Below are 288,358 nucleotides of genomic sequence, written 5' to 3'. Positions count from 1 at the left end.
CTAATTTCAGCCATCTTGGGATCTGGCAAACTGAGATCGGGTGGATTCTCTGTTGATTTGTTTCCACAAAACAGCTGCTTAAAATCCTCAGCAGCTCTTACTGCAAGCAGAGTGCATTAATTCGTGTTCCTGGATTACTCGTTTGTTCCAGAGGCCGGCCGCTTCAAATCACTCTAATTTCTCTGCCTGTGTCTGCTGAGTGTCAGCTCTACTTAGCGTGCATGGTGGTCCCGGAGGAGAATAAAACGTAAGGGTGGAGCATCCCAAACACCTCACAGCGCTCAATGAGTATCCACCAAAGTGCATCATCTACGTGCATCAGACCAGGCTGTAGCAAACTCCTATTGCAGCTGAAGGGGCCCCTGGTCCCAGGACAGTGGAACAGTGACACAGTACCACATTGCCGGTGGGTCTATATTATGTTGGAAAGCAGATACCTTGTTGAAGGTTATTTTTGTAGTCCATAGCAAAATTAAGCTCCCATAATTGAATTAGATTAGATTTAGTACCTATAGAGAGGAACATTTAGCATTTTTGCTAGTGAGAAAACTGGAGAATTCAAATTGCTAATTTATAGTTTAAATAACAGATTGGAGGAAAAAATTATCCAAATATTTCATGCCATGTTACAGGGAGTTGGAGGAGAGCTCATTGAGACTGGCCGCCACAGAGATTAACAAGTTTGGAGCACAAGTTAGCCAGTCCCAGGCAAAGCATCAGACACTGTCATAATTAGGCACTACCAGGGCAGATTTGAAAAATATTCAGGACACAGAATAGGCTTATAATTATTCTCCAGTTGTTGGCAATGACAACCCCTATTCTTGCAGTCAGTAATGGAAACACACAGAATTGTACCTCCTACCTGAGATTAGTTGTGTGTCACAATACTGATAAAAATCTCATCTGACATGAATACTGTTGCTTAAATAACATTTACAAAAAATATTGCTCTTTTTGGTGCAGATTTTGAAATAGTAATACCGTTGGGGTGATATTTTTGTAAAAAATATACAGGGCAATCAAAGCTCTCAAAATTGCAATCAAGGCTCTCAAAATCAACAAAGTGCCGGCCCAGATGGCTGAAAGGCCCACTTCTACAAAACCTATGCACCAGAACTTCTCCTTACACAACTCTTCAACTCCATGGCGGAGACGGTTGGGGTGACACCATCTATGGTCTGTAATGTCTATGATTCCTAAACCGGGGAAGAACGCACAAATGTGCGCCTCTTACCATCCAATTGCTCGATTAAATCTAGACACAAAGTTATATTCTGCAATTCTGGCAGGTTGGCTGAACGAACTAATGCTGAAGCAGATTCACCCAGATCAGCCCGGATTCATACAGGGGTGGCAAACCCATGACAACATTCGTAGGATGATTCATTTGATCGAAAAGGTGTTAAAACGCAAGATCCCGGTGGTTCTCGTGGGCTTGGATGCCGAGAAGGTGTACGATCAGGTGGACTGGTTGTTTCTCTTCAACACTCTAGCATACTTTGGCTTTGAAGAGAGATTCCTCAATATGATAAGGGCCAACTACACACAACCCCGCTCCCGAGTTCAGGTCAATGGGACTCTGTCTACACCCTTTCCCTCTCTGAGGGGGACATGACAGGGGTGCCCATTATGCCCCTTGTAATTTGTTTGTCCACAGCATTGAGCCTCTGGCGATGGACATCAGGGAAAGCACAGGGATACAGGGGATCGCTTCCGGGGGGACACAAACAAAATCTCACTCTTCGCGGACAACATCTTTCTATCCCTCACAGATCCAAATCCTTCACTACCTACTCTACAGAGGGAATTTGTTAGGTTTGAGGCAGTTGCAGGGTTTAAAATCAACCTAGATAAATCGTCAATTCTTAATCTCACTATCCCTGAACAATTAAAGGAACATACTGCCTTCCAATGCTCCGAATGGTCCCTCCAATATCTCGGCATCCAGCTAACTCCCTGACTAGAGAGACTGTATGGGGCTAACTTTCCGCCTCTACTCCTACAGCTACAAGGCGACCTTAAACGATGGAAGCCTCTTTTCATCTCCTTGGTCGCATTTATGCGATCAAAATGACAGTCCTCCTTTCATTTTTGTACCTCTTTCAGGATTTGCCTTTGATCTGGATAGAGACTTTTTTACCTAAAATTTGAACCCTGATCACCCAGTTTATCTCTCAGGGCGGAAGGTCCTGTTTACCTTTTCATACATTGAGACGGACAAGAAGAGACGGAGGGGTGTGCCTACCAGATTTCGGCCTCTATTACAAAGCTGCTCACCTCAGAATCGTAACACAATGGTCCAAACGTGAATCAGAAAAGCACTGGTTACCAATGGATTGGCCATTACAGGGAGGACAATCTGGGACCTCCTTTGGAAGCCCAAGAGGGACAGGCCCACCAAAACCTACATAAGCACCCCCACACGCACCTCACTGAAGGTTTGGGACTCCATAACGGGGGGAAGAGTGGACCACGTTTCCATACAAATACACCACAATTCATTTTAACCCGGCTTTTCCCCCGGCACTAGAGGAGGGCCCCTTTGATCACTGGCGTGCAGGCGGCCGCATCATGCTATCAGACATTTTTCACAATTATGACATCTTAAAATTTGAGTCTTGCATGAGGGAATTTCAAAGAAATCCAGATGAACACTTTCATTACATCTAACTCAAACACTGGGCGCTCACCCCACAGTTCAGAGAAGCAGCTACTAGGGAGAAAACGGGTTTTGAGAAATTCATGCAGAAAGTGGACGCTATGAGAGGGGTCGTCTCTTATCTTTACCGCTACCTACTCACTGCCGCCAGAAGTCCATGCTCTAGATAAATGACCATGTGGGAGGGGATGGTCCAGATAGACATCGCTAATAAAGATTGGGTCAGACTGTGGTCAGGCATTGCCAAATTCAACCACTCTCTAGAATTACGAGAAGCACATCTAAAAACTCTGACAGATTGGTATCTGTACTCCATTAAACTTAAATGAATATTCTCAAACACCCCTGATTTATGCTGGAGAGGATGCAGTCTCTGAGGTTACTTTTACCATATATGGTGGGACTGCCCTACGATCACACCCTTTTGGGAAGAAATCCTTGCACAGATGAAAAGCATGCTGGGCTATCCCATACCCAAATCTATAGAGGGAGTGCTGCTAGGTATATGAGACCCATCACTACAACACCAAACAAAGGTGAAAAGGCCATCATGTGGACCTGCATAAGGGCGTCTAAAGTAGCGTTCGCGGCAGCGTGGAAGATAAAAACAGCCCCCACGCTTTCCATGTGGCATGCTCGGCTCTGGAGGATAATCTGTCTTGAGAGTATGATGGACATTTTCCGAGACGACCATTAAAATTTTAAATACAAACGGGGGCCGCTGATTGAGTATCTTACTAAAGGCCTGCCATTGGCGGGTTATCCATCCTCCATAAGAGAAATGTACATCTTCCAATTTTAAGCCAAACAGCGAAGGTCCTCAGGGACGCACACGGGACACACCGGTGGGAATCTCACAGAAGCAGTCCACCCCGCATAGGGCAACAGACGGTACCACTGACATTAAGCCACCACCACCATCTTTTTTGTTGGTGGCGGGGGTGTTTGTTTAGGAGAGTTTATCTATGCGCAAAGGGATGATCCACTATACCGTCGCAAAAGAAAGAAGGGGTAGGGATAGCAGTTATATTATTCTTTTTTTTGCTATACCCCAGGCCTACACAATGTTGGAAACTGTACTTTAATTAGCACTGCCTTGTACAAGAAAGGCCTGAGACCATGTTACTTTAATGAAGAGTATTACAAATGCCGATAAAAACATGCTTGAAAAAAGAAATATATAGGACCTGATATGATTGTGAGACTGTATCTTGTGCCAAGTTTTGTGGAGGCACGCCCACAGATTGGACCCACTGAAATATAGCAACCTGTGATCAGGAAATCCATAGTACACAGCAAACCTTTCAGACAATCACCACCAACTCTCTAAAGACTTTAGGAGTTTCGTCTGGGCTCTGATTTCAAAGTGAATTTAGTTCCACAAATTAGTTCCTTGAGTTCTGAAGGCTTCGCTACCCAAATTTATGGAGCTGAAATTGGGGACATCAAAGTTGTTCTTATAGTTGGATTGAAGGTCTCTTGTTGGAATGTATTTTTTACCTTGCAGGTAAAAGAATTTGGAGCAGACTCATGGAAAATATTGAACATAATAAGATTTGAAGCTGTTGTAAATGTTCAAAGACAAAGAGTCACATTTTTCTGCATTAATATTGCCCCGACCAATGCATTTTGATTTATTTCCAGCCGGTTCATGTTTTTTTTTTTTTGAGGGAGCCATTAGTAGGCTGTACTGCCACAGTTTAGAAAAGATTGGACAAATGCATTGGCAATCATGACGTTATGGGGGAATGAAGAAGAGGCATGATGAGATGCATGGTGTGGATTTGTAAAGAGCAAGTGGTTAGTGATGTTACTAGCTTGTTTTTCAGGGTCAATTTGGTGTCTATATAAACTCCCAAAGTGGGAGCAAATGTCTTGGATGAAAAGCAGTTGCCTAGGCCAAATGGCCAGAAAGAAGGTTCCCAAAGATTGATTTGAATGGAAATGGGTAGAATTTTACTTTTTGTAGGGTTGGATATCATGATGTTATGAGTAATCCAGGACTCAATGGATGTTTGTAATGCTGGGAGTTAATGGAGTCATCTTTCAAGTTCATGATACTTTCTGTATCCTCATATAAAATTACAATTTTGCTGAAATTGTTTAAAAGGGATGGCTAGTACAGATTAAACAAGATCTGAGAAAAAGCTGATCATTGCTGGACACCCCAACAAAGTTGAGTAGAGGTAGACTGGAGTATAGCTATTTGGATTTGCTGAGATCTGTCAAAGATAAAGGATTCCAGATAGGTAAGTACTTTTCTTTAAAGGATTTCATGGTCAATAGTATTAAATGTGACTACTCCTGAACTTTCACAATTCACCATCCATCTCAAATTATTCATAGCAGAGTTTTAAAACATTTTCTATGCTGAAGCCTGGCCTAAATCCAGTTTGGATGGAGTCCAGAATCTTATTACTTTAACAAAAGATTGTAGTGGTTTATGGACAACTCTTTCCAATAATGTTGCTATGTATGGAAGAAGAGAAATGTGCCTGCAATTAGAAGGCTCAGACAGATTCCGGTTCGATTTCTTTAAAATAGGTCTTATAATTGCTTCTTGACTCTGTAGCAAAAAATCGAATCAGCAAAAGTGGTGTTAATATTTTGCCTGATCCAGGGGGAAATCGATTTTCCAAAGTTTTTAGGGTTTGAAGCAGAACACCTATCAAGAGGGGAGTCCAAATACTCACTGGCATTATAAGGATTAGGCAATCTTCTTGCAGAAAATGTAAGAGTCACTCCTCTTTTGACTTGATCATTCTAGAGGATTGAGTATGGTAGTTATTTGTAGAAGTTACTTTCTCTAGGTCATTCTGTATATGTTTTATCTTTTAGAAAAGTAACAAATTCCCCTGCACTTGTGATGAACAAATATTACTGATTGCGAAAATAGAGGTGCATAGAATATTTACTATTTGAAAAGCTTCTTGGGTGTTATTTCTGATGTGAAGAATCTTGTTAGACTACTAGTATTTTGTAATGCCCCTAATTAAGCAGTTATATTTGAGATGCTTTTAATCTATATTACAAATTGAGCCACTTCCTTTCGAGAGCGCTTTTTTTTGCAAAATGTGCCTGTAAACAAAGGATTGATAAAATATTTGCTTTTTCTCACTTTAGTTTCTAAGGCAGGTAAGAGTGTGTAGCATCTCATTTAAATTGAAGTTAAACAAATGGATGTACCTATAAATACATATATTTTTAGTTTTCTTAAAGGTTTCTTCAAATGCTTCTGGAGTAACAATTTTCCAGTTATGATAAATAGTTGTGGTCTGCTGTCTACATTTGGCCATTATTTAGACATTGGTAATGTTGAATGCTATTAATGAATGAACCAACCATGGCATTTCTGAGGCAGCTGAGAAGTTAATGAGTTTAGATGATGTCAAACATGGATCAAGGTGTACCCTGCCTGTGAGTAGGGGTGTTCACTTGTAAGGGTTAGGGATGTAACGGTGTTCAAGTGGGTGGAGTCCGGTAGTTTAGAGGGGGACTCTGACCAATGTTGTAGTTCCCTAGGACTAACGAGATCAGAGAACAACATTTGGGCATGGTAAATAAGCACCTTCAAGTCACTGAAAGCAGTTTGTGTTAATTAGTGGTGGAAGGTGACATAACATGCATCCTAGCTAAGAAAAGTGTTTCAGTGCCTGGATAAATGGTACAGGGCAGGGAGTGAACTTAGCAATATATGATAGTTTATATATACACCTCCCCCATGTTCATTAATGAGGTCGCATTTAGGAATTATGTAATCAGTGGGTATTATTCATCCAATACTGGATTGTAGTTGGAGGATAGACAATCTTTTAGGGATATTAAATCAAAGTGCTCATTAGAAATAAGGGCATTTATGAAGGATCGCTTTTCAAAGATGATTGCACATTACATTACACAACGCTGTTTCTATTTTACTATTATGTTTGATGATGAAGCTACCAGGCTTAGGGAATGTCCCTGAAGTTGTGTGGTGGTCATTAATTGAAATAGGCTCCTTGTTCGGGGAGTCATAGTGTTCAACAGAATAATTTGATTGTTAGGGTTAGATTAAAAGAATGTAAAGGATAGGGATTGAAAAAGCTTTCCTAAATGAGTTTTTATTGTGTGACTTTTTTAACTGTTAGTCGTGTGGGAACCTCTTTAGGATCAGGTTGCAAATAGGCTTTCCTTAGCCACGCCTTCAGCATGCCAGCAGTACATATGCACCGCAGCCACCATTAAATGTAAACAAGGTAAGTGGGAGGAACAGGCTGACATGTCACAGTTGCTCACAAGAAGCACTTATTCCAGTAGTAACTTTATATAACTGTTCTACCCAGGACAAGTAAACATGTTGGCATGGGCATGAGGATTGGTGGCCATGACCCAGGTTTGACCAGTGGGTATTTGCAAGGGTAAATAAGTGCAACTGCCTTATGATTTAATGCCATGTAAAAGCGGCATTGTAATTTGAGTCTAAATAGGTGTTAAAGCACTTACAATGCACTTCAGAGTCATGCAAAGTGAAGTTAGTATACACTCCCATACGAACATGGAAATAATCAAGAAAACCTGAAAAGGAATCATGACTCAGCAAGCCTTTAAAAATGTTTGGACGTAAATACCATTCTAGAGACAAGTTACAGGAGATTAACCAATCTCTGTGGGCGTTTTAATAGTCAAGCTATAAATACCAGCACCCTTTCATGATGTGCCTTTGCTAGGCAATTGAAGTTGAGACTCAGTGGCAGCTGGTGACTCTCGTAAATGGTATGCCATTCGTAGGCTACTTTCTGCAGCTGCATTGCACTTTGTTTATCTCTTTCCCTTTGGTCCCTTTCATCTCCTTCAGCCCACTCCACCAAAGCAGAAGATTTGTTCACGTTTACCATCATTACATACATTTGCATTGTGGAATTGAAGAATAATCCACCACTATGCTGGATGTTGTTGATCAGTCCAGGGCTCAACCTCTTCAAAATGAGGTCCATGGTTGCTGTAGGCGTTGCACTCGTCTGGCATCTAGTGTCAATGCAGAGAGCACATCGGTCTCGGGGGCTGCACACCCATTGCTTCCTGAAGTTCACATGGAGAGTGGCAGGCATAAGGAGTTCTCTGGGCATTAACGCACACAATCACAAACACACAGATAATGGCCTAATGTTCAAACCAAGAATTAACATGTTTTTTTGTGTGCAGTTTTTACATCGGGCGAACTCGAACAGACAGTATTGGAGCACTTTACATGAGTACCAGTTACATTACTTTACAAAATGTAATTCAAAAAATAATCTTACCTCAGTCATCCTCTTCTTTCCTTCCCGTGGGCGGACTCTTCAAAATCCACCTGCGCCATGATGCCTGGCTGTACGGAAGTGCTGAGCATTCCAAGAAACTAAAGCATCATGCATCTCAGCCAATTAAAGCGCATCCCTCATGCTTTTAATAGTAGTAAACAACATGAGAGCATACACAGTTTAGTTACACTGCCCCAGCTGGTCACCGCAATAAGCCACGCCTACACAAGAGAGGGGTCCGTGGTAGCCCCGCCCCATAAAGGAAAACAGGAATCCATTTGCATTAAATAAGGTGTTTGTAGAATGTAATGGCTCGCTGGTAGGGGGTCAACTTGAACCATTTTGACGACCACACCCTTCTGAATGTCTGTCACCAGTGAGTCTCAATGTTTCCAAAATAAAAGAACTTGAAAGATAAGTACAATTTATATATTTTATAAAGAGTTTTAATTAAGTAGCACCTGCATGTGCACATTACGATTTAAAAGAAAACAATTATTAAGGAAAAGCCAGACAATGTGAAATGACTTTCAGAGTCTGCCTGAGTTTTATTAATTTCATAATTCACAGTTCAAGCAACAAGAAAAGTAAAAGGTCGAGCAACAAGTGACATTCAAAATATTTATAAGAACATTTGTGAGGAAACTTGCAAGGCCCAGGGTGATTAAAACTAATAAGAAAATATATTTGAGGACAACTGTTGGGAAAATAGTTGAAAGATAATATCAAGTGATTATTCAAGTGATTCGAAGAAAAAATTGTGGACAATGCAGATTAAGAGAGCAACTTGAAATAAGATAAATGTGCAGACTGTTTTAATGGTAAAAGATAGAGAAATGATGAAATAAGGATATATATAGATGAGTAACCCAAGACAGAGTAATAAATGTGGTATGTTACTCTGCAGTCTGAACAGTGGTGAGAAATAGGACAGCAAACTGGAGAATGAAATTGTGCAATGTAGTAAAGAGAACATAGTAGCTAGTCATGATAAAAAACACCTCTCTTCATCTTGTGTCTGTTCTAAATCCAAATCCCCTTCCCCTGCATCATTACCCAATAGCACAAGATCATTATCACTGCTTTGGTGGAAGAGGATGGGAGAAGGAGGGCTAACCTCATGCATTGCACTTCCTGGGTCTAAAAGCTGCAGGTCAGTCAATTTAAGTTGAAGCTAAAATGTGAATGCTATAACCATACTATAATTAGAGGTGGGTAGAATTTGCAGAGTTTCACTTCTCAGAATTCAGTGGTGATACATGAAAACTCCATGAGATTCCGTGGAGTTCTGCGAACAGGCGGAAAAAGGCATGTTGTGCTGCTTGCACTGGGAACTTGTTCCATGCTGCCAAATCAGCACAAATGGTACTATGTGGCATGCCAGTGGGTGCTGCTTCTTTGCGGCAGCTTGTTCTCACCCCAAATGGTCACGACCAACTACGACTGCCTGAATTGGGAACATTTCGCTCGGTGCCCTCTTAGCACCCAAAAAATATGTTAGGGGACACTAATTTACCATTGTTGTGCCTTATGGGAGAAAAAACTATGCCATGCGACGGTTGGGTGAATTTTGCCTGAACTTCTTCTTACATGTGTAACACAGAGTGGCCAAAACTCCTCCGACTCTGCCAGCACAGCGGAATTTATCAACCAACCGTAAGTGTAATTTTAGTCCTATCCTTTTTGCGAATGAGTTCTGACAGGACATTATTGGCTCCACCCAAATCCATGTAGAAGCTATGCAAATTTGAGCAAAATTACTGAAACTGTGAACTAAAAGAGCTAAACAAATGAATACAAATGAAGGCAAGAACAGGCTAGGCAAATATGGTTTAACCAGCTGGTTTCCCTCCAAGTACCAGTGGCTAATAGATATTTACGGAACCAATTTTTAGTACCTGATGTATCTGAATTGAGGAATAGTCAACAAACAGCAGTGGTGATTTCAATGGTAGCACATCACTCTTTGTGTATAATGAAAATCGGCATACAGTATCGGTGCCCCTCAAAGTTATGAACATACACCCCACTACCTCAGGTGTCAACCCACTGTGGTTCAACTGAGCCCAGTGTAAATGTTATATATAGAGATAAACCTCAGCACTCTGACCTGTTCAATAATTTATTTGTGGAGAGTTATCCAATTCTATGATACTGAATTTAAACAAGGAGCAATAAATAGTTTGCATTTCGATTTAATGTATATAAGATGCGCAAATTCGGCAATATTCTCAATACATTTGGTTCAAAAGCAAAAAATGTAATGACACAGTATTACAAGGATAGAGGGCATAATACAGTAAACCTCCTGTAGAGCGGTGGATCGGCAGCCAACACGTGTTTCGTTACAAAGTAACTTTTTCAAGGCTTACAAAACACAATCCATAAAGTTTGCTCGAATTTTATAGACACCAGGTTCTTCTTGTTAAGTTGACCAAGTCCTGTTCAGTGACTTTGTCGTCCAAAGTGATAACTGCACCACACGAATTCTGTGCATTGAATGAATCTTTTGGGAAGGCTTCTAGACACGGGGAAGCTTACAGCCAAAGGGGCATATCACAGCCCTTTGATCTTCGTAATTTTATGGGCTTGTCTTGGTCCATGATGTAATAAGACAAACCTTTCAACCTAATAGCAGTTTTCATATACAGAAGCGAAGAATTGAAAAAATACTTTTCTAATTGGTTACTTTTTTTTAGAGGCAACACCGGGCCATTCTTTATACAAAGAAGCCGACCGAATCGCAAGGGTCATTATACCCTTATGTTGGATTGACAAGTATCTACCCACAGAGTGTCAGAATGCCGAGGTTTATCTCTATATATAACGTATCTGAATTGAGCTTAACATGAAACATTAAGATGAAGGTGGAGGAGAAAAACATGAACCCTAAAGTATGCATATGAGAGGAAAGCAGATGTGCATCTGTATTAAATCATGTGATACTCAAGCAGGATTACTTAGGGAACTCACATTGCAAAAGTTTGGAAGTTCACTTGGATGGTGAACAGGACACTGCCTAAGAGTAGTCAGAAGTTAAAGAAGCCAGATGATCCATTGCACTCCTTCTCATCCGATATCTTAATGATGAACAAGAGGGGTGCCTGAGACACTGCTTTAGTCACTGCTTTAGTCACTTCCCCGGACGCTAAGTCAGCGGTCCATGCGGTGGTGTAGTCCTGCCCACTTCCTGTAGTTCAAAAGGAGGTGCGCCAAAGGCAAGCCCGTCTGCGCCCGTCCGCGCCAGACCACGCCAAACGCCAGACACCCTGCCCGTTCTGCCGCAACCCCCATCCTAACCCTTCCCAACCACTAATGATGACTCCTATTCAATATACTATCCAAGAACTTCTCTCACTTAACAATGCCTACCTGCTAGTAGTAGGCTCCATTCCTTCTCATATCATCAGGATCCCCACTATTAAAAAACATCTTCCTATCAAAGGACAAGCCAAACTAACAAATAATTAAATTAAACCTCCACAACTCAGTCCAGAACAATCCGCACTTAAGCAACTAACAGGTCTATATTGTAATGCACGTTCTCTCCCTAAACACGCAATTAAGATCTGGTCTCTCTTGGATACTGAAAAACCTGACCTCCTCTTTATTACCGAGACATGGCTACACAAACTATCACAACCCAACCTCTCAGTTGCCCTCCCACCTGATTACCAAATAATTAGACTGGGCAGAAAAAATAAGAAAGGTGGCGGCAGAGCTATTGCCTTCAAAACAAACAATAAAATCCATATGGTAGAGACCATTCAGACCACCTGGGGTGAACTCTGCATTTTTCTATTGAGAATTTAAAAAGGGGAACCTGGAAAGGCGCCCTTCTTTACAGACCACCTGGAAATAAAACCCACTTCCCCAGTAAACTCATTGAATCAATTGCACCATATGTACTAGCTGCAGACAACTTTCTGCTACTAGGCGATTTCAATTTCCACGCTGAGCTTAACACAGATACCCACACTTGTGACCTTATCAACAGCCTAGAAACCCTTGGTCTAAAGCAGCTGGTTACCGGCCCCACTCACGTTGCAGGCCACACTCTAGACTTATTATTCACTAATTCCCCGAATGTAAAAATAGGTCAACCTATCCCCATCCTCTGGTCCGATCATCATGTTAAAATTCCATCTGAGCAGGTTAGAAACACAATCCCATCCCACAAAAGAATATAAACTAAGTAGATCATGGAACAAAATAAATCCAGATTCCTTCGCTGCCCATCTTACTCCTCTGTCTTTCTCCAAAGAAACGAATATTAACCAAGTGGCTAAAAACTTTAACTTAGCAATCAGTACTTCCTTGGACATTATTGCTCCAAAGAAAGTTACCAAATGCCCGAAGAAACTAACCCCATGGTTTGCCCCTGACTTAAAAGTGAAAAAAGTATCGTAAGAAAGGCAGAAGGCAAATGGAGAATCATGAAAGATCCTGTGGATAGACAGCACTATAAAACTCTGCACCAACATTACCTAGGCAACCGGATTAACCTAGCAGCTAACTCCCACAAAGAACTATATAAGATTGTGAAAGAATTCACCAACCCACCTTCTAACTCACCATCTCTAACCACCTCCCAGGAATGGGTAGACTCACTCTCAGATTTCTTCATTACCAAAATAAATGACATCCACAAAGCATTCCCCCCATCTAACAGTTCTCCAATGCAGCAAAACTCTGCGGTATCTCCCAGCCCTGTCAACTATCTGGAAAATTCCAAAACAATAACAGAGGAAGACACCTCTACAACACTTAGGAAGATGAAATCCGGCTCGCCAGAGGATCCAGCGTTTCCACAAATTCTATCCAAGAGTGAACAAATTCTCATTCCCAATCTAACCAAAATCCTCAACTTATCGCTAGCACAGTCAACAGTTCCTTCTCGCTGGAAAGAAGCCGTGGTTAGGCAAATTATAAAAAAAAATCTGCTGACCCTAAACAACTATCAAACTACAGGCCTATCTCACTCCTCCCCCTGTTCGGGAAAGTAATAGAACCAATGATCAATAATCAATTATCTAAACATTTAGAAAACAATAAAATCCTTGATCCATCTCAATCGGGCTTCCGATCCCATCACAGCACGGAAACGGCCCTGGTCAAGATTGCCGATAACATCAGGCTCTCTCTGGATGCCAGGCAGTCTGCTGTCCTAATCCTGCTTGACCTATCGGCAGCCTTCAACACCATATCTGATAGCATTCTTTTGGAGTGCCTGAGGGAATGTGGTGTCGAAGGCCCCGCTCTACAGTGGATCAAGAGCTACCTTTCAGACCGGTCCTTTAAGGTAAAAATAGATGGATTCTCGTCCAAAAACCAGATTATCGATAAAGGCGTTGCCCAAGGATCAAATCTAAGCCCTACCCTTTTTAACTTATACATGTCACCCGTGGCTAAAATAATCAAAGCACATGGTTTCGATACCGCGTCTTACACCGACGACACACATTTACTGATCACTCTCGGTCCCGATCACATCAATACGCAGCACAGATTCATACAATGCATGTTAACTATCAATGACTGGATGTCCAATAACCATCTCTTGCTCAACGCAAGCAAGACAGAAATTCTGCTTTTTGGTGAAGCCCAAAACTTTTGGTCCCCCGACTGGTGGCCACCCTCATTAGAGATGTGCCCCCCACCCAAGTTTGCTGTCCGCAACTTAGGAGTGATAATGGACAATAAGCTTTCTATGGCTGATCACGTAAACACCGTTACGCGTACGTTTTATGGCATAATGCGATCCCTCAAGAAATGTTTTAATGGATCCCACTTCACTCTCATCTACCACTTGTTCAGGGACTTATTGTTAATCGCCTAGACTATGGAAATGCACTGTTTGCATCCATAAATGATAAACTTCTATATAAGCTCCAGGTACTGCAGAACACCGCAGCAAGGCTGGTTTTAAATCTCCCTCCACGCTCACCATCGGCTCCTCACCTAAAAACACTTCACTGGCTCCCCATCAGAAAGAGGATTATTTTCAAGATATGTTGTTTAGTTCATAAAACAATCAACAACAAGGGACCAACCTATCTGGAAAAGAAACGGACCAAATTTCAGCCAGTAAGAACTCTCCGTTCTAACAGCAAGCACCTTCTGACCATCCCTAAGGTCCGCACCGTGAAGAACGGCTGTAGGTCCTTCCCCAGAACTGCGCCAGAGGAGGCCGGCCAAACATTCATGCACACTTAAAGAGTGAAAACCACTCCTCCCCTGCCTTAATCAGTCAGCAGAGCAACCCCACCCCACCTGGCAAGGCTGCCACACCAGCAACTAAATAAAATAAAATGATAATAACTTCCAGTTATTATGATTTTTTTTTTCTAAAATGCTGAAAAGCAGTCGAGTGACGCCTCTCTGCCTTAGTGGAGGAGCTGCCACTGATTGTGAGATGCCTGGCACAACCCGATCCAGGGGTCAGTGACAGCTACTCCCACCTCTCTAGCTCAGGAAGGCCTATCGGCATGGTGATGGGCCATCAGGATATGTAGGATAAAGCTCAGTTCCCTTTATGTGACAGTCTAGAGTGAATGCACAAACAGCCCAGCTGTCAGTCAAAACCAGATGTTGATTCCACAGGCAGGCAGAGGCACAGGATGGTAAAGCAAGAAAATACCCACTTTCTAAAAGTGGCATTTTCAAACACATAATTTAAACACCAAGTTAACTAAAATATGTATTTTTAAATTCTGAGCTCAGGAAGCCCACATTCCAATTCTCTATCTCTTCTCAACTGTAAGTTACTCTTGTAAGATGTTACAAGGCAACTCCAATGATACCCTATGGGAGAGATAGTCCTGGCATTAGTGAAAAATGAAATTGGCAGTATTTCACTATCAGGACGTGTAACAATTACCAGTATATGTCCTACCTTTCACATACACTGCACCCTGCCCATGGGGCTTCCTTGGGCCTACCTCAAAGGTGCCTTACTTGTAGAAAAAGGGAAGGTTTGGGACTGACAAGTGGGTGCACTTTGAATGACTTTGAATTCCCTATGTTTTGGTCTGACCATCTACTAACTTGGACCAGTTTAACATGCTACACAGTATTTGAGTACTGCCAATCCCCCATTCTGAATGTTCGAATAATGTTTCAAGTAAACATGTATCTGAATGCACAGCGATGTGTATTTAACAAAAAAGTGTTTTCAAACTTTACGTGATAACAAAACAGATTGCAACCAAATGATCATTAAACAAGTTATCTTTGTTTTCATCATCGTTACAGCACGTACATGATTCTGAGAAATTACACATTGTAATTCAATGAGAATCAATTCACGTACAAAAAACAATTATCAGTGCGAATCATATTATTAATGAAAAAATTCTTCTTGATGTGACTCCATATTATTCGTGCAAAGCCCTATGCATTTTGGGACACGTGGTCCCTTCTTCAGGGGCCTCTGAACTATGATGAAATTAAACCCAACATCATCATTAAAGGTACAGTGAGCTTTAAAACTACCAATTGCTTCCTACAACACCACAGGTCTATTGCAAGACCTATTTGCATCCTTGTTTGTGATTATTAACTTGCTAAGTTGACATCCAAGTTGCATACTGATTACCAACGCGATTGCGGTGAAAGCATACTGTCATGGAACAATAACCCGATCTCCTGTGACTGTTTTAAAAAGCAAACAACACTGTGACTCCTACTAACTTAATCTGGCCAACAGTACTTCATTCATGATAAACATAGTGCAGTATTCACAAATACTCACTGTAACAACGGAGTATAACAAGTGCAATCCTAGACGAAGCAGGCTCAGTGTAGAGGATCTGAAAAAATATGCATATCGTAAATATCATCCAACAACTTACTAGCTGCAACGCTTAACGTGCATGGACGATGCCATCATACCTCCTGTAATCGCTGATTCTACAGCATTTAAAGCTCCAATCTGAACCTAGAAACAGACCAGCGAGTACTCAAGGTCTGATATATTCCATAGAAAACTCACTAAGACCTGTGTAAGCATACCTTTTCACATTCATTCTGTCCACAATTCTACTTATGGCGTTACCTCGCCAGCAGTCCGACGATCTGCTCTGCAAGGCTTCTCGACAAGTATTGTCTTACCGGTTAGTTTTCAATATTCCATAATATAGCTTTCAGATGGACATCAACTCCGCCCACTTCGCTCACTGTGCTTTACTCGTGTGTAATATGGTGGCCATTTTAGCACCATACTTAACCCTCACTAAGTATTCATAATGTACATGTGGTTGATTTCCTTCGATTTAAATATACAATAGTGAAATCCATTTCTAATACACAGGTGGGGGAACTTGCAGTTTAAAAATTGCACTTGCAGACACTGCAGTGGCAGTCCTGAGACATGTTTGCAGGGCTACTCGTGCGGGTGGCACAATCAGTGCTGCAGGCCCACTTTTAGCACTTGATTTGCAGGTCCTGGGCACACACAGTAGATTTTACTAGGGATTTACCAGTAAATCAAATATGTCAATCATGGATAACCAAACATAAACACAATTTACACAGGAAGCATATGCACTTAAGCACTGATCAGCAGTGGTAAAGTGCCCGGAGTACACAAACCAGCAGAACAAAGTCCAGCATACAGAAAACAATACAGGAGGTAGAGGCAAAATGACAGGGGACACCACATCAAGGATGCTAGATCTAACAGTGTGTAATAATGTCTTTGTGTATTAGCAAATCCCTATGAGCACTTGTGGCAGCAATTATTTGTTCTACCGATATGGCAGCAGGTGTACTGGACTTCACAATGAAGTTAACATAGGCATCAGTCACTTCAGAAGTAGTAATTATTTAATAACAGAACCTCACCATACATCAATAAATGATTTCAGAAAGCACAACATACACATCCACCTAGTGTTTTGTTTAGAATTGATTGAATTGTTATTTAGAAACATTCCATCATTACAATCATGTTACCTGGTTCCTGAAAAACATTATCTTTCCAAAGATAAAGATAGACACAACAATGTATAAAACGTATCACAAAATTAAATGAAGACAACATCAAGGATCCAGACAAAAACTTCAACATGTATGAGCTCTATGCAACCAATCCAAGCCTGTGCTTGAAACATTCATTGTATTCCCTTATTAAGGCACACGAAAGAAAAAAACTGTTTTTATGACATCATTTCCACTTATTCAATCCAAAAACGTACGATAGTTCATTTAAGGATTTCCAACCGAGATGGCTAAGTAATGCGGAAAATACTCCCTTTTCATTCCGCAAGTTGCTGGCAATGTCTTTCGACTTTTTGTAGTTATAGGGGGGTACAATACATTTTAGGAGGTCATCATCAGGGCGTATTATCAATCGTTAGGGCAGGATACATTTAATTGGGTAATATGGAACATCACTTTGGTGTGCCTGCCCCTTAATGTAACTGGACCATATTTCTATCTACATGTATTTAATTTGATTGTTGTTGACAACTTGTCTATATCAAAGTATTTTTGTGGATCCTTGATGGTATAGAGAACCCATTCACTTTCAGTGTGATCTTAGGACAGTATCCAGATGAATTATTCACTTTCACTTGTCGGCCTAGCTTTGGCTAGTGTTTGTTCTGGCAAGAAGCTAATTTTGCCTGTGCATGTCATCCGGCAGTCAACTTTAACATTGCACACCAATCTTCCTCTTTGTCATTTGACAAACTTTTAGACCAAGAATTTGATGCCAATCGATGTCATTCAGTTTCTACTTGCCTCAACCGACTGGCCTTTTGAGCATGCATAGAACGTTGTGTCTGGAATTTTCTGGCATCCATTTTATTTTCTCAACGTGACGCACTTGCTCTTGCCTCAGTATTTTTACAACCTGATGCACTTGATCTTTCCCTTGCTTTACAAACTGTTACAAAATGACTCTCTTTCCCAAAGCCTTTGCAAATCTGTGTAATGGCAGGACGCAGTGGCGGCTCGCAGAGCTAAGGCTGTGGGTGGTGAGGAGGGGCAGGGCTGGATGGGGGTTAGTGGTGTCTGAAATTCGACGGCAGATATTTATTTATTAATTTACGTTCAACTTTACCTTCGTATGTCTGACTCCACTACCCCCAACCCAGACCCGACCCCGCCCAACCTCCCCCGCACAGTGTTACCTCTGCGAGCCGCCACTGGCAGTACGTCTACCCTCTTGTGGACAGGAAAATCCACATCGAAAACACAATTTATTTTCTTTGGAGACAAAACTTTATGGCCTTCTGCCTGGTATTTCGACTCACTATTCACAATCAACACTGATCCATTTTTAGCCATTCTGGCCTCCATGTTAGCTGACTGTCTGTCAGCTCTTTCTGCTGCTCCGGCAGCTATGAACACTCGCTCCAGGCTGGGAGTCTCTTTCAAGATTTGTCGTCTGAAGGAATTGGAGAGGCAATTTTCTATTACCCTGAGATGCATTACCTTTTCATTGTTGTACTCATTCAACTTGCAATGCAATGCTTGATTTATGAGTGAATCCAGCCTCTCTCTACAAGATCATCCATCATTTCTCCAGCTCTCTACTTTTCCTGACTGAGGGTTTACCTTTAATAGCCGACATTGGATTGAATTTGGGGTTTAACACCTCTTTGATTTGACAGTACGTCACCATGTCACCTTTTGGTAGCACTTTTGTGTAGCTTCACAGACTACATTATTGAGATATTTAATGATCTGTTTGTCATTTGCTTCTTCTAGCACATCAATGACATCATTAAAGGTTTTGATCCAGGCAGTCCATTTGTCATTAATATTTTGCCTTTTGGCTGTGTCAAAGGGAAGCAGTGGTTTGAGGAATGTGGCAGCATCATAACCTGTGGAAATTTCTACTACCACAAGCAGAGTTTTCTCCGGTGGCCTCGGCTGCCCGTTTGTACCGGCACACTCTATTTCTATTTTCTATTTAGGGGGTTTTGTAAAGCGCTTGGTGACGCACAACGGCGTGTCCCCGCGCTGAGGAGCAACTCTTACTGGAACCTATAGAAGCGGCGTACCTTACTGGGCAAATAGTGCAGTTTTAAGTTTGACTCTGAAAATTGATTCTGATGGCTCTAATCTCAGTGCCATGGGTAGTTTGTTCCATCTTGAGGCTGCAAGGTACTCATCACATACTAGCCACGTACTGACATTTGAGTTGTTGTGCCCAGTCTCTGGTTGTACAGGACTGACTTCTCTTTTGGCGGTGAGTAGTGGCTTTGTTTCTTGCATTAGATCTTCACCTTTCTCACCTCTTTGCTTTGTATCAGAGTTCTACTTCCTTCAGCGTTTCTTTTCGATCGCCTGTTTCTGCTCACAGCATTCTCCTGCACCTGGCTGTCACTGTTTGTTGCACTTTCCATACCTAGTTGTCACTGCCTTTAGTGTTTCTTGGTGTTGAAAATGATCCTGATTTTAGGGCATCCTTGAAATCGACTAGAATGGCCTATAGCGCCTCTCTGTACCTGCTTTGTCGTACTGTATGATTGACAGCTCTATGTCATGTTCTGGTACAGTACTTCCTGTATCGAAATTATCAGCAAGTTTCTAGCAGACGATAAACAAACTTCCTGTTAGGCCTTCACTTTCTTCACCAGAATTGTACTGGTTGGGGTGGTGCTTTGACTCCACATACAACAACTGTCAATTTTCACTTTGACTGTGGCACACATGGCATGTGCAAACAGTTTGCTGGACCATATACATATTCTCCGATTCTTTGGGTCGCGAGGTTTATGTAATCCCCTATCTCCCGTAATACCCAGATGAAGTGTCTTGCCCCAGCTAGGTACATTCAAGTTATCACGCAAAACATGTAGCTTGGAGTTACATGTCGTTATTCCTCAGCGTGTGATCCTTAACTGATTATTTTACATCATGAATTCCATCACCCACACACTCACACCACTGTTCTACAGAGTCTATCAGGAACCAAAATGGGCCCATCATCTCTAACTCACAAGACACTACACCCTAGAGGGTAGAATGTGGTAATTATAAAAAAAGGCATTAGAGCTCGAGGGGGTTGAAATCCCTGAAGCTCGAAAGTCTTTGTTTCACTTCTATTGCTGTGATTGCTCAACACCTAACAGCCACACACCGGGCCACAGCTGGTAACTGATGAAAAAAGATGGCAAGAGCTGTGAATTGGGGCTGGAGTCAGCCCCTGGTTCTCCCCAGCCTGGACAAACAGTTTTTTTTGTTCCGCTGAGGCAGGGAGACCCAGGAGCTGAGCAGCATTACCCCTCCCTCCCACCGGGGCTCGAGTGACTCTGAGCTAGGGAGGAGCTAGAGGAAAGCTCCAGTCCCTTCCCCTAAAAGCCAAAGGCTGTTTATTAGTACATTGAGATATTCAGAGCAGCTGGACTATACAGGTTTATATAGGCTTCTGCTGCTCTTCTGTCTTCAATGGAGCTCTCAGCATTCCAATAGTCTAATACCTTTTAAATATCTGTGGCCATTGTCAGATCTCTACTGTGAAAGAGCATGCCATGTTAGAATCGAAAGGCTGAGTTTATATTCCTATCATTTTCATACTACCCAATTGTCCTGCTAATTGCCGCTATGGAAGGCTCATTCTCATAACAGTTTCACCAATTTCTCCAAAGTAAGACATGGATGTAAAGTGCACAATTAAAGTGAACTCTTTTTCTTTTACTTAGATAACAGAACTGCTATTTTTTTCATTTCATTAACAGTAATGAGAGCTTTTAAAGACAACTTCAAATATTTTAATGGTGCAAGCAATTATCCTTACAATCTGCAGTTTACTTCTTTTATGTAGTATGGTTTAATGAGGATCCAAGTACCAATGTAAGGTTTTATATGTTCTTATAAACCAGTACTATGTTCAGTAGTAAAACGTGCAATTCATATCCGTAGGCTTCATGGAGAACCTGCAGAAGCACTCTCAACAAATTACAGACATGATTCGAAAAATGAAAGTTTAGCAAAATCTTATGTATGCCAATGGTTCTCCTCTCCTGCACGGATTCCATAGCATTACATGTGCATACTATTTATCATCCTTCAGATAATTGACATTGTGTTTTTAACTTCACGAACTATTCTCTTTATTGAGCAAATTGAAGTAGAATGTGTTGCATATAATGACAACAAGTACTGAAGCAACCAATATGTTCAGCCTAGCAAGCAAAATCATAGCGCACATAGGCCATTAAAAAAAGATGAAAAAAATAAAACATGCTGCATGTCAGACATATTCTTCCAAAACAATTTTGAATTTAAAAAAACGGAACAGTGCACGTGGTTTCAGTTTTAATACACATCACAGGAAAACGTAATTTTTATTATTGCAAATAAATGTAATATTTGCTTTCAATTACACTTACCTGAAGATAATCACAAGGCTGGCGAAACAAATAAAGAATGTAAAGAAAATGACATAGACAAAGTATTGGCCCCGCAGACCTAGTGATAAAATATGCTTACTTTTAGGTGGACGTGCACATGTGACCAAGCAAAATGCTGTCGCTCAATGTGTAAGAAAGCCAATTCATAAAGGGGTGCTTTTCCTTTCTGTCTTGGGTGAAAGAAAAATGTGTTGATATTTGAATAGACCAATAGACGATGAAGACTTTAGCACAAGCCCTTCTTAGTATGTCTACGTTTATGGTTTTTTTAATATTATATTACGTTAGGCTGTCAATAGGAGGACATACCTAACTTTTTTTGCCCATTCTAGTAAAATCTCAAACTAGTTTCTGCTTGGAGATGGGAGTTATTTTCTAGAAGGGGCTACATTGTGTCACATTAATCTGTATTTTGGAAAAGGTTCAGGAGAGCCATACATATGCTGCCGCTTCAAACTAATGTATGGTGTCAGAGGTGAGTGCTATGTGCTATATGGGTCACCTGCAGCACTCACCTTTGTAGAAACTATTTAATGTAGAAGAGGCAGGGAAATCTTCATGCTTCCTGTGTTCATTTTTCAATGAGTACAAAAAGAGCGTGGGGTTTATTGAGAATGTTGTTTGTTTTAAAAGGAATTACAAAGGTTTGAACCATTATCTTATTTCATCACTATCTTATTTTATCAATAGAGTAGAGCTTTTTCCTATTCCCACAATTAAAATCTGCCTTTATTCATTTTTTTTAAACAAAGTAGGCCAGAAATAGATACTAGTGTAGAACAAAAAAGGCAAATCACCTTTGAAAGAGGAAGCCTCACTCACAAGCTCAATATTCTAGTTATGTTAGCATACAGAAACAAATCCAATTACCACTCCGCGATTTATTGTGCACATATGGAAAATAATACTTGTATAACAGAAAGGGGATTGTGCCTTGTGCTGTCAATACTGTGAGGGATGAGGTGATTATAAAGCAGATTAACAATACTTTTAAATGTGCATTCACTTATCTTTCCAATTAAATCCTTGTTAAACAACTGCACAGACAGTAATGGCACCCCTGAAAAGCACGGATCAAGACAGTTTTATTGTAATTTTTACTCCGTGCCAATTAATCACGTAGGCGTTTTCGTTATTATTAAATAATGTACTCGGTAAGTATTCAGCACTGGTGAACATACGTGTAGTTAACATGACAGGAACAACTCCGACTCTTTAGAAATGACCTCTACAGTATGTCACTGTCTTTGCTTTATTCTTTGAGGAATAATAGAAAGCCATTGAAATGCCAAGAAGGGTTTCTGTCATGTATCAGTCTCTCTGAAGTACCTGTGATCTATGAGTGTTCAGGTTTGTCTCTCCACTTTGTGCTTCTTCATATTATTCATGGGGCTTATTTACATGTCTTTTGCGCCGCTTGTGCGTCACTTTTAAATTGGGAAAAAGTGACGTACTAGCAGCGCAAGGGACTTGAAAAGCTCGCTGTGACCAAGGACCAGGGTGTCCAAATGCGATGCTTCACAGCTAAACCCAAACTGGCGAATTTTGCTACCCCTACAACATGGTGATGCTAGAGCAAACAACCAAGGGAGGCTTCCATTGCTTCCCGAGAACAAATGATTGTCCAAGGATCTGGGATTAGGAGGGAGAGAACTAAGGGGCATATTAGCAAGGGCAATTGCGCCGTTTTAGCAGCACTTTCTGCCGCTAAAGCGGCGTTATTTCTATCGCCAAATCAACAAGCTGTCGATAACAGCTGTTAGCGGCAGCTTACTGCCAATAGCGCCCGTTTCCATACTGCTTTGCATGTCAGCGATAAACATTGCTAATGACATGCAAAGTGGGCGTTCCCAACATCAAAGCGACTGAAAACAGTCGGTGACTCGCATTCCCCCTATAACCAAGTCCCGCAGAGTGAAACAATAACTTGCGCTAACCGTGCATATCGCCTGAAAGTTACACCTGCTAAAATCCCTACTTAGGCATGCATATAATGGGATGTGGATTATGAGGTTAAGGCCACATGGCCATATCAGCAAGCATTTGGGCGTATTGCCAGGATGTTCGCTGGTTTTTCAGCAATGTCTGGCCGTTTTTCACGCTATGGCTGGAATATTTAACGCCATAGCGCTATTCGTTGCTAGTACAGCCTTAGCGTAGCAAAATATTCCAGAGATAGCCGGCAATAAAACTATTCACTCTAATCGTGCTCTGCGATATTTATCGCAGTTTGTTGGTAATATGGCCCTCAGTGTCTTTGCTGCATTCAAAGAAAAGGCATATCCGGCACTTAAAAGTCGCGATTTATGGATAGTTCTACTGAATTACCAGTATATGAGCTTCAATCAGTGCCAGTGTAATGATTAAACCTGTTCCCAGTGAATGCTGGGGGTAGTCCATTAAATGTTCTCTGACAAAGCATGCCTCATCCCTAAGAACTTCATCAGCACTGCTTACACGCTACTTACATTTTAGCAAGCCCACATTGAGGGACATCAGGTAACCAAGAACTGTTCTACAATTATATGGTCACTCCTCCACAGATAATGTTAGTTTCCACACCTTGCCTCTACTGCAATTAAAATACAGCATAAATTCATAGGTAAGCAAAACTCTTAAATATTATAAATCAATTATTGATCACTTTATAGATCAGACTTCATGCAAATTTTGAAATATAAGTCAGCCAGGCAGCTGTGGTTTTGTGTTTCTTAAATCGTCAATACCATCTCAGGCAAGAATTCTTGAAATCATGTTATTCTGTGGGATTGCCGCTGTGATACTATTATTTTACTAGGCACAAGTTGTGTTGATGCAGCTTACTATTCAGATCTAGATTTCAATTTCAGCTTTTTATTTTGTTCTGGATAATAAAGTCATACAAAAATGTATTTAAAAGTAGACTAACTACAGTTTAAAATCACAATCCTTGGTCCAATCAACAAATGAGTAGCACGGTTTTCTTATTAATTTCCATGCAAATAGAATGTAAGCTACTACAGGTTAGTATTCAAATAAATTGTTTCACTCCTCACACACAAGTTCAAGGCCTCTTTTCGTGGGCCGTGCCCAGAATATGGGTTGCAAAAGTTTCCATCTCGGGCAACTCGTTTTAGAACAAAATTGTATAAAGTGTAATAATGTCTCTTTACTGCGCAATTTCCCATTTCAATGGTCCTAAAAGGTCTCAGATTTTTTCCATATTCCTGCAAATTGATAACCGGGGGAATCGTTAATCTGCTTTTAATTAATTTTATGTATAGACTTATCTTAAATGTAGTTGTCATCTGGTCCATGTAACTTTCAAAGTTCGTTGAAAATGTTACTGTAAGATATAATACAGTTGTTTTCCATTTATGAATTGGATTCAGATGGTTCTCATAGGCGTTCTTTCAGTACCTACTTTTGAGCAATACAGTACTGGCTTTGGTCATTGAGCCATGATAATTCCAAAAATCAGACAAGCCTATCTACACTAGTGTAGTCTGGGCATGATCTGATCATTCGATTTTTACTAAGTTCCAATGGCTTTCTATGTCTAAAGTAATTAAGTCAATTTGAGTAGCAGCGTATCCATATTCTGGCCCAGTAAAGGACATGTTTAAGCCATATTAGCATCTTAATGCTAATTATCATTAAAAGTTCCAGTCTTAAAGCGTTCATTGGGGTGCCCAGGCCCAAGTGTAAGATCTGATGCTGGAAACAGTGCTCTGATTTTTGTAAGCAAGGTACTCGTTTATGGCCCCATATGTCAGCTCCAAAAGAAGTAGTGGCTGCCACTTTCATGTTATAAACCAATAATAGAACAACACATTTGTGAACATTCAAATAAATTAAACAACCATGCAAAGAAAGAAGATTACTAGCATACAGTACATGTTTTCCAAGTGCAGGAAGATTGATTGGTTTATATTTCATCGTGTCATAGGTCTTTAAAAGATAGGACATAAACTGAAACATAGGATAGCCACAAAAACAAATATACAAGCATGCAGTGTATGTCAGTAGGCTCCGCCATTGGAATAGAGGGTTAAGGAATGCTGTTTACTGCTCCCTTAGCCAATCCCTTCTGCCCTTGGCGTCACCAGCCCCCCTCAACTAAATATACGCTGCAGAGTTAATGGGGATATTCCCTTGAGTGGAGGATAGACAGACTTAATGACTTTGTTTGTTAACGAGTTTAAAGGTATTCTTAACTTGCTCGGTCCCAAAATATTATAGACACCGATCATGAGAAGTTCGACGCGGTGCATACATATTTCGTTGGGGACTGGCACTTCAAAATGGATGCTGTGGGCCATCCTCTACTATTGTATTGATGATATCAGCGCATGATATCCTCAATACAATCATTAAGTAGTAGGACCACAAAACCTGCTTCAAAAGTTAATTACAATCCATATGGAACATTTGCAGACACACAGTACTTAAAGATGATCGTTTCTGTGTTGGAACAGGATGAACATAAACTATGTCCTCATTGGCTACACAGGTTAAATGAATGTCAGATTCAAGTCAAAGTTGCCTGAATTACAGTTGACATTTTTTTAAATTAAAATTCATACAATTGCATTCTCGAAGGGCCAGATTAATGATCACTTTGCATCCATGCAGATTCACCAAAATGGGCACAAACCAGCACAAAGTGTTGAATTGGGAGATACTTCACAGCACAAAACTTGCTTTGGTAGGATACCCTTTCAGTCCAAAATCTATGCTAGACATCATGCACCCACCCTTGCACTTCTGTGCAAAGGTGCATGAGAGGCGGAAGCAGCGTCACCCCCCTCTGCCCAACCACCTCCCCTCCAGCACCAAAAACATGAAAAATACAACCTGTTTTATTATTATTTTTTCCAGTGTGCCGAGTTGTGGGGACGGGGCCTGGGGCATGACAGGCACTGCGGGGGAGGAGGGGGGGGTGGTAGGTGCACTGCCTTCACTGCTCATGATGGTTTGGCCGGCGTCTCAGGCCAGCCAAACCGTCATGCGCACTGAAGCTCTCTCCAACCCGAACTGTGTTGCGGAGTTGGCGAGAGGGGCACAGGCTCCCAGTTTGGGAGCACAAATTTGTGGCACTCAGCCAATCCTAAAGTGGCTCTCATGCATGAGAGCGGCTTCAGGATTTGGCGCAGGGCAGTATGGGAGCCTGTGCCTGAATGCAGTGGAGCCAGAAGAGCGCGATGCTGGAGGGCGGCAGGTACGTTCTTTTTTCTTTGTTATTTTTTTCTTTTTCTCTGTCACCTCAATTCACCCCTTCCCCCACCCCCATGCCCTGCCTCCTTTCCTTGGAACGAGCTGCTCTTGAGCTCAAGTAAAGTGCGCCACTGCTGTGGGAGAGAGCAACTGAATCATATTGTGGTAGACATGGCGCTGTTCCTCTCTGCCTTTCACACAGTGCAACACTGGGTGCTGCCTGAATTGCATGACTTCTAAGTAAATTTGCCCAGACAAATATTGCTCCAAATGTAGTCAATATTATTTTTCACGAAAACATTGTAGACATTATGGCTAGCCTCGTGCAACTATAAATCTTCTCAATAATGTGTTCCTCACATTTATGGTTTGATACTTGAACAAGAGTAGGAAAAGAAACACATGCTTGAAGGAGGACAGGGAGTTTAAACAAACAAGCAAATATTTGCTCTTTGTAAGCCACTATCAAATCGTACAGCTGTGAACAATCCTCTTATTTTGACGATACTGTACACTGCAATTTGTACATGTTATTTTAGAGCATGCTAAGCTTGATAGCTATTTGCTGTTTTGTCAATTAAAATATAAAATATGAATGTGTTTCTTTCTTCCTCAAAAAGTAGTAAAGTGGATCATTTTACCGAATAAGGCAAATAAATGTACATCTAATGCACTGTAGCAGTGCTATAAAGAAACTGAAGTTAAAAAGTTTCAAGAAACAGAAAATCTGTTAGCGTCCAGCTCTGGCCCACTTATGATCTGCTGATCTTCTATACTTTTAATGGGAAAAATAAATCATTGGTAAGAGATAAACTTGTCATAAGGAAGCTAAAATGGTTCAGTATCAATGGTTTTGCTCGCAGAAAAGACCCTGTGGAATGGAATAAAGAGAATAATGCAGTTTGTTTTGTTGTAACTCTTGTTTGATGGCAAAGGAAAAGCCAGCCAGAGGAAATACCTAGCTTACAAATAAAAAAGAAATACTCTTAGCTGGTAGAAAAATGCGCGAGATAGCGATGCCGAGGTTACTTTGAAAAGCACGGAAGGGCTAAGAAGCTAAAATACGCTCCTAGACATGTTGCTGTTTGCTATTCCCTTGTCAGTGATGAACTCATAATAGATATGATTTACCAAGCCTTTACTTGATTTTGAATGCTGAAAGTGAACCGTGCAGGGACATGGCACTTAATTGATTGAAGGTTCGACTTATGAAAATTCCGACTAAAGGACGCATTTCTCTGTTTATTCGATTCAGAAAATAGAAGCATGCCCTAATTTCAGATCATATTAACCAATACTTAGGGTTCTAATCTCTCAACTCTGCTGCTAACAGCGTCAACGATGTTACACATGCTTTACAATTTTGTTTTTGTTTTTGGGCACTAACTTTAAATTCAGGGAGAAAAAGATGACTCTTGTTACAGATATGCCTGAATATCTTTGGTTTGAGGTATGTAGCACAACTCTCTTATTGTATTGAAATCATCTGCAATACACAATTCCTGGGCAACAGAGACTAGTTAGGGCAGTACATTTTTACCAAGCAGATTTAATGTTCCTTCCCTTTTCCTTCAGCACATAAATTTAACACGGATACATGTAAGGGGTAAAGCAATTCATGAAGCTCGCCCGTCCTTCGGAGTTTTCACATAAATGCTTCACTTGCTTGCATTTTTTTGACCTAGCTAACAGATTTATTTACGCTGATTTAAATAACTGTTTACCTGTGTTTTCAATAATGTATATCTATCAAGGTAAAAGATCGTAGTAACAGGTAATTTGTGAAGGAGACAGAGAATGCGAGGCCACGAGTAATTAAATCCTGAGGGCATTAACTAGCTGAGATACGGCATTTATAAATGAGAATTCTCACGTTTGTGCCTACCGACGTTCACCTAAGATCACGACTAAATGAAGTGATAAAAAGATACATGGTTCAGTGTAGCAGGAAACACCTGGCATATGTGCCAACATTAATTGAAAAGGGATATAAATAGTACATTTTTCGTTCAATCGAAACCTTGCAGTTTTGTGGATGAGGTAAAAGATGTCCTATTGTAGCAGCTTTTATGATGCTTGCATAAACTACAGCAGTGAGAAATATGTTTCCTACACACATACCTTAAAACATTCGCCACACCCCAGCTCTGAAGCGTCATTCTGGCGAGAGGAGTTCTACCGAAAAGTAAGAAATACATTTCTCATTCATGGTAATATTAATACAGGTAGGATTCACTGTATTATAGGGATTGTGTGCTTCCTCTGAACATCACGTCTGTTATATTTTAAAACCCATATTCAGCAAAGCACACCTCATACAACAACATTATCACTGTAAACGGACATATTTAGACGTTTGTCTCAAGCATTTGAATGAAAACGTCTGTCCTATTAAAACATGACAAACAACTAACTTCCGAGAACATGTAAATGCCTAAATACGCCCTAGAACGAGAGAGAGGGGAGAAGGTCAACAAAATGTAAACCATTCTGCCCAGCCACAGCGACTTTAACACCAGTGTATGGGCAGTCTCTCTTCCTGAACCAGATGGGCAGTGGATTTCAGAGAGGGTACACCCCAAAAGGATGTATACAAAGTGTTGGCCCTCTCCTCACACACTTCTGAAAGTTCAGGGCTGCATCAAACATCAAGTAAAAGATAGCCCTTCTGTCAGATTGAACCTGCACTGTGCCTGAATACTTGACTGAGGTTGAGACCCCACTGACAACATATAGTGCATCATTCAATGCAGAACCTTCCTCCAATACAGAGTCTCCTGACTCAAGTCAGAGAAACTTAGAATCTACGATTGTACATCACCTAATTTCCTGTTGCCAAGAAATGAACGGTTACTTACCGGTAATGTTCATTACCCCACATCTCATCACCCTATTCTCCATGCTGCTAGCCCAGTCTCCTCCGCTCAACCAATGTCTGCACTTTTTTCTTCAAACCTGTCCAATCACGGCTACTGTAACCAGGCAATTGATTATCATTTAACCTCTACCCTTGAAAATTAGACTTGCAAAAGTTTCCATTGAATATCTGACTCAATCTAGACAAACTAACCAAAGAAATAAACTCAATGTCCAAGAAATTGAAACTCGCAAACCTCACAGTTATAAACATAAAAAGTAGCTACTTCTCACAGTCCTATACACCAATGGATAACTCCTAGTTACTGAGTTGTCCTGATAACCTAACTGAACATTTATTAGGGCTCTAAAGTTAACATGTTTCATCACTAATGGATATAGAGGCTGACATTTTCAGGGAGGTGATGAGAAATATAATTATGTGCGCAATTTGCTTTTCTGGTCCTTCATCAACAAATATATGTCCATTGGGAACATCCAGATTATGTATGATTTCACAGAACTGGTTGGCAACTAACATCTGAGAGATGTTTGATTTTATTTGGTGTATCGTTGTCATTCATTATGATTTTACTCTTTCAAGCATTGTAAAAGTAACGGTGTTATTGGCGTTGTATGTATTCTTAAAAAAGCAAAATAATACAAACTAATTTCCGAGAACCCAAATGACTGAAAAGATCTTCAATGAAAAAACAACTAAATAGAAACACAGTTTGAGTTAAAAATAAAATCAGCAAGATCAGTTAAATACTGCTTATATAAATTTACTCCACAACTGGTTTTAAAGAAAAACAAATTGTGAACATTGGATCTGGATTAAGAAATATGGGCCAGCTGTACGACTATTTCTTGCAGTTGCAAATGGGAAATCAACACATTAGCGACCGCAAAATAGGTCTGCCCAATGTACAAACCCTATTTCGCGTCTTCAAAAAAGGGTTTGCGATTCTCTAATAGGAATGGGTGTGCCAAGGGCATTTCTTCCTAATAGCGAGTTGCACTTCAATGTAAATTTTTTTGCGACCATAATTGCAGTCGCAAAACACTCGCAGTTTACCACCGACTTCATGTAATTGGTAGGCCACTCCCAAACGGAAAGTGTTCCTGGGGACCCCTTCCAATTTGTGACTGGTAGCAAAAATATTTTTAAAGAGCAGGCACTGGTCCCAAGAACTACTGCCTACTCTTAAAAAATTTAAAAGAAACATTTCACTTCTCTTTTTAAAAGCATGCCGATTTCCTTTAAGGGAAACGGGATGGATTTAAAAAACATAAAAATTGCTTTATTTAAAACGCAGTCACAGACATGGTGGACTGCTGACTCCAGCAGGCCACCATTCCTGGGAGTGCTAGCCATTCCCAATGGGGTCGCAAATTGGACCTGCCTCATGAATATTAAGGAGGCAGGCAAGTTGTGACCCAATTAGGAATCGCAAACCGTGTCTTTTTGCGAGGCGCAAATTGCAAGTCACAAAGCAGCGCAATTTGCGAGTCACACATTGGAAGGATCGTACATTTGGACCCAACTGCCTAGATGTCCCTTAATGACATATAGAAAAGTGCCTTCCCTGAAGGAACATTTTGTTAGAAGTGCATTCCCCCTGAAGAAAACATACCAATGTGCTTCCTACAAATGGTTTCAAAGGGAGCAGCACTTGCTTGAATTGTAAAGTCAGTGAAACATGTAAATCTATCAAGAATCCAGGGAATGGTATAGAAAAAAGAATTGCTTGGAACTTAACACGTAAATAAAAATATGCAGTATTCAGGTTAGTTTTATATCAGGAGTATTAAACTGAAGTTTCAGAAAGAAATATTAAAACATACAAACACAATCAAAAATAATGACAGGAATTATAATTTCTGAACAGTGCATGAGGGGAGGGTAAACCTATTGAGGTTTTCTGTAATTGACAACATCCTGAAATCACAAAGGGGCAGTGACATGGAAACTGCATTGAGCAGGTTAGAATTAAGAGATATACTGCTGCTTGACACCAAAGAACTGAATGGTCTCAATATAAGTGATGCAATGTATGTACATTTATAAATGATCGATGGTTCTATGTTTTATAACTTGAAGAAACATACTTTGATGAGAGTTTTTATTTTGTTTCTTTATTTTCATTTATTTATATAAAGATCTATATCTACATTCACTGCAAAAAACGAAGGTTACAGGGACGTTATAGTTAGGCTCAGATTTCACTCATACAAAACCATTGAGCTAAGTATAACTTACTCCCCGTAATGCACTGCTTATGACCTTACATATTACATAATTCATGACTTGGTCAGTGATAGCACTGAGTACATCACTGATGACATCTCAAATGACATCACAGATGACATAACTGGTTACATCATCCAGTGAGTGTGTTTCGAAAACGTTTCTGAGACTTATTATACTAAGCTAATGCATAAGCTAATTTACTCAACTTTTTGTACTACTAATGAGTGATACTGTTTCTAACACATGTCATCTGAGTGGCTGTGTGACTGTCTGTATCAGTGTGGAAGTGGCTGTGTGAGTGGCTGTGTGGGTTTTTGAGTGGGTGTGAAAGTGGCTGTATGGGTGAATAAGTGGGTGAGTGAGTAGCTGAATGGGAGAGTGAGTGAGTATGTGAGTGGCTGTATGGGTGGGTGAGTGGCTGTGTGAGTGGCTGTATGGATGAATGAGCGAGTGTTGTATGGCTGAGTTAGTGGCTGTATGGCTGTATGGGTGGGTGAGTGGTTCTGTGAGCAGCTGCATCGGTGACTGAGTGGCTGTGTGAGTAGCTCTATGTGAGAGTGTGCATGCATGTAAGTGGTTGTGTGGGTGTGAGACTAGCTGAGCTGGTTCATGGGTAAGTGAGTGGGTGTGTGATAAGCTGCAATTTTCAGTGAGTGTCTGTATGAGTGGCTGTGTATGTGAGTGACGAGAGGTGTTAGTGCTTATTTCAAAGTGTACATGGTTTTGTACGTGGTTTTTGTGAAAGAATGAATGTATGAGTGGTGGCTGTATGGATTAGTGAGTAGCTCTGCTGGTAGCTGTATGGGTGGGTGAGTGGGTGTCTGGGTGTGTGAGTGGTTGTGTGACTGATTGTATGAGTGGGTGAGTGCCTTTGTAACAGTTGTTGTATAGGTATGTGAATGGGTATGTGAGTGGTTGTGTGAGTGGGTGTATTAAAGATTGTATGAGGGTGTGAATGGGGTGTGTGTGGTTCTGTGATGATATAATCACTAATGCCGTTAGTGATCTCATTTGCGATGTCATCAGTGATGTCATGAGTGATGTAATATGTGAGGTCATAAGCAGTGGATTGCTGAGATATAAGTTATAGTTATAGTTAACTGAAGTAACTATAACTGCTGAATGTCAGTGGTTTCATACAAGTGAAATCTGAGCCTAACTATAAGTTACCTGTAACCTTTGTTCTTTTCAGTGAATTTCTTTTGAAATTTTATTTCCTAACTGTACCGGGGTAACCTTTCAGAGTGGGTGTGTAAGTGGCTGAATGGGTCTGTGACTGTGTGTTAGCTGTTATGTGGATGTGTGAATGGGTGTGTGAGTAGCTGTGTGGGTATGTGAGTGGATTTGTGAGTGGCTGTAGCGGTTTCTGATTGGGTGTGTGAGTGCCTGTATGGGTCTGTGAGTGGGTGAGTGAGCAGCTATGTGGGTGTGTGAGTGGGTTTGTGAGTGGCTGTATGGGTCTGTGAAGGGGGTGTGAGTGGCTGTATGGGTCTTTACAGTGGGTGGAGAAAAGGGCAGGGCCTCCGATGAGCTCACAGAAATCTAGTTGTGTGGGACTTACTGGTGGTAACAGGAGGTGTTTTGGACCTCAATGAACATCAGCATCCAAGGGGACTTCATGCCCCAAGTAGTGCACCAGGAGGTGCGTTTGCAGAGTGGTAGACAAAGGGGGGCTTCCGACGAGCTCTCAGCAATCCCGCTGTGTGGGACTTACTGGAGAAAACAGGAGGGGTTCTTGACCCCCAAAGACCCTAAGCATACCAGTAGTGTACTAGGAGGCGAGTTTGTAGAGTTGTAGAGTAAGGGGGTGGAGTCTTGGATGACCTCTCAACATTCCCCCGATGTGATACTTACTGGAGATAATCGGAGAGGTTTCTGGCCCCCAAGGACTCTCCGCAGCCAAATGGACTTCATCCCCCAACTCGTTTTGCACTAGGAGGCCCGTTGCAGAGTGGTTGAGGAAGGGGCAAGGCCTCTGAGGACATGCCCTGGGGCCAGACTTTAATTATATGTTTTTTAGGGGGTCGCACGGTCCCCCTCCCCAGGCCGATTTTATGCCCAGGGACCGCATCCCCGGGGCACAGTCTTTTTTATAATGATATTTATAATAGGGAAGGAGGTTGCATGGCCCCCTCCCCAAGCTGATTTGGCCTGGAGGCCCCATTCCCTGGGGATTGGCCATTTGGAAATGCGGAGGGGGCTGCACAGACACCCTCTCTGGGTCGATTTTGGCCCTGGTGACCCCAGGGCCCAGCCATTTGTCCTGGGTACCCCCAGGGCACCCAGTCTGCATTGGGACCATGAGTGGAGCCTCAAGGCCCCTGAATTCCCTGCTAGCTCCCCACTCCCCACTTCCTGCGGGAGCCAATATTGCTTTCAGACACAGGGAGCTGCTAAATATGCAGATCCCTGTGTATGAACGTAATTAGTCTGTTTCCCTGCTTGCTTGACAGTGGGCAGGGAAACAGATGGAATCTCCACTAACAGCAAACGAGAGCATTTTCACTGCTTTTGCTTGCTTAAAGCGGAGTGTTTGTTGAGGCTTGGTGGGAGTGGTTAAAGCTCCTGCCAAGCCACAACAAACAGCTATGCCCTGGGGCACCCCAAGAAATAGCAGGAGCTGGTCTTGGGGTGTGCTGGTGGACTTGGGGTGTGATGGTGCCCTGGGCCATCTATGGCTCCAGAAAGGGTCCATCAAGCTAGGGCCGAGAAAAAGATGGGGGTAAAAAAAGTGTGGCTCCCATTTTAATTCCTGTAGGAGTTTTGAACACGACTACCACCTAAACTGCTAGATGTAATTAAACTAAATTCAGCAGAAAGGAAGATTTTGTTCCATAGATCATGCTTTGTGGGATTTGGTGTAAATCCATTCAGTAGCTTTTGAGAAATGAAAAGAAATTAAAGGAAATCTAAATTTGTATATCCGGGAGGAGCCTAAGCACAGATCTCATGGTGAGATCTGGTTGGCTGTCAGCACTTCCACCAGAAAGTGATGGCAGCCATTTGGGACCAATATACATGATAGCACCCCATGTAAATGCATTGTAGTGGATGGCAGGATTTGAGGGTCACAAAAAGAACGTATAAATTGTGAAAACAGATTTTAATTCCAATATAAATCATTTGTTGCTAGGGTGATTTTACCTGAAGAAAAATCATGTTTGAAGAAAACTGTTTATATTTTCCGTAAGTCCACACTATCTTTCTCAGTCATGTGAAAAAGAAGTCTGACATTCTCAGTAAAATATGTAATTCCAACAGTAATAGCCTGTTAGTTAGTTGAGTCCCTTGAGTTCTACTGCAGCCTCCCTCTAAAGAACAAATATGTGCCAGCAGTGTTACTTATGAAAAAATGGGGTATACCTGAAGCCATCTTGATTGAATAATGCTGGTAAAAAATAAAACATTTAATTTAGAAAGGAACAAGTTGAGGGGTTTCATTTTGTCATAGAAATAATGGTAAGTGCTGAAAAAGAAGAATTAGAACACGTTTTAAGTGAGTTCTCAAATAATTCATTAAAACATGCTGACATTCAGACTGAACCATACACTTTGAACACCAGCAGCAGGTTGCCAGTTAACTCCCTGATAGTCAACAGTTTACTACAGCATTTTGATGACCATCTAGAGTCCTAACATTCTGAATTTCATCCAAAAGTGTGGCACATATGAATGCCATCTTGATGGAATTGAAGTGGAAAAAGGAAAGCATTTTCTAATGAGTATACTGCAGTAAATGAAGATATTAGGGAGCTTCATCACAAATACAGCTCTCACGATGGCCACCAGAGAAAAAATAGCCCATATATAGCACAAACATTACCCACATGTAGCCCAAGTACAGCCCAATGACAGAAGTGTTCCAATACCTGAAGGTATTTGAACACTTTACATGAGCATTAGCTACATTATGCAAACTCAGTGATTTTCCCAGAATCATGGGATATTGATCTGACGCTGTAACTTGAACCTAGTTCCCCTGTTGCAAAGGCTGGTGCTCAGGCCGTAACATCACATTCTCTCCTCTAAGTGCAACATATTATCAAGTGATCAACTGGCAAAAAAAACATAAAAATAGCAAATAATTTAAAAGTGCTTTGTCGCTATTTGAGAACTCAGAAAATATGTCCTCATTTTAATTGTTAAGAGCAATAGCTATAATTTCTATGGGAATAAGACCCTCTCATGGAGGAGAGTATGGAGGCAAAAAGTATACCACGCTGGGCAGGTGGGAGTGGCAATGGCAGCACAATGAGAGATGGAGTGCTTGGTAAATCGGGCAGGGGCAACAAACCAACCATGCAGTACAGGCAAGAGAGGCTGTAACAATATAAAAGACCTCTGAGGGTAGAAGGAAGAGGCAGCGGCAGTACAACCATTAATGCCAACTGACTTGATTCCATCAGGAGACTCTTCTTTTATCTGTCTCCTGCCTACAATCTCCTCTTTCCTACTATAAGTCAATGGGAAAATAATTTCCCCAGGTTTTATTTTTCAAAATCTCCCTCTTACCAAGTTCAAACTGTTGGCAAGTAAGGTACAGTGGATCACGGAGGGCATAAGGAATTGGGTAGGGACATGGATGCTGATAACAGAGGGCAGGAGGGAGATGGGCAGAGGCACCAAACTGACCTTACAGGGCAAGCAACAGGGTTTGCAGCAGCACAATACACCAAACAGGGCAAGCAGGATGGCAATGCAGCAAAACGGACCCTGGGAAGCAATAGGGAGGGGACAAGGTCAGGCACATGGAAAACAGAGAGCAGAAGGGGGAAGATGCAAGAGCAGCAAGCTGACTATACCAGACACACAGGAGGGACAGTTGCAACATAACATTATGTCATTATCAGTGACATCATTGATGACATCACTGATGACACCTCAAATGACCAAACTGATGACATAATTCAGTCAGTGAAACTGTTTTGTAAATGTTTCTGACACTTAAAGATATATAGTAAGCAACTGTAAAAGTTAAATTACTATTCGTTCTTTAGTACTAATGAGTGATACTATTTCTAACAAGTCATCTGAGCAGCTGTGTGAATCTCTGAATCTGTGCATGAGTGGCTGTCTGAGTGGCTGAATAGGTGTCTGAATAGGAGTGTGTATGGGTGAATAAGTTGGTGTATGAGTTGCTATATTGGTGAGTGAGTGGCTGCATGGGTGAGTGAGTGAAATGGGCAATAAGTGCCACGCGTGGGTGTGTCAATTATCGGGCTGGAGGTTGTGAGATGCAGTAGGTGATGGCTTGAACTTACCGCGTGTAACGGATCGTGCTTGGGTGAGGGGTGAAGTGTTTACCTCAATGGTATGGGTTTCAACTTCACGGGGGATGCGGGTCCAATGTGAGTGAAAGCTCGTTCAGGGCTCAGAGCGTTACCGTCTTCTCTACGTGGCGCGGTTTTGCTGTGGGAAAAACCGTAGCGTCAGAGGATGTTTTTATGGGGGTGCAAGTGCACGAGAAGAAGATAAAGCCAGTACGTACCAGAGTTTGTTCAGAAGGTTGCACACTTGGTAGGCAGGAATAGGTTGTCCCGGATTAAGTGTAGTGGTCCGTGAGAATAGTTGGATCCGCTGTGGGAACGGTAGAGTGTGCAACAGTTAGGGAGGCAAGGGGGCATTAATAACCTGGACAACGCAGCTGACATAGAGCCGGACTTACCGATGTGAAGGAGCAATGTCCGTTGATATCGTGCGAGCTAGCAGCCACTGGTCTTTTGCTACGATAGGTGGAGGGCGGGGGCCCTGACAGTTACATCTAGTAACGCCGACACCACGTGACCAATAGGGTGGGTCAATTGACTCGGTGTAGGTTGTCTGCTAAGTGGGCCCGGCGAGGCGGCCATCTTAGAGTGGTGTTAGTGATGGGAGGGGAAGTGATGTGTGGTTATGCTAGAGCAATAGGAGTAAATTAAAAACGCGAGTGAAGCGGTGACATTAAATACATTTCGATGCTCGATTGAAGTCGAGAAGCAATTTACAGTACAGTAGTGTTAATTACATATTTACAGAAGGTCTAGGCATATGAACTGCGTTCGAGCTTGGAGCTTGGAGATCAAAGTTATTGTGCTTAACTCGATTTAGAGGCCATTCACTGGTCAGTGTTCAGTTCAATGTGTAGTTTGGCTACAGAAGAGTTGTCCAATCTTCGCTTCTGTTGAGCCCGGTTCTTATAGTGTCAAATTGGATTATACTTTTCAATTCCTCTCGGTTCATAAGTTGGGTTAGGCTACCACCTTTTTGTGGTAGTTTGACCACCTTAAGGATTGTCCATCTTATGTCATCCTCAGTGTGATTTGCTTCGGAGCAATGTTCCACCAAAGGCGCATTTGGGGTCCTACATCTGATGCAACTCCTTTGTTGGCAAATTCGAGTCTTGGCCTTTTGGGTAGTCTGCCCAACATACATTTTAGGGCACGGACACAGTATTGCATAAATAACATTATTACTGTTACAATTAGTGAGGAATATCATGGAAACAGTTGTGCCATTATAAGTGAAATCACGTGCCTCAATAGTAAATTCACAGACATTGCAGGAACCACATTTTACATGACCAACTACAGGTGGGAGCCCCCAGTTTGATTCAATTGTTGATTTGATTGAGGAGGCAGGGAGTGCTGCCCTGACCAAATGGTCTCTTAGATTTTTGCTTTTGCGGAAGGCAAAAAGTGGTCTTTCTAGGTTAATGGTACCTGCATTGATTGTGGGCCAGTGCTTCAAGATGGATTTTCTGATTTTGTTTGACACTGGGGAGAAAGTGGTGACACATGCTATCCTTTGATTTTTTTCACGAATTTTGGGTGTCAGTAGTACCTCTCGCGGGCAATACTATGCCCTTTTGGTGGCTGTTTTGACCAGTCTGCGCGGGTAACCGCGATTTTTCAATTTGTTGGCAGGGACGGTGGCCTCTTTGAAATAGTCTGTTTTTGAGGAGCAATTCCATCTGATCCTCAAGAATTGAGAGTATGGAAGGGAGTCTTTGAGGGCCCTGGGATGATTGCTCTGGTAACTGAGGAGCGTGTTCCGTTCCGTGGGCTTTCTGTAAAGCCGCGTTAGGAGTTCTCCTTCGTTATGATAAATTGTGAGATCTAGGAAGTCAATTTGCGCTTTGTGGTGGGCCAGAGTGAATTTAAGGTCAGCACAGTTGTTGTTAAGCCAGTGCAAGAATTGGTACAGTGTGGTTACATCAAGATTCCAAATAATGAAAATATCGTCCATGTAACGTCGCCACAGATTGATTCCTGAGTGAAAAGGGTTCTCATCAGTCAGGATTGAGCCAGCCTCCAGAGCATCCATAAAAAGAATAGCCAAGTTGGAGGTAATGAAGCAGCACTTTTGGGGCTGAAAATATGTTCACTGGAGCTAATGAACTAAGTAGATGAGTGGAATAGATCACTTGGCACTAGAAGTAGGGGAGTTAATTTGAGAAAGGGAAGGACTGTTTAGAGGAACCCACATGTAAACAAGAGAAGCTGAAGAGCTGATGATGAGTGCTAAAATCTGTGCAGCAGTTATGAAAGGCTGAACTAGTGCCAACTCAGAAGCGTTGCAGATAACTTATAGAATCAATAGGGAATCCCATCATTCGATCAAGTAGTAATCAAAAGGGAAGCCCATAAAATGTTCAAGTAGTCCATTCTATTGTGATTATATTTACAAACTAGAATGGTTACAAGGGACATTGGCATGTTAGATATCCAGGTGTCATGTAATAAACATACACCCAATCAGAGCTATCTTGACAAACAAACTTTTAAAACTGTTTTTGTTTCTAAAGAAGCTTAGATCTCTTTACAAATACATGATGCAGATAATGTGGAAATTCTTGTGGAAACACTGACCCTCTCTTGTTATTCCCCCAAATTCTGGAAGCCCTATTATTTCCTGCTCATGGATTTACTGGGACCACTTATAACTGCAATTTGGGGTGGTTATGTAATGGGGAGTATTCCGGGGCACTTATAATCCAGGCCTTAGTTTTATAAATAAATCGTGGTTATATGGAATAGAGGTGTTGTCAATCTCCGTCCCTCTCGTTAATGTATTATAAACTTTCCTATGTCTTAATAGTGTCAGGCAGCAACCAACATAACATAGGCGTATTGAGGTTTTGGACAAAAAACCCTCGCTTTACGCAAAATAATTATTTGTGAAATGCAAACTAAGACTTTTTTGGAATTGTACATTTCTTCCACAGCACAGTCAGGTAACACGTGAGCATCCATGACAGTTTTTTTTGTCTCATTACTATCCTGTTTTATACTACCTTTGCTTTTTCAGCCTGTCTCCCATGGGCAAAAGCTGTGAGCAGCGCCAAGCTGTTCCAAACTGTGTGATAGTTTTATGATGTGAATCACATCTCACATTAAAATAAGTTAATAGAAATTCATGATTAAAATGTTAATGCATATTTTATAAAACAGTGTACCTAGATCATGAGGTGTTAATAATTTTGCTAATGAAAATGTTCTATGTATTATTTATATAGCAACATCTGTTGTAGAGCCGTGCTGAATCCAAATACTGTTCTAAATGCTACTTCTAACCACATGTGCTGTTGTAATTCTTCTAACTTGACCGCTTCCCACTTTGATGACTTTGGTCATATATATCTGACAAGTGTTAATGGCTGGCATAAAAGTGTAGGGAATGAATATTAATGCAGAAACAAAAAGAGAAGATAACTTAGTAAATGTGTGCATTCTGCACAGAACCTAAACTTTGTGCGGCAGTGTCAGAGGAAGGACAAGGCAGTCTAAGAACTTCTTCATTATGCTGTAATGCCATGGTCATTATTATTGATCATTGATGTAAAACTTGTTCAGCCACAATTGTGATGGGACATTATAGGGGAAAGTATTTGCATTTTCAGTGATAATGGGACACATCCTTCTGTCATTCTAAAAATAACCTAGTTATGCTGCATATAAATTCTACCTATTCCACCTATTAGAGTGTTTATTCCAGTGTCCATCATTCATGTGTTTCTTGACACACATATGCTAACCTTGCAAATAGGTTTAGAGACATGGGCCATCATTGTGAATTGCCTTAAACATCTAGGGCCAGATGTAGGAAGCCCTTTACCGGTCGGTAACGGCCGAAAATTGGTATTTTCGTCCGTTACCGACCGGTATTGACCTTTCGGGATGTAGGAGACCGAAAATCGTCCGAATCGGTAAATTTACCGAATCGGTAAAGTTACCGAATCAGTAAAATACCGAATCAGAAATATTACCGAATCAGTAAATTTACCGATTCGGTAAATTTACCGAATCGGTAAAATTCCGATTTGGTAAATAAGAAGTGGTAAAAATGGATATTGAGATGTAGGGAAGCTCTGAAATACCGAATTTGCTTGAAATTCGGTATTTAAGAGTCGGTATTTACCATGTATTGGAATCAGGTGGTAAACAGGTGCAACCTATAAAAATGGACCCAAAATGCAATTCTTCTTGCACAATGGCGGCATTTTATGTCATTGCAAGACGGCTACGGCTACAGGAGGAAGGAGAGAGGGAATGGCAGAGTGAGGAGCAGGTCTACAGACAGAGGGTAACCCTGTTCATGCCCACTGAGGCAGAGATACTCCAGAGGTACAGGTTGGCCCCAGACACCATCACGGAACTCATCAGGGACCTTCACCCACTGTTGGAGCATACTACCCCAAGGGCACACGCTATTCCGCCCCACGTGCAGGTGCTGTGCAGCCTACACCTGCTTGCGTCTGGGAGCTACCAGAGTGTGGTTGCTGTGGTAGGTGGGGTGACCCAGAGAAGCCTGTCAAGGTTTGTCCACAAATTCCTTGACGCCATGTTACAGAGGATGGAGCATTATATATATTTTCCTGCTACCCATGCTGAACTGGTCCAAACAAAATCTGACTTCTACCAGATGGCACGTTTCCCTAATATAATTGGCTGCATTGATGGCATGCACTTTCCCATTTGTCCCCCTGCTGCCACCGAATATATATACAGGAATAGGAAGTCCACCCACACCATCAATGTGCAGGTGATCTGCAATGCAAAGTTCGCCATTACTGACCTTGTGGCAAAATTCCCTGGGAGTACCCACAACTCCTATATATTTCAAAACAGGGGCATCTATGCACGGCTGACTGCAGGGGAATTTGGTGAAGGATACCTCCTAGGTGAGACACATAGTGCGACCCCTATAACACCTATTGCAGTAAGAAGTACATGTATGCATGTGAGTAATGTATTCCCATTACCTTTTAGGAGACAGTGCATATGCCCTCCGCTCCTTCATACTCACCCCCTACCTCAACCCCTCAACACCCAGCCAAAGGAGATATAACCGGGCACACAAGAGCACACGGAATGTCGTAGAGAGAACATTTGGTATCTGGAAAAGCAGGTTCAGATGCTTGCACAAGAGCGGAGGTGCAAGGCAGTATACCCCCATCACCTGCTGTAAGATCATTGCTGCCTGTGCTATGTTGCACAATCTCGCTGTGAAGAGGGGTACTGAGGTGGAGTTGTCAGACTATGAGGATCATGACGACGACATTGCTGTGCCTGAAACACAATCTGCTGGAGTGTCAACACCAAGTGATGGCAGATACAGACGTGAGGAAATAACACGCAACTATTTCTGAGTAAGTGATGAGACTGTGACCTATATTGAAAGCACGAGAATGTGTTTTATTCAGTATATTTCTTGTTAAAGAACAAAAGTGCAACAGTAAGCATTTCACAGCAATGCTCACAGTGATCAAACACACACAAACAAGTGTTGAATCCACCCACCGTAGTTGTATATTGTCACTAGGCAGGTTTGAATGGCACAAATGTGCAACAAAAACATTATTATCTATAAATTGAATGTCCAATGGCACTAGGCCATAGTATCAACTGTTCATTTGCGGCCACACTTTGCACTGGCAGGTGTCTGTGGCTCAGCCTGTTCACTGGGCGTTTGGCCTGTACCCTCACCCTGTCGCCTGCTGCTCCTCCTTGTCTCTACGACATGGGGGCTTGCCGTGCTGCTCCTAATGGTGCTACCTTCAGTGTCCGGCACGTCAATAGCAGCAGTTTGTGCACTTTGAGCATTGAGTAGAGCCTCCAGCGCACCGGTCATTCCGGCTATGCCCCTTGTCAGCTGATTGCTGTTTTGAGTCAGGACTTTCTGACTATTCATGCTACGCCTGCATAGCAGGGATGTGGCTGTTGCCAGGCGGTGGATAGATTTCTCAGTTCTCTCTGCACGCTGCTTCTCCCTGCGCCTTGATGTTATTTCAGAGTCCAGTTTTGTGCACAGTTGCTGCATGGATTGGGTCATGTCATGTATGCCTGTTGCCATGCTCTTGTTAACTTCCACCAGTTCCCTGATGCCCTTACCAATTTCCTGCATGTTGATGTTGAGGTTGCGCATTTGTCTTAGACAGGACATGATGCCCTTGCCCTGCATCCTCTGAATCCTGACCATGGATCCCTCCAGGCCTTGGAAGGCACTGGACCCCTCCCCACGTGCACCTACACTCCTTCCTTGTACTGTGCGGCATCTAGTGGTACGTGGTACAGGCTCTGTGCTGGGCTGCAGTGTGGCAGAGATGTCAGCTTCAGGCAAGTTTTGTGACTCTTCACCCACCATTTCACCAGCAGCTGTCTCCATTACAATCAGTGGGGAAACAACATGCCTCCTGCTAGGGTGTGCAGCAGGTGTTTCAGCTTCAAGGGATGCAGGCATTTCGGGTGCCGAAACCAATAGTGGGGACTGTGAAGGTCTTGGGGAGGCCTGCATTTCTTCACTTATGTCATGTTCTTGGGAAGGTGGCTGCCCACTCAGAACACCTGTGTCCTGTGATGCACTGGGACCTGGCTCATGACTGTCATCCCTCTCGGGTGCCGTGCCTTCTGCCTCCTGAGACTGCCTTCTGGATGTGTGACCTGTGGACATATGAGCACATATCAGCTAGGTGCAAATGTCTCACAGCCACTACAATTAAACATATGAAATTGCACTTATTACATGCTGCCTGCCCTTCATTATGTCTGCATTCATTTGCCTTACTTGGTGGTTACAGAGCTGTGTGACATGCTCTTTCATTAACTGACTACATGTACCATTATGCATTGCTACTGTTTTGCACAGACACACTGGGACTGGGGTAACTTAGCTGCAAGGGGTGAGGGATGGATGAGGGTGTGAGGGGGATTGCTGTGCATGCATCTTACCTTTTCTAGTTGCAGCTTTCGCCGAGCTGTCCACTTCTCCCAGTCCATGGACGCTTTCAGGCTCCAAGGTTGTGGCTACCATCTCCTCCAGGTCGGTGAGGGGGGGTGCAGTGTTCTTTCCACCACCTGGTTGCGAGGCCTGTTTGTGGTGGTCAGCTATTTTTTTTTGGTGAGGCTCCTTAGGTCATAAAACCTCTTTTTTAAATCTTCAGTGACTCTGGTGGTCACTCCCACTGCATTGACTTTCTCTAGGATTTCAAGCCAAAACTTCCTTTTTGCTGTTTAAGGCACAGTAAGGGAATGCCTTCCAAACAGTCTGTGGTGCACCTTTACCACCTCCTCCACAAGGACCTGGAGCTCCATGCTGCTGAATTTGAGCTATCTTTTTCTTTCTGTCTGCTCTGTGCCCTTGCTGCTTGCCATGTTTAAATTTTAAAAGAGCACAAACTCTGTCTGCTGCTGCTCCCCGTCTCTCTGCTCCAACTGCCTCTCCAGAACCTTCTAATTACTTGCAGCCGCCTGTGTAGCCACTTCCTGGTAGGAAGGGGGAGGGTGGTTGCACCTGATTGGCTGTTGTGTTCAGTTTCACTTTTGCTTGCTGTCCGATTCGGTATTTACCGAATCGGTTTACCGAATCGGTATTTCCAATGCATTCCTATGGGCCTTTTGGCCCATAGGGATGAATGGGAAATACCGATTCGGTAAATACCGATTCGGTAATTACCGATTCGGTATTTTCCGAAAGTCCGATACCGAAATTTACCGATTCGGTAAAAAATACAGATTTTTCCCCTACATCTCATTTACCGATTTTTGAATACCGAATCGGTAAAATTCGGTATTTAAGAATCGGTAAATTCAGATTACCTACATCTAGCCCCTAATGAGTCTTGTAACTGGAGTTACCTGGCGATTGGGCTAAGTTATTGGAGTTATCAGGCTTACATCTATTACAGAACATAAATATGCACACAGAGATAATTTCCCCATAGATGTCAAGATGCTCAGAGCAGCTTTACGTTTGAGATAAAAATGTATCCACAAATGAGGAATAACCAGGGGAATTGGATGCTGAACACCCAGTTCTCCCAGATGTTTCTTTGTGGACCCTCTCTTTTTTTCCCCAGGTGTCAGACCTGGCATCCTTGACATGGGTTCCACAGATGTTTTGCTCCCTGGCCACCTGTTTTGCTGATTTCAATTTTAATGGGCACTTTACCACTGCTAACCGATACTAAAGTACATTTGCTATGCAATCAAAACATGGTAGCATTCACTTATCCAGAATTACCCTATTTAATGTACTTGTACGTCCCTAGTAAAGTGCAATATATGTTCCCAGGCCCTGTGAATTAAGTTCTTCTAGTGGGCCTGCAACACTAATTGTGCAGCCCACTTCAGTAGCTCTGAAACATGACTCAGGCATGCCCCTGCCAAGACTGTGTGTACAATTATAAGCTGCCATTTCAACATGGCAAATTAACCTACTTGCCAGGGCCAAAACTTATTTTTCATGACATGTAAGTCACCCCTGAGTTAGGCCCTTGGAAGCGCTATTAGCAGGGTGCAGTGTATTTAAAACGTAGGACATGTACTTTAAAGTTTTACATTCCCTGGTAATGGAATACTCCTAAATGTGTATTTCACTACTGCATAGGTTAACATTGGGATTTCCTTAACCACCTTTTAAGTGTAATTTTCATTTGGGAGCAGAAAGGAATTTGGAGTTTGATATCTCTGGACTCACACTTTAAAATTACAACTTATGGTGAAGTCAGATTTCAAATTGTAAGTCTGAAAAATGCCACTTTGAGAAAATTGGCATTTTCTTACTTTAACCATTCTGTGCCTTTGCCTGTCTCTCAATACACACCTGGGTTGGGTGACAGCGGGGTTTGGGCAATCCCTCTAGACAGGGCGGTCTTCAAACTCTGTTCCCCCACTTTAGCACAATGTTTTGGAGTCAGGCCCCCCTCCACTTCTGAAAGCAATGGATGGAGTCAAGGTAAAGGAGGCTTACTAAATCAGCAGAACCTTGGGAATGCCACTCAAGCAAAAGCCCCATTCAGGCCCCTCAAAAAAGGCAAATTGTGACATCCTTTGACAAGAGTCATCATAATCTGTCTCTTCAGAGCACTATCTTGACAACTGTAAATTTCTACTCAAACGCAATCTGCAGAGCTCACGCATAGGCCTATCTCGACTTCATCTGCAAAGTACCCCCAAACATCAACTGCAACGCCATACCGATGCCCCATTCTAAAGAACACCATTCAGATATTTACAAAGTCCCAGCCATTCATATACCTCTCTAAAAGACACCATTTAGAGCCTCTCTTCAAAACCACATCCAGGTCTCCCATCAAAAGCTCCATCAACAAATAGCCATTGAGATGTTTTCCTTAGCCCCATAGCCAGCCCATATCTTCAGACTATCAGGTAGTGTCTACCTGGACCTACTTACACTGAAAGGTAGAGCACCAGCACCACAGTGGTTCAATACGTTTAACAGGAGAGCACCAGCGCTACTCAGTAGCTAACAGTTACTTTGGGATCGTGCTTACAAGCACATTTACATAGCTGTCAACTCACCCGCATTTGAAGGTGAACATCTGCATATCTGGAAATTGGTCTTTTTACTTGCAGCTATATTGGAATCTCAGTAGATTGCTCAAGACTAGATGACAGAGACGGGGTGTACAGTTTGCCTGCATACTCCCAATTTGGTGGAGCGTCTTGGTTCACTGGATAAACAGAAATGGACAGGAAAGGCAGAACTAGTCATCCTCGAATTGTGCCGCTTCAAGATGAGCACTCATGCATGGACATTGGGCCATATACTACCAAGTGAGTCTAGCCTCATCTAGCAATGCTCAGCTGACAATGTAAATGTCTGCAGATAGATGGGCTAGCCTGTTCTGTATTACCAAACAATTTCATATCTAGCTTCTAACACAGAGAGAGTAGACCACCAGCTATGCAGACCACTAAAGCGACAGCAAGACTGGGCAGTGCACTGCTGAGAAAGAGGTACTGAATGGTGAAAGAGGGGAATGGAAGGCAGGACTAGATAGCTTTGTGTCCTGAACCATCACCTATGCCTAGACTGCTCCAAATAGCAAATCCTAGGCCTCTGGTTCCTGGCCTCTAGCAGCGTACTATCCCTGGAGATAGTTATGGCAAGTGCCTAAAACTATTTATATTTAGCTCCTTTGAGTGCAGTAGCTAGTGACTACATATTAAGCTTGTTCGGTCTTTGAGGAGTTCTGAAGCTTAAGCATAAACAAGCTACAGAAATACCAACAAGGAAATAACGTAACTTTACTTTTGGGGGGAGAGGTAGACTTTTCCTGCTGATTCAGATAGGTATGACATATCCCAATATCACTGTTTCCTGGCTGCATTAAGAGCCCCTGCCTCACCGTCTACCAGTGTACATTTGAAGCATATGCTTCTGCAATCACAATTCAACCATTCATTCACCCAATAGGTTTCTTATCTGTGGTCCCACTTCACTCATTCTGTATTACAAATAAAGGTGTATGTGACTAGATATTTAAACAGAAAGTAAGTATTTCTAAAAGCATATTTGACCAAAACACGAATATCAGTACCAGTTTATCAACATTGCCTCTGTTCACACGTAGTGAACTTTGCTTTTACACATTTCACCATTTAAGAATTTTCTGTTCATAGAGTTATGACAGGTATGAGTTTTCGGCTTGGTTTGCCTCTTCAAAGTTACCCTGCAGAGAATCTTCCCGATTAAAAAAATAATAATAAATAATCGGGGGCAGGCCCTGGGGGATGGGGTCCCCAGGGCCAAAAAAAAAGAAAAAGAAGGGGGGCTATATAGCCCCCCTTCTTAAAAGTATTTTTTTTTTTTAAACGGGATCGGGAGGAGGCCACGCCCCCTCCCTGCACCTCTCTGCAAATGCGCCCTCTGGCGCGTTTGCAGAGGTGGAACTAATTCCACTCGCATACTGGGAGTTCCTGGGGCCAACTAGCCCACCAGGAGCCTCCAGTATGGGCCAGGGGGCTCCCTTGCAGAGAGATGTAATGAGGCCATGCCCCTTTTTATACCTCTATGCAACGGAGAGGGGGCTAAGTTGCAGAGAGGTGTAAAAAGGGGGGTGGCCTCATTACACCTCTCTGCAACACAGCCCCCTGGGGCATACTGGAGGTTCCTGGTGGGCTAGTTGGCCCCCAGGGACCCCCAGTTTGCAAGGGGAATTAGTTCCCCCTCTGCAAATGCGCCAGGGGGCTGCGTTGCAGAGAGGTGTAATGAGGCCATGCCCCTTTTTATACCACTCTGCAACACAGCCCCCTGGCGCATACTGGAGGTTCCTGATGGGCTAGTTGGCCCCCATGAGCCCCCAGTATACAAGGGGAATTAATCCCCCAACTTAGAACGCAGTACGGGGTGTGTTTGCACAGTGGTGAAGGTAGAGGGTGGGACTAGAGGTGATGTGTGTGCAAACATGCCCTGTGGTGCGTTTTAAGTTGGGGAAATAATTCTTATTCAATCCAGAGTTCCCCGGAGCTGCGCTGCAGAGTGTTGTAAAAAGGGGGCATGCCCTCTGAACACCTGTCTGCAACGCAGCTCCCTGGCGCATACTGGAGGTACCTGGAGGGCTAGTTGGTTCACAGGGGACCTCAGGATTGAAGAGGAATTAATTTCCCAACCTAAAACGCGCCCCAGGGCATGTTTGCACACATGTTACCTCAGGCCCCGCCCCCTTCCTTCACTATTGAGCAACATATTCCTGTAAAATCAGCCGAACTACGAATTCCGATTTACTCACCAGTTATCACAAGAGACATCAGTGCTGCATCTTTGAGCGCACTACTGATCCTGAAAAGTAATTCTAACCATACTAACAAATTTCGTTGCGTGCACTGCATCCCCAAATGCAATGCATTGCACGCAACGAAATTCGTTTGCTTTATTTAAATGTTTACTTACCTGCAAACCTCCACTATCCATACATTACTAGCCCTCACCCTGCCCCTCCCCACGTCACCGCCCCGGCAGGTACTCCCCTACCGACCGCGGCTGTTCTCTCCCCGATAAGAGGAGATTATAGTGGCACTGTGAGCTAGCTAATGCAAAGCGGCTAACATTCTCGGTGGGGTTGCTCGGAACCAGTCTGCCACCACACCCACAGTTTATGTTATCCAAACTTGCAGATTCTGTTTAGATATATATAGGAACTACACAACATGGCTCAGCCACCGTTGTTTGGATACCTATTTAACAGTAGAATCTGAGTAGTTCAGTCTTGCTACTCTCAGAGACTCCTACTCACAAAACATCAGAGATGTCTGGAAAGGGTGGGTACAAACTCTGCCACAGCTGAGTAGGCAAAATATCCTAACATTATGTGATCAAATCTTATCTTAGTTCCCCTGAACAAACGTCTTTGTTTAAAAAATGACAGGGGGTGGAAATAACCCAGTAGTGGATCTGCACCTCTCAGCAGGAGACGAAGATACAAATGCAAATCAAATTGCAACTAAATTCAGACATGCAATCACCCTGAAGCTATTAAAAAATGGTTTACAAGCTAGGGGTGGTTTAGTAGCTTTCGTGATTAAGGCACACAAATAAAACAAAACAGAGGTGTTTTATTCATGGGTTACGTTCCCAGCAGCAGATGCGAGAACACAGACATTTCACTACTATACAGAAGGAGATGCACCAGCAGAATATGGCCCATTCGAGAACATAGAGATTCCACTCACGTACCAGGAACACCTATACTGTTTTGAAGGCACCCTACCCCACATAAGAACAAGAGTAAGATTAAGCCTGCTCGGAGGAGAGGGGCAACATGGCCAATATTAGCAGCCTACACACCATACCCTGTCATTGAAACAATGCCACATGGAGAGTTACTCATACAGCATAAAGATTTATTTAAAATTTACAGAAACATAACACAATTCATCCTGACGACTTTCACAGTCCAACCAGCAATAGTTGCAACAAATAGAACTCAATCTCAAGGTACAGCAACTAAAATCACACCACAAACATTACACGCAGTAACTGGCAAAATGCCCACGAAACGCAGACAAATGCCATTCTGGATAGCTCAGAATATAACACAGTTAGAAGCAGTATTCCCGAATACTACCCCATTTGATAAACACAGAGTGCTAACAATCTGCTTGCCCATGGGGATAACACCACAATTAGAGGATTGTACCACTTGGTGTACAGTCTTTGCTGCCATTTATCCCAGAACTCATGGTATTCCTTCATTAGCTGTGATGACGGATATATTAAGACAAATACAGAACGAGTACGGAGCAGAGCCTGCTCTGAACCTAGGGATGAAGTTACTAGGTTATTATGACCAGGTATCAGCCATAACACTAGCTAATATTAAAGGGGAAGCAATCCGCCAACGCCTAAGGGAGTTCAGTCCGTTAGATCAACAACACGAAGTGCCCAAAGTATTCGAAACTGTGTATGCAGAATTAGGCGGAGACAGTTTGGGTGAGAAATCTTTAAAACCTCAACTGATGGGCTGTCTTGAAAAGGACACTTCTAAGTAGACACCTGCTTCTTCTAAAAAGAAGTGGGATAATAAAAAACAACAAAACTTTAAAGAAAACAGATCTCAATCCCGAGGTAGATCTCCTCCACAGGAGCACTCTGAAAAGAGGTACAACCTTGGAATAGGGATAATATCAGGAAACCTAACAGGTATCAGGATACTGATACACGTTCCTCTCGTTCCTTTCAGGGCTCGACAAAAAAGAAGGACGGTCAGAACACAAAGAAGAGCGTGCTAAGACACAACTTCTGAACGGGGAATGGGCTCAGACGATGCTAGAGAGTGGGGCAGAGGTTACAATAGCTCACCAGAACCTGATGGAATATCTGGTGACAGCGGACTTGAATGACTACATCACAGTGAAAACACCAGACACAAGGGTGAGGGTCCCCCATAAGTTACATAAACTAACACTCCAAATGGAGGGGATAAGCCCAGGAAGTTAAAGGTCTCTTTTGGGAGAACCTGTCATCTGATTATGATATCCTGTTAGCGGAACACGATTTGCTGCCAGCATTCGTTATGGAGTGGCCTCGGGGAGAAGATATCATTTTTACATCCTTCTCCAACGTCTTTCCAATTCATATTAAACACACATATTCATGGGAGCGGGCAGTTGTCCAGCATTATATAAAAATTATGCCGGATGGGACGAGGATTCTGCCCACCCCGTGATCCCGTTAAAAATCTCTCCAAATACACAGAGACAATAGTCAGTAAAGCAAGGGTTCCTTGAAACATGCACCTCACCAATGAACAATCCTTTGTTTCCCGTACCAAAACCGGACAACTCATATCATCTAGTTCTAGATTACAGACATTTAAACAGATGCACAAAGATATTTGCTGTCGAAAATGCACACAGTGCCGCATTAATGAATAACATTTTGCAGAAAAAATACAAACCTACACTTGATATCTTAAATGGATTTTTCTGCTAAAATATAGCACCTGAAAGCAAGTATTTGACTGCATTCTCAGCGTTGGGGTCCCAGCAAAAATGTTGTTACCTCGCCCAGTGGTATAAGAACAGCCATGGGGAATTTTCAGCAAGGGTAACTGAGTTACTTCAAAATTTTTATGCGGAAGCATTGTCCAATGAGGATGATATTTATCTGATGGACGATGAATTAGGGTAAACACCATAAATATGGGATTCACCTCTATGGGCTACCAATTTAAATAAAAAAAATAAAAAATCACCCACCCCAGTGTCCTATTTTTAGGATCTGAGCTGTGAAGTGAAGGAAAAAGTCTGGTAGCTAACTTTTTGGAAAAGTGTGCGCTGCTCCAACCTCCAAAATCATTACAAAATGTACAATCAATACTGGGATTCCTAAATTTTGGCAGAACATACATTTTGGATCACGCAGAAAGAGTAAAACCTTTCTACGACTTAATAAAACCTGACTTTTCAGTTAGGCGGTGGACACAGGAACACACAAACATCCTATGTTCACTACAAGACGACATGATATCTTCAAAACACTTACAGATGTGGGTAAACGTACGCAACTTAGTGATCTGTGTAATAGTGGGTCAATGCTCGTACCCATACTTAATGTTTTCCACCGCGCCGATAGGCGCCAAGGTTCCTCGAGTGAGCTGTCGATCACAGTGGGGGTAAGGGCGGGAAGATGTTGCATACCCTAGTGTGTGTGGAGTGGGGCCAAACAGGCAGGGCTTCTATGCGAGTTCACATGCCTCTTGTTTATAAAGGGTCAGAGGCCGATTAAAGGAGCAGATGAGAAGGAAGCAGCCTCCTGGTCACATGAAGAACACGGGATTGCGCTCGAGAAACTCGTGGATACAAAGACCTCCATCAAGGATTACATCTAATTGTAGATGGTAGATATAGGGAGAAAGCACACCTGCATAGCCTCGACCGTGCTCACTAGTTTTTTGGGCTGATTATAATGCGTTACTGAATTTGAGCTTCAACTTGGGCACCTACTTTATTTATATCTGTAAGTGCTTCCTGTTGAGGTTTAATTTTTGTGCCAGAATAAATCCTGCCTGCATATTTATCCACGAAGATGCCACTGTGTTGTGCCATACCTCTACTCAACTGGAGTACTTTCTACCTGCTAATCAGTAGGTGATACCTCATTGGGTAAATAAATGTATGTGAAAAAAAAAATCAGCCCCGAGCGGATTTGCGGATTTTTCGGCAATTTCGCGAGATTCGGGGATCACGAAATTGTCAAAAATCCGCAAATTCCGCGAGCGGAACAGATTTTCGGCCCATACTTAAATGCAGTGCAGTATGCGCAATTTTTAAAGGTCATATGCGGGATGGAAAGTTCCATCCAAGTTGCACTAAAACACAATCTCTAGGAGATTGCACGGGCACAGTTGGCAGAATTAAAAGCATTCATACTGGCACTAGTAAATACGGATCACAAATTCCCCACATTGATAGTGTGTGATTCCTTTTACTGTGTGCAATCGTAGAATGAATATTTACATCATTGGAAACAAAACGGGTACAAAGACGCAAAAGGTGGCACAATTAAGCATAAAATGCTATGGAAACAGGTAGTTAAGTTGAAAAAAGAACTATCACGGGCTCACGTGATTCATACACTGAGTCATCAACGGGATGGCATTTAGGTTGACGGGAATTCATTGGCTGATGAAGCCGCGAAGGGGGCTGTACACACAGCTTCCAGAGCTGCAATCACTCGTTCAAAAACGAGGATAGACAGTGATATTATGGTTGCTGTCATTGCTTCACGCAAGGGCAGCTCAGCAGGACCAAATACATTTCCACTCAAATATTCCTTCAAGTTAGAATCAAACAACATTCCATGTGCTCAGATTCCTTGCGTGGGGGATAGAGTAATACCAAATAAGGATCGTAGACAAGGTTACATTTTTGCAGCCCATGAGGGTTTGGGCTCTGCACATACAGGCATTACAGCAACTTTTCCATTATTAAAACAACGCTATTGGTGGCCAGGTCTAACAAAACAAACTAAAGCCTAGCTGGCACATGCATCAACAATGCCATTTGCGATTCCTTATTAGCGAAAAATAAGGATTCGCTAATAAGGAATAGCAAAAGGCTATGCATGTAGAAATCACACAAAAATTGCAATTGAGGAATACCTCCCCATTCATTCCTATGGGACTAGAGGTCCATAGGAATGAATGGGGAGACATTCTCAATTTGTGATTCTCAATTAGAGAATCGCAAATTGGGAATGCAATTTCAAGGGTGCCAGGGTGTCAAAAGGACACCCTGTTGCACCCCTGAAATCTGCATATGAGTACATCTTGCACACACACATGCCCCAAGGGCATGTGTGTGTAAAATGGAACTTTGAAAAATGCACTTTAGTGCATTTTGCAAAGTTTTTGCAAATTACCATGAAGTTCAACTTCATGGTAATTTGCTCCCCCTATTAGCAAATTCGCTAGTTTTTTTACTTTAATGCATTGCATTTAAGGAATATCAATTTGAGATTCCTTAAATGCAATGGCAATTTAAGTAATCGCAATTTAGAGATTACTTAAATTGCAATTTTTTTATTTGGGATGATGCATCTCAAATGCAAAAATACCGGTCACAAAGAGGCAGGTTCTGTGGATCTGCCCGTTTGCGACTGGTTTTTGCTTTGATGCATGTGGGCCTATGACTTAAAATGTGACATCTGCCCGAGCTGAAAGGCTCCACCATAACATGCCCGGCACAGACACCGTTATTAAAATCAGACAAACCTCTTGCTTGTGTGTATCTGGACCACTGTGGCCCCTTACAATCTGATGGGGCTTACAAGTATATCTTGGTGGCAGTGGATACATGCTCAAGATTCCTATGGGTTTGGCATCAGTGCTCGGCTTACACTCGAACTGTTATCAAAGATTTGCAAGTCTTTATAGGGACATACGCAGTTGGCACATTACATTCTGACCGTGACCCGGCGTTTAGTTCTCGGACTTACAACAAGGCCATGGAGAGTATGGGTGTAGCATTGTGGTACTTCTCTCCGTACCATCCTGAGGGAAATTTGTTGTGGAGAGGAAAAACCGGGGCCTAATGCAATCTTTTAACAGCCAGGGTATTAGGCAAGGGCAGTAGTTGGGTCAATCATCTATATGGGGTACAGAGAGCCCTCAACAACCAGCCAAGAAGTTTTCTAGGGGTGTCACTCCTTATGAGGTACTATTTGGGATGAGAATGTGGGACCTGATCTTGATTGTGAAAGCACAGTGGCAGATGAGAAACCATTTGATATCCATGATCTTTTGGCTGTTTTATGGGATCTAAATGATTCCAGGACACAACAAAGTAACGTCCTCATGAAACAGACTGCCACTAGGGAAGTCAAGGTGGTCACAGCAAGACCTGTCTGGATCCCAAAAGTCAGGGATCTGCTTGGAGAAAAAATAGCGGAGAAAAAATAATTTGGACCATCATACATAAAGCCTGTCCCAGTCCTAGCAATACAAGGAACAAGAACTGTGCTTTTGCCGCCTCTTTCCGGGAAAAAAGGAGAAAAGATTTGCCTCTATCGACTTAATCAAGCCACATTATGTGGCGGATACTAAGCAGTAGGCCTTGTGGACTCCACAGTACCAGACACCCTCATCTAGCTACAATCCAAGAAGTTCAAACAAAGAGACTCATCACGTTTGAAGAGCCTCCTATACAGAATGAAGGACTATGCAACAATGCTATGGAACTCATTCCCCTTGAACCTGAAGTTCAACTTCTAAATGAAACTCAAAATAACAACCAGGTTGCAATTAGACCAAATACAGACGTCTACGTCAACATGCCTCGACAAGAGCAAAATACTATTTCAACAAATCCTGATGCAAGTCCAACAATTAATCAAACTGCTTCTGGCTACTTCATGAACTTTGATACGTTTTCTTTGGATCCAAGTAAACCAGAAACAACGCGAGCCCCACAAACACGAAGACAACAAGTCAAGGACTTTCTGAACTTTTTCAAAAAGTCTTACCTGATATCACCTTGGGTAGAACTCTGGGTAATTACTGGCGTACTTTTCTTTCTTTTCTGGCTAGGATTATTTATAACTTTTAGCACACTTATTTATTAATGGATGATACCCCCAACAAAGCTCTACAGCCCAAAAAGTTAATTTGATTCTGAAGCCATATCAATCTTCTCATCGGAAATAAAGAAACTTGTTATCAGTGAACATTACAGCAGTTCCTATACTGGACGATATAGTTTGGGACACAGTTGATTTCAACATATTCGGTCCTACTGAACTTTTAAAAATGTCTCATGTATTTAAAATTTCAATGAGTGATATCATTACATCCAGTACACTTTCTGATGATTAGGACTCTGAAACTGTTCTGAACATGTTGTCTGATTTAGAGAAAACTGCTGCATTTCCGAACACTGAAATGCTAGAAGGTACTTCAGACTATGACATTTTGTACTGTTACCAACGTTATGGTCTTCATTTCTTGCACAAATCTAAAACACCTAGAAATGTTTTTGAGTACCATCAGTGGGAGTATTGTCCTACACTACCAAGAAGTAGTTCACAAACATTTGTACAGAAATTTTCATATTTTTCAGGGTTTGACCCCACTGACCCGACCTCATATTGATATAAGTTTACACCTACATCGGGACTGAAAATTATGTTGACAAACACCAAACAGATTTCCTCTGCTTCCTTTATCGCCCAATTATCTGAACAAAGTTTTGATCTATGGTAGGACACAATAGACTTAAAATCGGTCTGGGGTTCTGGAATGGCAAATCCAGGGAACAGAAGTGCTATTTAGAGCATGCCTCATTCCACACCAGATGATATTTCTAAATGACTGTGCAACAGACATCCTGTCTTGGACTAGCCAAGAACAAGGGGACCCTTTATCAGTACTTGGACAATGACCTCTGGGAAGCTTGTCCCGGATTCTGCCTGTCACCTTCAAATCGCCTACACTTCTCGCCGCACCCGCTTCGCGGGTGCCGCATCGCGGGTGCCGCATCGCGACACCGGCAGGAGGAGAAGCCGAGTGTGGAGTGTGCAAGCCGGAGGGGAGTAACACCTGCATCAGGGGAGAGGCGCTACGTGGCGGGGACTCGCTCTCCCAGGAGTCCCTGCACGCCCACCATCACCTGGGCTGCACCCCCTGTCAGCCCCGCCCCCAGCCGGAAAATTGTACTTCAACGCCGGAATCCACCAGGGCAGTGGGATCCTTTATCAGTACTTGGACACTGACCTCTGGGAAGCTTGTCCCCGATTCTGCCTGTCACCTTCAAATCGCCTACACTTCTCGCCGCACCCGCTTCGCGGGTGCCGCATCGCAACACCGGCAGGAGGGGAAGCCGAGTGTGGAGTGTGCAAGCCGGAGGGGAGTAACACCTGCATCAGGGGAGAGGCGCTACGTGGCGGGGACTCGCTCTCCCAGGAGTCCCTGCATGCCCACCACCACCTGGGCTGCGCCCCCTGTCAGCCCCGCCCCCAGCCGTCATACTGACTATATAATTGGACCAGTGTCCCGCAACGCGGGACGAGCCGGGCGAAGCCCGGGCAAAGGGCGGGCCCTCTGTAGCCCTCAGGAGCCGAAGGAGGCCGGGCTGGGCCTACTGACTGAAATCTTACCCAAGAACAATCGCACTGTAAGGTATTACGTTTCTTTTATTTTCTTGTGTGCGAGTACCGGCCTGCTAGCCTGCGAGACTCTTTGGTTGTGCTCCTGCCATCTCGGGGTCATCCCTCAATCTAGGCCTGATCTAGACAATAGCTGCTACGCATCATGACCTCGACCAGCATTAAGGATCTAAGTGGCGCAAATAAAGGAACTTTGGACAATTATGTATTTAGGATTTCCTCTGATAGCGAAAGGGAGAGCACACTTGCAGAACGACGAGCTGAGCGACGTCGCTCAGTCGAACTGATTAAAAACAAACGCTTTTCCCCTGGTCGCTCACAGATAGACAGTCCACCATACATTAGCTGCCCTGTTGATAACGAGGACCCTGATATACCCAACAACAGCATTCCAATCCTCTTACGAGATGTAACTTCTACCCCTGACACAGTCAATGTATCGCATAGACTAGTCTCACCTCCTCTCTGTAAATCACCACCGGAAATAGAAGTTATACCCGATACGCCCTTACCTGTAGCAAAGGCCACACGAAAAAAGCCAAGAAATTCAAATCAACCCAGAGCACAGGGTTCACCGCCAAGGAAAAGAAGGAAAAAAGGGAATGAATCACAGAGGAAAAAGATCAGCCACACTGACTTTGGCAAATCCGCTAAAGCCCCCATACCAAACACTACGATGTCCCCTGTAGTAGGAACTCCACCACAACGTCTGACACTTGATACTCCCTGTAAGGACTTAATAGGAATAATGGAACATCTAATCAGAGCCTCACTATTGTCACTAATAGAGAGACTGAAAAAAATTGAAGATCGGCTCAGAATGTTAGAGGAGACATTAGCTACAAACACAGGGTTAACTAACCAAAATGTCAGGCCCGAACCAGTAATTTCGCCTATGGCATTACCCTTAAATTCCATTTCCCAAAAAGATTCAAAAACCAATGAGGAAAAAAAAAACCACAACCTCCAAGGCCCGTCACTGATAAAATACTGCATCATGCCGTACAACACGCAGACAGAGAGGCCCTCAGGAGAGAGAAAGTGCTTAATTCAGGAAATCCACAAAGTAAGCCGGCTAGAAAAACCTCAGATAGTATTACAAAGCCTAGGGGGCGTCAAGTGGAATTGCCACCAGAAGCGGTTCCTCTGGTGGTGGTCCTTACAGGAATCCCAATATTAGAAGATGGTAAGAGGGAAAACCACTCCCAGTTAAAAAACAAGACCACGTATTGGCTCAGGCAGAACCGTCCTCTTCCTCCAAACTTAAACGGCGAGATATTACACGTTCGCCGTCTCTCATGGCTTGGTAGCAGAACAAAGGACAAAATGGGAGACATAATTGTCATTAATTTCAGGGATCACAGAACAGTCAGTCACATTTTAAACTGGTTTCCAGAAAAGGGCAACGACTCCATCACGCCCTGTGATCTGACTTATTTTGACCCTAGATCTTTAGTGGTTCCCCGATCCAATTTTAGAGCCAACAATTCTAGAGCCGGCAATCACTTCCAGGCCCACCACCTAATACCGCTCCAAAACCGTTATGAGAGTCTTTCTCGCTACTCCATGTTCGAAGGGATGGAAGGAATTGACTGACTATGTAGTTGGGCTATAAGGGATATTCCAGCTAATCCACCCTGTTGTAACATCAAATGTTCGGGAAAAAATGCTAGGATAGCTAATGATGAGGCAACCTTGTCACCCAGGGAAGGAAGTCTTGGGATAGCGCCGATAGCAGATTAGCTCCCTACTAAAGATAAAGGAGAAAAAGCCTTAGATGCAATCATTAACAAGGTAAACCCAAACACAGGAATTATTAGGATGATTTCCTGGAACATAGCAGGGCTTTTAAAAAATATGTCTAAGCCAGAATGGAAGGAATTTATAGAGGGATTTGACATCTGTATGATCCAAGAAACTTGGAGTACATCTCCCCAATATAAATGTGGATATACAACTTACTTTATCCCAGCTATTAGTACAGGGCGGGGGCGGTCTTCTGGGGGCCTACATATTTGGATTAAAATAGCGCTCAACTTGGCTATCACCCTCACCCATGGCTATCACATGATATATTGTATATTTCTGCCAAGGGCTATAAATCTTTCGAGCTGTTTAATGTGTATGCACGTGGGACTCCGGGAGGCCAAACGTCATCCACCATAGCTCTGCTTGAGGGGGCGTTGGCAGGTATCCGCCCACTATCTAGTATTGTCATCGGGGGAGATTTTAATTGTACTTACGAACCTTTGGCCACAGATGACATCATGTGTATGAATGAGAATGATTGTATAAAGTCTATCCCGCCGCTGACCCTAGCACCAATAAAAAAGTGGACCCCGAGAGTGATCCAAATAAATGCCCTAACAGTAGAATATAATCTACATGCTTTGAACGGGAGAACATTATCTGACCCAAATGGGGCAATGACTTATAACAAACTCAGTTGTCCCTCCCGTATTGATTATATTTTGCTTGATACTAGTTCCTGGAGTAGATTAGTTGATATGGAAACAGCGACCATAATCCACTATGTATGGAAATAAAATGGGGGAGGGAGAGGGATCTAGCAGAGATACCATTAATGATAACAAAAGAACTAATCCCGTCTGATGGTAACCGTAAGCTTAAGTGGAACAAAATATTGGGTCAAGAAGATAGTCTGCTTACTATTAGAGGATTGGTGGAATCACAAACCAGGGAATTGGTCTCTGAAATTATGGTCCCCTATAATGACAATAATAATTTTAGCCTTGAAGATTCTTATAATACCTTAGTGAGGGAAATTGGATCATTCTTTGTAGTTAAAGGCAGCGGAGGCTTAACAAGAAAACACCTCCCACAACCCACCACCCCCTGGTATACGGCACAATGTAGGGAGTAGAGAAGGGAAATAGGAATTGCGATTAAGGGGAAAGATAGTGCAGCTGTACGGCTGGCTAGAAGGGAATATAATACCTGCATACAAAAGGTCAAGAGGGATTGGGAGGAGGAATACTGGCAGGAACTAAAGGTGGCAGCAAGCTCAAAAAATACAATACTATTCTGGAACATGGTAAATAAGTTAGATAGAAAAGGAGTGATCCTCTTGCCAATCATATAACTGAACTACAATGGTATACACACTTTTCTAATCTGTATTATTGTGAGGAAGAAGTGGCTCCATCTTGGTGGGGACAGACCTATCCCAACAACAATGGGACTATATCTACTGAGCCCTTCACAGCCCAGGAAGTAGCTGTAGCTATAAGGAATATAACCCCTGCAAAAGCGGCTGGCCAGGATGGGATACCAGGTGATTTGTATTTACATGAACCCAAGCTGTGGTCTAACTTTATTGCCCCATTGATAAATGTAATCCTTGGTGGTCACCCTGTCCCCGGCTCCTGGAAGGGAGCAGAAGTAGTTACAATTTACAAGAAAGGTGATAGGGAGGACCCAGCCAACTACAGGCCGATTAGTTTAATCGATGCTATGCAGAAAGTAGTTGGCTGGGTGATTGTGAATAGAATAGACAGATGTATAGAGGAGGGGAATATACTCTCCCCCTTCCAGGCAGGATTTCGCAAAAATGTGGGGACAATGGATCAGGTCTTCAGATTCTGGGCAATCTATTGGAAAACAGTCACTGTTATGAAGGGAAAACTCTACCTGGCCTTTGTAGACCTTAAAAGTGCGTTTGACCTAGTTCCCCGCGAAAAACTGTGGAGGGTCTTAATGGACATGGGGTTCCCATGCTATCTTCTGCAACTGATAGTTAAGCTCCACGAGGACAGTTATGCTATGATTAGGTGGGGGAGCCAGGGCAGCTAACAGGGAGGGTGTCCGTGAATAGGGGTGTACAGCAGGGCTGTGTGATGGCCCCGACACTGTTCTCTCTCTTTGTTAATGGGGTTGTAGACCATTTGAGGGAGGACAGTGCCGATGCCCCGGTCCTGGCCGGGGAGAAAACACCTACCCTCCTCTTCGCGGACGATACCCTACTGTTGGCTAAAACTCCAACGGGCCTGCAAAAATTATTGGATAAATTCAGCCTGTTTTGCTATGAACGTGGACTCACCATCAACACGACTAAAACAAAGTTGATGGTGTTACCCCCCCTAAACAGGGAAGGAAACCCCAGATTACCCTTAATGGATCTCCACTCGAGGTGGTGGAGGAATTTGACTATCTGGGAATCAGGATTAATAGTAAAATGAGGTGAGATTCCCATATAGCCAACATGTTGCTAAACCTTAAGAGAGTCTTGGGTGCCATCCTGAGGAGCCAGCGATTATCAGTTAGTAGACCTATCGCTCCGGCTCTTGCTGTGTATGAAGGAAGGGCACTGCCTTCTGCAACATATGGGGCAGAATTATGTGGTGGAGAAAATGTCCAGGTCTTGGCCAGAGCAGAGAATAAATTTATAAGGGATTTAGTTGCCTTACCAGCCTCAACCCTGCTGAAACCACTGTATCTGGATATGGGCAAACGCTCTATCTCAGATGTAGTTCATTTGCGCCCGTTGCTGTTCTGGGTGTGCCTAAGGAGGACCCCAGAGCTAGCAAACTATGCCCTGGTGTTGGACGAACTGATTACACTGAACACCGGTGGTAAAATACACTGGGTAAACAAACTGAAACAGATGGTTTTGAAGTTGGGTTTGATTGAATCCTGGATTTCCCAGTCCCCACCCCCAAAACAAGTAATAAAGAAAATCTATTGGGAGTGGGTGGAGGCAGAAGAACAGAGGAACCCAAGTTGGGGTACTTTAACCATGCAGTTCATAGAACACAAACCAATTAGGAAGCTGGAACCTTTTTTAGATCTCATCAGAACACCCAGAGACAGAGTGATCTTTCTAAAGATGAGGTATGGAATTTTACCACTTAACTATTTCACTAAAGGTTGGAAAGGCTCAAGGGCCCCTAACGGTGTATGCCCTTGCTGTACCTGCAAAACAGAATCCTTTCCACACTTCCTGTTTGGCTGTAAAGCTTATAAGAGGGTAAGACACAGATGGCTGAGACCAGTTTGTAGGGAGCTGGGGGTTAGAGATTTCCGGGTTGCCCTCCGCATTATTATAACTAACACGTCTCCCCTTTTTATTGTTTGTGGTGTGGCAAAATACTTATCAAGTGCTTGGCTTATTCGCATGAGGATATGTAATGCTATTAATCCTTAGACCCTCTAGATATAGTTATTAACTAACAATGTTTTTAATATTGATATATTTAGTATTGTCATGTAATCTGGTTATGTTTTATGTTTTTAAATGTATATAGTATTTTTAGCAATTTTTAACATGAAATTTACATTTTTAGCTTTAATATTTTATGAACTAATGTACTTTTACAATATGACAATATCGAATAAAGTATCAATCAATCAATCAATCGGTATAAGTTTACACCTACATCGGGACTGAAAATTATGTTGACAAACACCAAACAGATTTACTCTGCTTCCTTTATCGCCCAATTATCTGAACAAAGTTTTGATCTATGGTAGGACACAATAGACTTAAAATCGGTCTGGGTTTCTAGGGAATGGCAAATCCAGGGAACAGAAGTGCTATTTAGAGCATGCCTCATTCCACAGCAGATGATATTTCTAAATGACTGTGCAACAGACATCCTGTCTTGGACTAGCCAAGAACAAGGACCGGAACATACCTCAGTTTCCAACACCATCACAGATGGAGGGGTGTCAAAAGTCAACTTGATAGGAAGAGGCAACAGTAGGTGACATCTTACAATACAATAGATCAGACCCTGATTGGAAATAATGTTTGGTTTGGCCCTTAGACACAAACAGATGTCAGAAAACAGTCTGGAGTACCACCGAAGGGTTCAGTATCCATAGGCCAGACACACGCAATGTACAAAGAGAACACCCTGGGGTAGTGACATCCTACAGTGTTGGGAAGTTGTGTCTTGATGAGCTAGATACCTCAACACTCACAGAAGTGAAACAGCACTTATCCTAACTTACCAAAGACATGAATTTTAGGGATTTCTTACTAAGTCCCAGGAAACATTGTCAGAAACATTTCATATATGCTGGCATTTATGCGGCCTATAAAGAAATTTGAAAAATATCACAAGAGGCCACAGAGAGAATAAGGGAAATAGAGCGTATTAACTTAGAAAAAGCATTAACTGTAGTAGATATTGAGTTAACACCTTTGACCTCCAGGATATATTCCTTAGGCAACATTGTACTTCTACGATAGACATACTGGAACAAAATTTAGCCTTATTACAACAGGGGCAATCTCAGTTATGTTCTATTTTGTTATTAAGCTGGACGCTGTAATCTTTGCGTGCAGGCTATGTGCCTTGGTGTTTTATCAGCAGTACGTCTCTGTTTTCTGAATACAATCTAACAGATAAACAGGTAGAAATGGCACAAAGGGGAGCAAAATATACAATGCTGCGTATTGAACACCTGGATAGATTACCATTTACAGTGGCAGAATCACTTTCAATGGAATGGCTAATCCATGGACACATAACTCTACCGGTCACTGCTTTTCAGTTTCAATATTGCCTTGAGCAAAAGCAGGAAGGCAAGTATGACAAAATGGGTAAGGAATACATTAAGGAACCCTGGGAATTATCTTATAGATTTCTATGCCAGAGTGGAGATCGAGAAGTGTTTCTAAGCAGCACAAACTGCAAGAACGCTTTTAGCAGTTCTTTCATGTGCCAGGACATTTCACTGCATGGAGCATGTAATGGTTCTGTACCCAATTTGTCGTGCCACATAAAAGGGACTCCAGCGTCGTGATTACTCCAGTATTCAAGCTGCTCTCGAATGGGAGTTACTTGATGCTGAACAGTCACGGTTGCTGTGGGATGCTTGCAGAAATGGTGGGTCGTATTTTTAACATGTCTGATATGAGTGGTTTTGTACACCTATTTAAGACCATAGGGTCAGGATTTCTAAGCACCTTTCAGACGATCCTCTGAGTTATTCCAAATTTTATACACTCGATATTGGGAAGCATTTTTGGAGATCTTCCCCTGATCCTGCTCTCTATAGCAGCAATCCTGATTGTCATTTTTCTGCTATGCAATGGACGGCCCAATCACCAACGAGATGGAAAAAGCGCTCGTTGGAGTGGAAATACCGTGAGCGCATGGTACAGCATCTGGGTACACCTTACCTACGGGAACTGAGCACCTCTTGGTTCCTATCCTTTAAACCAGTCTAGATGAACTGCATCTTACCTGTAGTTCGATGCCTGTTTTGCGGAAAAGAATGCATGTCGGATCTCTGTCTGACATTTGCATCGGACACGCCTACGGACTTGAATACCAGGCTGGAACCCTGGAGGTCCCATGCTCGGCAATGTCCCCAGCGTATTCCTCTATTGATGGCTGCATTCCTCGAGAACCCACAGGTGCCTTTTACTACACTAGCACTCAGGTATCGACTACAGCACCAGCTGCTGCTGCACCAGCTATTGGCAGTTCTGAGTATCAGAGTATCATCTGTGCTCCATCATCGTACTTTGCGAGGTGTTACAGGGACCATCCTCTGCAGCGGCAAGCAACAATGATGTTGCGTCACCCAGCCAGGACACTTCATCTATAATTGGCTTAACGTGTGCTGGGAAAGTATTCAGATTTTTTACATTTCTCTAAACTCTAAATTTGGAAAAATGTTCTAAAATTGACACTTTTGCTAGAAAAAGCATGGCCTTCTGACGCTTGTAGTGGTTTAACTTATATCAACAAACTCATCTAGGACTTTGGCTTAAAGTAACAATTCCAATACTAACTTTTAAGTTTTTTCCCCCCTCTTGAACTATTTTTAAAAAATTATTTTCAAGTCAATGTTTTTACGAGGCTCATTGATAATTCTATGCGCTGCTACCTAGTAAAGAGAGTACCACTCACCACTGCACCCAACAGTTGCCTCGCCGCTGCTGGAGCAAAGTCACCGAAGACCAGCTGATCGCCACCCTCGCCCAAAAACCACCCACCGGTCCCACCAACTCAGACGCCACAGCCCGCAACCTCAGACAGTGGATCGATGACTGCTCCAACACCCTCACCCGCTCAAAAAACCCTCCAACAGCCGTGCCAGCAAGAGAGCCACCTGGTTCACCGACGAGCTCCAGACCTCCAAACGCGCATGTCGGAAACTGGAGAAGATATGGCTCCACGAACGCACACCGGACAACCATGCAGTCCACAAGGATGCCACCCGCAGACATCACCACCTCATCAGATTAGCAAAGAGATCCTCCTTCAAAGACCGCTTGGATAACATCGCACACAACAGCAAAGAGCTCTTCAGCATCGTAAAGGAACTCTTCAACCCCAGCGCCAATGCCAACGACATCCCGCCCTCACAAGAACTGTGCGACTCACTAGCCATCTTCTTCTACCGCAAGATCGCTGACATGCACCACAGCTTCCACACCAACACCGCCCCGACCACGCTAGACTCCACCTCCCCTGTCAACAGCGCCAACCGCCTGACCCCCTGGTCCAACGTCAACGACGACGAGACTCACAAGGTCATGAACTCCATCCACTCAGGATCTCCGTCAGACCCGGGCCCACACCACATATTCAACAAAGCAGATGCAGCCATCACACCCCAACTACGGAAGGTCATCAACATCTCCTTCGAACCAGCGACTTTCCCGGAAAGCTGGAAGCACGCCGAAATCAACACCCTCCTCAAGGAGCCCAAAGAGGACCCCAAGGACCTCAAGAATGTCCGGCCCATCTCCCTGCTCCCGTTCCCGGCAAAGTTAATCTAGAAAATCGTCAACATGCAATTGGCCCGCCACCTGGAAGATCTGGATTCAGACGCAACCACAGCACCGAGACAGCCCTCATCGCCGCCACAGACGACAACAGGCGGCAACTAGACAACGGCGAAACATCAGCCCTCATCCTCCTGGACCTGTCAGCCGCCTTCGACGCGGTCTGCCATCGCACTCTAAAGACATGCCTCCTAGAAGCCGGAATCCAAGAGAAGGCCCTTAATTGGACCACGTCCTTCCTCTCAGGCAGAACCAAGAGAGTCCGCCTCCCACCCTTCCGATCTGAAGTCACCGACATCATCTGCGGCGTCCCCCAGGGCTAATCCCTCAGCCCGACGCTGTTCAACATCTACATGGCCCCCCTAGCACAAGTGGCCCACCACCACAACCTCAACATCATCTCCTACGCTGACGACACCCAGCTCATCCTCTCCCTCACCAAGGACCCACACCCCGCCAAAACCAACCTCCACAAGGGAATGAAGGCCGTCGCCGACTGGATGAGGAGCAGCCATCTGAAGCTGAACTCGGACAAGACGGAGGTCCTCATCCTCGGACCCACCCCCTCAGCCTGGGATGACTCCTGGTGGCCGACCACACTGGGAACATCACCAACAAACACCGACCGTGCACGCAACCTAGGATTTGTCCTTGACTCCTCCCTCTTCATGTCCAAGCAGGTCAACGCCGTCTCCTCCTCCTGCTACAACACCCTCCGCTTACTCTGCAGGATCTTGAAGTGGATCCGGAATGAAACAAGAAGAATGGTGACACAGGCCCTCGTCAGCAGCAGACTGGACCACGGCAACACACTCTATGCAGGAATCCCAGCCAAACACCTATGACGGCTACAAGGCATCCAGAACTCCTCCCCTCAACTAATCGTCAACGTCCCCCGCCGCAGCCACATCACCCCCCACCTTAGAGACCCACACTGTATCCTCGTCGACAAAAGGATCAACTTGAAGCTCCTCGCCCATGCACACAAAGCACTCCACAACTCCGGACCAGCGTACCTGAACAGCAGACTCAGCTTCTACACCCCAACCGCCAGCTCCGCTCCGCCAGCCTTGCTCTCGCCGCTGTCCCCCGCATCCAACGTATGACCCATGGGGGCAGATCCTTCTCCTACCTCGCCGCCAAGACATGGAACACCATCCCTACCCACATACGGCAGACCCAAGACCAACTCGCCTTCAGAATACTCCTCAATACCTGGCTCATCGAACAGTAGCAGCAGACCCAACTGTCGAATAGAATCAAAGAGATTAAGGAAAAAGAAGGAGAACTACAGAAGGCATCAATGGAGGATTTAGATAGAGTAAAAGTTCTAAGTAAAGAGTTGGGGAGGTTACAAGTGGCATTCCAGGTGCAGATTGATAACAAATTACTTGATAGATGGAAAGTGAGTAAACTTCAACATTTTGCTTATGGAGAAAAATGTGGTTCTCTATTAGCCTGGAAGGCCAAGATAGATAGGGCTAGAAATACAATTAGAGAATCTGGGGAAGTATTATATGCCAACGCAGATATATGTGGAGAGGCCTGTAGCTTCATGAGAGCGAAGATATTCAATCGAGCCGGGAAGGCATAAAGGAGTGGCTAGGATGGACAACACTTCCACAGTTAACTATGGAACAACAGAAAACCCTAGAAGGGGAGATTAATGAGGAGTAGATAAGGGATCAGTGCAAGAAAATGGTAAAGGGAAAGGCAGCTGGACCAGATGGTCTACCAGTTGAGGTTTTTCTCTGCATTATGGACATAATAATTCCAATTCTAATAGTCCTGTTCAATGAGACATATATATATATATATATATATATATATATATATATATATATATATATATATATATATATATATATATATATATATATATATATATATATATATATATATATATATATATATATATATAAAAGCAGGTGAAGGGCCCCTCTGTTCTTGGTCTGAGGCCACAGTTATTTTGATTTTAAAATTAAATAAGGATCCACAGAAAGTGGATTCATACAGAACGATATCGCTCTTAAATACGGACTATAAGATCTTTTCCTGAGTTATAGCATCTCGTAGCTAAGATAATAAAAGAGGTTATCCATCCTAATCAAAGAGGCTTCATACCAGGGAAGTAGCTGAATGAATTAACTTTTCAGCTGATGGGGGCTATAGACATTGCAGAGGCTCAGAATGTACCTTTGACCATAGTGGCTGTGCATGCAACCCAAGCTTTTGATCAGGTGCACTTGCCTTACCTCTGGGAGTCTTTACTAAGTTTTGGTTTTCCGCAGAATATGGTAAGGGCGGTGCAAAATGTGTATTGTGGCCCTTAAGGCTAGGGTGCTGATAAATGGGGAACTGTCAAATTGGTTCGATATTTTTAGAGGAACAAGGCAGGGTTGCCCCCGTCCCCACTTCTTTTTAATCTTTATATTGAGCCATTAGACAATTTGATAAGGGCAGATATAACTATCCTTCCTATTAAATTGTATGATTTTGAAGTCAAATTAGTATTATACACAGACGATCCGATGCTGTTTACAAGTAACATGCAAGATGCAATCCCCAATTTTATGATTAAGGCTGAGATGTTTGGGCCATATTTCTGGGTATAAGTGAATACAGGAAAAACTGAGATTATGGAATGGAACCAGAGTTTGGCGAGTCAAAGGTTGAAAACACAAATACGGTATCTGGGGGGTTTAATTACTCAATAAATGGAAGTATTTACAAAAACAAATTGGAGGAAAGTCAGTGTAGTAATCAAGTCCACACAGGTAGATGTGGTTCAAGAGGATTTATTCAGGTTATTTACAAGATCAGTAATCCAGCCCCACCAGGAGCAGCCATCATGCCCCACAGCCCTTCTCCAACTGCAGCCTACCACTATTAACATTCCATATTTCATCATACAGAGGGAATCTCACTGGCAGAGCATGAACCACATTGCAAGCAGCATACTACATATCCTCCTTTCTTCCAAAAGGAAAACAAAAAGGAACACAAAATATAGAATAACAGAAAAGAAAGAGAGCAGAAGCAAGACTCAGGCTAAAGGAATGAAATGAGCAGAGAGAACAGTCGGAAAACAAAATGAAAGGAGAGGAAAGAGAATAACATAAACCAAAACTCATCTTCACTTCCAAAGATAGCAACAGAACAGAAGCACATAGGAGCAAAGAATAGTAAGAGAAACCATCAATGACTACCCTCTGCACATCTACTGGCCAGGTAAGTATGCTAGAAGTCAACCCACATCTGGAGGAAACAAGACGACAGAGAAGAAGAGGAATGTACTCATACTTCTCCATAAAATTTAGAAGAATGAATCAAAAATAGAGAATACCACTGTGCTATAGTGTTGAAAACAAAGCAAGAAGCATTAAAAACAAACAACTAGTGTAATGTAACCCATGCACTATGGTGACTGAAACCATACACCCGCCAAGGGTAAGAATGTGCTTGTGCATGGGCAACCTCGAGTGGAGGTAAAGCAATGTACACTGTTACAATAGGAAAAAACATAACCCAAACTAGACACCTTAAGTAAGGTCAGAACGTGCACTGCAGTGAAGGTATAAGTCATGTAATGTCATGTCTGTGTAAGGACGCACCTCGACCGGAGGTCATTTGTTATGCACAGGATGATCAGGAAAGACTCAACAAACACACCTCTGGAAAGGTCAAGAGATTGTGCTTTGTAGATGCGGGACACCCGTCCACGCGACACACCTAGTGTTCTATGAGGCAAAACATTGTGCACAGTACTTAATGAGAAGAACCCATAAAACACCCCATATGTAGGGTAACAAAACAAGAAACGACGACCTTGTGTGAAGGTCTGTTGTTCTGCACTCGATGACTGGGACTGAAACCCATCACCCAACCTTGAGTAAGGTTAACAAGGTAATATAATGTGAAACAAGGAAAGAGGGACTAGAACCCAAATTTGTGCCCATTGAAAAGGGACGGTGCGTACAGAATTGTGCAGTAGAGTAAACAATAACTATAGTTGATAAACGACCACGCCGGTGAGCGACACCTCACCCGAGTTGCACATCAATTAGCTCAGCTCAACACAAGTAATGCATGAAAAACATCACAGTATTAGAGTCATGAGGGTGAGTACACACAGCAATAGGAACCAGTTATCCAGCGTAAACATGACATGTAAAAAAATATGTACAGCACCTTTTTGAATGAGTGCAACCACAAACATTCTGTATGTACAGTAAGCCCAAAACAAGTGCATAGTAAGCTTAACATTGGCGCTTAACCACTGAAAGATGCTCTGTAAGAATAACATAAAAATGTCACTGATGTGCCTGTCACCGGGGTAGGGACAGGCAGACGAAAACTGACCCAGCAGAACAACGTAATGTTCTTTCTGGTCTGTAAAGCTCAATGAGCCACTACAGAACCCTTTGCAGCAATATTTCAACATCACTGTGGAAGTTATGGAATCTCCTTCCTCTGTAATAATGCTCAAATCAACATTATAGTTCCTAGGGCTCTATGCGGCCTTGCTTGCGGATCTTGAGGCAGCAAAGCTGACAGTAATCCACAATTGACGTAAGCAGTGAAATAAACGGAACAGTACCTTCAACTGTTCAGCACCTTCCAGGAAGTGAGTGAAAAACATACTTCACCTTGGTGCTAACATCACGAAATGACCGGAGGATCATGTTGTTGAAATGTTATTGATGTGGTTAAAAAGCAACAGGGCTGTAATGGGTAGTAATGTGGTAAGCAACATGAAGAATCACCAATCGTAAAACGGCGGCACGCCATACAGGCGTAGCGCCAGATGGCTCCAGGCGTAGACATGTATCATGGCGTCCACAGACGAATACTAGATTCTGTAGCAGCAGAATTATGAAAAGGAAGATCACGAGGGAATTGCTCAGCGCACCAGAAGAATGCAGGTAAGAGTGTGGACAGCTTGGATGAGGCTTGCGCCTCTATTTAAAAAAATGTACATGGCGGTTGATTGGCACTTCTGCTCAAACAAATCCAACAATGAAAGCAAAAATTTCCTCACACGCTCCAATTCTTGTACTGCAAGAGACACGTGGGACAAAACAAATAGACATTGATCAGCGCATTTTCCCAATGCTAGCGTTGACCAAGCGTTGTAGTAAGTTCACTTGCCTCAAGTACCGTCAAAACAGCAAAACAGCTTTTGTGCTCGTGAATGAAACACAGGATGCCTGGGTTGAAGCAAACCAATTATGTTGTAGGGACACTGTTGCTCACTGCATACCCCCACTGCTTCCGTAGTCCGAAAGTTGAAGTATGTCCACTAGCCTCCGGCACTGTGAAAACAGTCAAAACAGCATCTGTGCACGCGCACTTCGAATTACACTGTGTAGTGTGAGGTTGTTTGGCTGGAAGCAAAGAACATGTAGATGCGACACTGTGTGCAGACGTAAACTTGATCCAAGGAAACTTGATCTTGTGAGGCACATTCAGGAGCAAGTTTGTGCAGAGACGGATGTATAACACAGGAGACACAAGCACAGGCAGCAGCTGATTACCTTGCTTGTAGAGGCTCTGTAGACACAGGAGCTTGGGATGCAGCTGGAACAGAAACAGCGAGGACTGGCACGTTTACGTGGTGGGCGACCGATGTTGAGGTCGCTGGTGGGGCTGGTGTGTGCCAGTATGTTGATTAAATGCAGCTGTAGATGGAGTTTAAGCTTGAGAGTAGGTTCTCAGACACTCCAGACTTGAATAAGAAGGCTTGACAGGAAAGTCACACAGGTTCTTTTGACAACTCGTCGCCGTAAAAATGTAGTAATCAAGTCCACAACACACAGGTAGATGTGGTTCAAGAGGATTTATTCAGGTTAGTCACAAGATCAGTAATACAGCCCCACCAGGAGCAGCCAGCATGCTGCTCAGCCCTTCTCCAACTGTAGCCCACCACTCTCAACATTCCATATTACATCATACAGAGGGAATCTCACTGGCAGAACATGAACCACTTTGTAAGCAGCATACTACAGTCAATCGGGTTGCTGTTAAAATGGGTGAATTTACCTTTAAATACCTATGGAAGGGTAAAACTCACAAAAATGATTATCCTCCCAAAAATTACCTTTCTTATCAACACTATCCCGTTAGTCTTTCAAAAGGAAGATATAGCTTAATTCCAGGGGTAATAGGAAGTTTCATTTGGGCATCAAAAGATCCCAGGATATCCTGGAAAAAGTTATGGAGGAGGCTAGGAGTTGGAGGATTGGCATTACTAGATGTACTTGCCTATTGCTATGCTTTGCAATGCTCGATTGTTGTCCTGCATAAAACAAGGTATTTACATCTTGACTTACCCCAGACTGTAGAGACCAAGCGAATTGCCGATGCCCAGGGGAGCTACCAGATAGCTAAAGAGGAGATTGGTTGTGGACTCCCCCCATGCCGTCACCTACACAGCCGGACCTTGAGCAGATTTTACCCACATCTCTACGTCCTATCTTCCTCCTACCCCTTTACCCTATCCCCTTACCCTTCCTGGCTCCATTCACCTTGTCCCCTATGTTCTTTAAATGCTTTTCTTGATACTCATGTAACTTTTCACTGATTTAAAATTGTAACATTATTGTTCCTCATGTAAAACGCTCGCTCCTATCCCCTCTCCCCTGAATTTCTCCCCTTACCTGCTACACCGCCTAGCCCCCTGTCCTTTGTGCCCTTTGACTAAGCACTCATTCTCCCCTTGCTGGGGAAAGATCCAATATTTATACTCTGGAGTCTCAGTGAACCCGCTGAGAGAGTCCACAGCACCAAGGGAGCCACTCACAGCGGAAGTATGGTATGGCCCCCTTGCCAAAGCACTCCTTCTCCCCCTTTTGGGGAAGGATCCAGTATGTAGGATTTGGAGTCTCATAGACCCCTCTGAGAGTGTCCACTGCGTAAAGGGAGCATCTCACAACAGAGATGGGGAAATGATACCACTTCCCCTAGGATGACAGCTTACTGGACTTGGACATAGCTTTGACTCGTCTACCGGTTTGTGTCCCCGTTGCCACCCCGCTCCTCTTTCCATGCTGTGTCTCTCACCCTCTCCACCTCTTTCCCTCCTTCATTCTCTGTCTACTTCCCCTGCTTCTACCTCCTCTCCTGAATCTCTCCCCTTGCCTGCTTTTTCCCTTACATGTATGTGCTTATTGTTTATCTCAATCTTACAAGTAACTATTTTGCCATACTCTAATAACTGTGTAACCTTTGCAATGATGTAACCTGCAACCATGATCTTATACTCATGTAAAGAGCTCTGATACCTACAGGTCTAGCTAGCTCTATATAAAACCTTTAAAATAAATAAATAAATAAAAGTCAAATTCAATTCCTCTTCAAATATGGAGACCCAAAGTTCTTTAAAAAGGTGAGGCTTAAGAACTTAAAGTCTGCATTAAATACGTGGATGTAAGTGCCAAAAAACATTGAGAGTCTCATTGGCACCAATTTGGGACTCCCGAGGGACCCCAGAATGCTTGAGGGATCAATTTAGTCAGCCCTTGAAATCAGGGTGCATCTGTTATTGGGCAGATCTTAAGGTGGGCTTAAACTTAATGAGTTGGGAAGCATTGAAAAACTGCACCAATGGACTGCTAAAGAGGTTCAAATATTACCAACTGAGCTCCTGGTGGGTAACGCAAGATTGGGCAGAGGAGGAGTCAAAATTTGATCAGGTGATGAGAACCGGTCAGTGGAAAAAGGAAATTTATTTTTAGTATTGGGCTTTTTTGGAGATGGGTGTGAAGATTGAAACTGAAATTTTAAATCTGTGGGGTGAAGAGTTTGACGATGAAGATCTGAAGCAAATGTGGTGTAATTCATATGGTATATTATGAACAGTAGTAAAACTGGCACAACTTAAATGAAATCATTTATTTACTACTTATAGAGTTTATTGGTCACCTGCGAAGCTATCTAAAGTCACTGGTAATACCTATAACTGTCCAAGATGCATGCTTATAGCAGCAGGTGATGTGCATTTGTTTATATCATGCCCAAAATTAGCAGCCTACTGGAACTCGGTTTGTGACTTTGTGGGAAAAACAATTGGGATACAAATTAAAGTGAGCCCTAGTATAATGTTCTTTGGGCTAAATCCAGAGGAAGAAATACAAATTACAATGGTGGACTCAAAGTGTCTGTTTTATGTAATTTTGTTAGCAAGCCGTGAGATCTGCAGGCTATAGAAATCTGAAAGTCCTCCGTCCTTTACTGAGTGCCTTAGAAATCTATATATATAAAAACAAATGTATGTCTGTCTGTCTGTCTGTCTAATGAAACAGGAGAGCAACGAGAATCAAGATTGGAAACCGATCGATTTCGCACTGCTCAAGCCCGCTCGAATGAAACAAGAGAGCAACGAGAATCAAGATTGGAAACCAATCGATTACGCACTGCTCAAGCCCGCTCGAATGAAACAGGAGAGCAACGAGAATCAAGATTGGAAACCGATCGAGTACGCACTGCTCAAACCCGTTCTAATGAAACAATTGACCAACGGAGAGCAAGACTGGGAACCAATCGAGCACGCAGCGCACATTTTAACATTGAAAATTGGCGTGCCTATCATTCTTCTCCGAAACATCAATCCACCACGACTTTGCAACGGTACAAGACTTTCAGTGAAAAAGATGATTAACAATGTCATCGAAGCTACAATTTTGAATGGGAAATTCAAGGGGGAAGATGTACTGTTGCCACGTATTCCAATGATCCTAACAGATATGCCATTTGAATTCAAACGTTTGCAGTTTCCTGTGCGACTCACTTTTGCAATGACCATTAACAAAGCACATGGACAATCGCTGCAAGTGTGTGGACTAGATTTGGAGAATCTGTGCTTCTCACATGGACAACTGTATGTGACCAGCTCACGCATCAGAAAACCTTCTGATTTATTCGCGTACGCACCAGACGGAAAAACCAAAAATATCGTGTATCCACAAGCACTTGAATAATAAATAGAATTAAAACAACATTTTGAAACGTTTTCCATATTAAAATGAATACGTTTCAATAAAAATGACACAATGTAAATTGAATATTATCATAACGAGTTTCCTTGAATTTCCTTTCTTCTGAGATCGCAGCAATGCGCGACGGGTAAGCTAGTATTATATATAAAAGTGAGTCTAATATGGTGTGCGATCCAAGAAGTAAAGATACCATTTGGGCTCCTTTGGTAAGGTGGAGAGAGAAGGCAATGCGAGTCCTATGATTAAGCCAACTATGCTGTTGGCCATGGTATCTCCTATTCTCGGGCGGTCTCAGCATGTAAAGGAGATGGAAGTGGAAAAAGCAGTATACTTGTGGGCCGCTACTCTTCTTCTTCCTCTTCTGGTCTCCGGTCTGGTTTCCTCTTGTAAGACCTGGAGGGATTAGAGTACAACCTAGCAAGAAAGTTGGCAGAATGAGGACATAAAAAAATAGACTCACACAGTATGAATGAATATTCATGGGCGTTCTTGGAAACCAGGCAGGGGCTAAATCACCTGCATAATATCTACATACAAGGTTCATCCCATACGTCATCCTCTAATCCAACAATGTCTAATACAAGAAGCACGGGACAAAGGAACCCAAGATACCTTCTGTATTAATACAGCACATATTGCTAGTGTTAGCAAGAATGAACCGAGATTTTCAGCTGACACACTGACCAGAGACGCTGAGGCTCCTGCATGCAGATGCTCCAGCTGACAGGGGTCTAACACATCCCTCATGGGGTGTCCAACTCAAGACCAGGACAGGGTCCCACACTCTCTCACTTCAGGTAATGGGGTTAGTCTAACCCTAGAAGGATTCTTGGCTTCACACCTACTCACATGCTAGGTACATCTAGACAGGCTTCGTAGGAGTATGCACTTTCTTTTATCATGCATTTTATATTCATGTATGTATCACAAAGATCTGGGTTTAGTTCATTGTTTTACAAGAATACAAACTGGCTATAATAGAGGAAAAAAAGGCCCATTTTGTTAACCTGATGGCCTCTCTCAACTCTCCCAAAGACCTGTTTAGGATCGTAGACTCCCTCTCTAGCCCTCAGTTGGTGGACCCTATAGTGAGCTTTCAGGAACTGTGTGATAAGATATCTACGTTCTTTCACACTAAAATAGTAGACATTTACAGTTCCCTTGAATCCCTTAACCATGACTTGGGTGTCTCCTCTTTCCCTGCTTCTTTCGCCCAGGAATGTCAAGCGAAAGAACTCCGCCCCAGCTTCCTTAATTTTCCTCTCCTTACCTCTGAAAGGATTAATCAGCTTCTTGATAAAACAAAATCTGGGTCCCCCCTGGATCCGTGCCCTCTTAAAATACTTAAGGAGTGCAGGGAGGTGGTTATTCCTCCCCTGTTAGAGGTGATGAACCTTGCAATCATGGAAAGAAACTTCCCCCTCTCCTGGAAAATGGCGGTTGTTAAACCCCTCTTGAAAAAGGCTACTTTGGACCCTGGGGTCCTAAAGAACTTCCGCCCTATATCCCTGTTACCCGCACCAGCAAAAATGATTGAGTCACACCTGAATCAGCATTTAAACATCTTTTTGGATGACTTTAGTCTGCTGGACTCTTCTCAACACGGATTTCGAAGAGCTCATAGTACCGAATCCGCCGTTACGGTGGTTATCAATAACATCCGAGCAAAGGTCGACGTGGGCCAGACTACCCTTCTGGTCCTACTCGATCTTACGGCAGCTTTCGACACTTTGTTTCCCTCTGTCCTGGTTGCGCGGCTTCGTGAGATTGGAGTTGGAGGCCCAGCTTTAAGCCTCCTGTCCTCTTTCCTTAACCAAAGGGAACAGAGGGTGAATCTGGGCGAATTCCTTCCCCCCAAACCTGTGCAGTGTGGGGTTCCTCAGGGATCGTCCCTGAGCCCCACACTTTTTAATATCTATGTGGCCACACTTGCCAGGTTAGTAAGATCTTTTGGGTTAGAGGTGTTGTCATATGCTGACGACACCCAAATCATTGTTTCCCTCTCTCAATCTGTGAGTATCTCCGCTCTTAACTTCAGGAACTGCATGGAAGCAGTCTCGCTATGGATGATTCAGAATTCCCTGCAGTTGAACGGAGAGAAAACTGAGGTTCTGATTTTCGGGGATAACCAGGACTTTGGGTCAAGTGACTGGTGGCCACCATCTCTCGGGGTGTGTCCCCTTCCCTCTCAATCTGCCAGGAATTTGAGTGTGCTGATAGACTCCACGCTCTCCTTTGACCGTCAGGTCAGTAGGACTGTTTCTACATGCTGTGGGATCATGATAGTCCTGAGAAAGATTGCTAACTAACTTTGTCCTGAAGCTCGGAAGCAGGTCACGGTGGCTCTTGTCTCTTCGAGACTAGATTACTGTAATGCGCTTTACTCAGGCATCAATAAGAGTCTCATTCAGCGCTTACAGATAGTGCAAAATGCGGCAGCCAGGCTGATTCTTAACCTTCCTAGACTATCGTCAGCCTCTCTGGCGAGGAAGAACCTGCATTGGCTGCCCATCCAGTCTAGGATCCCGTTTAAGATCCTTTGCCTTGCCCATGTGGCCCTGTATGGTTCAGGCTCAGAAGGCATTAAGTCCATTTTACACCCTTACTCTCCCAGCAGAGCCCTCCACTCCTCCAACAAAAACCTTTTGTCAGTTCCTCGCTTTCGTAAAGCAAGGTGGGGAGGGAGAGCCTTCTCCTCCCTGGATCCTAGGCTGTGGAACACCCTTCCCCCTCAACTGGCAGGACAATCTTCCATCATGCTCTTTCGTAAAGCACTGAAAACGTGGCTCTTTGCAGAGGCTTATCTGTAGTCTTGCTCTAGAAGAACTACAAGCTGTACGATCTTTAGGCGCCTTGATGCCCTTGGGCTAAGTTGCGCGGTACAAGACTATATTCATTCATTCATTAATTTTTTGCGCACCACGCCACGCCACCCCAGGACCTAGCCATATTCAAATCAGTCTTGACCCTACTCCTCATGGGAACAGTCCAGCCCGAAATCCCAAGCCAGGCCCTCCCTGGACCGGAAACAATCATCCTGGTACTGGTTTTGGGGAATAACCCACTCATGAGCCGGGCTAGCTTGAACCCAGTGATACAGTGAGCACAGGACCCACATCTGGGCATACCTTTCCTACTTAGGGCCATAAAAGCACCACTTAGGGTGTCACTCACTCCATCCTAGGCACTTTTTCTGTGGGACCTGGGTAAGATCTGTAACTGGCCTCCATCCATCATGGTCTGCATGAACTTTTGATTTACCCTGGTCCAGTGCCACCTCAAGTAACCCCTAAGTGCTTTTTGTTTGTAAGTAGTACTTAAAAAGAATCATGACTCCGATTCTACTTATTGGATTTTTGTCATTTTGGTCTTATTCTACTGATAAATATATAATCTATTTTTCTAACTCTGTGTGGAGAATGTTTGTGGCATTTTTCCTTCTGTTACTCTGTTTAAGTGTGTGTGTTGCATAAATACTTTACACATTGACTCTTTAGATACGCCTGACTGCTCTGTGCCAAACGAACAGAGGGTGAGCACAGGTTATCTTTTACTGTGTGTATCCAGTTTACCATGACTAGAGTGGTGGTTCCTGCATGTACAGGGTGCCTACTCTGACAATCAGAAACTCCAGTTCTAACAGTATGATAGAGCACATTAAGGTTAATTTACAAATTGAACAATTCAAGCAATAATCAAATGCAATGTTCATATACATGTAATTACTTAAACTATAACAATGTAAATGTTTTAAATAATAATTAGCTAAATGAGGAGCAGTTGATTTTTTTTTGTTTTTACAAATGATGGACATATAAGCAACAGTCTTGCATTACCATGCAAAGTAATTCCCCTTCGGAAAAAATACATATGCCCTAGCTCAAACAGAGCCGACGTAGTCATCATCTGCACTCAGCTCTCACATTTGGCAGGAACATAACAACTGAGATCGGGGTTCATCTTTTTTTACATAGTCTACGTGCTCCTGATTTATTGTGAATACAGACTCAAATGTCTTTAAGTACAGAAATTAGATTCGAAGAGTACAAGGAAAAATGCATAACCAGTGCTTTTACAAAGAAGTCTACAATGTTACGAGTTTTTTCCACCAATGTAACCTGAACGTGCCTTGAGCAAAAGGAATGATAGATCCAGTGATTTGTTGGAAAAAAAACAAAAAAGTGCCGGGGCTCTCGTCAGGAAGCAGCTTGCACCAGCCCATTTCTCCTGATAGCGCAAACAGAACAAACTACCAACCATGAAAGTGGGGAGAGGGTGGGTAATGGCCAGAGCTCTGATGTCAGAGCTGGGGAACCAGATTTGAGTCTGTGTCAGCTAAACATCCTGTGATTCTGGGCAAATTCTTAATCTACCCATGCCTACCATAAATTAATGTGTCCTTAACTAATGCTCTTAAAAAAGCGCCAGTGCTGATGATTAAGTGCCAGTGCTGAGCCCCGGAAACCATTGGCTCAAATTAAGCACGTGATAGGTCATGGAACAAGATTTGATCGGTTCCTGGTATATCTATGTCTGATTTCATTGCTATTGTCCATGGATTACTTTTCCTGACCCCACGCCGTGACCGGTGTGATTAAAATATTCCATTAGAAAGAAGTAAAGTGAACCAGGGATTGAAGTGTGCAGTTGGTGGCGTAACTTTATCAAGGCAAGTTGAGCTTCCAGAATTTGCAAGACCAAGTCAAACTCCAGCCTCAACTATGAGTGGAAGGTTGGTGGATAAAACCCATTCCTAAAAATGTGATGCTGCAGTTTATCCAAATGAATACCAATCTGCCTCTGCAAAGTCATCTTACCAAAGCATAGAATAGACACTAATCTAGCTCTTACAGCTTCCAATGTCGGCAAGGCACAGGGGCCTGGCTGTCTGCAGCAGAAGCGCTGAGATGCAAAAGTATAAGCAAAGCTCGGCTTTCTGGTCATTCAGCCAGATGACCAAGTAAGTGTAATGCAGTGTCACTGTAGAATTATTGTCACCATGGTGCCAACCGCAATTTCTTTTCCTTCCCTTCTCTTTGATCATCACTTTAGTTTTTAAGTCATTGATGAGGAGACAGTTTTCATTGTTGTATCCATCTGATCTTGTTAATCGTCCTATTTTGATTGAAAATCACTAGGTCGTCGGCATATTGCAGAATATGCTTGTGAGTGCTTTCAATAAGATAAAAATTGCCCTAGATCACACAAGTAGACCCTCGAATGCAAGGGAGCGAGAGCACATCAAGGGTTCAGCCCCTTGTTGGTGTAAAATGTGTTTGACTAGCTGGCCCCCATATTCCAGGGTAACCTGTACCTAAACGTAATATATAGCCTTTACGTTGCTCTTGGCATTTGCACCTGGATCTCCTGCACTGTTTGCACCTCAAAATATCGCATTACCCCCAGGTCCCTCCGTCCTCGACACCTTCTTAATTACATGTGGAGATAACCATCTCCTGACAGAAAAAAAGAACAGAGGTATGCTGGGACCCTAATACTGCCCCTCCCACCGGGAGTACATAAGCAGTACTTACCCAGCATCCCGTCTGTTCTTTTTTTCTGTCTTCGACAGAATGGACTGTTGGTGTGCTGTTGCTGTTGCTGCCCCTGCTCCTGCTGGGCTGGGGTGGCGTGCTTGCTCTTCTCTGCTTCCCCTGCCCGGCTGCCTGGCTTCGCGGGCAGGGGTGCTGTTCCTGAGGTGTCTGCCTTCCGGCCTGCCTGGCTTGCTGGAGGGCTTGGCTTCTTCCTGACCGGTGTTCCGTGGATCCTTGCCGGCCCTTTGCGGCAGGTGCGCCGCCTCCCGGTTGCTTCCGGGTCGTGGTGCGCGTCTCCCCATGCTTGGCCGGGTGGGAGACGCGCTGCGCTGGATGTGACGGTTGCTGAAGGGTCCGGTGCCGGCTGTTGAGTGGGGGCCTTGTTCCTGCTTCGGCCCCCGCTCTGGGTGAGTCCCGCTTTGCGGTGTCTTTTGCTCTCTCTTTGTGGTTGTCGAGATTGCAGGGATGTCCGGTGCTCCTCGGCTGTGGCGGCTGCTTGTTTTGTGTTCGCTGCCGGCGGGGGGTGAGCGCTACTCATTAGCGCTCCTTTGGTGGCCCTGGGTTTCCTTTGGGCCTGCCCCCATGCTGTGTTTATTTCTTGGTGGGTAACGGGTGGGGCGTATGGGCCGCATCTGCCGTTATTTGTCCTGAGGATCTTGTTCTTCCAGGCGATTCCCTTGACCCTTCCCAAGTTCGGGTCTCGGCTGCGACGCTCTGCATCCTGTGATTCTGGGCAATTCACTTTTTCTCCCAGTGCCTGACAAATATGACTGTGTGCTTACTACTGTACCTGCTGCTTATGTACAGCGTGCTGTTACCTTGGGGTCTAGTTCGCGCTCAATTAACCTTACTGTCTTCTATGTTGGTTTTCATGCATGTGCGCAACCTTGTGCGATGCACATGTGTGATGCGCTCTGATGCCCGTTTTTGGTTCGGGTTTGCGCTTTTGTCACGCTGCTTGTGTCGGTGCTCTGCCACTCTGCACTGGTATCGACGTCGCTGTAGTCTTGTGCTACTGTGTCTCTCGTGCTCTCTGGTGCCTTTGCATCATTGCTGAGGCGGCGTGGTGTAATGTTATCACTGCCGGCTTTGATACTGGCGAGGGGATCGGTTCCAGGCATTTTGAATCTCGCTATTGACCCTGTGTGCTGCTTCTAGTTTAGCGATGGGCGTTGTGCTGTCGCGTCTCTGGGGCGCTTTTTTGGTGCTCCTTCTGGTCTCTGTGCTTTGCCTCGCTCAGCTTTCCTGGGGATGCTGCTGGGTGGGAGTCGCACGCGTTTTGCTTCTTTGCACCGTGAGATTCTGTTTGGGGATGTGGTGCTGCTGCATTTCTTCTGCTCGGTGTTTTTGGAGCCTTTTTGTCATCCTTTGGGGCGCTGGGTGTGGGTTGTCCCTTTGTTCCCGTTCCCTGCCCTCTGTTCGGTTGCGGTTCAGTGTGGGTTCCGTTCTTTCTGGATGATGGGCCCCTCGCTGTCGTTTGCTGCAGCGCTTTGCCCCTCCTTTTGAGTTGGTGTGGTTATGGCCTTCTGGCTTGGGCACTCGCTCTCTGGCCGGGGGAGCTGAGGGCGGGTCTTGGCTGCGGCTCTCGGCTTCCTCTAGTTCTGGCCATATCGCTTCTTCCCCCGTGTCTCCTGTTGTTGGTTTCCTGTCGCTGGCCGACTGGGGGTCGCTCATCGTGTTGGTTCTCTTGGTTTGCATGATGTCTGCGACGTTGGTGGTTTTGGGTGTTTCCCTTTCGTCCTCCCGGTTCCTTTTCCTGTCCTCGTGCTTTCTCCCGTGCTTCGGCTCTGGGGGTTCTGTGCGTTTGCTGAACGTTTCTGTTCGCTCGGTTGGATGTCTTGGGTGCTGTTCCTCCACCTTGGCCTGCCGTGTCCTTCGTGTCTGCTTTCCCCCTGCCGGTTCTCCGGTGGCCTGTGCTTTTTGTGCTAGGCCGGGGCCCGGGTGTCTTGTTTCTTTCCTATTTATGGATTCTGTTTTGGTCTCCTTTTGCGGTGGGGGCCCCCGCTCTGGCTGTTTCTCGCCCCCCCTGCTGCTGTCCTGATGTCCGGTGTTCGGGGTTGCTTTCTTGGGCTTCTGCTGTCGGTCCTAGGGTGTTGCCTGGCGTGCCTTCTGGACTGTGTCTTGTCCCTGGGTCGGTGCCTCCTGGGGGTGCCGGGGTTTGTTCGGGGCTGAGTTTCGTGCCCTGTTGCTGACTCGGGTGTCCTCGCTGCTGGCCTCCTGAGTGGTGGGTTCCTGGTCCTCGGCCTTGCCTCCGGCCCTCCCCGGTTTTTGTTGTTCTTCGGTGGGGGTTGTTCCGTGGGTCTGCTCCCTCTGGTTCTCTTCTTCGGGGGTGCCCCTGCTCTAGGTGGCTCTGTGGGTTCTCGCTCTTCTGTTTGTGGGCTGCCTCCGGCTGGCTTGGGTTCCGGTCGCCCCTGTGGTGGCTGTTTTCCTTGCTGTTTTCCCTCGGTGGCCTTGCCTCCGCTGCGGTCTGGCTGTTGCCTCTGATCCGCTTGGGTCCCCTGGTTTTTCCTTCCTGACTTCCGTTTGGTTGGTGGGTGTTTGGGGCTCCTGGCCCTGTTCCTCCCGTCCCTTGGGCTGCGCCTAGTTCCTCTCTTGGTTGGTTGCCGCTGTTGTGCCGGGGGCTCTTTGGGGTGCTTGTCCCCTCTGCCTGAGCTTGGGTGGCTTGTGCTGCCTCGGGTGCGGCTCCCTATCTGCCTGCTCCTTTTCTCCTCTGGTTGCCTGCCTGGGTCTTCCTGTGGCTGGGTCCTTGCCATTTGCTCCTGGTTCTGGTGTGGTCCTTGGGTTTTTTGGGTGCGCTTGGCCTGGCAGCTTCCGCTCTGGCTCCCCCTGTGCTTGCCTTTGGCTTGCTTCTCGGTTTGTTGGGAGCCTTCTCTTTTTGTCCGTGGCTCTTCCTCCCCCGGGGGGTCTTTCCTGTGGGGTTTTGCCTTCTGGACCCTGGTTTTCGTGCGGCTGCTGTTTGGGCCTGGCTGTTTTTTGGTGGTGCCACGCCCTCTCCGGGTCTCATGTTCTCCCGGTTGATGGCCTGGGGCCGTGCTGCCTTTCTGCGATGGCTGGGTGTCTGCTGGGGCTTCGGCTCTTGAGTATTGGTCTACTTTTGGGCTCTGTGTCCTTGCCTGGGCTCTCTTTGTGTCCTGGCGGGGCGCTCTGCTGTTGTGTCCGCGCCCTGGTGGGTCCTTCGGGGCTTGCTTCCTGCTGGCGGGTCTTGGCGGTCTTCTTCTGCCTGTGTTGGGGCTTTTGTGGGGTCCTTTGACTCCGGTGGTCTGCGGGCTTCCTGCTTGTTCTGGTTGTCCTCGGGCTGTGCCTCCTGTGCTTCCTGGCTGTTTTGCCCTCTCTGGGGGTGTTCTGCTGTGCGTTTCCTGGTTTTGGTGTCCTGGTTGGCTTCTGCCTTCCTGGTTTCTCCTGCCTTGGTTCCCGTTGTGGGGCTGTTGGGTGCCGTCCGCCCCCCTCTCTCTGTGTGGGGTGTGGTTCTGTGGTGCTCTTGCCTCGGTGGGGTTCTTCCTTCTGGCTGCGGGTTGTCTGAGGTTTTCTGCTTGTTGGCCCTCTGCTTCCCCTGGCTTCCGCTTTGGCGGTTTGCTCTGTTCTTTTCCATCCTTCTGTTTGGTTCTGGCGGTGGTGTGCTGGGGGTTCCCGGTTCCTCCCTGCCATTTTTTGCTGTGCCTTGGGCTCTGCGTGGCCCTCCTGCATGGTCGGGTTGCTTGGCTCTGGTCCTGGCTTCCCGGTTCTGCTGGCGTTTGTTGGCCTCTTTTTTGCGGGTTGCCTGACTCCTCTCCGGCGTTGCTGGGTTGGGGTCTTGTGGTGATGGTCTGGGGGCTGTGCTCCCTGGGCTTGCTTTTCCCTGCTGCTCCTGCCCTTGCTGCTGGTCTGGCTTGGGTGTGGGTTTCTGGGCGGCCATGTGTCTTCTGGACACCTTCTTTGTACTGCTCTCTGTGCCTCTTTGGGGGGGCTGCTGGGGTTTCCCGGTTGCACTGTGCTAACCCTCCTGCCTTGTGTTCCCTCCCTTTGGGGTTGGGGTTTTCTGGGCTTGTGGTCGGCTTCTCTGTTCCCGACCTGGTTCTGTTTTCTTTGTTGCTGGTTTCCGGTCTTGTTGGCCTCCCCTTGTTTGGTGGGCTTTCGACTGGGTTGTGGGTTCTTCCCCGTCCGCTCCTTTTGGGCTCCTGGGTGCTTGTTGCTTCCTGGGCCTCCTCGGACAGGGTTTCCTCCTCGGGTCTCTTGGGCTCGTGTTCTTTTCTTTTTGGGAGTTTGGCCGGGTTTCTGGTCTGTGCTTCTCCTTCCTTTTTGGGCTGGGTGCTTGTGCCTGCGCTCTTTTGGCCTTGGTTTCTTTGGCTTTCTTCCGGGTTGTCTCGTCTTCCTGGTGGGTCTGCCTGGCCCTGTGTGCCTTTCTGTTGGTTCTGGCCTTGCCGGTCTTCTCCGGTGGGTTCTTTTGGCTGGTCTTGGTGTCCTGGTCCGGGTCTCTGTTGCTGGTTTCTCGGGTTGGCGGCCTCCTTTCGTGCCGCCCTGGACTTTTTCTTTCTCTCCGGTCCTTGTCCCTGTTGTCCTGTTCTGGGTTGCGGGCCGGGTGTTTCCTGCGGTCTTCCTTTCCTCCTTCTCGTTGCTCCCTTGGGTGGCTGCTTTTGTTGTGGTTTCCTGGGTGTGCTTGTGCGTGCGGAAGGCCGGGTTTTCTGCTTTGGTATTCTCCACATGTAATTAAGAAGGTGTCGAGGACGGAGGGACCTGGGGGTAATGTCCTATTACTTACCGGTAATCTTCATTACTCCGGGTCCTGTAGTCCTCGACACCTTCTTACGCCCCTCCCTCCCTCCCGGGCAGCCGGCTTTCCTGTCTGGGCTTGGTTGTACAGACGGGATGCTGGGTAAGTACTGCTTATGTACTCCCGGTGGGAGAGGCAGTATTAGGGTCCCAGCATACCTCTGTTCTTTTTTCTGTCAAGAGATGGTTATCTCCACATGTAATTAAGAAGGTGTCGAGGACTACGGGACCCGGAGTAATGAAGATTACCGGTAAGTAATAGGACAATGTACACCATCAAATACCGTACTTATATGAACAAGACATGCTTATAAGTGAGCCTCACAACTGTGAACAGCCCTTTGTATTAAGACAGATGTTGTAAAATATTATCCATTATTCTGCATTTTACCCTAAAACCAGTCTGATAAAATATGAAAAATGTCATCTCAGTCACCCAGACTAATAGTTTATTAAGATGGATCCTAGCAGTGAATTTTTCTCCAATCTTTAACAAGTCACTAAGCCTATGATTGCACATTTCACCTGCATTGCTATTCATACATTTGATCCCTCCAAATGTTTGGAATATCTGAACCTGAAGGAGCACCTGAAAGAGGGAACAACCACCTAACCTAGTATAGCACCTGAGATATAACAATGTGAATAGCAGAACACTGGAACGAAGAGCTCTGTTTGCTTCAATGGTAGATGTTCCCTTTTCTACTATTAACGTCTGAGTTCACTGTAGCTTAAGGTGACCACCTGTTTGTGAATTAGAAGGACTGTCCGTAATTTCAGCCGTGTGTCCGTTGCCTTTATTGATATGATAGCGGACAGCATTTGTCTGTCTTTCAACAATTAGGGGGTTATTCTGATGGTGGTCGGACCACATTCGATGGCTCATTGGATGCGGTCCGACCACCATCTGCTACTGCTATTTGCCTGATGTATTACAATGCATGCAGTCAGAGGCAGTAGGCGGAGGGACAGTCTGATGCTTTCCGTCGGGATCAAGGAGCCAGTTGGACCGTCAGAGGGTCAGTAATCCCTACAAAAGGGGTAGTGCCTGCTCAGGCATCGCCATAGGGATTACAGTGCCCCTTTCCACCTGCCTTTCATGGGGCTCCACCTGCCATGAAAAGACAGGTGGAAAGTGAATTTGGGGGCCTCTAGCGGGCTCCTTTCACTTCTGGCCCTCCACTATGGTGGCCCCTAAATATCCCAGCGCCATGGTGCCTGCCACACGGTGCAGGAATATTTTTAAAGTGTACATTTTCTATTGAAGCTTGTGCGGCAGCCTGCAGCACAAGCCACAATAGAAAATATACACGTTGTGACACCCGTGAAGGCGATTGCATTGCAATATGGGCAGGAGGACTGCCGACTCCTTGACGGGCGTTCCCTCATCTGCTAAGGTGCCAGTCAGGCGAGAGTCCGACCAGCATCGTAATGATGCCCTTACTTTTTACAGTTTTGTGGTTCATGATGCAGCTGACAGCAACGTCATGCAGGTATCAGAACTGGCTTTCAGTGCAGTATCAAAGGTTATTGAGCACTGAATGGAAGAGATAGATAGTTTTAACAGAACACAGTAACATTGTAAGGTATCTGAAAAGCTCTAAGGTATTGTTTGTGCTGGGTTTCTGGCTTTTATTACAGATTTGTTTTGTTTTTTACTATTTGTCTAACATATAATATGGCACTATGATTTTTACTTACATGAATTTTCATTTAACTTGACTGCCCTGATGTTTCAATTATTATTGTTTGAGATGGATAGATGCTGACTTGCTAAACATAATCAAATCAGCAAAGGGGAAGCAAACGACTTCCATAGATTGTATTATGCTAAAAATGTCAGGTCCATCTTCAGAGTTACATACTGGCTGCCAGTGTAGCTCTCTTGAATGCCTTCCTCAGGTGGGGTGCCGACATGTCCACTAATTGCGCAAACTAAAGAGACCCAAATGTCCATTGTCTGTTATTGATCTGACAACCTACAGAATTTGTCCATAATGTCAGCACTCTCCAATGTTCTCAAGGGAGTCAGTCCAAATCACATGATGTTAAACAGCTGGCTTGCCCATTGTCTTAATTGATTCTATACTGAATGACACTTTTAGATCATCTTAATACTGTTTTTTGACAGCAAATCAGGTTGCTCGCTACATCCTCCAATCACCACCATCAATGGAGACCACAGTATATATGCTGCCTTGGATAGGCTGCTGTCGTCCAGCAAATCCTAGTGCACTCTACACAGCATGCTCTCTGCCCAGTGGCCCTATAGGTGCACACTCGTTGTTACTCACTAGCCTTCCTTTGGTCAATTGATGACCTTTTTTGTTGGGTTATACTACACTTGTTTTTAATCTTTGGTGAGGCAAAGAGCAAATTGATCTTTGCTGTGATGACTGGATCTAGGCCCAACCTTGGCCTACCCTGTTCAGACCAATGGGCAAGCGGTACGACTGACCCAGCTCCTGCCCCCCCCCCCCTCCACAAGTACCACCACCAATGCACTGTCAGAGTTTGCCAAGGTTTGTTTTGACACGTATTCAGATTTCCACACCGAGGGCAGGAGTTGGCATTGTGAGGAGAGAACACATGTCACTTATTTTGCCTGACAGGGGCTGGCTGCCAGTTGAGAAGTGGATTCATTTTAAGGCACCAGCACTAGAGTAAAATGTCGTCTGTGGTTCAGCACCTGCATGCTTCTGAACATTTACAATACATTCTGAGGAGGCAAAAATTCCCTTACATGCCTGAATGTCAAAGAGTTACGAAACAATTATAAAATATGCTGATAATGACTCATTATGGTCGTGACCTCTCCACTGTGCGTAGATAGTAAAGTCTCCATTAATATGTTGAAGTTGTTTATTTAATTTAGTGATGACTGCCCTTAGGCAGCCTTAGGGAGTTTTTCAACACAAATATACAAATAAGATTTATTCATGTTATGATTTAGGGATCTGAAAAAAGTGAAATCTGGACATGAACTGGGGGTTATTTGCAGGGCGTAGCACCAGGAAAAGAGAAAATACTATCATTCGTGGCGAAGGCAATATTGTGTGACAACTGTCCCTTATGTCAGCTGTCAAATTTTGTTTAGTGTGCATATGTTTTCTATTTTGTTATCTTTAATTAAGTCGTTACATTCGAATGTTTGCTAAGTACTGCTATCTATTAAACAAGCCAAAGACCATATATCTATTTTGACTTTTCATTGTCAGCTGTCTGTTTTCTTTCACATTATTGAGCCTACTCTGACCTGATCTACTCTAATGTGTCTGTAAAATTGAGCTTGTGTCCTGAATTGTGACCCTTTGTCAATTCCAGGTGGTCGCCCTACTGTGTCAGTGCTTAATTTGTGAAACAATGAGTCCTGGGGCCCTTGTCAGGAGACCACTGCAGCATTCACCACTCATTGCCCCTGTCAGCGCTGCCAATGACAGTACCAACAAAACTAAGACGCATCACATGCCTCCAAGTGAGACAATTCTCTTTATTTCAGGCCCACAAAGCTATAAGGATGTCTTGGGAGGCAGGTATTAGTCATTTGTGAGGCATTTTCTATTAACAAACACCTTTTCTACTGCTCCTCTCTAAAATAGACAAGTAGTGCCTAACATTAGTGACGGTATTGACAATTATGTGCCTGTACCGAGCACATGAAACCACAGTGAAAATTAAGCACTGCTGTATATCAATGACAATGACTGTGGTTACTAAGCAAGTTTAATCTGGAACATTTCCATTTTTATCTCCTCCATGAAGCTCCATAACATGAGCATTCCACATGTCATGGTTTATGTAACTGGAGCCAGTCATACAATTTATTTAATCCAAATTGTTTATGAAACTCCAAAATGATTTGATCGCTTTATAATACCATGAAGTTTGCCCTGTCATGCATAATGTAACATTTTCCCCCGATTACTTTTTGTTGTACTTCTTTCTTAACAAACTAATCTCTAATTTGACATTTGCATTCTCTGGCAATTTGATTATGTGACTATTTGACTGATTAAGACACTGTTTAGTGCACAATTCATGAGTGTACCAGTTATGCTGTTCCCTGTCTCACCATTTTTAGGTTCTACTCTTCAGTACACAGCCCTAACATGGGACAAAAATGGGGCAGTAATTTGGCGCAAAACTTCTACCTGATAACCTTCATGGAATCTATTCCTCACGGGCTCATGTAAAAGTATATTGTGATACAGCATTTCCGAGCCAACATTCCTTTATCTATAGTGAGAGACCATTTGATTCTTTTCACTTGTGAAGATCTTTCCATTACCCCACAGTGATACCTTTACTTTTTCCAGAAGGACTTAGATTTAAAAATATAATATTGGGGAAGTGATCCCCCTCAGTAGTGATAAAGAAATCTGTCAACCGCATCAAAGCTACTCAAAATGATACATATGTATAATCCAGAATTGAGATACTGTCAGGGAAACTTGAGTTTATCTATAAGGAACATCTGAATTAATGCATCCATTCAATGATCTCATTATGAGAGAGTGTAAAAAATCTAACGCAAGTAAACCATACCAATGGTCTGCCAAATTGTGTGATGGAATATTCAGTCTTAAATGTACACATTAGGATCAAATTGTAACTACCCACAAACACCATCTTTGACTTGATATTTAAGGATAGCATGAACTTTAGCTCTTCGGGGAAAATGTGTAAGGCCTGCCTCACTTTCTCGAAAAAAACTTAAGTATATATTAATCTCTAAAATAAAAGGGGGGCTATGGTTCCTCACAGGTTTGTTTTATCAGCACAGCGTGTAGACCACTGAAGCTCTGGAATGGCTGAAGTTGTTAATCCTGAGAAGACACCATCATTTTCAGGTGGCCTGAGTTATAAAATGACATAATAACCAGGACTCCTGTAAACCTCTTATCTTATGTTTCAAGAACCAATTCATGACATATGTGTCTTCCCAAAATTGGAGCAAGTTGGCAACATCCAGGCAGAACGTTTAAGTGAGTATTGTTCATTCTACGTCTATCCAAACTAACGAAAATATCTAAGAGGACATTGAAGTTACCTTTGATTCTCGAAAGTCAACTTCTGCCTGGTCCCGATCTCATTCTACATTTGGGTAAGCTTATGAGATATCCCCCTCTTTCCATTTTGCAAGTATTTCTCAGATTGGCAGAGCCTCTCCACTCTCAATCACCCATAACTTCTGTTCTTCTTCCAATGGTGAGCTGACCCTTGGTCAGTCCTCATGCCATTTCGAAGACAGTGAGACAATTCTATTTTTAACTCTTTACCTAAAATGGTTTGCTCCAGTAGTTGATAAACATTTACTTAAAAATACCTTGGCACGCTGAATTCGACTGATGTCACTCAAGCTCAATGCAACAAAGTAATCCTGTGTGTTCAATATTAGCAAAATATAGTTCTAGCTTAAAATATCGTGAGAACCTTCGCAAACAAGCACCAGTGAAAAAATGGAATATGAACTTTGTGACGATTTTTTCCTGCCATGAGGATGATAAATAATGTGGAGCAGAGCGATAAATTGTTTTGGAAAATGCTTAATTTTTTCTCTAAAATTCATAGATATTCTTGTGAGGATTGTCAATAACATTTGCTGTAGAAATTTGAAGGGTGTCCATCTCTCTAAAAGACACCTTACCATAACTTATGTTATTTTGTTTCTTGCATGATACAGGGCATTTCTTGGGGTATTTTTCATTTATCAGCCATCGTCTCCCTTTTGTGGTGTATTTGAGCACGGGCTTCCTGGAGCAAGAGTCTTCATTGCGCCCAATTCTAGATTTTATTCTGCGAGTACACCAATATTTGGAAATGCAGAGTTATGTGTTGTCATTTTCTTTAGTATTGGAGGTCAATGTTACTTCTTGCTAAGCATCCCGAGGATCTCCCATTTAATTAATTTTCATTTCAGCAGATTCAAAGGACTCTGATGTCCTTATTTGAGCCCTCATTTTCATGTTGACTGTAGTTAAACCGTTAGCTGCACACGAAAATCTACGAACTGTTCAGGACTTTTCTACTGTTACAAAAGTTAGTTTCAATGTTTGAACTTTTTAGATAATAGATTTGCTTTTTCGTCACCAATCGGGGTACTGCGTTTTTAGCTGTTCGAGACTGGAATCGTCTTAAGCCTGTTTTAACCATATCAAATATGTCTACTTTTAATTGAGCACTTAGCAAACCCTCCCCACTTAACCGTGTGCTTTATTTATCAGTATTCAATGCTGGCTTGCTTTACAAACATCTGCACGATTGTAAGCGCCGGACTAAAAACCTAGGGCCTCATTTATGAGGCTGTGCGTCACTTTTACGCCGCCGGTGTGTCACTTTTTGTGACGCACCAGTGGCGTAAAAAATGCGCCTTGTTGCGCCATATTTACAAAGTGACGCATCTAGGTAGATGTGTCACTTTGTAAACCCCTGCGCCACATTATACCTGCGCCAGGTATAATGTATGCAAGGGGGGCGTTTTGACGCAAGAAAGGGTCATGGAAGTGATGCAGTGAAATCTATAAGATTTCACTGCGCCGCTTCTAGGACACAAATGCGTCAATTTCTTACGCCTGCCTCACAGCAAGCGTAAGACTGACGCAAGCCCTTTCACATGGGGCATGCCCCATGTGAAAGGACACATTGCTGTTGTTGCGTCACTTTTGTGACACACTCCAGCAATGCGTCACTTTTGCGCCATAGAGATACGTCAGAAATACTGACGTATCTGTAACTCCTTGCGCCATGATGCGTCATACTGTAAATATGACGCATCATTGGTGTCGCAAGGAGGGCGCAGTGAAAAGTGACGCATCACTGTTTTCACGCAGCGATGCGTCACTTTTCATAAATGAGGCCCCTAAAGCTTCCCTGGCCAAAGAATTCCAACCAGCACCCACCCCCACTCCCACCCCTCCCCCTCTCTCATTTCTGGCTTTTCTTTTCTAACGCCCTCCTCTCCTATATGCTGTAATTACCAGGGTGAACTGGGTAAAATAGCAGAAGCACATGCAATAGACCGGTCCCTTCAAACACTAGTCCCTATTGCCTCTAGCCCACCAGGGATATGCCCGGTGGAATAAACAAGCAGCGCGGAACAAGTAATTATACATTTCTAAGCCACTTACTAAACCACTAAAAGTTGTAACAAAGCTGGCAAGAAATACAATTTATCACCTATAGGTTGCACGAGGAAGTTGACTTCACATTGCTTAAACCATTAAGTGTACATCTTATTTGACCAACATTTATATCGAGGGAAGTGACGAATGTGAGTAATGCATGTAATATGTCTAACAGCTTTGACTAGTCTGATTGCCAATTTATAGTCTTAATGGCAGCATCCAAGTCAATACAGTTGGCGACGAATTTCATAGATTTTTTTCTAGTATGGATTCGCCTGTCAACGTGTTAGCACAGTTCGGCAATGAAGTCTCTAGGAGTTCCCGTTGAGTCTGTAGTGCTCTAACAGTTTTGTATCTAAAGTGTCAAGCTGCATTATGGTTGTGTCCAGGTTGTATTTCTTTTCCGTCTGTCTGCGGGGATTTACAATAAATGACCCGGAATCGGTGCCATTTAAGGATTATGCATCTGGGGCGTGAATTTGAGCAAATTTAACTCGAGGTAATGTGGTTTCACGTTACTATCCTCACTAGTGCAGTTTTTGATTTTGATTGCCTCTTCAGGTATTATCCGAACTTCCTCATAATTCAAATAATCCGTTATTTTTCAGTCTGGTGTGATTAACCAGTTTGACCTTTCCCACTCTTGAGCCCTTCTTGCTTTGGACTACAGACCCGACCTGCTGCTTTTACGTGTCCACCTCTGGACGAGAAGCCCAAACACTGTGTATAGCTCCCATACACAGAAGTGGAAATTGGGCAGTGGGCTGTTCCGGGCACACTACATGAGAGTGACACACTTAACCTACTTTGTGTGTTACGTGTGCACTGCAATCACAAAGCTCCATTCACTTGTGTCCTTAAAATGTAATTCAAGCCAATCAGGGTGCCAAACTGGGGGCGCTTCCTCCCAGGTCCCGCTTTAGCGCTGGTGGTACGTAGTGCGACAATCAGTTTTGGTGCCCCCTCCCATGACTATCTCTGGGCAAAAGTGTCCCTTTTCTCTCCATAGCCCGTATCTCACATACATTTTATGTTGTCTTAAAGCACTGGTAAAGGCTGAATTTACTCATAAGAATGTATATCTACCCAAACTCACCCTTTTTAGCATCAACCCCCTGAGGTAGGTGTCCCCTCCACAGGTCAGTGCCCAGTGCAGCTGCACCAGTTGCACTGCCTTAAACCCAGCCCTGCTTCCTCCTGCTTGCAGCTCTTACTACTCAAGCTTGAGTTGTCCCAGATCTAAAGTGCACTGTGCAGACAATGAACAAAGGAGACAACCAATAGGTGGCAGTGTTGTATGAGGGCACCAGTTTGGCAAAGGTTATGTGTAAATATGCCTGCATTCTAATTGGCTTGCCAGCTTTGGCTTTCCTTATAATGATGGTGATGCTAATATAAAGCACTAGGACCATTCTTGGATTCATGCGGGCTCTTGTAACCCCTCTACACCCAACATAGTAGTGGCCCCCTATATTAAATGCTAGAGGTGTTCTTAGCTTCCTGACTCAGTGTCATATTACAAACATTTTCAGCATACATATTTGGCTATCCCTAGAATATCTGTGGCCTAGCCATGACTTAGTGTGCCAATTATTGACTTAATCATGTCTCTAGGATGTAATGAGATCAAAATGCTGGACACATAATGGTCATCCCTGGTATCAGATGATAATAAACGGAGATGAATACCAAAATGGATTTATGTTTGACTATTTTGTGTATAAGTGCTTGAACGGAAAATATATGTTTTGGGTCCAAAATGTATTTACTAAAAAAAGTAAAATCCATTAACATAACATGTTTCTGTTTTAGAGAATGGAGCTTATTATCCAAATTGAAAAAGTTGTATGTCAAGGTAAAATTACTATATTTTGAAAAAACCGCAAAGCTTGGGACAAAACGTTCCAGAAAAAAACACTGCTTTTCAAAAATACATTTAGGGCTGAATTGTGAGCAATTTTTGAGTTCGGGAGACTTTCTGCCAATTTTATTTCCTTGGTCCAGAAGCCCTGAATTTTATGTTTGTTATTTCATGACTTATATGGAGGCTTATCGTCATTTGTATGTTTAAATCTTTTTTTTTATCATTAATGCTGTCTGTGACTTGACATGTAAGATTGGTGCAACCTGCTACTGTCTCATCATTTGTTGGCATATGCATACATATTTTACCAGATGAGTCTATAAGATATGTCTAGCTCTGCTGCCAACGGTCCATGACTGTGAGATTTGCAAAACCTGTGATTTGTTTATATAATTTCTCATGTACAATATGTGACTAAAAATCTACTCGCAAAGGGCTGAGTTGAAAAATAGTGAATAAAAGGCGATAAAAATATTTTGAAAAAAATTATGACTACCTGATTTTGCACAATCCTCTTTTAATAACTCTATCTAATATATATGTGGATGTGAGGAAATTATGTTAAAATGTAAATAAAATAAGGGACGTGAGACTGGTCAGGCATACCACAAATGTATCAGAATATATCATTAATATCCATTCAGATTCTCTTCATTATTAACCAGTTATGTCAAAATAATACATAAAATGCATCACTTGGCCTTGTGGTTTTTCAAAATGTTCTCGGAGTAGAACTCCTATAAATCCATTAAATTGACATTGGGCGGACTCACCACAGATCATTTTATAGGAAGGTTTTTAAGCCTTACCACTTTAAAGGATCGGCAGCTGCCACTTTCATTAACCAGTGTCTTCCCTCACATGGGCAAAAAGATTTCCTAGAAAGTGAAGCAGAAAATTCACTGCACTTTGAAGTAGTTGGTTAGTTCCTCTATTGAAGTAATTTATTGCAATCAGAGAGACAATTTCTCAAATGATCCCCTGAAATAGGCTGATAATAAAAATATTGCAAGACAATAAAATCATTTTGCTTTTTGGTTCTGCTACAGCCTAATATGACACGTTTGTATGTCAATGTGCCCCTTAGTAAAATACCTTTTGAAAATCATAAGCACATGACCGACCTTGGTTTTCAAACGATTCCCAGAACTCTGCTATGTACCAGCCAGCATGCAGAACCACATGTGATAAAAATCAAAGGCTTCGGTACAAGCACTTTCGCACTGCCCAGGTCTTCAGTCTCTTGCATACAGAAATGCTTGAGTGAAGTGGAAATAACAAGCTGCCTGTTACAGCAGACGACATCACCTCGCTCTCACAAGACGTGGAATACACACTTGTATTATTCCTGGGATGAATTCTCATACGTCTACATTTCAGGTCTTAGTATTTCACTTGGAACACTTACAAAACGGCAGAGGAGAAGCTGAGAATATTACAATTAAAGTGGTTACGTGCCTTCAACGTTGTACCATTTGAGCTTTGAAAAGGCAGCCAAGTTAAACCGATGCAAATTGGGGAACTCGGAGATCCTGCCCGTGACCACGTTTCTTAGCTGGATTGCAAACATGTCATTGTGGAATTGCATGCAGACCGAGTATAATTTTAAAATGAGAAATATCTTCAAAGATTTCATACTGTGATTCTGCGAGCGACTGCGAAACAAAACAACTTTAAAGGGCACCTTTTTTCAGGAAGAAATATAATAATAAGGTACAATGTTAAACATTTCAGTATGCCACATAAAATTGTTCCAGTCTTCTCCCATGCTTTGGGTTGAGAGCTGCCAGATTCAAACAGAAAAGTCATAAAGGATTCTTGATGTTGGCATGGTAGTCAGGAGTGCGAGCCTCGACCGCTCGCTTGTTTCAAGATACAATCAGGATTTTCCAAAAACATCACAACTGCAACTAATTGAATTTCAGCAAGTGACACAAGGCTGTGAAGCGAACTTCTGATAAAGTAGAATTAAATGTGACTAAACATGTTAGGAGTGTGGGTTATCAACTATATAGTACGTTTAACCCCTCCCATGCTGGTGACGGAACCGCTCCGTCACCATCCACGGACCCGCTGTGCTGATGACGGAGCGGTTCTGTCACGGCCCGCTCGGCGCGCCTTTGCGGTGTGGATTCCGCGCCTGCGCTGGACGTTCCATTGAGCGGGCGGGGCCGTGACGGAACCGCTCCGTCACAAGCACAGCGCACCCGAGGCTCGTGACGGAGCGGTTCCGTCACGAGCATGGGAGCGCCGCGCGGCCGCCCCACCCCTCTAGCGCTGAGGCGGAATTGCCGCCGCAGCGAAGGGGTTAATTGGCTTTTGCCTACTTCCACAGGTATGACTCCTGCACATGTGTTAATTATGTTCATAGAAATTGACAAAACTATGTTGGTAGACCCCAGAAGAGTAAAAGCTTAAACTGTTTAATAGCGGATTCGAATATAATGCTGACATATATTTGGCAGGGGCAGAACACTATCAGACACCATTGCATTTTATTTGAAATTATTAAACATGGCAGAGGCTGAAAACAAACTGGCTTATAAAATGGCTAGCAAAGGCTAATGGAATTTGCAACAAAAAAGGCAGCACTTGTAAAAATCAGGAATGACTTGCTATATGCTGCTGTTCTTGGATTCGCCAGTGTGTTGCTACTCCTAAATATCTCAGATGAACTCATTTGATTTGTCAAAGATTATGCCTAACTTGTTGTAATTGACAGAGAATATCTTGGTCGATTCCCTCCAGAGGTTCAAATCCTATCTCTCTGTTGACAGGCACAATTTAGACTATGCAGACTCTATTTCCATTTCCTCACACGTAGGGCACTTTATTTCTCTTCTCTCTCACGTCGTCTTGAACATCCAATTTAAATCTCTAGTAGACCGCCTCAGATCTCACTGAGGGGCATATCAGCAACAAATTGCGATAATTATAGCAAAGCTCTCTTAGGGATCATTTTTTTATCGCTGGCGAAGTCCTGTTTTTATCGCCGGGTTAGCGACGTATTAACAATGCGCCGCTACCCGGCGATAGCTAGCATCTCTGGCGAAAAAAACCACACGCTAACGCGATGGGCCAATTACCGTCAAAAACGGCCCGATAATTGCTATCAGCCATGCATTTTGCACGCTGCAAGTGGGAAAATTCACCATAAAAGGCCTCTAAGCAGGGAAAAAAAATGGAGAACACAGCAGAAAGCAGGAGAGACATGGAGGAAGCTAGGACCAGCGCTGAGCCAACAACCAACCCCCCCAGCCAGCCAGGAGGAGCAGAGCGAGACCCAGGAGAAGGCCAAGAGTAAGAGGAACCCCAGGTTCAGCCACCAATAAAATCAGATCCTGTATGCCTTGGTGGCTGAACATCAGCAGGAGCTGTTCATAAAACGCACAGTGCCATTGTCCAGGAAAAAAGATATATGGGAGGACATCATGGCTAAGGTCAATGCTGTGGGAGAGAGGAAGAGGAGGACAGTGGAGGAGGTTAAGAAGTGCTGGGATGACAGCAAGAAAAATACAAAGGAGAAAATAGCAGCCAACCGGAAAGCAGCTATTGCGACTGGAGGGGGTAGTCCAAAGCCCCTGCTGGAGATGGATGAGCAGGAGTAAATGGTGGGCCATGTCATCACTGAGGAAACTGTGGTTGGAGTGCCAGGTCGGGATACTGCTGAATGTGAGCAGACACAACCACAGGGTGCGTTAAAACGATGGGGGTGGTGGATGGGCACAATGGCACACATGTACAATAAATAGCATTGCATACCCACAATTACTGTGGTTCAGATAGCCCTGTACATGGTGGCATGGACACACATCACCTGATCCAACCTAAACATTGCAAGACACATATTGCCGGACACACTGACATTAAAATGTGCTCTGAAAAGTCAGCCAAACACAGTACAGGTACAACATCAGACCACAAAATAAGTGCAACATCAAATAGCAAAGTGCCACATCACCTAGAGATGCTGCATGCTGCCAAAATGCACCCCTTGCACCATCTCAACCCATATCCAAATCATCTTCACAAGGCTGCATCTCCCATTTACAAAAATGAGTATGCAGTGTGGATGTGACTGATCACGTGCACAAGTAAGCATGCCAACAACAAGCTCAGGACACCTGCAACATTGCACATGTGTCTGACTCGTGTGCAAGGTTGTGTGTGGCCATCAAGGGTGACTTGGATGGCCACACACAACCTTGCACACGAGCCAGAGAAATGTGCAATGTTGCAGGTGTGCTGAGCTTGTTGCTGGCATGCCTATTCGTGCACGGGGTCAGTCATATTTACACTGCATACTCATTTTGGCAAATGGGAGATGCAGCCTTGTGAAGATGCTTTGGATATGCGTGGTGATGAGGCAAGGGGCACATTGTGACAACCTCATGCATTGCCAACAAAAATGCCCCCTTGCCTGTACATGCTATGCAGTACTGCGTACAGCAAGATGAGAAAGCAACAAGTGAGTCTGCATACCAGCAACACATGCCCAAAAGAGTTATATGACTAAATGTACACATGCTGCAGACTGTAATCATGGGGCAATGGCATGCAATGAGCAGGGGGGCAATATCTGCAACACCATGGTACGTGGACAATGCATGTAAGCAATGTGTCTCACAAAATTGTACTACTTCATTTGTTGTTGTGACAAACTCACACAACCACAATGTTCGCGTAAAGAAGTATGCCAAACAAAGTATGACAGCATGCAAGGATAGCAAATTTTCCACAATAAATTAACAAGACACAAATACCACACTCAAGTATAAGATCAATTTACACTCATCCACCACCAAGTGTACACGTCGACCATACTGAGAACAGCATTGCACCTCTGTCATCCTTTGAGTTGGCTATCACACGATCATGTGCATGTTAACACACTCTTCATTGTAAGTTGACTGTGTCATCGAAGACACATCCTGTCATGTCAGTAATCACCCAGACGCAAAGCCAGGCATTGAATATCCGTAACCAGAACAGCATGTATAATCCATGTCTGCAGCTTTGTGGCACATACACAAATACACATCACCATGACATGTGCACCTGTTGATAGGGATGCACTGACAAGGCCTGAACAACATAAATACGCATTTAAAAATCAACATACAATAATTCATGTACCACACACCAGTGTTGGACATCATAGGGTGTGCTGCTGGGCTGTGACGTGGGGTGGGGGAGGTGCAGTGTTGGGCTAGCAAACACTGGAATACGGATGAATGTAGGTAAGGAGACATTTAAAACAACAAAACTGATTTTTTTGTGTGCCCTCAATTGCAAAATGCAATGCAGGGCGCACCACGTAATCTTTTCATGTATTCAAAGTCTACTTACCTGCATTCATCCGTATTCCTGTCCATATTACCCACCACCCTGCCCCTCCCCAGGTCACCGCCTGGCATTTGCTATTTAAAAAAAAGAACAATCATTAGGTCTGAGAAAGCAAGATCTTGGCATCTACCCAATCACCAACCTAGTCCCCCTCCACTCACTATGATGTACAAGTGTAAAAGCATAGGATCCTTGGCTCGTTCCTATGACATTTCTTCTCTACTACCTTGAAGATTAAGAGCCAGGTAATAAGAGGAATAACAACCAATATTCAACGGAGCCCATATAAACAAACATCATTATCACTAATAAATCTATCCTAAAGCTAATTTCCCCCTCCCCCCTCCCTCCAGGCATGTCACAACCCATGTTACTCTGTACTCTTTGATATCCATTAGAAGTGCGTAATCTGTGGTCTCCAGAAGGTAAACAATAAAAATCCATTATACAGGCTGCCGCTTTAGTTTCACTCATCATGTATATCTCCAATGGGGTCGAATGGTTACATCTACTCGCTATACAGGCTCTACCCTGTTACCAGCACTCCTGGCTCAGTGTTGACATCGCTATCAGTGTCTTGGGCTACCAAGAGTCCAACCAAATGTTCCCATGCCCTAGCCGCCTCAAGTAATCCCTCGCTCACCGTTGCCTTGACTAGTAGTAGCCTAACTATCCCATCACACTCTGCCCACTTGGTGAACTCTCTCGTCCATTGATCTAAACTCGTGGCCTCCCATATCTACAATCTTGCTGGCAATCCTAGTTTGAGCTGTTTGGGGGAGCCAATGCAGTATACAAGTCCCCAACGCCAGATCTACCTCCCTGTCCGTCCCCACCTTCAATAGTGCCATTACTCCAGTCCAATAACTAGCCATAAGTGGTCACCCCCAAATCATGTGAGGGAAGTTTGCCCCCTCTTACCGACACCTTAGGCATTCGTCTGAGTTAGTGTTGAAAAATGCATTGAGTCTTTGCCGGTGTGAGGTAAGGCGATGTAAAACATAAAAATGAAGCCATTGAAAGCGGGCGTTCCTGGTGCTCTTCCACGCTTACACCACAATCTCAGCCCAAGCCTTTTCTGGTATCTCTCTCCTTACATCTACCTCTCATTTCAATTAAGTATGTCCAAAGGGGGCAGCTTCTCAAGAGTCATGGGCTTGTACAGGCATGTGACTGCCTTAAACTTCCACGCTGCTGTCAATAAGTTTTGGCACCCTAAAGAAACCTCAGGTTCTGCCTGGTCCTCTTTCCAATGCACACAAATAGCTGCAGTGATCGCTGCATGGAGTAGGAAGTCCCCTCCTCTTAAATCAAATCGCTTCTGCAGAGTACAGAAGGCCACCACCTGGCATGACACACAGAACGGTTTGCCACTGCCTCACACACTCCACATGTGGGCCCAAAGTTGTGGGCAGTTGGTGTGGACACTGTCTGCTCAGACAGCAACAAAAACTGCAAAACATGCTGCACCATAATATGAAAGAATAATCCAACAGAAGTGAAGTAAGCAATACATGCAAGATTAAACATGACAGACGCAATGCACACAACACAAATCACAAGGAACCAAAGCGACGTAGAGGCACGTGTCCTACACAGTGCAGCTCCGTTGAAAAAGCAAGTAGGCCCTCATTGCCAATGTGCCAAAGTGGGCCCTCATCACACATAACTAATCACAAACAAAACACATGCACATGGGCAAGACCCTGCAAAGCTGTAGCTCTGTAAGCCACATTGACAAGGCGAGTGACGGGGCATGATGAATAGCATGCCGGCAGGACAAACATATTTACCTGGAGCAGGACACCTCACTGATTTTGCGGAGTGTGGAACACATCCTCAAAGGAGCATGTCACACCCTGACACAAACTTCTGTGCACACAACCCCTGATGTGAACAAAACACTTGATGACCTACTATGCACACGTGCCATAACTCTGACCAAGACACATAATCCCCACACTTTCAACATGTCTGCATTGTACATCCACAGAAGTCAAAGGCCCATTTCATGAAAGGGAGAAGGGGCAGCTAAACAAAAGCAGCAGGTGCCACTATCACACAATGCAGTGCACACACATACAAATCTGAGTACATCAACATTGTCTACTACGGACTGCATTAGTCACACAACACAAAACAGGACACAACAGGTATTGTTTGTGTGTAGACACTGTCAATACACATTTCTCACATAGGTAACTTGTGATATTAAAATGTACAAGTTCACCCTCACATCAATGATGTCTCTGAAATAATCACCATCCAGAAAATACTATGCATCTTGTACAAAATATCCATAATGTACAGTCTCCTGCAGTCTGCTTGTTAAGTCAAATAATGCATGCCCAAACATGTAACACATTGTTAAACTGTATCTCCCATGAACATTGCAGAGGGAGAGACAACACCTCCTGGACAGAAGAACGACCCACTGCACAACGATGACTCGTATGAAAGCCCCACCATCAATGTGGACAAATTTCAACGGATCCTGGAATCCCGTGCCACACCAACTCCAGGAGCAGGGCCACCCAGCAGCATTGTGCCAAGCCACCCCCTGCACAAACCACCCAGCAGCAAGCAGCAACCACCACAGCTGCCTCACAGGACCCTGGTGACCCATATGTGGCCTTTCACCGCTGTGTGCTTGAGGTCCAGCTGGAGACATGTGACCATGTGCGGGTGGGGTTGGAGAGCCTGGCAGCCACAATTGACGACTTATGTGGGTGTCTGAGTCACATCCAGGACCACATGCAGAGGATGACAGACATCCACATCACCCCCAATGCTATCCAACTCTCCCTTGATGACATTCCTGGAGTCATGATCCAGAGAGCTGACACACTGTCCCAGCAGGGTGGCTCCAGTAGTGTTTGTGCAAAATTGTCACGACTTGCATGGATAATGGAGAGCAGGGAGCAGAGGGAAGTGCAACAGATGGCTGCCACGGCTGAACACCAGTGCAATCTTGCAGGGATATACCAGGCCCTGTTACAGCACATCATATCAGTGCCTCCCCACGGGCTTGGGCCAACAGTTGCTGCTGCTGGCACATCCACATCCTCAGCTCCGCACCCTGATTTGTCTGTGCCTCACAGTGCTGCTCCCACCATACCACCACCCACACGTGAGACACATGACACATCAGAGGACAAACCTGAGGATGAAAGTGCCACACTGGTAAGGTGAAAGAACAGCAAACAGTGATGTCTAAAGGCCTGTCTCACCATTGTATTTTTCTTACCATCATTCCACTGATCTTCCTCTTCCACTGTCTTCCAACGTCCACCAACACTTACCTTGGACCCACACACGGACTTGCACAATTCTGATTTTCCTTGATAATGTCACTGCAAACTCCACCTCTTCCCTTGGCTCTGTCACTCCCAATGGACTCTGTCTGCCACTCTAACGGGCATCCATCCAATCTTGCATTGTATGGGCTAGTACTGGTCCAGTCTACCCCTTGTACAGTAAATAAATTCTTATAATTCACACAGCTGCGTGTTTACATGACCAATCAAGTATTTAACTAAGTCAATAAGTAAGGGGCTGTGAATCCACAAGAAGATCCACCAAAGGAAATAGAATCAATGTACATGTGTTACCTGACACAGATAGGCAGTGAGATGACCGCGTATGTGCAAAATCTATCAATCAAGTAATCAAGCAGCACATCTATAAAGCACACTACTCAGCCGTGAGTGTCTCAATGCGCGGGGGATGCTGCGACTGCTTGAAAAGCCAGGTCTTGCTGAGTCTCCTGAAGGTTAGCAGGTACTGGGTCTGCCGTAGGATGATGGAAAGAGTGTTCCAGGTCTGGCGGTGAGGTGGGACAACGATCTGCCACTGGAGGTCACTCTTTGGATGCAGGGAACTGTGGCGAGGGCTAGGTTGGAGGATCGGAGCTGGCAGGTTCAGGGTGTAGAAGCTGAGTTGTCGGTTGAGGCATGCTGGGCCAGTGTTGTGGAGTGCCTTGTGAGAGGAGCTTGAAGGTGATCCTCTTGCTGATGGGGATCCAGTGCAGGTCACACAGGTGGTGTGTGATGTAGCTGCGGCAAGGAATGTCGAGGATCAGGCGTGCAGAGGCATTTGAAATGAGTTGAAGTCTGTTCAGGAGTTTGGCTGAGGCCCCTGCGGAAAGGGTGTTTTTGTTGTCCAACTTGCTGCTGCTGAGGGCCTGCAAGACCTTTCTCCTTGTTTCGGTGGGGATCCACCTGTAGATCTTGCGGAGCATGCAGAGGGTGTTGAAGCCGGAGGATCAGATGGCCTTGACCTGCATTGTCATGGAGATAGTAGATTTGAGGAAGAACCACAGGTTATCTGCGTGGTTGTTGGGTGTTGGAGCTGTTCCCAGTGCGGTCACTCACCAGGAGTTGGCCCAGGCTGAGGTGACGTAGCCTACGAAGAGGACTTCCGTCTTGTCCAAGTTTAGCTTCAGTTGCCAGTTCTCCATCGACTCTGCGATGGCTCTCATTCCTTCATGGAGGTTGGTTGTGGCAGTAAGGGGGAGGATCAGCTGAATGTCGTTGGCGTAGGAGATGATGTAGAGGTTGTGCAAGTAGGCAACGTGGACAAGCGGTGATATGTAGATCTTGAACAATGTCAGGCTGAGGGTGAGCCCTGGGGTACGCCATATATGATTGTGGTGGATTCGGAGCTGGAAGGGGAGGTGGATGCTCAGGGTTCTGCCGGACAGGAAGGAGGAGGTCCACTCCTGAGTCTTGTCTCGGATCTCTGCATCGTGGAGGCATCTGCGTAGTGTGCGGTGTCAGGCAGTGTCGGAGGCGTCTGACAGGTCCAGGGGGATCAGGGACGCTGTTTCTCAGTTGACCAGCAGGGCCCTGATGTCATAGATGGCGGCGATGAGGGCAGTTTCGGTGTTGTAGTTGCCTAGGCAGTCTTTGAAGGAGGCCCTTTTGCGGATCAGATGAGGTGATGGTGTCTGCGGGTGGCGTTCTTGTGAGCTGCGTAGCTGTCCGGTGTCTGTACACGGTGATATTCCTCCTCTGGCTTTTGGTACTTTTGCTTGGAGTCTTGGAGGTCCTCAGTGAACCTGATGGCTTCCCTGCTGGTGTGTCTGTTTGAGGGTTTTGTGGTCAGGGAGAGTGTGTTGGCGCAGTCATTGAGCCATTGAGGTTTTGGGTGATGGAGTGGGGGTCGGCGTGGTAGGTGGGTGGGCTACGGGCAAGGGTGGTGGTTAGCTGGTCTTCTGTGACTTTTTCCCAGTAGTGGCGATGGATCTGTTGTGTGCAGTGGTAAGTGGTGGGGTTCCGGAAGGTGAAGTGGATGCGTAATTGGGCGGTCCAGTGGAGTTCCGTGGTGTGGTTGAAGGAGACATGGGAGCTTGTGGATAAGATGTGGTCAAGTGTTTTGCCGGCAGAGTGGGTGGGTGTTGTGACAATTAGTCTGAGTCTGAGTCTGGTGAGGCTGTCAATCAGGGCGGTGGAGTTGGTTTTGTTGTTGTTCCCGAGGTGGAAGTCCAGGTTTCCGAGAAGGATGTAGTCGGTGGAGGCAAGGGCGTGTTTACTGATGAAGTAGGCAATGGAGTCGCTTAACTGTGATTGGGGTCTTGGGGGTCTGTAGATGATCGTTCATCTGCGGGTGGTGTTGGGATCACTGTGGATTATAAAGTGCAGGTGTTCCGCATTGCTGAGGATGTCCTAGGTGCTGCTTGAGACTCTGAGAGTGTTCCTGTGAAGGATGGCAATTCCTCCTGCTACTCCGTTGGTGCGGTCCCTGCGTGTGATCTTGTAGCCTTCCAGGATGGCTATGGCGATGTTGTGTGCCGAGGAGGGGTTCAGCCAGGTCTCCATCGTGTGGGAATGTTGTGACAAGTAGGACCCAGAGTTCAACGTCATGTTTGCAGGTGGAGTGTGTGTTGAGAAGAATGCATCCGAGGTAGTTGGGTTCTTACCCGTTTGGTGGATTTGTGGATTGGAAGCTGGTGGAGCTGCAGATCCAGCATGCGAAGGGTCCTTCTGTCTATTCAGGTGCGGCTAGGAAGCAGGTGTGTGATCGTCCGATGTTACGTGCATGGAGGCTACTGGCATCGTAGTGGCGTTGGGTTATGTGGCATTTGTGTGGGCCAGGCATTCTGGTGCGGTGCGCTGTCCTGGTGTGGTCGGGCACAGACGGGCCTGCCTTATGTGTGCCATCAATGCGGACACGCAGTGGCTGCCATAAGAAGGGGAGGTGGGAGGGAGGAGCAGCTGTGAGGGGTAGCGGGACAAATTGCCGTGCATTGAGGCGTGGCCGCAGGGGATGCTGCTGCGGGAAGTGAGGGCAGAGATGTGCGGAAAAAAGCAGGACACAATACATGGCTAAATATTGAAAAGGAGCAATACTACCAAATCAAGCAGAAGGGGGCACAGGGTCAAAATAAAATTACATTTGTAACGAAGGTACCGAAGAAATTACAGAAGGCAGACAGTGAAGAAGGGGCACAGGGGTTAATACAAGAGTACACAGGCTAAGATGCGGTGCCCACATTTATCAGATATCAAAATCTAGCAATGTACCAACTCTGACCCACGTCCATTGTTGAAAAATGCATGTGTGATAACATGTACAAGTCAGTCGCAGCACACAAGTAGTGTCACCCAGAAGGATAGCAAACCATATTCTCCTGGCATATCTACTTACACTGGACGTGGTGGACGAAGATTGTTGTGACATTATGCATTGCATATCACATCCTAGATGTTGGACAGCAGATTCACATTGATGAGGTGACCTAAGGTCACATGTTTAACATACATATATGGAACTACAAAGTCAGCCACACTATATTTGAATCACAATAGTGACTGTATCCAAAGTGCTAAGCATCAGTCAGCCCCTACCTGTGCACAAACAATGTCAAACAAATTCTGAGTCCTCTCATACTGTGCACACTGTCAGCATATTGGCCAATGTGTCCATGGATGTCTGTAGAACTGCAATTAGTATATAGTCTGATTCAGTGGCAACATTTCAAGTGAAGCATCACTATGAGCCAATGTCAAAAGTTACAGCTGGGATGAGTGGCTATGACACGGTCGGTACAGTGATCAATGCAACATGTCATCACTTGGGTGCTGTAGAACAGTGTGCCTGCAACAAAACGTCATCAGTGACTAAAGCATTACTTGACTTATTAAGGGTGTCACAAAAGGAAGATAGTAGAAGTTAAGTCAGTCTACCTAACAGTGCAAATACTAAAGGGGCATCTGTGAATGATCTCAATTCCAAAGTCATAACTCAGTACCACATTACTCATGTGAATCACAAACACTGTTGTGCCCTGTGACGTTACCAATGGACTCACATTTGACCTACATCATGCATGTAAAGGAGATTGGTCATCCAAGTACAGGAACATGTAAGGCAAAGCCCCCTGATGCACTGGCACCCCGCATCAAGTGTGCCAAAATCTGTGCAATGTAGATGGACTCAGAGCCTGGAGCATCTGATATGCATTTCTTTGACGCTATATGTGGTAGCCGAGGCATACATACATCTCCATGATGGATAACTGTAGCAACTCTGACAGATTCAGAACGCTATGTGCCTAAGTTGAGTTGTAAATGTGCAGCAATGTGCAGTACAACTTTGTGCATCACATTTAAGATGTTGGATGTCACAAAAAACTGTCACTAGACTAGGCCGTGAACTGTCCTTGCAAATCTGTCAGCCATGCATGTTCACTGTGCTTACATCTAAGGTATCTGGACACTATCCATCCTGCTAAGTAACAGGTCACGACCATAGTTACACATACAAGGATTATTCCACTGATGGTATGAGTTGCATACAATGGAGCAAGCCCCACACCCATCATCCTCCCTGACATAAGTGCAAGCAGAAATCAAATATAACAAGATTTATTTTACAACTGAAACGTTATAATTACCTACACTACCACTAATCCCTACTACTATCACTAAATCTAAACTAACTACAAATATCTTAAAATTACCTAAACTTGCTACCCTAACTAATCACTAACACACCTAAATAAAACGGACATCAACCCCCCACCCAAAGCAAAATGAAACTTACCCCCAAATACTATCTAATTCTATAAGTAAAAAGAGTCAGAATCTAAAACTACCTATGCCTATGCTCAAACTACTCTACCTAAAACAGACAAAACATCACTAACAAAACATCAAATTTAAAAATTAACATTGTGGGAAGGGAGAAGAGGAGGATGGGGGACAACATGGGGAGGAATCATGGAAGTCCAAGATGTCCAGGGATTTCATGGATCTGCCTGTTAAGGTGGAGGAGTTCACTGCAAATGTCAGTCAGCGAAGAGTTGTTTCCAGTGACCACACGCAGTAGCTCTGCATTAGAAGCCTCCACCTGAGTCACTGGTGCGGGGGGTACTGGCACCTGGGCGGGTGTGGTCAGAGGGGAATTCATTGACAGTTGGCCCACACTAGCCCCAGAGGTTGAGGGGATGGGCTGCTGGCTGGTCAGGTCATACTCGGGCAGCGCCTTCCAGGTTCCAGCTTTCTTTTCATCACGGTGCCTCCTCACATTTGTCAAAATCCTTTGTTGACCTTTTGCACATGGAGGTAGCGGTCCTTGGCCACCTGGAAAGCATGTTGCTCTGCAGGTGTCATGTTGTCTGTAAGATATGCTCAATGTCAATTTTCAGGCAATCAGACTATGTCATGGTCCAACATGAAATCTATGTTCCAAGTTCCAAACAACATGGGAGGCAACACACCAGCGTAACTCTGTTAAGTCACAAAGTGACCTGTTCAAACAAATGTCAAGGCATGAATCGATCACTACAGGCTGTGGAGACTGACATGACAGTGCATGGCATGGGACATGTACAGACAGATAGAAATGCTAATGACACAGTCAAAACATGGCACCATTGTAAACCCTGAGTGTGGGTGACATGTACAATTGACTTGAGTAGGGAGGCATTAGCCCTCGGTACACAGCACCACCCTCATCCGATCCTGTGATACACTGCTGCTACTTATGTAGAATGCACATGTGCAGCCCTGTGGGTCCACCAGCAACTGTGTGCAGTTCATCGAGTCAGTGCCAAGACTGGCACTCTTGCACAAGAGTGCAAGTGTGCAGCTGTGAATGTCAACCTATTATAAGCTCACCCTACATGCACAGGAACAAGACTGGGACAGCCCTACTCACACTTACAATCATGCTGAATCATGCATCACACATGGAAACATGTTTGTTGTATGAACGCTGACTTGCATGATGTGCTGTTACTCACTCAACCATCACTATGCAATATCTGACTTTTTGACATAACCACTAATCTCACTTCGTAGTAGATGAGAACATACATGCATTCACAACGCAAACTGTTACAATGGATTCCACATTGCAATGGCACCTTGGGGACATGAGGGTTGGGTAATTCTGATGGTTAATGCCTACTCACAGATAGTGTCGTAGAGCCTTGCACTGTCAAATCAATGTGACATCAGATAATGCTGAAGGAAAGCATGCACAGAAAATGCTTGTGAGTAATGACTAGTTTGCGTGATTAGGTACTAGAAATTATGCACATGAATTGAAAGGTGTATCACTGACTGTTGATGGGCAAAGTCACATCTGTGAATAAGATGCATTGCCCCCACCTTCACCTACCAATTTGTACACAAATCTGAAAAAAACAAAGACATCTTCACATTGTGGGCAAGTGACATGTGATAAACACCCTTTCCGCTAATCGACAACATGTAGCATTTGGCACAGACATTCATGACACCACACCATGCCAATATGTCTTGTCCATACTCACCAGTGGCGTGTAGGGCCCCAAATCTGTCAATGTCCCCCTGTGTGATATGTTGACAATCATCTGTGAGTAAACACATGTAAATATGTGTGGTTACCAGACATAAACAAACGTGACATATTCATATTCATGATAAAATCCACTACAGTCACTGAAAATGCAACTTCACTGTGGTGTTGACTTACATGTTGGCCACATGACTGTGTCTACTTTGACTGCCATTCACACACGACCTGTGAATGCAGTGGCGGGCACACAAAACATCAGTGCTTAAAGACATGCACATATGAGTTGTGTCACGCAATCTCAAGGCACCATTTCTACACACTCATGAGATAAAAATTGTTCTGTGTATGATGGCATCTCTGCAGTTTGAAAGAGGCAGTTACTCAGAGGTTTATGGTGTATGACACTCTGGAGCTGTCACATTTCCTTAGTTTCTTTTGACCTCCCAAGTACATTACCACACATTAACTATGTACAGGGGCAGCGTAGGTATGGTTCAACCTTTCATGTAGGGCGGCGATTTTTACACTAGGTTCTGTCCTGCACATAGCTCACACACACAATGGCTTGGATTGTACATGTACAATCACCCTTACTGGACATACACATATGGCATCCTGCACACAGTCTTTGCACAATTGTTCCAGCTTTGGCACCACATTGCCAAGTGTTGATCCTGCGCAGCGGGTCACCCATAAAAGCCCTCTATGATTGTCAGCTTGATGCAGCATTGTCTGTCTGATGTGACCACATCATGCGTAGACACATTGCACCTCACATCTCACTCTGCAAATCTTTAGCAATTGTACCACTACTTAATGACGTCTGCTGCAGGGACAGACGAGCAAGACCACTAACTATTTGTCTGTGAAATTGCTCTCCCCCTTGCAGATCCACCATTGCATATGGGCTCCCACAAGCCCCTGCACTCTCTAGTGTGAGTGTTTGAAGGCCTTCTCCATCCGCAGGTTCATCTGTGCCTCATCCCTTGTGTTCCAGTGGAACTTTGTCTCCCAATTACCGCTCCATATTGCAATCATTGAAAGTTGTAACATCAAATCTTTTCACCCTCATCCATTAACTATTGGTCTTCATTGTCTGGCCGTCTGCTACACACTTTTTTTTGTCCTTTCAGCCTTCTTTACTTCCATTCATGCACGTGTCTCGGCCACCGATGCTGCCCCTGCTGGCCTCTTGCCATTTCCATCACCAACATCATCTCCCAGCATGCCATTGGATCCAACAACTACAACCCGCTTGGGAACCGAAACTTCCATGTCAATAAACAACTGTACCCCAGCACAAAATTCCTCCTGTACAACCTACACAACATTGTACTCTGCCAGATCGTGACTGACCCCGCGCACTAGACCCACATTTGCGCCATTCTTTACAACAGGAGACTCAATGAGCTTTAGCCACGCCCCCGAAATGGCATTAACTGACCATCAATGTGTCCACTTCACCTTCAAGACAGTCACCATCCACAGGAACCTGCACCTACTCCCAAAAACAGACTGCACCAGAATCAGTGCTCAACATCCAAACTCATCAGTCAGCAACTCCACCCCAAACATTGTGGAAGACTAGACCTACGACAACACATCACGAAACATGCACAAATGAATCTCCAACAGCGACAACACCATGGCCCCCCAGAAGTAACTGGACAACCCCTCCCCAGAAGCAAGATGGTTTTAAAACAAACTTTGCAAATCCAGAAGCACTTGCTGCCGCATTAAAAAGGCATGGAGGAACAACATGCAACAGAACACCCCTACAACTTCTGACCCACCACCAATGGCCAACAAAAACTCATCATGACAAACATTAGAAACAATAAATGTTCACAGGATCCCCACTCATGCGCACAACATCAAAGAAATATTCCACATCATCCATGGAGTTGGCCCGATACACCAGCGAGTTCACCAACATCCGTCCCTCACAAGTCATCTGTGACCAACTCAGCATTTATTAGAATTAATCATGTTTAAAACACTAAACCACGAGCATGTACGACAACACTGACAAAGACAACAAACACACGGAACCCTCCCCAACCACCACCACCAACCAGAAACCAGCGATCAACACTGGACACCCATCATCAATGAAGACACACTGTAGGCAATGAAGTCTATCCACTCCGGGTGCTGCACGGACCCCTGCGGCACCTACATTTTCAACTTGTCTGCAAAATGCATTGCACCCATACTTTGCCACACCATCAAACATTCTCTGGCACGTGCATTGTTGACCAACGACAGGGAACATGCCAAGATCAATCCACTCATGATGGAACCAGAGGTAGACCCCCAAAACATCCCAAACGACAGAGCCATCTCCCTGCTAGCTATACCAGCAAAACTCATTGAGAAAGCCATTGACAGCCTACTTGGAACCTTCATCAGACAGCACAACATCCTCGACTCCTCACAATACAGCATCATGTTAAACCACAGTCTATGAACCGCCATCCTCACAGCAAGGGATGACAGCCGCAACCTACTGGACAAAGGAAACACTGCTGCCCTCAGCAAACTTGACCTCTCTGCGGCTATCAACACTGTCTCTCAACACACACCAATATGCAGACTCCATGATGCAGGGATCCAAGAGAAGTCTCTCAACTGGATCTGCTCCTTCCTCTACAGATGAGCGCTATGGTTCAGACTCTCCCTTTCCTCTCAGACCCTACAAAAGCCACCTGTGGAGTCCACCATGGTACCACCCTCAGCCCTACGCTCTGCAACATCTTCATGGCTCCGCCTGACACAAATGTCATAAGCTATGGACTCAACATTTTACCATACGCTGACGACAAACAACTCCTCCTCTTCACACCCAAATGACAAAACTCCGCCATACACAACTATTGCAAAGGCATGGAAGGCCTCGCCATATGGATGGCAGACAGCTGCCTACAACTGAACAACAAAACTTCAGTTCCCGTCAGGCTCCAAGACAGCGATGCATGGATTTTCACATGGTGATCCCATGCACACACCCCCACGGAAAACGCGCGCAACCTGTGAATCATCATGGACTCAAATAAGTAAATGACCCACAGGATCTACCCCAACTCCAGCCCCTACTTACACACCCTCTGCCTCATATGTTAGGCCACCACATGAATCCCACTCAAACACAAATGGACAGTCACTAATGTCCTGGGCAACAGCTCCATGCCGGAATTAAGACAAACCACATCGCAAGCTACAGGACATCCCACATGCCACCGCAGGACTGATCATCACATTGCCAGGACACTGACACATCTCCCACCACCTGCGCACACTCCAATGTCTCTACATTGGAGCTAGAGCCCCCTTCAAGATGTTCAGCCACACTCACGCAACCCTCCTCCACACTGGGCCAGCATATCTTAGCTTACGACTCACTTTCCACACACACTAAAGGAACCTATGATCAGGCCATCTATCCTACAACGTGTTCAGCCACACCAGAGAGACCAGATTGTTAGTCTGCTCCTTTTCCTACCTCGCAGACACAGCCTGTGACAATATTCTGCTCCACCTCCGACAGACAACATTGCTCACTATCAAGAATGATAAACCCTGGACATATATCTTTGACGGACACCTCCCTTGATGTACTTAAACATGCAAAGCCCCCCGCGCCTTGCGACCCTTACTGCTGAGTAGCCACTCTCAATAAGCATGTGATTTTTTGGGATGGGTCACACAGGAGCCCTCCATTTCAATGTGGTCTTTACAGCGCAAATATAATTCCACAAGGTCATTACAACACAACTTGTCACTACAACTTGCACTTGATGGCGCTCTTCAATAAGGGATATTAGGAGTGACTACTCAAGCACCTTCTCTACCTTCTCTACTGTTGCACACACTGTTGTGGGAAGACTAAGTCATATCAATCCAAAGTCCCGTGCATCATGCACAAGTGCTTTTGGTGAATTGCATTGTCTTGACCACGTTGTCACAGTGTCACAGTGTTGAGACAGCATTTTGATGTCATACCTTCTTGTCATACACGTTACTTATTTATGTACGTAACATTGGTAATGGAGTAAAATAAGTTTTGTAATTACCACCCTGTAGGCCAGTCATTACTCCAATGAAATCTAGGAGGTCGGCCTCACATGCCAGCATGTCCTGCCAGTGGTGCTTCCACTGGCGCATGGTCCGGTCCACTCCAAAGCACCGGCGCATCTGGGACGCACACGCTCTCACCGCAGCTTCCAGACTGTAACATTGTACCCCTGCCGCATACTTCCTCCCCTCTCCAACATCAATGTGTACTGTAGTTCCTGTATTCCCAATAGGCTCTGCGCATTGGAGTAATATATCCTATAGATTTGACGTAGGACTTAGGTCGACTAGGTCTCTATCGAATATATTAGACTTATTTGTGAGTGTCAGCTAGCTCAGAGAAACTTTCTCGAATAAACAAGAAGGGATTCGTTTCTGACAACTGCATAAACATGACAGCTTTGTTTCCCCAAGAATAAAACTAATCTTCAGAGTCGTGGAAACAATAAATAGATATTTTACTCAGTCAATCGTGCATGCTCCGTTTCATCAGAGGTGCAGAGAAATAGAGAGGCGGGCGTTTTCAATAAAAGTATTTATTGAACAGTCTTCTTTCTCATGCAAAAGAAATGAACTGCTACAATGGTAATACTGGCTGTGGGAAACATCCTTTACAACGAAACTTTTTCCACGCAGTACCTTTACAACGCAAGAATTACAACGCAAGTCGTTACAACGACTTGCGCTGGAGGGCGCTGTAGGATAGGGAATAGTTTTAATTTACTATCCAAAACCTTCCCTACTATACACGGGGACTGGAGTTGGAATAGTAAATTAAACTATTCACTATCCAGCGCCCCCAACGCAAGTCGTTGTAACGACTTGCGTTGTAAAACCTGCGTTGTAAAGGCATGCGTGGAAAAAGCATGTGTTGTAACGACATAAATCCCTGGCTGTAAAGTATAATGCTTACAGCAAGAAGAGTATTATGAAATTATACTGTAAAAGCATTGTATGGTTTCTAAGCCACAAAATACATACATAAATAACAAAGACTAAAAGTACTCAACTGGTGCTTCTAAAATACGCCTACCCCAATGTACCTAACCTAAGTCTAGTACGAGGGAAGAAGTAAGTATGGGTTTAGTTTATTTTCCAAGAATCTATCCAAGATTTATCTTAGGGTTTAATCAGCTCCGTACCTTGGTTTAGAATGAAGGAGGTCTGGAAACTCTGTCTCGGGACTCGATTTCCCAACACCCCGCAAGGGGAGCATGGAAACACTGGAGCTGGATTCTCAGCAAGAGAAAGGCAGCCTCTCTGTCAGTGCGTCAGCTGGAGGGTTGGCTTCCTTCGGCAGTTGCTGTAGCGAGATGCGTCGGGCAAGTAGATAGTCGAACTGCTCCAAACCAGCGTGTGTTTGCTAGGGCAAGTGTAGGCATATTTATACCTTGAAGGTGCCTGGTTTGACGTAAAGTCGGACATAATAACATCACTAAGGAACCCCAAGGGAATGGTAATTCTTTGAAAATGCCATGATTTCTGGGACAAATCAATATTCAAGAAAGGGGATATCCCTGAATGCTGAAGCCGAGTTTTCCCAGAAATCGTTGTGGCTTTTTGGAACTAGTGGAAGTAGCCATGCCTGTATTTGGACTGGATGGGTTATGTCTAAATATGGTTATGATCTCTATGCCTCTATGGGTAATGTGAATTATACCTATATAAGGGCATGAATCAGGAAAATTACACTAGGTTCCTAAAACACTATACAACAAATGGAAGGTAAAATGTTATCATCCAGAGGAAGCCCCCCAATGCCCCTCAGTCATCCTTCCTGACCTGCCCACAGCCGGCATCTCCAGGCACCCCAGTACCCACTCAAACCTAACAAATAATAACCCTCTAAACAAACTGTAACTAAATACCCCCACACACACACAACAAGACTGAGGACAGTAGACAGTTAGACAATTTGAAACAATAAAAACTGATCATACAGACACTTTTGACAGGACACAGGACACAGCAACACCCTCTAACTCTCAGGCAAACACCACAAACCACCAGACACCACCTTCACTCAGAACAATCACCAGCAATGTGCTCACAAGTGAAAGTGAAACTGAAGACCACTCCCCTGTGAGACTGGAAGCATGCATACATCACTTCCTGTGTGTTTGCGGGTCTTTTTTTGGAATGCGATAACAATCAGTACGCAAATAGGCCACAAAAGGTCCTTAGTCTGAAACTGTGATGTGTATGCGGCCCGTTTTGTTGAATGCGATGAAAATCTGTACGCAAGTAGGCAGCAAATGTCCTTAGTCTGAAACTGTGATGTGTATGCGGCCTGTTTTCTTGAATATGATCAAAATCTGCACACAAATAGGCCGCAAATGTCCCAATGCTGATACAGTATGGTACAGCGATGTTTTTTCCATAGTGCGGATGATGAAAACATCGCTTGGGTGTGAAGGTTTTACACAAAGACAAATTTCATACACAGACGGACAGTCAGAGCAAATTAAAAATCAAAGCACAATAATACAATGTAAAGATTGATTTGCACAATGAAGACAGCCTACATTTTCTATTTCATGACAGTTGACAGCCTAAATTGCATGTAACATGTATGATCACCATCTCCATAGCAAACTTCACAATTATTTAATCCAAACAATGATGTGAATTGTCAGGGCTCTACTCACCTGTGGTGGTCTGTAGGCAATGAGTATGTGCGCAGATCAATCAGAATATGAGTGTGGGCATGATGTGCGTTACTCACCCATGAGGCTCACAGGTCGCTGTGGGGGAGTGAGAGTGCAGCTCTATCTCAGTCAAATAACCATGCTTAGTTGTTCCGCATGTATGGGCACATGGTGGGGGAGCTTTTGATGTTTTCTGTCATCTTGCTCATGGCTTTGCCTGCAACATAGGTGAAAGGTCTTCCTTACACTCTGGATGTGCGGATCCAGGGAGTGTGCAAGGGCAAGTTTGGCCAAGCAGCAGTCCCTATTATGGATGTTGGGGTGACTGTCTCGTGGATGTCTTTTTGTCCAATGATGTGGAGTGATTCATAGGCTTGTCTGAGTAGTTTGACAGTTACTTTTTTCTTGACTGTGAGCCCGTGGATGTTTTGTATGTGTTGGCTAATGTGTTTGTGACATGGGGTTCTGAGGATGGGTCTGTCAGCCGCCTTCTGTATGTTTTCTAGCTTGTGTAGTGGCGTTTTGTTGATCCCTGCGTTGAGGGCGTTGCCGTACTCCAGTCTGCTGGTGATTAGTGTTTAGGCATTATGGTGTTACCCATTGGAATTTATTGCGTTGGATCAGGATGCAGTTGTAGCAGTTGCAGGCAATGGGGTTGACCTGGCAGGTCATGATGATGGAGGGGTCGTGAATGATGCTGAGGTTGCGTGCGTGGTCTCTCACTGAGGGCAGGTTCACAAGGCCAGAGATCCACCAGGAGTTGTCCTATGTGCATGTGGATGGATCAAGGATGAGGAGGTCATTCTTCTCTGAGTTAATCTTTAGGCAGATGGTTTTCATACAATCACAAAGTTCCGACATTCATTCCTGGGCGCAGGGTTTTGTGTCTGCGGAATTCTTCGTGAGGGAGAAGATGAACTGTGTGTCCTCTGTGTGGGATGATATGCTAAGCCCATGCTGGCTGGAAATAGCGGTGAGGGTGGCCATGTAGATGCTGAGAAGCTTGGGGCTTAGTGACGGTCCATGGGGTACTCCACAGTTGGTCTCTGTGGCTTCAGAGATGGAAGGGGGTCTGATCCTTTTGGCTATTGAGGAGAGGAAGGAGTGGATTCATGAGAGGGCGGATCCTCATATCCCCGGGTCATAGATAGTTGCGTATGGGGTGCAGTGTGAGACAGTGTTGAAGGCTGCGTAGAGGTGTAGTTGGATGTGTTGGCCGAATTGTGACCCAGCTCAAGTGGAATGGAGGGAGATGGTCAGATAGTTTGTCTTGTCCGTTGGGTCATACTGCCGATGAGCAGATTTGTTCAATGTAGAGAGTGGTCTTGACGGTCTTCATGAAGGTGTTCAGCGATGGTGTGCATGTGCGCTCTGCTGGTGGCTCATTCAAAGTCTTGGAAGCATGCAGAGACATTTTTTCAGAATTTACTCCCATTTCACACCCATTTTCCAATTTGACCCCCAATTTCACACCCATTTTTCGGCTTAGACCCACAGTTCACACCCACTTTTCATATTTGCCTACAATTTCTGACCCATTTTACCAATTTGAGCACCAATTTCACATTGATTTATCAGCTTAGACCCACAGTTCACACCCACTTTTCATATTTGCCCACAATTTCCGACCCATTTTTCCAATTTGAGCCCCAAGTTCACACCAATTTTTCTGCTTAGACCCACAGTTCACACCCATTTTACATATTTGTTCACAATTTCTGACCCATTTTTCCAATTTGAGCCCCAATTCCTCACCCATTTATCAGCTTAGACCCACAGTTCACACTCACTTTTAGGACTGGAACCACATTTCTCACCCACTTTTCAGATTTGACCCCCATTCCACTACCAGTTGTCAGATTTGACCCCCAAGCCACACCCAATTTTCTGATTTGGCCCCCTTTTCACTGCCTTAACAGTGAAATGTAACACCAAATAAACATTACAATTCTTTATTTATCACTTACAAACCCATACATTTCAATTTTTCATACCAAGTACACCCTGTAAATCATGATTTACATATAATTTGACACAACCATTGATGAATTGTGTGCCAGATTTAATTTACGCCTTGTAAAGTCAAGTTGTGCACGATTGACACACTATGGCATCTCTGTGATGAGGAGACATACACACCATGATTTTACTTTTCGGCTCTTACTTGCAATTATTATAAAATGGTAACATTTCATAGTGATATACTAATGTAGGAGAGTAACTTGCAGACAGGGTATGTGTGTTGAGTTTATTTATTGTCACAAACAGTTATTGAGCTAATTTTCCACATACATGTCTTTGTTTTTGTCAGTCACAATGTGATGTGCTCAAGTGAAGTAATTGTTTATTATCCTGCAGCAGTGGCTGTGGGTTGTGGGCCACCTCGCTGATCTTCCTCATCATCCTGGTCATCGCCCGGTACTGCAGGCACTTGGATCCAGGGGGCATTTGTGCAAACACAAATGTTGTGCAATACACAACATGCTTGTATGATTTTATGTACCATTTCAGGTCTGTACAGCAGTCTGCCTCCTGTGATATCTAAGCAATGGAAACGTGACTTCAGCACACCAAATATACGCTCCACAATTCCACGTGTGCTTCGATGTGCAGCATTGTACTGCCTCTATGTCTGGGTGGTGGGGTTTCGTATGGGTGTCATCATCCACGGGCAGAGAGCATATCCTTGATCACCTATGACATGTAATGGGGAGATGGGTCCATGATTCATTAGGCATACTATGTTGGCAGTGTTGACAGTTTTGTCTATTGTGATTTAGCTATTTTTAGACTTGGTTAGACAAGTGTTGCTTCTGGCTCTTTAGCAGCATCAATGCTGAGTACATTACCTCAGTATTGATCCTCCAACCATCCATTTTTCTGGTGTTTGCTGCACTGTTGCATCAGTGTCAATACAAGTGTACAAAATGTGAATGAGCACTGCACAAAAAGACAAAGACACCAACAGGCACCCTGGCTCTCCTAACATCTAGCCATGGCACTGATCCACACTCCTTGCAGTCACCGCAATGTGAATGTTCAAATGACATAGGCCACGCCTGACACAGCTCACATTCAGATATGCATCTCATGCTGATGGCAGACCTGTGACACCACACAAACCATGCGACTGTATGTCCAGAGCTAAAACAAAGCAACAGACCGCAGCCTCCTCACCTGCAGGGCCCACTGAGGACAGTGACGATTTGCACACACCATCAACAACATCACATGACGCAACGTAAACTTCCTGGCCTGCGTCATCTGTCATGAGCAGAGCATCAAACTCACATAACACAACTTCTCAAAATCATTTACACTATGTGGATTATTTGAAAAGATCAGACTGTCCACACACTTCACCACACTGGTACACATGGCATGGCTCACTTTGCACACTTCTTGGCATTTGTAATGGATTAGCATTTGAAACACCAATTTCAACACACAAGTAGTGACTGAATACACATCCACTTACTCATCGGGCAACCACATAACACGCCATATCACAGGTGTGACAATGAGAAATATGTGTAGCTGAGTCAGAGTGGAGATGCTACTAAACCCCATCAACAGCAGCACCCACAACACTGCGGTCAACACCAATGGCACCAGATGGTGGTTTCATGACACCTTTTTTGGCCTACGCATGCACATTTGCCCCACAATGCAACATTCAACGTGCATTGTTACAACCTTGGTCACAACAAATCTCTCACACTGATTTTACATGTGTGACTACTTATGCAACGTTGGGTCAACCCTAATAGGTCACCAGCAACAAGGACAGCAACATATTCATCTTCCTTGACAATACAACCACACACCGGACAGGGATACCAGTGAGGATGACTTTGATTAGATACATAGATGGTCAGGAGCTGGGGGTTACTCTATGCAGTGGAGCCTGTAGACCTCATCCTCGTACACATTACATCAGCATGTGACACGAAGTGATGTGCCCATGCCTTTTGTAGCCCTCTCGCCTATCAATACATAGGCAGCGTATTTACATCCTCCCTCTTGATGGGTCAACATGATTGAGTATTTTTGGCACGTGGTGTGTTCCATTGGTACTTACCGACAAGCAATGAATTTCCATATGTGCCATCCTGAAAGCGCTGGTTTATGATACAGTGTCAGAAGATGAATGCATCATGCACACTCCCTGGGAATTTGGCAATGACATTTGTGAACACTCCGCGGTGGTCCACTATTGCCTGCACATAGGTGTGCTTCCTGTTGTGGTATATGTGTGCGCTGTCCGCAGGGGGCACAAATGATACATGTGTGCAGTCAATTGCACCCATCACCTGCGGGAAGCCAGTGATGGCATAGAATCCTTAATTCATGGCAATCTGCTCCTGCACAGTGTTGGGGGAAGTGAAGGTGCTGGTGAATCAGGCTGAGTATGCCATCCAAGACAGTGGGGAAGAAGGTTGAAGAAGGCTGCCTGTGATACTCCACCGACTCTGGCTGTTGTTGGTTGTAATTTCCTAGAGGCCAAAAAGTGCAGCACAGCGAGCAGTTTTGTCTGCGGAGAGATGTTGGTTCTCCGCTGTGTTGAGGGTGTCAGCCTGTGGGTAATCAGGGTCAGGATATGCTGGATGGATGTCTTTTTGAGCCTGTAGTGGGCTATGACTTCCTCTGGCCTTACGTCTGCGAGGCAGACACGTCTGTGCAGTGCCCGCTGCCTTCTTCGTCGCTGCATCGGTGGTGGTGGTCTTGGGGGTGGTGGCATTGGCGGTGCTTGTTTTAGTTGTCTTGGTGGGAATCTAATCTGCATGATGACTACCTCCATGGCTTCTGTGGCTGTTCTGAGGGAGCTCTGGCCTAGTCTCCCTTATATACACCCACTCATCTCCAGTGTAAGTCAGGTTTTTATAAGGTGTTAATAACTGGCGATAACGGACGTTAGCATGACTTTATTTGTAGCTAAGCGGGTTAGCGATATCATTGCTAATAGTGCAAAGCTGTGTTAGTGACTTTTTTCGTGAAATTTTTGTAAGGAACCCCTAGTTTGCTTATCATTGGCGTTGATTATCGCTGACGTGCAATGCGATAATTTTCCGGTTGCTATCGACGGAAAAGTAAAGCTAAAGGGGATTAGCGATGCCTTGTTTATAGGGTAATAACATTATCACTGTTTTATCGCCAAAAACTTACACTAACGCGGTGATAAATCCCTTGATGTTATGCCCCCATGTACGTTCACTTAGGTTAACATTTCAGTGACTCAGGACTTTATCTCCACATAAAGGGAAACACAGAATAATTCTTAGCTGTGTATAAAAGTCTTGAGGAAATTGAGTCTTGAGAGGATCAAACAAGATGAAACCAAGTTCAAAAACTAAGATTAATATCAACCCATTCATGAAACAAAGATATTACTGTGTCCCTACATATTGAAGAGAAACATATCCCCATCAAATATGTTGATAAGGATTATAGCACAATCCTCATCCTCAATCTCAAAACAGAGGGGCTTGTACAATCAGCCTGTGGTGGCAAATATTCTCAGAGTATAGTCACCACTTCATTAGCATTTGGAGAAATGGAACTAATATGTCCTTGGCAATCCCTATTTACAACCCTGAGCACCAATGCCCGGCAACCGCCTTATACTGAGTGATAGGTCCTTCAGTCCATCTGTGATAGACCTCCATCAATAACTGTAGTTCTTGACTATGCCATTTTTCATGATTGTCTTTACTTCAAATACAAAGTGTAAAGCCAGAGTATGAAACCATGTATGCCAATGTTGGTTCAGGTAGAACCAATATACGCATTCTGCCACTCTCAGAATGTCAATGTATAACAGCGTGTGGTATTTCAAATTTAAACCATGATTGTCAAATGTGATCACCCTGTGAAATGAAGCTAGGGCCACCGTGCCAACTCAGATACCAGTGACAGCCACTTTGGACTGCAACAAGGTGCACCATGGAGACTAACATATCAGTGACTGCCATAAGGACCTTTGAAATCCCTGTGGGAACAGATTCAGAGAACTTTGTCCTGCAAGAAAGATCAGGATGAAGGACATCTTTCTCTGGTCAGCACCAAAATCTGTATTCCATTGTGATGACTCTCCTCTTTCTCAAACACTTTGTCAATTCCATCAACTCTCATTGGCTCACTGAACAAAAACTGGTCTGAGCTAAGGAGCCAGTTGATCAGAGAATGTGCTTGGTGTATTATTGCTGCTTTTTGACATTGATGTGGTGTATTGCTTTCATTAAAGTCTTCAAATGTTTTAGAATTCTCTTTTTGCTTGGAATACCACTAGTAATCGCGCAAAGAGGTTTTAATTTCCACTGGTCAGATATTGCTTACAAATCACTCAAATTGCAAATGGAAAGCAAGCACGACAAGGACAAAAGCTTTCCAAATGTGCACGATTACATAACATTTGTCAACATAAAAAGGTGACTAAGCCCTATTGAAATAAACCTATTTGCTAGAGCATGCCAGTGAAAAGTCTGAAATTGAATAATACAAAAGAATTCTAAAAAATATTTCAAGCAAATTAGTATTGCAAAGAAAGTAAGTAGCAGAGGGATTGTCTTACTAGCCCTGCCATGGAAGTGGACTACCTTCTGAGCACATGCGCACATCTGCCAGAGCAAAACACCATCACTCACATCAACAAAATGGGAATGACACTTTAACAGACCCATAGGTGAGGAGAATACACCAAAAGCCCTTCTATGCTCATATGTAAATATTTTATTATTTTTCTTTAAAGAACGTATGAGGTTGTCAAGACTGCTAAAGTTGTTCTAGGCAAGACGTAAAATAATAATGTTAATAATAAATTCTCTATTAGTCCATCGAAACTGCCTTTATGCAGTTTTGTGCTCCGCCTAGGTTACCTGTCTTCAGACCAAGGCTCAACCTGGTACCTGGAAAGAGAGACCATGTCTTGCACTGCAGCAAATGACTACAGTGGCTCCCAGTGAGCACACAAACATTGAAGTCAAGCAGCAAGCTAAAATCTGTTCAGCATTCCCAAAATCAAGCTTAAATCAGAGGTGAGTTGATGTTCCACAGTCCTTGGACCAGTCTTCTAGAACTTTCTACCTGACCATGTAAGGCACTAGAGATGAGGGGGGTGTTTTCAGTTTGGTGGATACTGGACAACCGCCAACAATAGGCAGATGTCCCAAGCACCCCTTATAGAGTGTATTCATAATTAAGGCAGATGGGACATCCATCAACTATTTGGTCGATTCCACACAAGCACCACACTCTAACTAGTCCCCATATTTAATATATTTTAGTTAGAAAACCACTAAAACACACCTATTCTGAGACTATAACACTGGTGTCATGAAACCAAATGAATAGTGTGCGCTGACCACATGGATAGTGCGCACAATATAAATGTCTTGATATTGATGTGATACGCTATGACAGGTTTTTAAAGAGGTATGAGCTGCGATACAAAGAAAGATTGAGCACCATCTTTGCACAAATCTGAAAGTCACACAGCCCCATTAATAGTTGTACTATATGAAGTGATATGATAGAGAAAAACATAGTACAGTACCATTTCCCTTTTTATTATTCCTTTTGAAGAAAACTAATTGGATCTTTAAGCACCTGGGCACTCTTTCTCAGTAAAGCAATTAACACTGTGGCCAAAGGAATTAAATGGAAAGGTAGAATGCAGAAGGTTGTTCTTTGCACACATTGTTAATGTCAACTGCAGCACAGGTTAGAGCTGTAAGGCCAATTAAATCCCAATGACAAAACTGGAAAGGGAAGGTCTGAGCTTACTTCACCACATAGCAACCAAAGCTCCAACGGCACTTTCCTACCCCCTGTCAGCACATCTTCAACACCTTAGCTCGGACCAAATTGGACACAAAATAATTATCCCGAGTTCTATCCTAATGTGAAGTCTTCATTTTATTTGCCATTCAGAGGAATTCTGAAAATGATTTCTTGGAGTATTCGATGTTACAATGTTGGCTGAATCATGGTTCCATGAAGAACCTACTCCCCACATTAACTTCTGCTTCAGTGTCATACGGTTGCTACTAATCTAGTAGGACTGTTTATTTAGAACAACAAAACTTCATAATACCGAGCCTTAGTCTTCCTATATAATCAGTAAATGTTGGTCCTGTGATGCCTACGGCAGGAAGTTCACCTCTCACTGACTTCAGCACGGACGCAGTTTAAATAACAAAACAGCAAGCTAATCACACTATTCCAAAAGTGCAGGACTGTGTTTTAATTAGACTAAAGCAGAGCACAGAAAATAAATCAATGCCTCCAGTTCTGAAGTTGTACGACCCTGGAACTAAATGTACAGACTACAGAGCGACAACGTCTATCAGAAATAAATGCATGCAAGGGCCATTCTCGCAATATGAAAACATGTGCAATCCACTATTAGTAAGTGAGGCTAAGTTAAAACGAGAATTCAAAATGGAAGCTAAATGTAACCTGCATGACAGCAGGGGCCAGCACAACATTCCTGGCGCCTGACTAAAAAAAAGAGTTAAACAATGTCATAATTCCCCTGATTGGCTCAAAAAACAATTGGTGCTAGACTACTGCAATCAGTACTGGCCGCTGGTTGTTTTCCCATCCCTGCAGAGCAAACCTGTAGAACATTCTTTGTATGGCAATCTACAATCAAGTTATTGACTGCATAATTCCAATGCACAAATGGATCCTCCATATGCCAGTAAGAATTCAAGCATTAAGGCTTTATACATTCTCTTTCTACCCTAACAGTTTCTATCATGGATGACTTCAACATAGTCCCTTCCTGTGGATCCCTCTCCTGCCCCTCAGTTGCCTCCTGATTGAATTCTTTAAAGCATTTCAAACACTCCCTTTTCAATAATGTCAGGTACTCTGGATGGCTTTACTACAGTCCATCCCCAGTTGCTCTGCTGGTCCTTTCATTCGCCAGTCCATCCAGCCTATACCTTGACTGCTGTATCCACCACAAGATTTGGGTTGGGGGATCATCTGTCACCCAAGAATCCTAAAAGGGACATGCACAATAACCCACAGAAAAAGACTAAGGTAAGCGACACGTGCCCTGTGTCTCACTTGTCCTCTGACCACAACACAAGGGAGACACTCTTATCTCTCGTGCATGAGTCCAAAGTCCTTGCCACATAGACCACAAGGTAATACAACACCCTTCTATGTAAGCACTCCCTCATGGTGTGACATGCTTCCCACTAGATAAAGTGATTTAGCTCATCGTCAGTTGTAAAAAGCGTGATAGAAACTCAGGGGCTTATTATCAAGAACAGCGTTAAAAATTATCGCCGGTTTAGCGGCAGAAAACTGCTGCTAAAACGGCAATAATGAGCTTGATAGTATGCCCTTGAGAATTCCCATAGAAGCCCAGGTTCTGGTGTCAACATCGGCTTCTATTGGAATTGGCAAGAGCATATTATCAAGCCCATTATCGCTGTTGTAGCGGCAGTTTTCTGCCGCTAAACCAGCGATAATTGTAACGCCGTTCTTGATAATATGCCCAGTTACAATATGACGCAAAACCTTCACACAATTCTCGAGGATTCCGTTAGACGTGATTCTGTTTACTGTGTTCTGTTAGTTGTTGTCATTGTTTACTATTGTGCAGGCTACTGAGGAGAGCTCAGCACAACTATATACTTATTACCCCAAGATGTTAATTTCATTACACCGTTCTCCCTAAAGTTGTGGGTTGAATTTAAGAACCCTCTCTTGTTAAGCAATGGTACTGTGGACATTGCTATTGTGGCTGAACATAGCAACGGTTGTAACATTTCTTCCTCTTAGACATGAATATGCATTATATTGATTGCATTTGTTCTTGGGAAATTTTGCACCAATATTTCTGGATCACATGGACTGCACACATTTTTCAATGGCATTTGTACTTATATTTGTCGATTTAGAATTATTCAACCCACGCAAATGATTTGCCCCTTGATGGACGTGCAAATGTTAGCACGCGCTGGACTGGCAGCAGTACTGTCTATGCGCTAGGGAACCATCATCATCTGTGCACCCCTGCTACTCGGTCATATCATCAATAACATGCTGCTGAAAGTGATACACTTTAGCTTACAGATCCACACTTGCTCCTTTAAAATCAGATGTGTGGCTGCCTGGCAGCAGTATCAAGATTTCCCTGTTCCTTTTGATCTCTCTCATGAAAAGCAAATGCAAAGCATATTTTACAATAGTGGGCAAACACATGCCACTCACAATTTTAAATAAAGTCGAGAAGCAGTTGCTCCTGCCAATCGCCTTCGGAAATAACCCAACACATCACAATTACAAGCCTGCCCAGTTCTCGTGAAAGAACCAAAACTCTGGCAAATTGTAGTGATTTTATTATGCTTGCAGTCTTGGAAAATACACGATACAGAGTTCATCTATTTTATGTATATCTAAATCAAAGTGAAAACACATCACACAATTTACCTTATATAAAATAGTCTGTTACTGCATATTCGTTATACTTCGATGTAAGACGTGCTATTGTTTAAACCGTTTACAATGGAATCCTTTTCTTCTTTACATCATTTTTATAGTTACTAATTTCCAAGGTATATCAGTAAGTACATTCTGTGGAATCTTCATGCTACCTGCAACTACCCAGTTTGTGGGGTGACTCTGAAGCTGCTGTTTATAGTACCGCTTGTTACCCCCTCATTCACATCTGCTGATCCACTTATGACTGAGAGATGATTCGCAAATTGCACCGGTGGTACTGCCCTTGCTGCTCTATGCAGAGAGCCAACTGCTTTGAAGTCTGGTGCACATTGATTGGCTATGTGCAGAGGTAAGTGTCACAGTGTTGCCCACAGGTTCACTACAATGGAGGGTTTCAGCAGATGGGGCCTGGGACACCAAGGAGGAAGATGGGGACCTGAGAAGGAAGTGACGTTATAGCCCTTGCTGTGTTGGGGCCCTGCTGCTTATCTAGAATTGGGAAAAGTGGCCTCAACGGTCTCTTCTCTAAACTACTTTCTCCCTCTTCCACATTAACCACTTTTAAAGTCTTTGTGTTCAGTAGATATATTTGTGAATGACCTAGTAAGTTCTTAAGGTTTTGCACCCAGAAATATGTTAAAGAGTAGTGTCACTAGATACGAGGTTTTTATTGTTCATGCTTTGGGTACTATGCTTTTTGGGGGGGCAGGGGGGTTGGTTCAATGAAAATCAGTTGTAGGGGATACTTTACATTGGTTTTGGGGTGGGGGGACTGGTCCCTGCGGTTCACTTTCACCATTTATGATCCCTTACTTGACCAGTACCATCTTCAAACAGAAGGGCCACCCGGCATACTCTCTAGCGTGGGGTGGAGGTGCTTCTTGGAAGTACAGGCCATGAAACCAGTTGATCAAAGCCTCAAATGACTCTACTAATGACGGTGATATTTTGGCATCCAACCAACCACACAAGGCGAAAATAAGGACTAAGGTTTCACCTGGCATTTAAAGGAATCAAGTTCAATACCTAAACATTGCCTACAGAAACGGACCGAGAGGAACAGCACACTCCTTTACCTCCATTGCTTATAATCATTGACCTGTTAGAGATGTTTATGGGCATAAGCTTCTTACATGACAATTTCATAAACTGATTGACACCACTTTATATCAGTGAATTGCATCCCCACTGAGCTGGTTCTGGCTTACCTACTGATTTCCCACCTAAGGAGTGGGCTCTGTGGAGTTCCATTTCTCTATTTTTGTCTACTTGCCACTTTGAATGGATTTGATCAGTTCTAAGACATATAGCATAGGATAAAGCAAGTACACTAAAAGGATATTTCGTTGAATGTTTGTCCTATTACATATTCGTGCATCAAAAATGATGACTAACAATAAGGCTTCCGGGAAGTCCCTTTGATAACGTCTGGTTGTATTTTAAAACCTATTGTGACACCATTCGCAAGATGACCACTTCAATCAATCAATCAATCAATCAGTCATTTGTTAAGTGCAATACATACACGTGAGGGTCTCAAGGTGCTGGGGGAGGGAGGCGAGGGACCACTACTGATCGAACAGCCCGGTCTTTAGTATCCTCCTGAAGGTCAGCAGGTCTTGGGTCTGTTGTAGGCTCAGTGGGAGGGTGTTCCATGTCTTGGCGGCGAGGTGGGAGAAGGCTCTCCTGCCGGTGGTTGTTCTTCGGATGTGCAGGACAGTGGCGAGTGAGAGGTCGGCAGAGCGTAGCTGGTAGTTGGGGGTGTAGAAGGAGAGCCGTCTGTTGAGGTAGGCTGGGCCGGTCTTGCGGAGTGCCTTATGTGCGTAGATGAGGAGCTTGAAGGATATCCTCTTGTTGACGGGGAGCCAGTGCAGGTTTCTCAGGTGGGGGGTGATGTGGCCCTTCAAGGATCAGTCGTGCCAAGGCGTTTTGGGTGCGTTGTAGTCGATTGATGAGCTTGGTCGGGGCTCCCGCGTAGAGGGCGTTTCCGTAGTCGAGCCTGCTGCTGATGACGCCTGGGTGGCTGTCTTTCTTGTATCTGTCTGGATCCATCTGTAGATCTTGCAGAGCATGCGGAGGCTGTTGAAGCAGGAGGAGGAGACGGCGTTGACTTGCTTGGTCATTGAGAGCTTTGAGTCGAGGAAGATTCCCAGGTTGCCAGCGTGGTCGGTGGTGGTTGGGGCTGCCCCCAGTGCCGTTGGCCACCAGGAGTCGTCCCAGGATGACGGGTTGGAGCCAAGGATGAGGACCTCCTTCTTGTCAGAGTTTAGCTTCAGATGGCTGATCTTCATCCAGTCAGGGATGACCTTCATTCCTTCATGGAGGTTGGCTTTCGTGGTGATGGGGTCCTTGGTGAGGAAGAGGATCAGTTGAGTGTCGTCGGCTTAGGAGATTATGTTGTGGTCATGCTGTCGGCGATGTGTGCGAGCGGGGCCATGTGAATGTTGAACAGTGTCGTGCTGAGGGAGGATCCTTGGGGTACGCCACAGATGATCTCGGAGACTTTGTAACGGAACGGGGGAGGCGGACGCTCTGGGTTCTGCCAGTGAGGAAGGAGGCGGTCCATTCCAGAGCCTTGTCTCGGATCCCTGCAGCGTGGGGATGTGCGCGTATTGTTCGGTGGCAGACGGTGCCAAAGGCGGCGGAGAGGTCTAGGAGGATGAGTGCTGCAGCCTCCCCATTGTCTAGCAGGGTCCTGATGTCGTCGGTGGCGGCGATGAGGGCAGTCTCGGTGCTGTGGTTGCTGACGAACCCTGACTGGGAAGGGTCCAGGATTCTGTTCTCTTCGAGGTATCGGGTTAGCTGTCTGTTAACAATTTTCTCGATGACCTTGGCCGGGAAGGGGAGCTGAGAGATGGGCCGGAAGTTCTTGAGGTCTCTTGGGTCTGCCTTGGGTTTTTTGAGCAGGGCGATGATCCCGGTGTGTTTCCAGCTCTCTGGGAAGGTTGCAGTCTCAAGGGAGAGATTGATGACATTGCGTAGGTGGGGTGCGATGGAGCTGCTTGCTTTTTTGAAGACGTGGTGCGGGAATGGGTGTGCTGGAGAGCCGGAGTGGATTGTGCTCATGGTCTTGATGGGTCATCGGCGCTCACGCTGGTCCAGGCTAGCAAGGGGACGTGGTTGATGGAGTGCCGAGGGTCTGTTGTGTTGCTGTCTGTTGGGGCTGTCTGTCTGGGTGTTGAAGCTGGCGTGGATGTATGCTATCTTGCGGTGAAGGAAGGTGGTGAGGGAGTCGCACAGGGCTTGCGACGGCGGGATGTCGTTGGTGTTGGAGCTGGTGTTGGAGAGTTCCTTCACCATGTTGAAGAGATCCTTGCTGTCGTGTGCGTTGTTGTGGAAACGGTCTTTGAAGGAGGTCTTCTTGGCAGCCCTGATGAGGTGGTGGTGCTTGCGGACAGTGTCCTTGTGTGCTGCGTGGCTGTCCGTAGTTTGTTCACTGTGCCATTTCTTCTCTAGTTCCCGGCAGGCTTGCTTCGAATCTAGGAGTTCTGGGGTGAACCAGCTGGCCCTCTTGCTAGTGTCTCTGTGGGGGGTTTCTTTAGCATGGCGAGGGTGTCCGCGCAGTCCTCGATCCAGAGTCTGAGGTTGTGGGCAGCGACGTCAGTGTTGGAGGGTTCGATGGGTGGGCTGAGAGCAAGGTTTGCATGTAGTTGTCTTCGTTGATTTTGCTCCAGCGGCACCGGGGGATCTGTTGGCTGCAGTGGTGTGTGGTGGGTTTCTGGAAGGTGAAGTGGATGCAGCGGTGGTCGGTCCAGAGGAGTTCGGTGGTGTGGCTGACAGAGACGTGCGGGCTTGAGGAGAAGACGGGGTCATGCGTGTGGCGGGCAGAGTGGGTGGGCGTTGTGACGAGTTGCCTCAGTCTGAGGTTGGCGAGGTTGTCGATCAGGGTGATGGAGTTGCTGTCGTTGTTGTTCTCAAGGTGAAAGTTCAGGTCTCCGAGGAGGATGTAGTCGGTGGAGGTCAGGTTGCGTGCTGATGAAGTCGGCAATGGAGTTGCTGAACTGGGGGCGGGATCCGGGGGGTGGAGTTGGGGTCAGTGTGGATCTGGAAATGTATGTGTTCGGTGGTGCTGAGCGTGTCGTCGGTGCTAGTCGAGACCCTGATGCTGTTCTTGTGGATGATGGCAATTCCTTCTCCGACTCCGTTGGTGCAGTCTCTGCGGGTGATCTTGTAGCCGTCGGGATGGCTATAGCGATGTCAGGTGCGGAGGAGTTGTTCAACTAGGTCTCTGTCAGGAAGGGGGTGTCCAGGGAGGTTGTGTGGAGCAGGTCCCAGACCTTGACGGCGTGTTTGCAGGCGGAGCGGGTGTTCAGTAGTATGCATCGGAGGTGGTTGCGGTCTTTCTTGGCAGGTGATTTGCCAGCTTTGTGGCTGGTGTAACTGCAGTTCCGGCAGGTGAAAGGACCATATGTGCGTTTAGGGGTGGCCTTGAAGCAGTTGTGGGTCCGTCCGGGGTTGAGAGCGTGCAGAGTGCTGACGTCGTAGTGGCGGCGGTCGTCATGGCGGTTGCGGGGGCCTGGGGTACTGGCACTGGGTGCGGTCCAGGCGCGGACGGGCACAGACGGGCTTGCGGCATGACCGCGCAGCGGTCGGCATGTTTGGGGAGGTGGGAGTGAGGAGCAGCTGGGAGGCGGGAGGCAGGAGGCGGGAGCAGCGAATGGGCAGTCAGGAGGCGGAGACACAGGGGGTACGCAGCGGCGTGGGCGGTGAGGGGTGACTAAGGAAACAGAAGACAAAAGGGCACAACAATTGAGGGTAAAACAAGTGGCACAGAGGGCAGAAAAGTCACAAAAGGGCAAAAAGGTCACAAGAATACAGGGGGAAAAGAGTGGCCCAGAAGGCAAAATGGTCATAAGAAGGGCAAAAAGGTCACAGAAAACGGGGGGAAACGAGTGTCACAGAAGGCAGAAAGGTCCCAGGAAAGTGCAGAAAGGACACAGAAATGCAGGAGCAGCTAAGCAACAGAAGGCAAAAACGGGCAGAGAGACACGGGGGCCGCGAGGGGAGCAGAAGGAAAAACCGGGCAGAGAGACACGGGGGCAGCGAGGGGAGCAGAAGGGAGACCGGGCAGAGAGACACGGGATCATCGAGGGGAACAAAGGGAGAGAACGGGAACAGACCACGTAGAGGCAGCGGGGGAGACAGACAAAAGCATTCACAGACACAACAATGAAAATACAGTCACTACAACAGGAGCAATGAAAGAAAATACAGGAAATACAATGGAGGATGAGCAAATCTACGGACTACCACTAGCCACCAGGGATGAGGCGCAGGTGGTAGCCTGCGGGTGGTGGAGGGCCTCATACTTCCTCAGTAGTGGCAGCTGGGGCAGAGACAACCAGGCGGTGCTGTGTGGAGGGGGAGCGACCTACCTGGAAGGGTCAAGGGTCGCTCTCCTCACTCTCCAGCGGCTGGCCTATATGGGGAGGTGGGAGGGAGGAGCAACTGGGAGGCGTGAAGTGGGGGCAGCGAATGGGCACTCAGAGGGGCGGGCCGCAGGGGACGCAGCGGCGAGGGGCGGCGAAGGAAACAGAAGGCCAAAGGGCACAAAAATGGAGGGGGGAAACAAGTGGCACAGAAGGCAGAAAGGTCACAAAAAGGGCAAAAAGGTCACAAATATACAGGGGGAAATGAGTGGCACAGAAGGCAAAGAGGTCCCAAGAAAGGGCAGAAAGGTCACAAAAAACAGGGGGAAACGAATGGAACAGAGGCTGAAAGGTCACAAGAAAGGGCAGAAAAGGTCACAAAAAACGGGGGGAAACGAGTGGCACAGAGGCACAAAGGTCACAAGAAAGGGCAAAAAGGTCACAAAAAATGGGGGGAAACAAGTGGCACAGAGGCTGAAAGGTCCCAAGAAAGGGCAGAAAAGGTCACAGAAAAACAGGGGGAAATGAGTTGGGCAGAGGCTCAGAGGTCACAAGAAAGGGCAGAAAAGGTCACAAAAAACTGTGGGGAAATGAGTGGCACAGAGGCTGAAATGTCATAAGAAAGGGCAGAAAATGTCACAAAAACCAGGGGGAAAGGAGTGGCACAGAGGGCAGAAAGGTCCCAAGAAAGGGCAGAAAGGTCACAAAAAACGGGGAGAAACGAGTGGCACAGAGGCACAAAGGTCACAAGAAAGGGCAGAAAAGGTCACAAAAACGGGGGGAAACGAGTGACACAGAGGCACAAAGGTCACAAGAAAGGGCAGAAAGGTCACAAAAAACGGGGGCAAACAAGTGGCACAGAGGCTGAAAGGTCACAAGACAGGGCAGAAAGGTCACAAAAAATGGGTGCAAACGAGTGGCACAGAGGCACAAAGGTCACAAGAAAGGGCAGAAAGGTCACAAAAACAGGGGGAAACGAGTGGCACAGAGGCAGAAAAGGTCCCAAGAAAGGGCAGAAAAAGGTCACAAAAAACGTGGGGAAACGAGTGGCACAGAAGCAGAAAGGTCCCAAGAAAGGACAGAAAAGGTCACAAAAAATGGGGGGAAACGAGTGGCACTGAGGCAGAAAGGTCCCAAGAAAGGGCAGAAAAGGTCACAGACAAACAGGGGGAAATGAGTTGGGCAGAGGCTCAGAGGTCACAAGAAAGGGCAGAAAAGGTCACAAAAAAATGTGGGGAAATGAGTGGCACAGAGGCTGAAATGTCATAAGAAAGGGCAGAAAATGTCACAAAAACCAGGGGGAAACGAAGGGCACAGAGGGCAGAAAGGTCCCAAGAAAGGGCAGAAAGGTCACAAAAACGGGGAGAAACGAGTGGCACAGAGGCACAAAGGTCACAAGAAAGGGCAGAAAATGTCACAAAAAACGGGGGGAAACGAGTGGCACAGAGGCACAAAGGTCCCAAGAAAGGGCAGAAAAGGTCAGAAAAAACATGGCGAAACGGGCTGTAGAGAGGCACAAAGGTCAAAAGAAAGGGCGAAACGATGGGGCTCCGGAAGGAACCCATATCGGCAAGCTGGGAGCAAATGCTTGCTGCATTACAGCAGCTGGATGGGGATGGAGGCATGGTGGCAGGGAGAGATTGGGGGATGCACACGAGGGTGGGAGCATACCACAGGCCGTTCCCCTGCCGAGATAGTTTGTTATGTTTAACGCCTGATCCAAATGGACACAAAGGCAATCATGCAAGTGCAGTCATAGTCGAAAAGCACATACATTAGGGGGGAGGGGGCAGGTAGTTGGGGTTGGGGGAGGAGAAAGGGGTGGTAGAATGAGAGTTGGAGTATTAATGTGGTTTTACCGCTGCAGTTAATGGTTTTTTTCTTTCATATATACATCATCTGTTTGCAAGCTCAATATGGAGGGTCAACCCTGAACCATGCGGACGGTAGAGAGTCCAGCATGCTGGTTCTCATGGACAGCCCCAGAGTCTGCATCAGGGCAGGAGCACCACAGTTCCGTCAATTTTGGGTGAGCATCTCATGCCTTACTCTTCGCATAACTTGAACACTTGTAAACATAATATAATGATGTGCTCATGCCTTTATGACTGATGTGCCTATGCCACTGAGCTTTTATTGACGATGGTTGTAATGTATTATGTAACCCAAAATGCCAATAAAACAGATTTGACAAAAAAAAATGGAAAAAAAACAAACTAAAACAAAGGTCACAAGAAAGGACAGAAAAGGTCACAAAAAAGTGGGGAAACGAGTGGCACAGAGGCAGAAAGGTCACAAGAAAGGGCAGAAAGGTCACAGAAATGCAGGGGCAGCTAAGCAACTTCAAAGCTGTGTTCATGCTGTCAAAGTAGCAATGGATGCAATACTGTACCTAAGCAAATGAGTACCATTTGGGTTTATTTTGGGTTTTTTGTCTTCCTTTTTTGATCTGATTTCTGTCGCTGAAGACCCATATCATGCTCTGTCTTCATGACTAAATCCATGGTCCCAACCTCTGATCTATGATTTTTCTTAAGGCCCTAGCACTGCACTAGCCACGTTTTGAACCTGTGCTGTCCTTTAAATGTTAACCTGAGCTGGGTGCTTTCTAAGGACAAGCAATCTGGTAGTGTGCCTTTAGTATCATCTTGGTCTGGTGAAAACCTTCACACTCATAGAGGGGCAAATCAGCAACAGCCGGAGATAATTATCGCTAAGCGCTCTTAGTGTGAGGATTATTATCGCCGGCTATCACTGAATTTTATCAAGGAGATAGCGCGCTACCAGCAACGCTTATCTCCAAAGCGATGAAAATCAAAGCGATAGCTGCTAAATGTGCGATTATCGCTGGAAATCCAGCAATAATCGCACTGCGAAAGGCGATAGCTTGATGATAGGGTAGGGCAGACTTAGTCATGATATCCACCTTCCATTAGATATAATGGCTAAATCAGATTAAAACCAGGTGTAAGGAAAGTAGCGATAAGTGAGGTTAGCGCTACTTTCTTATCGATGTGCAGGTTAGCGTGCAGATTAATAATAGGAGAAATGTTGGTTAGTGACATTCCCCACTTTATTCTGGTGAGGAACGCCCACTTTGCAACTCATTAGAGATGCAAAGCTAGGCGTTAAGGGAAAGGGCGCTGAGGCATGAGAACACGCACTAGCGTGACTTTGCTGATAGTGCAATAGAATTATCACCACGGATGCTAAAGCAGCGATAATTCTATTGTGACCCCCTGCTGATATGCCCCAGAGGGTGTTCCATGCAATACTGATTAAATAGGAGCTTATGTTTCCAGGAGGCCCCAAAATTTTACGAGATTTGGAGATGGGAGTATCCCTCTTTGGTTGCTGGTTCAGTTCCCATTGTGTTTCAAGGTGCCCTCGCAAGGCAAATGCGTTATTATGTTGCAGCATCTGGGGCCTTTGCTTTGTGAACTTTACATTTATGTATGTTGGAGAAACAATAGCCTCTAAAAGGAGTTTTCCATTCCATATTTACATAAGTATTTTGCACATCAAAATATTTGTGGAAACAAACTTTAAACACACTTGTTTGGAAAAAAAAGTTTCAAGTTATTTGTAAATGAGACTTTATAATCGAATGCTTTGGAAACCAATTGTTGTCTTTAGAACTTGAATTATTTTGAGAAGAACTAGATATGTTTGTTCTGTGCACTAAAGTAGAAGTAATGTTTAATAAGAGATATGTGTCGTTAAGAATAGAAATCACAAAGTGAACAAAGGTTAATTTACATTTCAGTTGCATCAAGAGTAAGCAGAAAAAAGTGTATAAGTATGAAGTGGTAGTTTTTTCCCAATTGGTAGGGAGATCAGTCAGCAGGTAAAAGGATAATCCTATCTTTCTGTATTCAAGTTCAGGAATGGCCACTTCATCCTAAGAAACAGAAAATGTTTGTACACATGTACACAAAACGCTCAAGTGGCAGACTGTAGAGGTTGCACCTCAAACTCCAATTCCGGCCAATAACAAATCCTGTGCACAATACTCCCACCACTTGCCACAGTTTAGTGCCGCTGTTGTCCAGATCAGAATACTTTTACCCTATAAGAAGGTGCACCAGGGAAAAAAGTCCACATTGAGTGTAATTTTTCACAGTTCTTATTTATTAATATTCCTCATTATAAACATTAAAATCTAGCAAACGCGTTTTGTTCCATAGCTTTTTAAAACTTCATCAGGGCTCAGATAAGTATCTAGTGACGTACTTCTGGTATTTAATAAACAAATCATATGTCCATAGTAGATTGCATTTCCGAATGTTTGATATCATAAGTCATGGCCGGCATCATCCGGCTCCATACTGTATACCTTAGTAAGTATCATGCAGACAATATCCTACGATCTGAATTAGAAAAAAGCAAATAATGAGGAATATTAATAAAGAAGAATAATGTAATAATTACACTGGAAGGGCACTCTTTTCCTGGTGCTCCTCCCTTTAGGGCAAACATGATTATACAGATAAGATGTTTTGTACATATATGATCTAATAAAGATTGTGATAAATCCAGGTCAGAGGCTCTCAGTGCAACCGGGGGTACCATACCCCAATTTTAACAAGTCAGTCTTTCGCTAATTCTGTTTGGGGACCTGAACTTTGTTCACCACAGTTGCCACTCCTCACGGTTATCCCCCATGGTGCTTGCCTTCACCAGGTCCTAATGGGGATCTAGGGTCCCACCAGGCAGCTCTTAACATAAAGGAACATAACTAAGATACATTTTCTAAGGTTTTGTTGAGTCAATTTGCATGGTATTGTGCTCCTAGTAGTGCGCTCTAGCCACCAGAAGTATCTGTGTTGGGTCTCCTGGTCTCTAAAGTTTTGTGTCTTTAATGGAGCTTGTGTTCTGTTGTATTAGGAGAGGATGCTTTTTTATTTTACCTCAGTGCTGGTACATTCATGGCTGCCATGCACCAATGCACATACCTTGGCTCTATAGTGCAAGTACGTGTGTGTTTTCTAAAGCATAGGTTTTAGAAGGTGAGCATTTTAATGCAATCACTATTCTTTAATGTTTGTCCAACTTTATTTGTGTTCTGTTAAATGCAGCACACATGAAAAGTTAGCAAAATAAGGAGACATGGAAACATTTCTACTTCTTATGCCTGGCTTGGAGGCATAGGATTTTAAAACAAATCCTTGTCAATAAATGTTAGTAGATGGGAGTGTTAGTAGATAGGGATTTGGCAAACCATAGGTGGTTGCATGGTAATGCCCATGTAACATCCTTGGAATTTTCCCTGGACGGAAAGTAGCTCATAGTGTAACTTTGTGTTACTTTGGGATACTTTCCAACACACATCCTGGTTTGTGTTGTATGCTAAATCCCATCCCAAACGTGTGGGGTGGTTTTGACCATGCCTTTTACTCTGGACATCCCATGCCTCTATTTTATATACGCTGAATGTGTCTTTGTCAATGGCAAGGCCACCATCATTTCTGTCACTTGGAGCACCATACGTGGGACTTGAACATTATTTAATATTGTGCTAGACTAGCAGGCAAGTTAGGTATTGAATCTGTCAAAGCTTTTTTGTGATGCCTTATCTGTAAAATAGCCATTTCACCTGTTCTTTCACAAAATGTCCATGCAATCTCCCTTGACATTCTAGGAGAAGCCACGTAGCATGTCAGGGACTCTTACATTGTGGGTAGCAGTAACGGGCCTCAACTTAAGAGTACATTTCCACTTCCATATATGGTGGGTATATAACATTGTTTCCACTAAGTGGCTCAGAGCTGCTCTAGACAATGTAAAGTAATTGATCAATTCAATGGTGCAGTGAATGCCTGACTGATGCATGATGTATTTGGATGTGCTCCAAAGGGTTCTTCCAGTCACTCTTAAAACATTATGAGATAAAATGTCCTCCTTTATTGTTTGACTTGCCTTGTGCATCTGGGGCAACTTTGGTTAGTAAGAGATATGTGGTCAGATGTAATTGCCCTGAAATAAAGTTGCTTAGCCTGAATGATACAGGTGGATATAGTTTGGAGCTCCTATCAGCTCCCTCATCAATTAATTAAAGCTTATCATGTGGGTCCTTGAGTAGCAGTCTGTCCAGTACAGGTTAACAATTTGGGTTGTTAGCATATACATTATTGTACCACTACGGAGGCAATGTGCCTAAAGAGATGCCAGTAACTTTTTTGTAAATTCTTGTCCCTAAAGCCCACAGAAGGCAGTCACAAAAATGTCCCAGTGATGCAAAATGTTGATCAGAATGCTCCAGCTGGCTAATCCTGGAGAAGTACTAATATATCTCATCTTGTTAGCTGCGTGGCACACCCTGTTTGTGTATTGTTCTTGCATGCTGATTTTTGGCGTCCACATCACCCAAAAATTTAGGTTTGAATTGATGCACTACAAAGATACATATGAGCTTCAAAGTCCTCCAAAATGCATTTCTAGGATAACGTGGAAAGAATTGGAACTCATGACTGAGTGGACTTGGCATGGAACATTATGACAAAAGAAGTGTTTAAAAAAGAGTTTAGTGACCAGGTCAAAGTGGATGACGTAGGGCCATTAATGTCATTGCTGAATCTTTTGATGGTGGGAAAATAGATATGAAGTGTTGTTCTGCATAAATCTCTTTTTCAAGGATAGGACTGCTGACATAAAAGTTTATGTTGTACACAAGGAAGTTGATGTGCTTGGTAGTAGAGGTTTGTGAAAATTGAACATCAAGTTGTACCCAAGGAGAAACAAACAAATAATGCTTGTGATTGAAATGGATAAAAACAATAAATTGATCAAGCTGTTTCACAAAGTGTTTTCCAAGAAATTAGGAACAGTTACAGGGATCTTGCATAGGATCCAAGAAAACACATGCTATTCCTATTAACCCCTTCGCTGCAGAGATAATTCCCCCACGGTGCGGTGGAGTGGGGGAGGAGCACGGCACTGCGGTGCTCGTGACGAGCCCAGCTCGTCATGAGTCACGGTGGAGCTGTGCTCATGATGAGCAGGGCTCGTCACGAACCTGCCCACTGATTAATTCACCTGCACAGGCGGGGAATCAATCAAGCGTGGGTGACGCTGAGCAGTTATGACGAGCCCAGCTCGTCATTAGCACAGCTCCACTGTGACTCATGACGAGCCGGGCTCGTCATGAGCATCGAAGAGGTTAAACCAAGATTGAGAGGGTTGTATTGATTGTGACAGAGGATTTTAAAATTGTTGTTTTATCAAATGATGAAATAAGGTGTTATTTAGCAAGTTGAGTCCTCTGAGTGAATTTCCGTGATCGTTCTGGCATGTAAAGGGGATGGCACATTGATATTGTGTGTTGATGTATGTTGTTTAAATGTTCATTTTCTCATAGACTCTAATCCACTTCTGAATATTAACGAATGGGTGTGCATTTTGAAACAAGCTAAAGTGTTCTCTCCTCTAGATTTATCTTCTGCCTATCACCAGGTTATAGTTTCTCCTGTGTGCAAAAGTTATACTACCTTTTTAGCACTGATGGGACTGTTCCAGTTCAACAGCATGCTATCTGGGCTGGCTTAAGCTTCACCATTTTTTCAATGAGCAATGTATCACATTTTCAAGGAGGCAGGAAGTTATGTTAAGTATTTTCAAGCTGATATATTGGTGTTTTCTAATCCTTAAGATATGTAGTTGAAGCATCTTACTTCAGTGTGTCGTGGGCTCCAGGATAAAGAGCTCACTTGAAAAGAAGGAAAATGTAAACTTTTCTGAGATCAGGTTGAATATCTTGGTCATATGATTTCAAGTTAAGGAGTAAATCCTAAAGCTTCCTTAGTGGATGACATTCCTAAAGCTCTGTTAGACCTGGCATCTTTGGCGTGGTTTCCCCCTAATTTTTGCCTCAACCTCCTGTATTTTTGATGTTGTGCTGGATTTCGTTTTTGCTGGTTTAGATGCTTTGGACACTCTGCCACTGCTGATCAGTGCCAGAGTGTAAGTGCTCCGTATGTAAATTGTTATTATGATTGGATATACATGATTGGAGTATTTGTATCACCATGAAGTCCCTAGTAAAGTGCACTGGGTGTGCCAGGGCTGGTGATGAAAAATGCTACTAGTGGGCCTGCAGCACTGATTGTGCCACCCACATGAGTAGCCCTAAAATGGTGTCTCAGGCCTGCCACCGCAGTGCCTGTGTGCAGTCTGTGAACTGCCATGTCCTCCTGGTCAATGTCCCCACTGACCAGGCCTAACCCTTCCCTTTTTGTGCACATTGGTCACCCCTATGGAAGGCCCAAGGTACCCCCCTGGGCAGGGTGCAGTGTATGTGAAAGGTAGAGCATGTACTGGTGCAGGTGACATGCTCTGGTAGTGAATGACAGCCATTTTCGTTTTTCACTATTGTAAGGATATCTTTCTCCATAGATTAACATGGGGGATGCTGGCTACAGTGATTACCAGCATTTCTTCTCATAGGAACCAGATAGGACATAAGAGTCTAGTATCCCTGAACTCAGAATTTAATAACACATATTTTAGGAAAGGTTGTTTTTAAATCCTGTGTTTGAGAACAGCACTTTTAGAAAGTTGCTGTTCTCTTGTCTGACCCTTCTGTGTGCCTTGGCCTGTTTGTGTATTGACTGTCTGGTTTGAGAGTGACAGGGGCTGGGGATACCCCAGGAGGCTGGCTGAGTCAGCCCTAGACTGAATGACTGCATTTGCAACTTGAGTGGTGGGAGGAGATAGCACCTGGGCCTGAATAGGGTTGTGCCTCCCTTCCACAATGCTGGCTCCACCTCCTGCTGGGCGGCTGACCACCCTGCCCCTCACTCTGAAAGGAAAGGAGAAGCCAGGAAAACAAAGTGCTCAAGCAACACCCAGAACTGGTTCAGACCGGGCTCAGGGCCCACTTGTACAAAGAGAACAAAGACTTTTAGGGGTATAAGTACAGGACCCCTGACAACAGAAAATTAGATCATCCTGGAATCAAGAAGGAAACTCTGACAAGGAGAAAGCTGAAACTGAAGAAGGAAGATTGTCCAGCTGTGGCTCTGCTGGATTGCCCTGCTGTTGCTTTGCTGTCAAGGAGAGGGGAAGGAGTGTGCTTTGTGCTGTGTCCCCTTGCTTGAAGGAATCTCCAAGAGCCTGAGAAGAGCTGGCTCCCTGTTCTGAAATCCCAGGAACAAAAGGACTTCGCCCCCAGCTTCCCCTGAGCTCTACTGAAAGAGTTCTGTCCTTCCTGGAGTGCTTGGTCCATGTGTGGTGCCTCTGGAAGTTGTACCTGTGTTGGGAAGCTGGAAACTAAGCTTGAGAGACTTTGCTAAAGAAAAGAGGAGCTGCAAGAGAGAAGATCACCGCTGGTCCGCGCATCGTCGCCCCGGAGATCGTCGCAACTCCAAAGATCGTCGCATCATGCCTTTGCGAGAGCAAACTTCCTACGGAACCTACCAACTGGAATCCATACAAGTGGCCTTCCTCCCCATACAGACCAGATTCGTCGCAACACGCCCGCTGCTGCAGCGGGGCTGTCGCAAACGCCTCCCCAGGGTCTCAGGAGCAACGCATCGCTTGTTTTCCACCGCACCAGCTTCTGCTTTTGGAACTTTGTCGCAACTAAAGGTACTTTGAGCTAAACGTGACGCAACTGTGAACTTTTCACGTAACTGTGGATTATTTTTATCGCAACCTAAAGAATTTTATCTCCATCTGAAGAACTCTTTTGAAACCATATTCTTGAACTGTGTATGTTGGATTTTTGTTGTTTTGGTCTTGTGTGGTTTAGATTAAATAGCTTTATTTTTCTGAACTGTTGTGGAGTCAGTTTGTGGTGTTTTCACTGTGTTACTGTGAGTGTTGGTACAAATACTTTACACATTGCCTCTGGTTAGGCTAGACTGATCCCTATTTGGACAGTGGTACCTACCCCTGCCAACTAGAGACCCCCAATTCTAACAAGCTCCAATAAAGTTAAAAAAAAGTGATGTACCTTGCAGTTCATGCAACCCAAATGTTTAGGTTTGAATTAATGCACTGTGGCAAAAAGGAGACTTACTTGTCATCCAGGATTGTTGTCCTTTGAAGATAACAGATACTCATCATGTCCTCCATTTTCCCAGGCCCGTTAGAGGCTCTGGAAAGCTCTTTCTGATTTCTCCAACATGATGACTCACAACCCTGACATAGTGCCTACTTGGTATTGATCTTTGACATGAGTTAAGTCTTCCACTGTCTGCTGTTAAAATTTTACGTGTGCTAAATGATCATTTTCCCAAGGTTTTTTCTTGTTTTGTAAAGTTAATTGTCTGCATAAGCCATAGCACATTTTAAAGATGTAGAGCCATGCTATTAGGCATTAGACACTCTGCATATGCCTCATCGTACATAATGGAATGCATAAATAGATACATATCTAAAAAATACATCTGAAGTGTTGCGTTATGCCCTGAATGTTCTATGACATCAAGGAATACAACATGACATAAGCTGGGATTGGAATGTCCAGTTGATTAAGCTGTTTCAGTGAGCATTATGTTTTAAACGCATCTTTCAAAATTTCTGTTATTGTCTTGCAGGATCACTACCAGTTTTATGATGAGCTTGAGAACCATTGCCCATCTTGTAAAGCAACCGCATGCACATCTATTCCATACATGTGGGGTACACTTCTGCATAATTGTGCGTTAATGAGGTATAGTAAGAAGAGCACTTATAGATTTTAGCTATAGAAAAAAGAGGCACCTCATCTTCTTGGAGTTGTAAATGATGTGAATGATTGTGATAGAGTAAAACTGGGAGGGCTACTTTAGTGATGGTGATAAATTATCATTGTATTCATGCAAAGTGGTATGACACTCTGTGTATTAGGAAAATATTAAAATTGGTGTATAAATATTCTTAACTGCAGTTTGCATCTTTTTCTCAGGAATTTGTAACTTAGGGGGTCATTATGATGGTGAACGTACTTAAGTCCATCCACGATCGTCACAGGGATTGGGACCGATTGCCTATATGGCAGCGTTCCTGCAAGTGCAATCACAATGCGACCACCACTGTAGCGGTCGCATTGTGCATTTTTACCATTGCGGCGGGTGCTGCTGGCTGCAGCACCCGCTGCAATGGTAAAAATGCAAGTTTTGTGTTTCCCTCCACTATGTGGCAGGCACCACGCAGTGCCTGCCACATGGTGCAGAGAAATGTTGGTGCCCATCAAGTGCAAAACTTAAGTGCTCCTGCTGAAGGAGGAGTCACTATGGGCCCCCAAATTACATCCCCGCCAGCCTGTGAATGCCGGTTAAACCGGCATACACAAGCTGGCAGGGATGCAGTATCCTAATCTGGCAGACGGTGCCTGCTCGGCACCACCATTATTTTGTGGCTGCAGAGGGGTCGACAGGCAATAGTAACGATTGCCTATGGCGGACGGACTTCCCGTCCGCCTGCAATACGCCCGCCATCCTTATCTGGTGGGCGGAGAATAACCACATGATGGGGGTGAATCCTGCTATCCTAATCAACCCCTTAGTGTTATTTACCAATTTCTACTTGTAGAAATCCTAGTGGATCGGGGTTCATGGAAGTGGAAAACCAAACGAGACAGGCTACTGAATGAATTGAAAAGACCACAAGCAAATAATTGTACCCAGGGTAAAATGTTTAGAGCCCTGCTCTACAGTCCATTGATTGTGCAGCAATGTGTAATGATCAGTACTGTGCAGCACTCATCTCATTGAGTAAAGCATAGTCAGGCACAGTTTTAGCCAGAGAGATGACTGCCTATATAATAAAAAAAGCAACAACAAAGCTAATAAGACTGGATTTAATGTGCTTACTCGTGCAGCATGAGAACATTAGCGTGCAACACACAAGAGAAATCCAACATAAGAGTGCAGGGACGTCTATAGTTGTAAAGAAGATCCTCTTGTAGTCCCATGCCACCACTCAAGTAGAGCTTAAAGGATACACCCAAACAGCCAATATCGTTAAGTGACTGATGAATACTCCTCAGGACTGAGCCAAATATTAATTGACAAAGTTTAAAGCCAGTGACCGAAAGAGTCTGGTCATCAAAGAAAGCCAATGGTAGAAAGAGGCTGACTCAAGGCTCAATCAATGTATATTGTTAGTAATGAATCTGTTTGACAGCTGTGCTTTAAAAACCAAGACCTAAAAAGAAACTGAAAGGTGACAAGGGGTTCACATGATTTCTAACTTGCACAATTGTGAGACAGTTTACTTTGGATACGTACCTGCCTTCTAAAGTGTTTTTTACAAATGTTTTAACATTTGTGTTACTACTTTATTTGCATTCCAAAAGTACATTGTGTACCATACTGAGTATAGGCAGATTACAGTGAAGTAGAGTTGTCCTTTTTATGTTTGGTTTAGAACCTTGAGAGCAAATAAGATAGTTAAGATAGGCAAGATAGCTTTTTTCTGTGATGTTTCAGTACAATGCGTTTTGTTGAAATACTATATAACTGAAGACATGCTGTGATATTTTGCTCTATAACTAAGACTTTACCAACTGATGGGAAGCCACTCAATGAGAAAATAGATTTGATTTTGCATATGTCATATGTCAATGCAATAGATTGATAAATGCATGCTAAAGAGCCAAAATGTGCTACCATTAGGCATTCCCTGTGTTCAGATTTATCTGTTTAAATGCCTTGTGGTGGGGGAACATAACGTTAAACTTAGAAAACTGTTTTGCAAAAAGGCCCATTTTGCTTTGATTCACTGCATGTTTCCTCAAGGCATTAATTTAGTTGACTGTGAATATTAAGTGAAAACATTGAGAATACTGGTATTGTCATGCATATTTAATGGTCTGAAAGATACATATCTGTAGGATCAATTCTGTAGAATATGTTGTATGAATTTTGCAAAATGTTGAAAGGAAGAGCATCTTATAAAGCTTGTGCATGTGGGAGTTGTGCTGAGTGGTGATGAGTAAGATGTTGGTGAGAATGAAAAGGAAGGAGCTGTTTGGCAAGTCAAGTAAAGTTAAAAGGTAAGTGGATAGTTAGATGATAGAAGATAAAAGAAACGTTTCTTTCCAGAGTGAGGTTCTGGGACTTAGAACATTAGTGAACATGTAGTCTGCCTGAATAGTTTGTGTAGGAGCATTATTGGTGAGTATACAGGGATGGGATGATCTATGGTTGTAGTAACATTCATCAAAGACTTGTTGATGTGGTGTTCCCAGTTGTTTAAGTTGTTTATGGTGAGCACAGTAGATTCCAATGTTTATTCGTGTGAATGATGTATACATTGTTTGTGTGTTGGTCTTCTGTCCACTATATATATTCATTCCACAATTCAAGTAGATTTAAGTGACCTCAGCATCAACCTATATGGTTAGGGAGCTGAACTAATTTCATGATTTGAACCAAAATTGAATTTTTGCGGAGCATTACGCTCTTGATATGATACAAAGTGGGGGGTATGTTGAACTGAAGTTACCAATGAACATTTAAGATAGGTTGACATCTAGGGCCTCTATAGACATTGTGTATCATGTGTGTCTAATATTCTGCAGTAATGTAGGTAAATTAGTGGAATTTCTGGCAACATTCTCTTGTAACATTCAGCTGTTGCAGTGGTGCTTGGAAAGCTAACATTCTATAGATTCGATGAGCATTTGAATCTGGTATTAGATAATCTATATTAAATTTGCATAATGGAGAATGCTGAAGTTGTTGATGGATTGGTTGAAGTTTGGTTGCGTCTAAGAGGTTTGGCGGCATTCATATGTGTTTGTATGTGTATAAGTTACACAAGACCTTTAGGCTGGATAGACATTCACATCAAAAACATTTTGAGTACAATTTAAAATGTAGAACACTTCACTACTGTGGTTTATCATTTGTATGCCATCAAACACAACTTCATGCATGACAAAGTAATCTCACATGTGGTACAACCTTTCCTAAAAATGCCTTTAGGACCAGCGTGAAAAGGATGTGGATTGCTGAGGGTGGTACAACATCCTGGACTTATCCAGATTGAAAATGTATTTATGATATGAATTAGTATATAAATGATCTGTGATTAAGAGTGTGTTCTAAGGTTTATTGGTATTATTACCCAACAAGATACTAGTGTGACGTATTTAGGTCATACCTGGTCTTCCCAATGTATACATTCAATATTGAGTCCCATTTAAACAGTAACAGAAGTGGTGACTTTTCTTAATAAGGTATTTTTAGTATATTACACTATTTTTATGCCTACTATCTGCTGATTAAGCAGTTCAGAATATTACTAAAGAAAGTAGAATTTTCATGTGCATCTGAATACTAGGTTAGTGCTGAGCAGTGTAAAGGGGATGTGATATATGCATCAGTATTAAGTATTTTAATATGACCACAAACTCTTTTTACAGTGAATGCAAGGGAAAAATAGGAGTGGTCTAGTTTTTAGTTAGGAACAAGGAAAGATACGTCCTAATAGCATCTCCAGTTCAGAGCTTACAGACCACAGAATAGATATACTGTGCTACAGAGAGAAGCTATATTATGGTTCATGTTGGTTTAGGATATTACTATGGAAAGTTCTTATTACAGTTAGGCATGATCAGAAACAAGTTATTTATTTGTTAAGGATGCAACTTGCAAAGACATATTGAACTCTGCACCGACTGGCATACTTGGTATAATATAATTTTTATATAGCTTATCTGCCTAAAAACATCATTATCATGTTATATATTTCTGTTCCAGAGAATGAAAAATATGACAAAAAGTAGTGGGTACATGAGCATTTCAGCTGGTAGGACAGGAACAGCTGGCGTTGAGTTAACAAGTTAGGCTCAAAGAATAGAAAGCTAATGTGGTGTTAAAATGGGTGGTGCAAGAGGTATTTTCATGTTATTATTATTATTATTATTATTATTATTATTATTAATGAATTTTAAATAGCGCCTGGTTACCCGTAGGCATCCCCGCGCTCATCCAGAGAAATAACGCCACCCTACTAGACACAGAATTTAGGCAGGAAACAGATACATTTTTAAAAGTTTACGGAAACGTAGAAAACTCGGTTCCGAACGCAAGTACAAAGGGAGAGAGTTCCACAGGGTGGCCACATTTATAGAAAACCTTCTACCACCAGTTCTTGCCTTCCTTACCCTCATAACCTGCAATAGGTGTTGATGATCAGAACGGAGAGAGCGGAAGGCCTTATAAGGTTGAACCATATCCCGAAGGATCGGAGGGCCTTTCCCCTGCAAACTTTTGTGGGCCATACAAAGTGCCTTGAATCTCACCCTCTCCCTAACGGGGAGCCAGTGCAGCGCCTTCAGCGCAGGGCGTGCTGACTGACGCCTGGAAAGGCCTGTCAGGAGCCTAGCGGCTTCATTCTGCACATACTGCAGTTTGTTTAGGATGGACTCTGGGGCACCCAAAAACAATGCGTTGCTGAAGTCCAGCCGCGACATGATAAGCCCCTGGATAAGTAACCTCCTAGAGGCGACTGGGAGGAGAGGTAAGATCTTCCGAGCTGATCGGAGCAGACCAAAGCACAGGCCTGCGGTCTTTTTAGCGTGCGTCTTAAAGGAAAGGTCCTGCTCCAACCACACCCCCAGGATCTTGATCTCCTGCTTGGGGGTGGGTGCAACTCCCAGGCAGCTAGGCCAACTGCCAGGTGGTAAGGAGGGAGGGGAGTTCCCCAGTAACATCAGCTCAGTCTTGGAGCCGTTAAGCTTGAGTGCTGAGCTACACATCCATGTGAAGATCTTATCCAGACACGTGTGCAGCCGGTCGGGATGGTAAGCCGACTGGGAAAGCCCTACCACCAACTGAGTATCATCAGCGTAGCTGATGATCTTAAAACCCAGAGGCAGTACCACACTCTCCAGAGGGGCCATGTAAATGTTAAATAAAGTAGGGCTTAGCGATGAGCCCTGTGGCACACCACACTGGAGAGGTACCGAAGATGATTTCTCATGGCCTTCCCACACCTCAAATGTCCGACCCTCCAAAAAAGAAGCAAACCACTTGAGGGCCATCCCAGAGACCCCCACCCCCGACAGCCGTTGGAGAAGCACCTGATGGTCTACGGTGTCGAATGCCGAGCTGAGGTCCAGGAGGATCACTGCCACCGATCCCCCTGAATCCAAAATGCTCCTGGCATTCTCCACGACTGCCAGCAGGGCAGTATCGGTCCCCTGACCGGGGCGAAAGCCTGTTTGGGAATCGCCCAAAAGAGAATTGGACTCCAGAAAGCCCGATAGGCACCCATTCACCAGCTTCTCCGCCACCTTGCTAAAGCCGGGGAGTAGGGAAATGGGTCTAAAGTTGGCAAGATCGGCTGGGTCCAGGTTAGGCTTCTTCAGGAGGGCCTTAACAACCGCTCCTTTCCAACTAGGGGGCACCACTCCTTGGGTGAGAGACAGGTTTATGAGGTCCGTCACTGGGCCGCCGATGATGGGGGCTACCTGCTTCAGGTACTTCATGGGTGCAGGGTCTTTCGGAGAGCCACTTTTCATGGCCGTCAGAACTGTGAGAACTTCTTCCACAGTGACAGGACCGAGAGAAGCCAGCTCTGCTGATTGCACCCTGGGCTGAAGTCCCGAGTTACCATCCAAGGGTACCTACTCGGATAGCCTAGGAAGAGATGCCAAGATGTTATCTATTTTGGTTTTAAAGAAGGAGGCCAGTTCTGAGCATTTCTCACGTGGGTCCTCGTGAATGACCTGAGGTTCGGGGGTTTTCAGAAGTTCTTTAATGACCCTAAACGATTCTTTCGAGGAGTTGGCCGCAGAGCCTATTCTCTCCTCAAAGAACCCTGATTTAGCTACCCGAATAACGACTTTATAGGTACTAAGAGCCGCCCGATATTCTTTCCGGCTCGTTTCACTCCAGTCTTTCCTCCAGGTCCGCTCCAGCCTCTTGCAGCCCTTCCTCAGTATCCTCAGCTCAGTTGTATACCAGGGCGCAGATCCCACTCTCTTACCCCTGGTAAGTTGTTTCTTTTGGGGGAGGAGAGTGTCCAGTGAATTGGTGAGCCAGATGTTTAAATTCTCATCCGCTACTAGCGGGTTGGAACCAAGGGGAGGCCGGGACGCCTCCAGATGTACCACCCAGGTGTCCACTGGGAGCCTAGACCAGGCTCTTTCAACAGTATATACCCTCGGGGCTGGAGCGACTGGGGCATCGAACTGCCACTGGGCAGGCACCATAAAATGGTCTGTCCACGGTAGAGCCAACGCTGGTAAGGCTTTAAGGCAGTCCGAATTAGAAAATAAGGGGTCCAGCAGGTGGCCCTTCCCATGAGTTGCACCCGAATTAGCCAGGCTGATCCCCAAAGCTTTGAGATCGCCTTGCAACTCTACACCCAGGGAGTTGGAGGGGTCATCAAGATGAATATTGAGATCCCCTAAAGCTAAAAAATTCCCAGTAGAGGAGGCGAGAAGTGCGGCAGTTTCTACAAAGGAATTGATGAAATTCCCCAACGTTCCAGGTGGACGGTAGATCAAAAGTCCCGCCATGGACTCCGTAGGTGACACACGAAGAGAGAACTGACAACTCTCACAGTCGCTTACTCCTCCATCCTGAGCTTTACAGACTAGCGAGTCCCTATAAAGGATGCCAATTCCGCCACCCCGCCCCACAGATCTGTCCAGATGAAACATGAGAAAACCTGGGGGGAGAGCTCTAACCATATCAGGTCCCGAGCAGGAGGAAATCCAGGTCTCAGTTAAAAACAGCACATCTAGCTCATGGTCCAAAATGAGGGAGTTGATTTCAGTGGCGTGACTTGGTAGAGACCGGCAGTTCAACAAGGCTATGGAGAGCACCAATTTCACAGGAGCCGTTTCCTGACCCATAATGCATGTCTTGCAGGGCCGGAACGGTGGTCCTCTCTTAAGGGCAAATTTACAGGTGGTGGATTGTAGGGACCGCCAGGACATGAGTTCCTCCCTCCCATACCTGATCCAAGAATCCGGGGGCTCGGATGGATTGAGCGTGGGGACCAGCCCTAAGCCCTAAGCCCTAAGCAGAGTTCAGACGGGCTGAACTCTGGCGTAACTCCGGCGTCAGTCCGGCGTCCCCGCTGCGCGTGGCCGCTGCGCGTCAGCATGGCTATCTAAATACTCTCCGAGCAGGCTAGAGAGAGGATTTGCTCACACGCAAAAACCACTCACCTAAGATGGCCGCCACAAGACAGGGGCGAGGGACCAGCAAAACGCGGTGAGTTAGCCCAATTAGAGTGCAAGTATGATGGCAAAGGTGGGGGTGTGAGAGGCCAGGCTGTTAAAAGCACAGAATAAGTGCCAAAACAAAATTAACACAACTACAAAAAACGAGTGATTTAAAAGCAGGAGCTGCCACAAACAAGCGCTACCAGAATAGCGCTCACGCTGGAATAGGGCGCGCTACCAGATTAGCCTATCTAAATACTCTCCGAGCAAGCTAGAGAGAGGACTTGCTCACACGCAAAAACCACTCACCTAAGATGGCCGCCACAAGACAGGGGCGAGGGACCCGCAAAACGCAGTGAGTTAGCCCAATTAGAGTGCAAGTATGATGGCAAAGGTGGGGGTGTGAGAGGCCAGGCTGTTAAAAGCACAGAATAAGTGCCAAAACAAAATTAACAAAACTACAAAAAACGAGTGATTTAAAAGCAGGAGCTGCCACAAACAAGCGCTACCAGAATAGCGCTCACGCTGGAATAGGGTGCGCTACCAGATTAGCCTATCTAAATACTCTCCGAGCAAGCTAGAGAGAGGACTTGCTCACACGCAAAAACCACTCACCTAAGATGGCCGCCACAAGACATGGGCGTGGGACCCGCAAAACGAGGTGAGTTAGCCCAATTAGAGTGCAAGTATGATGGCAAAGGTGGGGGTGTGAGAGGCCAGGCTGTTAAAAGCACAGAATAAGTGCCAAAACAAAATTAACAAAACTACAAAAAATGAGTGATTTAAAAGCAGGAGCTGCCACAAACAAGCGCTACCAGAATAGCGCTCACGCTGGAATAGTTGAGGGACATGTAAAGGAATCACTGTGATATTTCACTTAGGGAGGAGGGGCAGATTGAAGATTTAGGGGCGCAGAGGTGGAACAAGTTGTTTAACTGCATTCTCTGAATGTTCAGCCTATTTTGTTGTTCCATGGAGGACATTCAGAGAAACTAATGAATAGGAACATTGTGGGTCATTTTGGTAGGCAGCTGTAGAGGTATGGATTGACACATTTGTAGTAGGTTTGGTGGCTTTGTAGACTGAATAATAACTGACAGAAAACAAGAATGCCACTGAGGCAACCAAGTGAAATATTGGGCAAACTGTTGGGCACAGTAGAACAGAATATATTGGAGCCATTACAAACGTGTCAGCATAAGGTATGTTTGTTAAAGTGGGACTATTTTTGTGAGTGGGTCAAATAATAATTTTTGCATGAGTTTAATACAGGTGCTATTTCTTCCAGTATGTTTGGAAGGGGTGGCTTGTCATCACATTTTAAAGGTTGTTGAGTCAAATTGTTTTTGAGATAAATTACTGAGCTGCAAGATATAAGGGCTATCAAATATTGATGTTATACATTATTGCATGAGCATACAAATCGATAATCACTTGATTAAAGTGCATATTGAGGTGGTCTTGGTCAGAAAGTTGAATAACTGTATGATGCTTCTAAGATGATGAGTTTGTATAGCATTACTATGCACTGTGTAATAGGTCACCATTCATTTTTGATGATAAAGAACATGTCCAAGAGAAAGCTCGGCTCTGTCATGATCTGCATAGGCAGCAAAGTGCGTGCTGTACAGTGATCAATTCATGGAAAAAGTTAAAGAATAAAAGCAAAACATTAAGAGAAATTACAATGAAAAAAGAATGGAGTCCCATATTAATGTGTGTGTGGGGAAAATGCTGAGGCTATGCCTTACAGCACTGACTGGTAGAAAAGCCCTTTACTTTACACCAAGAGGGGCTAATCCTTTTAAAATGTTTATATATGCCTACAATTTGTTTCCCTGTTCTTAATTGTATTTTGACTGCAATACATTTGAGGAAGAGGTATGCTTTATAAGAATATTTATTTAAGACCCTTTTGAGATACTTAACTGAATTTAAAAGAATGTTAGCTTTTATAGGTGCCTATAAATCATTTTTTATGCCATTTGCTAAATGAAAAAAATACATTTAAAAAATGTGAACATTAATTATTTTCGGGTTACTAAATTCTAACTTTCCAAATCGAAACTATATAGTTATAACATTTGTTTTTTATTGTCATTGTTTTTACCGAATAAAGACTATTGACTGACTGACTGACCTCACATGCTACATCAGTCATGACATGTTTTATGACAGGATTTATGACATCACTGATGACATCTCAAATGACATAATCAATGGCGTTTGCTCCTTGTATTGCACTGCTGAGAACTAGATTTTTTGGGGCCAAATACTATTTCCTAGCCATAATAAACAAACAGCCAAAAATGGTACATATTTTTTGCTGCAGTGATAAGATTTTGTCAGTCACAAATGCTACAATTTGGCATTAACGACTGTCACAATGTTTTTTCAGATGTACTCATCATATTTTAGTATCACATTTTTTTTACCTACTACTGCAATGATATTACCGATGGATTAGGTATCTGAATGGGTATGTTGTAGACGTCCCTACGGAATATGGAATCGTTACAATTTGTATCAGTGTTTTACGACTGAAACACAACCATAACATGCTGAAAGGTATAGAGACCTTAAATGAGTTGGTAACCCATTTAAAAAAGGGAATTTAAAAAAAGTTTCTTGAGTAACAGGCATTGGTTCACAGGACCACTGATATATATATTTTGTTTAAAAGACGCTTTCATTTATTTTCAACTCAGCCCTATTTCCTAATGGGAAATAGGTTGTATTTTTTAAATAAGTTTGTTTTATTTATAAGAGATCAAAGACATCCCTGTGATGGCCTAAAATCAAGCCGCAACAGCCTCAGACCTGTGTTTACCTGATGCCCACGGAAGTGGCACCCAGCTGGGTTGCTGGGTTGCTGAACCTGTGTGAGCCGGCCGGAGCCCAGAAGAAATTTTGTTGCACCCTCGAAGATGGTGGCCGCCGGTGGACAGCGCTGCATTGCTGTCGGCGACTTTCTGTCCCAACGTGAGGAGCGGCAGTGGGGAGAGGATCTGAGGGGGAACGTGTGCTCCGGGACCGTGGCTCTCCCGCATCTGAGATGTGATGAGTGTGCAGTGGTGCAGTTACCCCGGCGTTCATCCTGGGGTCTTGTGGGGTCTGTCGGACGGCCCGTTCTGATGGGTGCGGTGTCTGGGGATCTTTATGAGGCGTGATTAGTGAAGTGGTTTCTGCTGTTATAGCCGTCTCACCCAGCACTGTTGCCTCTCCATTGGTTTCCGCTTGGCAGGCCCTGCATTGCCCTGAGCTTGCCTGTAGCCTGGAGGTGTCGCGTTATGGATACTGACATCCCCAGACTCACTCCGTTGCTGAGTGTTCCAGCTGACCTCAAGGACTCCGCCAGTTATTGTCTTATTGTCTCGGGGCCCACTGAATTGAATGTGCTGAGGGCCAGTACTGGTATGTTGGGGGACTGGAGGACTGTCTGTTTGCACATTTCCACGATAGTTGGATGTTGGGTGTTGGGGATCTCCTGTCACACTATGGCCTGCGCAAGTATGCCTGTGAATGATGGGGTGACTGCAAATGCTGGACTCCCGTCCCCGAGCGGAGCGCTGCAAGACCAGTTTGATCAGTGGACCCCATTGTGGCCTAATCCCGCAGCCATTGGCACAAAATATACTACGACCCTACGGAAGGGACAATCACTGCTGCTGGGACCCTAGACCTGCTGATCACACCTCCACCCCTTCCCCCACCGCCACTGTCCCTCTGAGACACAGCTCCGCCTCCGGAGAGGAGGTGGCTGCCAGTGCTGGGCTTCAATTCCCAGCATCCTCTGGGGGCAAGCGCCCTGGAGGAGGCCGGGCAGGGCCACCTTATTAACAATTTGTGCCTTAAATGTATATGTCCATAGTCTGTTCTTAAGGGTCTAGTGTCTCCGGGGCAGCTATTCGTACTGATACAGCTACATAGTCGGTCTGACTAGAGGACTACCCCCTGATACAGGCTATTATACTTCCCTTCTCAGGCTATTATACTTCACTTCTCTCACATAGTTAAATAAATAAGATGAACAAAAGAAAATTCCTTACAGGACAGGGAGTGGTGGGGACTTTTGGTGCCTTCTTGCTTCGTGCAGAGTCAGCTCTCATCCATTAAATCGCTCTAACAGAGAGAAGGCTGTCCATGGAACCTAAATCTGACAATCTAAAGTTCTGGGAAAAATTGGAGGGCTGATTACAACCGAATTAGAACCGCTATTTAAAAGATTAGATCGCCTAAAAATAAGCATAGAAAAACTTGAGCGGCTGCAGCAGCCTATGACGAGTCAATTAGGTCCCCACACTAGCGAGAAGTGGAGAAGTGTGGCTCAGGGGTTAGAGACAGCAGACCCGGAAGCTGAGAACGGTCCTGGACCAGGGTTCAATTCCCCGCCTCGGCGGGTCTTGGGCTAAAAATTCCACGGACTCGATAATTCTCGCCTGGTGCCTCCTCGACTCACGGGTTCACACTCTGCGACTCTGGGCAATAGCTTGCTTAATCTCCACAACAGCCCCTCGCGGCGGGATGCCTGACTTTCACCTTGTGGATACCCTGCTATCTCACAGGGGAATACCAGGAAGGGTTCCCTAAGCAAGCGCCGGGACACCCACTGCGGGTAGCTGTGCGCTATATAAGCTCAACTACATTTACATTTACATTTAGCCAGCCCCCATTGATGAACCCCTAACTGCCCCACTGTTACTGAGAATGCAGAAACAATAGGAGACAAAAGGACCCTTCACACACAAGCTGGATTCACAAACCCTGGCAGGACACCGGCACTGCAAATAGGCCAACTGGCTCCCCAGACTACGAGTCAGATGAAGGCAGGTACGTCCAACGAACCTTATAAACCGACAGACCTTAAGTTCAGCGCAGGTACTCTTATTAAGAATCCAAAATGAGCCCTCGTCTGGTAGAGCAGGACACGATTGTTTAAAGGAATTACCAACAAGAAATGTACATCACAGAGCACCACACATACCCAGTGAACTATCTGACTCAAATACATTACACCTTCCCCCAGAAGCCACCACCTATACATTAGTGCTGGCCAATGTCCCCTTGTTGCAAGACGGCATTACGGAACATTGGTCTTCACTTAAAAAAAAGGCTCTGTCTCTGTTAAGCTTAAGGTCTGGAATATCCTCCCCATTCTTCTCAGAATTCAAAATGGTTAGATGGATCAGTTGGATCGGCAGATCAAAAAAAGTCCGGGGGGACAGTGTGGTGCTTTCTTTTAGGTCTCCATACCTAGTCCAAATAATCCTTTTTAGGCCGGGAACTTGGTCAGTTGAGCAAACAGGGATCCATATTTTACCTACGGGGTTCTTCTATGTGCCACCCAGCCTTAATCAGATGCTTTTTGGGCTGGATGATGGTGGGGGATGAACACATCCCAGATATAACATCACAGTGAACAATCGATTTGCGGCTCCAGGTAATATGGATGAAATGATTGACTGCGGCCACTCAATGACTAGACATTCCACACTGTTGGCATCGCATCGCCCCATATGCAGGGTCAAGTAAAGATCGGTAGAGTTAGAAGTGGAGAAAGGTACGAGGCAATGGGATTTACTGCTCCCAATCATAATAATAATAATGCAGAACCATTAATCAAAATGTATAACACACAACAGCTGGCGAACCAACATCATACAATCACAGAAATAAAGCAGCCTAGAGTTAGGAGCGACCACTGCCCTTCGGATAAGGAGCTCGAAAATCCCATAAACCCCTCATGAACCTCAAAATTCTATCTTGGAACGTTGCAGGTCTCCGCTCCAAAATTGATAACCCGGAGTGGGGGACCTTTATTCAAGACTTTGATATATGCCTGTTCCAGAAAAATTGGGACAGGGAGACCTCGCATAGACCGGGTTATATCACCTATAATCTACCTGCTATATCGGGGGGGAAAGGGCAGACCATCTGGGGGACTTACCATTTGGGTTGCTGCACACTTGGGCTGTACAGTGAAAAAAGAGGAGACGTCATCTAAAGATATTCTTTGTGTTAGTCTGAGCTCCACATGCAGGACCAGACTAGTGCTCATTAATGTCTATTCAAGACCAGTAGGGTACGGGCAACAGTCTCCCACACTTGATACATTACTTTCTTTTAATTTGACAATGACATAGTGATTCTGGCTGGCGTTTTTAATTGTCAATATGAACCTTGAAGGATCTTGAGGCTGGGGACCTAAATGATGAGGATCTGCACTTGGCTATTCCTGTGCTAATGCTCCACCAGTCCGGATATGGACCCCACTAGCTCAACAGTTAAACACCCTTGTTTTGACTCATTCACTTAGGGCATGCAATGGGCGCTCTATTGCTGATAACCTGGCAAGTTTCACCTATAATAGGACGGGCTCTTCTTCGATCTTAGACTACATCATGGTGAATACTAAGGGGCAGATTTACAAGCCCCTTGCGCCACTTTTGCGTCACTTTTAACATGGGAAAAGTGACTCAAAAGTGGGGAAAGGGGCTTGTAAATAAGCCCCTAAATCTTGGCATTGGATGCTTAATTTTAAGATCATCCCCAGATATGACAGCGATCATAATCCCCCACATAGAGGGGAAATCCATCAGGGCCACCTGTTGAAAACTCCAGGCCCAATTTTGACTAGTTGCAGGAGGAGAGTAAGATGAGGCACCCTATGAGAATCACAAAATAGACTATCTTCTGTCTATCAAATAATCGCGCCATATCTGGAGGTAGCGTCTCACCTAAGCAAGTCCAAAGCTCCTATCTGCCCACCTGATGAAATCGTTGAAAACCATCAAGGTCTAGTGACCCCTCTGGCGGATAGTATTTCCTATGTAGTACAACTATGGGAGGGCAATGTACCCAGACACTCCTGGTACAATGATGAATGTAGAAAGGCTAAGACATCCCTGCTCACAGCCAACAAGTCTAATGACAAACAGGTAATAACGGAAAGTAGATTACTATATAAACACGTAATCAAGCTGGCCAAAAAGGCATGGGAAGGGGAAAAATTAGAGAGCTTGAAAGACACTCCTGAAAGGAGGGATATGAGGAGATTTTGGAAATTGATTAGCTCAGACTCAAAGGAGAATAAACAAGCTATTGAACCCAACCTGGGTGCTGAGGTTTGGAGGGCCCACTTCCAATCACTTTATACCAGGCCAGAGGGTACTCTTGAGCAACCAGAAAATCAGACCCCTCTTCTATATGTAGTTAGCCCGGAAACTCCTGCAATAACTTTAAAAGTGGTAACAGCTGCTATTGCTCGAGTAATCCCAGCAAAGGCACCAGGGTTAGATATGATTCCTGAAGACCTATATCGCACTGAACCCAGTGTTTGGGCTCCGTACCTATGGAGTATTTTTAATGCCATCCTGCAGGGGATGTATATCCCCTCAACATGGCAAGGGGCAGAAATCATCCCTATTTATAGGAAGGACTCACCCCTCCTTCCTGTTAATTATCGGCCCATAAGCCTCATCGATGTCGCACAAAAAATCTTTGCTCGAATTTTGCTTCCGGACCTTTTGCAGATCTGGATGGAGGAGTTCTTAATTTTTAGTCCATATCAGGCCAGTTTCTGAAGAAAAACTTCCACAATTGACCAGAGTTTCAGATTGCAATTATTGCACTGGAAAACATTGATTGTGGAGGGTGGCAGTCTCTACATGATCTTTGTAGACCTAAAATCGGCCTCCGATTTGTTCCTAGGGAAAATCTTTGGGCTATCTGACTTAAGGGCACCCGCTTATTTACGAGAGAGATCTTGAAAAGACTGCATACGAACAACTTTGCCCAAATCATATATGGGAGGAATGGAGACCTCACTGATAGCATACCCATAGAGCGAGGGGTCAGACAAGGATGTGTGCTGGCCCCCACCCTCTTCTGCATTTTTATTAATTGCTTACTAGGAGCTCTGTCAGTGGGAGGGGATCTAGATGCACCAAAACGAACGGCCACAAAATATCTACCCTGCTGTTTGCAGATGACACCCTCCTGCAGTCAAAATCACAGACAAGTATTCAAAGGGATTTGGATACCTTGCATCTATTTTGTAAGAACAGGGGCCTGGAGATTAATACCCAGAAAACAAAATACATACTGTTCAATGCAAGGCATTCCAAATTATCTAACCCATAATTAGCAGGGGAATTCTTAGAGAGTCCCTTGTTGTGAAAATCTGGGACTATCACTTAACGAGAAAATGGTGTGGGGTGATCAAATTAAGAAGGCCTCTCTCAAGCTGACTTAAACATTGCAAAACAGCAGAGGAAGTGTGCACATAAGATGCCGGTGCTAAAAATCTACAAGGCACAAGCCAGAAGGGCGACCCTGTATGGAGCGGAGTTATGGGGCCAGAGGTCTTCCAAACAGCTCACTAGGATTGAAAATTCATTCCTTAGACAGTTGATAGGACTATCCAGCAGTACTCCACTAACCCCGCTCAGAATGGGTGTGGGTGTTAGCCCATTGTCTGTGGAGGTAGCACTTAGACCTCTACTCTACTGGTGTCGCCTATGGAGCACTCCAGAACTATCCATGTACAGGGAGGAAATAAGGGAGGTGGTAAACCTCAGGGGAGTTGTGCCAATTGTGTTTTCAGTCTCCCGATTCCTGTTTTCTATGTGGTGTGCTCACTGTGCGCTTCTAAAGAAAGCACAAGCCTAAATCACCCACTCTAGGGACCCGTTACTTTCTGGGGTTCTCTATTTTTAATTGTTTTTAATATACATGAATTTTGTACTTTATGCCTGAGATACTTAGTGCCTATCAGTATATTTAATACTTTTTTAACAATAATGTTCTTCCATTCTTATGTGTATATAAGCATTTTTAATGGATCAATTGTATCAAACTTTTAATGTTTTATCTGTGCTTTTAAGGTCTTGTGAGGCGGAAATAAAGCATCTCTTGACTTGACATAGTAAATCACAATTTGGGAACTGCCACATAAATATTCATGAGGTAGGTCAGAAAATTATTTATTGGTCACAAAAAACTGTTCGCAATTGCAACCATTTATTCATAGATCTAGCAAATGATCTCATCATTTACTAACTTTATGATTTATCAGGTTTGATTTTTTTAAATGGTGGTTAAAAAGTAGAAAATTTACTTCATGTAAAACTAAGTGCAGATTACAATAATTCCTCAGAAAAAGATGTTATAGTCAACTAATTCATTGCTACTCATTGTATTGACATGAGAAGGCATAACTGTCATTGCTAACAAAACAAGCCAGTGACTTGCTGATTTCACAGACCTCTAAAGAGCAAATTCAATTCACCACGTTATCTTGCTAATTAAGCAAGCAAACTATTGCTTACTTTACTATGTACTGACCTTTCAGTTCATCAAAGAGCCCCATGAATATTTACATCAATTCAATCAGATGTTTGAGTTTCTTAATAAAGCCAGACTACCACTAATATGCTGTTTAACATTCCAAAAGGCATTAGATTTCTTCTAATACATGAGTACTGTCATATTTCCTAAAGTAGTACCCCATTTAAGAAAGACATATTCAATCAATCATATTCATATTCATATTAAAAATCCTTTATTCAGTTATCAAAGTTAGAAAAACCATAAAAGTTTATTATTAAAATTTACATTAAAAGAAATGGTTAAAAATTCATCCTTTACAAATTTCAAAAGTTTGATCCATGACAAGCATACCAACAACATAAAGTGCTAAAGTGCAGACTAAATGTTAAAAGATATTCAAAAACTACATTGGAGTGCAAGCAAAAAGAAAACAGATACGTTCTTACACAATCTACACAATACAGATCCTACTCTAAATTTGACCTGTGTCTGACACAGAACTTCAAAAATTGAGCAATGTTTTTTGCAATGCACTCTTCCTCCAAAAATTGCAAAACAAGGAAAGCTGGGCGGCATTGTCGGAAACCCACGATTTGTAATATTGGAATTACCCAATGCTTCATTGGTTCTTCATAAAATTTGCAAAATAAGACAACATGAATTGATAATTGAGTGGATACTTCGTCACAGGGGCAAATCGATAACTTCTTTGACCAATCATTTGTTTTTGGAAAAGTTACCAGGTGATGGAATATGTTCATCCTAAATCGTGTCAACAAGAACCTATCATAACCACTCAAATGAAAAGTTAAATAGGACTGTATGGCCAAAGTGGTTTGAATTGATAAGGTGTGTTGAACTGAACTTTTACTTGCCTCAGTAGCCAATTGCAATTGTTCCAAATGTGTCAAGCATAATTTTTTTTGCCCTTTTCTATATATTTTTGAAATTGTTTTGGGTCTGTGGTAATACCTTGCCAAACCCAAATCATACATGAAATTTGTAATGTATGAAAGCCAGCCAATCCTATGCGAATGTTCGAGAGAAAGACAATCATTCAGGAGCCCTTGATTAAAAACTGTTTTAGTAGAGGACCAGGGACAATGCCACAAAAGAATCAGTTTAAGCTTCACTATGTCGGTAACGTATGACAAACACAATTCCAAGTGACGGCTAAAGGTCGAAGAGCCTCGTGGCACAGCGAGGAGAGTAATCTCAAAAAACAGTTCTCTACTTTTTGAAGGGCGTCCACCTTTCCATAACCCCTCACCCCGGCTCCGTAGGTCACAATGCTTATACATTTTGCTGATAAATTTGAATCATTTCCGCCGGTGACCTTTTTCCTAGCCTCTTTGCGAAATTGACTACTGCTGTTGTGGCCCTCATAAAAAGCAATTTCCTAGCCTCTATTGCCTGCCTTCATGAGCACTTATCATCGATTAAAATTCATAGGTAAGGGTACGTGTTAGTGTTCTCCAATTTTGTGTTTTCAATAAAAATGTCCATGGTTTTCTTATGTCTAGGTCCTGAGGACATTACTAAGGTTTTTTTTATATTGATTCTTAAGTCTAAATTGGCCATATAACTATGGTACCTATTAAGAGCACATTGAAGTTCTAAAGGGGTTCGGGCTATAATCACGGCATCATCAGCATAGAGTAGGGCTGGTATTGGGAATTTTTCCATAAGGGGTAGATCCTGGTACCCTTTTAACATGGCATGTTCCAAGCCATTTGTATAGAGTGTGACAAGGAAGGTCACAAGAACACAAGCCTGCCTTATCCCCCTCTCCACTCCAATTGAGGCCATAAGTTCCCCTCCTAAGCCGAACCTCACCCTAGCCATAGCATTTGAATACAGTTCCCGTAAAAAAATTACCAGCGAAAGCTTTACCCCCATCTCTGTTAAAATAGTCCATAGTTTAGAATGGCTTACGCAGTCAAAGGCTGCAGTTAAATCTACGTAAGCCATATACAAATTCCCACCCTTTACATTTACATATTTACCCATTAAGAGGGTCAATTTAAGGGCTTGCTCCGTGGTGCTAAGACCCTCTCTGAACCCGAATTGGAGGTCTGACAGTTTCTTTTTATCATCTGCCCATTGCTGTAAACGTTCAAGGATAATACGTCTCGCTACTTTACCCAAAGAATCTAACAGGGATATGGGACGGTAGCAAGATGGGCACCGGCGATCCCCCTTCTTAAATATCGGGACCAGGATTGAATCTGACCACAATTCTATAAGCCCCACTGTACAATAGGCTTCCAGGACCCTGGTCAGTATTGGGGTCCACAGATCCAGATTATATTTAAAAAGGTCTACTGGGACTCCATCGGTGCCAGGCGCCTTTCCCCCTTTGCTAGCCCTTAAGCCATGTTCCACTTCCAACTGAGTAGTTTCAAGGGCTATAGGAGAAAATTGTTGTCATGAGGTGGGGACTCATCCGCTCCTTTTCTTTTAAGGTACTATCTTCCTTGGGAGACAATCCAAATAACTCCAAGAAGTGTTCTACCAACAATGTTTCATCTATGGATATTTCTATTTTAGAATAATCCCTGGCTTCCGAAAGAAAAGGAGATTTGATAGTTTTCCAAAAAGCAGTGCTATCTATCGTCATACAGCTCTTATGTAATTGTTCCCATGGTTTTTAGTTCAGCTTTTCTTGTTTTTATGGCCTGATGGTACGCCTTTCTATGAAGGGCGATTTCTTGTTTGTCCCTTTCTGTTTTATGAAGCACTGCTTTTAAGTTAGAATATGCTTTTGTTCAAGTTTTATTAAACCATCCTTTAGTTTGACCCTTTCTATCTTTCAGTTTAATGCACAGGGCTACTTTTACTGCTCTTGTAATGGCCGCAAAACTACTTAAGATCTCTTTGTGAGTGGTGGTAATATCTAAACATTTCACTATAGATGATAGGGAATTTTTCACTACCTCTGTTGTAATCTCAAGTGGGTCGACTTTATCCCACTTGAGCGAGTACCCATTCAACCTATCCAAAATCAGATTTTTTTTGCCCATATGTTCTCACAGAGTTACTCCTATCTGATCTATACTGGAAAATATACTATAACACTATTTGGAAAATGATCGCTGGTAGCGTTGTCGTGGGTTTTAAAATTCAATATACGAGACGCAGCATTACTTGAAACAAATATAAAATCTATAATAGTGGAGGCTCTTCTGCTGTTGAAAGTCTGAGTGAGTGGAACTGGAGGTACCACTAATTCATTAGCCAAGCCAAGTTCCAAAATAAATAGTGTCTCGTTCAGACAATCCCCAATTATTGTGTGTGGAAAGTGTGTTAAATTATTTTTGTTCTCATCTTGCAGACCACAGGTTAGATTATCATTATGTCCACATGGTGTTAAATTAAAATCACCCTCCCCCATATTATTTGAATTTTTTTAATGTTCTTATTTTTTAATTCCTGTAGGGAAAAACGAATATCCTTTAGGATTGCTATTAACTCAACCTTGTGCATATTGTTGTAAAAATTGACAAACACATAAGTGTCGTATTTATTCATGTTGAGGGTTATTATTTGAAAATTAGGTTCCAGTTTAAGAGGGACGATTTCCTTAATCTCTAAAAGATTAGAGATAAATGTTATCAGGCCTCCTTTGGCTCTCCCAGAAGTAGAGGGAGTCGCAGGTGAAAAGTACGTTTTATATCCTTCGATGTGTATGACTGATGTAGCCCAACTCTCTTGAAGGCAAAGCACGTTGAAATTTCCAGCGAATCTGAGCCACATGTCGTTGATAACTTTTGAGCGCAGACCGGCGACGTTCCAGTAGACTATGTTAAGCCCATAGTCACCGGGAGTTACGAACTGTGCGATACCTATTTCGATGGACCCCCCCATGAAAATCAGGGTCCATCTTAATCCCTGTTCTTCCCTGTTTTGACATATCATTTCTATGTAAAACTGGACCTGTATTCTCTAATATGCACCGATGCTGTAGAATATGGGGATCAGGTTCACTACTGGTAGCCATAATACAGAGGGACTGATTCAAATTAGAGGACACTCTATTGTGTGTAGGCTCAACTGGTTAAGATCTTCCTGGGTCCCAAGGTATTTAAAATTGGATTTGGCCAGTCAATCTATTTCTTCCAGGCCAGATAGCATATTGTACCTATTACAAATTGGAACGTTATAAAGGTGACCTTGGATTAGTTCAGCATTTCTAGTGCTGTATTCACTCGGATCCCTACTACGGGGAGGATAGAAAAAAACAAATGGTAATACATTGATCCCGCCCACTGCTAATGAATTGTTTCCTCCCTCCCAAACAATTTTCTTAACAAGCGAGGGTATTTTAAATGTTAGAACAATTCAGTCACCCAGCAGCATTTTCCCACGATTACCAACCCACTGGACCCTCCTCACCATCTTACACTCACTAAAATGTTGTTCGGTTAAACCAGTCCCCCTGCCTAACCATTGAAGTGATTTATTTCTCAGTGATTCCCATGATTCAATTTCTGAAAGGCCCTTTTTTGGTGCGTTTGCCAAAACAATTATGTAAGGAGTAGCATCAGGTGGTAGGTCGAGATGTTTGTCTATTCCAAAACTATGCCTAGTTAGGCCTGAGAAAGTGGGCCCTAAATATTGGTAAGTCTGTGGCACACGTGGGGCAGGAGTGAACCTTGCCGCTTCTAATGACCTCTTTGGGCCCCTATTCCCTTCACCGGACTCTATACTATTTGGTAAGTTGCTTGTCATAATCTGGGGAGAAAAATCCTTTATAGGGAAATTTACACTGTCTTTTAAATTAGGCGCTCCCACCAGAGAAGGCTCATTATCCTTGATTTTTTGGGTACCTTTATCCAGGATACTAAGTTGCCTACTTTGTATGTTTTTAACCTTATTCACCAATCCTGACTCACCAGAAATTGATTTAAAATCATTGCCTTATTTCAAGTTACTAGAAATAAAATTTTCGATGAGGGTCAGTCTGGCACCTATTTGGTCTAATGTTACTCTCAGATAGAGATCTAGGGGTCCATTACGATGTCGGGTGGTTTGCCTCCGCCAGGCAGGCGGTGGCCACCGCCGGCCTGGCGGAGGCAAACCGCCCGACATCGCAAGCCCAAGTGAAAAACACTGCCCGCCTGTTTTCCGCCCCGGTCGCCTTGCGGCCGGGGCGGAAAACCTGTAACATGGTGGCGGGGTCTGTAAGACACCGCCGGCCATATTACAATGGGCTGTGAGGCAAGCCTTTCCGTGGCTGCAATGCCGCCACGGAAAGGCAGGCAGTCTTCACTCTGGTGGCCCCCTGCGGCCCCCCAGAGTGAAGGACAGGAGAGGGGTGCACACAGAGGGATACCTGTGGTACCCCTCTGCATTTGCATAATGAAAGCGACAGGCACCGCACGATGCCTGCCGCTTTCATTATGCATATGGTGAAAAACATTTTCAGCATTGTGGCGGGCGGTGCAGAGAGCACCGCCCGCCACAATGCTGCAAATACAGGATGTGCCCGCCACTGTGGCGGGCACATCCTAATCTCACCCCCGGGACCCCCGCCCTTATGGCGGGCGGTCCCATTCCCCACTATGATGATGGTCGGACAAAATCTGCCCGTCATCATAATGACCCCCCTAGTCTTTCGACCAGAGTCGTTAGGCTCCTTAAATCATTACTATGCGCATCCGATCTTCTCCTGGCCTCTTCTTTGCCTTTACAAGAGCCTTTTCGAGACCCTGCCCTGTTCTTTCCTTGGTGACCCAGTTTCAACGCTGTAGGCACGATGGCTTTTGATGTATTTTTGCCACCATTGCCTATAGCTTGGTCAGCGTTTGTTTTCTCTGCAGGAACAGGATTCTTTTGTTTTCTCTGAGGAGGTTGTAGTGAGGAATCAGAATCACTCAGTAGAATCTCCTCGGAAATATGCTGCATGCAACCATTTGGGACAGTTTTAGACTTTACGCCATGCCTCGGAAAATCCTGATCTTCAGGTTGATCTAATTCAGAAGTTGAGCGCGATGTACCTGCCTCTAGGGACTCTTCTACAGAGGATGTCTGTTTGTCCAAGGCCCCCCTTGCCCCTGTGAGATAGCTCAATAAGGTTTGCTGGGAGTCATTGGAAACTCGTTTTACTACAGGGGACTTGGGGCTTGGCATTTTCCTCTTACCCATTTCTAGTTATATTATCTAAGTTGGATGCAATATAAGGGGGACAAAAATACTTGGCATGCTATTTCTTCTACCCCACAACCTATTACCAAATCCACAGTAAACTCAAGTAGTATAGTAATGATATAAATACTAAACACCACCCCACACAATCCAAACTCAATACAGAGGATTTACAGACTGCGTTAAGTACGGTCACTGAAACAGGCAATTCAAACTCTTACTATCAGTGTGTGTCCAGTTCACAGGTGCAAAATCCAAGAGAATGAGCCCAACCCAGCCTCACCCGGTCACAGACGGGCAAGGACGGGCTCGCCCTTGGCCCCGGCTTCGCCTGGGCGAGCCCGCGCACGTCCCGCGCCGTGGCAGACCCCGAGGAGTCTGGTAGGCCCGGTGACTGGGTGACGTTCCTCACGCGAGACCGCACTGCCCTCTGGCAAATATAGTCCCAATCAGTTCGCGGTCTGCATCTCGAAGTTTAAGGAGCAGGGCGGAATTAATGCAGAGTCAAACGTTGCTCCCACTGTGTCCTAAGGCAGCAGCGCAAACCGTGGCAGAGAAAGGACAACAGGTAAGGGCGGCCCACGCCGCAGGAGCCCCAGAGGAGTCTCGTAGATCCGGTGACTGAGTGACGCTCCTCACGCGAGACCGCACTGCCCTCTGGGAAATGAAGTCCCAGGCAGTCTGCGGTCCGCGTCTGGAAGCGAAAGGAGCAGGGCGGAATTAATACAGGGTCCAACATAGCTCCCACAGTGTCCCAAGACTGCAGCGCAAACTGTGGCAGAGAAAGAACAACAGGTAAGGGCGTCCCGCGCCGCTGGAGCCCCCGAAGAGTCTTGTAGGCCCGGTGACTAGGTGACGCTCCTCACGCAAGATCGCACTGCCCTCTGGGAAATGAAGCCCCAGGCAGTCCGCGGTCCACGTCTGGAAGCGAAAGGAGCAGGGCGGATTTAATGCATGGTCCAACGTCGCTCCCACAGTGTCCCAAGATACCAGCGCAAACAGTGGCAGAGAAAGAACAACAGGTAATCAAAAGACTTTATTTCAATCTCTGCGGACCATAAAAGTACCCCATTAAACGAAACCATTACAAACACAAAATACAAATAAGACGTCTCAGTATAAATAAACAGTCACAGTCTATGTACAGTCACAGCAAGACAGTTCAATCATAGTGCATCAGTGATTGGGCAAAAAAGGAAAAAAGTTCCCTATAATAGAAGCATAATTGTGAGAATTTATCATTTACAATTATAAACTTCATACGGTGTACAGGGGAGAAACGATTATATATGTTAATATTACATTAAGAACATTTTTAAAGGCATAAAAATCTGTGTGATAATAAAATAACCATCACAGGAGTGGGAAAGAAGGCGAAAGCCGGCATCTACAGGATTCTGCGCCCACCGGTTCCCCGAGGAAGCTGCACTTCGGCATAATTAAGTTTCAGGTACCATTGACCTGTGACCGAGAAGAAGGGAGAGTCAGTAAATCACTCCTTCAGGATACTTGTAATACTTGCGACCCTATAAATATGTTTTTTCACATAGATCCTGAAGAAAGACCTCCGACCCCTCCTGGACAAATATACGGGGTTGAAACATGTCGACCGTTTGACTTTCAGTAGAAATGCATGGTGCCTATAAAACAGTAACATTTCTATATAAGCACCAACTCGTTTTTAACCTTGCCACCACTTATACCGAATAAAGTTTGTTTAGAAAGAAAAGCAAAGCAATTTGAACTCACTTTACCTTTTTTCACTTCACTTTCTCTACCCTGTTCCTGGTTACTACTGTTAAAACCAGTGGTCTAAACTCTAGGGTTCATCCAGTGTGGGCTCAAATAGCACAGTCTGTTCACAATTCATGAAATCAATCGAAAGTGATACCTTACAAATCATAATCAGGTCAGTTTCGATAAAACCCCAATACACAGCTTTGAGACTTGAGTCGCTTTCCTGACTCAGGGTTTCCGGGTCACTCCAGTGGGCAGCCAGTTCTAACTTAACTAACAGATTCTTGACTGAGAGCATCCAGTAGATCTTGTCCACACAGGATACAGATATTAGCTCATGGAGCCCCAACCTATAAGAGTCTAGAGCTGCAGTGGCCCACAACTGGTGCCAGAGCATAAGTATCCGCAGCCCAATTTGGTGTGAAACCCTCTTCGGACCAAGATCTAAATAAAGAAGATTCATTGGATTAGATACTGGAAGGTTCACTAAAGATCCAAGAGCCATAGGTATGAAAAATCAAATTTGCGATTCTCAAATTGCGATTTGTAGCGAATTGCATTTTGAGAATTGTAAATTGGTATGTAAATAAGTATTCGAAAATAAATAGCGATTCCTTAAAAATCGCATTATTAAATGCGAATACCCAAGTAGCGATTCCTTAATTGCATATCCGCAAAAAGTGCGGTTTCGCAAATAAGGAATCGCACATCTGATAATCGGAAATTCAGGTGCAGCTTGATGACATCACCACCAGGAAGTGTCACTACCCATGCTGCACATGAGTTTCAGAAGCAGAGTGAGAGGCTGGGAGGAGAGTCCAGGCACCACAGCAATGCTACTGTGAGAGGAGAAATGGCCAGCCGGGACAACTAGAAGGGGGAAACAAAAAGGAAGAGAAAACAAAAGTTTTCTGAAAGGGAGCAGGAAGTCCTGATACAAGAAATGGTGGTGAGCCATGAGCTCCTCTTCAGCAGAAAAACCCTGCGTGTGGCAGAGACACGCAAATGAAGATTATGGGCGGAGATACAGGAGAAGCTAAACTCTATTGGCGTCACCCACTGCAGCGTTGAAGTATTGTGCAAACAGTGGTATGACATGCGCCAACGCTCGAAGGAAAGGGTTGCTGCCAGGCTGCAGGAGGCAAAACAGACCGGTGGAGGGACTTTCACTGCCACCGCTCCCACGACACAGGAGGAAATGGTCGAAGGGACCCTGCTACCAGAGAGTGTGAGCGGCGTGGCAGACCTTGACAGCTCCGACCCCCCAGAACCAAGACAAAGTAAGAAGTATGCCATCACACCGCTTATACTGACCTACTTCACCCCCACACCCAGGAGAGACCCAGGCACACATAAAAAATGTAAGTCCAGTGCAGGCACACAAGCACCCACAGCAAAGCATTATGGGAGATGTAGTCACAGGAACCTAGCAGTGAAGAAGTGAAACCCTGCTAGGCTCAAGCAGTATGTGTGTATCAGTGAAGGCAAAATACAGACAGTCAGGACACATGTAACTACAAATAGTGTAATTTATAGCGTTTCAATGCAAGGCAGGACAGCAAATGAATGTGTGCATTTACGTCCACAGCACCACAAGAAACACAGGGACAGAGGCCCGGAGGGAAGGATGAGTCCCACAGCGCAGCAGTGCCGGGGCAAGTGGAGGAGGAGGGCAGCCCAGTCATCCCAACAAAATGCCCCCGGCGCATTGTAGTGTCTCCATTGCCTCCGCTGGAGGATGACACTGATGATGAAGCCAACCAAATGCAGGGACAGTCTGAGCCACAACCCGGACCTCGAGCACTTCCAAGTCCCATACCAGCCATACATCCAGGTGCAGGGCACGTCCATCCACAAGTACATCTGCCGCATTAGATTTCTTCTAATACATGATGACTGTCATATTTCCTAAAGTAGTAGCCCGTTTAAGAAAGACATAGTCAATCAATCAATAAAAAGACTTTATTTGATTCTCTGCGGACCATAAAAATACCCCATAAAACAGAACCATTACAAACACACAATACAAATAAGACATTTCAATATAAATAAACAGTCACAGCCTATGTACAGTCACAGCAAGACAGTTCAATCATAGTGCATCGGTGCTTGGGCAAAAAGGAAAAAAGTTCCCTATAATAGAAGTGTAATTGTGAGAATTTATCATTTACAATTATAAACTTAATACGGCGTACCTGAGAGAAATGATTATATATGTTAATATAACATTAAGAACATTTTTAAAAGCTTAAAAATGTGTGTGATAATAAAATAACCGTCACAGGAGCGGGAAAGAAGGCGAAAGCCTGCATCTACAGGATGCTGCGCTCACCGGTTCCCCGAGGAAGCTGCACTTCAGCATAATTAAGTTACAGGTACCATTGACCTGTGACGAAGAAGAAGTGTGAGTCAGTAAACCACCCCGTCAGGATACTTGTAATACTTGCGACCCTATAAATATGTTTTTTCACGTAGATCCTAAAGAAAGCCCTCCGATCCTTCCTGGGCAAAAATAATTGGTTGAAACATGGCGACCGTTTGACCTTCAGTAGAACTGCATGGTGCTATAGAACAGTAACATTTCTATAGAAGCACCAACTCGTTTTAACCTTGCCACCACTTATTCTGAATAAAGTATGTTTAGGAAGAAAAGTAAAGCAATTTTAACTCACTTTACCTTTTTTCACTACACTTTCTCTACCCTATTCCTGGTCACTACTGTTAAAACCAGTGGTCCAAACTCCAGGTGGAGGAAAGCATTTCATAAATAAAACCCAATGATGATGCTTTCACGTTCCTAAAGGCGGAGAATCAAAATATAACATTTTATGCAACTGGACGTGATTAAGGGTTTTTATGTTGGTAACCAAACCTGACCCTGGTATTACAGGTACAAGTGATCCATTCTACTTTTAGATTACTGCTAATAAAAAAAGACACAACCCACAATAAAAAGCTCTTAATACCTTTAGGAAATCTCATAATGCACTACGTCATAAGAGCTACACTCTAAGAACTTTGAGAAGCATACTTATTGTGCCTGATCCATGCAGCCATTAGAAACTTTGCTATACAAAATATAATCATACGCGTTGTATTTTTCTTCAATATTCTATATGCCTTCTTATGTCTCCTTACTCCCAGATTTCTACAAAGGGGAGCAATCCATTTCAGTCGGGATCGGGAGTATAAGGGGCAGAAGACTAGAACATGTTCAGGTGACTTGTTGATCCCTTGGCAGCAGGGGCAACATTCTTCAACACTTTCCCCTACTTTGCACCTGTTTCTTCTGAAGTGATTATGGGGTAGACAACCATACTTAAACTTTAGGTACAGTTTACTCACTTCTGGAGGTTCGATTTCATCCAGTGTGGGCTCAAATAGCACAGTCTGTTTAAAATTCAGGAAATCAATGGAAAGTGATACCTTAGAATTCATAATCAGGTCAGTTTCAATAAAACCCCAATACACAGCTTTAAGGCTAGATTTGTTTGCCTGACTTAGGGTTTCCGGGTCACTCCAGTGGGCAGCCAGTCCTAACTTAACTAACAAATTCTTGACTGTTAGCATCCAGTGGATCTTGTCCACACAGGATACTGACATTAGCTCATGGAGCCCAACCGTATAAGAGTCTAGAGCCGCAGTGGCCCACAACTGGTGCCAGAACATAAGTATCCACAGCCCAATTTGGTGTGAAACCCTCTTCGGGCCAAGATCTAAATAGAGAGGATTCATCGGAGTAGACACTGGAAGGTTCACTAAAGATCTAAGGGCCATAAGTATGAAAAATCGAATTTGTGATTCTCAGATTGCGATTTGTGGCAAATCGCATTTTGAGAATCGCAAATTGGTATGTAAATAAGTATTAGCAAATAAATAGCAAATCCTTAAAAATCGCATATTTAAATGCGAATACCCAAATAGCGATTCCTTAATTGCATATCTGCAAAATCTGCGAATTCACAAATAAGGAATCACAAATCTGCTAATCGGAAATTCATGTGCAGCTTGATGACATCACAACCAGGAAGTGTGACTACCCATGCTATTCTGCACCTGAGTTTCAGAAGCAGAGTGAGTGGCTGGGAGGAGAGTCGAGGCACCACAGCACTGCTACTGTGAGAGGAGACATGGCCAGCCAGGAAAACTAGAAGGGGGAAACAGAAAGGAAGAGAAAACAAAAGTTTTCTGAAAGGAAGCAGGAAGTCCTGATACAGGAGATGGTGGTGAGCCATGAGCTCCTCTTCAGCAAAAAAAACCTGCGTGTGGCAGAGACACGCAAAAGAAGATAATGGGAGGAGATACAGGAGAAGGTAAACTCCATTGGCATCACCCACTGCAGCGTTGAAGAATTACGCAAACTGTGGTATGACATGCGCCAGCGCTCGAAGTAAAGGGTTGCTGCCAGGCTGCAGGAGGCAAAACAGACCAGTGGAGGGACTACCACTGCCACCGCTTCCACGCCACTAGAGGAAGTGGTCTAGGGGACCCTGCTACCGGAGAGTGTGAGCGGTGTGGCAGACTATGACAGGTCTGACCTCGCAGAACCAAGACAAAGTAAGAATTATGACATCACACTCCTAATACCGACCTACTTCACCCCCACACCCAGGAGGGACCCAGCCACACATCAAAAATGTAAGTCCAGTGCAGGCACACAAGCACCCACAGCAATGCATTATGGGATATGTAAGCAGTGTTGTTTTTGTACACCTCAACCATCATTGGGGTCTTCGCACCCCTCTACAGAGTGCAGCGTGCTGCGACCTACGAATACGCGGGAGCACTTCAAGTATGGACTATGTGTGGTAGTGTGTGGGGTATAGAACGTGAGTGGTGGAGTGGTGATGGCGATAATTAAAAAATACCTGGCACGTGGGGAAAAAAAGGACTTTAATTACGCCCGGCTGGTATTGTTAAAAAAGGGGATGCTCTGCGAGGTTACTATCATCGGAGCAGCGCTGAGGGGCAGTCAGAGGAGCATTGTCCGGGGAACCAGAGCTGAATCTAGCCTGATGGGACTCCCCAATATTTGGCGCAAAAGCTCATGAGGCACTGTAACTTATGAAATAAGTCCAATTTAACCGCCAACTGGGCGCTAGGACTTCGTGCTGAACAACACGATAGGTACACATACACCTATAATTTTTAATTAATTTTTGTATAATACACTTTAAAACATAAACACATGTGAGTAAGGTAGGGAATTTTGTGCTTTCCCGTCCTGAAGAAGGAGTTGGTTACTCCGAAACATGTCCATTTCGACGCACTTTAGAGGTAGCTGTACATAATTTTACAGCAGTAACCTCCCAGAGCACCCCCTTTTTTAACAATACCAGCCGGGGCGTAATTAAAGTCCTTTTTTTCCCCACGTGCCACGTATTTTTTAATTATCATCCTCACCACTCCACCACTCACGTTCTATACCCCACACACTACCACACATAGTCCATACTTAAAGTGCTCCCGCGTATTCGTAGGTCGCAGCACGCCGCACGCCGTAGAGGGGTGCGAAGACCCCAATGATGGTAGAATGACACCAAGGGTCCTTTTGGTGTGTGAGGGGTACAAAAACAACACTGTGTGCTCCCACCACAGTGGGGACCACATTAACCCCTCAGTGGATTCCACTTTGTTTATTGACGTTGCCCGGGGAGACTGAATCCACTGTACTCTCTCTCTCCCCCTCTTGTTACATATATATTAAGGGAGATGTAGTCACAGGAACCTAACAGTGGAGCAGTGAAACCCAGCTAGGCTCAATCAATATGTGTGTATCATTGAAGGCAAAATACAGACAGCCAGGACCCATGTAACTACATTTATTGCATTTCAATGCAAGGCAGGACAGCAAACTAATGTGTGCATTTTCGTCTACAGCACCACAAGAGACACAGGGACAGAGGCCTGGAGTGGAGGATGAGCCCAACAGCGCAGTGGAGGAGGAGGAGGAGAGCAGCCCAGTCATCCCTGCAAAATGTCCTCGGCTCATTGCAGTGGTTCCATTGCCACCGGTGAAGGATGTAACCAGGGACACTGATGATGTAGCCAACCAAGTCCAGGGACAGTCTGAGCCACAACCCGGACCTCAAGCATTTCCAGGTCCCATTCCAGCCATACCATCCAGGCGCAGGGCACGTCCATCCACAAGTACCTCTGCCGCAGGAGAGGAGACAGTCTTCTGCGGCCTTGAAGGGAACATGCTTGAAGTGCAGTGCCTGCAGGGAAGAAGCATAAGTTCAATTCAGAGACAGCTTGGGGTGGGCTTCAGGGCCATTACGGGTGCCCTGGATGCATTCCGTGCTGAGATAAGGGAGGACCGTGCTGGTAGGCGCAGGGAGAGGCAGCACCACCACACACACCTTGACCTATTTACAAAGGCTGCCTCAGCCACCTCAGTGCAGTCATGATGCAGCATCAGCATGCAGCATGAGGTGGCACACTGCAGCCAGGACATGGCCAGGGGACTAGTCCAGGTCATATGTGATGTGGACGAGCTGTGGACAGTTGCTGCTGGTGGAACAGGAGTCTTCAGTTCACTGGAGGAGGATGCCCAATCAAGCAGGAGCAGCATCACTCCGCCGCTCCCGCAGGACAGGCGCAGATGTCCCTGAAGAGGGCAAAGTGCACTCAGGGCAAGGAGCTATGGGACGTCAGTGCCGCCATTGAGGTGCCCTGACTACCAAATGGCAATGGGTGGATTAACCCATCGCACACAGACAACTGTGAACAATTGTTTATTCGCCCTGTGTGCCCAACATGTGCGGGACATTAATACCTACATTGTGTGCTACACAGGGTGTGTGATGTAATACATCCTGAACTCAAGGAAATTAAACTCAGTTTAGCATGAATACATAGCATTGTGTCATCATTTCTCACCTAGAAATAGTTCTGTGTTATTTCATCTCACCTCTGGTGCCCGGCAGCCGCACCAATAACACTGGCTGGCCTGCATCATGGAGCTGGTCCCTTCTCATCCGATGATTCCCAATCGGTGAGCTCCACTGGGGTGCCTTTCCTGGTGGCGATGTTATGCAGCATGGCACACACAACCACAATCTTGCAGCAGGTCTCAGGGCTGTATTGTAGTGCCCCTCCATTCTTATGCAGGCAGCGGAAATGGCTCTTGTGTATACCAAAGGTCCGCTCAATGGTACTGTGGGTGGCAGTGTGGGCACTGTTGTACCTCCACTCCCCAGCGTTGACAGGATTTAGGTGCGGGGTCAATATGTAGTCACGGACAGCATACGCACTGTCACCTGTGGGGCAAGAGGAAATAGTTTAAACACTGTCCTGCCACTGCTGTACTTTACTATTGTGTCACTGTTTCCGATGCAATTACCTAGCAGGAAGCCCTCACCAAACTCCCCATTTGTGAGTTGACAGTGGATCCCACTGTGGCGGAAGTTGAATGAGTTGTGGGTGCTGCCTGGCTATTTCGCTACAATGTCAGTGATAATGTGCTTGGCATTGCACACCAATTGTATATTCAGGGAATGGTAGGACTTGCGATTCCTGAACACATACTCGTTCTGGGAGGGGGGGAAATAGCGACATGGGTCCGATCAATGCAACCGATGACGTGGGGATTGTGCAATTCGATAGAACTCCTGCTTTGTCTGGTCTAGTGCCTGTGGTGTGCTGGGAAAATGGATGTGGTGATGCAGCCTCTGGACCATTGCATTGATTAACGCGTGGAATAAGCACAAAAGTGCACTCTGTGAGACTCCTCCTGCTGTGGCTATCACCCCCTGGAAGCTCCCTGACGCCAAGAGGTGCAGTGAGCACAGGACCTGTACATGGGTGGGGATGGTGTGTGTCCTGCGTGTGGGGTGTTCAAGTATGGGTTTGAGCTCGTCAATTAAGTCCAGGATGCTCTCACATCAACCCTGTAGTTAATATGGACCTCCTCCTCAGTCTGCTGGAACAGGGTAATGTATGCTCTGAAGATCCTTTCCTGGTGTCTCCTTCTCTGTGCAGCAGCTCTAAGTCGCAGCCTCCTAGCTATTACATACAGCCCAGCCATTGTGGAAAAGTACTGTGGCATTGTGGGCCTCTTTAAATAGGTTGCACCTGTTTACCACCTGTTTAGATTTGGTGGTAATTGCGATTAGCAGTTTTGCGAATATTGAGTTTTCGCAATTAGCAATTTTTGATGCATTGCATTTTGCGAATTCGCAATTTAGGAATTCCTCATTTGCGAATTTTGCAAATATTGTGTAGCTGTTTGCAAATTTGCTATTTTATTCTCAGATTCCATTTTTCGCACATTTGCTAATCGCTAATTTGGCGGTTAGCAGTTTTGCGATGAGGATGTCACTCATACATAGCATGGCTGTGTTTTGCGATCGCAAACACCTTTTTTTTTTGGCGATTCGCAGTGTTTCTGATCACAAAACAGCTTCATACATATGGCCCTAAGAAACTTATGTTCAATGATTAAGAAATGATTACAGCTGGAACAACCCCAGAGCTCTGCACCATATAAGGTCACGCCAAGGGCTTTAGTATTGTACATTTCTAATGCTGGAGCCAGCTTTCTAGATGTAGTTCTCTTTGGAATCTTCTCAATGCTTGCCATTTGGTATGTCTGGGTTAACTGGGCTTTAGCCAATTGTGGGACCCAACTCATATTCTGGGTGAGTTTGATACCCAGGTAATGAAACTATGTCACTAATTTTAGTGGTTCACCACCCACATACAGTTGTTTCTTACATTTAGTCCTCAGGTTAGATGAAAAAAGCATACATTTAGTTTTGGAGTTATTTAGCTCCAGACCCTGTCTTGAACAGAATTCCTGAATACCATCCAGCAGCTGCAGTCGCCCCTGCGGTAACTTAGATATGAGCAGAGTCTCATCTGCAAATAGGGGAGCAGCGGCCCGTTGCCCTCCTCTTTTTGGAGCATCACAAGCATCCCTGCTCAGACATTCAATGACATCATTGATAAAGAGGGTAAACAGGGTGGGTGCCGATACACACCCCTGCCCAACTCCCCTATCAATGGGAATCACTTCTGTTAGGGCCCCATTTTCATCCCACCTCACTTGTGTTAACGTTAAGTCTTATTAGAATATTAAGAAGAGAGGGACTGGCACTACCTTATTTTCTAGAACGTCCAACAATTTTGCTCTTGGTACCATATCAAAAGCAGCACGTACATCCACAAAGGCAACATATAATTTACCCTTGTGAATGGTGACTTTAAAAATGCACGTGAATGAAAAATGTGGTCCAGGGTGCTTACATGTTCCCTGAAACCAGTCTGCCACTCTGTGATAATATTCCCCTCTCTAATCCACTCCTGAAGGTGAGCAAAAACCTATAGATTTTTTTTGTAGTGAATCGATAAGGCTGGTAGGCCTATAGTTCATCGGAAGAGCAAGATCCCCATTCTTAAAAATAGTCAGGATCTCTGCCAACTTCCATGAGTGGGGTATTTCCATATCTGAGAGAATACTATTAGAGAGTAGGTTGATGTATGGTCCCCATACTTTGAGATCCTCTCTTTTATAGGTCGTTAGGTATCCTATCGGGTCCTGGGGCACGGCCAGAAATACTGGAGCTAATTGCTACTTCTTTCTCACTGATTGTAAATTGCAGATCGTTAGACTCAAATTGTCCCCCACTCACAGCTGCAGTATCTCTATCGTTAAGCAGTCTAGCGTTATCTGTATATAGGTGGCTGAAATGTGCAACCCACTCCTCTGGTTGAATACAAAAGTTGAGTACAGGTTTCTTGCCACTAGACATAATAGCTACACTTTTCCAAAAGTCCCTATTGTCCCTATTTACCAAAGCATCATGCAAATCTGACCATAATGATTCTTCCCATTCCTTTTTTGTGTTTTTAAGTACCGCCCTATGGCGAGCCCTAGTTTTCGTAATATGGATCAGCGATTTAGATTAAATTGCATCCAGAAATTCGCCTTTTGCCACTCTACAGGCATTATTATACCAGGACTCAGTTTTGGGGAAGAGATTCTACTTATTTCTTTTTTTACCCAGAGCATCTCTTATTGTCTCTCCTAACTTCTCATGTGTATGTAACACTTTTTATTCCTCGTTGTGGTACGGAGTATAGATAAGTGGTCATATTCAGCCTTAACAAATCCTTTAATAAAGATCAATGGCACATGATTTTTAGCTACCCAATCCCATTTGATGGCCCTCTGGTTATTTGCTGGCTGAAGTTCACCAATATCACTATAGCCCCTATTCTCAAGATATGATGTTTCCTTGATACTGAGTGATAGACTGAGAACATTGTGATCGCTATCTAAATGGTCTATCACCTCCATGTCCACGACAGCAGGCCATAACTTGTCTTGGGCTAAGAAGTAGTCAATTCTGCTGCAATGACCCTGTCTGTTGCAGGTAGACATGCTCTGGCGGTCTGAGGTGCACCTGCCATTAGTGGCTCTAAGATCATAGTCAAGGGTGAGCGCCAAAATCTGGCCTGCTTTAGGTGTTCATCTTAGGTTGGGCAAATCTAAGTTTGGTATACCCCATTGGTTGTCCAGATCAGTGGTTAAATCATTGGGGTAAGCCGCTATTGGCTCAAAAGCTTTGTTGAGATCTCCCACCATCAGTATTAAGTCTATTGATCTCGAGGTCAAGAGCTGTTGCACAAGTTGGTAGATAGTCTGTGTTTCATTATTTCTGTCCTGTACCCTGTTACAAACGTTAATTTGTTTTATGGACAAACCTCAGGGAAACAAAAGTCTAAGGACGAGGATATCCTTTGAGCTACACAGCAGAGTGGTAATAGTACATCGCAGCAAAGTCTTAACCCAGATACCCAATCCTCCTGTAGGTCATCTTTTGAGCTCTTACTAGCATCTACACAAAAAAGATGTATACCCATTTCTGCAGGACACCAACCCCCAGATTCATCAAGAACACATTTTGCTATTCCTTAATAGCGAAAAATATCGATTCACTATTAAGGAATAACAAAATGCTATTCTTCAAGAAATCACAGCAAAAAAAGCGATTTCCAATAATTCCTTAATTGCGACTCACAAATTGCGAGTCGCAATTAAGGAATATCTCCCCATTCATTCCTATGGGCCTAGAGGCAAATTGAGATTGCGATTTCAAGGGTGTAGGGGTGTCCAAAGGACACCCTGTTGCACCCCTGAAATTGATGTGTGCACATATGTGTGTGCGCAACATGATACTTTGAAAAATGCACTTTAGTGCATTTTTCAAAGTTTATGCTATTTACCACGTTGTTAGACTTCGCGGTAAATAGCGGCCCCAGATTGCGAATTCGCAATTTTAAAATGGTTCATGAATTGCATTTAAGGATTCTGAAATTGAGATTCCTTAAATGCAATTAATCGCAATTTAGCGATTTCTAGATTTGCAATTTTTGCATTTGGGATGATGAATGAATTCTCAGAATTTGGCCCTTTGCGAGCCGATTTTAGTTTGATGAATCTGGCTGTAAGTCTCCTGGAATAGGCATACATCATAGGTGTCTATAAATTCTTCCCATTGGGAATCAGGCAAAAGTTTGGCCAGTCCTGCAACATTCCATGAAGCTATACTCACCACAGACTGCTCGGCTGGTTCTACGTCACATGGAATGGGGGTAGCTTTTGGGTTACGGCCGTTTGGCACAGTATCAGTTTCTAAACTCATTAACCCTTCTTGCCTATATTTGCAGACAGTAGACTGCCCAGAAGCAGTCTCCCTGTTCCTGGGGAGATCCCCTTCTGTCGTGGGAAGCAACAATGAATTCACAACCCCCATACTTCCTGATACATCCACAGTGCAAGGGGTACTGTGCTCCAGTCACTGATGCCTTCAACTATGTACTCTAGTCCCTACACCTGTACCCCTGTCTGTCAGTGCATACAATGGTCTCAGAAAATCAATTGGAGAGCAAAGTTTTAGCTGAACAACAGTATGTGCGTTTGAAATTGTGCGGGCTTCGACCGCCAGAAGTTCCTCTACTATATCTTAGATAACAAATAAAACCCGGATATGATCTAGTATTCCTTCCAAAGTTTTAAACCTTTCCACATTTACAATATCACTCCTGATTATTGTGCAGCAGTGTCTGGTTTCAAAAAAACAATAGGTAACTTTATTTGTTAGGGCCTCTTTGTTTCCCCTTGTCCGGAGGGGCAGTTTTGGAACATCAGTTAAATAAACGGCTGCTCTTTCACCTCCTCCCATCATCCTGCCATTGGTTCAGGGCCAATAATGAGCCGAGGGGGTGCACAGAACCGTTGCCCTCCCCTCCATTGCTCCTTGCTTGCAGTCCCACTCATCCCAAAAGGTCTCTCTCCATACAGGTTCCCTGGGGGTATTCGTTCAACAGTTTTTTCCCACCACCTTTTCTCACAGGTGGAACAGGGTGGGTCTGAACACCTCTGTCAAAGGTGGACAATACTAGCATTGGGAGTCAGAAAGAGAGTTAGACCTGGCTTTTTTCGCACCATCCCTGTCTCCCCTATCATGATGCACGCAGTTATTACTATACTCCTGTCAAAGAGGATTTTAACTTGTTGTCTTAATTTTGTGATGATTTCCATCATACTCCGCAGCATAGTCAGGGTCTCAATGTTAGTATAGTCACTCCCTGGCATAACACAATTCTCTAGTTCATGTTCAGTATTAGCTAGTACAGAATACTTGTTGCTACATTCTACCATTAAAGACTCGTAGGTGAACTAGTACAATTAAGATGCGTTGTTGACCTATCACCACCCTCTGGTGCTGGCAATTGCAATTTCAAAAGTGGCTCTTCAAACATTTTATGAATTTGCTTAGGCGGGGAACTTGGGTGAACCATTGAATTTGTGTTGGGTACCACAGGTTTGGAAATACTATCAGTACATTTAGTCAATATTGAGTCAATTCAGGTGAGGACGTCATTGTGTATCCTTCTAGATGGTGCTTTTTTTCTCCTTTGTGCCCTTAGCGCCCCATCCACAGCCTTGCGCTTACCCATAATGCTAAGTTGATTGAGTTGTTTGGTAAACTGACTGGGACCAACCAGAGTGTCCCAACCAATCCTTTAGGAACTACTACAGAAAAAACAGCACAGTACCCGGGCTTGAATGATTGAATGAACAACTGCAGGCAATGATCCTCTTCCCACTGTCGTTTGTTGGGTCAATGGAAGCCAAGAGAGTGGGACCAGCCCAGCCTCTTACAGGCTCTGACGGCCGCAGAGGGGTCCGCCCTTTGCCCGGGCGCAGTTGTAGCACCTTCTGGCACGAAAGCGTGACGTGTGCGGCGTATGCGTCTCTCGATGGTACTGGGGGATGTAGTTTCCCTCCTTTCTCTGCATGTAGTAATGGTGCAATCGGCTCGGCAGCAGCAAGGGAAAAGAACAAAGAGTAGGGGGCTCCCGCACTGTGGGAGCCCTGGCCGCAGTTGTAGCGCCTCGTGGCGCGAAAGCAGGACGTGAGCGGCGGTGCCAGCGGATGTAGGGGCATATTATCAAGGGGCTTTATCTCCCTATTACCAAGCTGTTGCTAACACCAGTTAGCGACAGCTAATAGGAGATAGTGACCATCTTGGGCCCCGCTTTGCATGTCAGTGATATTTATCACTAATGACATGCAAAGTGGGCGTGCCAAGCTGTTAGCAACTGAAAACAGTCGCTAACATCGCTATCTCCTATTACCAACTTTTGGAGATATTCGCGCTAAGCGCAAATATCTCCAAAAGCTAACACTTGCCCAGGAGCAGTTCTTAGCCATGTTATCCAATGGGAGGTGGATAACATGGCTAAGAGCATTTGCTCGATAATGCATGAATATCGCTGACTTTTCAGCGATATTCATGCATTGCGGCCGTTTTTTATCGCATTTGCGATAAACCTTGCTAATAGCAAGGTTTATCTGCGATAAAAATCGTCGTTTTGCGGCGATAATTTTTGTCTCTAAACAAGTTAGAGACAAAAATTATCTCTATTGGTTGGTAATATGCCCCGTAGTTTCCCTCCCTCCTCGGCACATAGTAATGGTGCAATCAGGTGGGCAGCGGGCAGGGAAAGGAACAAAGAGTAGTGGGCACCCCTACGTATTCAAGATTCTGGTCTATATAACAATTTCAAAATCAATACTATAGGAAAACCAAAACAATATGCAGTTGCATTATTTGGCAAGCACATATTGAAATAAAATTATGAAAGAAGTGCAATATCTGTGTTTATTGCGTTTAAACTCGGTGGCAAAGATCCCAATAAAGAGTCACCTTCTGCTAATATATTTGAACTGTCAGAAGCGGATTTAGGTATCTGTTATTGTGCCCAGAGAGATGATATTAACCTGTGTTATACTTGCCATGGTCATTGTGATGGCAGAAATGCAACTAAAAACTTGCAAATTAAAATTAAAATTAGCATATATAAGATGTTTAAAAATAAGGTTTCAATGTAATATAGCTAAAGAAACGTTTCAAATATAAAAGCTAACATGTTTGAACTTCAATACCTTTTTAGTTGTGCAGTTGCTCTTGCATGTTTAACATATTTCATATTAATTTTAAAATGGCTTAGATTTCTGCCTTTTCAGCATTTCTCCTGTGTGTCCTCCTTTCTTTCTCGGTTGGTTCTTATTGTTGATTCGCTGTTTGTTTTTCTTATTTTTTAAGAAGTCTAAAAATACATTTCAAGCAGACTCACAGGCCCCAGAGTGAATACTACTCGAGGCCAATTCTGACTTGGACGTTGCACAAATGACTTTTGCTATAAAACAATGGGGCAGGAGTGGAACTAAAAGAGTCATTGGCTAAATGTAACAGGGGAAAGTTCGACTGCTCTTAATTGTTGCTAGAAAGTTAAAGTAAAACACAAACAAACAACCTAACAAATTACAAACATGCAAATACCACAGTTGACTCTGAACTTGAGTTTACTGGCCCATGCTGCATGCTTCTCCAAATTAAACTACAGACAGGGGCTGTTGCCTTTTCTAATTACTAGAGTTCACTGCACTGTGCTTAATATGTCCTGGAAACTATTTGCCCAAACGGTGCTATCTTTCCTAAACTACAATGTCTTTATGACTTGGGAGTGTTTCTAACTTTGTATCGTAGGCTCAAGTTGTATATCCCATGTCTTAAATTAAGCGGAAAAGTCCCTCAGGGAAAAGATGTCATCATAATAGATAAAAAATGTACTCAAAGAGTAAACATCATATACTGTGTGTTCGTCACAGAAATATTGGCATACAATCAATGCCTGTAGAAAACGTGATGGATCCTTATTGTGAAAAATAATATGCAGAGCACTGTCAGGAGAGTGGTGGGGGGGGGGGTCGATATTTTACTGGTCGAATACCACCCTTTTGACCCCATCAGTGATATACTATGTACAATGGAAATAAGAATCCTTGCACACTAACATCCCGCAAGTTCTGGCGATGCCGGTGATCCACGGAATGCTTGACACCAGGGACCCACCCTGTCCCTACTTTGTTCATTCTGCAACTACTGGAACTTTGCCTTACTAGACATTTTTTCTCCTTTGAGAAGGAATATTACCAACAAGTCAAAAGTACATCAATCGGTGACGTTTTGGCCCCCAACTTAGCTATACTTTTCATGGACCACCTTGAAAGAACTACCATCTTATCTCCCACTAACCCTTTCTATACCAGCGTCTCATTATGGCGTCGGCATATCGATTACATTTTCATGATTTGGCACAATAACGTCGAAACCCTCAAGCAATTTCTATACTGGCTGAATAATATTAATCTTGGTCTCAATTCCACTCTCACTCATGACAAATCTTTGATTCCTTTCCTCGATATCACCATATTCTACTCCAATGGTGAACTACTAGCCACTACTAACCACCAAGGTGACCGTCCTGAAAGCTTCAGAAGCGGTCGCTCCCCACGCAGCTGCCAGCACTGTAGCGGTATCATAGAGCTTTGCACGGCCAGACTGCCTTAGACCTGCTTGCCATTAATCATCGCAGCGTAGCGCTTTAATTGTCAAACGCGCATTTGTGCCTGCCTGCTGCTCTGTATTGAAATATTGTTCGTAGTGCTATATTTCAATAGCGCGATTCCATCAACATTGTTTTTGGTTGACTGTCTGCCTTAAGCTACATAATTGCCTTTGTGCATAGCGTTTACAGTAGGTTGTATTTTGTTTTGTGCATTGCGTTTATTTTTAACTGCTGCCCCTATCCAGTTTCGCTTTTGGCCTGCAGCCATTTTGTTGTTGTTGTTTTCCCTCCCTGCCCGGACCTCCACCCCGCTACCGCCTCCCAGCTGCTCCTCCCTCCAGCTGATACTAGAGGTTTCACTCGGCTGCATTGACGCTGTGACCGTCCTGAAAGCTTCAGAAGCGGTCGCTCCCCACGCAGCTGCCAGCACTGTAGCGGTATCGTAGAGCTTTGCACGGCCAGACTGCCTTAGACCTGCTTGCCATTAATCATTGCAGCGTAGCGCTTTAATTGTCAAACGCGCATTTGTGCCTGCCTCAATCAATCAATCAATCATAGCATTTGTATAGCGCACTACTCACCCGGAGGGTCTCAAGGCGCTTGGGGAGGGGGGGATCTGCTACTGCTCGAACAGCCAGGTCTTGAGCTGCTTCCTGAAGGCGAGGTGGTCTTGGGTCAGGCGCAGGTGGGTCGGGAGGGAGTTCCAAGTCTTGGCGGCCAGGTGGGAGAAGGATCTTCCTCCTGTTGTGGCTCTTCGGATGCGGGGGACGGCGGCGAGGGCGTGGCTGGTCGATCGAAGGTGGCGTGTGGGAGCGTAGAAGTTGAGGCGGCTGTTGAGGTAACTCGGGCCTTGGTTGTGCAGGGCTTTCTGTGTGTGGGTGAGGAGGCGGAAGGTGATTCTCTTGTTGACCGGGAGCCAGTGCAGGTCTCTCAGGTGTCTGGAGATGTGGCTTCGTCTGGGGATGTCGAGGATGAGTCTTGCTGAGGCGTTCTGGATTCGCTGGAGTCTCTTCTGGAGCTTGGCGGTGGTTCCGGCGTAGAGGGCGTTGCCGTAGTCCAGACAGCTGGTGACGAGGGCCTGGGTGACCGTCTTCCTGGTCTCGGTGGGGATCCACCGGAAGATCTTACGTAGCATGCGCAGGATGTTGAAACAAGACGAGGAGACGGTGTTGACTTGTCTGGTCATGGAGAGGGAGGAGTCCAGGATGAAGCCCAGGTTGCGTGCGTGGTCTGTTGGTTTGGGTGCGGAGCCCAGGGCGGGTGGCCACCAGGAGTCGTCCCAGGCGGAGGGCGAGGAGCCCAGGATGAGAACTTCCGTCTTGTATGAGTTCAGTTTCAGGTGGCTAGTCATCATCCATTCGGCTACGTGTTTCATCCCTTCGTGTAGGTCCGCTCTGGCGGTGGCGGGGTCGTTGGTCAGGGAGAGGATCAGCTGTGTGTTGTCGGCGTAGGAGATGATGTTGAGGTTGTGTTGGCGTGCGATGGCCGCAAGGGGGCTCATGTAGACATTGAAGAGGGTGGGGCTGAGCGAGGAGCCTTGAGGAACGCCGCAGATGACTTTGGTGGCCTCTGACCTGAACGGGGGTAGGCGGACTCTCTGTGTTCTTCCAGCGAGGAAGGAGATGATCCATTCCAGTGCCTTCTCCTGGATTCCGACGTTCCTGAGGCGTTGCACTAGGGTGCGGTGGCAGACAGTGTCGAATGCCGCGGAGAGGTCTAGGAGGATGAGGGCCGCTGTTCCTCCGTTGTCAAGCAGGGCACGGATGTCATCGGTGGCAGCGATGAGGGCGGTCTCGGTGCTGTGGTTGGCCCTGAAGCCCGACTGTGAGGGGTCGAGGGATCCATTCGTCTCGAGGAAGGCTGCTTGTTGACTGTCTTCTCGATGACTTTGGCTGGAAACGGGAGGAGCGAGATGGGGCGGTAGTTCTTGAGTTCGGTGGGGTCTGCTGTTGGTTTCTTTAGTAGAGCGCTGAGTTCGGCGTGCTTCCAGCTCTCAGGGAAGGTTGCGGTGTCGAAGGAGGCGTTGATGATGTCCCGTAGCTGGGGAGCGATGGCGGCGTCAGCTTTGTTGAAGACGTGGTGAGGGCAGGGGTCGGTTGGAGATCCGGAGTGGATGGAGTTCATTGTGCGGATGGTGTCTTCGGTGTTGATAGGGGTCCAGGCGCTGAGGGTGGTGGTGGGGGGCGTTGGTGCGGTCGTGGGGAGCGTTGGTTGTGTGCTGAAGCTGTTGTGTATGTCAGCGATCTTGTTGTGGAAGTAGGAGGCGAGGGAGTTGCAGAGGTCTTGTGATGGGGTGATGTCATTGATTCCGGCGTTGGGGTTGGAGAGCTCTTTCACAATGTTGAAGAGTTCCTTGCTGTTGTGTGCGTTGTTGTCCAGTCTTTCCTTGAATGCTGTTTTCTTGGTGGCGCAAATCAGTTGATGGTGTTTTCGAGTGGCGAGCTTGAGGGTGGTCATGTTGTCCGGTGTTGGGTCTCTTCTCCATGCTTTCTCGAGAGCTCGGCAGTTCTTCTTGGAGCTCTTGAGTTCGTCGGTGAACCAGGATGCTTTCTTGCTGCCGGGTCTGCTGGGCGGGGTCCTCAGTGGGGCGAGGTCGTCTGCGCAGTTGATGATCCACTTCGTGAGGTTGTCGGCGGCCTGGCTGGGGTTCGCGGAGCTGGCGGGAGGGTGCTGGTTCAGGGCTGCGATGAGCTGGTCGGCCGTGATCTTGTTCCAGCTTCTTCGTGCAACCTGTTGCTGGTGGTGGTGGATCGTGGTCCTTCTGAAGCTGAAGTGGACACAGCTGTGGTCCGTCCAGTGGAGTCCGGTGGCGTGGCTGAAGGCGATGTCTTTGCTGGATGAGAAAACGGCATCGAGTGTGTGTCCGGCGAGGTGGGTGGGGGTGGTCACCAGCTGCTTGAGTCCGAGGTTGGCGAGGTTGTCAAGCAAGGTGGTAGTATTGCGGTCATTGTTGTTCTCCAGGTGGAAGTTGAGGTCCCCGAGGAGGGTGTAGTCAGCGGAGGGGAGGGCGTGCGGGCTGATGAAGTCGGCGATGTCTTCGCTGAATTGTGTGCGGGGTCCCGGGGGACGGTAGATCAGGGTGCCTCTGAGGGTGGTCTTGGGGTCGGTGTGGATCTGGAAGTGCAGGTGTTCGGCGGTTGTCAGGGTGTCGTCGGTGTTGGTCGTGATGCGGATGGTGTTCCTGTGGAGGATGGCGATGCCTCCTCCCGTCTGGTTGACGCGGTCCCTCCGGGTGATCTTGTATCCGTCCGGGATGGCGATGGCGATGTCGGGCGCTGAGGAGGCGTTCATCCAGGTTTCCGTGAGGAAGGCGACGTCTGGAGATGTGGTGTCGAGGAGGTTCCAGAGTTGAACGGCGTGTCTGTGGATGGAGCGGGTGTAGAGCAGGATGCACTTCAGGTGGTTGCTGCTGGTGTTCGGCTTGGTGGGTGCTGGTGTAGTGCAGGTGGGTGCTGGTGTAGTGCAGGTCCGGATGCATGTGAACTTGCAGGCGTGGCAGCTGAAGGGTCCGTGGGTGCGTCTCGGAGTGGCTCGGTAGCATCCCGGGGCTCAGCCGGTGTTGAGTGCGTTGAGGGTGGCGGCGTCGTACGTCCGGCGGGAGGGGTGGCCTCTGCGGGGGCCAGGGGTCCTGGCACTGGGCGCGGTCCAGGCGTGGACGGGCGTAGACGGGCTTACCTTTGGCGCACCTTCGGCGCTCAATCGGTGCTCCCGCTGCGCGCGTCCGCTGCGCGGTCGCTCTGGGGACGTCATAGGAAGGGAGCCGGTAGGGAGGGTCTGCAGGGAGGTGGGAGCGAGAGCCAATCGGCTGGCGGGGGGGCGGGCCGCGGGCTAGGGCGGCGGGAAAAGCTGGAGCGGGCTTGGCGGCCCTCGGGTGGCTGGGGCTGCGGGAGGCTGGTGTGGGCTCGGCGGCCCTCGGGTGGCTGGGGCTGCAGGAGCAGGCACAGGCACAGGAGCTTGGGGGTGACCAGGCCGGAAGGCGCAGTGGTCACTCCCTAGTTCTGGTCAGGCTCCCCTTAAGAAGGGAGCCGGTCGGGAGGGTCTGCGGGGAGGCGGGAGCGAGAGCCAATCGGCTGGCGGGGGGGCGGGGCCGCGGGCTAGGGCGGCGGGAAAAGCTGGAGCGGGCTTGGCGGCCCTCGGGTGGCTGGGGCTGCGGGAGGCTGGTGTGGGCTCGGCGGCCCTCGGGAGGCTGGGGCTGCGGGAGCAGGCACAGGCACAGGAGCTTGGGGGTGACCAGGCCGGAAGGCGCAGTGGCCTGCTGCTCTGTATTGAAATATTGTTCGTAGCGCTATATTTCAATAGCGCGATTCCATCAACATTGTTTTTGGTTGACTGTCTGCCTTAAGCTACATAATTGCCTTTGTGCATAGCGTTTACAGTAGGTTGTATTTTGTTTTGTGCATTGCGTTTATTTTTAACTACTGCCCCAATCCAGTTTTGCTTTTGGCCTGCAGCCATTTTGTTGTTGTTGTTTTCCCTACCTGCCCGGACCTCCACCCCGCTACCGCCTCCCAGCTGCTCCTCCCTCGCCCCTCCCCTCCCACTATCCACATATGAGAGATGTTATTGCACGCAGAGGTAACGCGCAGCGGTCGTGCCCCATGCGCGCCGAAGGAGCGCCAAAGGTAAGCCCGTCTACGCCCGTCCGCGCCTGGACCACGCCCAGCGCCAGACCCCCTGGTCTTCGCACAACCCTCTCCACCCGTATATCGTATGACGACGCCACCCTCTTTGCCCTTAACCCTGGACACGCACCACAATGCTGCGAGGCCGCCCCGGGACGCACCCATGGACCCTTCGCCTGCCACTCCTCCAAATTTGCCTGCATCAAGACCCACACCAATTCCACTAACTCCAAACACTGCTCCGACTCTAACCACCTGAAGTGCATCCTGCTGAACACCCGCTCGGTCCACAGACATGCCACTGAACTCTGGGACCTACTGGACACCGCATCACAGGACGTCGCCTTCCTTACAGAAACATGAATGAACGCCTCTTCAGCGCCCGACATCGCCATAGCCATGCCGCACGCTTACAAGATCATCCGAAAAGACCGCACCAACCAATCAGGAGGAGGCATCGCCATCGTCCATAAGAACACCATCCGCATCACGACCAGCTCCGACGACAACCTCGCTACCGCCGAACACCTTCACTTCCAGATCCACACAGACCCCAGGACCACACTTAGAGGCACCCTCATCTAAAGACCACCAGGAACCCGCACACAATTCAATGAAGACATCACTGACTTCATCAGCCCACATGCCCTCACCTCCGAGAACTACATTCTACTGGGAGATCTCAACTTCCACCTGGAAAAGAAAAACAACAGCAACACCACCACCCTTCTGGACAACATGGCCAATCTCGGACTCCAACAACTTGTTGACACCCCCACCCACTCTGCCGGACGCACGCTCGACCCTATCTTCACCTCCGGCAAGCACATCTCCTTCGATCACACCACAGCCCTCCATTGGACGGACCACAGCTGCGTTCACTTCAGCTACAAAAAGACCTCGACCCACAACCCCCCACAACCTATTCCTCGAAGAAACTGGAACAAAATCACCACGACCAACTCTTCACATCGCTTAACTCAAACCCTCCTGCCTTATCATCGGACCCAAACCAAGCTGCCACCAAACTCACACAATGGATCACCCACAGCGCTGACGAATTAGCACCCTTGAAAAACCACCAGATCAAACAGGATAACAAAAAGGCCCCCTGGTTCAACGATGACCTTAAGAAATACAAGAAGTTATGTCTCACTCTCGAGAAAACCTGGAGAAAAAACCCAACCACTGACAACATGACCACCTTCAAGAACGCCACCCGCAAACACCACCAATTGATCCGATCCACCAAGAAATCAGCATTCAAGGACCGACTCGACAACAACGCCCACAACAGTAAGGAACTATTCAACATCATCAAAGAATTTACCAACCCCGCCGCCGGCACAAACGGCATCACTCCCTCCCAAGACCTCTGCGACTCTTTATCCTCTTTCTTTCACAACAAAATCGCTGACATACATAACAGCTTTGAAAACAATTCCGAAGAACAGTCCACTCCACCCACCTCCGAACCAAAACAGCACTCTCACAAACTCTGCGACTGGAACCCAATCACTACCGAAGACACCATCCGCCTGATGAACTCCATCCACTCAGGATCGCCAACCGACCCATGTCCCCACCACATTTTCAACAAAGCAGACTCCATCATCGCACCCCATCTCCGCGATGTCATCAACTGCTCCTTCAACTCCGCTACCTTCCCTGATAACTGGAAACATGCCGAACTCAGCGCCCTTCTGAAGAAACCCACAGCAGACCCCTCTGAACTTAAGAATTACCGCCCCATCTCACTCCTCTCATTACCTGCCAAAGTCATTGAGAAAGCCGTCAACAATCAGCTTGCCGCCTTCCTTGAATCCAACAATTCCCTCGACCCCTCACAGTCCGGCTTCCGAGCTAAACACAGCACGAAACCGCCCTCATCGCAGCTACAGACGACATCCGAACGCTACTGGACAACGGAGAAACAGTTGCCCTCATCCTACTTGACCTCTCCGCCGCCTTCGACACAGTCTGTCATAACACCCTCATACAACGCCTCAGTAACGCCGGTATACGAGGAAAAGCTTTGGACTGGATCATCTCGTTCCTCGCCGGAAGAACCCAAAGAGTCCGCCTCCCCCCTTTTAGATCAGAGGCCACCGAAGTCATCTGCGGCGTACCACAAGGATCATCACTCAGTCCCACCCTCTTCAACGTTTACATGAGTCCCCCCGCATCGATCGCGCGACAACACAACCTCAACATCATCTCCTACGCAGACGACACCCAGCTGATCCTCTCCCTCACCAAAGACCCAAACACCGCCAAAACCAATTTACACGAAGGAATGAAAGAAGTAGCCGAATGGATGAAGAACAGCCGTTTAAAACTAAACTCGGACAAAACGGAAGTCCTCATCTTAGGATCATCCCCCTCTGCTTGGGACGACTCATGGTGGCCACCGGACCTGGGTACAGCACCCATACCCACAGACCACGCACGTAACCTGGGCTTCATCCTAGACTCCTCCCTCTCGATGAACAGACAAGTCAACGCCGTCTCATCCTCATGCTTCAACGTCCTTCGCATGCTCAAAAAAATCTTCCGTTGGATCCCCACCGAAACAAGAACGACATTCACCCACGCACTGGTCACCAGCAGACTGGACTATGGAAACTCCCTCTATGCAGGAACCACAGCCAAACTACAGAAAAAACTCCAACGCATCCAAAACGCCTCAGCCAGACTCATATTGGACATCCCCCGTCAAGCTCACATTTCCGGCCACCTGAAAAACCTCCACTGGCTCCCAGTCAACAAGAGAATAACGTTCCGTCTCCTCACCCACGCACACAAGGCCCTCTACAACATAGGACCCGAATGCCTCAACACACGACTATCCTTCTACACTCCCAACCGCCAACTACGATCATCCAATCAAGCCCTCGCCGCAATACCGCGCATCCATAGATCCACCATGGGAGGAAGATGCTTCTCCTACTTAGCGGCCAAAACATGGAACTCTCTCCCCTCTCACCTCCGCCTCACACAGAACCACCTCTCCTTCAGAAAACAGCTAAAAACCTGGCTATTCAATAAGTAATGCACTCACCCTCCCTCAAGCGCCTTGAGACCCTCTGGGTGAGTAGTGCGCTATACAAATTCCTGAACTTGAACTTGAACTATACAGAAAACAACTGAGGGTAACACCTTGCTTCGTTACGAAAGTAATCACCCACGAGCACTACGTGACTCTTTACTTTACCCCCAATTTTTGCAGATTAGACGTAATTGCTTCACCAAAAAGGACTATTTTCGTGAAGCATCAATCTTATCTACAAAGTTGAAAGCACGTGGCTACCCTAAATGCTTGGTACGAACTGCACAGAAGCGAGTCTGGTATTGCCCAAGAGAAATCCTGTTCTCGCCCAAAACCAAGTCTGATAACAATTGTATAGTTTGTGTGACCACATTCTCCCCTATCTCATCAAACACTGGCCCACTGTTACCGCAGGCAATTTGAACATTGAACGCCCTCTATTTGCTTCCCGTAAAAGCCGCAATCTCAAAGACCATCAGGTACGGGCTGCTCTACCCAACTCAAGACCCTCCACTACTCTTGATACACACTGGGGCCTTGAACATCTAATTAGGCACACCAAATGCGGCAACTGTAATGTTTTTTATTTTACTCTAGAAGGCAAGGATTTTACCTTTAATAATGTGTCAATCAAATCAAAATCATTTTCCAACTGTAATACTTGCAATATCATTTAATTGTTTCAGTTTCCTTGCTTGCTTATTAACATTGGTCAAACAACACAAAAAGTGAAGATTCAAATCGGACAACACAGGAGCAGAGTGCCCTGCAAAACTCCCAACGTGTCTTTAGTGGATCATTTTACAGAGGCAGGACACAATAAAGATGACATTAAGTGGACAGACATGAACGTTGTAAAACGACCCCCAAGAGGCATTGCACAACTCCTCAATAAAGAGGAGCTCAAATGTATTATCCGCATGAACAGCATCAGAAATGGACTGCACAGGAAATAGAACTGGACCACCTTGCTCTAGACCACTTCTTGCACCAAGCACCACGCTCCGCCTTCCCTGTTTCTGCTTCAAGTTTGTCATCTGTATGTTTTTACCACTAACTGTGTTGTGGCTTGCAAGCATCATGGCTCCTGAATTTTTTTTCCTTATTTTAGCAAGTACTCCCTGTTTTTCAAGTTGCTTGGTAATTTTTCCAAATTTTTCCTGTTGACTAAAAAGTTTAATTTGTTCTAAATGCATTAATTCCCGTTTATCCTCTAATTTTGTTCACTGCCATCAATTGGCTCTCTAGTGGTTCCTCCACCACATCTAGTCTGTCTTCCATACTACTTAAAACCCTCATCCAATATGGCCACCCTCCCCTGGTTTTTGGTGAATCACCTGTCACTTAACACATAAATGGGAGTGTTCCTTTGGCCAATGGTTATCCCTGCCATCGAGCCTTGGTTCAAACAACATAACGGTAAGCGCGCTGCCTTGCGTAGTCACCTGACTCCTTGCAACCCCATCCGTATGATTCCTCACTCATCCCTCCCCTCCTTTTCCCTGTAGTGCATCGCCACTTGCTGCTTAGGAACTTGTTATTTTCATAGTTTAAATGCCAGGTTATTCATACTCAGGTGAGAATTCCCGCTGAGTTATCTCCTTGTTTGCCAGATGTTACCCGGTATTTCCGTTATCTTACGCTTAGTTTTTGAACTTTCACAGAAAATGCTAATAATTCAGCTAACACGAACAAATGCGTATACAGCTTAATCTTCCGCAAGCATAATTGAGGTTAGTCAACTTTCCCTGGCGAGCGAGGGTCACCTTAAATGCGATGCGGGCACTTGGCCCATAGGCATATGTAGGTCTTTTCACCTTGCTCACACTTGCACCGCCCGGATTGATTCACTTGTCACCATCCTGGAATGAATGATTTGGGTGAGCTTCACCTCATATGCGATGCGGGCACTCAGTCTAAATACAATTGTTGGCCTTTTCACCTTGCTCACGCCTGTATCGCTTAGATTATTTCGCTTGTTGCTATGCTATAATGAATGATTGCGAGTGTCCTTGGTTCTGCGCTTGGTTCCACTTACATCTTATTCTATAATGTAGCCCTGATGCTCATGTTCACTCACACCAGCCATCTCCGTTCACAGTCATTGCCTTGCTGTGAGTCTTCTTGCAATTTTAACAACGGTTGTTTAATCACGAGCACGGTGTGGTTGTTTTACACCAGGGTTGGTCCCTGACCCCCTGGACAGCACAATCTTTTACAGTCTGTATTAGACACTCCCTAATCTCCTTCCCTTCTCCTCATTTCCCACAGGCAATCTCTATTCAGGCTTGTACCCTTACTGTCCTGATGATGACCCTACTATTTTTTAAATAGGATCGAAACATTATCGACTAATGTGAACAGTTTGCACATTAATCGAATCTGATAAAAAAGTGTATTTACTGTTTCCTCAAGCTTGTTAGAAATTGTGTTCAATATTCCACAAGCTACCCTTTTTTGCCTGATATGTTCCTATCCTAAAGTGTACTTGTCATGAGTTTATGTAGGATGCCGGATTGTGTCCCACTGTATTGATGTGCTTATACTTCTTGTTTTTAAATATTTTAATGATTAAATTGACTGTCTGGCTGGACACTCTTAACCCCTTCCGCGCTCATGACGAGCTCAGCTCGTCATGAGTGACGCCGCTCGTACGCTCATGATGAGCTGAGCTCGTCATGTAACGCGGTATTTACAAAGACGCAGCGCACAGCGGGAAAACCGCTAGCGTGCATGCGGTTATTATAGCACTGATTTGAGTCTACATTTATCCTGATGACCATACTGTTCTTTTTAAGGACCATTGTTCTAATACTAAACTGTTACCCAAGGTCCTTATGTACCTTTCGGGTTCCCTTGTGTTTTTGAAAAGCTGGCGTACTAGCAGCCTTTAGTTTACAGGCCCAAGATATATGGTATACCACTTTTTCAGTGGTTTGTAAGTAAATTAAATATGCCAAACCGGTATTAGCCAATTTTACCATGTTTAAGGGGGAGGGAAAAAACACTTCAGCATTGGTTAGCAGTGGTTAAGTGCACACAGTCCTAGAGGCAACACACATTTATTTCAGCAAAAATAGGAGGGTAAAGGCAAAACATATGGGGAAATCTCACCATAAGGGTGACAGATCAAATGCCATTGTTCCTCTTTCATGATAGATCAGAAATATCCATCTTGCTTGAGTTATCAATCCTCCATATTTAGGGATTAGGCTGATGTACTGCAATCCATCACAATAGAAGATGGTCCATTAGTTGAATGCCAATCTTCCATCGTCAGCCTTCCGTCCACCCTTGACAGATACCACTCCATCAATGTTGGTGTGACAGAAATCCATTGGCCCTATTTGAAGTTGTCTGTTTTTTAAGCGAGATGGATGTGCCCTCATGATGGTGGACAGAAATGGCAGACAATATTTCCTACGGCTGAGGTGTCTGTCGACGATGATGTATGTGTTGACACATCCATCAAGACACTCTTTACTTACTTTTTTTTCATATAGCAACACAATCCTCAACATTTTCAATTGTGATCTCTTGTTATATGTGTTGTTGAAGTCACTAATCATCATCTGTTATATGTACATTTCACTGATACCCTTGGGTAAACCATGCTTTATGCAAATTCAAAATAAAATAAAATCAAATATATATAATAAATCAATAATATTTTCCAGAACCGGTACAGACCCACTATGTGGGGGAATTCCTTTCTGAAGGGGAGGGACCCACTCTGGGCTTGTATACTTGCACTGCAGTAAATTCAGTCTCCAGAATTGATAGCACTAGCTCTTCGCCTCCCTCTTAGGGACAGTGGAGGATTGTTAGCTCTGTCATGCTTGGCGTGGTTTCCCCTGACTTTTTTCCTTCATTCTCCTGTTTTGCTGACTGCATTTTAGCAGGCATTAGGATTCTGGGCACATTACCACTGATAACCAATGCCAAAGTGCATATGCGCTGTACTCAAAACATGGTAACATTGGCTTATCCACAACTGGCATATTTAATTTACTTATAAGTCCCAAGTAAAGTGCACAATATGTGCCCAGGGCCTGTATATTAAATGTCACTAGTGGGCCTGTAGCAGTGATTGTGTCTCCCACTTCAGTAGACCTTTAAACATGGTTTGGGCCTGGCACTGCAGAGCCTGTTTGTGAAGTTTAAACTGCCTTTTCAAACTGGCAAGTTAACCTACTTGCTAGGCACAACCCTTAAGTTTTATTACTTATAAACCACCACTAAGGTAGGCCCTAGGCAACCCTATGGACAGGATGCAGTGTATTTAAAAGATAGGGCAGCTTATCTCTGAATACACATATGGGTTGGGTGGCACCTATGATGTGTGTCGATTTAGATACCGTATATAGGTTTCTCGATGTATGTCCTTATATAGGCACAATTTCCCTTTGCCCTTATTTAGGCATAGTAATCCAACTCTTATTTAGGCATTATCAATGCTAACCAAATACAGGCATGGTCACCTACATCCGTCCAACCACGTCACAACCAGTTCTTGGAAAACCAGACTCTTAAGCCTTTAGGACTTCCCCTTGCTTGGGTTATTGATTTCTCCAAGAAATCTTTCATTCTGCATGAACATCTATTCCTTTGGGGTTCATTCATGATGTTCCTCTGCCCGACTTTTACGTCAATACTGGCATTCTTAAACACCTTCAAGGTATAAGTATACCTTCACTTGCCATGGCAAACAACAGTACGGTTCGGCTGCATACTTGCACATCTCAGCTACGCGGCTCGCCACGGCAAGTTCAGAAGGAAAGCGAGTCTCCGCCTGACGCACCGACCAGACACTGTCATCCTCCTTGCAGAGAATCCATCTCCAGTGTTTCTGGCTCCCATTGTGGGGTGTTGAAGATTGAGACTCGGAAAGAGATTCCAACCTCTCTCATTCTAAGAAATGGAGCGGACTAGAACCTAGAAGTACTTTCGGCAAATCTTGGCAACACCAATCCAAACTATAGCTAAACTAGACTATAGAAAAACAGCACCTACTTCCTACCTCATACTACAATTAGGTTAGGAACACTAGGGTAGAAATAGCTAGAAGCACCAGATGAGTATTTACAATTTAGCCTGTGTTATTTATGTATGTATTTTTATGAATATATTTCATGTCTACAAACCATGCTATTGCAGTATTTTCTTATCTTACTGCTAACGCTGTACATATTATACTTTGCATATGTCTTACGATTGTAGCAGTTCATATCTCTTGTACGAGAAATAAGACTGGTCAATAAACCCTTTTTATTGAAACGCCCGTTTATCTATTTCTGTGTAAACTCTGTAGAAACGAAGCATGCACGATTGACTGAGTGAAACTGTTATCTATTGTTTCCACAATTCTGAATCTGTTCTGATTCTAAGGGAAACAAAGTTGTCATGTTTATGTGGTTGTCAGAAACTAATCCCTTCTTGTTTATTCGAGAAGTTTCTAGTGACCTCTGAGTTAGCTGGCACATACAAGTAATTAAGTTTAATGTACTCGATAGAGACATACTGACCTTAGTCCTATGTCAAAACTAAAGTGTATTTTATTCCAATTCGCAGAGTCTATCAGGAATATAGGAACTACACCACACCTAGGCTTTTTGTATACCCTTTTGATGGCCACACAATGGGAACTGTGCTGTGACATTTGCATCCTGATGACCCATGCCCAGTCTGTTAGGCCTTCCCGAGGTAGATTTGGAGGGAGGAGCTGACACTTGCACCTCAATAGAGCTGTGCCTGTCCCCACACAAAGAGCTACATACCCCCCTGTAGTGAGTCTGAAACCAGGTCAGGAAAGGCAGGTACCTTATGATCTTCAAATGCCTCTATGAAGTTTTCCCCACTTCAAAGGCACATTTGGGTATAAGTACTGGACCCCTGACACCACCAAGTCAGAGCTTTGCTGGAACCAAGAACATTCTACCAGGAAGAAGAGCTGCTTTGATGTAGGAGGGGCTGCCACGCTGCTAACTGCATTGTTGTGCTGTCCTGATACCTGCTGATTGCTGTGCTGTAGGAGGGACTATCACTTTGTGCCCTACTCTGCTGTATTGGCCTGCTGCCTACTGCTCCTTGCCTGGAACTATAAAGGACTGGACCTGGTCTCCATATCCTTGAACCCAAGTTTCTCCAAGGGCTTCAAGCTTGCCCCCTGTTGTTGAAATCTCAGGGCCATCAAAGGCTTATTATTACTCTGCTTAAGCTGTTGGAGTCTTCCATCTGTGAGTCCTGCCCTGCCAAGAGTTGATGTAGGGAGGACTTTGGGCTGATCGGAACCTCGACATCCCTGCATGACTCGATGACGATGTGGGACCCTACTGCAAGGTACAACAACGATGCAGCACTGATCTGAGGTTCCATCTGTGAGGTTCAACTATGACACTGTGCCGATCTGAGGGCACCATTGCAAGGCTCAACCACAGCGCAGTACCTGCATCATAAGGAGTTCAACTACGAACTTGGACCTGACTACATGAATCAGAACCAACACATTGAGTCTTCTTTGCCGACGCTTGTTCCATCTAATGTACTTTTTCAGCTAGCCCTGTGTGGGGCCTGCCCTTCATCCTGGTCAACCTGAACTTTGGAATTACCCTGGTCTAGATCGTTGTCATTTAACCTTTTAGCGCTATTGACTTCTAAGCACTGTTTTGGGAATTAATCAAAATTTCAAATTAATATCTCGACTTCTGCTTATTGTATTTTTGTTGTGTAGGGCTTGTTTTGCTCAAATGAATATTCTCTATTTGTCTAAACTGGTGTGGAATCTTTTTGTGGTGTTTTTATATTGTTACTGTAATTTAAGTGTTGCACAAATACTTTAGTAGCAGAACCGTTTGTATGTGCAAGACATTACAAAAGATCTGGACATAGAAAAAAAAGAGAGACTCGAAATTTCAATTGATTTAGAAGTGCATATAGCATCATATATTTAAGGACATATTTATGCAAAAACAATCAGGAAACAGTTTGAAATATCAGCACTGGAGGCATATAATGCATTTGGCAACCAAGGGGGCTTTGTGCGCTACGTGATTGTGAGACAAACGGTGACGGCGCAAGTGACATATGGGTGAAAAACAGTGAAGGACGCAAAATGACAAAGATGAAAAACACAATATATACAAAGTTGCTGGTTCCTCTTTGGTAAATGGGTATTTACAACTAGTTTGGGAACCAGAGGAAGTGCTGCGCCATGAGTTGCGCTGTATTACGGGTTGACGGCGTTTTGATCCTATTGATAAGAAAGGAAAGAGAAACTCTTCAGTTGCCCGGAGAAACGTCAAAGGGATTTTTATTCGTCCAAAAGAAGCACACATATAAAATGTTAATATTGATATCTGTGGTGCCCAGGAAAGCAATGGCACCATATAATAGTATTGATCAGCATATTGGGGGATGGAAGCAGAGCAGCAGGCCTCACAAGTTTCTACCTACACCCTATGTTGTCTTAGGCCCAGTATCAGTAACTCCGGTTGGAGGTTCCATTATTTCAAGTACTACCATGACTATCCTGGATTAACTGAAGAAGATGAACTTTGGCATATTCCAACCCAAAAGTCTGAAACTGTTCAAGGGACTAAATTAAAAATGACACATAGGTAGAGAAGACAGTGAATGGTCAGTCTAGATAAGCATTTTCTAAAGTGGAAGATGTCAATGAATATACACGTAGAATGCCAAACTTAACTAAACATTTACAGTTTAAAATAATATCCAGGGTACTATTGTCTTGGGAAGGAATTTACAAATTTGATCAGAAGTGCAAGATACTCTAGGGATCAAGGCCAAGCTAGTGAAATATCCATGTGGGGGCAAATCTAGAATGTAGTATTCCTCCAGGTCTTATAAATCATAATCAATCAAAACAGATTTTATGGATGAATAAGGAATTACACATCACTCATGATGGGCCCAGACGTGTGAAGCATTACTGATTGGGTTGGACAGTAAAATGTATCCTATGATTTTTATGGCTTTTAGGGGCTCTAATCACAAAGCTTTAGAGATCATTGCGACAATTCATGAGAAACATTTTCAGCTTGTGAAATTACAACATTTGGAATATAATGCTCACTTCTTCAGCAAATAAAAAATACTTTGATTCATGCAAAGGCATGCTTCTTATTTTAGAAGTATGAAATGCAGCTATCATGTCAAATTTTAGATATAGATATAACAAGTAAAAAAGTTAATTCAAGAAAAAAAGATGTAACATCTTTTCACAAAGAGTTTTATACTACAGTGAATGCACATTACTCTATAGAAATTTGTCATTTAAAAAAACAGAGTACTGTTTGTCAAACTGTAATGCAAAAGGAGAACAAGGATTGGCAAAGCCAATTAGTCTTGCATTAAGGTGAAAAACGTTCATAGAAACCCAAGCATTCGGGAAGGTTCATGTGGTAGCACATAAAAAGTTAAATATATTGACTTTTTCAGTGCTTAATAGAGGTGGCGGTGGTATTGATGGGTTTGGTATTGGTGTTATTGCCATTGGTAGTGGTTTATTAGTGTTACTGGTGATGCTACAGTTAGTGGTATTAGTGGTGATGATGATATTAGAGGTGCTGTAATTGATGGTGTAATAGGTGGCCAAAATGATGGTATTACTGTTGGTGGTATTAAAGATGTACCAGTGGTTGTGATAGAAGTATTGATGTTGTGGGTGTTGTATTAGTTATACTAGTATTAGCATCTGTTTCAGTTGTGGTGTGGTATGGGTAGTATTGACAATTGTTTTGGTGTTGATTGTATTGGTGGTTTTATTAATGGTGGTAGTGGTAATTTTGATGTGTTTGTGTTATTGATGATGGTGGCATTGGTGGTGGAATTGCTGTAGACAGTATTGGAGATGGTGGTGGCATTAGTGATGTTGTATTTGGTAGTGATGGCTGTACAGGTATTCATGGCACTGGTATTTGTGATGCTGGTGTGATATTGCTGGTGCATTGGTTTGTCTCATGGTGAATAGTGGTGTGGCATTGTTGATGCTATGTTATTTCTCGTGGTGCAGTACTGGTGGTAATGTGGTGTTGTTGGTACTGTGCCATTGGTGCTAAATGTGGTTTTATTGATGGTACTCACCCTGGAGCCTTCAATAGTCATTGTGTTGGTGGTATTGGAGGGGGTGGTATTGGTGATTATTTTCATGATATTGAATTTTCTGGTACTGGAATTGAGGAGGTGGTTTTGGTGGTGATGGGTATGGGAAGCTTACGTGGTGGTGGGTTGGTATGGTGTTATTGGTAGCGTTGGTAAGAGCAGTGACTGTATTGTTGATGATATTGGTATTGTTCGTGAGACTGGTGGTGGAAGTGATATTACTGGTGGGCTGGTATTTATGTTGATGCCATTTTAATGAAGTGATAATGGTGATGATGCAGAATTTGTGCTGTAATGGTATTGGTGGTGTGTTTTTTATGGCAGTGTTATTAAAGCTAATGATGGGAGTGTTTAATTTGTGGTGATATCATTGTGTTGGTATTTTTGGTGGTGATGATCGTAGTGATATTGAAGTGGTAGTATTAATTTCATTGTGGTGACATTGGTGTTAGTATTGGAGGAAGTGGAAAACGATACAAAACTTAGGGGCATATTTACAAGGGAATGGTGGAGTATGGAAAGGCAGAGATAATAATAATCCACATTTGTGAAGTGTGAACAATCACCCGCAATGGTCTCCAGGCACTGGGGGCCGTCGGGAAGACTAAGCAAGCTATTGCCCAGAGTCACATGGTGCTGGGCTAATCTGCCGCCAGCGCCGGGGATCGAACCAAGATACCCAGATTCCAGTGTCAGTCAACCTGGCTGAGGCGCCACACCCTCCCCTGTAACTGTATTTACAAATATATGTCACTTTCCTGCATTTTTCATACTGCTGGCGTTAAATTAAGCTGCCTATCACTAATGCAGGCACCCTTGCACTGTAGTGCAACGGTGCAAGCATTGAGGGAATGATTGTTTATGTGCTGGAAGGTGTCCCTTTCTGCACATAAACAATAACTAATGTTGATTTGTACCTCTTATATGTGCAGGGTTGTGCTGTTTCTATGTGTGCGCTGCACAATGCCGCACACATAAATGCAGCAAAAACAAGGAGAAATAAAGCATTTCTCCTCGTTTTGCCATGATAAGACTACGTTTTTCCGTCCTACTAATGCCACGCTTGTAAATAGGGGACAGCATCAAGATCAATGGGTGCTGAGGTGGGACACCCACCGCAACACCCATTGCTCACCCCTTTCAGGCTAAATATAGCGTGAAAGTGTGTCTTATTTACAAGGCTGTGTTAAGCCATGTTAAGCCTTGAAAATAAGTATTGATTTATTTATTTGTTGATTAATTAAAACCATTACAACAAAGAACAAAAATAAATACAAAGACAACACATTACCAGATTAAATATTCCAGGATACAATGCATATTGTTGACCACAATCAATTAACTTTTTCCAGATCGAGATAATTTAAAATTATTATTTCATTTTTAAAATAGACTATAGGGCTTGGCATTTTTCAGGGATAAAGTACACGTGTATCGTTCAATAAAAATAATTATCATAATAAATAGAAAATTATCTAAAAAGTAGTACTCTAAAAGCAAACTATTAATACATTAAAAAGAGCCATAGAAATAATTCATCATAACCTAAAAAAACAGCAGCATCCTCATTTCACAGCCGTAATAAATTTAACATATACTTTGGGTGTCAACCTTACATAATTTCATTTCCACTGTAAGCATACATTTTACAAATTGGTGTATTATATGGATGTTGACACCACTTAAGCAAAATATTAATGCCGATCTACATGTCCTAATTCCCATTTCTATAAAAATAGGTTTTAAAATTGTTTTCCGTTCCTTCATCATTTTTGGGCATAATGTTACCATATGCAGTAAGGTTTCATCATATTGCCCACATAGCCGACAAATATTTGATTCCCATTTGGACTTCCATTTGGGGGTTCCATCTTTGGTTGGATACATTCCAAACCTTAATAACATGAATTTGTACTTAATTAAGGGTTTTTGATGAAAAAGTAAATAGGGTTGGACCATCATTTTGTCAAAGCCATTGGCAATGGTCCAAAAGTGTTTTTTTTCCCCCAACTCATATTTATCCAACACTTCTGACAGCAAGGCAACGGTTGAATTAATACAGAATCAGAATCAGAATAAGCTTTATTCGGTTGTATTTAAAAAACCATAAAAGCAGCAAAAAAAGGAAAAATGCATACATGTATAAATGGCTCAGCATATCATGCACAAGATAAAAAGGAATCAACTATAAAACAAGCTCAAATCAGTTTGACAATTCAGCAAAAAGGAAAAGGGTACGTGCAAAATCTAGAAACCAAGAAATGATTAGATAGTTAGTAACACAAGATTCTTGGATTCCCATTTCACCAGAAAATGTGGTTCCATGTCATTTGCCTTAGGGATAAATGGGGTCGGGGGCCGGGATAAAAATCGTACAAGTCCCAGATGCGAATGGGGCCATCTCCCTCTTTAGGCTGGGAAGATCGCAAATGGGGAACAATATTCGTGTACTTAAATTTAATTAGGATCAGGTCGCCCGGGATGTCTTTGGGCGACATGCCCAGCCACCCCACCCTCCTAACACTCAAGATGCCGCCATCTAAGCCCGGTGGAAGTGGTCTGTTTAGTTTTAACCAGGAAATGGCTTTATTTAACAAGTCCTGATGAGTTTCTAATTTGCCCTGGCTGGATGCAGGGACCCCGGAGAGAACAGTCACGTAAGGGGCGGCTTCTGGGGGTAGGTTTATCCGCGTCCTGCTTTCAAGTGTGGACCTGGGAACTATATGGGGTACAGGTACGGACTTATGAGTAATATTCTGGCCTCTTGGATTTACAACTGACATTAGGGGTTCAAGAGGTTCAAGAGTTTGAGTTTTCATGCGTGTCGTGGGCTTGACCTTTTCATTGTTGCTGTGGGAGACAAAATGAATGGGTGTGGCAGTTGTTTCCTTTGGAGTATGGTTCCTTAGTATTAATTTTTCGATACTGGTCAACCTATCTCCCAGATTGTTGATTTTTGTGACCAGGGGTGATAGTGCAGTTAAAAAGAGTTGCTCAATGTGGGCCAGTAGGGTCGATTGAGAAAGTGATACTGAGTCAGATGTTCTATTCAAATCCTCAGTCAGCAATAATGTGGGAGGGTTGGAGGAAAATAGCAAGGGGGTAGTACACATTTTGTCGGCATTAGGTGAAATTTCAACATCATTATCATTTTCCTCATCAGAAACTCTGCCCTCTATGGGGGGTGTAGATAAGTCCTGGGCGTAGTTGGTGCCACACAGGGCATTTAGCTCCTCCCAGATGGACATGATGTGAGGATCTGTGAGCTACAGGAGCAGCGATAAAACAGCACAGTGTGGGATCAGTAGTGGTAATATACAATAAGGCGACTCGCTACCTCCAAGTTCGTGATATCCAAGAGGGGTGGCCCGTCCCGGCCTCCTTGTGCCTCTGAGGGCCACAGAGGGCCCGCCCTTTGCCCGGGCTTAGCCCGGCGTCCCGCGGAGCGGAGCGCTGCTTTATGGCGCCTCCTGGCGCTGTCCGGTGTCAGAAGGCAGCGCCGCCGCTGAGGCTGCCAGGAGACGTAGTCCCGGGGCGGCGGCGCTGTTAGGAACAAGAGCGTGACTCCTGGCGGTGGCGGCTGCAGTGGGGGCCTCCTCTCCTCCCCCCTCCGAGTTGGCTGGTGTCACCCGCGCTCCGCCGAGCGGAGCGCTGCTTTATGGCGCCTCCTGGCGCTGTCCGGTGTCAGAAGGCAGCGCCGCCGCTGAGGCTGCCGGGAGACGTAGTCCCGGGGCGGCGGCGCTGTTAGGAACAAGAGCGTGACTCCTGGCGGTGGCGGCTGCAGTGGGGGCCTCCTCTCCTCCCCCCTCCGAGTTGGCTGGTGTCACCCGCGCTCCGCCGAGCGGAGCGCTGCTTTATGGCGCCTCCTGGCGCTGTCCGGTGTCAGAAGGCAGCGCCGCCGCTGAGGCTGCCGGGAGACGTAGTCCCGGGGCGGCGGCGCTGTTAGGAACAAGAGCGTGACTCCTGGCGGTGGCGGCTCCAGTGGGGGCATCCTCTCCTCCCCCCTCCGAGTTGGCTGGTGTCTGGTGTCACTTCAATTAATACATTTTTTATAAACCATTTTACTCCTTGTTTCGTCTTCCAATTTGGGACATTTGAATTTTAGGAGACACTCGGCTAAATAATCCTGCCAGCTTCTAGAATATTCGCTTGTTGAAATCTCGATCCAACACATATTGGCCAACGTGCCCTCCTCGGCTCGAGATAATGCCAATAGAGTTTTAACAAGTGCAGCTTTACGTACCAGGAGCTGTTGCCGTAAGCCAAATTCCAATCTTAAATTGGCACGTGAAATCTGCCTAGGTATCCTAAATACTGATTTATATGTCTTTGCAACTATGTCCTCCAATACTTTCACGTGAAAATAAGGGAATGCCCGTATTGCCATAGGAACATTGCTAAAAGTGACGTTCCTGTGGTGATAGGAGCTTATAAATCCGCCCTTTAGTTTGACAAAAATTGAGCTGGTGGAGTTTACACTTTTGGATGTAAAAAAGGTCCTCTTGATGTGCAATGCAGGCACTTTAAATACAGCGGAATGATAAGCCAAACAGCCAATAACATGAGGTGATTGAGAAATATTGCCCTGGGTGAAACAAACATAAAGATACACAGTGTTCCATTCAGATCCCTTTAAAAACATTCATAGTTTAGAGAGCCTCAATGAGTTTTAAATTTATTACACTTAAATATGAGACTGTAGAGCCAATGTTGCTTCAAAATAGACCTCTTGATTGTTTGAAGTTCGTACTTCAATAACTTGCCAGCATATGTATCAGTGGCATGCTTTAATTCATTGACGTGTTCGACAAATGGAGCCTCAATCTTGCCTCAATTGATTCCACTGCGATGTTGGAGCATCCTGTTCTTTACTTTCTGGGAGGTCTGCTGATGTAGATAATGCTACAAGGGCATTCAATTGCATAAACATCAATGAGATATGCAAAATATGCATCTATATGAAATGAAATTTGTAACGCCTGTCTAACTAATTTGTTCAAGGGAACATGCTTGGCACTCATTGAGGCTCCCTAAATTATGAATGTTCTTGAATGGAACACTGTGTATCCGTATGCATCTAATTACCCTACCTCCTCTAAATATTGGGTTTGCCCCCTGGTTCTTTAGTACTGGATGAAACCAAAGCACACTATATTAAAGGGATTGGAAACCCAAAGTTGCCAGAACAAAAAAGGGTTGTCTCCGATTTCTGTCGTTTTACATCCAAATACTGCTGTTCACAGACTCGTGGATGGCCAAGTACGTTAGGCTTGGAATGAAGGAATAATGGCACTTAAAGCAAGCAATTCAGTTTTCATAGGAGGAGAAACAAAGTACATTTGTAGGAAAGAAGTCTGATTTCAAAATTTTGAATCAACCTACAAAGATGCATTGTTGAGTCAAAAGGAGCATGTTTGTTATAAAAGTTCAACATTCTGAGGGAAACTCCATGAACGTTTTAGCACGGTTGATAGTAAGTCGCCTATTTGATGTTGTGACCAACTTAAATCTTTTAAAATGTGTCATGTGCATGCCTGAAAATTACTCAGACCAAGATATACCTTTAACTATGTTCATTCAACTTGGTCCTATAAACAAGATGATGTTATAACTAACTGGCACATGCATCATTGTCAAATGCATTCGCAAACGGTGCGAATCGCAATTTTTGGCCGTTTGCGAATGCAATTGACAAAATTGGGATGCATCATGTTTTTCGCAATTTTAGAAATCGCAATCATGTTGCGATTTCTAAAATTGCGATTGCATTTAAGGAATCACAATTTCAGATTTCTTAAATGCAATGCATGAACATTTTAAATTTGCGAATTCGCAAATAGGGAGAGGTAAATTACCATGAAGTTGACCTTCATGGTAATTTGCGAAAACTTTAAAAATGCACAAAAGTGCATTTTTGAAAGTTTCATTTTACACACACACATTGCCTTGGGGCATGTGTGTGTGAAAAATGCATTTCAAGTTACATTTCAGGGGTGCAGGGGGGTGTCGTTTGGACCGCCCCTGCACCCTTGAAATTGCATTCTCAATTTGCGATTCGCAAAATGCGAATCGCAAATTGAGAATGACTTCCCATTCAATCCTATGGGCCTCTAGGCCCATATGAATCAATGGGAAGGGATTCCTTAATTGCGATTCGCAAATTGTGAATCGCAATTAAGGAAACTTAAGAAATCGCAAAAAAAATGAGATTTCTTGATGCATAGCCATTTGCGATTTCTTAATTGCGATTCCTTAATTTTCGCAATTAAGAAATCGCAAACGGCAACAATGGTGCATGTGGCCATACGGCTTTTCATCACTATTGCAAGACAGAGCATTTTAATTGAGGAAATAATGGAACAGTTTCCTTTGAGGTTTCAACAGCTAATGTATTTCCGAATGTAAATGTTTTGCATTACCTTGTGCGTTAAAACCATCGTACTACTTATTAGCCTATCCCTAGCCAGGGTTATTCACCTGGCACTCAACTGAAGAGAAGATAATATCGTTGAGAGCATTTCAGAACATTAAGTGGCAAATATACAAGCTCCTTGCGCCACTTTTGCGTCATTTTTCCCATGTTAAAAATTACGCCAAAGTGACGCAAGGGGCTTGTAAATCTGTCCCTAAATGATTAAGGGCCGCATTTGGAAACCCATCTGCCACGCCAGCCAGCCAGCCCACCAATTCTAGCCTTGTGTGACTAATCAACAGATATTTTTGTCCGAAAATGACAGCTGTCTCAATCTCGAGGGAAGATTCATAGGGAAGAAAATATGGTGACATGATGACTTTTTTTTCCAAAGACAAACAGTCAAAGTTTAATGTCATTATCAGAGAAAGTATAACTAATGTCACCCAGAAGCTGGATGTTTTGTCCCACTTAGCACATGTCTTAACTTTTATCTCAGGGACCGCCACGGTTGAGAAGACAGACCTCGACAGAACAGATACTGGTGGGGTGCGGATGTCATTGAAAAGCTCACCCTAAACAAGGCAGCCCCTTTGATGCCATTGCTACTTGTGTCGTGTCCACTACTATGGTTTTCTGACAGCAGATCCAATGGCATCTCCACTATCCACATTCCCCCACATTCCAAATGAGTCATGACAACTAAGACGAGAGCAGATTGGATTTAAACCAATGTTGACCCATCACCATCTTCTACTCACTGAAGCCTACGGACCCTATCAGGAAAAGGACTGCAGCTCTCACTGATGCCACACATGGTTACCTTCCATTTCTATTTCTTATCAGTAGGAAAGAACACTTGAGTCAAGTGTGCAGTGAGATGGGCAGAAAAAAATCTTACAAAGGACAAGTGAAGCTCACATAAACATAATGTTTCCGAAATGTGTCAAAAAACACATATACAAATATGCTATCATCATACTGTCACATCTCCAATTATGTAAAATCATAAGTGCACAAATATAAGCACATAAGCTGGACAGTCAACTATAACGTAAATCAAGCAGTGACAAAGCCAATAGATCTGGCTTTTGAATAAATATGCCTTTAGCGTCACTGATGGGTTTCAGTACTCAATAATTCATCATACATGCACTCAGTCACTCATGTTTGCACTCATGCATTAATTTATCAGTACACTTACTTTTTCATGTATCTACCCTCTAACACAAGGACCTCAATAAAAGCCACACAAAATCATAAAGATATGCAGGATAAATAAAGAGTACAAGTAGAAAAGAAAACATTCAGCTGTCTAAACATAGAGAGAATAGGCTTGCAGTAACAAAACTATCAGAACTGCAGGTGTCCATCTTGCAGTGTTACTGCACATAGTCTATGTTGTTTTAAAGTTCCAACACAGCCACCACATTTATCACCAACATTTTGACAATCTTAGAATGGTAAAACAGTGATACACTATGGTAAACAACACTCCATAATTGTTGCTTGGTTTAGAGGCAGTGGTCAAATGGGATGGGGTGCACTAAATCTTTTAAAATGAGTGGAAAGCAACTGGTCCATTAGCAAAGGCTAGGGTGTTGTCAGTATTCTGTTAAGAAAAAAATAATATACAAAGAGGAGAAAAAAAGACATGATAGGAGGAATGAGATAAATGAAAGCTAAAGAACTGGCGCAGGCGCCCCTTGACTGAAGCACACTCATTTTCAAGAGGATGTGCACATGCAATCATAAAATGTCTTCATACACAGGGCAAGGGAGAGAAATTAAGGTATTTAATGATGTTTTAATTACATGTGTTAGGCCTTCTGAAGAGATTATAGCACGAATTATTACAGTGCAACTTTTTTGACCATAGAGATTGTCAAAAGAGGTACCAATACCATAATTCTTCCCTACAATGCTAGTTGGAGATATTTCATGTTTCCAAAATACCTGACTGCAGCCATTAACATGGTGCATACACATTCCACCCTTAAAGGACTGTGGGCTTTAACATATGTATTACAAAATAAATCAATCATGCCTTTATTGTAACTTTTCATAATACACAAATCAACTTAGACCTGCTGTATTGAGCTTAAGCTTTCCCACAACGCAGTTATCTGACATTCAGTCATAAAATTACTAAAGTATACAAACTAACAGATGGCAAAGCAACATACTATTTATCTCATGAAACCTTAACAAGGATTTTCACTATGCAACTCTTCTATCTCCACAGTTTGTCAGAGACAATACCGGTTGTAAACTAGCCCTCTCTGAAAGCTCACCACAATAATTTTTGCCTTCCTCCTCCTCTTTTTCTAACCATCATTTTGTTTACTTTAGAACACTGAGAAAGTTGCTACTGCTGACCAGTGCTAAATTGCATGTGCTCTCTCCTTTAAACGTGGTTTACTTGGTTTAAACACTTTTGGCATATTTTAGTTCATTTTAAGTCCCTTGTAAAGTGGTATACCATATACCCAGGTTCTGTAAACTAATTGCTACTAGTGGACCTGCAGCAATGATTGTGCCACCTACATAAGTAGCTTTCAAACATGTCTCACTTCAGTGCCTGTGTGTGCAGCTTACTGCCACTCGATTTTCATTTTTAGCCACTTGCCAATCCTTCAACCCCCTTTTATTTCATCTAAGTTACCCTGAAGGTAGGCCCTGAGTAACCCTAAGGGCAGGGTGCTATATAAGTAAAAGGTAGAACATGTACTTATATGCTTGGCATGTTCGCGTAGTGACAAACAGCTTGTTCAATACTGTGAAGTCTACCTCTCTTGTAAACCAGCATTGGGAATTCTTGACTATGCTTTTAGCTGTAATTCCTGATCAGAGCGAAGTAGCTTTTTTATGTTTCATATCTTTGGAATGGTAATGATAAACCCTCCTTACTAGTGAAATTGGATTTAACATTACTGTTTTAGAAATGCCACTTCTAGAAAGGGGATATTTATCTGTAATTTGCTCTTTCTATCTGACCGCCTGTCTCCAATACACATCTGGGTTGGGTGACAGCTACACTTTGTGCATTCCCCCTAGACAGCCACAAACAGAAAAATGTAAAGCTCATCTGTATTCTGAGCACTTATCTGAATTAATCTGCATTCTGATGGGTCTTCCTGGCCAGGGAGGAATGGGAGGGCCTGAAGCTTACACTTCATTAGATATTGTCTCCTGTTCACATGCAAAGCGCTGATGTACCCCCCACAGATAGCCTGGCAAACATGACTGGGTTGAAAGAGATCCTTGTGCACTTCAGAGAGCTGCTTTGAAATCCCCATTCTTACATAAGAGGCACTTCTGGGTTTACCTAGTGTGTTTCTGAAACCTTAAAATCACACACTTCTGGATCTTGAACTGAACCTCTGCCAGAAGGACTGCTGTGCTGTCTAACGGACTCAACTGAACTGCTTTCTGAAACAACTGCTTTTCTGCTTCTTGCCCTGCTGCCTGCTGCTCCCTAACTCTACTGAAGAAGAGCTGGACTCTGCCTTCCTTCCAAGTGATATCCAAGGGTTTGCTGGCTTGCCTACTGTTCTTTGAAGTCTCAGGGATACAAAAGACTTGCTACAATTCTGCTAGTGCTGCTGAACTGTGCCTTCTGTGAGTCCCACCCTTTCCTGAGGTGCCCTCCCAAATTCTGGGCCTCAGAAGTGGGTTCTTGCACCTCTTCACACATTGACATCAATGCATTAGTGACTTTGAGCTGATTGGAACCAATGCATCGCCTTTTACCCGAAGCAGCAGCCACCCAATAACAGTGATTCTATAGCCAGTGTGGTTTGATGCCAATGGACAGCAATAGTCAACATCGATGCAGCACGTGCATTGCAAAGGGATTCAACATTGAAGCTTCCATCGATGTCATGGAACAGTGCTGCTGATTGCCTCCATCCACAGATTGATGACAACATGGTGGCTCCTCGACTCCTCACCTCGAGACTTCAGTGTCCACACTTTGGTACAACAAAAATACTTTGTTAGCGGAACCTGTCTGAATACTGTAGCCAGCCGGCCCTTGATCATGATTGGCCTGCACAGCATGCTGCCCTATGGGCTACCTAGGGCCTACCTTAGGGATGACTGATATGTAATAAAAGGGGAGTTTAAGGCTTGGCAAGGGATTTTAAATGCCAAGTCGACATGGCACTGCAAACTGCACACACAGCCTCTGCAGTGCCAGGCCCGAGGTATGTTTTAAATAGCTACTTAGGTGGGTGGTGCAATCAGTGCTGTCTCCCACTACTAGCATTTAATTTACAGGCCTTGGGCACTTGTAGTGCACTTGGATGTATGACGTTACAACGCATACTTTTACAACGCATACCTTTACAACGAAATTTTTACAACGCAAAAACCATTACAACGCATGTTTTTACAACGCAGATACCTTTACAACGCATACCATTACAACGTAAGTATTGGTAAGTATATAATAATTTTTTTAATTTAAATAAATTAAATTAATATAATTTAATTTAATTTAATTTAATTTCATTTAATTAATTTAATTTATATTGAATTTTACTTTATTTTTACCCTGTACCCCTGTACCTAAAAAACCCAAAACTGACCCTGAACCCTAAAAATAGCCCTTTACCCAAAAACCCAAAACTGACCCTGAACCCTAAAAATACCCCTTTACCCAAAAACCCCAAACTGACCCTGAACCCTAAAAATACCCCTTTACCCAAAAACCCCAAACTGACCCTGAACCCTAAAAATACCCCTTTACCTAAAAACCCAAAACTGACCCTGAACCCTAAAAATACCCCTTTACCCAAAAACCCCAAACTGACCCTGAACCCTAAAAATACCCCTTTACCCAAAAACCCAAAACTGACCCTGAACCCTAAAAATACCCCTGTACCCAAAAACCCAAAACTGACCCTGAACCCTAAAAATACCCCTTTACCCAAAAACCCAAAACTGACCCTGCACCCTAAAAATACCCCTTTACCCAAAAACCCCAAACTGACCCTGAACCCTAAAAATACCCCTTTACCCAAAAACTGACCCTGAACCCTAAAAATACCCCTTTACCCAAAAACCCAAACATACAACATTTTAAATATAATTATATACTTACCAATACTTATGTTGTAATGGTATGCGTTGTAAAGGTATCTGCGTTGTAAAAACATGCGTTGTAAATACATGCGTTGTAATGGTTTTTGCGTTGTAAAAGTTTCGTTGTAATGGTAGTGCGTTGTAAAAGTTGCGTTGTAAAGGTTACATACCAGTGCACTTTACTAGGGACATTTAGGTACATTAAATAAGACACTTGTGGCTACCCCAATCAATCCATGTTTCGGGAGAGAGCACATTCACTTTAGCACTGGTTGGCAGTGGTACAGTGTCCAGAGTCCTAAAGCCACCCAAATAAAATTCATCAAAAAGTAGGAGGAGGAAGGCAAAATGTTTGGGGGGGACTTCGCATAAAGTCCCATTTCTCAAAATCAACCTCATCCTAATGGAACTCCATTGTGCTCCCTTGCTGGCCTGCAGAATCTTTAAAACTGGCTGCATCATTTACAAAGCCATCACAAACAGAACCCTCCTTATCTTGCAGACAATTCACCATCCCCAGTGTTTCTCAGCACACCCAAAGCCAGTACACCAACAGACTTCAGAAAAAGAAGGGTAAAAATAAAAAAACAGCACAGCACAGTAGGCCCTTTATAGCTATGCACCGAGGATATGGAACTTTACCCCCATATTAATTAGGAGCACCAAACATTGCTCAAAATTAGGAAAGAGTGGAAGACCCATCTTTTTATAAAACTTTACATTACAGTGCATTAAAGATTCTCAAGTCAGGTACTTCTCCTATTGCTCATTGACTGTATGCTTGTCTCTGACCCTGTACAGCCCTTTGTGGCTGTTTGGATAGGCCCATCCTGCAAAATACCACAAACATGCATACATACATACATGCATGCATACATATATACATACATACATACATACAGATAGACATACATACATACAGTATACACAGAGAGGTTTGTCCCACAAAATCTATTTTGTGAGAACATTGGTTTACACAAAAATAGATTTTGTGGGACATTATTCCTAACATATTTTTTTGCAAAAAATATTGACTTTTTTATTTTATTTCACTAACTTTATGGTGTTGAAGAAGCTGCGAAAGTTCGCAAAGCCACATGCAGCAGTGATTTAAGAAATGCTCGGATTAATCTTTAGGGTTGTATTCTAGTCCAATGGTTGTGTCCACTGTCCCACTCTAGACAGGGAACAGCCAGGCAAACCCGTCAAGGTCTACTCCAAACAGAACAGTTCAGTCTGCATTGTCAAGCCAGATTTCCTCAAGATGGGAATATAAATTGAAGTGGATTTCTATAGCTCAAAGATGAGCATCTATGTGCTATTGCCTCATTAAAAATAATCACAAAAAAATAACAAGAGGAAACAGATTTAAGGCCTAATTGAATGTTTTATTGCAAAATAATGCTGTATGTTTTTGAGAAGAAAAAATAAGCCTGTTAAGAACAGCATTAAGTGCAGGTGGCAAATTAATTCATAACCTTGTCCTACCACCATTGCAGAACTGCTACCCCATCAGATACATTGAAACGTAAGTGGTTGTATAGGATACAAGGGTTTAGGCAAGCTAGACCTAAGGAGTCTATCTGGAATATAAAGGAACACAATATTCTGCAGAACATTGGGATCTGTTTTATAAATAGCTCTATGAATGTGCAGTAATGCTTTAAATGTCTTCCTTATAGCACCAGCTGTCAACGGAAATATTTCAAACTGGTGAAAACCGATCTATTCCTGGGAGTATTAAAAAGTAACCCACAGCTGCATACTGAACAGTATAACGTCTATCCACAAGCTTTTTAGGAGCCCCCTGTTATAGGGCATTTGAATAGTCTAGACTAGAGGTGACTAGCAACTAGACAACAGTTTTCCTGACCATAGAAGGTAAACTAGAGATAATTTTGTGAAGAACTTTCATCATACCAAAACAGGTAGATGTTGCTGTCTGGATCTGCCTTTTAAAAGATAGCAGGTAATCAAATCTAGATCCCAGATTACATACCAAATCAACCATGCAATCAGTTGACCCAAGCTCCCATGGCCATCAGTCACTCATCCAGGCTTCATGGTATGGGCCTGCAATCAGCAGCTCTGTCTTATCAGAATTAAATTTTAGATGACCCTCTGTCATCCATGCTGCACAGATATCACACATTGTTTGAATCAGCATTTGATCATGCCATCATCATTACTCTATGGGATGATAAATTAGGTCCCATCTGTATAAGACAATACTTCAAAGCCATAAGCCCTGATAAGCTTGTCCATATTATAGGAGAGTTGTATCTGCTTCTTATGGCTAACCCCACTTTTTGCTGATGTATCACTGTTTTTTACTTAGACTGACTGGGATCCTGGTATCCAGGACCACAGTCTATTTGCTTTCTCCTCTAAATTGATTGCATGTACTTTAGGTACACTCCAGAATGGATAGTGGGGTACTCTTATCAGTCCCTAGTATATGGTACACCATGTACCCAGGGCATAGGGACACCAGAGACCTCCCAGGGGATGAAGCAAGTATAGTGCCACCTCTGAGAGACCATTCAAAATGGCACCACAGGTCTGCTACTGCAGCCTGTGTAAGGTGGTGCATGCACGCCTTACTTAGATGTAGGTCATCTATATCTATTCTAAATTGCTGAACATATAAAGCTATCAGTCACCCATATGGCAGGCCTTATCAATCCTGAAGGCAGAGTGCTTTTTTTGTGAGAGGTTGCCCCTGCATGAGCAGAGCCCCTCTGCAGCCTTCTGAGCCTGTTCTCCGGGGTTGTCTGTGATGCTGCCAACCATATATATTTAAGTGCATTATAACCTTGTGGTGAATGCTCACTTTAAAACGGCTGCTTAGAAACATGTCATGTTTGGTGTCAAACACCTTGGACCTTGGAATCATACCTCCACTCCAGTAACTGGTGTGGGAGATATGATACCTCCCTTCTAGAACCACTACTGTGCATCACCGGTCTACCCAGTACCAGCTTTCTCGACCTGGACATCACAAAATGGATGCTGCCAGCCACAGACATGTATCTGCCCTCCTGCTGCTGAGCTGAGCTGGAGCAGGGGAAGGCCAGAAAATAGGTTTCCTGTCACAGGGAGGTGTGGCCACCTCCTAGACAGACTTTAGTGTATTGGGGCTGGGTGGGTGCACTCTGAGAGTGACCGAAAGTCTGAACTGGGGGCACATTTGGTGTCCTTGTGCATAGTCCAGCTCAAACCAGTTGCAGGAGCCATTTGTTCCTGCTCTGGTGCGAAACTGGACAAAGGACATGAGTGTAGCCACCCCTCTGTCCTGTCCCTCCCCTAGGAGGATCCCCAGAGTTAGTCCAACCCCTTCCCTGTGTGTAAACTGGGAAACCTGACTACAAGACTTTGGATTTTACCTGGACTAAACACTGCAAGCAGAAACCAAGTACTTTGACGGTCTACACTTTGCTGGACGACAGAAGAATCTCCCTTGGAGTAAAGGAATTACTCTCCTGCAGCGGCAGGCACCTAAACGCATCTAACCAGTTTGCATCTCTCGAGCTCCTGAGGACTCTGAAGATTTCTGCAACACAGGATGTGGATTTTCGAGTGTCTCTGAAGTCGATCTGTTCTTTCAGCAATCCTGAAACCAGTGCCCCTTGTGGAAACCGTGCAACCCGAACCCCTGTGCGCCATGTACTTTTGCAGCAGCATATGCTTTTTGGCAACCCCTGAGGCTGTGCATTGGACTACATGTAGTCCGGACCCCGAGCAGTATTTCCACTGAAAATTTCCGGCCTCCACTCCACGAGTGTTCTGTGGGCTGGTGCTTTGTGATTCAGCTCGAGGTCCCTTCGCGATCCCTGGTTCCTTAGCCTGTGGGTCCTGGTGAGGGTAACTTTGATTTCCCATGGGCTTCCTTGGTACCTCCAGATATGCCCTGACTCCCCATAGCTTGGAGAGTCTCCTGGACCTTGTTGGTCCTCACTGTAACTTTTTTCCTCTACCCTCGTGGGTTGCATTTACCAAGACTTGTTGGTGTTCAATCCGGACACTGAACCCTCAGGGTAAACAACGTTTACCACAAATCTTTTTGCCCACAGGGTATCACAACGCGGTCATTACTACAACCGCGTTGTGATTCCGCAGACCATTACTCCGCAGTTCTGAACAACGACTTGCGGAGGAGGGGGGAAGGTGTTTGATTTAAATCCAAAATCTTCCCTACTGTCCGCACAGACTGGAGTTGGAATATTAAATTATCCAACATTCAACGCCCCCCCTCCGCAATTCGTTGTTTTGACTTGCGGAGTGATTGTTTGCAGAAACACAATGAGGTCGTTGTAACAACAGCGTTGTGATTCCCTGCGGGAAACAGCCTGCGGGCTAGCAACATACAGTCACCCCTCAGCACTCAACATCCTTTGTGGGACAGCTTACCTCTGGACTTTGGTCATCATCGAAGTCTCCTGGTCCCGGTAACTGCAGAGTTAAGCATCCTATCTTCACACCTGAAGCACCTGACATCGGTGGGCATTCGTCTACTGAGCACCTGGTCACCCTGAAGTGACCCAGACTCTGTCCCCTCTGCTTTCAGGTTCTTCTCACCTCGGATCCAGGCTTGGATTCCACCAGACACTTTTCATCTTCCCGGCAGCAGCACTTCTTTGCATCACCAAAGTAGGAGGTCCGACTCCTAACTTTAGAATAGAAGGAGGGTATGGATCATGTGGTGATCCTGTAGAACATTCATTAAATAATTTCAGTATACAGGGGTTAAAACTGAACAGGCCAGACCCAAGATACTCCCAGAGACAACATCAAGGGATAGTTACAACATACAGTATAAGGAAACTATGCCTTGAGTGGCTACAAAAATCCGCACTTGCTAAAATTAAGCAACACTTGACTTTACTTAAAGACGGTGCTGACTTGCGTGATTTCATACTGGGACCACGCAAACAGCATCAAAAATGTTTCATATACGCCGGTATATATGCTGCTTACAACGAGGCTTGGAAAGTAACACAAATTGAAACAGCAGAAAAAATACGAGAAATTGATCGTATTAATTTGGAAAAATAACTTTCTGTTGTGGACAATGGGTTAACGACTCTGTCCTCCAGAATATATTCACTGGACAGCATTGTATCATGTGCTATTGACATAATAGAGCAGGACTTACTAATGTTACAACATGATCAGTCCCAATTACGTTCTATTGTACAGCTTGGCTGGACGTTGCAAAATCTGCGTTCAGGCTACGTGCCATGGCGTTTAATCAAGACAACGTCATTATTCTCTATCTTTAACCTTACTGATAAACAAATCAGTTTGGCACAAAAAGGAGCAGACTATACGATTCTGAGCATTGAAAATTTGAGAGATTACCATTGACAATGTCAGAAAGACCTGTCATTGAATGGATAATACACGGAACGATTACAATCCCAATAACAACTTTCCAGTTTAAGTATTGCCAAAAATATATACCAGCAGGCCTGTATGAAAGGTTGGCTAAAGGATACATCAAGTCACCATGGAAATTACCTTATACACACAAATGTTATAGTGAAGGGAAAAAGCAGGTATTTCTTAGTGGTAACAATTGTAAAAAATCACTAAGCGGTGCACTTCTGTGTCAAGGTATTAACTTGCATGGAGCCTGTGAAGGGTCTTCAAATAACCTTTCATGTCACCTTCACGGCACTCCTGCAACACAGATAGAGCCATTCTTTAGACAGCTTTCCAACGGCAGCTACGTTCTAATAAGTGACCACAGCTGTTGTGGCATGGTGCCAGGAAAGACCTATCTCGTGAGCGTTAGTTCCATGGTCACTTGCTGTATGCAAGTATTGTATCCAAACAGCAATCCAGACATGGAGGCGGCAATATGGCCTTCTTTGAATATCTCTTCTATACGAATTGATACTTTAAGCAGAATGAAGTCAGTTCTTTTACAGACAACTGTGCTTTTAACCTCGTCCAAAGAAACGTATGATCTGCAAGTTGCAAGGACAGCGGCAGAGATACATTCCCTATTATCAACAAATTGCCCCGTGCATTTCGTGGAAATGTTAGGTCAAATCTTAAACATGTCTGATACCAGTGGCATCGCACATGTATTTAAGACAATTTTTTCGGGACTGTTAGCACCCTTTGAAACAGTTCTGGGCATTTTCCCGAATTTTGTTCATTCATTTTTCGGCGGCCTGCCTCTTCTATTGGGACTCGTAGCAGGAATTTTATTTTTGTCCTTCTGTTCCGATATGGCAAGCCAAGCAACAGACAAAGCTTCAGCTACGATGGAAGAAACGATCCTAGCAATACACTACCGAGACCGAATCACTAAAGTCATCGGATTAGCACGGCTAAGAGATCTGAATACAACATGGTTTCTTTCATTCAGACCCATCTGGCAGAATTGCATCTTACCTGTGCTTCGATGTCTGCTATGCGGAGAAGAATGCATGTTGGACGTCTGTCTTACACTACCATCAGCAGTACCAATGGATATCGATAATTTGCTAGGTCCTGTAACGACTCATGCATCGTTTTGTCCCCAGCGGCTACCTATTCTGATGACGGCATTCGTTGAGACTTCACCACTACGAGTAGGTGGCGGCGAAGTACGAGAGGAAAGCAGCACCAAACAGGTACAACCTTCTGTGAGCATTGCTGATCCCGACATCGATGATAGCAATCACTCTCACATGTGAACAATTTCAACCTTTTCGAGCTTGGTTGAACTTTCACCTGATGTTGTAGACCAATTTTTTGCAAGCTTGTCTGAAATGATGTTCTCTCCAGTCAACGAGAATAACTTTTAAAACAACAAGCACACAGCGTTCCCTGAACTCTTAATTCGGCCTTCAGTTTTTGATAAACAAAACTACTGAAAAACATTTGGAACTTTTTTTTTCCTTGAGAACGAATTTTTTTTTTCACTTCCAAAATATTTACCCCTTTTTCTGGCACAAAGTACTCTGCTTAAAGTAGAACTATTCTTAGAGAACAGAGCTTCTATTTTAGGAACTCTAGAGACAATATTTTACCTCAGCCTCTAGCACATGTACAGCATTTGTATAAATATGTGATGAAATGGTCTCGACCTTCTTTTCTGTATTCAGAGCCATTTCAAGTGTAATTTTCGCAATTCATTCAGCTGATATATATATATGCGTTTAACTGAATGATGACACTGCTTAATAGGCGTACAGTACCAATACTCACTTTCGTGTATTTACCATACACCATTTCAAATGCGATTTATGTATTTTAGGGTGGGTTGGAAAACACACATGCATCGTTATATGTTTAATATTGATTAGTTTTTAGTAATGATGGACATTAGTACGTGGAGTGGGTGTTGTGTTTCTATGTAGGACCCTAATTCGATATTCCTGATTTATGCCCTTATGTGGTTATAATAAATAATACCCTTTTAAAGGCTTAAGAATCATATCCATATTTAGTAATAGCCCATGCAGTCCAAATACGGCAAGGCTACTCCCCTAGACTCCTAGAAAGTACAACGCGTTCTTTAAACAAACCAAGCCTCCAGCAGCCCGGGAAATCCCCCTGCTCTTGTTTTGATTTGCACAAGAACTCTTAGAGTCAGAAAGAACTGTTAGTTCTTGGTGACGTCTTATGTCCAACCTTACGTCAAACCCGGCACCTTTCAGGTATAAATATACCAACAGTTGCCTTAAGCAAACACACGGTGGGTTGGAGCAGAGCGGCTATCTACTTGCCCGGAAGCCCAGCTGATGCGAGAGCCGAAGGAAGCCACCCCTCCCTTTTGACGCACTGAGAAAGACGCTGTCTTTTTCTCCAGCCGAGAAAATCCAGCTCCGGTGTTTCCAGTCACCCTTGCAGGTTGTTGGGAGATCGAGTCCTGAGAGAGAGATACAAGCCCTCCTACATTCTATTACCAAGGTACGGAGCTGACTAAATCCTTAAGAGAAATTCTTGATTCAGATTCCTTGGCAAAAACCAATTTAACTTAAAAACTGCTACTTACTTACTCCTTCCCACGTATTAGGCTTAGGTCAGGTACACCGGGGTAGGCGTAGATACGAAGCACCAGTTGAGTACGTTAGTTAATGTTTTTATGTATGTATATATTTTATCCATTTTAAAGTATCATATGGCTAAGAAACCATATCAATGCTTTTACAGTATTATTTCATAATACTCCTTTTACTGTACGCACTTTACTTTATGATAAGTATTGCAATTGTGGCAATTCATTTCTCTTGCATGAGAAAGAAGACTGCTCAATAAATAACACCTTTTATTGAAAACGCCTGTCTCTCTATTTCTCTGCACTCTGGTGAAACTAAGTATGCACGATTGACTGAGTGAAATAACTGTCTATTGTTTTCACACGACTCTAGAGATACACTCTTTATTCTGAGGGAGCAAAGTTGTCATGTTTATGCGGTTGTCAGAAACTAATCCCTTCTTGTCTAAATCAGGACGGTTAACTCTTTCCTGAACATTCAAGAAAGTTTCTAGTGACCTCTGAGCTAGCTGGCAAAACTAATTAAGTCTAATATAGTCAGTAGAGACCTAGTTGACCTTAGTCCTACGTCTACACTGCTGTTTATATTATTCCAATGCGCAGAGCCTATTGGGAATATAGGAACTACACTGCAACATGTGTGTGTGTAATATACAACTTAGAAAAATGCACTAAAGTGCATATTTCTAAGTTTTTGCTATTTACCACGTAGTTTGAATTCGCGGTAAATAGCGACCCCAGATTGCGAATTCGCAATCTTGGAATGGTTCATGCATTGCATTTAAGGAATCGCAAATTGCGATTCCTTAAATGCAATCGCAATTTGAGAACTCGCAATTATTTGCGAATTCTTAAATTACGAGTGCATGAACCCTTGTTGCATCTCAAATGCCATTTTTGCGGGCGCAAACGGCCGAATTTTGCGATTCGCACCGTTTGCGCTCGCAAAAATGCTTGATGCATCTACCTGTATATGCCTTCTACATCCCTCTACATTATGTCACTCCCTTGTACCATAATCTACTCCAGTCTATGCCACTCTATACCTCCACTATAGGACACTCTACTCTACTCCATTCCACAACACTCCACTCTGTGATACTCAACTCCACTCTATACCACTCGACTCCCTCCATTCTAGGACACACTACTCCTATCTGTGCCACTCCATCTACAACACTCTATGCTACTCCACTTTACGACACTCTATGAAAGCATTCCACTCTATGACACCCTAATCCGCTGCAGTCTGTGACACCCCACTCTACTCCACTGTACGCTATTTTACACCACTCCACTATATTCCAGTGCACTCTACTCCACTCTATGCCACCTCACTCAACATCACTTCACTCTACTCCACTGTATGCCGCTCAACTCAACGACAATCCTCTCCTATCTACAAAACTCCACTCTATAACACTATCCGAAATTCCACTCTATGACACTCTGCGCCACTCTGCACCACTCCACTATATGCCACTCCAATCTACTCCACTCCACAAAAATCCACTCTACTCCACCTTACCACACTATATGTCACTCCACTCTGTTACACTCTATGCCAATCTACTCCATGCCACTCTATGCCACACCACGCCACTCCAGTCTATGCCACCCAACCCTATACCATTCCACTCTATGACATGACACTGAATGACACTCTACTCCACTCTAAGAAACTCCACTCTACAACACTCTACAACATTCCACTATGGACCACTCTACTCCACTCTATGAAATTCCACAGTACAACACCCTATGATGCTCGAGGACAGTACTTGACACTTCTCTCTATGGCACTCTAAGCCACTCCACTCTACTATATCCCACTCCACTCTCCAAAACTACACTCCACACTACCCCACTCCTTCCTATGTCCTTACACTCTACAAAACTCCACCTTCACACAGTCTACTCCACTCATCTGTACGGCACTCTACTCCAATTCACTACAATACTCTACTCCTCTCCGCTCTATGTCACTTCACTCTACACCACTCCCCTCTACTCTACGCCACTCTATGGTACTCTATTCTATGTCAACCAACTCCACTCAACTCCAGTCTATGCCACTACATGCCGCACAGCTCTACACCGCTAACTGTTAGCCATACTGACCAGCAGTTATTTTGGTGTGCAACATGGCTAAAACAAAATCGGCAAAGCCAATAGCTCTAGCATAGGCAAGACATATTGGCTTTTCCAGTGATTGTTTGTTTTCTTGGTGATATACCCTAATTATGATTGATATGCCAACATGTGAGTCTCAGGATCATTGTGGCATCGGACTAAGCTGGATCTCACTGAGGAGGCCCATAAGCCAGAAACTCGTTTAGAGTTGTATGGATTTCCATATGGAGGAGTCCTGGCCCGGCAGTTCAGGCTGGACTTTTCCTACTGCTGCAGTATTAATGTCTCTATGGCTAGTCTCAGTCTACAATAGAGTACTGGGCAAAAAACAGTGGACTTGACGGTAGCCCACAGCATTTACAGTGGCTAAGGGTTTTTTTTTGGTTTCTAAATGAGGCACCATAATTGGTATGGGAATGCCTGTCGGTCTCATGTCATAATACCATTGGATGCAAGGTCTGATATATGAATGAGGCCTAAAATGCTGAACCCAATCTTGGGTTGACTATGATCCCTCCAAAGTGGACCTGACCTCTTAGTTCAGACATCTGGGGCCCATGCAGGTAAGAGCGGTGGGGCGGTGGAGCCGGGTGGGGGGGATTCCGACAGACCTCGACGAAGGAAAATTTATTATTTATTTTATTTTCCTTCGTGGTCATCTGTTATATCCCCCGTGGCCCCCCCCTCCCCTCCTGGCCCCACCACTCCTACCTGCACAGGCCGCAGCTGAGTTCAGTTTTCACTGTTCTTATTGGAGCAGGAGTCAGACTGATATCCACATAGTCTGTCTCGAGAAGCATAGTGAGCGAAAAAATGGACTAGAAAAGGTCCCATGTAATTTCCTGTGTCTGTGATTAATTCAAACGTTCCATTCATCACTTTAATGTTTTCCTAAGTGAGACTTTCGAAGCAGTACACGTGTGCTCATACATGAGTCTCTTGGTCACTGTCTTATTGGACTAAAACTACACCACATCGGCAAGACACAAAAGGCTTATCTGGGGTTCTTTGTGAACCAGGCTGGATGTGGCCGGGCCTTTCAATTGGGGCTGGATGGTTCCTGTAGGAGCTGGACCAATTTTATTTGTATTTAGGTCTCGGCCTAGAGTAGAAAACTAGGCAAAAAAACAACTGATTGGAAATCCTTGGGAAAAATGCGCAGGTAAATCTTACTAAAAACCTAGGGCCATATTACCAAGGTGAAGTATCGGCGCTTTTTCGGCGAATTATGCCGAGAAAGCGGCGATACTTCTAGCGCCCTATTAACAAGGGCATGCTAACGCCTGCCTCAAGCCCCCTTTGCATGTCAGCGAGAAACATCGCTAATGAAATGCAAAGTAGGCGTTCCCACGTCCAACCACATGTAAAATGTGGTTGGAGGTGGTAACACCCTATTACCAAGGCAGGCATTGGGAGAAGGAGACCTGCGATAAACTCGTTTATCGCAGGTCTCCCAACGCCTGCTCTGATCAGGTGTTAGGCATTGATAACATGGGGGTGTGGATCATAAAGCTGATTCCACCCCCCCATATTATCAAGGCACACATTAGTGCGTGACAACACGCTTGTTTTCACGTGCTAATGTTCCCTATCGCCAGATATCGGCGGATTTAACATCGCCTTCGTGTTGCGCGTTGATAATGACGCGCTAACACAGCGATAAAATCCGGCGATAGCCGGAGATAGGGAAATGTGCGATGTACATTTTTTAACGCACATCTTGGTAATATGGTCCCAGGTTTTGCATTTTAGAACGGAGAAAAACATGCAATTATTGAACTATTCTCCTTTTTGGGGTGAGAAATTAGGAATTGGGTGCTAATTGCACACCCAGTAAATACGGAACATGCACAACTACAACTTCCACCTGAACCCATAATAAAATCAGGGACTACCCTGGAAATGTTTTTACTTCTCTCTCTGTAGTATGTCAGTGGAACCGCACACATTTTTCTCTTTTGCATGGGAGTGTAATCGCATTGATAGGAATCTGTATGATATATGCAGCATTTCAATAATTCCTTTATATTGTTTATGATTACTGAATTCTATCTGTAACTGTTCTGGTCTACTGTTCACTGAAAAGGGTCTATTCGTTGGATAACATTTGTAATCTTTCACTTCCTTGATGTTTTCTAAAGTGGAATTAATGGATGTCATGAAAAGTATACAGCACTCATTGAAAGTAGAAAGTGATGTATAACCCCCAAGTACAAAGTCCCTTAGTAGTTTTAACTCTCAGCTCTGTCACAGAGCTATGTAATTAGCAAGAGCCGCGGACAAGAGGACAACAGGAAATAGTTAAGGTAATAATGTGAGCATTTTTTTCAGGTCACTGTAATCTACCCAAAGATAACTAATTGTTCAAAGTAAACATTCCTCTTTAACCGCAAAAAGAATCCGTTACACAAACATATAATTCACAGTCATTTTTAGTGGGCTGTAAACAGTTTGGAATGAACATAAAATGGGACAAAAATCAAAGTGAGCATTTTGAAATGAAAAAGTGTTTGCAACAAAAGGTCAGTTCCTTTACTTGGCTAACTCCACAGAAAAGCCTGGGAAAGTGCTGATCACACAAGCAGTGAGGGAATTTTAAAGCCAACAACCTCCCTGTTTCTTTAAACAGAACCTATAACTGGATCCTGTCAAACAAACGACAGCAAAAAATATAACAGCTGTTTAGAAGCACGGTCAAGTGATAAAGCTTTCTGAGCAGAGGCTTTTCAGAAAAGAGGCTGATTGGCTCGGCTGATGCCTTTGAGAGAAGTTATGGAGGCCAGAATAACTTTTGGGCATTGGCCCAAGTCTACCTTTTTTGGTCCATTCAATGTGTAAAAAAACTAATGAAGGGCACCTATGGCTTTTATTGGAGACTGACTCCAAAGCTGCTAAATTCCACAGTTGCTGAATAGCAAGGTATCCTAGTATTGAACCCGCCTCATGCCTCTTGCTACCACCGCTGCACTTTCTTTATAATTGTGTTTCACTTTTGCACTGTTTCTTCTCCTTACTTCTCCCTCTTTTAACCTTTCTCTGGATCAAAATCTGATGATGAAATAAGAAGTCCCAGTTAGTCTTCAAAAATTCGTGCTTATGCCCAACAACAGCAACCACTAGCTGAAAGTAGCACTTGGAGGCATATTTACAAGGAGTTAACACCACCAGAAAATCACTCTTTCCATCGTTCTGATGGCGGTAACTCCTTCTCCCTATTTACAAGGTTGTGTGAAGCCGCCTTGTAAATAATGGCCCTATTCACGCAGCACTTAGCATGTATGGGTTGTGCAGTGGGTGTTGTGGTGGAGGTTTGCCACAACACCCATTGCATTTTTTACACTGCCCCATATTTACAAGGCATGTGGCAGCACAATATATACTGCCAGGGAATACTTGGTCCTAAGTAGGCGATACAAGGAGAATTTTTTTATTTCTTCTTGTATTTTGCTCTTCCACGTGTGCTGCATTTTGCAGCACACATAGATGGAGCTAATTGCCTGTAAAGATTGTTTATGTGCAGGAAGGTGTCCCTTACTGCACATTAACAATTGCCCCTGCAACACAGGCACCCTAGCAAAATGGCACTAGAGTGCCTGGACTGGCGCTAGGCAGCTTTTCTAGTGCTAGGGGTAATGCAGGGGTGTCCCGCATTCTTGTGAATACGGCACATCCCAGTGTTCTGAAACTGTCGGAGTACAACGTTACCAATTTTTGCTTGAAACACACTCTGCCAAGTTTTTGTAAATATGCCCCTGTATATTTTGAAGTAAGATGCATATTCCGTGAAGAACAATCTCAGCTCAACATTTGGGAAAGCATCTGAACTGCTGGAGGGTTTCAAAAAGGTCCCATGCAAAACTCACTTTTCCCAGCCTCACCTAGAAGTTATTATGCAAAAAGCACAAGCAATATTGTGCTATCATATGGCAAAGACAAATGTGGGTATAGATCATTTTAACTCCTTTTTTTGCAAACTTTGGTTATATCTCACGAGGATGAAGAATTGAGACGTTCCCAATGCTTTGCAAGTGTATATAATTTGGCTTGCTCTCGGAAGTGTTGGGCCCCTCATGAGGAAAAGCTGTTCACAATATTCTATCCCACTCAACACCCTCTTGAGTTACTAGCACAAAACAGTTTCAGAGCACTTATGAGAAAAGACACCTAATGTCGGTGCCAAAACAACAGTGGTGAGAGAAAAACTAAGCTCAGGTGCAGGATCGAACTGGCCTTTAGTCTGAAAGGCCAGTGTATGGGTCTGGTCTATGGCTGTGCATGAGACAGCTTTGTGGTGTGGGGGCCGCTTTTGTGTCAGTGTGTAGGCTGGTTTTTGGGTGTGGTGGGCCAGTTTTGTGGATGTGTGTGGGTTGGTGTTGTCAACATATTTAAATAAAAACTAAGCAGCAGAAGCAGGCAGCACTGTGCATGTTGTGGATGCTGTTTTCTCTTGGCATGCAGCACACAAGGACTAATCGCACTTTGTGGGCAGAAGAGCAACGATATGCCAATATTTTACCTTTGCAATAGGAAACAATTTAGTGAATTTCACCACCTCATTTCTTGAATGTTGCCGTACACATTGCTTGCAGCAAGTACAAACATATCTTTTTTTGCCCACCCTCAGACACCACCGAGGCAGCATATCTTGAAACGAAGAGGGTAGCTCGAATTGCAAATTGCAGTTACTTTGTTTTAATACACAGTACACAGATGTGGACTTCTTTAATGTTGGTGCCTGGGCCTATTTTCTACTCTGGTCTAACCCTGCTCAAGTGGCAGGAATGGAAAATATGTTCACAAACAACTTGAAACTTTGCATGTGCACATACGGGCAAGATGGCTGCCGTGAGGTTGTGGTGAGCAGTCGCATCAAGCCACTCTCCCTCATATAGACTAGCTGATGGAATGCTGAATAGGATGCTGTGCTACCCCCGATGGCCTTAATACACTGGATACAGGCAGGATTAACGGCGTGTAAACCTGTGAGGAACCATCTACTGTTCAGGCTAGGCTTGACCTGGCTAAAAGAAAAACTTTCCAACTGGGCTATCGGTCTCTGTATGCGGGAAAAACACCAATCGGTAAAGATGGCCCACCTGCCCCACCGGCCCGCGAGGTAAGAGAAGACGAAAGCACAAACGGACCCTGGTACAACAAGATCAAGTACGGTTAACAGCGGAGGCAGCAAGGAGACCGGTAGCGATGCAGCCGGGCCCCCACAGCGTGCACTAGGAGCGATTCGTAAAACTACAATCCCTTCAGTCAAAGGAAAAAAAACTGAGACGCGTGGGAAGGAAAAAGCACAGGCTGAACAAGCCAGCCCTGTCGAGGATCGGACCGGCTCTGCTGCTAAACAAAAACAATGGAAAGTGGGCGAAAAAATAACAAACAAAGACATCGGCTTAAGACAGCCTACCTTAGTTGAGGCTTTTACTCCCAGACCTGCTGCACAAGCTGATGGAAAGCCGATCCAGATCCAGAACAGAAACGTCCTCGAGGACGCTGTGGACGCTCAGAACGTAGAAGCTATGGTTGCCAGGCAACGGTCCATCTCAGACCCCGATCGCGGCTCTGGTAGCAGCGCGCCTTCAAGCAAGGAGACTGTAACAACAGATCCAGACTACGGTGAGAAGGCCACTGCTGTGGGGGGGGGCAAACTCCGCTGAATCAGGAGCAGGAGTGTTGAATATCGCGGCAGGGAATGTAGACATGATGGAGGCTCTTTTGCTGGTTGAGGCTGAGCTAAAATCACCACGACAGGCTAGGGGCACCTGGGGCTGCAACGACAGCCTGGCAAGGAGAGGCAATGGTGGTTCAGGCGAAGGGGAACGCTTCTTCTCCCCCTATGAGGATACAGACACTACCCAAACTAGCAAACTCAGCTCAGAGGAGGGGTCAGTCTCTGGATCTAGTACATCGGACAAACAAAGTACGCAAAAGAAGAGATGGCCCAGACTAAAGAGACATGGTTCGGGCTCGGGGCCCCCTATAGAACCTGGGAATAAGCTGGTATGGGACTACTCTGCTACTTCACAGTCTTACCAGGAAGACAATAATTCTTTGGAGGTATCTGAAAAAACTCTCCTCGATCCCGCCCCCCTCCAGGCCCCCTTTGATTTATTATTCAACACACTTAAGCAGATGCAGGGGGAGGCAAGGACAGAAAGTCGTAGGGCAACGCAAGCCACAAACAAAATTCATAATACACTGAGGAAAGTTAATAAATTATATGATGAGATTGCCGACAGAGGCACTGAGGTAGAGGAGAGAACAGGGAAATTGGAGGAGGACATGGGTGCCTGGCAGGAGTTCAAAGAAACACAAGAAAAGCTTACGGAGGACTTGCAGTGGAAACTTGAAGACTTTGAAAACCGCCAGAAGCGAAATAACATCCGTCTTCTGAGTGTGGCAGAGGGGTCAGAGGGCCAGGACATCTTGAAATTCGTGGTGAATCTACTAAGGGGGACTTTTCCTGACTAAGGAAAGAGAGGGGAGCAGGGGGAGGGGGACAGGTAGGTCTGCCCAGGGCGATTCTGATAAATGTTGGGACTTACCTCCTTAGACAAGAGATAATGGACAAGGCAAGACCGGTTTGTAGGCGGACATTTGAGGGCACCACCTTCTTTGCTAGGCCCGACTTCTGCCACGTTACAGTGTAAAGAAGGTGGAGGCTTAGACAACTAATAAAGCCTTTTCAATCTGCTTGCTCAGAGGCATACCTCCTATTCCCGGCTAGGTTGAAGGCAGTTACAAGGGGGAATGTGAGGATGTTTCTATCCAAGATTAAAGCCCAGCAATTTCTGGAGGAGATCAAAACCCAGAAGGGTGGTTAAGTAGCTTAGTATCAATCAAATACAAGGAAGTCTGAAGAAATGTAAAAAAAATAGAGGCTGCTCATGCAGGGGTTTGGAAATAGGACTTGGGGCCATGAGTACAGCGGAAGGTGGGGGGCACAGGGGCATAAGAACTAGGGGGAGCACGGGGTATTAGGATGGTTGGAGGGAGAGGGGCGCGACATCCACAAATCTAAAGCGCCACACATAGGTCATTTCTGACCTATTTGCCAGTAGAGGGGAGGGAGGGGGTGGGGTAGCCCGGGGGGGGGAGGGGCGAAATGGGGGACAGGGAGGAAGGAGGGAAAAAAACGAGTACAAAATGTTATATGCTGTAAGGAGCAGCACAGAACAAGAATCAGCAGTTTAAAGTCAACACAGCAAATGCAGTATGGCATGGTTTATTTATTTTCGGAAAGTGTAATTGATCGTCAGTACAAGTACCAAGCAATGTTTTATGAAAGTTTTTCTATTTTGGGCAAAATTGTTGATGTGTTTTAAATGACGTGTAGGATAGCCACAATCAATGTCTGCGGTCTAAATGATACGAATAAAAGACTCAGGGTCACCGCATTACTTAGAACACTTAGAGTGGATTTGGTTTGCCTGCAGGAAACACACATAGAGGCATCAAGAGGGTACCTGCTGGAACACCTGGGGTTTATAGTTCTGGCAAACTCTAAACAGACATCAAGAACTAAAGGGGTAGCAATATTGGGGAGAAGTAGAGACGTGATGGTGATAAGGAGGAAGGAGGACCAATGGGGCAGATGGGTGCTACTGGAGATAAGCTTTAAAGGACAGAAGTTAACACTCACCACAATTTATGTGTCAATGTAAGACGACCCTGAGGTCTTTCAATATTTGGATATAGAGCTGGCACAGTGGCCAAAGCCTATAGTATGCTGTGGCGATTTCAATATACATGACCCTAGTAGTACCTTTCTTCAGCCACATGGTCAGTACACAGGGAGGAAGAAGAGGTCACACAGAGCACTATCAGATATGGTGTTACATAACTCTCTGGATGACCCATGGATTAAGATCCATCCCTATATGGATGGAAGTACTTTTTACTCATTTCCCCATAAAGTTATGGTCAGGTTGGACTATTTTCTGATTACCAACTCCCTGACGTCTGATGTACAAATCGAAAGGAAACCCCGAATTGTCTCTGACCATAGCCCATTAATTCTAACGCTTAAACTAGGGCAGACACAAAGAAGGGCTACCCAATGGACATTTGAAAGAGCGCTATTGAAGGACGAGGCATATAGGAAACATATGGAGGGGTGGATCAAGAGTTATTAGGATATCAACAGAGAAACCGCGTCCACGGGAGTGGTGTGGGACGCCTTTAAGGCGGGGGTCAGGGGTGAGACATTGAGTTTTGTATTGTCCAGCCAGAAAAAAGAAAAAGAGAGGATAGAGGAACTATGTAAAAATCTACTTAAAGAAGAGGATGAATTAGCATTAGCTATACAGCAGCATCTACCCTTAGACCAACACCTACTCAAAATTGTAGCTGTCAGGGCAGAAGCTACGGAAAATATCGCCAAAAAGGCAGCGGAGAACTACCTGATTAAAAAAGAAGCCACATACGAGTTAAGCGAGAGGGTGGGTCATATATTAGCCATAAGAACCAGGCAGAGACTAGCGGCGGCAGACATCAAGGAAGTAGAGGATGGGCAGGGTAGTACTGTCTCCGAAGCAGACTCAGTGAGGGAGGTTTTTAGGCAGTTCTATATGGAGTTATATGCTAGCGGCAATAGAGGAGGACTAGAGGAGATAGAGAGCTACTTAAGGGATATCCTTCCGCCGCTTATCACAGAGGAACAAAAGGAGGGGTTAGACTCTTCATTTCATCTTGAAGAATTCATGTTCCCTGACTAGTCTCCCTTCGGGCAAAGCAGCTGGCCCGGACCAGCTGCCGGTGGAGTTCTATAAGGTATTCCAAGGGGCGATTGCTGAAGATATGTTTAATGTTATACTTCAGGCACAGAAGGGAGGGTCGATACCTGAATCATGGGGGGGAGCAGACATTATTGTGATTTAAAAAAAGGGGAAACCAGCAACTACACCTGGCTCATACAGACCGATCACACTAATGAATGCTGACGCCAAAATGTACTCCAAAATGTTAGCTATGAGACTTGCTGTGATTATAAAGGGTGTGGTAAGTCCCGCATAGCACGGGTTTATCCCTGGCAAGGGTACTACCCAACATGTGAGGCAGATGATCACAATGTTCGATGCAGCAGGTACCCTGGGAGACCCTATGGCAGCGCTTTTTCTAGACACTGGGAAGGCGTTCAATAGGGTCTCCTGGGACTACCTGTGGCAAACATTGAGATGGAGTGGCATAGGAGAGGGCTATAGGGGATACTCGGCAGCAGTTAAGATATGCTGAGGGACCAGACAAGGCTGTCCATCATCCCCCCTTTTGTTTGCGCTATATTTGGACCCCTTCTTGCGGAGGTTGGAAGGCAACCCTGGGATTTTCCCAATGAGAGAAAATGGGTGTGAGGTAAAGACGCTGGCTTATACGGACGATGTGGCCATTTTGACACCTAACCCATCTGAAGCTATTGGAGTAGTGGAAGCCGAGGCGCAGCGATTTGGGCAGATATCGGGTTATAGTTTAAATAGAAACAAGACCCAGATAGTAGGCAATAGGTTAGTAGTTTGCAATGATCAAAGGGTGGTAAGTTCGTCTATATATCTGGGAGTGTCAATCTCAGCGGATCTAGATTCAGTGGTACAGAGTAATATGGCCCCTTTAATGGATAGGGTAAAGATGGACCTAGAAAGAATGAACAACTTGCGTTTATCCTTAGTGGGCTGCACCAACGTTATTAAGATGCTAATACTGACAAAATGTTAATACTTTTTTAAGTCGATCCCGCTATTTTTTGAAGGTAGTTGGTTCAATGCACTCGAGAGAATTCTTAACAGATTCATATGGGCACAGGGTAAGACGCGGAGGGCCTATAGGTTTATATCGCTGCCGAGAGAGAGGGGTGGTTGGGGCGCACCAGATTTTAGACTGTATTACTGGGCAGCTGCCATACAATATATGCAGGGGTTGTTGGCGGCAGTGGTACCGACCAAAGAATTACGAACTACTCCACTAAAATCTATACTGCAGTTTTAGGGGCGGAGGTGGAAAATTGCTTTTTAAATTGTACTGACTTTGGATATTATAAAAGGACAAAATTTAAGACAGTAGGGGCGGCTATCAAAATCTGGAATGCTTTTCTAAAGAGAACTGGTCTGGGGAGATTCAATTGGTACACCAGGTTGTACAAAAACAGGTCCTTTCCACTAGCAGTCTTTGCAGATATGGTAATTGCAGGATGGGCAGAGAAGGGGATTGTCCAGATTGGAGACGTGATGGATTCGGAGGGGCTTGTACAGTTTTCTGATTTGGTAAATAAATTTGGAGTAGATAGGCGGGACTTTTTTAAATACTTACAAGTGAGGAGTTTTTTAAACACCAAACGGGGAGGACCGACAGGCTTTGCCAAAATTGAAATACTGGAGAAAATTAGGCTAGGGGGGGATTGTACTATCCGTAGCTTCTACACAAGCCTTGCAGATGGGAAACCTGACGATAGAGAGAAATACAGTAGGAAGTGGGCAGAGAAACTGGATGGGGATGTAGCCTGGTTCGAGGAGTCATTGGACTTGGGACGTACATTACTCTGCTCTGCTCCTTTGCAATCACAACACTATAAAACCTTATACTCACTGTATTTTACACCAGCCAGAATAGCAAAATGGGGTGGCACCATGGGTACATCCTGTCCACGCTGTAATTCATCAGAGGCAGATTAAGTATAGCTAGGGCTTGGCTGGATAAAAAAAAAACCAGCAATGCAAATATGGCGGGCTAATCTTCTGGCAGCATATAATTTGGAAAAGCCCATCTATTCACGAAAAGTCAGGAAAGGGAGGCAGCTGGGCCTAAGAATATGGGAGCCCATTAGTAGATGGAAGCAGGGTCTTGAGCTACTTTGAGGACATGAAATAACGATGGAGATAGATGCGATAAGACCCTTCGATTTCGTTATTCCTCTATCCTATGTCTTAGGGGTCTGTCTTTTTACATATTGGTTACTTTTTTCTTTTTGTGTTGTTATGTGTTTTGTTTTTTTGACTATAGCCAAGAGGCGGGGCCATGGCAAATAAAGCTGTTGTAATGAAATGTAATTGCAAACGAAATGGTACTGCTTATTAACTGCTGACACAGCTGGATGTTAAGTGTGTTATGATGTATAATCTGTGCAAATTGGAAAATAAAAAATATATAAAAAAAAAAAAAGAAACTTTGCATGTGTAATTGACAGTTAGCACAATTGAGGTCAATACATTCACCGGGCACAGCAAAATAAGGTAAATTGCTGCACTCCATGCCTCTTTAACTGGTAATAAGGTTACTGACTTACCACTGTAAGGGCAAGATTCGGATGCCGGTGGACCACCACTGACTGGCCGGTGGTGGCAGTGCGATCGACAGCCAGGATAGCGGTCCAACTGCCTCATTATTATGCAGTCGGTTGGAGAGTAGTGGTTGGAAAGACTGACCGTTGCCTCCGACTGGCTCAGTGGTGTTGATCCAACTGTAATCCCGGAGGCACCACCGTGGGGGTTACGATGTCCCTTTCCCTCTGCATTTACATAGTGGTAAGAATGCCATTAAAGGCAGATGGAAAGCAACTTTGGAGGCCCCTAGCCGGGCTCCCTCCCCAGTGGGCCTACGCTATAGGGCTAGTGGAGCACATGTGGTGCCCCCAAACTTCCATACATCATATGCCAGGCACCACATGGTGAATGGCACATGGTGCATGGATGTTTGCAAAATGATTTTTCCATTGCAGCTTGTGCTGCAGTCCTTTTCCAGACTGCAGCACAAGCCGCAATTTAAAAAGCCATTTTTTTGACAAGCTACATAGCGGTGGCACCGTAGTTAGGTAGGATGAACTGCCAACTACATGTCGGGCAGTTCCATTCCCGTGGCGATGTCCGACCTCCATCTTAATCAGGCTCCAAATGTCAAACCTCAGTGGGGAACTGTACATTTAACAAGAAACTAGACAGAGAATGTTATGTTACATTCCATCCTATTTTACTGGCCATTACTCGATCAGCCATTGAGATTTGACTGTCCAAGTATCCTGTTTAGACACAAATCTCATCACAATCCAAACCATTGTCTTACTCTTACTGTATATCTGGATATGCAGGGGATTTTATTTTTCCATGTTATGTATGTGAAAAATCAACGCATGCTGAGCCACGTGTGTTCTCCCTTAATTCTGAATACTGGTTGATTTTAATAAAATCTGATTGTGTGGCAGATCATGTCATCAATATGGTTAGTCAGGTTTGGGTCAAACTGCGTTAATCTTGTGTGTGAGGTATTTGAATATGTGGTTGAATAATTGCACTGTGTTTGAGGTTATACCAAATTACTCCATATGATATATTATTTTGTTGTTGTTAATGGAAGCATCTAATTAAATAATATTTGGAGTAATTATAAACTGCCAACTCTGCTAAAAACTGCAAGCCCAATTCCACAAGTATACATAAGGGGGAAAAAAATGAAGAAGCAATAGCATAAGACATATCGGTGATATATCGGTGATATATCTTACACCTCAAAATTAGAAAATGAGTTCCAGTTTCTACTTATGAAGCTACTCAATTAAATCTCAAGCCTCATGACAAATTGCTCTATTTTAACAAACCAGAAATCCGTAACATTACACAGAATACAATAAAATCGATGTTAACATATGTATTAAAATGGCACAAATAAAATATAGCCTTACAGCCAGCTGCCGAGGGCTGTACCAGTTGTTAAAGGCCCTGAACCCGAGACTCAGGTGAGGGCCTAGAACAAGGGAGAGGGCCTTTAACAACCGGTATAGCCGGAGGCAGAAGGGTTATAAGGCTATTAGAAAATTCTACCCACTAAGGTTAAAAGAATTCTAAATTAAAAATGGAAAAACATGAAAACATACATTAGAATGTTGGAGAACCGTGCTTATACCAGCAATTATAAGCCCGGAGCTACTCCATTGTCTTCAATGGAGCTCTCAACGTTCCAATGTTCTAAGGCATTTGATATGTTCCTGCTGCTAGTGTAACCAGACAGTTATTGGGCAAAACCTTCGCAAATTCCTTGACTTATAGTCCATACCACCAAAGGCCTGATTGGGAGTAAAGCTGAGGGGTATTCCTAGGTGGTATATTTTGCTGCCTCATCACAAATGGCCCAGTGTTCCCTCACCCGCTTTTTCCTCTCTTAACATTGGCTCTCACCATTTCTCCCAATGGAAACCACCCAACACCAAGATGAACAGCTGTTTTGGAAGATAAGGTTCTATCTCTAGGGTCACATATAAACATATTTGCAAAAAATTCAGCAACTAATGTCATAACTAAAAATGTCCATTTGCGTGGCATCTATGCATGATCACCTAGGAATAAAATGTTTCCCTGCACAAATAGTTGCAGTCTGTGCTATAGCAGTAGCCTCTACTCTCTCTTTGAGAATGACACATCGCTCACCCTTGCGAAAAACACACGTGTCTTCGCGTCTCTCATTCCTGAAAGGAACAAAAATGTGTCCCTCTTCTGGCTGCACTGCAAACGCAAATCTCGATTGAAGTGCCTACAGATTGTGTTGAGTCATTTAGAAAGTACCCTCATAACAAACTGATCAAAACCTCAGTCTTTTTAACATACATGCTACTACCTCAGTATGTGTCACAAAAAAGATGCCAGCGCTGCTGATCCTAATTCATAAATTATTTATCTTACTCACACACGAATAAAACACTATGTGAGATGGATTTGATCTTTTGATTCAATCTGTTTCGATTTGCATTTTATTTTAAAGTTTCCTTTTTCATTCAGTTTTTTTCATTTAAATATTTAGACAAAACATTTCAAAAGAGACATAACAAAAACCAAAACATTTACTAATTCTTGTTGCTCCTCCCTTCCGAGCTCATTCATACACCCTATCACTAAAGATCTTTTTCATACATACTTCACACACATTCATCCTCCTAACACACTAGTAACAAATATTTTATACAATTTATATACAATTTATGCAAAAAAAACATAGAATCACATTAGAAAACATAAAACATTGTGATGGAAATATCGTTGAGTTTTTCTTATGGTTTCAATATGACAAAATCATATGGCAAGGTCTACGCGTTTCGAACTCGTTTGAATGTAGAGTTCTCATCACGACCATAGACTGAAAGTGAAAGAAAAGGGAACCTCTGTTAGTGTTCAATGTTTGTTTAGAGAAGCTGATGTGGGCTCAACAGCTACTTCTCTGCTTCTTACCTCTCTAATAGTCAGCCAGTCTTTAATCCCAAGATCCACCAAAAAATGCCGCGAAGCGGGACAACCTAGATAACAAATAAGCATTCTTATTTTTCAATCCCACTGCATGTATTCGTGATCAAACAACCACTATGGTGTACTCACTTACTTAGTGATAATGTGGCGCTTCTCTCTGTCAGAAATGACAAATAAGGTTGTTTCAGATGGAGCGGTCATTGTCGCCACACCGGTTAAAGGGTGCCCTGCTCGGGAACTGGGTCTCTTACCGGTTTTGTTTATCCTTTGTCCTCATATGTTTTAGAGGAGGGCCGGGGAAATATTTTGGCACGAAGCTCACGATGCGCCTGAAAAATGGGAAAGGTGCTTTAGTTGTTTAAATCGGGCATTCCATTTTTCAACATGTTCAGGGGCGAATCGTGGCTCGGGATATATCCGGTGCTTACCTTCAGTTTGTATCGTGTTCAGGCTCCAACCCGTACTGCTCTCACGATCGAGGGCAATCTGTTTGATTCCATTAATGGTTTCTTATTTGGCAAGGTCACATGACTAACCTGTGTATTGCGGGCGCCATCTTAAGATGGTTCAGATCTCTCTATTCTCTATGGAGATTTAACAACATGTTCTGATTAAGTGTTTTTTTTTTGAGGAAGGTCTTTAACTGAATTTAATGCAGTTGGTGGCTGGTATGTTGGGGGTATAGAGACAGCACTTAACAATGAATACCTTAGGAATTGACGTGTAATTCTTTGCGTTTCATTAAGGTGGCAGCCATCTTTGATAGGGAAGTCCCACTATGTATTCCGAATTGTCTGTGATGTTTTGGCCAAATGGAAAACCAAATCAGATCACATTCCTAACCCGGATTATAGTTTATACATCTCGGAAAGTTCATTTAATCCGTCTGTAGCTGTATTAAATCTCACAATCATCATTGCTTCTTTTTTTGAAAGTTTAGCGTCCAGATCTCCTCCTCTGAAGTCTTGTTCGACTTTTGTAATCACTGTCCATTGTAATTCATTGTCTCCGTGATTTTTTGTTTGCCAGTGGTTCACCAATGGGGCATTCTGAACCTTGAGTTTGATCCGTGATTTGTGTTGTTGGATTCTTGTGCGAATCTCTTGATTAGTTTTGCCAATATATAGAAGATTACATGGACATTTAATTCCATAGATCACATACCGTGATTTGCAGTTTGTGAATAGATCGTGTCTCCATGTCATTTCATTGTGTTTGAAAATTGATCCTTCTTCAGTGGAATCGCAACAGTTACATCCCCCACATTTATGATGCCCCGTGACTGGAGGCAATCCAATCATACTTCTTAAATTGGGTTGTGCTTTTATTGCTAGTGCTGCTCTCACCAATCTGTTGGCTAAACTTGATTCTTTTTTTAAAGCAAAAAGGGGAGGTTTTTTTAATTCATCGCATAGATTTTTTACCAAGTGCCAATTACTGTTCACAACTTTTTTTAACTTGTTGGAATTGGGGCAAAATGTGGTAACTAATACTGTTCGGTCCAGTTTCTTTTTGACCTTTTTCTCCAAAAGGTGGTCACGTGGTTTCCACCATGCTCTTTTTTTGACACCACAATGAATTACGATGGACAGTGATTACAAAAGTCGAACAAGACTTCAAAGGAGGAGATCTGGACGCTAAACTTTAAAAAAAAGAAGCAATGATGATTGTGAGATTTAATACAGCTACAGACGGATTAAATGAACTTTCCGAGATGTATAAACTATAAGCCGGGTCAGGAATGTGATCTGATTTGGTTTTCCATCTGGCCAAAATATCACAGACAATTCGGAATACATAGTGGGACTTCCCTATCAAAGATGGCTGCCACCTTAATGAAATGCAAAGAATTACACATCAATTCCTAAGGTATTCATTGTTAAGTGCTGTCTCTATACCCCCAACATACCAGCCACCAACCGCATTAAATTCAGGTAAAGACCTTCCTCAAAAAAAAACACTTAATCAGAACATGTTGGTAAATCTCCATAGAGAATAGAGAGATCTGAACCATCTTAAGATGGCGCCCGCAATACACAGGTTAGTCATGTGACCTTGCCAAATAAGAAACCATTAATGGAATCAAACAGATTGCCCTCGATCGTGAGAGCAGTACGGGTTGGAGCCTGAACACGATACAAACTGAAGGTAAGCACCGGATATATCCCGAGCCACGATTCGCCCCTGAACGTGTTGAAAAATGGAATGCCCGATTTAAACAACTAAAGCACCTTTCCCATTTTTCAGGCGCATCGTGAGCTTCGTGCCAAAATATTTCCCCGGCCCTCCTCTAAAACATATGAGGACAAAGGATAAACAAAACCGGTAAGAGACCCAGTTCCCGAGCAGGGCACCCTTTAACCGGTGTGGCGACAATGACCGCTCCATGTAAAACAACCTTATTTGTCATTTCTTACAGAGAGAAGCGCCACATTATCACTAAGTAAGTGGGTACACCATAGTGGTTGTTTGATCACGAATACATGCAGTGGGATTGAAAAATAAGAATGCTTATTTGTTATCTAAGTTGTCCCGCTTCGCGGCATTTTTTGGTGGATCTTGGGATTAAAGACTGGCTGACTATTAGAGAGGTAAGAAGCAGAGAAGTGGCTGTTGAGCCCACATCAGCTTCTCTAAACAAACATTGAACACTAACAGAGGTTCCCTTTTCTTTCACTTTCAGTCTATGGTCCTGATGAGAACTCTACATTCAAACGAGTTCGAAACGCGTAGACCTTGCCATATGATTTTGTCATATTGAAACCATAAGAAAAACTCAACGATATTTCCATCACAATGTTTTATGTTTTCTAATGTGATTCTATGTTTTTTTTGCCAAAATTGTATATAAATTGTATAAAATATTTGTTACTAGTGTGTTAGGAGGATGAATGTGTGTGAAGTATGTATGAAAAAGATCTTTAGTGATAGGGTGCATGAATGAGCTCGGAAGGGAGGAGCAACAAGAATTAGTAAATGTTATGTCTCTTTTGAAATGTTTTGTCTAAATATTTAAATGAAAAAAACTGAATGAAAAACGAAACTTTAAAATAAAATGCAAATCTAAACAGATTGAATCAAAAGATCAAATCCATCTCACATAGTGTTTTATTCGTGTGTGAGTAAGATAAATAATTTATGAATTAGGATCAGCAGCGCTGGCATCTTTTTTGTGACACATATTAGGCAGGGTTTGGCCTTGCTGCTTGGGAGCCCATACCCAGTGGAGAATAGTAACTACCTCAGTATGGCAGACTGAAGATAGCTGTCTAATATACTAAAATAGACTCTTGTCTTCCAGAACCCTTTAACGAAAACACTTGGGGGCATATTTATGAGCCCTGTTGCACAGCTCTTGCACTACACAATATAGTGCAAGAGCGATGCGAGCCCAAAATTAGATTTATAAAGCCATGCAAGAACACTTTGGGGCTTCATAAATCTGGAGTAACACAACTCAGTGCAAATAGCGTCATTGCTTTTGTTTGCCCAGGAAGGCCTTTCATGGATTTTTACCAGAAGTGGTAAACCTGGGAATGCACCAAAATGCTACGCCTTCCCACAAAGAGGAGAAATATCTTTATTTCTTCCTGTTACTTCCTCCTATTCTGAGTGCTTCATTAAACAGCACACATAGAAAGAAGAATATGGCTCAGGGGATGTTTTTTGTGTTAGGATGAGCCCTTTTTCTGCACAAAAACAATTCTGCATGCAACTGAGGCACCCTTGCACCATGGTTCAAGGGTGTCTATTTTGGAGCTAGGCTGCCAAAAGGGCGCCAACACAGGGACAAAGGTAGGAATGCACCATATTCTTTCAAATATGGAGCATTCCTACCCTTTCCCCGTGACTCAGCGCAGCAGGTGACTTGCTGTGCTTCGCCACCTGGTCATAAATGTGGTCCAAAGTTTTAACAAATTGATGAAAATTCACCTTTTTCTATCATCTCATTTTCAAGACCATTTTAGAACAATAATTCATCTCATGGTGCAAACAAATGTTTTGGGCCTCATTTAAAGTTTGAAAGAGTGGGTGGATCATCATAAATTGTTGGGCAGGCACCAAATTTAGGTGGGCAAGTGAACCACCAAAAACTAGTGGTTAACTCACCTGCAAAAACCCATAGTTTATGCCCCGCTTAGATGTAGGAGAGCTGCAGGGTTTCCACCAGTGGAGCCTCCGCAATCCATAACTTGCACCCTTGCAGCAGTCTGCCACAGGGCTGCCAGGTGATGGTGACCTTTGTCCCACCCTTTTTAGGATGGGATTGCTTTCATTAGATTTACTTTCTCAGAATCGCAATGGAAGGGAAAATTCCTTGATCACCAGGGACATGGCTTTTTTGAGATTTAAATGCTAACTCCCAATTTGGGAATTTGTTATTGAAAATCTTGCAGAGTGGGTATGTTCTGTGATCTCTTCGGCCTTTAGAGCTGCGACCACTTCAGTAGTTGTTCTGTAGACATTGAGCTCTCCGGAAGGCAGTGGGGAAACTCACAATAGTGTCGGTGGTACTGTGGTACGGAAGACTAGGTCATACCTCTGCTGTCATGGGTATTGGTAGGCCACCTACTCAACATCAAAAATTCCTTCACAGGACTATGAGCACAGCTTTGGAGATATCTTTATTCATTAAGTCTGACCTTATGTGGTAAATTATCACCCATTGAGGTAAAAAACAAAACCTAGAAAACCTAACCAGGGAAGTCTTGTTTAGATGAGTTGGTAACAGCATTGTGGCTAGAGAAACATGCCCATGAACTCTTGCTTCAGGTGCTAAGGTGGGATTCAGCTCTTCAAACTTACACTAGTTACCTATCTGAATTATCGAAGGTACATTGTGGATGTCAGAAAAAGACATTCTGTTAATCATTGGCTTGCATCACTGTGTACAAGGGTAGCTGTTTACCGAAACGCAGAATCGAGCCGATGCACAGCCTTTAAAAAGTCTTGTCTACTTACAGTGAAAAATTAAAGTAGTACATGAATACATGGAAAGTGAAAGAAGGGCAGGAAAACAACCACACATTTCGTGCTGGGCTACAGTAGCAGGCACAACCGTTGACTGTTAAAAAAAGTGCAGTTGTATAACATCTGTTCAGAAACCTACATTTTCCTGTTACTGGCTAACATATCAAGTTTAAATGGATTGCAAAAGAAATCATGTTTAGTATGGTCTAATGAGAGCTGTATTTGTAATAAATGTTTGAAAATGTGAACAAGGGCGGCGCCTCTTTGCTTGTCTTCCTGGAACTCTTACCAGTGTTGGACACAATTTATAATTGACGAACTCCTTAAGTGACAGCTTGGCTTATGGAGCTAGAATGGAGACTGATAAATCTGCCTGTGTCAATTTGTATTTCACAACACACAGTTCTTTGTGTGAAATGTCTGGATAACAAACTAGACAGACTGTTTTAGCAGGATCGTAAGGCTACCCATTAGATTTGTGCCTGTCAACTTTTCAGGGTGTTGATTCAGTGAAGTCATTGACAGCAGCCATTCCCAACATTGCATCATCCTAGTCCATCATTATTCTGCTCACCACCCCACCTCATTTTAGACCCAGGAATATGCAAATCCGTCTTGATCCTGTCCAATGGGAACAATCCAGTCCAAACTGTCGGGCCCCTCCTCCCTAAATTGGAACACAAGCAGCCCGAGACTAGTTTCGTGATTTTCAATAGGTTTACGATAATGTCTGAATTAAATCAAACGTTCCAGTAGTTCCCTCCCACTTCGACCTCTGGCTGTATTTTTTTGTAATAGCAAAATATTTCAATTTGATTATGGTATGAATCATTATATTGACACATAACTTACTGTAATTCAATTATCGTAAACGTGCAAGAACAAGTGCTCAAATACATCTTTTTATTAATGTTACAATGTGTTTTAAACAGATATGCTGCGGAATTTGGCATTACTGATGGTTAAATCTGCACATTTAAGTGGTTGAACGTAATTTAACGGTGAAAATTGTGTAGTGCTCAAATGCCTGGACTGGGATGGTCTTCGCTGAACAAAACTGTAAAGTAAATAAATCTTAAAATTATGTTAAAATTACAGGTTAGTACGCCGACATTGCAAATTTACTCAGCCTCCTCCACTTCACAGTATATCTTTGAAAAATTATAGAAAGAGCACGGTGTAATGGGAACTGTGGCGGTTAGAATGAAAATGAATCAACCCTGTGAGAAAAACCATTCAAGGGAAGCAGTTTAATGTTCAAACAATGAGGCCATATTATCATCATTTACAGAAGGAGACATTCTCTGCCTACCTTTCCAATAATATGCATATCATGTTTAACAAAAGGTACTTAATAAACTCTCCATACGAGATGAATTGCACAGTTGTCTATAGAAGCTGATAGAACTCATTGTTCTGGAGAACCCATTAAATTACAGAGTGAAAATATTGACAAAAGGTTGAGAATACCTTACAATAATGCACAATCATGACATTATAAGACTACGTATAGTCGATTATATTCTAACCAGTCTGCTTAGCTATGAAAACAGACACATTAATTTTGCATGAATTCTCGAATTTTTCCTGCACAGACATTTTATTTTTTCACTGCTATTCTGCAAGGACGGGTTAAAATTAATATTTTGGATAAATAATCTTTTTACTGCACACGTTATAGATGAGGGATAACCCTAGTATGGTTCGAAAAACAAAGATGGTAGTATCATTAAAATGGATAATAATAATAATAATAATAATAATAATAATGCTAAAAGTTCCTAGAGGAAATTCAGTTTTGAGTGTGCTGTATGCATCCAAACATTAATACTGTGATGTCGGTCGTGTATTGTAAACTTCTATCTACTCAATAGACACTCCTTTATATTAACAAGTGTTGCAAAACAAATCGGTTTCGTCTCTAGAAGGCTAAGCTAAGCTTGGCCTATGATTTTTATTGGGCTTTTGAGAATGTCAAACCCACGCGAAAGCATGGTTGGGATTTTTTTATTGAGTTTTCTATTAAATAATCCCTTTGCAAAATGGCTGTTTATGCATGCATCAAAGGCACGTACACACGGGGAGACATTCACAAAGAAGTGGCGGTGAGAGGCGTTAGCCTTCTTGGCTTAATGCCTCTCAGCTCCACTTCGGAAATACCTGGCTGCACCCTATTCACAAGAATATGGTGCAGCCTGGTGTTTCCTCCATCGACGGCGCTATGTCTCACAACTTAACGCCAAAACAGTCACCTTGCACCGGAGCACAAGGGTGTCTGCGGGCAGGGAGGTTTGTTAAAGCACAGGAAGGTGTCCCTGATTTTTCTAGGTCTCAAGTTTGGCGCTGCCACCTATTATCGCTGCACTTGCTAATAGTTGGTAGCGTCAAACTCAATGGGTGTTGTGGTGATGCGCCCACTGCAACACCCACTGCACACCCCCTTTCACGCAAAGTTTAGCATGAAAGGGGCCCTATTCTCAAGGCAGCATTAAGCCACTTAACGTGGCATTAATCCAGGTTAAATGGGTTAACACTGCCTTAAAAATAAGGCTCTGGCCCTATCGCCACAGGAATGTCAAAAAAAGTGACTTTCCCGTGGCGAAAGGGGCTTGTGAATATGCCCCACTGTATCTTAGCACATGTGTGTAGTGATGCATGGCAGCCATTTTAAATTCATCATTCTGACTTGGAAGACGTCCATGTTAGAATGGGAAATGACAAGAAAATTAGAAAGGAAAATTAACTGTGTGCAAGCACAAAATAAAGGGACTTGAGCACTTTCTGCTGCTAGGTCCTCCAGTGGCATAACCCGGGATGAAGGGCACTTTTCCATATGTGGCAAATTTGCCACAATTGGATTGGGTCACATATACATAGTTTAGATTACACAGTACTGGTTACTTACAATCTACAAATGCATTTATTTACAAAATACATAGAACTTTTGTTAGCAACACCCAAAACTTGTTTCACTGCAGTTGTTGGCCTTTCTCATCCTCGGGCTTATGTATTGTTATTGTTACCTCGTGTCTGAGGGTCGTCCATTGTAGTGGAAGTGCATCAAATTACGAGGTTGGTATGGGAAGGTAAACCAAGAAGTCAGGATCAGCCTACTGATTTCACACAAGGTTAAAAAGCTCTACTTCTTGTGCGCTTTGTCTGTAAGGATCTGTGCCTGTTTTGGCGTTAAGTCGATTGACAATCAGTTTTGGTACAATACACTCCCATAGAAAACAATGGAGGAAGAGAATTAAACTAACACCCCATAGGTAAAGGTGTTAAGTTAGATAAATTCATTCAAAACGTAAATTAAAAACATATATTTAATGTTTTAGTGAAAAATTACATATAAAATTGATTATTGCTTTTTAAACAAAATAGCACACATAATTATAAAAATAAACTGTTTAAATTATATTGGGAAACGACCTTTACAACGCAAGGCGTTACTACGACTTGCACTGGAGGGGCTCTAGACTAAGGAAAAGTGTGATTTACTATTCCTACACCTTCCCTACTGTATGTAGACTGGAGTTGGAATAGTAAATCGCACTATTCTTAAATCCAGCACCCTCCAGCACAAGTCGTTGTAACAACTAGCATTGTAAAAACAGCGATGTAATGTACTGCGATCAAAATTATCGCGTTGTATGTTCATACATCGAAATATTTTTAAAATATAAAGCCTCATACATTAATTAAATACATAACTTTTGTTATTGCTTATTACAAATTAAAAAATAAAAATGTTAATGAGGAGGTAGTGTGTTGTATCATTTTATTTTATTAGTACTAGTTTAACATTATTTAATTTCTCCTACGCTTTCCTATGAGGAAGATCTCGGGCCCAGTGGGGGACATGTCCTTCATCAGGTAGAAAGTAGTTAAGAGTAATTTTACACTCATAAATTCATATCTTTTGCCAGTCCAACTGACAACAGTAAGTCTCGATGTGGCACTATCCATTCCATTCAAACCGACCCCTTCAGAGAACTGACTCACAACTACAGAGCCATAAATAGAGAAAACCTCACACACATCAACTTATTGCAGATTACTCTCTCGCATTCGACTTGCAAGATGAAGTGTGCACTCATTAATTGCAGGTCCGCTAGCAAACATGGTCCTGACATTTTCAACCTCATCATCGAGAATCATCTAAACATTATTGTCCTTACCGAAACATGGCTAAATAGTTCCTCCTCTCCCATCCTCGACCTTCTTGTTCCTCCTAGTCATGACTTAATCCGCCTTGACAGAAACGTGCAACCCGTTGGCTGGCTAGCCTTCATTTATTGAAACACAATCTCAGTTAATTAAGCAGACTCCATCTCTCTATCCTCCTGCGAATATCTCAGTATCAACACCTCTGAAGATAAGCGTCTCGCCAGCAAACTTCACATATTTTACCACCCCCTCGGGTGATAATCTGACGTTCCTCGATGAGTTAATGGAAGTCATTTCAACCAACGACAATTCACAAGTGCCACAGATTTTCCTGGGTGACTTCAATCTCCACTGGAACAACTCAAACGATCATGGTGTAAGCTGTCTTAAATCTTTTCTGTCAGATCAGGATCTGTCGCAATTCTGTGACAGTCCCACCCACAACAAGGGAGAGACATTAGACCTCATCGTAGAGAAAACGAACACTGTATCATTAGAATCCATCACTCCATGTGACTGGACGGACCACTACAACATTCTCCTCTCTATTAATATCGAGGTATTCCCAAAAACAGTTCAACCCACTAAAACTAAACAATGGATAAGGAATATTCACAATATTAGCCCCATCTCTCTGGTAAACCGATGCAACTCCGCCCTGACCCCCACAACAGTCATGATTGACGTCCATGTCCTCACTGTCTTTTACAAATCCAATACGCTTGAAATACTTGACTCTACAGCGCCCCTCCAAGTAAAAAATGTTTTCACCAAAATCTCCAAACCATGATTCAATGAGACCCTGAACTCTGATTGGCGCAAGCTAAGATCAGCTCAGCGACTTTGGAAATCAGCACCCTCAGCTGATCACCTATAACACCTTAGAGTGATGAGGAATTCATACAACAGGAAGATTCTAAAGGCCAAGGCAGACTTTTTCCAAACTCTACTGAACCAAGCCATCAAACACCCCAAAAAACGATTCGAAATCATCAAACAACAAGCGTGCAACACGCCTAACTCTATGGAACTAAATGATTTGGCTACACCCAACTGCGATGAGCTTGCCAATTTCTTGTTAGAAAAGAAAAAGTCCAATGAACTCGACATCCAATCTAAGAAGGCCCTCCCACCACCTATTGCTCATGATATTAAATTTTACTCTCTGATTAAGGTCCAGTTTAGTACTCCGATGGAAATCACAAAACAATGCCTCTTGGCACACCTTCTTGCCCATCCCTGAACAAGAAATCTTCTAGCAATCAACACCTCCAATCACTTCTCTGACCCCCTACCTCCCTCTTTATTCAAAATGATAAAAACATCTATTCTACCCCTATGTGCAAAGATTGTAAATGCCTCTCTGAGACAAGGCTCCATATCGGACTGTCTGTAAGTAGGGCAGGTCACACCTATACTAAAGAAATCCGACTCCCTCCCCTCAGATCTCAACAACTACCATCCTATATCCAACATCCCCACGTTGGCATAATTGCTGGTGAAATGTGTACCAATACAATTATGTAACCACATTGAGACCCACAACCTCCTAGACATACACCAATCCGGCTTCAGTCAAGGTCACAGCACGGAATCTGCACTCACTCACATAATGGATGACACACTAAAAATGCTAGACCACAATTACAAGATCCCTGGCACTTATTTTCTCACAAATTAACCACTGCCTCTCTGAATCAAATGTCTGAGAGTTAGGGTGCTAATATCAATCTAGGGCTAAACTTCGCTCTTTGTAATTTGTCTGGGATTTCAGTGTTATTCCATGATAGAAAATATCTTTGGCACAAAGCCATTTCAGCACACCCACATCACCCGATTCCCACCTTTTCACTACTCTTGTAGTTATGCATATTTCACAGTCACAGTCTCACTGTAATTTGATGGAATTCCATGGCATTCTAGAATACATCCAAGAAACATGTCCATGCATATTGTTTTCGGACACACTAACATTCCCCCTCGTAAACTAGAAATATTGGTTTGTATTAAGTCCCATCATGCAGATAGAATCTTACACCACCAACACAACCTCTGCAACAAGTTATTTTGGCCTGAGCATATAAAGCATATGCCATTACATCCCTTTCCATACAGCCAAGGCAGTAATCAATTTACTAGTAATATGGATCCAGGACAAATTTTAATGTTCTAGTAGTAACTCTTGCTCATCATCCATTCTCACTGGACTAACTATTCAATCTCATCATTAAAACTTACGTAACCCTACCAGACACAGCCCCTCTTCACGTTATCCTCACCAGAGCCCAGTACAAATTTGTAATACTTGTCTTTGTGTCTTAAAAGATACCTCTGTGACATCCCCAGATCCCTTTCTGATACTCTGCCAGCTAACCTCTCACCCAAATCCTAAGAAATGCTAATTAGCACCTTCTTACCTCTCTCAAGCTGCCCTGCCAAAGTTCTGAATAATACTCCTTTTTTGTCTCATGACTCATGACTAGCATTAATTTCCACCCGATATAGGAGAGCAAAACAAACCTAACAATGTTCATTCTACTTAAAGATAATGAAGATTTATCTCACTCTGTCAAGCAACCACACAATGTAAAAACTGCAATATGTAAATAAGCCAAATATGAAAATTAAACCTGCTTTAGTGTGCAATATGCTTTGCTTTTTTTTGCCTATACAGCATTGTTTTAAACAACATCAATTCTAACTCACATAGTATTCTATCATGTCGGTTTACATGTAACAGTGGGTCTTATTCATAAAGGGCCTATGCACTCATGGCAGAGCCCCTAGTTGGGTAACTCCCACATGACTGCGGCGCCTCAGGCACAAGGGTGGAGGCCTTTATGAATCAGGCCCAGAGTAGTCTGCCTATTATTGGGCTTCATAGTTTCCTAAGACTCAGGTTCTCCATAGTGATATTTCCTTTTTTTTTATCTTGATCCTACCTTGATTGCATATCTGGCAAAACAATCTAGTGCTCCCAAATAAGGAGATTCATGCCACCACCATGGCGCCTAACAAACATAGGGATGCGTATCTGAAGAAATATCATTGAGCATCTCTACCAATGAGCCAGTGAGAACGTACAACATAATAGTGTAAATCACTCATTCTGCTTACTGTCCACTACTCCCTTTGACGGGCTTGCTATGCAACATTTCAATATTATGCATTGCTTCTGTAATAATAAATACACAGTTGTGTCTTATGATTAATTCAAACTGTAGATGCATGGAGTGCGTTGTGGTTCCCAAACATGTTCCTGTTTGATTTTGCAGGCTTTAGAATATTTTGTGCTATGCCGCTTCTAAACAGAGGACCAGTGTGTGTGTGCTTCTCCCAAAAACACACACTATTGTACTGGGTTCGCTTAAGTGGCTTACTTAGATTTACTGGTACCTGGAGAAAGAACTTCACCAGTAGCATGAAAGCTAAATGTCTTCTTTGGGATGCAGTGTATATTTACACTATCCACTAATGCAAACAAAAATATATGGATTCAGGGAGTACCACATGCTCTTGTTGGACTACAACTTAAGCACTGCTGTAACACATCTCAAGAAAAAGTTCCTGTGCCGTGAAGAAATACTGAACCATCTAAAACACCAGGGCTGGGTGTCTAACATCCAAATGAGGCATGCTCCCCATTGGGAAATGTGTGCCCTAATAGTCTACAAAAACCCCAAATCTGTTTTCACTGTGTAGGTAAAGCTCTATTTTCTATGAACAACAGCACCTATGATTAAAACTCATAAAGTGAGCATTATTATATACCCTATTTTTCTGTGCAGCTATTTTAATCAGTTACACCATTTTGTGAGAGAGATTTCTTGTTTTTTCATAACTTATGACTGTTTCTTCATTTTCTGTCATTGCTTCTTTATACCTTAATAAACTTCAAACTAAAAAAAAAAAAAAAAAACTCATAAAGTGAAAATGCTCAGTGAGGTAATACATTCTGTTTTTTACTCAATTTCAAAAATCGAATTCAATTTTAAAAGTATATTTTTCATCAGTGGAAATGTAACTGTGCAAAAGAATTGGGCTGTTTTACTCAAGAACAGCATACAACTGGGTTAGCTCTCAAACCTACTACTCCAGATATCCATCACACATACTGGACTGACTGATAATGACCCTTCCTCGGAAAATCAATGGGATGTCCTCTGGGCCCAGAAAAGCAGTTAGCCCTCTGGGTCTAGAAAAGCAGTGGCATTGGAAACACATGGGTAGTTATCAGGTATTGGTCATCTAGGAGGGGCCCAGGAACCATTTCCAGTACAAATGGCATCTTTCAGAGTTCTTCCTGTGAATTGAAGATGTCAAATTCAACTGTCAAGAACTGTTACATTTCGTATTTTGGGCCCTCCAGACTTTCTACCCCAGCAGGAGAGAAATCAATGTTGGCCCTTGACAAAAGGAAGGACATCTACTCTCCACAGAGGAATGGTTAGGGAAAAAGCCAGCTCATTTTAAGGCTCCGGGAAATTAAATACTGAAACATGATATGGGAATAATGCAAGAAAGTAGTCAGGATGAGGTGTAAGGAGTTAACTAATCACTGGCAGGTGCATATGATATTACTGGTGCCTTATTACAACAGGACCCTCATGGACCTAGGAAGAAGAAATTTTGAGGAACAATGCATTGTATGGTTGATGGAAGTACAAAACCCAAGGCTCTTGGCTCCTGTTTATAACTATGGACTGGAACTGATTTCTACGTATGTATTTCTATAGCAAAAATTTAATGCAAGATGCATAGTACTCTACAGGGTAAAAATCAAGCATTAAACAAATGAGTGGTAGGAGAGGTAGCTGATTAGTGGACTATCTATGCTTTGTAAATGTAATGTTTTTAAAGTGTTGGGACGGTACTGTTGGATACAGGCATGTTGTTCCCATCCTGGGTACAGAGATGGAAAAGGCTTTGCCTTGTATTTTCTTTATTACCTCTCTTAGTCTGTAATCTGATGGTATTCTGACTGAGTGTGTCCTGAGAACCACCACAGATGAAAAGCTTGATTCCAAGATAAGCAGCGGTGGCTGTCCTCATGGTTAATGACGCAGACAGTTTTGAAAAGGGTGTGGACAGCAAGGGAAGCCAATAAATGCCCATCAGAATAGGGTTGGCTTGATCATATTTCTTCAGGCCTTGGATGAGGCATGCTGCTGCATGTAGGATGACCTCAATGGCTGCTATTGTGGAGTTTAGGAGACTATGGATCAGGGTGTTCCCACTATCCAGGTATAAGAGTATGAGGGCTTGAACAACAATTGTGAGTTTTTTTCTTGAAGAAACAGTTATAGTTAGTTTAGAACAGAGAACCGGGCCGAGCCGACTATGCTTTGTATGGCAGTATGTTCATTGGGGTGAGGTTGATGTCTAAGGTGAATCCAAGTGACCTGGTATTCAGTGAATTTTGAGGTTCAAAGCAACCAAGGTACATATCATTTAGCTAGATTTGCAATGTTTCTTATTTGTTGGTTGTGGCAATGACAAGGAATTCTCTTTTGGAAGGGTTAAGCTTCAGGTAGGGTCTAGACATCTAGGTGTGTATTATGTTCAGGCAGTTTTTAAAACATTGATGTCTGATGCAGAGGAGACTAGAGTTGTGTATTCACAGCATATTGGTGAATTGCTGTTATCTGTGAGTAGCTGCAATGCCAAAGTGATAGATGCAATGTTTGAATTAATTTTAGCCACTGGCAGTCACTCTGGGCTGCATTCCAGGCCACAATTTCTTACCCACAATGCCACTCCAGACAAAAGCCTACATTTTGCAAATCAGTACTGACACAGCTCCTCATGGGAACAGTCATTCTCAAACTGCCTAATGGAGCAGAAAATAAACTCCCCAGTCGCATATATCCTGCACCTACAACAAGACCTCCCCAACCAAATTAAGCCACCTTGCTCACACAATCCGGTAGCTTCACACCTTCCCCCAGACAACCTCCTCCATGACCCCACCTGGTACACCATGGCCCACCAACCCTATGAGGAATCAGGCTCATCGACCTAGCTGAACTTTCCGCCCTATCTCAGAACGAAAAGCAGAGGAAATCAACAAATCGTATGTCGCAATAAGCCAGAACACAGCCCATTTTGCAATCCCTGTTATATTGAGCACCAATAGAATACCTAGACCTGCCAGCTCGCTAAGACCCCCTGTACTATACATGTCTATACATACAGAACACACCAACACTGAGGCTCCCGTCCTCTATAGTGCATGCTCCTCAACTGCAGATCAGCAGTACAACACAGATATTGCGGAAGTTGTTACTTGCCGACAGAAAATCATCTCAAATTGAATGCCCTAAAGACTGAATTCCTACTAATAGCTCCTCTGGCCCAAATCCCCAAAATGCAAGATCGGATCAAACATATTACGGCATTCAATGTTCAACCTACCATCGTGGACTCAGCGAAGTCACTAGGAATAACTTTAGACAGTAACCTCAACATGCAAAAACATATCAGCAATGCTACAAATGGAGCAAACTTCCAGATAAACACACTGAGGAAACTGAAACCCTGGCTACCACACAATGACTTCAAGTAAGTTTTACAGGCTCTGGTTATACCTAGAGTGGAATACGGATGTGTCTCTCTCTGTGGCCTACCCAAAGCATCAACTGCAGCACTTAGAGCCTCAATCAACGCCGCAGCAAGACTCATAACTGGATCTAAACGTAGCTCCCACATCTCCCCTGACCTTCAATCCCTGAACTGGCTACCCCTGGAGGTGAGAATTCAGCTGAAAATTGCGTGCATGACGCACAGAGCCATGCATCACAAGACACCCAGCTACCTGGCACAGAAACTGACAATCTCAGGTGGGTCCAGATCCTCAAGAAATGCGTAAAAATTACTACTGAAACTACCAAAATTCCATAGGAAAAAAACTTATAACAGGTCCTTCTCTGGGATGGCACCCAGAATTTGGAATGCCTTACCCCCAGAAACCAGACTTAACCCACCCACTACCTCTTTTAAAAAGAAAGTTAAATCCATCCTCATGGACAAATTCACATGAGTAGGACCTACTGAAACCCTGTGATGAGATGCACACGCGCTCCCAACCACAAAACATTTTTTGATGTTTCATCTTACTATGCTCATTTTACTATATGCTTTGTACATATGTTTGGATTTGCTCTTATTTTCTGTATAAGTAACATTTATTGTTTGTATACCGCTCTGATATCCACCAGGATCTTGTTCGCGCTCTATAAAACTTTCAAAATAAATAAATAAATAAATTAGACATCGCATTCCTCACAGAATCCTGGCTCAATGACAATTCTACCCCCATCCTAGACCTTCTCACCCCCTCCAGTCTACAACATCATCAGACATGACAGACCAATCAAAATAGGTGGTGGCCTAGCTATCATTCACAAAGAAGGAATGCAGCTTACCAGATTAAAATCCACTGAATACCAGACTCTTGAGTACCTAGATGTTGAACTTACAATCAAAGGCACTACTCCCATCAAATTCCACACCATCTACCATCCTCCTGGTGATTGTGCCATCTTCACTGAAGAACTAACTATCCTAATACCTCACTTTTACCTAACAGACACAGAAGATGTGTTCCTAGGTGACTTCAAAATTCACTGGAACAACCTAGAAGATACCACTACACAGAACCTCTCCAACCTGCTTGAAATAACCAACCTCAAACAACTTTGCAATGGACCGACACACATCAAAGGAGAAACACTGGATACGATCATCACCAAAAAGGTGCTGATATCGCTGAGATCAATTTCTACCATTGACTGGTCCGACCACCACCTCATACTATTTAATATTGACACACATGTCAGAAACCAACCAATACAATCTGACAAACCAAAGCACTGGACCAGGAACATCAAAGGAGTCCCTATAACCGAACAAGAATCCAGGATTCATGCCCACCTACAACCCCAACATTTCAATATGACGTCTGATGTCCTCGCAGCCCATTTTAATTCCTCAATGACAGAGGTGTTAGATCAAGTAGCTCCACCCAAACTCAAAAATTTGAAATCTACAAAATCTAAATCCTGGTTCAATGTAGATCTTAATAATGAAAAACGATAACTCAGACAATCGGAAAGGACTTGGAGACTAAACCCTTCGAATCTCCACCTAGCGAAACTTAGGTCAACCCTACTGGCATATAAAAAACACATCTTTAGAGAAAAGGCCACGTTCTTCCGCACTCAACTAGACCAGTGATTTAAGCACATCCGGGTGCAGTGGTCATGTCACTCAGGGCCGTGGAGTCTGGACTTGTGGTCCTCTCCTGTGGTCTGTGGAAGGCTGTGGTGGCTTCCAGTGGAGCGGGTACCATGGCAGTGATTTGAGCGCCTCCGGGCATGGCGTTGATGTCTGAGGCTTGTGGTCCTCTCCACTGGCAGTCTGAGGCAGGCTGTGCTGGCTGAGTAAACTAAAACTGTACCTTCAGTCCACAATGGATCGAGAGCATTTTTCTGAAATTGCAATGAGTTGAAGCCTAAGGACAGTGTCAAATCTCTTTAGTGCCACCAATTAACAATGTTCCAAGTCACAATTAAAATTAGCTTGCACCCACTTTAGTTATCTGACAAATCATTATGAGACTGACTAATGACTGCCTTTAAAGAAGCTAAAGGCAGACATGTTAGTTTAGGTACAGTTTGCTAATGTTCTGCGTTTTGCCCTTAGATCTTGGTAAGGTAAGGCTTGATATTTTTCTGCTACTTTAATAAAGTGGTAATAGGTAGGGAAAGATATTTATAAGATTTTGTATATTTAAAAAAACAAAAACATTAACGGACCACAACAATACTGCCTCGAGAGTACCTTAGTGCCAAAAATAGATAACATATATAATAAATATGTTTAAAAAATTAAAAATATACACTAGTATCCTATAATTTACAAATATAGTCTACTACAGTGTAAATTCAGATTTTAACATATTTAAATATTCAGTAAAAGTCTATACAGCACTGCAGTAAACCCTAAAAATAACTGCACTATGAAAAAACAAAAAGTTCACCCTAACCTGCTATAAAACTATATAGGAAACTATAAATACATTCTTTACCTATTAACACTTAATAAAATGATAATAGGTACGGAACACCAATAAAACCAACTGCTTACCTACATCTAAGACACTAATCTAGAATGCACACAAAGGGGTCGATCAGGATGGCGGACGGAAGAGCCACCGCGGCCCTGGAGTAGGCGGAAAAAGCCTTTTCCGTGTCCGCCTGCCGCGGATACTCCGTCCGCCATATCAGGATAGGAAAACGTGTCAAATTTCCGTCCGCGACGGAAAAACACGCTCCGCCGGCCAACTACACACGACCACGCGGCGGACGGAACACATCCGGACGCTCCGCCGTACGCACTGACGTCGAAGACCGTCCCCCAAATCAAGATGGCGGAAAACACACATAAAACCGCTGCGGAAAAACAACCTGTCTTAACACGGCGGAATCCCCACAGCGAACATAGGTGACACAGCCGAGATACCCACCGCAAGCTGACCACCACCATGGACCCGGCGCTACACGCTTTCCCGATGCTCTTCGCGATCCACCACGTCCTAGTCATGGCCTACTATGGACGACGACGCAGGTAAGGTACAAACCATTGGCTGTCTGGAGGGGAATACCAGCAAGGGACGTGACGTAGGGAGGGGGAGTGTCATGTTACCGAAACCACTGATGAGAAGCATATACGAATACACATTAGCAGTACGCAAGCAGGAATGACAACGACAGACCACGAGACTTGATAGACTACCTTTATTGTCAAATAATAGGGGTCAAATCACAGTGTATGCGTGAACATGGGCAAAGTGGGCACCAGAGCAGGTACAACATAGCAGGTAACGAGAGGGCAGCATGCAGTATCAGAGCATCAACAGGGCATTGTGCATTACAGAGCAGGTACATCAGAGGCAGGTAACGAGAGGGCAGTATGCAGTATCAGAGCATCAACAGGGCATTGTGCATTACAGAGCAGGTACATCAGAGGCAGGTAACGAGAGGGCAGTATGCAGTATCAGAGCATCAACAGGGCATTGTGCATTACAGAGCAGGTACATCAGAGGCAGGTAACGAGAGGGCAGTATCAGAGCATCAACAGGGCATTGTGCATTACAGAGCAGGTACATCAGAGGCAGGTAACGAGAGGGCAGTATGCAGTATCAGAGCATCAACAGGGCATTGTGCATTACAGAGCAGGTACATCAGAGGCAGGTAACGAGAGGGCAGTATCAGAGCATCAACAGGGCATTGTGCATTACAGAGCAGGTACATCAGAGGCAGGTAACGAGAGGGCAGTATCAGAGCATCAACAGGGCATTGTGCATTACAGAGCAGGTACATCAGAGGCAGGTAACGAGAGGGCAGGTTGCAGTATCAGAGCATCAACAGGGCATTGTAGAGTACAGAGCAGGTACATCATAGGCAGCACGTGAGAGGGGCAAAGTGCATCAACAGTCCATTGCACAGAACAGGCCCATCAGAGGCAGCACGTGAGAGGGCCAAAGTGCATCAACAGTCCATTGCACAGAACAGGCCCATCAGAGGCAGCACGTGAGAGGGGCTAAGTGCATCAACAGTCCATTGCACAGAACAGGCCCATCAGAGGCAGCACGTGAGAGGGGCTAAGTGCATCAACAGTCCATTGCACAGAACAGGCCCATCAGAGGCAGCACGTGAGAGGGGCAGTATGCAGTATCAGAGCATCAACAGGGCATTGTGCATTACAGAGCAGGTACATCAGAGGCAGGTAACGAGAGGGCAGTATGCAGTATCAGAGCATCAACAGGGCATTGTGCATTACAGAGCAGGTACATCAGAGGCAGGTAACGAGAGGGCAGGTTGCAGTATCAGAGCATCAACAGGGCATTGTAGAGTACAGAGCAGGTACATCAGAGGCAGCACAACTACGTGTCCCTACCAACCCGTCACAGGGACCACAAGAGTGCCACGCAGTTCTCAATGGACACACCATGTGAATTAACATTTGAGTGAAGTGTACAGCACGTCACATCACAGAATCAGGGGGGACTGCGTGAACTACCTGCCTCGGACACACTGGCAGCACCAGCAACAGGAGTGTGAGACACAGCCACAGCCCGAGTGACACACACATGGGCCACGGACCCAGACACACTGGCAGCACCAGCAACAGGAGTGTGAGACACAGCCACAGCCCGAGTGACACACACATGGGCCACGGACCCAGACACACTGGCAGCACCAGCAACAGGAGTGTGAGACACAGCCACAGCCCGAGTGACACACACATGGGCCACGGACCCAGACACACTGGCAGCACCAGCAACAGGAGTGTGAGACACAGCCACAGCCCGAGTGACACACACATGGGCCACGGACCCAGACACACTGGCAGCACCAGCAACAGGAGTGTGAGACACAGCCACAGATGTAGTCACTGACACGTGAGCCACTGACCCAGACAGACTGCCAGCACCAGAAACAGGAGTGTGCAACACAGCCACAGATCTTCTAACTGACACGTGAGCCATAGACCCAGATACACTGCCAGGACCTGCAACAGGAGAGGGCACAACTGACACTGTGCCACCATCTGATACATGAGAGTCAACTGCACCGGCGCCACTGGGACAACTGAAATGATGAGCCACAGGGCTGTATGGGCCAGGAGGCAGGGTGGGCCTGGGAGCTGGGGATAGCTCACCTAGAGCCAAATCGGGGTTTGCAGGTGTCAATGGTGTGTGTCTGCGTTTCTTAGGGAGGTGTGAGTGCACCCTGGACAGGACAGGACTGCCAAGTGGTGGGGACTCCAAAGAATCACCACCCAGCATAGGTGGAGCAACTGCTGCCGGGGATCTGGTTTCGGGGGACGTGCTGGAGCCTGCTTGTCGTTTGCTCTGTGCCTGCCGCCTGGACTCGGAATGATGTGTAATGGGGGATGCAACAACAGGGGACACCCTCCTCTGCTTCTGACTGGCCTGGATGGGAGTGGAGGTATGGGGGGACTCCGCCGCGGAGACATCAGTTTGGCGTTTAGTAGAAAACATCAGCCTCAGTGCAGCCAGGGGTGAAGTATGCCTGTCCTTGATTGCGCCATTGTCCATGCTAGATGCCTTGTCCGTAGGATGTGCCTTATCCTTAGGTGGAGTGTTGTCTCTGGATGTAGCCTGTGCCCTGCTCGCCGCCCTGTTCCTGCCAGCAGACTTGTCGTCTGTGGTGCACCTGCCTCCAGCAGACACCTGCTCCCTGTGTGTGTCGCTGCCCTTGGGAGTGTTCCTATCCACTGCTGTGGGCCTGCTCTTGGGAGTCTCCCTGCTCTTAGTAGGTGCCTTAGTCTTCTCACTGTCCTTGGGAGTGTTCCTATCCACTGCTGTGGGCCTGCTCTTGGGAGTCTCCCTGCTCTTAGTAGGTGCCTTAGTCTTCTCACTGTCCTTGGGAGTGTTCCTATCCACTGATGTGGGCCTGCTCTTGGGAGTCTCCCTGCTCTTAGTAGGTGCCTTAGTCTTCTCACTGTCCTTGGGAGTGTTCCTATCCACTGCTGTGGGCCTGCTCTTGGGGGTCTCCCTGCTCTCAGTAGGTGCCTTAGTCTTCTCACTGTCCTTGGGAGTGTTCCTATCCACTGCTGTGGGCCTGCTCTTGGGGGTCTCCCTGCTCTCAGTAGGTGCCTTAGTCTTCTCACTGTCCTTGGGAGTGTTCCTATCCACTGCTGTGGGCCTGCTCTTGGGGGTCTCCCTGCTCTCAGTAGGTGCCTTAGTCTTCTCACTGTCCTTGGGAGTGTCCCTTACCTCTGCTGTGGGCCTGCTCTTGGGAGTCTCCCTGCTCTCAGTAGGTGCCTTTGTCTTCTGACTGGCCTTGTCCAAGGAACAGTCCATGGACATGTGAGTATCCCTTGCCTTCGGAGTACCTTTCGTGTTGAATGCCTGTGTAGCTCCGGAAGGCATGTCCCCCAACAACACTTGTGGATCCTGTGTGTGTACTCCAGTGCATCTGACGTCGTCTACGTGAACAGATTTAGCTGATCTAGGGGATGGGGTCTGTGCCCTGCGTGCCCTGACGTGCTGTCTGACGCTGCTTCTAGTGCAATAACCTGTATTTGAGTCCTGCTCTGAATAATCACTACCCCCTGAGACATCCAGCGGTGTAGATGGGGAAACAGAAGTAGCACCCTGTTCATTCGACTGTACTATTGCAGACGACACACTGCTTGCCAATGACTGCACTGTCCTGTGTAGACCTGCAAGATCGCCATGCATCCCTTCCATGAATGCCACCACCTGCCCCAACTTCCTATCATGATCCTGGAAAGCATTTGTCATATTGGTCTGACCCACACACAGCTGTCGCAGCAGATCAACGGCCTCAGCACACAGTGCATTTTGGCTCACCGTGGCAGGGGCAGCGGTGCCTGCACCGAACGCCACTCTGCTCCCCCTACTCCTTCGGCCACGAACAATACATGGTGCAGTTGGCGGAAGTGTGGGCCCTGTGTGCTGTCTTCCGACAGAAGGTGATGAGTGCCCACTCCCAGTCTGTGACAACAGTGCAGGCTCACCAAGAGTGTCCGACGAGGAGGACGATGGTGTCTCCACATGCGAGTCCTCAGGGACGGTCCTGTCCCCCTCTCCGGCGCTGGCCTCCTCCGTGTCAGTCTGCGTGTGTGCGAAGTCTGAGCCGGACTCATTTCCTCGGCTACTCTCCACCGTCTGTGGCTGAGTGTCCTCTGTCAAAGCTGAAATGCACAGAAAAGATGTGTGAGTCATGGGCACACTCACGTACAGAAGGAACAGGATAGCCAAATCACATAGCAGACAAAGGTTCATGAGCCCTCAGCCTGCACATGGCCCACCCCTACCAGTCATCCTCACATTTTCTGCCATGGGGACATGGACCACTAGGGGATGTGCTTTAACACTCAACTACTAAGCAAGTGGCGTGTCAACATGGCGGACCTGGATGTCAAATGAGTACCACCCAATGGGACCAAAATGCCATCACAGGCATACATACGCAACACGGAACTCAATAGTGTGTCTGTGCACCAATACATGCATAGCACTCACAAGTTTCCTACACAGACAGTATGCTCACCGCTAGTTTGCTGTTGATCGGCACTCAGACGTTCGGCCAGTTCAGGATGCGTCACTGCAATGATACGGTGCATGAGAGGGGTCATGGAGCGTCGGGCCAGACGGGGCGTCCTTGGAATCAGGCCCAGTGTTACTTCCGCTACATTCTTGCTCAGCCTGGAAATGTCGTCCCAGCGTTTGTGGCAGTGTGTATGTCGTCTGTTGCACACCCCCAATGCCCGTACTTCCCGTGCTATGGTCCTCCACAGGTCCTTGCGAAGGTGCAGCTTGACCTACCATGATGGGAGACAAAAGGGTTTAAGTCAGTGGACAGGTGGCCTGTCACACACATAGGGGCAAGACGTTACTGTCAGCAGCCATGCACAATCAGGAACATATGTCTAGCCCACACTACACAGCTAAGATATAAATAGGCCTGATCATTTGGCCCCCTCATGCACACCAACATGTCCCACACTGCACTTACCACCCGTCCCGGTGCGCCGTAGAGGCGTCCATAGTTGCGGAGTACACCGTCCACGAGGACATCAAGCTCCGCGGCGGTGAAGGGTCGAGACCGGATCTCTTTGCCACTCGACATGGCAAGATCACGGAGTATGGCACTAGAGCAGCAGTCGGTGGTCAGCTCAGCAGCAGCAGCAGCAGGTCGAGGTGATGGTCACAGGCAGCAGTCGGTGGTCAGCTCAGCAGCAGCAGCAGCAGGTCGAGGTGATGGTCACAGGCAGCAGTCGGTGGTCAGCTCAGCAGCAGCAGCAGCAGGTCGAGGTGATGGTCACAGGCAGCAGTCGGTGGTCAGCTCAGCAGCAGCAGCAGCAGGTCGAGGTGATGGTCACAGGCAGCAGTCGGTGGTCAGCTCAGCAGCAGCAGCAGCAGGTCGAGGTGATGGTCACAGGCAGCAGTCGGTGGTCAGCTCAGCAGCAGCAGCAGCAGGTCGAGGTGATGGTCACAGGCAGCAGTCGGTGGTCAGCTCAGCAGCAGCAGCAGCAGGTCGAGGTGATGGTCACAGGCAGCAGTCGGTGGTCAGCTCAGCAGCAGCAGCAGCAGGTCGAGGTGATGGTCACAGGCAGCAGTCGGTGGTCAGCTCAGCAGCAGCAGCAGCAGGTCGAGGTGATGGTCACAGGCAGCACTGGTCCCCAGGGTAGGAAGTTTCATGTTGGCCAAGACACATATATAGGGCCCTCAGCACGTGTCAGTGGCATACGTCGCCAGCAATTGGTCAGCCCTGGAAGCGTGATCGTGAAATGGGCCAATGACTGGCCCTGTTGTTGCGGTGCACAGCTTCCGCTACTTGCGATTGGCCGTATGCGGCCAGCGTCCCTCTTCCCATTGGCTGCATGTGCAGGGACCGTGACGGGCACACATCGGCAACCGCACGTGCAAGCTTCAGGCACGGATGCTTCAGTTGCAACAATGTACTATCACTGGCGCCTCCATGGCGGTGCACGTACACAGCGGGGGAGGTGCAGGCCTATACACCCTGCAGATGTACTCAATGGACATGCCAGTTCATGACCCCCCTTACAGTCACCTTGCATCATCCACCGTACACCGGCCGGAGCGGCCGGCCCATGAACATCCGCCGTGCCCGGCCATGAACACAACCGCCATGGCCGGGACCGGCGGTTGTTCATGGCCGGGCACGGCCATGGCGGTTGTGTTCATGGCCGGGCACGGCGGTTGTTCATGGCCGGGCACGGCCATGGCGGTTGTGTTCATGGCCGGGCACGGCGGTTGTTCATGGCCGGGCACGGCCATGGCGGTTGTGTTCATGGCCGGGCACGGCGGTTGTTCATGGGCCGGCCGCTCCGGCCGGTGTACGGTGGATGATGCAAGGTGACTGTAAGGGGGGCATGAACTGGCATGTCCATTGAGTACATCTGCAGGGTGTATAGGCCTGCACCTCCCCCGCTGTGTACGTGCCCCGCCATGGAGGCGCCAGTGATAGTACATTGTTGCAACTGAAGCATCCGTGCCTGAAGCTTGCACGTGCGGTTGCCGATGTGTGCCCGTCACGGTCCCTGCACATGCAGCCAATGGGAAGAGGGACGCAGGCCGCATTCTGCCTTTGGGAAGTAGCGGAAGTTGAGCACCGCCATGGCGGCGCCAAATATGTGATCTTGTCAGACGCTGCACCGTGATGTGTTGTGTGCAGTTGCGTCATGAGGGATGTGAGCGTGATTGTGAAAGGTCATATGTCATACAATATAGCATGTGTGTCCATACAATGGACATCGGTCGGCACACAATGGCCAACAGATGTGCATTCGTACGTGTTGACACGGGTTTGACCCTACAGACGTTGTTACATCTTCACAACTACACAGTACATCACGGCTGTGTGGCCAATTCATGCATCTGTTGTCGGTTTATTGTTGTGTCGAGGTGACTACAGTGGTGGTGGTACACATGCATTCCGTGTATGTGATTTATACGTTCTGTCACCATGCATGTCATTACCGTATGCACATCATCATTGGTGGTGGCATTTGTGCTTGATGACATGGCGTGTGTAAACTTATCGTTTGTGTGCATGCAGTTGCATGAGTGTCTGTGATGTGTCTACGATACATTAGGGTGACGACTGGAGTTATGTCAGTAAGGTACACATGTGATGGAGTTGTACACGTATGCGTCGTTTGTACGTTGACCTAAGTTACATCTCTCTCCCACACAGGAGGGCTCCAAATGTGCATCGCCCATACACTCAGCTGGAGGATATGGTAGACGAGGAGGTGATTCGGAAATTCAGGCTGGATCGACGTCGGTTGCTGGAGCTTGTGGCTCAATTGGCTCCTCATCTGCAGCCACGTAGAACGTATCCTGGCTCGTTTACACCCACTGCAAAGGTCATGGCGGTACTACATTTCTTCGCTACTGGCACATTTCAGTATACAGTTGGAGGTGCCGGGGGTATGTCACAGGCAATGTTCAGCACGGTTCTTCGGGATGTGTTAACAGCTATGATGCTGTACAAGGATGAGTACATACATTTCCCACGTCCGGAAGAGTTGCCAGCTGTCAAAGCTGGTTTCTATGCACTGGGCCACATACCTCACGTTGTGGGCTCAATTGATGGCACGCACATCGCGCTCATTCCACCACGGGCACGCGAACAAGTGTTCAGGAATCGCAAACACTTTCATTCGCTGAACGTGCAGGTGGTGTGCCTGGCGAGCAACATCATCTCCCATGTGTGTGCAAGATTTCCTGGATCCGCACATGACGCCCACATCATGCGAACCAGCAATGTCCCACGACTCATGGCAAATCTGCCACCCGGTCAAGCGTGGCTTGTTGGTGAGTGTGCAGTGGGGACTCTTGTGATCTCTGTGTTGCATGGGGTACCCACCATATCTTGTTCTGATGTTTGTCTCTGTCATCCCCCTACATAGGCGACTCGGCTTACCCAAACCGGCCCTGGCTCCTCAGTCCCCTACGTAATCCGAGGACGGCGGGTGAAATGCGGTACAATGAGGCACATGGAAGGACACGGAGAGTCATCGAACGTACCTTTGGACTGCTGAAGTCTAGGTTTCGGTGCCTCGATAAGACCGGAGGGGCACTGCCTTACTCACCAGGAAAAGTATGCAAGATCGTGATTGCCTGCTGCATGCTCCACAACCTGGCAGTACGCAATGACATTGAACTGCTGTTGGACCCTGAAGACGAAGGAGTTCCTCGGCCTCCCATCCCACCCATGTCGACTGATGAGGATAGTGGTGAGGAGGAAGGTGTGGACCAGAGGCGCCAGCTCATTGATCGCTACTTCCCTTGAATGTGAGTATCTACCTCTAGTGGCGGTTGACAATGCCTCATGTATGTTTTCTGGTGTTGTGTGGATATGGGGTTATTCAGCTGGGTGTGGTTTGTGATGGTTGCACATGTGTGTCTTCATGTCTTTGGACATAGGAGTGTCCATGATGTGTGTGCTCCCATCCCATGCTTGTGTGATGGTTGTCGTTTGTGTAATGTTGCTGTGCATTGTGTTATGATGTGTGTGAATCTCTTTACTGACGTGTGTTTGCTGTCTCTGGTTTTCTCTAGGTCACTCCCGCAGCGCCATGATCATGTGCGACTATGATCCCTGTACCTGTTTACGTCTGTATCTGATGGCAATCATGTGAATAAACATGGAGGCAAAACATCATTGTGTGAGTAAATGCAATTTATTGACAGGTTGTGCTTTTGTGCTGGTGAATATTTACAAGTAAGTGGGAGGGAGGGAGTTGGAGTTGTAGGTAATGGCAGATGAAATGTCCGTGCTGACACCACATTGGGGGGTGTCAGGCTAGTCCAGCAGACCAGTGGCAATGATTGTCTATGTGGGACAGGATGGTTTGCAGGGTGAATGTCTGGCACAGGCAGTGGCATTGTCAAGGTCGTCCCCTCTTGGAGCGTGTGCCTGGCGCTCCAACACTGCTCTCAGCAACTTCCTTCCTCGGCCGCCCCCTCCGTCTCGGAGGTGGTACAGAGGCAGCTGGGAGGGCAGGTTGGTGATGGGCCACATCCGTCGCCAGGGGCTCAGGTGGTGGTGGCGGCGGTGGAGGCGGAGGCGGAGGTGACGGGGGAGGCGGAGGTGACGGTGGCGGTGGCGCTGACACACATGGTGGAGGGGGGGGGGGTTGTTCCGGGCAACCCATTCCCTCCACATCGTTGCCTGCTGGCCCATGATCACCAACATCTGGCCAAGGATGCCAGAGATCTCGCGCAGGCTGTTGGTCTTGTCCCCTGAGTCCTCGTGAACACGATCAGCGTTTGCCTGGGACCGGTCGTATGAGGCCTGGCACCTGGCAAGAGCTTGTAGGGACTGTGCCACTGGCTCGGGTAGCTGTCCCTCCTCTGACCGGCGGTGTGTGGGTCGCCTGATTGGCAGTTGTCCCGTTGCCTGTGTTTGTGGCCCACTCACCCTGCTTGTGTGTGGGGCCGTTGGACCAGCGTTGCGCGCTGGGTCATGCTGGGTGGCACCGGCAGGAGTCGTGGTGCTCGTGGTAGTGGTGGTAGTGGTGGTACTGGTGGTACTGGTGGTACTGGTGGTGGTGGGGACTGTGCAGATCACAGAGACGGGTGCCGCGGGAGTCACACATGCGACGTTGGTCGGTCCCGGGAGTCCCTGTGAGCCAGATGGCCCTGGCTGCGTGCTTGGTCCCGCTCCATCCTCCGCCCCGGAGCTGCCTGTGTCGTCGTCGGCAGAGAGTCCTGTAGGTGTGGGAGGCGAGGCTGGCGGCCGGGTACTGCTTTCCCCAGTCAGTTGACGATCACCTGAGGGACAAGATCGAGCAGGTCAGTAATGTGGACAGTACATGGTTACATTGATTTGTAGACATTTCTGTTTCCTGTCGCACACACCCCACCCTCCACCACCACCGCCACCCTCCCCGTGCACATGGGGGCCTGTTGGGAGTTGTAGTTTGGGCCTCTCACACACCCCACCCTCCACCACCGCCACCCTCCCCGTGCACATGGGGGCCTGTTGGGAGTTGTAGTTTGGGCCTCTCACACACCCCACCCTCCACCACCGCCACCCTCCCCGTGCACATGGGGGCCTGTTGGGAGTTGTAGTTTGGGCCTCTCACACACCCCACCCTCCACCACCGCCACCCTCCCCGTGCACATGGGGGCCTGTTGGGAGTTGTAGTTTGGGCCTCTCACACACCCCACCCTCCACCACCGCCACCACCACCACCACCCTCCCCGTGAACATGGGGGCCTGTTGGGAGTTGTAGTTTGGGCCTCTCACACACCCCACCCTCCACCACCGCCACCCTCCCCGTGCACATGGGGGCCTGTTGGGAGTTGTAGTTTGGGCCTCTCACACACCCCACCCTCCACCACCGCCACCCTCCCCGTGCACATGGGGGCCTGTTGGGAGTTGTAGTTTGGGCCTCTCACACACCCCACCCTCCACCACCGCCACCCTCCCCGTGCACATGGGGGCCTGTTGGGAGTTGTAGTTTGGGCCTCTCACACACCCCACCCTCCACCACCGCCACCACCACCACCACCCTCCCCGTGAACATGGGGGCCTGTTGGGAGTTGTAGTTTGGGCCTCTCACACACCCCACCCTCCACCACCGCCACCCTCCCCGTGCACATGGGGGCCTGTTGGGAGTTGTAGTTTGGGCCTCTCACACACCCCACCCTCCACCACCGCCACCCTCCCCGTGCACATGGGGGCCTGTTGGGAGTTGTAGTTTGGGACTCTCACACACCCCACCCTCCACCACCGCCACCACCACCACCACCCTCCCCGTGAACATGGGGGCCTGTTGGGAGCCATGGACATGTTAGTGTGTTGGTGTCCGACGTGCATGGGTTGGGGCGTGGGGGATGTTTCTTCTCAGTTGTGTGAGCCTGACCATGTCGTGCTGATCGTGGTGCTTGGTTTGTACTCACCAGTCTCTTCTCCTTCGTCAAGGCCGTCTAGGCTCTCTGGGTGTAGTATCACCAGCACCTTCTCCTCCCAATCGGTGTAGGGTATGGGCTCCGGGGGTGTGCCACCGCCAGTAAGATTGGCTCTGGCGTGGTTTTTCGCTCGGATGCCCTTGACCCTGGTCTTAAGGTCATGCCACCGCCTCTGAATGTCGTGCTTGGTCCTCGGCACAGTCCCCGACGCATTCACACGAGTGACGATCCTGTCCCACATGTGGTTCTTTTGCGCCACGGTCGTCTGCTGGACTTGGGCCCCGAAGATGTTGGGCTCCACACGGATAATTTCATCTACCATTACCCGCAACTCTGTCTCCGTGAATTTGGGGTTTTTTTTGGGTGCCATGGTGTGTGGTGCTCAGTGTGTGAGTTGAGTGAGTTGGGAGGTGCAGGTGTGTGGTGTGTGATGTGTAGGATTTGTGTGGTGGGTGTTTGTGTGGTAGGGTGGTGGGTGGGTGTCTTCTATGTGATTTTATGTGAGTTAGCAGTGTCTCGAATGGCCCTCTTGCTGGCAGCAATGCTGTGGTGCAAGGGATTGTGGTTGTGTGGGGGTGTCTTTTTATAGTCGTGTCTCGATGGTTGTTGGCAGTCAGGTGGTAGGTGGGCGTGTTGACTTGTGTGCATTATTGGATAATTGGGACGTGTCATGGTGGCTTGTGCTGGGGGGGGGGCCTTGTCAATGTTCGTATGTTTGCTTAGGACTTGCGGTGCACTTTCATACATTTGTTAGGCGCTAGGGATGTTGTGCGTGTTGGCCTTCCGCCCTGATGCTGTGGTTCTCGTTGCATTGTTTCCGCCGCGGACGTGGATGGCTGTGAGTTCCGTTGTACGGGCGGATTTATCCTAATTGCGGCCACGGAGTATTCTCAGGGATGGCGGTACATGTTTTATTTTCCGCGGTCATTTCCGTCCGCGGCAGTGGTTGTTCATTGGACTCCGTCCGCCGCGGACGGACTTGGTTGTGTTCCGTCCACCGCGGACGGTGTTGGTTGTGTTCCGTCCGCCGCGGTCGGAGTTTCGTGACATGAATATCCTAATCCCAACCGCGGTTTCTCCGCGGCGCAGCCGGGAGTAAAATTTCCCCCACCATGGCGGACAGTACCCATTTCCGTCCGCCATCCTAATCGGCCCCAAAATGTGCTGAAAATAAAATGTCTGCCTTTTATGTTTGGTAAAACAGCCACTAACCAATCACATACTAACTTCTCATGCACCCTGGTATACCGGTAAATTACCCTGGTATATTGCAGCGAGAAAAAACTAAGTATTTTAAGAAATATAACTTTAACACTACTTACACTGTTCACTAAGCATGGGCGTAAAATCCGCTCCGCTCGCGGATTTTTCGGATTTTCGGCAAATCCGCAATCCGCGAACGCTCGCGAATTTGTTGAAAATCCGTGAATCCGCTCGCGGCGGATTTTTTGCTTGGTTGCGGCGCGCGGCGTGGTGCACGGCGTTCACTTTCCGTCATTTTAGCGTTTGCCGAGTTGTTTTTCTTTGCGAGTGACGCGCCATTTTAGATCTTGCTGCGTGTTCCCGCGGGAGTTTGTCGCCCGCGAATACGTACTCGCGGCTTGCCACCTTGCACAGCACACCTCGCGAGAGTTCGCAATTGCGAACACGTAGTTGCGGCGGAAAGGAACAATCTCGCACTTGCGAAATAGAGATTTTGCAATTTCGCACAAGAAAATCACCAGCAAACAGAATAAACCTTCAGAAAATTATGATTTTTATCAGAATCACTCCTCAGGTTGACATTTGCATGGCTTTTTTTTTTTGCAAGGAGTCCATTTTGGGGGGGGGGAGGAAGGAAGTGCCCCACAGTCTCCAACTTCCTGTTCCTGTCCAGCAGGCTCCTCCCAGTGCTTTGTCCATCTCCTGGTCACTTTCATTTGGATCTGGAGCTGGAAGGATTACTTTTTGTGGGTGCTGCTGGATATTTGGATTTGAGGCCTTTTTGACTGTCTTTGGATCACTTTTGGATTAGAAATCAACTTTCACAAGTAAGTTTGTTTGGGGCATTACAGTTGCTGCAAGTAAAATTTTGGAACTTTTTCAGAACATTAAATAAATTATATTGTGGGTAGCCACAGTATCCAGTAGGACCAGGGTTGGTTAGGGGTGCATGATACAACTGTTTTGTTGAATTTAAACACCATTTAGGCCATGGATGGGCTGGGATTGTGCTGATTTTTGTCTTTTTTTTGGGACTGCTGGTGGGGCCCTTTGCCCAGGGGTGGTGAGTGTTGCATGGGCCTAGTCTTTCTGTGGGGTGTCTTCTTAAATTTAAACATAATTGAGGCCATGGATGGGCTGGGATTGTGCTTATTTTATTGTTTTTTGTCGTTTTTGGGGGGCTGCTGGTGTGGCCTTTTGCCCAGGGGTGGTGGGTGGTGCATGGACTGAGTGTGCCTGTGGTGTGGTCTCACTCTCTTTAATGTAAACATCATGGATGGCATTGGATTGTGGTGATTTCTGGCTGTTTTTCTGTTTTTTGGGGGTGTACTGTTGATGTGGACTGGCCATGTGGGTGGTGGTGGTGGCCATCTTGAGTGCTGGCTGCTACAGGCAACATGTGCTTGGGGTGTAAGGGGCCATTTTGAGGAGAGGCAGTGTCTGAGGCCTGCACTTATTTTGCCTACTTTTCATCCATTATGCCCAGGGGTAGTGAGTGTTGCATGGGCCTAGTGTGTTTTTGAGGGGTGTCTTCTTGAATTTAAACACCATTGAGGCCATGGATGGGCTGGGATTGTGCTGATTTTATTGTTTTTTGTCGTTTTTTTGGGCCTGCTGGTGGGGCCCTTTGCCCAGGGTTGGTGAGTGTTGCATGGGCCTAGTCTTTCTGTGGGGTGTCTTCTTGAATTTAAACATAATAGAGGCCATGGATGGGCTGGGATTGTGCTTATTTTATTGTTTTTTGTCGTTTTTGGGGGGCTGCTGGTGTGGCCTTTTGCCCAGGGGTGGTGGTGCATGGACTGAGTGTGCCTGTGGTGTGGTCTCACTCTCTTTAATGTAAACATCATGGATGGCATTGGATTGTGGTGATTTCTGGCTGTTTTTCTGTTTTTTGGGGGTGTACTGTTGATGTGGACTGGTCATGTGGGTGGTGGTGGTGGCCATCTTGAGTGCTGGCTGGTACAGGCAACATGTGCCTGGGGTGTAAGGGGCCATTTTGAGGAGAGGCAGTGTCTGAGGCCTGCACTTATTTTGCCTACTTTTCATCCATTATGCCCAGGGGTAGTGAGTGTTGCATGGGCCTAGTGTTTCTGAGGGGTGTCTTCTTGAATTTAAACACCATTGAGGCCATGGATGGGCTGGGATTGTGCTGATTTTATTGTTTTTTGTCGTTTTTTTGGGCCTGCTGGTGGGGCCCTTTGCCCAGGGGTGGTGAGTGTTGCATGGGCCTAGTCTTTCTGTGGGGTGTCTTCTTGAATTTAAACATAATTGAGGCCATGGATGGGCTGGGATTGTGCTTATTTTATTGTTTTTTGTCGTTTTTGGGGGGCTGCTGGTGTGGCCTTTTGCCCAGGGGTGGTGGGTGGTGCATGGACTGAGTGTGCCTGTGGTGTGGTCTCACTCTCTTTAATGTAAACATCATGGATGGCGTTGGATTGTGGTGATTTCTGGCTGTTTTTCTGTTTTTTGGGGGTGTACTGTTGATGTGGACTGGCCATGTGGGTGGTGGTGGTGGCCATCTTGAGTGCTGGCTGGTACAGGCAACATGTGCCTGGGGTGTAAGGGGCCATTTTGAGGAGAGGCAGTGTCTGAGGCCTGCACTTATTTTGCCTACTTTTCATCCATTATGCCCAGGGGTAGTGAGTGTTGCATGGGCCTAGTGTTTCTGAGGGGTGTCTTCTTGAATTTAAACACCATTGAGGCCATGGATGGGCTGGGATTGTGCTGATTTTATTGTTTTTTGTCGTTTTTTTGGGCCTGCTGGTGGGGCCCTTTGCCCAGGGGTGGTGAGTGTTGCATGGGCCTAGTCTTTCTGTGGGGTGTCTTCTTGAATTTAAACATAATTGAGGCCATGGATGGGCTGGGATTGTGCTTATTTTATTGTTTTTTGTCGTTTTTGGGGGGCTGCTGGTGTGGCCTTTTGCCCAGGGGTGGTGGGTGGTGCATGGACTGAGTGTGCCTGTGGTGTGGTCTCACTCTCTTTAATGTAAACATCATGGATGGCGTTGGATTGTGGTGATTTCTGGCTGTTTTTCTGTTTTTTGGGGGTGTACTGTTGATGTGGACTGGCCATGTGGGTGGTGGTGGTGGCCATCTTGAGTGCTGGCTGGTACAGGCAACATGTGCCTGGGGTGTAAGGGGCCATTTTGAGGAGAGGCAGTGTCTGAGGCCTGCACTTATTTTGCCTACTTTTCATCCATTATGCCCAGGGGTAGTGAGTGTTGCATACTTGCATGTCCGTAGTCTTTCTGTGGGGTGTCTTCAATGTAAACATCAAGGATGGCATGGGATTGTGCTCATTTTTCTGTGTTTTGTCGAATTTTTGTGGTGTATAACTGAACTGATGTTCCTCTGTCTTCCATTGCTTTTAGGTGCACAAGAAGACTCAAGAGAACCACCAGTGCCAGGAAGAAGTCCTGCAGCGGTGTGTGCAGCATAACGTCACGCGACGTCACGTCTGGACACAGAACCCTCTGCAACTCGTGCAACTGCTGCCTGCTGACCTGCTCTGAAGAGGATGGCCCCAAAAAAAGTAACCCGTAGCTCCTCTAGCAAGAAAGGTGCCAGTAAGGAGCAGAAGAAGCAAGTTACCAAGGAGACTGGTGTGCCGCCCGCCCCTTTTTTTGGGAGTAAAAAAAAAAGTATGCCTGCAGCAGCAGCAGCGGGATCTGCTGGGGACCAAGCTGGCAGCACCCCCCCCGCTCCATTGGGCTCAGTGCCACCACCACCACCACGCCAACTTAAGTCCAAGCCCTTGAGTGCTGCAGAGGCAGCCAGTATAGTTCTTCAATCACCATCGACCAGTGATGTTGGCTCATCGCAAGAAAGCAGCAGCAATGTCCCTCAATCAACACAGGTTGTTGTAGCTCATCTGACGAGTGTTGAACAACCACAGCCGCAACAACAATCACATGTGCAAGTACAAGCCCAAGTACATGTGGAAGGAGAGGCAGCGCAAGGAGATGCGCAAGCAGAGGTGCATGGAGGGTCACAAGTGCCCACAATAGTTGTTCCTCCCGAAGTAGGGGCACATCAGGAAATCGACAATCAAGGCGAGGTATCATTTGAGGAAGCCACTCCTCCTGCTGATCCTTCATTGTCTTCCACAACCCTAGCAAGGAAGAGATCAAGGGTGGTGTCTACATCCTCTTCAAGCACACCTCCTTCTGATGATACGGATCAAACTTGGGAACCAGCACCACAGCCGTCTGAGAGTGAGGCACACCATGATCCAACAAAGGTACTTAAGCGTAAAAGGAAGCTCGTCCAAAGTCTCAGACTTATGGAGTGTGATGAGGCTCAACAAGAAGTGGCAGATACTGCTGCTGATGAAGACTCTGCCAACGACGACCCAGTCATCATAAAGGTCACTGCAGCCCCAGCGGGCATGCAGCAAACAGACATTTTGACCCTAGCCCGAAGAGCTGCTGCGCGTGATGATGATGATGATGATGTTGTCGATGAGGAGGCAGTGGAAACACCACAATCATTGGAGTTAAGTAGTACACCAACTCGTCCCGCTTCCATATTTCTTTCTGGCAAGAAGAGACCTGCGTCAACCTCGACCTTAATTAGTGGCGGTGAAAGTTGAAAACGTACAAAAGTTGGGCAATCCAGATCCTCCACTTCATCTGGCATTAGCTTCATGACCACCACCACCAGTATCGCCGCCTCCTCCAGGTCCCACAGACACTTCAAGTCCCCAGTTTGGGACTTCTTTACTGTTTGTCCCAAAAATCCAAAGTTTGCCATTTGTACCCTTTGTAAGCTTGCAGTTAGTCGTGGTAAGTCAGGTAGCAACTATGGTACCGGCGGCCAGAGTGGTCATCTTGAGAGAAAGCACGCTGTCAAATGGTTTGCGCACCTAGCTGCGATCAAGAAAGGCCAAAATCAAGGAAACGTTGATGTTTCATCTGATGTTGACGAGCAGGAAGAAGACGTGTCAAACACTTCCCTTACACCCAGTACCCCTGTCAGCAGCACACCCAATGTGAGGCACACTAAGAGTGTTGGAGCGAGTGAGACACCAACGCACAAAAGTTCACCAGCGAGCAAAATTGGGTCAACGAAGTCATTATCAGCCCGTAAATGCTTGGTCCAGGGCAACATTAGAACAATGCTTACTTCAGACGTGCCATATGAACGCAACCACCCACTGACGCGTCTGTATAACACTAAGCTGGCTAAAATGCTAGCTGTGGACCTTCTACCTTTTTCTTTTGTAGAAGCGGTAGGTTTTCTTGAATTAGTTGCAACGCTCTGCCCTAAATGGAAGGTTCCGAGCCGGTTCTATTTTGCCAGAGTTGCGGTTCCAGCACTACATGAAGATGTGCTGCAGGCGATTGGGGCAGCTTTGCAGAAGAGTGCTGTTCACACAATACATCTGACAACAGACATGTGGACCAGTGGCCCAGGCGATGATTACATGTGCATCACTGCACACTGGGTCTCTTTTTCAGGTGTTATAGCAAAGCTAAACGCAGGTGTTGACCCGGACCAAGTTTTCAAAGCTGCTCGGAAACATGCAACACTAGCCATGTTTGGCTTGGAGAAAAGTCACACAGCAGAAAACCTTTTGGAAGAGTTTGACAAAAAGGTCTTGACAATGCTATCCCCACTAAAACGCAAGATTGGTTATGTTTCCACGGATAATGGCGCCAATGTAGTTAAGGCCATGTTGAAGGGTGACCATGTTAGAGTGCCGTGTTTGGCGCACTGTATCAACCTGGTAGTTCAAAAATTCTTGAGTGATAAAGAGAGTCCAGCGTTCGAGGTAATGGCCACCTGCCGCAAAATGTGCAACCATTTCAGCCATTCTTTTAAGGCCCGGAAGCATCTGCGGAGACTGCTACTTGAACGTGGAATGCCAGTGAAAGCACTCATCCAGGAGGTGGCAACACGTTGGAACTCAACCTTCTACATGCTTGAGCGTCTGTATGAGCAGTATACGGTACTCGATCACTATTTCTTGACAGAGGCTACATCTCAGAAGGAGGACCTGCGGATGAGTAAGGCGCAATGGGCCATAGTTAAAAGCCTGACAGACATGCTTCGTCCTTTTGAGTTCTTCACGCGTGCAGTCAGCCAGGAGGACTGTAATTTGGTAAAAGCTATCCCATTGTTGTGCATACTGGAGCACCAACTGATGGCGGTTTCTTCTGAGTTTCAAAAAGATGAAAAAAAAAAAACCATTTCATTTTGTCTGAGAAATTATTACATCGCCTACGTGGTGATGAACGTCTTAAAAACATCAACTCAGATCAGCATTACATTTGTGCTACTATTCTGGATCCACGCTACAAAAAGGCGCTGGCAGACAACGCATTCTTTCCTTTCGCTGATGCAGATGTTCAAAAGTACAAACATTGGTTAGCCTGGTCAGCCAAGAGGTTTGAAAAAGAACGGCAGGTTATTGAAGGAGAAGCCAGTACATCAGCATCAGCATCAGCAGGCCATCCGCAGTCACAAGAATCCACTTCTGCACCTGTGGCTGGGGCACAAGTGACCTCTCAGCCGTTAAAGACACCGGCAACTGGATCATCTGCACCACACACAATGACAACACTAACAGTGGCTGGGGAGGAGGATTGGCTAAGTTTGATGGGGTATGGTTCTCGAAAAAATGTCACAGGCACAGCAAAAAGTAAGCAAAGTGGAGGAACAGTTGATGACCTTGAGTCGATGGTGCAGGACTATCTGAATGACTCAACAGAAGTCTTCCTTAATGATGAGCCATTGCAGTATTGGCATGGCAAAAAACAATTGTGGCCACAGCTCTTCAACCTGGCTATAAACTATTTGTCTTGCCCACTCGCAAGTGTGTCTTCTGAACGTGTTTTCAGTGCTGCTGGTGGCATTGTAACTCCCAAACGGAGCCGCCTCTCGCCCAAAAATGTGGAGCGGCTGACAATGATCAAGATGAATCAGCACCTCATACCACCAGATTACAAAGTACGAGAAAGCACGCCGCATGAAGACGAGGAGGACAGCAACGTAGATGAGGGGATTTTTTCTCTGTTCGGTGCCACTGACCTCATCCAGCCTGAATTCGCAGAGTATGATGACGAAATCTTGTTCTTATTCCCTGACACCGAGCCCTGAAAATGAGACAATCAATCAAGAACTTTCTTTTTCGTCCTTATTCACTTTTATTCCTGTGTGCTTTGTGTCTCTCTTTCTTTGTTTTGCACAGTTAATTTAATTCAAACTTTAATCACCTAATCCCAAAAACAAGACCATCATCAGAACTGTCTTCACTTGTTTGCTTATTGATTTGAAGGTGCCACAGTCTACATTCCTCAGGTTCACAAGTTCTGAAGAACATGCTCCTCTATCCTCCTCCTCCAGACTGCGATTTCCCTCCAAGCAGAGTGCTGGATTACGCACAATGAAGAAAGACTCAGCACTTGTGGGGGTGTTGTACTTCTTTGCGGGTGAGTTGACGGTTTTGGGCCCATTGCTGTGAAGCTCTAATAATGGACAAAAGTGTTTTGGACCAAATATGAGGTGGAAATTTCTTGCCGTTTTTGCTGACTTGCTTGCCTTTGAGGTGCTCTTTGGCGGGGTTCCGGGGGTTTGTGTGTAATTTTTGGTGTCTGTCGAAGCACTGCTGCGACAGTCTAATCTTGATTGCATTTGCTTTTCAGGAAATCCGTGGTGGAAAACAGGAGTTATGATGATTGATGATGATGACGACCTAGCTGCACAGCGCCGCGTTTGGACCGAAGGCCGAGAGACATTGTAAGTATGAGATTTAGCTTTTCCGCTGTTTGGGGGTGTTGTGTCGGGTGTATTTTTGCGGGTGGGTTGGCGGGTCTTGCCTGGGGCATTCCTGGGAAGGTCTAATACCGGATACAAGTGTTTTGGACAAAATCCATAAGGAACAGCCTTTTTTTTGCCATTTCTTCAGACATCTTGCTCAATGTAGCGTTTTGGGGGGCTTCCTGCTGTTCGTGGGTGGGTTGCGGCCGGGGTCTCTGTCGAAGCACTGCTGCGACAGTCTAATCTTGATTGCATTTGCTTTTCAGGAAATCCGTGGTGGAAAACAGGAGTTATGATGATTGATGATGACCTAGCTGCACAGCGCGTTACTTTGGACCGAAGGCCGAGAGATATTGTAAGTATGAGATTTAGCTTTTTCGCTGTTTGGGGGTGTTGTCGCGTGTTTTTTTGCGGGTGGGTTGGCGGGTCTTGGCTGGGGCATTCCTGGGAAGGTCTAATGCCGGATAGAAGTGTTTTGGACAAAATCCTTAAGGAAAAGCCTTTTTTTTGCCATTTCTTCAGACATCTTGCTCAATGTAGCGTTTTGGGGGGCTTCCTGCTGTTCGTGGGTGGGTTGCGGCCGGGGTCTCTGTCGAAGCACTGCTGCGACAGTCTAATCTTGATTGCATTTGCTTTTCAGGAAATCCGTGGTGGAAAACAGGAGTTATGATGATTGATGATGATGACGACCTAGCTGCACAGCGCCGCGTTTGGACCGAAGGCCGAGAGACATTGTAAGTATGAGATTTAGCTTTTTCGCTGTTTGGTGGTGTTGTGTCGGGTGTTTTTTTGCGGGTGGGTTGGCGGGTCTTGCCTGGGGCATTCCTGGGAAGGTCTAATACCGGCTAGAAGTTTGTTGGACAAAATCCATAAGGAAACACCAGTTTTGGCACTTTTTGTAAGTTAGGGTTCGTTAGGGTTAGCCCTAGCAGCAGGATTGCATGTGTTTAGGGGGGTTCTATTGCAACGCGGTTCTGTTGTTGTAGAGCACTGTTGGAGCGATGCTGGCTATGGATACTTTTGCTTGCAGGCAAGTGGTTTGAATACAATCCACGGTCTGTATTTGGGTCTACTGTTACTTTCAAAGTACGTTTTGTAACCATTTTTCTGCTAGGCATCGTTTTTGGAGATATGATTGGGTTCTTCTACATTTTTGCGACTGGCTTTAGTAAGGGTCTTGGTGGGAGCATTGCTGGGAAGGTCAAATTTTGTTCTAAAACACAGTAGTACACCCACCTTGAGGGGAAAGATCCGCTATAATATTTTGGCCATACTTATTGATCCTTAAAAAGGTGACTCAGACAGAGCACGCAATTTCAAAAATATTGTACTGTCTATTAGGGAAATCAAAGTGTCACTTTTTGAACCACACAGCGTACATACCTTTTATTTATTTATCAGTGGTATTGTAATAGCACTTCCTGTTTTCCGTTCAATAATTACAGGCCGGGTTTCAGTCAACATCCGCCAGGCAGGCAGTGGACAGGGTGTCTCTTCTGTCAGTGGTCACCACCACATTGATGGACGAAGCGTCAGCTGGAATGGAGGAGTGCCGCCAATAAGAGGAATTGTTTGCTGCATGCAACTTACTTACCAATTTCAACAGGACAACTCCAACAACATACGCAATACAGATACAGTATCCATTGTTGTCTTTTATTCTATGAGTGTGACTGCATGTGCTTACCTTTAGTTTGTAACCAAAGATTGTCTGTAAACTCTGTATCTTCAATTATTGTTTGTCCATGCTCTGCTTTTTTTTTCTTCTCTCAACAAAACCTACCCAAAAAGAAACCCCCATTCCCATCCATTTTACAAACCCTAACCCTCTTCCCCCGGGCTGTGTTGTTTTGCTTGATGTCTGACTAAAATGACATCAATAATTCCACACACTTGCTGGGGAGGATAAGGTGATAGCAGCAACAGGCTGGTGAAGGAATACGAGGATATCTTCTAGACTTACTCAGCTTCAGTACTATATCTTCTAGTAGTAGTAGCCAATGTCAAATAAATTCAACGCAAGTACTAGTTATACTTGCAATACTTTACCATTTGTTAGGCTACATTATGGCACTGTTCTAGTGTACTGTCACCTGCTATTTTCTCGATCGTACCGTAACCGTTGTAATGCTACAGTAAGGAGTACAAACAAGGTTTCGTTTTCTTTTTTTCCATAGGCATGCAACTGCCACTGTGTCACACCACTAGTACCACTGCAATGAGGAAATGTCACCCGCCCAGGAATGACAACGTTAATCCCCATTTCACCTGGAGCCAGCCCTGGGCCTAGCCCTAATTTCTAACACAAATTACAGGTAAGATAAGCGTTTGGTGGGAGGTAGTATAATGGAGTATTATTTCGGAGTAGACAAGAGATTGACGGTTGTACTACTAAAGTCCTACGACTGTTCAGGAAAACAAAGTTACTGTTACACCCCCGCCCCCCACCCACCAGACTGAAAAGCAGTAAAAAAACAGGTATGGTCAGATAAAGTTGAAAAATATATTTATTTATCCCTAACAAAATAATCTCCCTCACCCACCCTAACCCCAACGATTGTCTCTGAAACGTCCCAAAACGATCCCAACTCCCAAATCCCACCCCCCAAAAGTCTATAAAAAAAGGGCAAGGGACACTCCACTACTGGAGGGTGCTGGTGCTGGTGCATGATGCGGCATGGGCATCATACTCCTTGCGGAGGGTGGCAAGCTCGGAGCGGAGGCCCTTAACCAAGGTCTTATACCTCAGGACCTCCTGCTCCAGGTTGGACATGCGGACTCGTAGGCGGCGTTGGCGTTCCTTGCAGCTCCTGTGGGGGGCAGCTGGTATTTCGGTTGCTTGGCGGTGGCGGTCGGCTTTCTTAGCCCGGCTCGGTCCCGCTGGCTTAGTCACGGAGGAGGATGCAGTGGTCACAGTCGAAGATGTTGCCCCGCTCGACTGCGTGTCCTCCTCCTCCTCCAGGGCCACCAGCCGGCGATACTCGGCGACTGTGGCCTCCAGCCTCCGTTGCCGGGCCAATCTAGCCTGCTCCCTCCTTGTTGTTGATTTGGAAGGAGCAACTATATGAAGAAAGAAAGACATAGTCTGTAACCAATGCTCCTTATTAATAACACAAAGTGATTGAGCCGAAAGTTGGGTCACAGAGTACAAGTAGCAAATTGAAAGCACAGTACATAACTATTGAGGACAGTATCTATGTAACCTCCCACTTCTGCATCCTTGCTCTAACAGTAGTGGTAGTTTAATGAACTAATTCTACGACCACTATGGACTTCCATTACAGTCGACTATGACAGTACACCAGTCTTATTCTTCTTCTTCTCTCTTGTTTAGGGAAATGGGTACGTTATCTTATGCAAGCCGGCAGAATGACATGGACACAGCACAGTGAAGTTGCACCCGAGAAAAAAAGTTGCACACCATGATGATGGAGACAGACTTGCGTTACTGTACCGGTCCAGTACATGCAGGTGGTGAAGCTATTACTTTTCTATTACGGGTGGCACTGAGAATACTCTGTTACAAGGGCTACTGCTTAATTAATTTACCTTTCACCCTACAGTGCAAATGAGTACTAGAAAAGGAAACTGAAGAAGCTAACTAATTTGATTATCTATCACTTCACATGGGACGTATTTAATGACAGATGAGATGACTTTAGGTGCTTTGCTTAATATTGAGTGAACAGTGATACACCCACACATGAATGACGTACTACAAGTAAACTAAAGTTATTAAGAGAGGTACGGAGTGTCCACCGTAATAACCAGATATATGCTGTGAATGCAAACGCAATACAAAGTACTGCTACTATTCATGGTAGTATTGGACACATTTACAATTTCTTTTCCTTGCCTTCCCTGCACTGGGACGGACGTGCGGGTGCGGTGGTACATGCTCTTCAAGGTAACACTTACTTCACCTGGCGACCATCTACTCTCTCTAGATACACATGTGCTATGTAAGAGTCAGAGAATACCATGCTCCAGGCATCCATTCAGTCAAAGTATACGCACACATACAGTTTCTGTTTCACCCACCCAGGCTGCTGTCCTTCCACCCATCCTTGCTTCATCATTGACCCAGCCATGCACCATACCATATTCTTTCCTTCCCAGCCACCTCTGGGTCCAAGCAAACACATATCGTTCTTCTTTGCCAGCCATCATACAAGTTCGCGTCCCACTTACTTACACCCTTCTTTCGCTTTTCGTTCATCCCATCCATCACGTTCGTCTAAGAACTTATTGGGATTCTTCTCACCAAAAACTTCACAGCTAAGTCGAAGTACATTTCGAGGAGGCTACTACCTGGTTGATTTGTAATTGTAATACACCCGTGCAGAAAGCACACTATGCAGTCTTCAATCTCAATAAGTAAGGAATATATAGCTTACCTGTTTCCGCCACCACCGTTTGATCCCCCACAGGAACGGCCACCAGCTCTTCTACCGCCGCCTCTTCCCCAGAGGCCTCCGAGTCCAAGTCCAACACAGCCACCTCCGCGCTGGCCCCGTCACCAGATGTTACACCTACAAAGTACATTTAAGAATGTTAGAATACACCACTCACTACTATATAATATTTGGTCTAGGAGAAATGTTAAAAAAACAGAATACAATGTAATAATTTGTGACTGTCTACTCCATAGTAAAAATGTCCCATTTTCCAGGGAAGGCTGTTGTCTTGCTGCACTTTTATGCACAACTGATGAATGCTTGCTTTTGATTTTTAACACGCACCACTTTTTCTCCTAACAGACAGAAGCTTGACTCCTGAGTCCTAAGAACACGACCAGGATCAAGTTCAAACTAGGTGAGAGTTCGGCTCGACCACAAGAAATGTGTCCAATTAATCGTCAGCACTAACCACTTTTCCGTTTACAGTTAAATAGTTTTATGACAAAGTAGATTTTAATAAATGTGTTTACTTTTAATAAAGCTTTTACACTTAAATAGACTCTGTGGTTTTTGTTCCTCTAGACTAGAGTGGATGAGCTAAAGGTTTTGGAATTTTTGCAAGCATGAGTGCCTCTGACACTTCTTGACTGTGCTGTGACTCCGTACTACTCTCTTGTCCTGCGTACGATAATCTAGAGATCATTGGGGATCTATAATCGGTGACTTCGGGAGCTGAATGACTCTGCCACACTATCTAGTCAGTAAGGAGACAGTGCATAGAGGTATTGCTGAATATAATGGGAGTCCAATGGAATTGCCAAATGTCCAATCTTAGTTAGCTACACAGACAGACTAATAAGAATAGTCTAGTAATACCACAGGGAGTCATATTCGAGGCAGGATAAGAATTTATATCCAGTCTACAAGAAGATCAAAGACGATTTAGAAAAAATCGAATGAGGAACGCTAGGAAAAAATATGTACTGTTTATTAAAATGTAAACTTACTGGGGCCAGCAAAGGAGCCCTCGCCTGCCCGATCCTGGCCTGCATCCTCAGCACCCTCCTCCTGTGTCCTCTTGCCCTTGGGGGGAGCTGATGTACAACATGAAAGAAAGAAAAACCAGAAAACATGGATGAGATTTTTCAACCAAATCAAACATTTCAAAAGAACAATAACAACATATTTTGGAAAAATAGCAAATAGATAGACAACTATTCCACGGGATCTATCTCATGTGGTATACTACGTTATTCGTATTGCCTGATTTGCGGAACGTTGACTTAGAAAGTTCCTATGTAACTCAATAAACAGACTACTAAAGAGGTTTGCCTAGGCCTGGCACTGCAGGCAGCAGTGCGCAACACGTGACAGACAAAGTCCATCCTGCTTGCAGATCAGTGAATACTCAAACTATCAATCCACCCGCCACCACCGCCACTATTTCTTCTGATAGCCATGTGACTGTCTAAAGGAAGGACTGGACTTCAGTCTGTTGGGGCTGATTTATAAGTCCCTTGCGGAAGTTGCGGCTGATTTTCCTCCATTGTTGCGTGCCTTTTCTGACGCAGCGGCAGAACAAAAGACTCGCCATGGTGTTGGTGCGGCGTATATATTAAAAAAAAAAAACACATATGGGCATATGGGCGATGCATCACGTTGTAAAGCCCTGCGCCATCAGGGGGCGTTCCGGCGCAAGGGAGGGCGTACCTGCGCAGGAACGAATCCTAAAAGTGGCTGAGGGAAATCTACAAGATGTCAATCAGTCACTTTTAGGACAATGATGCATGACTCAAACCCTGCGCGCTTGAAGCCGACGTACGGCTTGATGCAGCATTGGGGAGATAGGGTACCCCAGAGCATTGCTGGAGCTGCGCCATCGTTGGCACGCAACTCCAGCAATGCGCTGCCTTTACGGCACAGATGCGTAAGGCTTCTGTGACGTTTTGGGCCAATGGGTGGTGGTGGCATGGCACACAATTACTGCCGCATCCCTGCTACTTTGCAGGGATGCGCCGGTAATTGAAAATATGACCCTTACTGTCTAGCATTACGCAGTTCTTTTCTTTACAGTACACTCATACATAATTTCTCAGGCCAATGAAATGCTTCTGAACACAACATACAAAACAAAGAAGCATAGTAGCAAGCAAGGCTACTGAGAAGGAGAGCAGTGCACCTGAAAATGAAATGCATAGAAGATTTTGAAATATAATTTACCTCAATGTAATCGGCAGCATTATTGCTCTTGGTAAAGAACAAAGATTTGCAAATAACAGAGCAGGATAAAACAGAGTAGTAAATGTACTACTACTACTACTCACCAAGCCCGGGGACCTCTACGCCGAGCGCGTCCAGCAAGTCCCGCTCCCGGTCCATGACATCGGTCCAGCGGTGGGTGGCCTGGTTATATGTGCGCCGGACCCCAGAGATCTTGTACATGGCCCGGCACACCTTCTCCCACCGCTGGCGGCGCTCCCGGATGCCATAGCCGGTCGCGATCTTGCCGCCTCCCAGGATCGTCTTGGGGAGGCGGCGCTGGATGTGGAAGATCAGTGCCGCCACTTCCTCCGCGCTGAAGATCTCCCTCGGGACCACTTGCTCCCCCCTTAAACGCCCGCACGGGAGCCGGGCACGGGGTGCGGGACCCTTCCCCTTCTCAGGGTGCTTCCCGGCTCCCTTTACCATGGTCTGGGCAGAAATAAACTTAAATGATAAAGAAGAAATAGAATAGTGAAGAAGAAAAGAAAAGAGTTTAAAAAAGTAGTTTAAAAGTAACTAAAAGCTGCAGAAAACACAAAAATATAGAGCTAGAAAAATAGAGGGTTAGATAATAAGTAAAATGAGATCAAAAAAACTTCAAACAAGCAAAGGATGGCAGAGATTGAGAGAGGATAGAGAAAGCATGCCCAGAACCATAGCAATGAATGAGAAACAAGATGGCCGCGCCCGTTCACGACCGCGTGGGTAAGTTCGCGCGAGATTTTCCTTGCGAGTACGCGCGAAATTGTACTAGCGAGCAGCACACTTTGCGAGATTACACATAGCGGGCGGAAACGGAATTACGTCACGCCAACAAGATGGCCGCGCCCGTGTACGACCGATAGGGTAACTTGGCAAACGAATAGCTAGAAGCGCCTCGCGAACACGCGCAAGATCACGCGAACATACACGTCACAACAAAAACAATTTTGTATTCGCACGTATTCGCGGCTTCCGAAATCGATCTCGCACGGATTCGCGCCCCAAAAAACGCGTGAAATTGCAGAAAAAACGATTTTAGCTAAAATGAAAGCAATGAGCAGGTGCAAAAGTTCAAACTTAACATTAGTAACATTCAAGGTAGTGCTTCCTGATGGGCCCCTCCAGAGTTTGCAACTATTCTATGACCCTGCTATGACCCAAACAGCAGGCTCATAGAATAGCACCATAAAGGTCCTGTGAAAAAAAAATTTCACTGCAACAAAAAGCAAATTACAGATAAGGAAGGAAGCAGGTGCCAGCCAGACTGGAACTTTCAAAATTACTGACACATTAATGAAACACAAATTAATTGATGGCAGTTGAAGAAGGGCAGGTGTGCTTGCTTTTTTCAACCACCATAATCTACAGTGATAAATAAACCTAATAGGTGCCAGTGAGGATGTACTAGAGGGTGGCATGGGTGTCCCAGAGGGTGGCAGTGGTGAAACAGAGGGTGCTGTGAACCTGTGATGATAAACCAGACGTAGAAACAACATAGTCGCGGCCGTTGCAAGCCAAAAAGTAAGTTCGCAATTGCGAACTTGTCCCAAAATCGGCGCGAACACGCGCCAACACAAAAAACGGAAAAATCCGCAAATCCGCTAGAGTTCGCGGATCTTCGCGGATTGCGAATCCGTAAATACGCAAGTTCGCGGATTGCCAATCCGCAAAATCCGCCCATGCTTAGTTCACACATACTGCCAGAAATTACCATTTACACAACCTAATCTATTTTACTGCTACGTTACATCTACATCTTTTATCACACTTTTAAGCTACATCTGTTTCAATGACCACACTCCACTGAACACCACTCATCTCTATGCGACTCCACTCTATGCTATAATCTTTGCTCCAGTCCACTCTACGTCATTCCACTATCTGTCACTCCACTCTAGACTAATCCACTGTGCGTCACTTCACTCTAACCCACTCCACTATATTTCACTCCACTCTACTCTACTACACTGTATGCAATTACAATCTATGCCACTCCATTTTATGACACTCCAGAGTACGCTAATACACTGTACGCCCTTCTATTTTACACTGTTCTACTGTATGTAGCTCCAATCTACAACAGTACACTTTACGCTATTCAACTCTATGCTACTCCACTCTATGCCACTTCAATGTACACCACTGTATGCTATTTCTCTGTATACCACTCCACTGAACGCCATTCCACTGTATGCCAGTCCACTATACGTAACTCCACTCTGCGTCAATCCACAGTACACAATAATACCCTACATCACTCCATTCTACAGCACTACACACTAAGCCACCCTACTCTACGCCAATCCACTCTTCAGTACTACACTCTCAGCTATTCTGCTGTACGATATTCAACTCTATGCCATTCTACTGTAGACTACTCCACTGCGTACAACTACAATCAAGTCACTACACTGTATGCCAGGAACACTCAACGCTATTCTAGCCTACAGTACTCCACTGTATGCTTCTCCACTGTATGCCATTACTCTCTACGTCACTTAACTCTATGCCTCTCCACTCTACGCTATTCCAACATATGCCACTCCACTCTACATCTCTACACCATTCAACAGTGTGCTATTAAACAGTATGCCACTACAGTCTACCCCACTATACTATACCCTGCTCCATTTACAACACTCCACTATATGGTATTCCACTCAACAACACTCCACTGTATGCCACCACTAAACTGCATGTCAATCCACTCTATACCACTCCAGGCTATGCTATTTCACTGTACACCAACTGTACCTCACTCCACTGTATGCCAATCTAATCTATGCTACTCCACAGTATGCCACTCCACTCTAAGCTATCACACTCTATGACTCCCCACTTTACGACATTCCAATGTACACTACTACACTCTACCTCACTACACTCTCTGCCAGTCAACTGTACAACACTCCACTCTATGCCAATCCGCTGTATGCCACTCCATTCTAACACACTCAGTGTATGCTACTTCACTGTACACCACTACACTGTAATCAATTCCACTGTTTGCTGCTCAACTCTAAGACACTCCAATCTATGCCATTCCACTGTTTGCCACCACATTATACACCAATACACTCTTCAGTATTCCACTGTATGAAGACTGCAAGAACCTCAACTTGGCACAAACCAATGAAAAAATCATGGTCACCTGAAAGCATCCAAGCACACTTCCTCGATGGAGATCACTGAGAAGTGGGATAATCGCAATACAAACAAACTCTTCCCTCAAAGTTTTGTCCAGCAAGGGTGCACAATACCACCAAATCTAGTTCTTCTGACATTTATAGGGTGAAACATTAGCTGAATGCCTTCCAAAACCTGAATGCAGTAGCTGCAAAAAGGGAGATTGTCATTGTCCCTGTACATTATCTCTATCATCCGTATCTCCATTCTCTCTCCACTCTATCTCCTTCTACTCTGCTTTTCTTTGCTTGTTCTTATCTATTTTCTCCTTTTCACAATTTGTCTATGACTTCCCCCCGTTTACCATCTTCTTTATCCTGTCTCCTTTCTCTAAGCCAGTCCTCTAAAACCGATCCCTCATAATCTGTCAGCTCTTGACCTCTTTGCCTTTTGCAACAAACTTTGGGAAGTTAATCTCAGGATTTTAATTTGTTGCATGTTGTATTTGAAGTCTCTTAGCTCTTTGCAATACAATATTTCATATGGCGGAACAAGGTTTGGCTTGTGAAAACATCTATCTATGTATCTGTCTCTCATTCCCTTTCCAGGAGTGATTCCAGGAACACTTATCTGGCTGCTGCATTCCCTTTTATAGGTGATATTGAAATTGAACATGATTTTTGAAATCCTGGAGGAACACCTCATTTTGGGAACTCAAATGTAAAATAAAGTAACGGAGAAGAAACTCTAGCTAGCCAAGAGGTTTCAGCTAATGAATACAATACATTTAGTGATTCAGAAAGATCATGTACAAGTTGGTCAGTTCGTTAACGGACAGAATCCAAAGTAATGGAATTTTGGGACTTAGTTATGAGAGCGCTGCGTCAATTTTGCACCAAGTAAATTGCTACATGTGTGATGCAGGGCTCATAAAGATTTATGAAGCCACGCCTAGCCTCCCTACGTGTTTTAAGTGGCCTCATAAATCATCAATAAGGTGACAGAGCACATATCACTGCGTCACTTTACTCTGTGCCTGGAAGGCATTCCATGGGTGTTGCAGTGGGTTTTCGCATGCAACACCCATGGAAGTTGCCTGAGATTTACAAAGTGATATAAACCCGGAGAAGCATCAAATCCAAACGCCTCCAGAGGTGAGGCGTAATGTGGAGAAATATGTTCATCCCTTTTCGTTTTTCAACTCTTTCCATGTGGGCTGAATTCTGCAGCACACATGAAAAAGAGGAAAACACCTCTTAGGATTGGAAGGTGACCCTTCCTGGACAAAAACAATCCTGTCTGCAACAGAAGGTGCAAGGTTTCCTACGTTGGTGCTAGGCTGCCAAAACCGAACAAGTGAGGCAGAAAGGACAGGAATGCACCACAGTTCTTAAAAACTGTGCATACTTGCCCTTTTAACTTGGCATATAGCAGCGCAGCAAGGTGCCTTGCTGCGCAGCAGTATGCCGCATTGCAATCCTTGAGGCACTTAATGCGCAAATAAAAACACTTTTTTTGACTTATTTAGAACAAAAGTTGTCGAGTGGCACCAGCCAGAGTTAATAGACGTGACGACTCAAACGAGCCAGGCAAGCGTTATGTGATCTTTGGTTTCTGATTGTGAAGACATTTTGCCTTATAGAACAGCATCTCTATGAAAGTGTGTCCAAAATGTTAGCACTTTCGAACATAAAAAATGAACTACTGTTCTATAGTTGTATGCTGTTCCTTTTCAGATTTACCCCATGTTAAAATGCGAAGCTATGATGATTGTTTACATTTATTAGTGACTGAACACACAAGAGCATTACTGAATCCAAAATAGTTAGTTGTCTTCAAGGCCCTTCTGTGGTTTATTAGTTTTGGCAAAAGCTGATTATTCCCAGAAATGCATTGCCAATTCCAAAGGATAATAACATATTTTCAAAAGAGGGCCATGCAAGCTTACAATCGAGAGACCTGACATATAAAGAATGTGTTTCCTAAGATTTTGTAGGTTCAACGAAAAAGCGGTTGTTTCACCCGAAATCCATGGAATAATATTTATCTAAATGCTCTTTTCTGCCCTGCCATTCTCCAACCACGGACCAGCTGACCCTGCAGCTGTACTATGGTGATGTTGGTGCTAAGGCCTACTTGAAACCATGGTCTTTGACCAAGTCTAAATTAGAGCCTAAATGCTAACATAGCACAATCTAGCAAGAATTATCCCTGGAGAAGGGCAGTAATGGATTTGGAAACTGGTCAGCATTTAATTATGGTTGCCATCTACAGTGGCACAAATGTGGCTTGTGGCCTATCACTAAGTAATTAATTAATGCAATTAACAATTGAAATTACTATTGGCACTCACACTTTTTTAAAAGTGAAATCTAGCGAAGTATTTATGTATTTAATATTTTACTTGACACATTTCTGTACCAACTAATTTTGCAGCAAGTTAGGTGCTATTGTTGGTAAATACTTACACACCTAAAGTTCACTATGCTGACAGCTGAAAACTGTTTTGCACACGAGCGCTTTTTGATGTTCCAGAGACTCTTTAACATGTAGAACATTAAAGGTGTCCTTGAATACCAATGCTCAGTCCCTATGAATTTAACTACAGAACTGAGAATGACACAGCCTTGAAACTGTGTGCTTAGGTGATATATGATAGCGGCCTCCGTTTAGAAATACGAGTTTGACTCTGAAAGACTTTTGCACACACAAGGTGAATTTAGATGTGCAAATTACCTATTTCATAATTATCATTTCACATGTCGTTTTTTTTAAAGTGTGTAGGATTTTATTATTTTTGAAATGTTATTTTAAACTTTCAGATTTCAGAAAAATAGATGCCCTACCAGCGGCGGACACTCCAATAGGGCGGAGGAGCACTGCCCCCCGCCACCACCAGTACATAAAATGATAATAAAATAGATTTTATTCCCGTTTTAGTTTGATCCCTGGTCCCGCCCCAGGACTCTGACAAGTAATGGGGGGGAGCGGGGGTCCAGGGGATGACACTGCTGATGGGGGAGAAGTGGGCACTCCCTTTACTGCGTATGAGGTGTTTGGCCGGCCGTCTCAGGCTGACCAAACCCCTCATGCACAGTGAAGCTCTCTCCAGCCTCCGCTGCGTTGCTGGGGCTGGAGAGAGCAGACAGAGGCTCTCAGTCTGTCTGGGAGTGCAGGTTGCTGATGCTGAGGCCAATCCTGAAGCTGCTCCAATGTGAGAGCAGCTTCAGGATTGATTGCAGGGCAGGTTGGGAACCTGTGTCCAACCCCAGAACCAGGAAGATCCGATGTGCAGGAGATGAAGGTGTGGAAGCAGCATTAAGGTAAGTTTATGTATGTATTATTTGTGCCCAAACCCTCCCCACCTCCCTCCTCCCTACCTCCCTCCTCTGGACCAGCCTGCCCCCCCCACCATTTTGGCAGTGGATGAGTCGCTACAGTGCTTGACAGGTCTCAATTTGTTTATAATATTTCAGATAACAATCTCTTGCACATGTACAGGGAGAAAATCACACCACTTTGTCAGCTGAAAGAATAAGAATGAGCCACCTTAGTGTATTTGTCCTATATTTAAAACAGCCAGAAGCCTAGTCCAAGCAGATGTCAATGTTTCTGCACACTCGTAAGCTTTAAAAATGTTCTTGAGTAAAGTGGAGTTTGTGACAGTGATGGCTCTTTGACAAACTCATAAGATACTAAATATAGAGGGGTTGACCCCTGGCAACCAGTTTTGTATGAATAAGTGGAGGAGAAAGAGACCTGATGAGGAAGACCAACCAAAGTCTGGCCACCAAGTTCTAGATCAGCTATAAGCGATTTGTCAAGTATGTGAAAAGGCCGGTGAATTGGGAATTACAGTAGCCCAAGTAAGATTCTATACAGCGTGAATCACTGTGAAATAACATTTGAGTGGAGTAATGTAATATGTTTGCAATCATTATTAAAAAAGCAAACCGAAGAAATCTAATTAATCTATTGAACTACTGTGAAAAAGTGATATAAAAAAATCCAGTATGCAAAGTTTCTGATCGGAGTCAAGGTCAGTTGGCCACCAATTACCAGACCACAATGAAGTAGAACAGGCCAAAAACGAGATAACTCATCCTGCTAAAGTAGACTACCTTTTCTGGAACTTTGCTCAGGCAGAGTGAACGTTTCCGTCCAGTCATAGTATGTGAGTGTCGTCTGTATAACATATAAAAAAAAGTCCATATTATCTTATCAGGACAACCAGCAGCGACACAGAGATATTAAATAAAGTTAGGCTCAGAGGTGACCATTGGGGAACTCTACTTAAAAAAGACCTACACTTGGATTGAAAAGGAAAAGGAGATTTGTACGGGTCCAATTCTGCTCTGTCTCAAATGACA

This window comes from Lissotriton helveticus, chromosome 3_1 (genome assembly GCF_964261635.1).
Source record: "Lissotriton helveticus chromosome 3_1, aLisHel1.1, whole genome shotgun sequence".
Classification (NCBI taxonomy): Eukaryota; Metazoa; Chordata; class Amphibia; order Caudata; family Salamandridae; genus Lissotriton; species Lissotriton helveticus.
This window is presented reverse-complemented; position numbering follows the sequence as displayed.